This window comes from Paralichthys olivaceus, chromosome 1 (assembly GCF_024713975.1).
Source record: "Paralichthys olivaceus isolate ysfri-2021 chromosome 1, ASM2471397v2, whole genome shotgun sequence".
Lineage (NCBI taxonomy): Eukaryota > Metazoa > Chordata > Actinopteri > Pleuronectiformes > Paralichthyidae > Paralichthys > Paralichthys olivaceus.
The window spans coordinates 14,447,778-14,736,135 of record NC_091093.1 but is presented as its reverse complement, the minus strand read 5'-3'; the positions used below and the strand labels follow the sequence as shown (position 1 = coordinate 14,736,135).

The 288,358-nt window shown below is 39.8% G+C and overlaps 12 protein-coding genes across 18 annotated transcripts in view; 9 read left to right on the top strand and 3 right to left on the bottom strand.

Annotated features, from left to right (window-relative positions):
• LOC109636748 (CUB and sushi domain-containing protein 1-like) overlaps window positions 1–95,798 on the bottom strand; it is a 380,253-nt gene extending 284,455 nt beyond the window's left edge. For both annotated transcript variants that reach the window (XM_069528917.1, XM_069528922.1), the window contains exons 1-2: window positions 95,270–95,798; window positions 537–753 (exon numbers count right to left, since the gene is read on the bottom strand). In XM_069528917.1, coding sequence (XP_069385018.1) covers window positions 537–753; window positions 95,270–95,387 — 335 coding nt within the window. In that variant the 5' untranslated portion in view covers window positions 95,388–95,798. The remainder of the gene's footprint in view (window positions 1–536; window positions 754–95,269) is intronic.
• Window positions 95,799–131,398: 35,600 nt separating this feature from the next.
• chs1 (chitin synthase 1) lies at window positions 131,399–155,426 on the top strand. Its single transcript, XM_020098935.2, has 35 exons — window positions 131,399–131,676; window positions 131,789–131,874; window positions 134,483–134,618; window positions 136,048–136,233; window positions 136,724–136,925; window positions 137,879–138,039; window positions 138,364–138,439; window positions 138,782–138,900; window positions 139,198–139,372; window positions 139,541–139,637; window positions 139,825–139,921; window positions 140,338–140,459; window positions 140,733–140,828; window positions 141,298–141,462; window positions 141,568–141,715; window positions 142,103–142,168; window positions 142,261–142,436; window positions 142,579–142,637; window positions 143,354–143,554; window positions 143,688–143,856; window positions 144,059–144,174; window positions 145,106–145,285; window positions 145,393–145,497; window positions 145,572–145,689; window positions 146,560–146,641; window positions 146,723–146,955; window positions 147,156–147,247; window positions 147,390–147,471; window positions 147,764–147,917; window positions 148,126–148,230; window positions 148,668–148,778; window positions 149,163–149,300; window positions 149,442–149,521; window positions 149,843–149,909; window positions 152,650–155,426. The coding sequence occupies exons 2-35, from the start codon at window positions 131,828–131,830 to the stop codon at window positions 152,728–152,730; spliced, it is 4,242 nt and encodes a 1,413-aa protein (XP_019954494.2). The 5' UTR covers window positions 131,399–131,676; window positions 131,789–131,827; the 3' UTR covers window positions 152,731–155,426.
• ddx21 (DEAD (Asp-Glu-Ala-Asp) box helicase 21) lies at window positions 154,340–163,939 on the bottom strand. The gene is made up of 16 exons (XM_020098809.2): window positions 163,758–163,939; window positions 162,536–162,763; window positions 162,253–162,363; window positions 161,860–161,932; window positions 160,843–161,021; window positions 160,591–160,708; window positions 159,710–159,895; window positions 159,376–159,521; window positions 158,944–159,093; window positions 157,987–158,148; window positions 157,625–157,744; window positions 157,337–157,410; window positions 157,074–157,233; window positions 156,145–156,279; window positions 155,539–155,583; window positions 154,340–155,425 (listed from the first exon to the last, which is right to left on the bottom strand). The coding sequence occupies exons 1-16, from the start codon at window positions 163,839–163,841 to the stop codon at window positions 155,174–155,176; spliced, it is 2,223 nt and encodes a 740-aa protein (XP_019954368.2). The 5' UTR covers window positions 163,842–163,939; the 3' UTR covers window positions 154,340–155,173.
• Window positions 163,940–164,510: 571 nt separating this feature from the next.
• Window positions 164,511–168,496, top strand: mpc1 (mitochondrial pyruvate carrier 1). The gene is made up of 4 exons (XM_020098810.2): window positions 164,511–164,718; window positions 166,234–166,330; window positions 166,503–166,635; window positions 167,594–168,496. Exons 1-4 carry the CDS (start codon window positions 164,644–164,646, stop codon window positions 167,622–167,624), a joined length of 336 nt encoding a protein of 111 aa, XP_019954369.1. The 5' UTR covers window positions 164,511–164,643; the 3' UTR covers window positions 167,625–168,496.
• A 1,239-nt stretch (window positions 168,497–169,735) lies between these two features.
• On the top strand, window positions 169,736–177,165 carry kifbp (kinesin family binding protein). The gene is made up of 13 exons (XM_020098970.2): window positions 169,736–170,248; window positions 170,979–171,077; window positions 171,355–171,434; window positions 171,546–171,604; window positions 171,844–171,968; window positions 172,151–172,244; window positions 172,744–172,856; window positions 173,216–173,365; window positions 173,663–173,737; window positions 174,286–174,448; window positions 174,556–174,730; window positions 174,821–175,006; window positions 175,496–177,165. The coding sequence occupies exons 1-13, from the start codon at window positions 169,775–169,777 to the stop codon at window positions 175,644–175,646; spliced, it is 1,944 nt and encodes a 647-aa protein (XP_019954529.2). The 5' UTR covers window positions 169,736–169,774; the 3' UTR covers window positions 175,647–177,165.
• Window positions 177,166–181,131: 3,966 nt separating this feature from the next.
• Window positions 181,132–189,221, top strand: srgn (serglycin). 2 transcript variants are annotated; one of them, XM_069528945.1, is made up of 6 exons: window positions 181,132–181,216; window positions 181,530–181,566; window positions 181,742–182,075; window positions 183,995–184,136; window positions 188,132–188,355; window positions 188,449–189,221. In XM_069528945.1, the coding sequence occupies exons 3-6, from the start codon at window positions 182,021–182,023 to the stop codon at window positions 188,538–188,540; spliced, it is 513 nt and encodes a 170-aa protein (XP_069385046.1). In that variant the 5' UTR covers window positions 181,132–181,216; window positions 181,530–181,566; window positions 181,742–182,020; the 3' UTR covers window positions 188,541–189,221. The 2 variants fall into 2 exon arrangements, with proteins under 2 accessions (XP_069385046.1, XP_019954190.1); XM_020098631.2 differs by lacking the exon at window positions 181,132–181,216 and having other exon boundaries at window positions 181,269–181,566.
• Window positions 189,222–190,618: 1,397 nt separating this feature from the next.
• Window positions 190,619–198,197, top strand: vps26a (VPS26, retromer complex component A). Its single transcript, XM_020098909.2, has 9 exons — window positions 190,619–190,756; window positions 192,057–192,206; window positions 193,445–193,520; window positions 193,949–194,105; window positions 194,632–194,796; window positions 194,905–195,011; window positions 195,155–195,256; window positions 195,420–195,529; window positions 196,003–198,197. Exons 1-9 carry the CDS (start codon window positions 190,754–190,756, stop codon window positions 196,117–196,119), a joined length of 987 nt encoding a protein of 328 aa, XP_019954468.1. The 5' UTR covers window positions 190,619–190,753; the 3' UTR covers window positions 196,120–198,197.
• A 1,657-nt stretch (window positions 198,198–199,854) lies between these two features.
• supv3l1 (SUV3-like helicase) lies at window positions 199,855–207,426 on the top strand. The gene is made up of 16 exons (XM_069522680.1): window positions 199,855–200,268; window positions 200,430–200,507; window positions 200,754–200,861; window positions 200,955–201,069; window positions 201,231–201,399; window positions 201,539–201,650; window positions 202,010–202,087; window positions 202,992–203,083; window positions 203,169–203,349; window positions 203,604–203,697; window positions 203,882–204,001; window positions 204,102–204,201; window positions 204,306–204,386; window positions 204,981–205,157; window positions 205,654–205,802; window positions 206,176–207,426. The coding sequence occupies exons 1-16, from the start codon at window positions 200,013–200,015 to the stop codon at window positions 206,600–206,602; spliced, it is 2,337 nt and encodes a 778-aa protein (XP_069378781.1). The 5' UTR covers window positions 199,855–200,012; the 3' UTR covers window positions 206,603–207,426.
• Window positions 207,427–208,087: 661 nt separating this feature from the next.
• Window positions 208,088–219,437, top strand: LOC109636918 (hexokinase HKDC1-like). 3 transcript variants are annotated; one of them, XR_011240704.1, is made up of 22 exons: window positions 208,088–208,453; window positions 209,964–210,126; window positions 210,246–210,403; window positions 210,555–210,677; window positions 210,799–210,894; window positions 211,125–211,224; window positions 211,754–211,937; window positions 212,046–212,201; window positions 212,281–212,514; window positions 213,253–213,394; window positions 213,480–213,633; window positions 214,002–214,150; window positions 214,384–214,503; window positions 214,892–214,987; window positions 215,277–215,376; window positions 216,295–216,368; window positions 216,491–216,615; window positions 216,885–217,040; window positions 217,131–217,218; window positions 217,772–217,917; window positions 217,995–218,832; window positions 218,876–219,437. XR_011240704.1 is itself a non-coding variant. In XM_020098952.2 (21 exons), the coding sequence occupies exons 1-21, from the start codon at window positions 208,391–208,393 to the stop codon at window positions 218,128–218,130; spliced, it is 2,763 nt and encodes a 920-aa protein (XP_019954511.2). In that variant the 5' UTR covers window positions 208,088–208,390; the 3' UTR covers window positions 218,131–219,437. The 3 variants fall into 3 exon arrangements, 2 of the variants coding, with proteins under 2 accessions (XP_019954511.2, XP_019954510.2); XM_020098952.2 differs by having other exon boundaries at window positions 217,995–219,437; XM_020098951.2 differs by having other exon boundaries at window positions 208,180–208,453; window positions 216,488–216,615; window positions 217,995–219,437.
• A 4,480-nt stretch (window positions 219,438–223,917) lies between these two features.
• On the top strand, window positions 223,918–241,773 carry hk1 (hexokinase 1). The gene is made up of 21 exons (XM_020098826.2): window positions 223,918–224,299; window positions 230,755–230,917; window positions 232,973–233,121; window positions 233,233–233,352; window positions 233,625–233,720; window positions 233,843–233,942; window positions 234,053–234,236; window positions 234,658–234,813; window positions 234,964–235,051; window positions 235,231–235,376; window positions 235,599–235,791; window positions 235,881–235,992; window positions 236,154–236,302; window positions 236,782–236,901; window positions 237,020–237,115; window positions 237,210–237,309; window positions 237,398–237,581; window positions 237,704–237,859; window positions 238,066–238,153; window positions 238,563–238,708; window positions 239,894–241,773. Exons 1-21 carry the CDS (start codon window positions 224,237–224,239, stop codon window positions 240,039–240,041), a joined length of 2,757 nt encoding a protein of 918 aa, XP_019954385.1. The 5' UTR covers window positions 223,918–224,236; the 3' UTR covers window positions 240,042–241,773.
• Window positions 241,774–242,423: 650 nt separating this feature from the next.
• Window positions 242,424–250,260, bottom strand: tacr2 (tachykinin receptor 2). 3 transcript variants are annotated; one of them, XM_069522665.1, is made up of 8 exons: window positions 250,124–250,260; window positions 249,290–249,444; window positions 248,471–248,766; window positions 245,390–245,584; window positions 244,298–244,448; window positions 243,997–244,116; window positions 243,834–243,910; window positions 242,424–243,762 (listed from the first exon to the last, which is right to left on the bottom strand). In XM_069522665.1, the coding sequence occupies exons 2-8, from the start codon at window positions 249,422–249,424 to the stop codon at window positions 243,471–243,473; spliced, it is 1,266 nt and encodes a 421-aa protein (XP_069378766.1). In that variant the 5' UTR covers window positions 249,425–249,444; window positions 250,124–250,260; the 3' UTR covers window positions 242,424–243,470. The 3 variants fall into 3 exon arrangements, with proteins under 3 accessions (XP_069378766.1, XP_069378776.1, XP_019954280.1); XM_069522675.1 differs by lacking the exon at window positions 249,290–249,444 and having other exon boundaries at window positions 250,124–250,254; XM_020098721.2 differs by lacking the exon at window positions 250,124–250,260 and having other exon boundaries at window positions 249,290–249,555.
• A 4,064-nt stretch (window positions 250,261–254,324) lies between these two features.
• Window positions 254,325–278,679, top strand: tspan15 (tetraspanin 15). Its single transcript, XM_020098949.2, has 8 exons — window positions 254,325–254,743; window positions 261,523–261,708; window positions 262,342–262,416; window positions 264,308–264,403; window positions 271,580–271,696; window positions 274,091–274,141; window positions 274,539–274,655; window positions 276,275–278,679. The coding sequence occupies exons 1-8, from the start codon at window positions 254,654–254,656 to the stop codon at window positions 276,434–276,436; spliced, it is 894 nt and encodes a 297-aa protein (XP_019954508.1). The 5' UTR covers window positions 254,325–254,653; the 3' UTR covers window positions 276,437–278,679.
• Window positions 278,680–288,358: the final 9,679 nt, after the last annotated feature.

The following is a 288,358-nucleotide window of genomic DNA, read 5'->3' as shown; positions in this document are numbered from 1 at the left end:
AGTGTGGTAAAACTGGTTTGTTGTCGCCTGAATCCTTAGATGCTGTTATCTTAGATGAGTTATTTTTATATCTTTGAGTCTTTGCCAATGTGAAGTTTTTTTCTTAACTGTCATATACAGTTTATTTATGTATTTCCAAGAAAATGACTGTGATACTCTGTTAATAGCACAGTCAATGCTTTAAGTGTAGGAAACTACTCAATGACTTTTTTTTTAAGTCCAACTATACCATGCACATGAATATATCCTTTTTTTAACTATTCATCCAAATAGAAAGACAGAAGATCTACTCATGTTGAAGCCAACACTCTTCTTTGACTCACTGTGTCATTCCCCATCTAAATGCAATAAGTATTCAAAGCTCAGATGTCAGTATGCAGTTGTCCAAATGTCAACTTTCTGTTTAGAGGCGGGAGGAGAGTAGATCTGTGAAAGTGTGAAACTCGAAGAGGTTTGAAGAGAAAGAGAGAAGACTGAGATCAGAGGAGCAGACGAGCAGGAAAGATCCAACTGTAAATGAAAGAATGATATCTGACCTCATTTTTAAGTTCCCAGGCGATGGTTGTCCATCGTAAACTGATACAATATCAAAGTCTTCCTCCAGTGCCAGCGTGACGAAGGTTAGCTGGATTCGGTTCCTCTCCCCTGTTATTATCAGCCACGTGCAGTTGGCGTAGTTGGGATAGCCGTGGGGGAAACCAGGCGACTCTATGGTTCCATTCAGGCCTTGGACTACGCCACCACAAGATTCAGCTGGAAGAGAGAGATGAAACAATATCCTATTAGAATACAAATAACTCAAATTTGCATCCTGCATTAGATTATAGAATAGCAGTCCGATGTAAAATCACGTCTGGCTTGTATACGACAGATTTCAAGGACTTCAAAGATACAGATTTGTCATGTTTGGCCTGTAGCCTTGTAACGTTTGGCAAAATCTGAATAGACTTTAGGACTAGAAATAGAGTGTACATGTAGATTCATATCACTGTGCAGAAAGGGAATCATAAATTTTTCTAAAAACCTTTGGAAATAATGCAATGGATTGTGTAATTGAAATAAAACACTGGGCAGATTTAGATACACGTTCTGTGCCAAGCCAAGTGAGCACTAAACCCTGTACTTGCTGGAACTCCAACATAATGCAACACATGGTTCACCGCCTCCCCTGACACTAAAGCGTGTGTCATGTAAAGCTTTTAATGCAAAGTGCCTGAATATGAGTACACACTGTATACATTTAGATTTCATGGCTCTAACCCTTTAATCCGACAGTGTTAGGGCACCGATCTCAAACCGTAAATAACCTCCCATGACACATTCATACGCATTCAGGCACGGACAGAATATTGTAGGGTGTTGTTTTAACATTGTGCACCGTGTGATCGCATTGCTCACTCATTAAAATCTCATGACATAAAACATGCAAACATTAAAGCATGTAGACAGCAGACCTTACACAATCCCAACACTGTCCTCCCTTCACACTGAATACACATAGAGCCTATACCTTTCACGACACACACCAACCTGCAACTAAGCTTTAAAAAAAAAAAAGTTTTCTTAAATGTTTGTCAGAAAATGCATTTCTGCACATTTCTGCACATAATGTCCAACAGATTGGATAATTACGTGTAGCATACAAACTGTTAAACTTAAGTGTTTCTACAAAATCTATGCTGTGGTTAAAGTGTAATTATCATGCAATTAAAACCACTTGTTTTAAAGTAAGAGAAATCAAATGGTTGTATAATAAAAATGTCTGTGCTAAAAACCTGTAAGAGGTTCAAAGAGTAAGTGCTTATATGCTCCTGCACCACCTTTACTTTTATCTGTGCTATTTGAGCAGTACTTTTGGCATCTGATATCTCCGCCGCCGAATGTCGGTCGCTGCAGAATACTTACATACACATGTACGAGAAAACCTCACAGGAGTTGCACAAACACACACACAGAAGAACAGGCAATAGACCCTATGTTTTGAAGAATTTATGAATAGCCAGAAAACAAGGCCAGCAAAGTAGTAATTAAGCAGTTAAAGCTGCCAAAAGCTGAGATAATGTGTAACAAATCTGATGAAAGCTACACACATAACTCACTGCTGATAGGCAGAAAAACAGAACCAGAACCAGAGGAGACCCGCCAGAACCACCCAAAAAAAAGACCAAAACCTAATAAGAGCTAGTGAAGAAGGCCAATGTGAGCGAATGCAAAACAAAGCCGAGTGAATTGGAAACAAGTATGTAAGCATTAATTGACCAAAATTGAATTATGATGAAAAAAAAAAAGGATGAAGAAAAACTGATGAGAAGGTTTTAATGGATCAAACACAGCATGCGACTTTCAGTTTCCACAGTTTGTTCAGCTGCATCAAAGGCAACAGTGGAATATGACGTGGAAAAAGTGAAGCCAAGAGAAAAAAAATGAAACACAATCAGGGTGTAAGGATCCTCCACTATGGCACAGTGCTGTGCCTCCCTTCCTCATCCCTCATTTACAAACTCCACACTCACTCCACACAAACTCTCTCCACTTCTCTCCTCCATCTTTCATCTTATGCTACTCTCTCCTCCAGAAACACTTTATACAGTTTACTCCTACAGCTACTAGAATATGCAGTGCACGAAGCGCACAGTATGTGAGTGTGTGTATGTGTGTTGTGTGTGGCAAACATGAAAGCCAGCAGTAATTGTTTCTCAGATAGCGATGGCTATTGATTTATTAACCTTATATCGTCGAGAACACTCTCGCTTACACACGCACAGAAATGTGTTGTAGACTCCAAAGTCAACTATCTGCTGGGTCACAATCCAATCCATCAATGGGTGTGTGTGCGCACGTGTTTGTGAATGTGTGTGTATTCGTGTGTGGGCCTTTTTGTCTTTTCCCATCAAAATGAGATAGGAACTTTCTCATTGTGCACATACCAGATGTTCTTGTTTGTCCGAGGTAATACAAAACACACAAACATGCGTAAATACCTATACACCGGCCCAAATGGACAAGCTGGCAACAACAGAGGAGCACACATGTACATGTGCTCACACAAACCATCTGGAGTGTCTAGATTAATTTCAGATTGCTCTCCGCTGTCTTTCCAACCCAATTCACCTCTCCCCCTCAGCCTTCTTTGTGTCCGTCCCTCAGTCTGTCTCTACTTGTCTCTCTCTTCCCGTCTTCAGTCTTTTCTGCTGCCAGATTCCCCTCTGTCCACCTCTGAGCAGATGGGATGAGTAGAATTCGGTGGACATTTGCATCACACTGGATGCCACATTGCAGCCCCATACTTGGGGCATTTCAGCAAAAAAAACACTTTGCCTCTTTGTTGACTTAGCTCTGAGTTCTTCTTCCCCCTCTAGATTTTCATGCTCAGGTTCAGTCTTTGTTTGTTCATCATAGTTTTTCTACTGGAGAGACTGTCCCGTAACAAACAACCAAACCATATGGTCAGTCCTCCCAACAGCTGTCAGTGTGAGCAAGACAATAAAACACTGTAACATCTTACTCACAGTAAGAAATAACAGAGTCGCTCATGCAGCCATGCTAGCAGCTCTGTGAGTCTGTATTTTCACAAAGTGGTGCTTCGAGATTAACATTAACATGTTCAAGATAACTACACTAGCATGAATGATTAGCAGGCAGACAGCAGCCTTCAATGGTCACCATGGTCACCGTCCTATTTGGGTGTTTGCAATGCTAATGTCTGTTTAACATAAAGTATTACAGGTTCTATTCATGGAAATCCAAGCAATAGTTGTAGAGACATCTTAGTTCAAACCAAAGAGCTGTAAACATGCAAACTGACCAACTGACACTTTCATCCCTAAAGAAGCACGTCATCGCTACAACACTATTCCTTCTTGGTTCTCATGATACGCATGTCGTCTGGAAAGTGTTTAGCAGGGCCAAACATGGAGCACCTGCTACATCCTTCTTCCTCACTCATTATGCCCATTTTCTGACTTCTTGTGTCGCTGAAGATTTAACAGATACATTTAATAACATTACCTTTGAAATTATCTCAGACTCTACAGTGGTGAAATGTGCTGATTGACTATGTCATTACATGTTTGAGATTTTTTGAAATATTTTCACATTGTTTAGGAGATATTCTGTGTATCAAAAAGCTAACACAAATATTCTGGGATGAATAAATGTTTTTCTGTCTCTCTCTCTCCCTTTCAACCTCTCCACTCTGGGCACAGTGTTACTTTTACACGTAAAAGGTAATGAGTGTGAATGTGTTAATTTTATTTTTGAATGAATGGTCGTGTCTATAAGAAGTATATGAAATAGGAGCTGCAAATACATACAGATAAACACACATGTACAGATGCGCTATGCACTCAGGTCAAGACACCTACACACATGTAAACCTGCACACTGTGTAAGTCTTTATCAAAATACACAACTAAATCCTATAGGTGTGTTTGTTTGATTTAAATCCCACAAGCTTTAAGACTTTTCTCCAGTTTAAAGTTTTATTTTCATTTTATATAAAGACCTAAATATGATACTAACAATTGCTTGAGGATTTTTTCAGATCTTAGTGCAGCGCAGCATGTTAACAATCGAACCAAAGTAATTCTCAATCCATCTCACAGTATAGACGTTGTAGATATAACCAAGGCAGAAAAATGAATTATTTCCTAATCATTTCTGCCCAACAACTCAAACACCTACTGCATTGTGCAGCGAGGGATTGGGTCAGTGCACAGATCTACATAACAATCAGACAGATTGTTAAATTTTAGGTGCCGAGGAGCAGCAAAGATGTGGGGCGCTCGAGTCCAACCTGACCACAAGGTCCCCGGCTCATAAATCAAATGCCGGCCTTCTTTTTCCATGGCGTGCTGGGCCACAAATCAAATGCATCTTTCTAAGTTACGCTGTGTAGAACTATTGACTGCAGTGATTCAATACCAGCGATGAAAAAGTGGAGAGGAGAACAGAGGAGAGGAGTCTGGTCTGTTTTTCTCCATCCACGTTTTCTTTCTCGCTTCTCCACCTTTTCTCAAGTACCCCCCTCCACCCCCTTCTTTTTCATTATCTCTGTGTCAGAGTCGTCGTGTTTCTTCCACATTGTGTTTGTCTCTCCATCTCCCCTCCTCTATCTCTTTCTCTCCTCAGCCTTATATGTCCAATCCTTGCTCTCTTCATTGCAGCGGTGTTATCGCCTCCGGTTTGCCTCTCCATGCATCTTTTCCTCCCTGCAGCTCCCTGTATCTGTTTCCCCAGCCCTCTGTCATCAGCCTCCATCTCCCTTACGTCTTTCTCCCTCTGTCCTGCTCTCTCATCCCTTCATCCTTCCCAATGTCTCCCCATCCCTCTTTTATCACAATTATCTCTATATTAGTATCTCCCATATCCTCCTTAAGTGTCATTACGTCTCTCCCTCGCTTTCTCACCGTTATTGTCGCTGTGTCATATTGTGTCTGTCCTGGTGTCATTATTTCTTTCTCTCTCTGTGTTTCCTCTCTTATCCTGCTGGAGTGTTAGGTTGTTTTTATTCCACCCACTCACCTCCTATATTTATCACAGAAAGAACAAATACCGCAACCTCTCTCTGTCTGTCTTTCACTGTATCGCCATTCCTCGCGCTCTGTCAGCCCACTGTCAAACAGTTTAAGTAAATGGGACTGCAGTTAGATTGAAGTGTTTAGGCCATTTAGCTGGTGCTCCGCAGGGATAAAAGCAGGTCTTTGGAAATCATATGAAAGTCCATCCACTCTTTAGTTAACTGTGCTAAAAAGACTGTTTTCCTGTGAAAGCAATTACTTTTAACACTTATGCACCATATTTAACTTGCCCCCATCACAACTGTGAATAGATGGTCAGTGCAACTCGTTTTACTATGGTTTTTAATGTGAAGAAATCTGTCTGCAAAAACCATAGAGCCTATTAACCGGTTAATAGAAACTGTAACTCTTAAGTTAAGACTGTTACTGAGTGAAAAGTTGCAAACTCCAAAAAACTTTTAACAAACAATGATGTAAAGTCTATGATGCCTTTAATTATACAACAATTGATTTAAGAGTTTGTCAAATACAAGATTAATAAACTAAATTAGATGCAAATTAAAGAGTCAAAACTGTAAATTGAATCTACAGTGAAGGTGATGGGCTAAACTGGTGGTAAGGAAAGGACATGCACAGTCACAGGTCACCATGACAACCAAAGGAATTGAGGGGAAACATGTATCATACGTCCTGTGACACACACACACACGAACACGAAGAGATACACAGGGAGAATCAAGGCCGTGTCCAAAGTAAATCCCAAGCATTGTCAGCAAGGAGCAGGGGATGCTGTCTGTAGATAGCAGAGATAGATGGGATGGATTGTGTGTTTGTGTGTATGAGTGTGTACGTGTGAGGAAAAAAGAGAGACATGATCAAAGACAAGCAGAGGAAAATAAGGATAAAGTGAGAGACAGAGGGGGAACTGCACACGACTGTATTCTTACTCATATTTACATGTGCATGTGTCTGTGCGTATCATCAAACGTTATCTTCATTTTTCATCATTCTGGCTTTGAAAAACACAACAGATTGACTTTGTGAGGGGGGGCACCACTCTGCCTCTGTAATCAATCATCCTTCAACCTACAACTCAACAGCTTCACGTTCTGAATAGAATGAAAGGTGATGATTCAAATCGAAACTAAGCGCTGAAACCAAATATCTAACAAACTTAAGAAAAAGCAATAAATTGAGAGTACGTAGTTGGCCTGTGAAGTTGCACATAATACACCTCTCAAAATGTTTCACGAATCATGATTGATGGATTATTCAGTGCAGATAATACCGTCTCTGCAGACACACTTGCTCATGGGCACGGCTGGAATTCTGTCATTCCATTATTTGTATTTGCTTCGACTGTCTCAGTGGAGCAGCCCAAGCCTGTTTGTTTGGGGGTTTGGGAACTGCTGTCAGTCCTGTGATGCCAAAGCACTCAGAGCAGTTTTATGAAGCGATGGCAAATGTAGTGCACAACACTGCCCCAACAACAGCTCATTACGAAATATGTCGGCACGGCCACGGAATATAAGGGTCTTTCAGATTGGCCACTTTGGGGTCAAAGGTTTAGAATGAGATAAGCCACTTCCCTTTGACAGTGACATGAGTGACACATGTGGGGTTTATTAACTGTGAAGTCCCTTTTATGACTGTTTTGGATAAGAAACATCCCACAATGCAGAAACAGACCTTCGATAATAGTTAATTTAAACGTTTTGTAGCAATAGTGACAGTAATGCAGAATGTGAAATAATTAAACATTCTAAAAACTACCACTTCCTTTTAACTGTATTTTTATCTTGGAAGATCTCGAGGGCCTCATTATTACCTTCACCTTTTTGTTGTTAGTGTCTCTTATCAGGATTACGTAAAAACTGCTGAGCCAAATTTTTTGAAACTCGGTAAAGGGTGGGTCCAAGAACCTTTAATTTAGGAGTGAAATAAATTGAGGGGGTGGATCCAGGATTTTGTTTTTCATTTTGACATTGCTAGATAGGTGTGTGCTGTCCACCAACCTTCGAGTGTTTTTTCCTGATTGCCGTGCAAACTGATCAAGACCCTGACCTTGTTACTTATAAAGGTCCTTTGATAACTATGAAAGTCTGAGGTCATCACTTGAGGAGCACTGCTTTTGTAGTTCCCTGTTTCAATCAATAGTTGTATGTCACTTGGTGGCAACAGAAAAAAAAAATTAGTTGATAACAAGTAAAGTTTCAGCAACAAAATAGGGAATCACTGATTTATTTTAAGCCATGCTTCTGTCCACCTGGGGAATATAATATCTCTCTTTCAGCTCAGCATTTTCTCTCCACTAACTTGTGTGGGAAATAACAGGCTGTTAAATCCACTGCACTTGCCAGCTCGTCACTAACCCTGTCTGTCTGTCACTGGGTGTAGTGGGTTTTAAAGCATTTCGCCTGGAAACAGCTGCCTGCTGCAGCCAGACAGGACATAATGAGAGCCCTGACAGTGAATTAGAATGTTGCTGGACTCAAAACCAAAACACTAAGCTTTGTAGAATTGAGAGGAAACCCAGTCAGGCCGTAATTGTTAACAGATACTTCCTCACTGCACGTGACCCCAGTCGCATCACTCACAGTCATTACATCTATTGTTGTTTTAAAACTATTTAAATCATGGCTGTTTTTAGCTGCGGTCCTAGCTGTAGAGGTATCTTGCATCAACACATTTGTGAATGTCACCCGAGTAAAGTTCTGTGCTCCTCCCTGGGCCTGAGTTTTCCAAGACACGTTGTAGCCCTGTTCCTGAGTCAGTGAAGGGGAAACACGAAGATATACACAGGGCCATCTAACTAGAAAAGATGTGACACTGAAAATCACTGAAGCCCCTCTAGCTTGCAGTGTTGTGTCTGAAAATAGAGGCAGTCTGCTCAATATTTTAGCCCATTAAGTTAAAAAAGAAACGGAAAGAGAAAAACCTGGTGAATTTTTTTTTTGGCATTCTTGAAAAGTCAACCTGTAAATGTGATAGGGAGAGAACAGAGTCAGCACACACACGCAACTACTCCAGCAAAATCACACTTCGGGATATTCTGCGGTCAAGGCTAGGCGGGAATATCGAACCCATTAACTCAGCATGTGTCAGCAAAGCAAAGTGGGTGCAAGCAATGGTAAGCAATCTTCTAAATGTTTGTGAGCATGTTTGTTGCTTGTGTGTATCTACATGTGGAAAACTGTGAAATGATGCTGAGATGCTCTAATTCGGTCTCTGTAGCTTGTGGTCAGCCGCCACCCCCACTTCTCTTTCTAAACTTCTTATAAAATCCTCCCTTCCTCAATAAAGATATTTCTGCCTGACAGTGAAAATCAATTGCTTGTTACATCTGACAATAATGTTGTTTTTACTGCAACAGAAAAATAAATTAAAGCGCTCTTGAAGCCCAATGCCTCCGACGGCAGCAGTTACTTAGGTTTTGATTTGCTAAATAAATACATCACCAATTTGCTTCTCTCTTTTTTCTCTATAATCTATCGCAGCTTTATTCCTAAAAGACACCTTCAGTGTTTTTCTTTGTGTCTTTGACGTGTGAAGTTGAGACGTTGCGTATAAATGGATATTATGTAACAATTCACTTAATGTTAATTACCTGGCAACAACAGGGAGCAATCTCCCCCGAGTCAGGTCACATGACAAACTTTGGTGTGATACCCTGGGGTGTTTTCTTGTTGTTGTTGTTTGTTCATATCGTCCTAGTTACTGACATTGCATCAGGTTTAGCATGTGAGATTACAGTAACATGTTATTTGACCATGAGCAATGCCTGCCTGAAGCATGAGGCCATTTTATTTCTCATTTTAAACAAAAAATACATGTGAAATGTCCACGGTAAGTTATTATCTCAATTATAATAAAAATATGGTAATAGTAGTTGTAAAATAGTAATTTTTCCTGGTCTTAACTCCAACCTTCTATTTTTTTCTTTTACTCACTTCTTTTGTTAACTTGGGGTATTCTAAATGATTTAATGTTCACGCATTTAATTCAACAATATTCATGACTTGTGGAAAAAGCGAATGTAATTAGACTGTAAGTAGCAGTTATGTTGTTGGACTTTATTTCGATCTTTTCTTTAACCTTCCAGTTGATCAAAGTGATGAGTCACACACACACACACACAATTATCGGTGGTCGAGCTCCATCTTTAGCTCTATTTCAGTCAGTGTGAAATGAACACCTCCACTGCCAATGAGTCATGGTCCAGTTGACAGGGGATTTGACAAATATAACACTTTATCACCCTCTCCCTTGGAGAATATTGACATGTAAATTAAAAATACAAATTTAACTTCACTCAAGCTATTTGCCTATTTTCATATTTACCTGACTGATGGGCTAACCTCATATAACCTGGGTGTTTCTTACACTACAGCGAATGTGACCTGTTTTTTCACAGGATAACTGCTTTTAAAAATGTCACTGGAAACAACGATACAGTTTTTCATTTAGTGTTTACTACATTCAGTAACATTTGTTTTCAGCATCAAACTTAATTTATTTAATTGCCAAATTTGTTTCCAATAATAAAAAAACACAAAACAAAAAGTGCAAGTATAGTTTTAAACGTTAGTATTAACTTTTGTTTATAACACTATCAGTAAAATAAGCCAGTACCGTGTTTTTTTATTAAAAAATGGAGGACGCTAGCAACCAAAGCCGTCCTGAGTACACAATTACACCAAAGTGTCTGAGAGGTGTTTGGGTTCTATATCGTACACGGTAAAGTAATGAACAAATGCATGGTTGTTTATAGACTTTCTACTTAGCTTGCCGTGGAAGAGGCACTGCAAATAAGCAGAGCAACACAGAGTGTTCTAAAAGTGTTTTTTGGATAAAGTGACAGCCCTGGCATCCAGTAAGCCCTGAAGTAGCACTGCTCAAAGGAGATATTAGAACTTCATGTAGACACTGAAGTTTTTGGCAAGCGACCATCACAGCCACCTACTCCCAGCAAGAAACCATGTTCATCAGCAGAGAAGACTACAGCACCTTTAACAACTTTTTATCTGTTTGTCATCCTATACCCTTAACTGTCCACCAAGTAGACTGCAAAATTATCGTATAACATATCATGGTATTAATATGTACATGTAAAGGAGTCATTCTTTATCATGAGCAGATTGTCAGGCAGGTTTACAACGAGGGGTTGTTACTTATCTTTATTTCAACATCACTTAAAAAGCCATAAAGCTCTAAAATGAATTCAAGATTGGGTGTTTTTAATCATCTTTCTTTAAATTGATGAATCATACACTGCCTTTTATGATGATATAATTTGGTGGAAAATATGCCTTTAAGCCTGCGCTGCTGCCATCATACACCACTGAATGTCGGTATTAAACTGATGGCCAGAGACGGGTTGAAGTAATTCAGTTATGAATAATTCAGCCTTCTTTCTCCAGTGATATTAATTGAGTCCTGTCAAATCTAGTATTTACCTAATTAGTAACACCTAAATGCAGATGAGTATTTTATTGTGTGAACCAGGCTTTTATGGCGTTAGGAGGAGTTAGCAGGATAAAGAAGCGTATCCCTGTGAATTCACTCCATCAGGGTTTTTTCCTAGTTGGTTTCTGTGTGAGAGAAGGTGAGACAAGAGGTGAGGGAGATGTACAGAGACATATAGAGAAGCTCTGCTGGAAGATTTGTGTAATAACTGCATGTGTGTAGCCGTGCACTCCAATAACACACCAACAATGTGTGTGAGCCGGCCAACCGTCCACTACAAGAAGCTGCAACCACAGGTCTCTGGAGTAACATGGTTGATGGTGTGAGTGAGCAGATATACTGGATGTATAAGGCTGATGCATGAAGGTACAAAGGCAAAATAAAAGATCAATAGAAAGATATTTCTAGAAACTACCTGGAACTTTCAATTCAGTAACGTAAAAAAAAGAGAAAAGGTTTTAAAAGTTAAAGAGGGAGGTGGGGATGATTATATAATGAGCAGGTAGAGACGAAAGCAAGGGAAGGAGATGCAGCTCTTTGCATCTACTGTATATATTTGCCTGTGGGGCTCTAATACTCTATATGCTGCAGTATGCTTTGTTATTCATCTGTAGCGACATTGATGTTTCACATGAGCTAGCAGGTTGTGTGTGTGTGAGAGAGAGAGATGTGCACAGAAAGAGAGGAACCGGAAGAGTTGAGAAAATACTGAGGTACATGAACAGATGCAGCTAAAATGAAGGACAAGAAAGAGGGAGAGCTAATGCCTCCAAATGATGCTGACAGATGCAGTGTAAGAAAAAAGTAAAGTAAAAGGAGTGATGGAAGTCTGCTTCATCCTGGCAAATAACATTTCCATGCAAAACTTTTGGTCTAATATTTACACCCTTTAAAAAAGTGACAGCTGTCACAAAATAATGTATTGTGAAGTTAAAGCAATTTTTATTACTTTTATGGGATAGAAACCCCATTTTTATTTGGCTAGTCCAGTCAAGTACAAAGTGAAACGGAAAATTGGTGGAGGGGTCAGAGAAATACCTATACCTATGGTCCACAGTAAATTATACTTCATACTTCATACTGTTTAGTGTCCTTTCACTTTGTGGTTCAAGGAGATACAAAGTACTCCAACTGTCAGCTCCAATTATGTTTTCACGCTTTTTTGTTATTGTTTTTTTTTTAAAGCACAGTGGTTAGCATTGTGACCTCACAGCATGAAGGTCCTTGGTTCAAATCTCATTTCAGCCAGGGGTGAGAGGGGTGCTCTCTGCGTCCACATGCTGATTGGATGGACACTAAATTGACCTTAGCTGTGAATGTGAGTGTGAATGGCTGTTTGCCTCTGCATGTTGACCCGCTGATATGCTGGCAACCTGTCCAGGGCGTATCCTGCCTCTCGCCCAATGTCAGCTGGGATTAGCTGCACCCCCCCCCGACATCCAAAGGACAAGCCGTATGGATAATGGATAGAGTCGTGTTTTTATATATATATATATGTTTTCATTCTATGCCCTTTGTCCTTTTATTGTCCTAGTTAGTAAAATGTTATGTCACATATTTCTGTGCACACTGTGGACACTGAAAATAAACCAGGTGTGAATGTAATCAGATTAAAATTATATCTAGATATAATGAGGATTTGAAAACGCATTTGCTTGGTGCCAATATATAACTTACAACTGCATGAGTTCAGTCATGTTGTTACTTGCCATGACATTAGTAGACCAACATTTCCAGAAGGAGAAGAACACACCAGAGGAGGATGTCAACACAAATTAGTTGAGACAGTGTTGTCTGCTATCAAAAATTGAAGGCAGGCCTCTCCACGCTCAGACCACGTCTTATTTCAGAAAATGTATTGTCCTCTGTCTATTTCAGTTTGGAACGTGGAATACACATCAAACTCAGAAAACAAAACTACAAGCACATCAAACATGTAGTTATTCTAACTTGTATTCGTCATCTACAAATACTTGTATTATGTATGAGAGACTTTTCCTTTGCACTTGATGAAATTCTGTAGCTCTTTGTGAGCAGCAAGACTTGTATGTTTGATCTACCTGCAGCCTATAATTTGAAGAATAGCTCACACTCCTCATCTATGAATAAATACTGCTGAACTAGCCCCTAAACTGATCCACACTTGTTGCATATTTGGTATAGTGTGTATTTGTGTTGTCAGACTCTGCACCTCCTGATAAAGCACATCAGCTTCCTCATGGGAGATTTCCGGGCTCTTTTCTCCATTACGAAATGTCAGTGAGTGCTGGGAGCACACTGTTGTTAAATGGGATGAGAGGAGCTGATCTGATTGTTCATGATTGATGCTGATAATTTATTCCTCTAATCCAGCCTCCTTTGCATTAGCGCTGCAGGTGCACCGCCAGAGTGCTACAGCCTCTGGCCATGAAATTAAAAGTCAGTAAAAACTGATGGAATCACACAAAAAAAAGACTCAAATGCACAGCTCTGAGACAAAAGTTAAATTCGACAAATAGCTGTCTTTTACTTGGCAAAAAACACATTTGGTACACAGGTGAACAGTCAGAGGCAAAGGCAAACAAATCTGGCAGGGAAAACCAGCTGGACTTAAAAAAAAAAGCTAAAAAATAAAAAAGCAGGGACACTGGAGAAATAACTGGAGCACTTGACACAAGGTAGAAAGACTCACTGGCACCAAGGAAAGGGAAAGAACAGACTGAACCAACTAGTGAGGCTGAGATGGGTAAAATTTGTCCGAGTCCAGACATCACACTGACGGGGAATCACACAGGACAAGTGAAGCTTGTGGAGGGGTCAACTTAGTGAAATAGGAAACAGTGACTGAATGAATGACATCAAGAAAAACAGAAGGAGCACAGCGAGGCATGACACCGTCAGTCACGGCCAAGTGTGTGAGTGCAGAAAATTTGACTCACATGCAGAAACGGAGGCCTCTGAGGAGGTGTAGAAGGGGGAGGTTGAAAGGGGGAGAGAGAGGGAGACGCAAAAGAAAAGTGGAACATGGAGATAGAAGAGGGAGAAACTGTTGTCTCGTTTCAAAGGGAGACGGGGGGCTGCGGGTGGGGGGGGGGGCACAAAGAGTGAAGCCCCCTTTCCCATCCCACAGGAAGAAATGAAAACTTGTGTCGTTACCAGGGAGGGTGCTTTTATTCTGGTGTTTCTATAGCAACAGTTTCTATGTGCCCATTTTGCCGACCTGCAGAGTTGTTATTATGCAATGTGTGAAAACACACACACACAATGCCAGAAACAATATGATTATTAATAATCATGCAGAGACAGACATCACGTTAACCATACTGCATACAAAGAGAACCAGAGGAGACACACACACACACACACACACACACACACACACACATTCTGATGGACAAGTTTAACATGACACGACATGTTCCCTCTGTGGGCCTCCTCAAGAAGCAGGAAGGTAAAATGGATTTAAAATGAAATATTCAGTTTTATTTTTTTTATTTTTCTCACTGTGTCTCGCTGTTTGTATCTTAGCTCCTTTGAATTTCTGTTACTTTGTCCTCCTCCCCCCGCCTCACGGTGCATGTGTGTCTCCTAATCTGTATCTGTACATTTGTGTGTATCTGTTTGTGTGCAGCCATATATCCTGTATGATCGTGGCATGTTGTCATTTTCAGGATGACAGATTGGAACAGAGATGCATTACCGAGAACCTTGGACATCGATCTTCTACTGCGTGTGTGCGTGTGTGTGTGTGTGTGTGTGTTTGTGTGTGTGTGTGTGCGCGCGCAAAAGCCCACAACTCTTTAACAAACGACCCCGCATTCACGCATGATTTAGCTAAGGATTTTAAACATACGCACATGCACACAGGATCATTAAACTCGGCGGATGGTGGCTCTTGCCTTCAGCACTTCCCACGACAACAGTATCCCATCAACACTTTCACCTAACCTTTTGTTGCTGCAGTAATCAACGATTAACAGTCTGTTAGGAAGACAAGGAAAAGGCGAGCGGGGAGACGAAGACGGAGCGATTGGGTGAGAGGCAATGATAAAGAGAGGAGGAGAAAATAAATAAGCAAATGAATAAATACAGTCTGACAGTCGAGAGGGAGGGAGGGAGGGAAGACATACACACATAAACTCACTCACAGGTCACATGTATCACACCTACCCAGCATAAGCCGTTCTACATGACAGGCTATTGTAATTAGCCTATTAAAGGGACAGTAATCATATTACCATGAATGGGTTGCTATTGAGATTAAACAGAAAACATTTAAGAGCTGCTACAAAGTTCAAGGGACTGAGGCACACACACACTCCGGCTTCTGTTGCTAACAGTAACAACATTTGAATCTAAACTCCTCAAGAAACTCAAAATTTTCTTAAAAAATAAACTCAAATTATTCATTTCTGAATTCAAACGATGGCAACTAGAAAGAAAAACAAGGATCAAGTGAACTTGAAGCCGCCTGTTTCAGCTTTCCTGCGATTTTGGTCTCAGGAGGGTCTGACTCCTGAGGAGCATGACATCCTGTCACCATCTCCACCCTGAATCTTATGCATGAAGCTCCCTCTTATTCCCTCTGTCACACAAACTCTCTGCTGACATGGGTGGGTCTTATTCAGTTTTCCAGGCAGAGGGGTAGCAACTTTATCTGACTACTAAAAGAGTAGAGTCCCACTTCAGGAAACAAAAACTTATCTAATTTTGGATGTGACCAGTGACAAACATCTGAGTTGTTTTTATAAGGATATTGGGCAACACTTTTTAAGTCAGGGGACTGGAACCCTGCAGCAAGACTCCAGCCAATAACCAACTTCACACAGTGGCTCTCTACTATGGTCAGTATTAAGTTAATGACACTGGTGTTACATGTGAACCAGAGACTGTATATAAGGATGCACAATGCATTTCCACTTCGTCCCACTATATTACATTTTCTAATGTGTAATGACGTCCAAATCCCACAGCTGTCAGCAACAGGCACACTTAAGAAAAGACTTTCAGTGGAAAAAATGAAAATGTGAATGACAGTGAAGACCAAAGATGGACGGCACATATCCACCTTCTCCTGCTATCCAGAAACAAAGCCAAAATATCCCACATATGAACGCTGCCATCTTGAGCATTTGGAGATTGAGCAGTGGTCATCATAGAGACCCAGTACTGAGGTCCTGCCGACACAGGCTTGTTCAACCAATCACGAGAAAGTCTCAGCTGTCAATCATGACATTTTTGCACACATTTAGCATCAGATAACTTATTAACACTCCCTGAAGTGACAGAAACCATCTTTGACAAATATTTATTTAATGTGCACTTTGAGTTTTTATTTTGGTCAATGTCCCATCAACTAATATGGAGGAGGCAGGGTTTGAGAACTATGCAACTGTCAGCCACCAGGGGTTGATCGAGATGCTTTAGTTTTACTTTCAGGGAGCAGTTGTGTCGTCCATCTTTACATACACATCTATTGTTATCTGATGATGCATAAACTCCAGCCTCCTAAACCACATGCTTGTCAGGTGTAAGCAGTGATACACACAATCATATGTGTGTTTCCCGGAGGGACGAATATGGGCTTTACATAGTATATGTGAATGTATTGTATCTGTGTACGGTGGCATAAATACAGCAGGACAGGAAAGAGTGAGATGAAGTGAATAACAAACAGGGCTATACATCCATATAACTGATTATAGGGATATAAAGCCATAGTTTCTTACTATTGCTGATAGAGAGAGGGAGAGGGATGAGCAAATGAAGGGGGCTAAAGGGAGAGATGTGGGACGGATCCCCAGAAGAAATATTGGTACTGAAAATAAATCAGAAACTGATCATAGATGACTAATGAACTGCTCTAACGAGGGACAGGGAACTGCTTAAACAGATTTATTTTAAAGCCTTTTGTTAGAGTAAAGTAAAACAAGTCATTGTTTTTTAATTAATAAAATATAATTAAATGTTTTTTTCAATGGTTCTTTAAAGGTTTAGAATTCATAAATTGTATTACGTAAGTGATTTAGGGAATGTAGCTTCTATATACTGTTTAATTATGTCCTATATTATATTATCCTAAGGGAAACTAATCTAATTTATTACAGTGATCGAATGAAAAGAAAGCAAATTTGATCCAATCAGACTACAATCGACACTAAGTTGTAACAATGCTTCACTGTGTTGTAGTAACAATGCTGTGAGACCTCTGTGGTGACTCCCACTGAGAAATAGCATGAATAAATGTGAGTTTCTCAGTGTTATTGTTGATTTGGAGCCCCAGAATACTGAAGACAAAATATGCAACAACCTCTGCTGAAAAAAAACAACCCAGTTGGGCTTCTTTCAATAATCTAGAGATCAGTTGTAGTTGAAGATAGTTCATTTAGGCCAAATAACTCTGATTCCAAAACAAAATCTACGACCCCTGAGCACAAATACAGTTGTTTTATTAAATGATCTGAAAAAGCACTTCTATCCTAAACTTTATAATACAGAAGAATGTGTCATATAGACTCAACTTTACAAAAAAAGAGTATCTCGTAGATGTTCCCAACAGGCTCAGCTGAGTTCATCTCAACATTTCACAGGAAGTAAAAAGTCGCTCAACCCTTGTTTGGTTGGTTTAGTTCAGATTTCAGTACAGCCTGTAACTGTTTCACCAGCTCATTTGCTCGATGGAGGTGTACTCGCATGGATGCTGTAGGACCAAAGCTCCGAAGGTAAAGGTCAGACAGAAAAGCATTAAGGTTCATTGAAGAGAGAAAAAATTTTCAAGGTAAAACACTTTAAGTCTTTCTCCTGTGTCACTAGGGTTTTATCATTTTGTATGTTGCTGCATCGTTTTTTAACTGATATTTAAAATACACTTAACTTGTTGATTTTGTATAAGGATTTTTGCTGCCAAAATAAAACAATTACACTTTTAAAATCTAGTGATGCAACAAGGCAATCATTCATCAATCAACACTTCTAAACTGTGAAAGAACATGAAAGATGCATCATCTTTTAAAAAGGATGAGTGATTATTTGCTTATAGTCATGCTAAGTAATTTGATGCCTTTTTCTCCAATTCTAAGAAATGTTTATCCAGCTTGATCCCACATTTTGGTAACAGACCAGACTTTTTAATCCACTTCACTGCAGGGCATAAAACAGTACAACCAAACAACAACATATTTGTCAGTGCACATTAGAAATTTGCTCTCCTGAAAAAGATCCAACGTCATTTTATCTCTTGGAAGCGTACAGCTCTCAAACCAAACTTCTAAAATGTAGTTTCTGTGTGTGTATTGATAATCTGACCTGAAGACGCTGCTGTTTCTGCTCTATTGGTTTTGAGTCGTGAGCCTGCACCATTCTCAGCCGCTCATCCAATAAGCTATTTCATCAACCAGCCGGCCAGTCACTCAGCCATCACTAAGTCTGTCAGCCAGTTATCTGGTCAGTTAGTCAACCGACCTGGGAGCCGATCAGTCAGTGAACCGAAAGGTCAGTCTGAAAGGACGGCAGCCAGTTATCAAAACCTGCAGCTGGTCCCTAGAGAGGATGGTTTCATATGTTACTGTAAGTCCTGACCTTCCTTCAGAGAGGGGCCAGGTCTTGTTAAGCCTAAATCGAACTCAAAGCCCATCGGCTGTCGTCTCAAGACAAATTAGCTTTAAATCTTGGGTATTTTGGTGAAGACAGCAAATATAGGAGTCAAACATTTCCCCACATAAACATAAGCAGTGATTCGTTTTGGAGGTGAGTCGGGTTGCCATGTTGATGACAATTTATCTGCATATGAATACAGATCAATTACAAAGGCGATAGCCAAAGCATTTCGGTCAATGTGTTTCACCTCTTCTTCTCTCCACACGGACTGTTTACCTGCTGGCAATCAAAGCCTGCTCAAAAGTGATTGGTCACCTAGAAATAGAAACCAGAAGGCTCACCTACAGATTCTGCATATTCACGTGCAGAATCTGTTTAGAGATTGGGCCCAATTCAACTACCCAAGGGGCATTTCCAAAGTGACTGTCAGTCTGATAGTTGCCTATTCACATTATTTTGCCCCACCCACTTTTTTCTCCTCCTATTCGAACTCTCAGACCAAATATTATCTTCGAAACCAAATCTAAATGGTCAATTTCTCATCTGTAGAAAATGTTATACCTAAAGCCTACAAACAGCTTCTTGAACAAATAAATACAAGGTAATTGCCAATCACTCTAAAACTACAATAATAAATAATAAAATGTATTAATAATAAAATGATTCCATTTCAGAAGTGCCTTGGTTCGGGTAAAAAATAATCCCAATAAACGTCCACAGTATATATAATAAATTATCCTGCTTGTTCATGTTATAACCTTACTGTCACCGTTTTTTTGACTGAAATTTCAGTAGTAAAACAAATAAGAAAAAATGAACTTTGCACACATATGATTAGAGTCATCATTTACGCGTGTGTGTGTTTTTTGTAGTGATATGTAAACAGGCAGCAGCGCAGAGCAGGAGTCACTAACAGCATAAAGAATAGAGAGTGAGAAAAGGGTGGATGTGGGGGCGGGGGGGTATAGTGTCTGAATCAGTGTTTGTTTTATTTAGTTTGACAGCTTGTTGACAGCGCTGGCTTGTTTTTGATGCTGTCAGCCGATTATTCATTTAAAGCCGAATCCAGTTTGGACCACAAGGCCTATTGAATTATACACATTGAACAGAATTGTTCCAGCACCACCAAGAGTTAGCATCAGTTTAAGCCCACAGCTCCTGTCGCTGTGAGGGGATGAGCTACATCTGTCTGCAGTGGGAGGTGCTGAGGACATGTTAAATCATAGATGCCCTCGACTGTTCTCACTGGCCTCCAAGAGCCTCCAATTTACTATGCAGGCTGTCAAAAGTGTGACCCATTAAAATCCCAAATTGACGACTGGAACTTTTGTTGCTAGTGTGAAGTGACAAGAGAGAAAGAGAAGGGAGTCGATGTTTGTTTTTGTGATCATTTTTAAAGGGGAAAAATAAAACCCAAACGAAGCCACAAGAATTCCGTGTTTGCAACAGTTTGTAGTTAGTCTGAAGTGACAAATGATTTCGGGTGTGGTGAGACCAAAGTAAATCTTAATGAAAGTTTTACTGAGTCGAATGACACGAGGTGACAGCGTTGAAATACACACAGACAATTGTTTCCAGTGTGATTTACGACGCACTGACAGAAGTGGTTTCAATAACACAACTGACTTAAGGAACTTATCCCATCAAAAATTGCTGTAGTGTGACAGAAATTAGCATCTGCTATGACAATATATTATATTGTTTTTTCTCAGAGCAGGATTCGATATATATTCATACAAGAAATCTTTGTCTTTTAACATTTCTTAATATTTTTGTCTTTTTATAAAAAAAATTTAAGGATTGTGAAAGCATTTTGTAGAACTGTGAGTGGTCATAGAAAGAAAGAAAATATATAAGTATATCAAGGTGACATTTTACCACACCGAAAGTTAAAAATACAGCAAAGCACTTTGGTCTATTCTGTCACCCTTAAATTTGGAGTGCTCCCATATTCTGACCTTTAAGGTGAATGCTTTAAAACAGTTCAGAACAAACTGAACTTTATTCTGTCATCTTTCTCACTTTCCAGAGAGAGTGCAGTATGAAAGTTTAACAGAACAACAACAACGTGACTCATATTTCACAGTACAACCATTCCCCAGAATTTCCTTTGACGGTCACCGCTATGTATTTTGTAGAGTGGCATATTTTGGCACACTGTTGACGACTACAGCCACGTCTCAATTCAGGGGCCGCATCTTTTGGAGGCTGCATTTGATGACCAATTGCGTCAGTGGCACAACTGTCCCATTTCAAAGACGCCTTTAAATGCGGCCTTTAAATGCATTCTTTCAACCCAGAGAAACAAAGGCTCCAATGGATGGATCCTTCCCAGGCCAAACCTATCCCATGATTCACTGCACTTCGGTGACTGTTTTTCAAAGTAAGGCACAAGCAGCTAGTCCAATGCTTCAGTATCATGCTTCAACTCAACCAAACAGCTAATGTTACACATGATTAAAAAAGAACAAGGGGATTTTAAACTTTCTCGATGTGTCCAGCTGCATCTCTCTTATATCTGTAATGGTGAAGCTAAGGTCATGGTCAAGAAAAATTTTAAATTTATTTTGGGATATTGCTGAAGTGATTTGGTGAGGTTGTCTTAGTGGTGGAGGATGCATACACCACTTTATTCACTACACCACAGATTCACTGCAGAATGCAAATTAGACTTTAACTTTAAGCTGTCAATATTTCCCACAAGGAGCTTCAAATGTAAAATGTTAAAATCCATCATCCAAACAGGAAAATCATGTGGAACAGCAGGTGCAGAAATCCTCATGTTTCCATGTATTTCGTAAACACTTTGTGTTAACACCTTACTTAGACGAGAACTTACATTCATCCAAGATTTCATAACCTCTCTAAGACTTTCATACTGCAACACTCGTATTTGGGAAGTGAGAAGATTGACAGATTAAAGCCGCTAACCCTGTGCGTCAGCTCACTGTGGGAGACGCTGGTCTGTTGTAAATATACACAGATCTGGTGCAAATGATTCCATCAAAAGCATGAAAATGAATTCATCAAAGTGTGGGAACAAATTGTATCCTGTGCACACGCATTTTGGGCATTCAAAGTAGTAACAGCTGTAGAAAAGGAATTTCCTGGCTCAGTTGCAGAAATATGAAAAAAACACACAAAAAAACTGGATATAAATAAATTTGATGTGAGCATGCTTAGAAAGTTATCTGTTGGCATCAGTGAATATGTTCTAAATAGAGGATCAGATGGATCTTGTCAGTTAGAATGTGAAAAAAATCTCTAAAATGTTTTCTGAAACTGTAGCAGCCAAAACAATATAACACTAATTGATATCGGTAAATATGAATCCCTAATAATAAAAGGTTAAAGGGATAGTTCACAGAAAAATGAAAATTCACTCATTATCTACCCACCACTATGCTGATGGAGGAGTGGGTGAAGTGTCTCAGGTGTGAACAGTGTTTCAGCCAAAGTGACCTCTTCTTCAGAAGTAATAAAACATTGTTTGTAAACTGTCCCTTTAAGTGAGAAGAATAAACCAAGCATCTTCATGGACCTCTTGCATACATGTTCAATTCTTTTTGATGTGGCAATTAGAAAATGCTCTATTGTAACTATTCAAATTTGTAGTAGGAATTGTTACAAAAAAATCATGGAGTTTGATTTACTGGCATTGAAACTTAGCTTGTTCAGTTGAAGCCATCCGAGCTACTACAGTTTGAAGTTCTAGCAGCAGCAGCTCAGTTTTTCTCAGATTAGGGGAAAAAAACCAGAGGAGCACAGTTCAGTTTTTACAGAATTGACAGAAAAGCTGAAAGACAGATTGAGAAGCCAGTGGAACAGAGGCTCACCTTAAGGTGACATCATGACTTAGTCTCTATCAACTTCACACAAACTTCTCTCTGTGTACTTTTAGGTAACTCAATGTCATGATAAGCTTTGCTCCCTGACAAATATAACCGACACACAAGATGTTAACACTTGCTTCTCACCACATGGCCGTGGCTCCGTTTCATCACCGTCAATGGGGCCAAGAGATTGATAATGATGTGAAAAGAAGTTAAAGCACAAGGACACTAAAAGTTATATTATAAAAGTCACCAGTAAAATCTTGCAGTAAACAAGCAGCTGACTACAGTCAGTTCAATCTAACTTTCTAATCCCCACAGAAGTGACTGATTATAGGGCAAAACATGCTCAGACAACAAACCTGGCAAGACATGTGAGAGGGAGCGAGCGAGGACAGGAGAGTGAGAGAGAACAGGGCATCCGGCCAAAGGGCAATTCAGTACAGCAGGCTAACACTGTGTTGTCCAGATGGTCTGTCCTTATTATGGGCTGTATATGTTGCTGTAATGAGCGTCATAACCATAAGTCCTGCTCGCGACCCAAAAATACAAATGTTTGGGTCTTTGAAGATTTTTTTACTCACCCACATAACATTTCCATTCACTCTTGTATCTAGTGTACCTGGGGACACACACACACTCAACATACACAAGCTGATCAAAGAATATTACGTATGTGCTCAGTGTAAACGTCAATATCTACCTCCACCAAAGAGGTTGTGTTTTCATTGCTATTTGTTTGTCCGACTTTCAAAAGGATTATGCAAAAACTGCTGAACCAATTTCAATAAAAACCTTGTGGAGAAGTGGGGCATGAACTAAAGGAGAATCTGGAGTGAATCTAGGAAGTGTTTTCACTTTATTAAACCTTCTGATATAGTTCATCAATGCCTTATCTGTGTTTAAAACAAAAAATCCCATGATACCTGGATGAAAAAAAAAATATTGTAGACATAACCTGAGTCTTGTGTAAAAAGCCCACTTAGTCTTCTCTTCCCCGCTCTGTCTCTTCTTCTCAACCTGTCTTCTCTCTGTCTCTCGCCTCCCAGTTTCTGACAGGTTGAATTCACTTCTGCTTCATTCTAATGTGAGCTGCACATGCAACCAGCCCTGGGGCTACAATAAAGCCTTTAAACAGCTGAGTGGAAAAAAAAAAAAAGTATTTTGAGTAGTAATGGCTGCAGAAAGTGTTACATTTATTTATAACTCAACAATAAAACAGACACCCATGCTGTAGACTCGCCCTCACACTTCCAGTCACTTCACCACAGTGAAGCTCGGACATCGCTGTGAAATCAAGCGCCATAAAGTGAGACTCAATGATTGAATTTGTGTTTTATAGTTTCGCAGGTGATGGATGGATATCTTAATTTTCTAGCACATGAAGTTTCAGGAGTTTTAATGTGGTCAGACAACACAATCTGCTCTGGGGACATGTTGTCAAACTTAAAAAACAATTGTTAAAACACACCGACCCAAAGAACGCATTGGTCCAGGTTATATTTCTCCCACTTACTTAATGGTTTCTTTGTTATTTTACCTTGCAATTTGCAATCATTGGTATTAAGCTGTATAGGGAGAAAGCCTAAGTTCTACCTGTGAATGTGGATCCCTGGGGCACCTGATGTAATATTGGAAGATACTTAATTATAATTACTCGAGAACTCCTATTGTGAGGAATAAAAATTAGAGACACTTTCTGCTTTGCATGGCATTTTAACTTCTTCTTCTCTATTCTTATTCGGGATAAGTCCACAGTTACAGGAGGGGCCTCATGTGGTTTGCTGTACAAAACTGGACTTTTTAAGTTCTCTACATTTGGAGTTAGAAACCACATTAAGAGCAGTTAATCTACAGTAGGAGTACGGTGCACTGTGGGGAATCTAATCTGGCCCTCTCTTACTCACACACACACACACACACACACACACACACACACACACACAGACACAAACACACACACGCATGCACACAGAGAGAGAGGGATACACGGGAACGCAAGCTGGTGGGGGGCAATCCAATGTTATCCACCTAATTCTGTCTACAGCAACACTCCCCACACACTGGATTAGCGTGTCTGTTTTGTCAATATACTGTGCAGGGGAATAGAGAGACTTTGTGTACTTCTGTCTTTGCGAGGACCAATGTGACTTATAGACCTCACGGAGGAAGGACATTTTGGGGACGTGAGGCTATTTTGGCCGGTCCTCATAACTTTACAGGGGCTTGGGGGGGGGGGGCAGAGAGACATGGATTGAGGGTTTTGGAACGGAATCAGGTTTGGGTTTGGGTTAGGTATTCAGTTGTGATGGGTGAGGCTTGGGTAAGGAGCTATAGGCAATGTGTCATGAGTGTCCTCGCAAAGATAGAAATCCCTGTGTGTGTGTATCTCTGCGTGGGTGTGTGCTGTTTTTTTTATTTGATTTGTATAATTTCATGGAGGCATTGTAGATAAGCCAACACAAAAAAGGACGCTGAGAAACGTCTGAAGATGTTCCAGTGTGTTTGTGTGTGTGTGTGTGTGTGTGTGTGTGTGTGTGTGTGTGTGTGTGTGTGTGTGTGTGTGTGTGTGTAGGTCTGCACATGTGTATATTCTTTCCAGGCATTGTTTTAGAGAGCATAGCAAAGCACTTGGTGTAGGAGGGGTTGAAGAATAGTATGTTATTTATCAATATCTTCCATATGCTTGTAGCATTGACTACACTCACTAAACAACTGAGCCAATATTCACAGTGCAAGCCTTACAAATGACTTAATCATTTGCTGTAGTCAAACTAACAGAAAGGGAGGAAAAATGAAAGAAAAAAGAGAGGCAGAGGAGGATAAAGACATTGTGGGAGAGGAGAGAGACAGAGAAGTAACAGAGAACCGAAAATTGAATAAAGCCTAGCTTCGTGTATTTACAGTGCTTTTCTTGTGTTTGTGTTCCTCACTCGTAAATAGCAGGTCGAATCATACAAAATGTTTTTCTCGAGGTTTGCCGTCTCCCTTTCTGCGTATAACAGACATGCTATAGAAAATGTGTTTTGGTTGTTTACATTTAAATGCTTACCTCCTCAAAAACACATCTCATTTTGACATTGAAATATTACATAAACTGTACAATTGCTTCACAGACACAAGAGATTATGTGATTAATCACTATGAACTGAGAGACAGTGAAAAAAGGGAAATGGAAGAAAAACATGAAAATTAATAGCAGAGAGAAACATTGAAGGCAATGGGGGGCATGGTAGTGAGTTTGCATATTCAAAAAATATTTTTCTCACAAGTTTATCATTAAGAAGGAAAAACAGAACAAAAGAAGAAAGTACCCCTCCCTCAAAACTAGGACAAACTCAAACATAAAACACCAAACTTACTTTCTTAATCTTTTTTAAAACCATCCAAGTTGTTCTTCCTTTGTAAAAGCTGCTGAAGCAAATTATTTTTGCAATGAAAATATTGAATCACTGAACAATTACCTGCATTACTGATACAAGAACAGATGGGAACAACATGCACCTTAATGGAATTTTCACACCTGAAAATCTGAACCAAGCTTCATGTCTTTGTTCCACTGTTTACATTTGATCCAGTTACTTTGGGATTCACATTGTAATTTAGGGAGCGCACTAAATAATTTTGTTTAACATGTGTCCTGTTCATGGGCTTCGTCTACCTGTTTTGACACTGATTGGTTTGTAGGTGGCCTGTGTCTCATGTCGTTGAGTTGTCAGTTTGTGGGTAGTATGAATTTCGTTATGGTATTACTACCAGCATCACCAACTTTAGACGCAGTAGTTTGAATTTGCCACATGAATGTCCTTACATGAACAATACATCACCGGAAGACTGAAAGCTATTTCTGCTCCTCTTCCTTATTACCGTCTCAACTTCCTGCAATTGGTCCAAAAGTCCAAACTATCCAAGAAAAAAAAGAATTCTCACTGCAAATAAGCCAAACCATGGTTCAGTTTGATCAAGGTCCAACTTTTCACACGTTATTTTGGTTGGAACTGAAAAGTCAAAGCTTCCTCAATGTGTTTAGGGACAGAACATGTGTACTACATTATATGTGTAAAAATCAAAGCTTAATAAACCAATGTAAATAATTAAATGAATCAGTTCAGTCGGATAATTTCTTAGTTTTTCCAGTTTTAACTTTATTTGGGAAACAATCTTGAATTACAGCAACATGTCAAATTTTTTTTCAGAAGTTTTTCCTGTATGAAAACACATTTATTGTTTGTGTTGTTCGTCTTGTTTGTTAAGAGAGGCATCACAAAGTGTTTTTGATCGTGTCACATAAGGACTCGCACCAAAAGGTTTTAAATGATATCCAGTCTCCCACACACACACACTGTGGCAGCCTGCTTGCTGTCATTTGTGTGAACCATGTTTGAGCTCGACACAGGGCTCAGAGGAAGAAGCCACCACTGTCCTTGTTCAGCCCTTTCTGAAGCCGGACTCATTAAGGATTCTTCCAAGATGTTCTTTTGTAGGCATTTACAGTACCGCTAGCTCAGCCCTGAAAACCACAAACAAACACTGTGGGACGGACACTGACGAACCACAGGGGGTCAGAGTGTCAAGAAAGATGTATGCAACAGAGATAGATGTGGACTGGGACAGGTGTTGGCTCCCTACATAGGCTGATATTTCCCACAATAACACGCAAGAAAACAGCTTTCTGATGCAATTGCGAGCCCTGCATCATCGCACAAATCCTGTTGCTTTAATCAAATGAACCTACATATTGCTCACTGACGCTGTCACACACTGACATAGCTGCTGCTGCCGAGCTGCAATAACTCCTTGTGTGCGGAAAGCTTCTGTGTTTAAAGTATGAGTCTTCCACAGATCTTTTACAGGAAACTAAAAATGTAAACATTTGTAGCTGATCATATGTCTGACAACTGCATGCAGCCATCTGCACACACACACACAAACACGCACACTCAGCCAAACATCTGTGCCCGGGTACTGCTCATTGACAAGGTGATTGATGCTACTGTTGTCATCTTCTGACTCTGTCTCTCTTTCTGTCTCTGTGTCTCTCCCCCTGTCCTCGCTTCCTAAACAGAACCATCAGCAATAATGAACGCTGGTCCAGATGCCCAGTAAATTTCACAGCAGTTGGCCTGTCATGCACAAGAAATGAATACACAAACATCCAGCTACATGTGAATCGAAATAATGTAAACATCATATGGAAGCCAACTAAATCACTGAATGGTTCGTATTGAGCTGTTGGATGACAAAAGCAGATGTTCAAAATGGAGTGACGATTATTCTAAAGCTCATCATTTTTGGTTTTAAAATAATGATTTTTATAAAGCATACAAGTTTATAGTATGTTCAGGCAGGACTTTATTAATGCATGAATGAAATACTATGAAAAAGACACTAATCACCACAGTGTAGTGTCTTTGAACTGTGTAAGGCTCATTTATACTCAACGTTAGGCACGTATACGGAAACAAGCAGAGCCTTCTGTCTGTACTCTGCATTTTGTCCATATTAATGCAAGTTTTCAGAAACTTTACAACCAAACCAGAACAAACTGAAATCATGGGGGGAAGTGTAGGTACTGTGAGACGATCAGACAGGAGGAAGAAATCTCAACAATGGTGAAAACTTTTTGAGAGGAGACTTTAGGAGTTGTAATCACGTCTGCTCTTGCCTCTTTCCAAGGGGTACATGATCAAAACCTCCTTCACTGTCGTCATTTTTGTAGTTGTCAGAAACTTTGAGCTGCCAACTATTGGATGAATTACTTATCAATGATGAAAATGTGCAGGAGGCTTTGAAGTATGTGGGCGTCGACGGTTACATCGTTTGAAACATACGTATGAGACTTTACTGGTCATAGCAAATGCTGAGAACATGTATCATGAGTGTCAACAGATGGACTGATAGGCAGGACGGACGGACGGACATACTGATCACGCACTGCTGCATATTGGGAGGATAAAAGAAATAGAGAAAAAACAAGGTAGAGATACTTTTTATGTTAATATAAGTTTTATAATCTGGCTTTTAGGTTGTTGATTTATTTAAAATATCACTTTCATAATCAAAATTTAAAAAATTAAAATTAAAATTAAAAAAATATATATATTTGGTGAATTCTTTAGGAAAAATAAGAAACTGTTTACCCACAGAGACGTGACAAAGAGAAGTTGTCAAGTGAGTATTAAGTAAAGAATCTACAAAGCCGGCTGAATGATAATTAGCATCTTTCATCTGTTTTAAAGGACAATTATTGTGTTTTTCAAAACAACACAAAAGCTTTGAAAAAACATGACGAAGAAGTTCCACGCAGGATAAATTGTCAGAGGATGAGTAGATGTATAAATCTCACAGCCCTCTGTGGATGACCTTATTACTCTGTGTGGTCTGAAGATTCGTAATTACTAACTCAGGACATCAGCTGTTTTTTTAACATCAGGGATGAACAAATGACAGATCTTCTGCAGCTGCTCCAGCAACGTCTTAAACGCCTCCTGTAACTTGAATCAAGTCTGTGGATAATTCTAATTGTATCCAGGTAGAGATCTGATGATTCATGTATTTACCAACGTCACATACAGACGGTGAGAGCACCTTGAAATAAATGGTTCTTCATGTTTTACAGCATTCTGGGTGACGTTGTTTGGTGTGTTGCCGTGGTTACCGCAGGGCCTCAGTAAATCATTTTAGCGCTTGGTGGAGTGAATGCCATTACCAGTGTGTCAAATTGCTGACCGGCTCTGGTAAGACCGATGCCCCCTGGAAATGGCTAAAGCCTGGAAAATTATTTAATGAAGCAAAGAGAGAGGCCAGAAAGAGCATGACATGTTCCAAACAGTGAGCGAACAAAGGGCCAGAAAGAGGGGAAAAAACAGAGACATGAGAGAGGGAGAGAGAAAATCGCACCAGAGTAGCCATGTGGCAGAAGCTTTGATTATAATTGAAATGATGATTAGAGAATAATGATAATAATGATAATGATAGCATTTTTGTTTGAGGCCGAAGCAATTAGCCATTGGCTGCTTTAACATAGGGACATTTCCCTTTTTTTTTTATTTCCTATGTGAAGAAAGATGTATAATTATTTGATTGATTCAGCTACTGTATCTCTTATTGATAATTGCCAGGAGAGCCAGAGGCCACATGCGGTGCTAATCAGGAAGCTGTCACTGATTTTCGTAGGTTTTACTCAGCCGGTAGGACACTGTCGAGTAGACAAGTCAATTATTTGAATAATCTGTAAAATGGCTTCTTATCAAACACCCCATAATTGTGATCTTAACACCATAGGGGGTGCTGCAGTGTGCTGCACTTAAAATCCAAGGGAGGAGCTTTGAATCAGAGTTTCTTCTATGTGATTTTGTTTCACAGGCATTTTCAACTCATGTTTTATGGAGAGAACGAGAAGAAGGGCCGCAAGACAGGAGGAGACGAGAAGGTCAAGTCTTTACTTTTTCCACGGATTGCCATTGGAAAATTGCACACCTCTTATCCGTGGCAGTCACACAAACCTCACCGTGGAACGAGGGGCTAAAAGGTTGACTAGCTGACTGACCGTCTGAATGGATGAATGACTGGCTGGCTGGCCAAGTGACTTTCCATCTATCCACTTGCCTCGCTCTCCCCGTCCCTCACTCTGTGTGTGTCTGTCTTGTTGTCAGGCCCATTAGCTCATTAGGCAGCGTGTGTGATTGGAATAAGAACTAAGCTTGCACTAATCTCTAGACTATGACACATGCATACACACCAGTCCTTTCTTTGCCTCCACTTGCCCTTTCTCGTTCTTTCTGCAGCCTGATCTTGTTTTTTTGTCTCTCCCTCTCTGCGTTTTGTTCTCTTCTCCATCAGTGGTCTCTTCCTCCCTCTTTCTGTGTGTGGCTGGTTCTCTCTTTGTCTGTCTGTGTCCTGATGTCTCCACTACACCAACATTTCAATACCACCATCAGGACTAATAACATCTCTATTATAAACATCATAAAATTCAAGAAAACTGTATCTTCTGATATTAAACATAGCATGTGGTGCACCACACAGTAGCAGCAGCGGACCAGGTATAAATGATCGTCAGTTAATCTGTAGATAGATGAGGTCTTTATAGCTTTTATGACACAGGAAATGGGCTGTGCTGTGTTGGAGAAAAAAAATCTGTAATGCTGCAACTATACTTTTCTCCCAGAGCTCAGAGAAATATGCTCAAGCAAATCACATTAAGATGTTGTTCCTACAAGTGGACGCAGCTGGCAAAATTTGGGGGTCCAATTTAATGCTAAGTAGGCATAAGTATCCAAGTTTACATTATGAACACCAGGCAACAAGCTACAATACACTATGAATTTTTAAAAAGGCTGTAAATGACTATGAGCAGCTGCCAGTAAGCAACCTTGTGAAAGCCGCACAGGGCCACAGTTGCTATCGTTACTTTCATCCATTAAAAAGTTATTTTCATTCATGCAAGAAAGTTCTTTAAGAAGTAACTTTATGGGCGGGCTAATAACCATAAATATTGTAAGATAAGCCATCCACCAGTGATGAGTAACCCAGGATGCAGCCTGCAGCCGGCCCCTATTAATGCCCAAATGAAAACTCGGAGATGATCTCGCTGCCCAAACCCACAGGAACAGATGGAGTCCCTAAATTATTTTTACTGTAGCTCTACTTGTGCAGCAAGACTCAGTGTTTGTGATTCAAAGGTCAATGTTGTGAAAACACTGACCAAGCAGGATTTTTTTTTCTCGAGCAATGTTTCCATCGTGCTGCCCTTGAGAGAGGGACAAACATGTTTTACATAATTTCACAGAACACAACCAGCACAGTTTGCACTTCTTGTATGGAAAATAAAATCCTGTTCAACCTGTCATTTTGCTCTCTGAGCTGCTTTATGTAGTGTTATGAGTTATTTATTGTATGAGCTGCAAAACACACACACTAGCATTGTACTACTGTGGCCCTGAGAGCAAAACACAATGCAAATAGAGAAAACACAAGAAAATCCAGAAAAACATCATCATCTTGACATACACATGCAAATATTCACAACACAGCCAAATAGACAAATGTGCTGCAAATACAGAAACATGCTCCAGAGGACACAGAAAATGATGACGCCAGTAGGGACTTGCTTGTTGTTTCCACAGACATCGAGGTTATAATAAATCAAAAAAACTTACATTTAGATAATTCACCAACACCACTGACAAGTAGCCAACTTCAGAACTGCAAAGGCCACAATGCCTTGAAGTGTGTCCCAGCCAGGTTCAAGACTTTTTGTGTCCCCTGGAGACACTTCTGTTGTCATCTGTGCCTCTTGGCTCGGTTTTCTGTAGCTCAATCATCAATTTGGCAAACATCTCTATTCAAATGCAGTGTTCCATCCGATAATGTTACATTCACATTGAGTTTCATGTTTCAAAAAGTCTGATTTTCACAAATATGGGGATCAGCAGCACCAAGACATCACATGGGGTATAGTGGACATCAGATTATTCTTCCCATGTAAAATCTGTAAGAACATGATGCCCATGATCTTATGATTTACACAAGAATGTACTAATTCATGGTCACACCTACACTTTAAAACACATACATTACAATTGTATTGACCAGGAAAATATTAAAAATTCATCACACTAACTTTAAACCTGGCAGATATTAAAGATGGAAGACATGACTGCTCCCCAAAGGGTCTCTTTTGCCACCTGGTGGCTGGCTGTAGTATAGGTCATAAACCCTGCCTCCTCCATGTCAGTGGATGGGCCAAAGCAAAAATTAGTGAAAAAGTGGAATACATTTTTCTAAAAGATGTTTGATAGCAGTGTTACTGCAGTACATGAAGTGTATGTTCAAGTGCTTATTTTTCCTAGTTTGTTATAAATGTATAAACACGGTAAAATGTCATGACTGACAGCTGAGAATGACTCAAGATCAACAGCGTGTGTATCAGTGTGACTTTGATACCGAGGCTCCATCCCTCGAGCACTACTGTGCTCCAAATGCACAAGATGGTGGCGTTCGTATTCAGGATATTTTGGCTACATTTCTGGACACAGGAGACCTGTCGTCCATCTTTATTGACAGTCCATGGTGTATGTTGACGAAGCTCCAACATCAGCACACTAAAGTTAACTGAACACAAATGATTCCAAACAACTGCTTGGCAAAGCTTTGCACTAAACTGAGCAGATTCTATAGTTTTCTACTCAGTGACATAAGATTTAAAAATGACAGTTAATGAGAACTGAGTCATGGTATTGGTTTAGTATCATGATATTGAGGCAGGTGTCATATCTAAGTCATAGTTTTGGTATCGTGATAACACTATTGTCAATGTGCTGCCAACATGTAGTTTTGCAAATGTTGCATGAGGGTACAGTGGATACAGTCATACTTCTCTGAGATGTCTCATCTCCTTCCTCCTCCTCCTCCCTCCTTTGATTATCTCTCCCTTCTTTCACTCACTCACTTTTTCCTGTTTCCATCTCCCCACAGTATCTCTCTATTTCTGTCTCTGTCTTCTGTTTACATCTCTCTTTCTCCTTCTGTTTCTCCATTTTTCTCTCTCTCTGACTATTGGTTCCTATGGTGACAGGTCTCCGGTGCGTTCTGCTCTGTTGCTATGGTAACTGACCTACAGTTAGAATCCCGCTCTCTGATCTTTGTGTCCTGTCATTACTGTGTGTGTGTGTTTGTGTGTGTGTGTCTAACAGTAAGATACGGCTAATGCACAGCATCTAAACTTTCTGACACTAAGTGAACCATAAAATCTATTTCTGGCTGGAAAGTATTTTTTACAATAGACAGAAAAGGGGACAGATACACAGAGACAAAGAGGTCAGATGATGGAGATTGAATGAAGCCAATGTTCCACTTCTCACTTCATCATAACACCGCTAGAAATTTAAAGCAGGATTTACAGAAAGGAAAAGAAGAAGAAAGAGCTACTATTCAATTTTCCCTCGTAGCATTTCCAAAAGAAAAAGTTTTCTGCATTGAAGCTTGTCAGCCTCCAGCAGTCCTACTGTCCTGAGCAAGTTACAATCAAACATAGGTAGTGTTAAATTTGAACTTTAAGCCCAGAGCACAAACAAACCAAAGTAAAACATCTTGTATCAACAAGTTGACAGGTTTTGTTATTTACTGATCAACTAGAAACTGAACCCAATCAAGTACACCAGCTATTTTATCACTTTGTCTGTCTGCTCTCTGGTGCTGTACAGATACTGTACACTGGATTTATCATCAAAAACAACATTTTGCTGGCTCAAAACTCCAGTTTTTTTTTATTTTTTGTTATATTTTGTGTTTTGTGTACATGTATTTGTTTGTTTTTGTGTTTCTTTGGATGACAAATTATAATGAAGTTATAATTACTAAAAAAGTTTGTGGTCATACACAGAATCATCAAGGATGCTCAGATGGAACTGGAACATCTTTTGCATTAATGCGGTATGGCTTCTACTCTGTTCAAGGAAAACCTCAAATCTCAGCTCTCCTTTCTATAGTGAGGTGCTTTGAGTGCCTAATTCTGCATACCCCCTTCTATATCATATGCACCCAGGCATTTCTTCACAGAGCACAGGGTTGGCAGCGATGCAACACCACTGGAGGAATTTGGAATTCAGTGCCTTGTTCAAGGGCACTTTAGAACTGTTTTGTAAGAAGCCACATTTCATTGCAGAATACATCGTCCTTTCACAAACTTTTCTCCAGAAGGGATAAAGCAGAGGACTGGCAGTGAATACAGTGTCATCAGGCTAGTTTGTGATTCAGTGCCTTGTTCAAGGGCACTTTAACAGGCAGACATCGACCAGTCCTATCACACAGAGACCAGACACTTGTTGGGGCCGGAGGCTAAACTAGCACCCACCAAGTACATACTGTATTTTCACGGTTGCTCTTTGTATCTTCTAAGTGTGTATTCCTCAGTTAAAGCACCAGTGGCCCTGTTATTCAGGTCATACAACATCCAATATCTTGAAAAATCTGAATAGTGACAGTATTAAAATAGCATGGGTTTAAAAGAAGAAGATTGTAAGGGATTTTCTTCATTAAATATAAAAAGGAAAAGACTCAAAATATGCTGGAGTTATTCAGTAATCTTCCAAGACAAACCTGAAAATTTCAAATCACCCACTGTAAGTTTCAGATAATATTTCATCATCAGCAATAACTATCTCTTTATGTGATTAAAGTAAATCTAAATGTTGGACCCAATGCTGTGTCTGGCTCAGAAGCTAATTGGTTAACAAGACACTGAGGGCTGTGGAGGCGGGGTTAATGCCTGATATGCTAATCATCACCATGGAAACACAGTCACAGCAGGAAGCAAGAAGGCAGTGACTAATGGCCCACTCATCTGATATCCCATTCAATTTCTCCCTCTCGTTCTCATCTTTCCACAAACTCTCTCTCTCTCTCTCTCATTTGAAATCCCACTCAAATCTCGTTCTGATGTCACTCATTTCTGCCCTCTGCTCGCCCCGCCCCCCCTTTGACTTTCCCCTCTCTCTGTAAATGGACTGCACTTATTTAAGGCTTTTCTAGTCTTAGACCACTCAAAGCACTTTGTGCTACATGACACATTCACCCATTCACAAACGTACATCCTCTGTCCCACACACACAGCCGTCATTTTGGGGTACAGTATCTTGCCCAAGGACATTTCAGAATGACCGTCCAAATAGTGGATGACTGGCTCCACCACCCTGTGTGTACTGTCTCTGTCTTGACATCTGAGGTTAACATTTTCAAGTCAGTGCGTCAGAGAGTCAAGTCAGAGAGTAATGAAAGGTCAATGCAATTGAGAACGGACTTATGAGCTGCTTTCATTTATGCACTGAGGTCAGGTTATTGTCACCATATTTTCTGGAGAGAATACAGAATTCAGCAGGTACATTTCAATTCAACTTCGTAGTAAGCAACAGGCCATGTTGACGAATGCAGAAATAAAAAAAAAAGAAATATCTCAGGATGAAAAAGAAGTGATATACACATCCTAACAACAGTAATCTTAGAAAAACAAGAGGATTCGCTCAGAAGCTTCTTCTCTCCCCATCTTCGAAAAGTAAATAAAAACTTGAGCACTTTAAAGAGGTAAAATGACAATAAAAATAAGTGAACAAGTAAAATAAAAGGTAAAAAGTAAGTCCTGCTTCCTGCATGCTCTACTCAGGTGCCACCCCTCACCTGAACATTCTTAACATTTTCCCATTGTCGTGAACACATCAGTCCCAGACAATCTCCTCTGTTCTTCATATGTAAAACACAAACTCCAGATAATGACACAAAGTACACAATTCCCTGTATATATTCCAGGGTGCATGTCTAAAAACAGTACGAGTGAGGCAAGAGCAGCTCTGAACAAGTCAGGACAACACATAACAATGACTCACGCATGACTAAATAATGAATAAATTCAACCTCTTAACAAACACTGATCTCTCTGTTTCTCCTTCCTCCATTACTTAACTGTGTGAGTCATGTATTCAGACACATTTTCGTGTCTCTGTCGGCATGAAGTGACAAGAGACTCACAGAGGCCCCATCAAAGTCTTAATAAAAACACACAGTTTGTGCCTGTATGTAAGCATTTCAGCCTGCATCTCTCTCCCTCACTGTCTTTGTGATTCCGGCTTTTTTTGACAACTCTGTCAACACGAGGAGATAAGAGACCACTAGTTAATTAGTAATCTGTTAAACACAGAGACAGGAGACACACCCTCTTCTGCACATGTGGAGGAAAAGACAGTGTGTGTTTGATGCTGATGGCACATAATGCCTCGGGAAGTCTTAATGAGCAGTGTAGATAACTTAGTTATTAACCACAGATCCACAAAGACACAAGAGGCTAATTGGGAAAAATCTCACCAGCGGGGAACACACACTTTATGTCTAGTCCCCTCAGTGTGTTTTAAGATCGATTGTGTGCTCATTTATGTCATCTAGTTTGTATTTTAGTTGGTCCGTTACAATGCGTAGACCTCTGGCTCTCACCCGTCAGTGGGCTGAGGAGCTATCATCAATTTTCCTAATCCACGTGAGATATTCATTAAGTGATGGACATGTTTAGCCGCCATTCTTTCTTATCACTGGCTCGCACGACTGGCCTCCCTCAAAGGCAGAGTAACACAAGTGCAACAGTAGGGGAGCGTAATTCAAAATACATGCTTACATTAGCTTTTCATTCATGCTTCACGATCACTGACTCATTCTCCAGCTGTGTGGTCACCAGCGGACGAGTAACAGTCAATCAGACGCATGAAGCTGAACAGCAGTCATTACTAATCATTTCTCAGTATTTCTCTCTTGATAATATCATGCAAGATACATTTGATGCCAAAGCCCCCCCCCCTCACAATCTTCACTTCAAAGCCAATATTTTTCATTCTGCTAATTTGACCAGAATATAATGATTGTGTATTAATGGATTATTCTTCCATGCAGAATCCTTGCTCTATTTTAAAGAGCTGGTCCTTTTAAAACCCATTTTCAATGTACTTTCATATTCCACAAATTGTTGACTTCTTTAGTCTCTGATTTTACTTCTCAGACATTGAGCAGCAGAACTTGAAAGCTCTGTTGCTTCCTCTGTTGTGCATGTTCTGCTGCAGACAGATGGCCTCCTTCAGTATGAGCAGATGCCAAAAGCAGAGTCAAAGTGACCTACCTTTTGATCCACAGATGCCCCACAATGCAAATGGAACTCAGTGACCTGTCACAAGTGTTTGCATTAGGCCTGTGTTGAAATAACGTCTAACAAAGTTGAGAAGAAAAGAACCAAACACTAAGTCTTTCAGAGACTTCAAGTGACGCAAAGGAAGTTTGCAACTGGCAGTGAAAAATCCCCTCCAAAGGAACCCAGCAAAGTTTCTTAATTTAACACTTATGAATGAACATTTTTTGTAAAGGGCGAAGCTGCCACCACAGAGAACGAGGACAAAGCAATTCAGGCTGCGGCAGAGGGGAAGGCTTGTCAGCTGCTGGTCCTGGTGCATCCTTGATTAGAGCTCGCTCCTGGAGGTTATAGGGATAGTTCACCCAAAATTTAAATTCATTCATTATCTACTCACCACTATGCCGATGGAGGGGTGGGTGAAATGTTTGAGTCCACAAAACACTTTTTCAGTTTCAGCCAAATCCAATACAATCCAATACAATACAGGAAACTGGGGAGCACTTCTTCAAATGCAATAAAACAACAGAAAAAACTGAAAATGTCTCCATACTGCTCCTGTGGTGTCATCCAAGTTTCCGTAAGCCCCGACATGTCATTGACAAGTTTTTAACCTAAGTGTCGTCTGTGATCCTCCTAGTTACTGCTGCAGTTACTGCTGCAGTTCTCGTGAGTATCGCAACTCGTGAGTCAAATTAGAATGTCGGGTATTACGGACTCTTACATGACACCACAAGTGCAGTATGGACGCATTTAATGTTTTAATTTCTCCACCGACACAGTGGTAAGTAGATAATGAGCAAATTTTAATTTATGGGTGAACTATCCCTTTAAGATTCTCCACATTATACATTACTGAGCTTCTGCATTAGCCACTATAGTATAGTAAGTTTTCTTAAGCTGGAAAGTTTTCTGTTCAGCCTGACAAGTAGTTGGCCACATATGATATAGGCATAGACTTGGGCTGGATGATATGGCCAAAAATAAAGATAAAAGGTTAACTTAATAATTACTTTAAAAAATAAATGATAAATGTCACACACACTGTTTGAACAGTGAATGTTATGGTTTTACACTGTTGTTGATGGACAGAAAATGACTAGCAATTGATAAACAAAAAACAATATATATGTGACAAATTATTATCAAATATTTCGCAATTTATGAAAATTGTATTTCAGTAATTATTTATGTTGTTTTATCACCCAGCCCTGATTTAGACAATATGTTTTCATATATTTACAGAGCCAGGTGAGAAAATATCATAGCCAGTCTTAGAATATTTATATTCCAGCATAACATACTATACATACATGAGATGCTTTGATTTCAGATTCATTCAGCCAAATCCACATGATGACAGCTCCTCTGTGTTTCTCCAACTGGGCTCCTTCACCCCTCATTCAACACAATGTACATGAAACCCGGTTTTCTGTGTTATGTCATTATGACAACATTTACCGCTCCAACAAATAATGACTTGAGCCAGTGAAGTGCCTGTAGACTTCACATGGTGAGTCCATACACACAGTCTCAACACAATCTTGTAAACTAGTTGCCATTCTGTCACAAAATCACCTAAAGCAAAGGAACAGGAGTTTTGGCAGACTTTCTCAAAAATGTCCCACAACCAATTGGACCTAGTTAAATTTGCCATGACAAAGTTTTATTTCAGTTCCATCAGGATTTTTATTTGGTAAACATCATTCACTGGCAGAGAAGACCAGCAAAAACCTCACAAAAAGGAATTCATCCAGATCCTGTTTGGATCAGAAAATCAGCTGCAGGCCTTGACATTTTGGTGGATGACGTGGTCATCATCATGCTGCAGTATTGACTGTGTTCCTCTATCACTCAGCCTGTGTTTGGGCATCACAGCAGAGCAGGGAACCATCAGCATTTCCATTGCTCCACCATCTGTCCCTGCAAGAAGTGCGGACATTTCTAGCTCCAAAGTCTGCTGGAACAATGGTGCCCTCTCTCTGCTTGCATTGTAAAGCAGTGCCATTCTTTTTGTGCCATAAAGCAACCCAGCACATTTTTAGATTGCAAGTTCAGAACAATAAATATAATTGATGCACAGACGGCTGGTTCAGCTGAAGCAGTTACCTCCATGAAACACAAAAACAATACAATTGTATAAAGCTGTATATACACTTGCACACACGGAGGAAGAGGAAGAGAGAGAGAGAGAGAGACGGGGTGGGGGGGTCTGTAGGCCAAAGAGCAGTACTTCTCAAGCCCAAAGGAAAAAGAGATTACTGTCTCTTTCTCCCACTTCCTACTGTGTTGTTCGCTGGTTGTCTGTCTCCCCTTCTCTCTCTTTCCTTCTCTCTCTCCCCCTCTCTCTCACTCTCTCTCTCTCTGCCCTTGGCAATATCATGATAATAAAAGCTAAAGAATACCTTTGAGTTTCAACTCCCGCTATTTCTCTCTGCCCCCTTTGGCCTGCCATTATATCACACACCCACTCTCACAAGCATGCACACACAAAACACAAAACACACACACACACACACACACACACACACGCTGAAACTTACAGTATACACACAAACAACTGCACACACACACACACACACACACACACACACAAACACAAACAGACTAGTATATCAACTGGTGACTGAATTACATTTTGACTGATAGTGCTCTTGAGGGCAAAGCAATGATAATTCACCTGTATGTGTGTGTGTGTGGGTGGGTGGGAGTGTATCTTTAGTTAGGGAGGTACAAGGTTGCAGGATTTAAGTGTGTGTGTGCGTGTGTGTGTGTGTGTGTGTCCATTGCTCTAGGCTACAATAATAAAAGGGGATGGCTAACCTGAGATAGTTGGCCTGTACTGTGATGCTAAGGCTGCCAATCTGTGTTGCACAGCCACCACTACAGGCCGGGTCCAGACGGTACAGAGATGAAGATTTCCACTCCAAAGTCTTTTCTTCTCACTCTCTCACACACTCACACACCAGAAAGCTCTATCAGGGGACACTCAGATTGGAAAAGTGATCAGAAATAAAAGATGCTGACTAGTGGGTGTGCGCTGTGAGTACATTCTTAATAAAAAGGAAATAATCAAAATTAACACTAAAAATAAAAAACATTATAGACCAGAAATGCGCAGAAAATACCAGTTATCTCCATATAAACCTCTGTCTGGTGTCTTAAGCGCATGTATTATAATTACTATTGTTAGAAAAGGTCGCTAATGTGAGGTATTCTGTATGCTATTCAGCAAAATAACCACTGATTGTAGAGATATATATCATCTTATCTGATATCTAATACTGCAAAGCTTATTGGTATGTTCACATATGCTGTAAGATTATGATACTATGTAAACAGCCGCTGATAAAAGTATGCTTCAGTCTTATTTTCTAAAGGTTTCACAGGGAAAATAAGGAGCAGATCAGTTGAAACAGATTTTCTCAGATTTTATGTCTCCACTCATTCAAAAGTCGTTGTGGTTTCTGCTCCGAGACGACAGCATTCATGCAGTTTATGGTAAACAAGGTCTCCTCGTGTCGAGCACAGCTCAAAATATGCTTCCAGTTAGTGCTTTAATTAAATCTAATCCAGCAGCCAACACAGCATGTTCACGCAGCATTTATGGGGAAGCTTTGTTTTCTATGGTTTTATAACAAATAATCAACCGTTGTCTGAGGTTTTTATGAGCGGATCATTTCAAAAGAATCATAACAAAAAGTAAAAGCGTTACATCTTAGTCTTACTTATAATTTTAGTGGAAAGGTTGCTTAATGAATTCAAATGAAAAGACATAGTGTTCATTGTTCATATGGAGGCAAAGAAAGCAGTTGATTAAAACAGGTAACGTGACTGAACACAGTGATTTTGGATGGTTTTCTGTGAATAATAAAAACTAAATGATCATATAAGGCAGTACATAGTAGATGTGATCTGCATTGTTAAAAAATACATGCTGATAATAACTTGGCGAAGAATAGTTTTATGGACTGTCATTCCTGCCACACACAACAAAACTGTGTGTAAAAGGATTGAAGTGTTTTAATTCAATCTAATTTTAGTTGTTATTATTTACAGACACTGGCGCAGTTTGTCTTAGAGCGGGGCAGGGGAACCTTTTTCCTACAAGGGGCCATTTCAGTTCATAAAACCTCCTTCATGGGCCAATCTAAATTATTAAACACATATAACACTAACCTCTCCAGTGCTATGGATAGAACTGCTTTGCTTTGGCAAGGCTTCTGATGTCAGATGAAGGTGACGTTGAGGCTCACAGCCTCACCTCACTTGTGTTTTTTAAACATCTTTTGCCATATCAGTAATCCCCTCTGCAACATTTCTTTAAGACAAACTGACACTTAACAATATTTTAGAGCAGAAACAATAGTTGTTACCTCTCTTCCCACAAAAGGAATTTGAGGAACAAAGCTGCTTGTTGGGCAAACGAACTCTACCAAAGAGCATTAACTTTATCCATTTGTCCTCATTACTCATCCAGTTAAGCTGCATTTTTCCAGCTGGAATGATGCTTGAGTTTGGATTTTTTCATCCCTGATATAGTGTCGCTGCAAACTAACTTGGCTCGTCATTTCTTTCCATCTTTCTTGGAAAACACAACATCCGCTTTTCTTTTCTTGATAGTCGCCATGATGTCTACAAACAATGACGTGTGATAGGCACATACAGCTGCATTTCCTTCACCCTGACCATGACCGGACAGGCACACAACTTTGTTGGTCTACTGCCATTATGCAATGGTATTTTCAATTGTTGCAGGAAAAATAAATTGTTGTCTCGAGAATTTTATTTGTATTTCTGATTACTTTTAGGTATTTAGTCTCACAGGCCTGATCAAATTGTTCCTGAGACTTTCAGCCTCATTAATCTGTTTTTAAAATTAAAAAAATTATCAAACTCAGATATAATAACTCCAGAGGATCCATGAATCAAAACCATAACAGGCTAGAATAAAAGGCCCAAAGATTTATGGGAAAGCCTCAGACTATTTTCCACTTCATTCCTGAAAGAAGAGACCTCACCCATGAAAATTGCCTTAAAATGAGCGAGCTGGCCCATGCCCCCTATCACTGGCCTTGTCTGCTGTCTGCGTGGCGGACCATTTACTGACAGAAGACTTTGGACGGGAAAGCAAAAGTCTAAGCTCTTATCCAGCAGCTGCCCAACAGAAACGAACCCTTGGCTGTACCTCAGACATAGCAGCCGCTTTTCTTTCCACCTCATCTGACGTGATGTTCAGGAAATGGAGGAATCTTACCTAATATGTAAAACAACTAGAGCATGCAAAGTGCATTCATTAATAAGCAGATATACACAGTGAAAACTAGAATGCCCCTCAGTAGAGCACTGTCAAGGCCAAACATTTTCCTTCCACTATAGATCCTAATTATGTGGATGTGCAATACAAAAACTGGTCTTAACCCTATACTATACTATATGTGTCCAATTTTTTACATCAACATCCAAAAGTTATTTTTTGCTATTAATATGTAAATGAAATGGGTTCTTCCCTTGACATACATTTTTTGTATCACTACAATATGAATAATAACACAGGTCAGACATTAGTAATAACAAACTAAATAAATACATTTTCACTGAAGCCAAACTTATACATCTGAGACAGAAGTGATTCTTGGCTGTTTGACGACTCCCTTTTAACTTTCCCATATGAATGTCATGTCCTGCATTAATCCTTCACAGTTTTGTGACTTATCGCACTGTGAATCATAGAAAACATAATTGGTAAAATAAGACTTACAGTGGATGGATTTGAACTGCAATTCTCTCATCCTAACATAAATATTGTTGTCTGGCTGGTTACCAAAATCTGTGTTCGCTTGGACATCTGACCACTGTCCCATTTGCCACTGTAGCGAGTCAATTGCTCCTCTCCCATTCCTCTTGCATAATTATCTCCCCTGACAATCAGCTCCTCTTGAGCTAATCATCTGTGGCAGAGGTGATTCTTGGCTGTCTGACAGATTATCTTTGTTTTCTGCAGTAAAGACGTTGTTTTTACTAAACCTGCATGAATTTCCTCTTTGGCTGCAAATCATGTTAGAGCAGTTTTCAGGAACTCGTGCAGGTCAAAGCCAAGTCAGACCACAGAAACACTCAAACTCCAAAAAAGACATGGAATGAACTTGGAATGAACACATAATCCTTTAGTCCTGAAATATAAGGTAACCCACAAGGACAACCTGCCCACCCACCCACATTTTTTAAAAACAAAAATATCTAGTCTTATATTCAGACTAATACATTTTCTTTCCAATCAGTTTATGTGCTGTACAAAAAATGCTGAGGTGTTGCATCTAGGTCAATATATCATAAAAGAGAAAAACTCAATACTTACATTAACAGAAAGAGGAGATAAAAAAAATGGGAAGAAAAGCAAGTCCTGAGTCCATCAAAGTAACAAAAAGCAGAATGTTTAGCTCCAAACAGTGTTTTTATTATTCGATTCTTCCACAGTTTTTTCTGTCAAACATTTAAATTAGATGAAGGAGTACAAATATAAACCAAAAATGTAGAAGGCAGTATAAACTGATGAGAATCCAAAAAGCCATGGGCGTGTGCAAAAAAAGTGCTCTGTTCTTTTTTCTCCCTCATAGAAAAAGGAAAGAGAAGTAGCAGCCACTCAAAAGGAGCTCAAACTACCAAATCACAAGTTGATCACAAAATCGCCCACCAGGAGGGGGACCTGCCATTCTGTAATAGCATAAGTGCTGGAGCAGGAGAAGGACATTGCAAAGGTTTTATCAGCAGAAAAAAAAAACGAGGCACAGTCTCTTTCATGGCAGGACACTGAGGTGCTGCCATCTGTGCACGAGCCTCTAAATCCACTTGTTGACTTCACTGATGCTGTTTGAGGTGAAGCACATGTCAGCGTGCCTTATACCTGAAACCTGTGCTGCAGCTCTTCAAGAGGAGAACTTGAAGGCAGAAGCTGATGACTCAGAGCTCACCAACACCATCAAAGCTATCTGAATGAGAAATATGATGATGCTGCCAAAGATGACCTCCTAAACATGGCATCCCTGGTTGATCCTCAGTTCAAGAGCCACAACATGAAAGCTGACAAGGCGGAGGCTGTGAAATCCTGAGCTGTGGCTCAGATGCTGGATGAACGTCAGAGCCCATCGTAAGCAACTCTCGTAGAGGAGCTGCTGCAGCTACACCAGCAAAACTACAGAAGAAGACACAGGGATGCTTTTTTTAAGACCTACTGTGTTGCTACTTCTGGTGGAACAGACCAACAGAATATTAATGCTGAACTCCTCATGCAGACGGCAAGACAAACCCCCTGGCATGGAGCAGGATCAGCTTAACAATATAAACCAGAGTGAACATCCAGGCAAAGCTTACTCTCCAACCGCGCTTTTAGCAATTTTATCTCCAGTCATGGGGGGGTTGAACGCCAGACTCACTGGGCTAGATTATTCTTTTAGGCAAAAAAAACAAACAAATAAACTAAAATGAACCTAAGACTTGCTAAAAGATGAAGTATAATTAGTTTTATACAACTTTTTAAAACTCTGAGGCCTTTGAAAGAAATGGTAATGATTAATATTTGATCTGATTTGATTTCCTCAGCCCAAAGAGCTTATATTTTGTATTGGTTACTAGTGTTTATTTGTTTGTCTGCTACCAGGATTATGCAGAAACTACTTTATTGAAACTTGGTGTAAATGAAGAACCCATTATATTTTAGGGCGGATTCGATTAAGGGAGCGAATCAAGGAATGTATTTCAGCTTTCTGTGAATTTCTCAAAAGACAATGCAGAGATCTTGATTAAAAGAAGAAATACAGGCTAACTTAGTGTGCCTTCATTGAACTTAAGGACTGTTGGGCCTTGGTGGTATTTACTGCTGATTTCCATTCTCATCTTGCAGTTATACCTGAATTCACTTGGACTATAACATGTTTGTTGTACCTCCACAAACATTTGAGATGTTTGCTGCCCTGTCAAATAATTTGATAGAATTTTATTCCCAGCTTTTAGTTTTATTTACAATATTTTAGTAAATTACAGGGCAAGCTAACTTGTGTTATGTTAATTCATTCATTAGCTATACCGCTTATCCTTAGGTAGAACCACAGAGCTAGAATTAATCATATCTTTCTGTCTCACTCTCTCTCACACACAGTCACACATCAATATAATATTTTTTTGTATTCTTTCGACAAAGAGACATTTAAAACATGAACGCACATAAACTGAAGCAAACACAGTGTACACACACCCTCACTTTTGCCCTTATCATAACAGCTTCTCTAAAGCTTCCTGTAAAACAGCCCAGGCACATACAGGTAAACACAGGTGCATGCTGGTCATAGGACACAACGTCCTACAGTCTTGAAATGGAATAATTTGTCTTAGTTAATGGATCATTTAAAAAGCAGCAAGAAACAAACAGACACTGACTGCTGAAAGTCCCACAGGAGAGGAATTGATTGGTAAAATGATTAGCTGAAATTGATCTGTTAGTTAATGAAGTGGATTTGTCTGTGATGTCTGTGACCCTCTGTTCCAGTTCAATATGGAGTTTTAAGTATGACCTTAAAACAAAAGCATTGATTTGGAAAAGTTCCAGCATGAGCTACTTTTGATGCAGGGCAACAAACGACAAGACTGATAATTATAAATATGCTGATGCAAGGATACAGCAAGAAGAATTTCAAAATTAATGTGTCATTTATAATTTACAATTCTGTCATGATTATAATTACTGGAAATTATTTGCACAGCACAATTAAAACTCTATTTATGCAGGTATATCAACTTCTGAGGCGGTTGATCGGACTGCACGGACAAAGACAGTTTAACTTGAACAGAAATCCAGTCAAATCATACACACATTTAAAGCTGATTTAGAGAATTAATGGACAAATGCCACCAATAATTTGGATTATTTGAGAGGCTACAATACCTGGTTCAGGTGCCTGCATTTTTCAGCCAAAAGACTTACAATGCAGTGTGATTGACGTGTAGTGACACAAGTGATGCAGAACAATTGTGCAGCACGTAGTGGTATATGGAGCAAAGAAAAATCACATGGTCAGATAAGTCATCATTCACACGGTGCTCAACAAGCAGACAAGTGTTTACTGCTGCAACCGTCTCTTGTGGGTTGTTTTTCTGATGTGGTCAAACTACAGTGTATGTCTTTGACAGCACATTAAATGTTGTCAAAGCGAGGAACACAATAGCCGTATCCAAAGGGTATTTTTATAGGCCTCAAAATGACATAAACTGAATCCAAGAGCAGTCTGAGAGACGATACCTCAATCTAACTAAACACAACCAGAAATCCAGCCCGGCCAAAGGAACCCTTTCACCACCTTCAAAATACTGAATAACAGATTTGTTTAACAAAAGAGTTGTGCTGTATCCACGGCCCCCATAAAATACAGACACTACTTCAAGAATTCATGCCAAGGCTCAATGTAGGTGCTCTGGTGGCACAACATTACATAAAAGCACTTTATTCTGGCATTTCCTTTATATTCAGTACTTACTTTTATTAAACACAAGAGCTAACAGGAGAAATGTTTGGCAGCTTTGTGGCTTTCAACACACATTTTCCCCCACGACCTCCATCGTTAACAAGTCAGCGGAATTTGATTGAAGTTTACCAAAGGAGCATGCAGCAGTCATAATAAATATTCACAGAGCATGTAGCTTCCTCACTGTACAATATACCTAAAGAAGAGGTAAACACAATAACAACAGCACTAACAAGCAGGGTAGCAGATAGGTAGTTTGCGGTTCACCCTCTTTAGATTGGGCCAGAAACAGATAGTTGACAAGGCAGGGCAAATAAGGGAAAATAAGGCACATGTGCACAGTGGTTGGCAGGTAGCAAACTGTATTTTCTTGGGGAAACCATCTGTTAGAGGAGGGAGGGCATGTGAAGATGTGTGCTAACAAGGAGAAAAGAGGGCAGGTGAGCTGATCTACGCGATGAGCACAGATGTGTGTTATCAGCATGGGCAACCTGCCCTCTCACAAGCCCTCAAAATCACCCGGGGTACTGAAACAGAGAGGAAGACAAAGACACAGAGGGAGAAAGACAGAGAGAGAATCCTGTGTTTCAGTAATTAGTCTGTAGAAAGTGAGCCGGACTATAATTCGGTCAGTCAGATGGATGTCTACCCTCCAGACATTAGGTTTGGCCATTATCTACACTCATCCCTCCACTGTCCATCTATCCATCTCTCCGCCTTGTACCCTGTCCCACAATGCACCCATTCTCCCCATTTCCCTCCCCCGTGTCCTCTCACAACTCCTCCACATATTAGACCTATCTCATTATTTATGCTTGGTTCTTGCATCCCTCCATCCGCCCTTGTCTCTCTCCAGCACTCCACTCTCTCCTCCTCCTTTCTGTCTCCGGACATTACATCTAACCATATTTTAAACTCATCCCTCCAGTCCTCTCTCAACACATCCATCTCTTCCTGTCTCCATCCTCTCTCCTTCCTTCTCCTCTCCCCTTTCTGCAGACATTAGATTAAGCCCATTACCTGTACATTACACTCACAGGACTCAGTTTATTTGTCACAGGCACAACATGTGCCGGAATCTGTCTCTGTGACACTGATGGAGAGTTCAGGGTCACCATAAACGGTGTCACATTGCTCACACACTCCACATCTGTGACCGTGAGACACACAAGACTATCAAGGTATCAGTTAACAGAAACACATGGACTATCAGTGCGTGTTCAAGCTGCAGCACAGGTAGGAAGATAGAGCCATCGCACTTCTCCTGGCCATTCATCTCGCTATCGCTCCCCATCTCTATAACCTCTCCTCCCTCCAGACATTAGATGGAGCCCATTATCTATACTGATTGTGCCTCTCCTGCACGCATAACAGTCCATACCATCACATCAATGACTCTCCTTCTTCCAGACATTAGATCCGAGCCCATTATCCGCATTCATCCCTCTGCCTTCACCCTTCCATCCTTACTATCCCTCCATCCATCCTCGCATGCTTTGCCTCACTTTACCTGTTGTCTCTCCCCTCTTCTTGCCTCCTCTCTCGGCCGGATATTATGTCTCGCCATTATCTACTCTCATCCCACTGCTTCACTCCATCCATCTGTCCTCTTTCACTTTGCTCTCCACCTCCACATGTCTCACCTCCAAATAGAGTCACCTATTATCTGCACCGCTCCCTCTACTCATCCTTTCTCTCTCACATGCACACACGCTCTCCCTCAGTGAGATCAGACACCTGTTCACACATTCTGCCTGTTCTCTATCTGGAGACTATCTTAACATTCAGCTGGCTAAAAGGATGTGGAATGGTTTAAAAAGGTGGGCCATCTATGACTCCTGAAACAAGGCAAAAATTGGAACTTCAGATTTTAAAAAAGGGTTTAGTTTCTTGCTTACTGTTGCATTGCTGCATTAAATTTTCACCAGTTTTTTTTTTTTTGCAGTGATCATCACTATACAATTATAATTAATCTCTTCAAGTACAGTTGCGATGTTGTCATGCTTTAAAAGGCAAATAAGTATGAAACTATTAATACACAAGAAATAGTACACAGTGCCTGTACTGTAAGTATTTTTAAGACTGTTGAAACATGTGTTTTATGCCGCTGACCGTTTTACCCACACGCTGCCGTCTCATCCCCAGTTGGTCATTCCCTAATGGTCTCATTCAGGTGAGTTCATTAATAAACTGTGATAGCACATCATGTCCCGTCTGTGAATTTGATTATTGTTACTATACATCTGTTCACTTGTTCAACTACTACTTCAAATACTATCATCTTTTGTTCCTGTGCAGATCACTGTCATCCTGCATCTGAACACTTTTTTTTCAATCTCCTTGTTCCTCCTAATGTTTGTCTATTTTCTAAGTGTACCATCATACGTTTTTAAACTTAGTGTATGATTAATTTACACAGACGTCAAACTTGTTTGAAATTAGTGATCCATCCTAAATCACTATATCAGCTTTTGTGAGAAAAGAAGTCAGAATAAATCAAAATAAAGTCAGAATAGATATTGTTGTATGCTTGTTTGTTCTCTCCATGTTGGTGCATTTAAGGACAATCTGATTTCTGGAAATGTTTCAGTCATCCTTTGAGCAGCAACAATTTCAAAGAGAAAAACAACCATTAGCCTCTTCATAGCTTGATGTCTGCTAAACAGTGACGTGATTTGTGGCAGATGACAATCTGTCTTCTGAAACATTGTTGAATGGAACTTCAACAATGTTTGAGTATTAAAATAGTTTCTAACTACACAACTGCAAAATTTCAAAATGTGACTTTGAAAAATAAACGAATAAACAAATGAGTTGTTCACTGTGATTTATTATGTATATTAAGCCACTTTCAAGTCTTGCAGGTTTATTTTTAATTGCGTCCTGAGATTAAACGAAACCACAGGCTGCATGGAAGTTTGGAAATCAATTCTAAAAAGTTATGACAGGTTCAAGAAAATGGTACATAATTATAATATAACATGCACAACCACCCATATGTTACTATGTGTGCTCCAGGTGGACCAGATGCTCTGACTGTTTGCACAGTGCTAGTGGATGGTGTTTTAGACTTGTTTTGGAACAACATCTTCAATCTGGAATATAAATAGGTTACTGTAAGCTAGTAGATACTATATCATAGCTAAAAATACAGAAGGAAGGTAAGCTGAGTGCTGCTGAATTCACCCTTCACCATCACTCTCAATTAATCTTTAATTTCACCTCCTCTCCTCCTCTAAAGCTGTCTCTTTGATTCCCCCATCACATCGTCCATCTCCTTCTCTCCTTCTCTGTCTCCTTCTTTTCCTCCTCCTCTCTTGAGGGTTTTCCGGTTACTGTGATGTAAATAGTCAATCATGTGGGGGACAACACTGCCGGCTGTATCCGAGCATCCTGTTTGTTTGGGTGGATATTCACTGTCCCCATTAAAGACAGACAGGGGCTTCTACAACAGGTTAAAAAGCCAATTAAGATCATATTACGTGTTCTGTAAGCAGACTGCAGCCATGTAAGAAGACAAAGGAGCCCAATGAAACTACCTTCACCACAACCAAAGATAAAAAGCTGACTCTCCACACTGCTTGAGGAAATTAAAAAGAAGGTTGAAGTTGGATTGTGTCAGGTCTGACTGTTGGAAAACTTTGTCATTGGTTCCCTTTTGGACTATTACTCCACTGACAATGGAGAAGAGTGACGGCAGTAAACCCTGAAGCGTTGTTTGTGTGTCGGAGGCTGTGGCCCCTGGGACTCGTGTGTAACTGCATTAAAGGAGTCAGAAGTTATTGAAACACTGATAGTCAGCACTGTGGGGGAGACGTCCAGAGGGATTACGGCCAGTCATTGTCTGAACATGTTCAGCATGTACAAATGGACTGTGGACGGATCAATGATCCCAGGTGATCTCTTGCTGAACGGGGGGGAGCTACACAGCTTTTACTGATAACAGCTTCTCATAGGAACCTGTGGCAAGAGGAGGAGGACTTGGCCATTGGAGGTGCTCTTCAGTTTGCTCTCATGTGGACAGAGAAAACTGCAGAATAAGGTCCAGACGTGATGAATGAGCAGCGAGTTTTCCCTCTTAGTACAGCACAAGAGAAATCCAATCCAGAGAAACCAATCAAGTGGTTTTGCCAGAGCTCTTATGATCGAACCGTGAAGCGATATGACAGCTCCAGGTGGATCATCTCGGACCACGATGGTTGCATCCGGGTGCTGATCCAATTAAAAGTAGAGGTGAAAACTATCATCTTGGGTCTGGGTCACATTCCAGCAGACTCTGCACCCGTTAGGGCCAGGACTAGCATGAATGGATAATGATTAAGACATTTATCCAAGACATGGAGAAAATTTTATATTGGTGCATCACAAAATGATTGTTTAAATTTAGATCATTGAGGAAGAGCTTTTTCATTGTCAAGTGACAACTTTGAACCCACAGCTCAGAGATATTCTGTCATCACTGAAATACTGAAACTCATTCAGTGCATACATGATATATTTTCATGTATGCACAAAACATAGGCACATACTCTCTCTCTTTCTGTAAATCCAGCCAAAACTAGTCCCCTGCTCACCACCATAACACTAATAATAATCTTACCAGTTTTAATATCTGTGCTATAAATGTTTCTATCAAAGTGAAATCTGTTAAATGACAATAAATGGAAATAACTAAGGTGCTTGTGTTTACATTAGGACACTTAAACAGAAATAAATAATGTCTTTAAAACTTTAAACAGTGATTCATTGACGGTATGGAGAACATTGACTCCTCAGATATGATTTACATGGATGCAGCAGCCTTACACTCTCAGGCCCCTTGACGCTGCTTATCACGATGCGCTCAGATTCATTACAGGTGACAGTATTAGAGCACATCATTGTATCCTCTGTGAGAAGAGAAAACACAGCCTCTTGTTTACTGACAAAGCGGCACCTTGCAAACTACATTTATACTTTTAATCACTGTTGAAATTTGAAAAGATAGTATACTGTATTTATTCAGAGATGTTCAACATGTGAATGCTTAAGTGGGAAACCCAGTTTTCTTAATGCACCCAGCTGTGTGTCAAATTGGATACACTTGTATCAAGGTACGCACTCTTCTCTTAACGATATGTATGGTCACACACACTAAGAGGTCCATAATGTAATAAATTACCATATCATTTAGCATAAGTAAGCACAACCTTTACTGTCTTCTGTGAAACGTAAATTAATAGATCCCATACTGTGCTAAAGTGTTGGAGGTGTTACTCTGTGTGTCTGTGTGTGTGCGTGGGTGTGTATGTTTATGTGTGTGTGGTAACCGCTTGTGTGCACACACATATATGTCACAGAGTACATACGTGTTTTGCTTCACAAAAAGAAAAAGAACACCCCCCGTGCTTTGATCTTAGATGGCAAAAAAACAGGTGTAGGAAGTTGATGGATGGATCTTTTACCTGATTGGCTCCCTGCACTGTGAACAGACTGTAAAATAGTAAGAATTGATAGCTATTGCATCGAAAGACATAAAGAAGGATTCCGGTAGCAGATTTATATTTGAATGTTCACAGGATTTATTTTCGTTCTCCCACCTCTACACTACAGGATACAATGAGGGCTGCGTTTAAGAGGTTTTTTTATTCGTTGAGAAAGAACTTTGTACATGGACGAGGCAACGTGAGTGCATGTTCGCTAGGGTGTGTGTGTGTGTGCCTGAACTGCAGCCAATGCAAATGCAGCATCAAACCTATCTAAGCTAATGACAGGAGCTTAAAATTCAAATAATTACTCTCCTTTGCTCAGGACTGACACATATTTGGCTGAGATACGTGCATGTGCCTACAGAGTGTGTGTGTGTGTGTGTGTGTGTGTGTGTGTGTGTGTGTGTGTGTGTGTGTGTGTAATTCTTCCCTGAGGCTGCAAACTACTTTGTTTTGTCGGTGGGTTTCTCCCACACAACATCTTCTTACTCCTGGTTCTGATGAACAAATGAACACAACTCTTGATTTTCACTGGTCAAAAAAACCCCAACAGAAGTAAGTATGTTTATAACTTAAAACAAGAGAAAGAAGCTCTGTTGACACAGATATGTTCAGACTGCATATATAAGTTTATTGCTATAAATGTTTAGTATCATTTCTTAATAAATGTATTAATATATATTTGTTGTTATATGCTACATACAAAAGTTTCTATCCGTATATAAGGAACCATTTGGTGCACTGTGACTTTTTTAAACTAAAACAAGGTTTCTGTGCTTTGTGACCTGTGTCCCACCTATACCCTTCTCCCACCTTCCCCCACCCTCCCCCATCTTTATTCCTCCCTCTATCCCGCAATTCTTACTCGACTGTGCGATCGCAGTTGTGTTCTCCTATCGGCCTAATTACCGCAGAAGAAGATCAGGTTGACTGCACAACTGCAATATTAAAGTGCAGCACTCTGAGCTGTACCTAATAAAGTGGTAACTAAGTGTGTAAACTGTGTATATCAGAAGTGCATCTTTCACAGTATGAAGATATTAAACACACTTTGATTGGCAGAGTTTATGTGAAGCCTTGTGTTATTTGTTTCTGAAACAAATCAGGATCTTCTTCTTCTTTGTTTGGTTTATTTGTGGGTGGCAACTATTGTCAAGGTGAATTACCGCCACCTACTGTTTTAATCATGCTGTTTAACAAAGATTTATTTAAAAACAAAGCGACAGGATCAGAACTTATGTAACGCTAACCTGTTGTATAACATCTTTTGCGAGATTTCAGAGATTAAAACTAGTTTTTAACGATTTCAACTTTTTGCCCAAACTAACATCATCTTCCCTGAATCAACCCTCTGGTGAGTTGAATATTTTCCAGATGACACTTGTTGAATTCAGCAGATTACATATGTTTTTACATACATACAGTCAAGGGAGTAGTATTAGTGGTAGAAGTAAGTACTATTTATTGGTCAGTAATGTATCTTGGATTGAAGCAGTAGTTTTAGTATTAAAATGACTGAGCTTGATAAAGTGTCTGTAAACGTTTCTGCTACATACATGTGAACTATCTGTGTGAGCGCACACGTGTCTTTGTGTTTAGTTCCTTCTTTTCTATTCTCCCAACAAGTGTAACAAATGTCTCAAAATATAACAATTGATATCAAAGTAGGGGACTTGATCCGCTCCACCACTACACAGTACAAGATGCAGCATTACCTGGGCTGTGGCTGCTATGGACTCGTCATGCGATGTAGGGATATGAGCACCAATGAAACGGTGGCTCTGAAAATGATTAGAAGCCACGAAGATATTCAGTCTGCGAAGGAAGAGGTGGCTGCCCTTCAAACCATGAAGGAGCTCGACTCAGAAAAGTTCAACATCGTCAAACTGAAAGATTCCTTCACCTACAAGGGACATTACTGGCTTGTGTTTGAGAACCTGGATATAGATCTTCACAGATTCATGTCAATCAACCTGGGTCACCATCTGGAGCTGAAGCAGATCCGCCCCATTCTGCAGCAGGTATGTTTTTTAAACTGAAGTTCTAACACTTACTGCTTTGTCGGGTGAAGGATGAACTTTAAAATGTGTTACAGTTTTTGTCAAAATCTCTGTTGTGACTTCCATCAAAATGCATCTCTCCTCTCAAAATGAAAGATGTTTGCACTATGTTCAGTTAAATAATGTCCTTAAAGACTAGAGATGGGGACTTGTGGTGGATACATGGGAACCTTCTTTTATTTTTCCCTGTTAAAAGTTTTTTTTTTGTAGTTTTTCCTTACTCTTGTTCAGAGTTCAGGACAGAGGATGTCACACCTTGTTAAAGCCCTGTGAGACAAATTGTGATTTGTGAATATGGACTATACAAAAAAAATTGTACTTTCATTTCCTCCAAACATCATATTTAGTGTGTACAATCACTAGTCTCTGTATGTTGGTCCTACTCCAAACTATCTTGTTAACCTGCTCCTGTAGTCGACTGCACGAGTTTGTAATATCCGAGTAATATGTTTCTGTTTTTGATACCATCAATGAACGTTTGTTTTTGTTGATGAGACGAACTCTGGAGCTCATGATGATTATTGTGTTTTTTGTGATTTCAGCTGGCTACATCCTTGGAATTCCTCAAAAGCGCCAGGTTCATTCACTCATGATGGTGAATCACATCAGGCAGCCGCTGAAAGTTAAGGTCATTGACTTTGGTTTAGCCAGCAACAAACCTGAGGAGAAGACAGGTAAAATCCTCCAGTCCTTGGTCTACAGGTAAGTAAATTACAGCACATCTGTATACCTGCGACAGCTGTGTTTGCTGTAATGAATTAGATTTAACGTGTTTGTGTTCCTTCTTCTTCTAAGATCTCCTGAGATTATGCGGAAGGTTCCTTTCAACGAGGCCATCGGCGTATGATCTCTAGGTTGTATTGCTGCCGAGTTGTTTATGGGCCAGTACCTGTTCAACGCCTCCAATGAGTCTGATTTGGTCAGTATCACAAGAGCTGCACTGAAAATACTACAAACATTTCTGCCGTGATTCTTTTTTGTATTTTTAAATCCACACACTTGATTAGAACGGCGATAAAGATTCAAGTAGAAGTTCACTGATTTCTACTATTTTATTAATGAGACAATCTAGAGACACTTCTTCCAAAAGTGCACCTGATGCACCTGATCAACAATGAGTTTGCAAACTCATTGTCACAACATGTGTTTTCTCCACAGATGAAGCTGATTGTGTATACAACTGGAGTTCGGCTGAGTGAACAAGACTTCAATTCATACCGTTTCTGGCCGCAACATTGGATGGAAACCAGATTTACGGTAAGAAATGAGTTTACCATCCCGTATCTGTGTTTACGGCTCACTAATTGTGGTGTCTGTGTTTCTTTCCACTGCCTTTGGATCAAACTATTCATTTCAGTCAATAGTTTCAATTCTCGTTTGTGATCAACAGCCTGGATGAATTTATAACGGCACAACATATCTTTAACAAACCATGTTTTTTCTCTCATCTTGTGACAGAACGTTCCTCGGCTCTGGGGAGATGATGACCAGGCTGAAGCATGTGATATGAAGTTCTTTATTGACCTCCTGAAATCGATGCTGCTGATGAGTCCAAAAACCAGAATTTCCCCCACAGAAATTCTCCAGCATCCATTCATTACAATGAGCCACTTTGAGGGTCAATTCAAAAACAGCTCCTAGTAAGTGTGTGCTTAGATGTTCTGTGTACGTCTGTGCTGATAGATACAAGTAAAACATATATGAGATATAAGGAGATTCATTTCCATTTGTCTTCCAGTGTGAAGTCATGCAAGGATATGATGGACATCTGCCAGGATGATGGAGGACATGGAGACCAGATGATCCAGCATGCCCTGAACAAGGACAGCAGCCTGGTCGAGGAGGAAGGCCAAGCTTGGATCACACATGAGAGGATTATATTGTTGCAGAGCATCACTCAAGCTAAAAACAAGAAAACGAAAGTGAAGGGTGGCAACAAGTGGGTGTTTGAAATATCTCCCTGTCTTGATCATTTTAAATTGTAGAAGAATAGTTCGACATTTTGGTAAATATTCTTGTTTTTCAAGAGTTCAATGATAATAATGATTAAACCCTCATCAACTATGGAGCTGCAGCCAAGTGCATTTTATAATGTGCATTTTTTTAAATGTCAAACCTCTGCTTTAAGATCAAAAGGTTGACTATATTTTTATCCACATCACAGGCCGGACAACTCCCAAGCTAAGAAAAGAAAGAGAGCACAACAGGCAGCCACTCGAAAAGACCAATGTGGGCAAACAGGCCCAGTAAAACCACAGAGGAAGAGAAAGAGGGATGAGCCCACATCCGATGGTGACCCCTTAAAAAAGAAAAAATACATGAGCCTCAAAAAAGAGCTGAGGGACCATGTCAACCGAGGAAATTCAGAAACTGCCCCCTCCAACCCAACCCAGGTTCAGTCCCTGAAGAAGAGGAAGAAGGACGAAGAGGAGGAACCTGTGTTGGAAGAAAACTTCCTAAGGGAGAGAAAGAGGGATGAGCCCACATCTGATGGCCACCCCTTAAAAAAGATAAAGACATGAGCCTCAAAAAAAGAGCTGACGGACCATGTCAACCGAGTCAGAAGCTAGTTGATGTACATATTTTGTGATGTGCCCTGATTCACTTTTTAAAGAATTAAAATATCTACATCAACAAAAAAAATCTTTTCTCTGAAGAGTAATCATTAAACTTGACTGGTTGTAGTTATAAAGGGAGCAGGAAGCTCTTTAGAGGCTGCAGACACTTTCACCTTCGTGATTGGTTCCTGTTTATCTCCACTGAGGTGGAAACATGCTAATGTGGGAAATACATGAGAATAAGCTGCTTGAGCTCTCAGCCACTGAACTATACTATACAATCAGAAAACAAACCTTCCAGAACGATAGGTTGAAATCACACTCAGCGATCATAGCTGCTGCATAACGACGTTCACGTTTGCTGATCTATTACACAACTGGGTGGCGGAGTAGGGTGGGAACTCAAGTCTGTGTGTGTGTGTGTGTGTGTGTGTGTGTGTGTGTGTGTGTGTGTGTGTCTGTGTGTGTGTGTGTGTGTGTGTGTACGTGTAGTACAAGTGCATGTGTGTATTGTGTGTTCCATCAAACTGATTCAGGATGGCAGATAGCAGCTGGCTGGCCTGACTGTGATGAACACTCATGCACACACACACACACGCATAAACAGAGGCAAATACACACACACTGTTGGGTTGCAATGAACAAAATTGGACTGCAACAAGCAAACACCCCTTTTTACAACACAGTTAGTACAGTAAATCTGTTCAGATTTGATGTTATGGAGAATATGCTGTAAGTAACAGATGCTGTATAAGCTATGAGCCATGTCTGTGTAAGAACTGTTCTTCAGCAATGTCCACAATGAAACACCATCTGTGATACACATGAAAAGTCATCCATTGTTTTTAGATAGTCACAGTTCAAGTGAGTCCTACATTGTAGCTTGGGACCCATGAACAAATTAATATGACACAATAGCCACCTGGGCACTGACAAGAAAATGCTCCCCCGCCCAGCCTACTAGAGAATGACAGCAGATAACATAAACTGAGGGACAAATACATTTCAGATTGCATTTGGTATCTGATCTAAGCGGTCACTTCACAAACAGCAATCTGTGGCTTTAAGGCCGGAGGATTTCTCTGGGCCTATTTACTGCAGGTACCACATCTGAAGAGTATAATTGCATTTTAATGGTTGTGCACATGCTCTAGAACATAACCTCAGAAGTTTAGTATATCTAGTGTTGACTTAAATAAAGCAGTAATGAGGACCCTCGCTCTCAGAGAGCATGGTTATAAACTCATTTGCAAAAGAGATAATGCCGGTAACATTTTATTTGATTAACATAATAGGTACAAAATAATGTAAAATAAAATGTTGCTCATTAACATATTTGGCAAGTCCCAAAGTTGTCAAATCTGCACCACAATATCCAGACCAAAGTTGAATGGGTTCTTTCCTCACCCACCAAGTTTCTTGGTAATCATCCAGTAGCTTTTGACAAAAGACAAACAAAGATGTAAACACAACCTCATTGGCGGTGGAAAACCTTATAGACTGGATACATTTGCAGTGACCTGAGGCCTGATGTGTTTTCATTCACCCAAAACCACTTTCCCTAATCTTAACCAAAGTGAATATGTTGCCTAAACCACTTGCAGAACTCAGGATGTGAACTGGGGCCACCAGGGTTAATGTCCTACACTTACTACAGATGCCCCCCCCCCCCCATAACTACTACCTTAGACCTGCTTCAAATACATAGGGGATAAACATATTCAAAACGTAGAAACATTTTGTCAAACATATGGCAGTAATTGCGTTTGCCATCACAACATAATAGGAAAAACAATTTCATACTATACAAACATAAACATAATTACCAGCCCCACAGAGATGGGGTTGGTAATGAAGGTTTATTAAGAGTGTGACAAGAGCCTTTTTCCTCCAATGAGCAGAAATTGTTGAACGGAACACAAATCAAGCCACTAAGTGTTATCAGGGTTTTACTCTATACATATATCCACTTCATGTAATATTCATACTATATGGGAGCCACAAACTGTCCCAGGAGTTTTTTAGAAATATTAAGACACAAATATTTCCTCACGTAAGACAAGAATGTCAAAATAATGCAACGAAAACAGAGACGGCTTTGTTATGTCGACCTATTGATGCTGTGGCAAATGCATAAAAGTTTGTGTTTGTCCTTTTTTTCTAAACAAGCAGGGATTGTCCTTACTTGCATTTCATTGCAATTCATCATAAAGTTGAAATCACATCTATTTCCTTTTGTCTCTGATGTAGATGCAGGCAGAGAAAGATGATGCTAGGATAATAAAGTTAGATAAGCAAATGTTAAAAATGTTTTGTTGTGTTTGATCTATCACTGTCTAATATGAAAATTAAAAATATATACAACTTTGAAAAATACGCCCCCACTTATTGAACTTATACAGGCTGTTAAACGGTGTGCTCACAATTTACACAGCTTGTATCCTAAGTTGATTAATGCGCGCGTTAAAGTGTATTTTCTTTTATGTTTAAACGAGTAAGTTATTTTGTCTGGTGTAAAAGAAAACTCCACCTATAAATTTCAAAGAGGTAACACATTATTTTTGCGTTTTAATATCCTTATGACAGGTTATTAAGGAACTTAAGTTATTAAGTTATTTGGTGTGTGAAAAATTGTTAATGACATTTTTGCTTCATTGAGTACAATACAGTTTAACAGGGTGAGAGGAGAGTGGAGGGGTGGAGTGGGGTTGGAGGAAGGAGATTCTACAGGAGTCAATAAAAACCATGGTACCGAAGATTAATTTAATGTTTTAATTTGGTAAAATTGTTCCTGATTTGATCACACTGAACACCCACACGCAGATGCACACGCAAATTATATCTTACAAGCACTGCTTAATCATGCACATGCAAACACACACACAAACAAACAGACACTGCTGCATGCATGTTGAGGGTAAAAGAGCCAAATCACATTTCCATGTTCCATCAGTTCTGCTTATGAATGACAAGTTGCAGTCATCAGAGATTTTTTTTTTGTTATAGTCAGAATTGTATTTGCTGCATTAGTTTTAAGAGGGCTCGTTTCAAGGACCTGTTATTGTGCATGCTGGCTAAGGGGTAACTGGGACACAACTGACTCCTCCTTAATAAAATTTGTTTCACATGTGTCTTCTAATCTGTAACCAGCAAAACGTCTCCTGTGAAAAAGGTGAAATAAGCGAGTTAAGAGAGAGACACACGAGTGAAATATTAAGGCGGAAGATGGAAGTTATTTAAAGCACAGTAAGTGCAATATTATTTTCTGGTGGAAGCATTAGTACAGGTGCAGAGAGGGAGGCAAACCCACTGCACCCTCTGCACCTGCTTTCCCTGGTGTCTCTCTCTCAGGGTCATTATTACTTGTTCATTACAGTTTTTACTAAATCCATCTATCCATTGTCTTACGCTCATTTGAGAATGGGTTGTGGAGGCAGCCAGCCAAGTAGGGTATTCTAGACATCCCTCTCCATTGCAACACTTTCCAGCTCCTCCTCAGGGATCCTAAAGGCGTACCCAGGGTTATGTAATCTGTCCAGCCAGTTCTGGGTTTCTCCTCCCAGATGAGAGTGCCCACTAAACCTCCAATGGAAGGAAGATTGGGGCATCCTGACTAGATGCCCCAACCACCTAAACTCTATGTTTCAATGTTAGCAGCGGTTCTACTCCAAACTTCTAACCCTATCTGTGAGGCTGAGCCCAGCCACCTGAATGAGAAAACTCATTTTGGCCACTTGCAATCTTGCTCTTTGGGTCATGATACCTCGAGCTTGTGACCATAGATGAGCCTTGGAACTCAGATCCCTCGGTAAATCGAAAGCTTTGCCTTGCGGTTCAGCTCCCCCTGGAGCAGTACACCGAGCAGCCAGTCCATCTCTTGCTGTGTCTTACTATATACACTATAGAAGACCCCAAGGTACTTTAGCTTCTTCACTTAATGAATGAATGACTAATGAACTTAACGTAAAGGGACACTTCACATTTTCTGAAACTGCATATTTGCTTTCATAAACGAGCTCGACGCGGTGATCAATACCATTCTCATACCTGGGTTATATAAGCTGCAAGCAAAACGAAAAAAGACTTTGATGAGCATGAAGACAGAAAATCACACCGCACTATTTCCTGTTCTGACCATGAATGAGAAAATGTCTCAGACTACCATCGGGATGGACAGATATTAGAATCAAACTTCTACTATCATTTGTCAGCTGCTCGATCATCATGGCTCCTTTTTTATTAGAGCAGAGCCTAAATAAATCATTCAATCAACACCAATTGTAAACAGTTGAAAGCTCTTATAGTGATCATGTTTGCCCTAGGCCAAATTGATCACTATAAGTGGCTGATTACTATAACCAAACCTATTAGCTTCTGTATTATAGTCCCAGAACTTGAGGAAAAGGTAATGGCAGTTTTTAAGATAAGGGCGATATCACATTGCACACTCACAAACACACACACCCACACTCACTAAGTTGAAGAAAAGATCCAAAATGACCACTTTAAGCAGACTACTTGATCACTATAACCAAAACAACATTTGTATAGGAATGTTTCTGTCCCAAGCTTTTTCATCCATATAAACGGTTGATCACTAGATCCAGAGTTCACTGTATTCAGAAACACAATAAACCCTCAAACCACCAATGTTTAGCAAACCCTCCAGATGTAAGTAACAGCCATTCCCTCTCAGTGCTTTCACAGTTTCCACTCAGTGAGTGTTGAATTTGTCACTTGCTTTATCTTTGTAGATGTGTTTCACTCTATTTTTAGAGTTCAGTTTTCGTATTCTTCGTCGTATTGTACTTCTACTGCAGCAACAGTCGCACTAATCTATAAGGTTTCATTATGGTTTCATCTTATATGTGGCAATTAAGCCCACAGTTTGAAATGTGTCTAATGCATCACATGTATTTTTAATACCATTATCATGATGTAGCGTCTGCATGTGTGGGAGCGCAGGAGAGAAAGCAACAGAATAATGGATGTAAGGGTGACAGAAAAGGTAAAATATGCAGCAATAAAACGAGAAGTGTTTCTTTTTTCTTGGATGACGAGGAGATGAACTGATGGCAGGGAGCCAGACAATCTCAGCCAACTATGTATCTCTATACCTTCGCGAAGTGCTATAGTCAAGGTCAGAGAAAATGGGTGAACTCCCCCTTTAATACCAGGTACATTAGAGAGAATTAGAGCTAATACAAGGACAAGAACATCTGCTATCTCTCCTTTTCTCTCCACTCCTCCTGCCCTCTATCCTTTCCTCTGTTCTTGTGTCGCCTTCCACTTCAGTATGGCCCCCCCCTCCAACGCCACATCACACGCACACATTCTTTTGCAGGTCTATATGGATGACGAATGCACAAGACCTTCTCCGCTTCTTGTGCGTGAACGTGTGAGTGTGTGTGTGTGAGAGTGTGTGTGTGTGTGTGTGTGTGTGTGTGTGTGTGTGTGTGTGTGTGTGTGCAGGCACTTCTGTGCATGTGAGGATGCCAAGGCAGTTAACAGCAGCGGGCTAAGAATAGTTTTGAGTTGTCTGCTCATCTCTCCATCTTTCCCTCTTCCTCCACTCGGCTCTACAGTTCGATGTTCTCCCAGATCGGAATCTTTGGCCCATTTTCACGCTCAGCCCCTGAGTTCACGAGCCACATACATGATGTACAATCAAATTAACGACACTCCCTTCAGCTGTACTCATGAACACGTAAGCATTCATATGCATTTGAATTGAATCTAACCTTGTGCTTTTGCTTTGTACTGCCAGAGGGTATTTGTTAGTGAGCTGTAAAGCTGGGCCTGCTCTCACACATTACAGCAATGCATATATTTTTCTCCAACACGTGTATCTCCTCTGCAGTGCATGTGTGTGTGTGTGTGTGTGTGTGTGTGTGTGTGTGTGTGTGTGTGTGTGTGTGCCTCTGAAGATGTTATCAGGGCTTCACTCCAAATGAGTGTACAAAAATGAGTGTGACCAGAAAAGTCTCCCTTTCACCTCTACTTACCTTTTCCCCTCTCCACTCCACTCCCCCCGTTTCTTTTTCCCTTCCTGTCTCCCTCCATCCTCCAATCTGTCTATCTTTCTCTCTTTTCTCCTCCGTGTCTCTCTCCATCTTTCTGTCTCTCTATTTAAAACACACATGACACTGTGCCAGATTTTTCTCCTTGATCTTGGAGGCTCTTGCTGATTTTTTCTCACGTCTTTTCCCTTTTTTATTCCAGCTGGAGAATTAAATCTAATAAACACAAGCACAGAGAGCAGGCACTACATATACGCAGCAGTGTGTTTGTGTGTGTGTGTGTGTGTGTGTGTGTGTGTGTGTGTGTGTGTAGATATAAGTGCATGCTTACAGTTCTTTTAATATTCTCTTTTATTCTCTCCCCTCTACTTTCATGTCAAGACGCTGTCAGTTTGTGCATCTATAAGTCTCTGTTTTCATCTGCCTTAACCATTCTTTGCCATACCCTCTCTCTTTATGTCTCTTATACCATCCCCTCTTCCCAATACATTTCTGTCTTTGACCCTTTTCTTCTCTCTCCTCCTTCCTTCTCTCCCTTGGAGCAGTCTTTCTCTCTCTATCAACAAACCCTCCACACTGCCAGGCTGTCCAATAGAAGCAATTTAAAAGGAATCACATGTTGGAGCCAGCTATCCCAAAACGTGAAAGTCTCAGTGTCTCAATGCTAAAAATGTATTGTGATCAAATACACTTTACTGTCTGTTACATTGTTGTCAATAAGAATATCAATAATCATTTTAAATATCCACAATACTGATTACTATCAATCTAATGTGTATTTCAGGATTTTCTATAATAATTCAGTTTTGATTTAAAGGTGAAAAATGTGTGGGGGGGTGTCTCTGACATGAGATTTTAGTTTACTCGATTTCGTGACAAATTAACATAATCCATTAGACTACACAGAAGGACAGCTTTCCTTTCAGCTTCTGCACAACACTTCTCTACTAGTTTACTAATGTGCTGTGTCTGTGTAAAACACACCACCAGGAGACTGTGGACCAAACGGTCGAAAATATTGTTTTTCCACACGTTGGTTTAACAGGTGGTTTGATGAAGCACTTTATCTCCCTTTTACTTTATTGCACTGACAGAAACGACTGTTGTTGCTGTCAGCTCGAGTTATCTTCACCCCGCCCGGTTCACCGTGTCCACCGCAGCGTCTCCACTCCCCTCGCTCCGGGTCCGTGTATGTATGTTTGCACTCCCACCGACAGCTTGCACTTATGGAAAGCACTGCGTCACCTCATTTATGTTCTCTGCAGTTGCACAGTAAAATAATGCTTAAATTATTAAGATCAAGAAAAGTGAAGATATAAAACGCTGAGGGTCACTTAATGACATAGAGCTAATGCCACAGCAGACAGCTTCAGCCCCATTTAACCCTTGTGTTCGAAAAATACATTTTATTTTACTAAAGAGTTCAGACTGTAGATCTGCTCTTTGAGTCCCAGTAAAACAAAAGTGTGTTGAATTGTATCTGTTCTGCACAAAACATTGAAAAAAGGTCTGACTCAGCATCAGTGTCCACAAACAACGTCCATGGTTCTCTGAATAACCCACACACCAACTGTCAAGAGTTTTCTACATGACTGTCTCTAAGAGAAGAAGTAGTCCCTCTGAAATGTGTTGACAGTGCATTCAAAGCAAAGAGCATTACAGCTAGTACAGCAAACAAAACCACCCTTCCTAACACCCCCAGTTCAGCCAGAAATTGCGAATGGATCTGGGTTCATTCTTAAACTTGCATAAAACGAATTTTCTTAACAAATGAAGATTCATGAATTGAACTGATTGCTTCCATTACAAAGTCAAAGCTAAATAAGAAAAGAAATTCAACTAAAAGGCTAAAATACTGACCCTGTGAGGCTGTGATGCCCTTAGATAAACTTGTACCGGCTTAAAAAGCAAAACTTAAATGAAATTGATTAATATTTTGTCACATTTGCTTTTTTCTACCCTATTTATGCCCCTTTAGGCTTTAGCAACAATTAAGGTAACTTTGAGGCATTAATGGAAGAGGACGTCCCTGAAGATCTAATGTTCAACTCAAATGAGAAACTCTTTGGGTGGTGTTTCACTTAAGGTCTTACTCACATGTAAGGAAATCACTGCCAAACCAAAATATAAAGTCTCCATACGAACGCTTCAAACCATTTCATTATCATAAACATTCCCTCATTAAGAACCACTGAACACTTACAGTGCTGACTGGGCCCATGCTGCTGTGATAATCAGCCAGAATGTTTAAAAAGAGCTTGAATCTCATGCACGCTGTCGAACGTGAGCATCTTCTTCATGTGAGGCTTCGCTGTTAATGGAGCACGGAAGAAATAATTAGCTTTTAGTGAGAATCTGACATGTGGAACAAACACCTTGACAAGTGCATGGCGGTAGAGGAGGCATGTGCTGTACTGAGAGGCACATCATGGTGAAAAGATGTGACAGGAATAAAGCAGACCCGAGTATTTATTTTGTCTTTTGATTCAGCTCTTACAAGTTTTCATTTCAGAGAGTTCAACAAAGTTTTAGTGGAAACATCATGTGGTGAATTTGGGGAAACACGAATTTGCTGGTCAAATGTTTGTCAAGTTATATTATTTAAGTACAAGTATTTACAATCACTCTCTGATTGGATTCATTTCAAAAGGGTTATAAAATTCAAATGAGGGGTTTTCAAATGCAATCACGACCATTTCAAATTCAAATGCAGCTGTACCAAGACATCTTAGAGCATCACTTTACTGCCGAGCAGGGTTTGATATGTTTGCAATTTTCAACTAAAATAATAAAGAAAGTTTTGATGAGGCCACTGATAAATAACATACTTTAGTATTAATTATCCGTTTGATGATTGGAGCTATAGTTTTTTTGATTTGTCACGGTTGGAAAAGCCTGAAAATGTTAATGATGGATCTTTTCTATTAAAGAGTCCCAGTTTTTCATTTAATTGTTTACTCAGAGTGTAGAGAAACACAAATACTGCTTAAGAGCACACCTCATTTTAGAAGAAACGTTTTGTTCATTTTCAGTACGATATGGGAAAAAAGCTAAACATAAAGTTACTTGTTCTTTATTATGAACTTTTGTCAAGATGAACAGTTGAATAAAACATAATAAAATAAATTTTAAAATAGAATTTTAAAAAGGAAAAATGAACAATCGAGACGAGAACTGAACTTTTCAGTATTGTCTACAGTGCTGTATTAACAGGTGGAGCTTGCACCCCTGTTAAGTTAAATTCATCATGTTTTGTGCGCGTGCATTTTGTAACTTAATGAACTTGTTCACATTGTGTGCAGAAAGGGCAGATCTGCAATGTCCCCAACTGTAGAAAATGCCATCCCACTAGGGACAGAGGAAGAAGGTACGATAGCACTTTGCTAACTTGGCAGTAAGAGGATATGTGGGCTCACTGGACTCAACCATATAAGTTGGAATCAAGTGAAATGCAGTCTCCTGCCTCCCGCCTGGTTCTCAACAACCGAGCATGGTCGTAGATCTGCTGCTATAAATACACTGGTGGCATTTGTTATTGCTTTGGCTTGATCTGAATTACTTGCAAAAGGCTGTTTAAATGACAAAGGAAGCAACATTTGCACTGTGCTTGTTTCTTTTTCCTTGAAGCAGTGAGTCATATTCACGTTGCAAATTAGTTATCAAGTTTGATGTGATGCCACAAATATACCTGGTTACTCATAAACAATGTAGACACAGCTTTTGTCTTAAGCACTTGTTTTTCTCCGTTGTTGTATTTCACAGAGAAACATAAGGATTCCAAAACAGGAGGGCCTCAATGGTAAGGGGAGGTCTTCAAACTCTGGGTTCTCATTTTGAATTAAAATGAAGTTCAGTAACACAACAAGCCAACTGTTAATCACTGTCACTGTTGAAGACAAAAGTCCTGTGACAGAAATACATTTACTGTTAAACCCCCTATTTTTACCATTGCTACTGTGACATGTCAAATTGTCTGCTGTGAAAAGCGTCTGCAGACTGATCAGAGAACCAGGACAATGTAAGTCATGAATTTACACAAGTGCACCTCAAATTAGACACAAACACCTACACGCACACGCACGTGTACACACACACAGCAGTGTTCAGAGACACTGTAACAGCAGGATGCAGAACTGTGCAATTAATCATTCCACACACACACACACACACACAGATGAGCAGTGTTCATTTTTTAACAACCCTATTGTAACACTTCCACACTTGCATATTCCTCTGAGAGTCACAGAGACGGTTTCAGTCTCACACACATGTCATCTGAGAAACACGCATAGAAAGATTTATAACAGAAACAGTTGAAGTGTTCTGAGCATGACGATGATTCGTGAACAACGCCCCTCACTTTGAGCACTTGGTGGGTTACAGAGTCTGCGTGTCTCCCTCCAGAAAAACTGTGGCTCTGACTTTTAACTGAATTATTCTGCCAGGGTTACATCATTTCATCTTCAGTCACTTTGTGGAGGAAGAGTGACAGGTGACAAAAATGATAGACCGAGTAGACGAAGATGTTAAACGTCACGAGTCACATAACATGTAAAGATCAATGATGTTAATCTTAATCCTTTGTAATGCTCGGGGTGTGTCTAGCAACTGGTGGAGTGGTGCTACACCAGACTCTACCTCTGTCTATACATGGGTAATCCAGCAAATGGTCTTTATTAAACCACCAAGCGTGAAAAACAGTATGTGAATGGAATGAATGGGCAACACTTCACTCTCTGCTGGATCTCCGCCCATGCGAGACAATAAGGGTAGGTGATATCGTGATTCATGCTATGAGGAGACAGAAGGAGTCAACCGTGTACATCTTATATCTAGTGACTGTGTCTCTAATATCTATGGTGAAATAAGCATGCAGTGGTAAGTACTGTCACCTCACAGCAAGAAGGTTCGGGGTTTGAACCTGACTGGGCCTTTCTGTGAAGAGTGCACATGTTCTCCCTGCGTCTGAGGTGGTTTTCTACCCAGGCTTCCCCCCACAGTCGAAAGACATCTTAAATTCATTGGAGACTATAAATTGCCCAGATGTGAATGTGATGTGATAATCTGGCAACCTGTTCAGGGTGAAACTATTTTCTGCTGGGATACCCTCAAAGGATAAGGAGTATAGATATCCTGTTTTGTTAGAACAGGAAATAAAAAGACTGGAGCTTAGGTGACCCACATTACCCAATGACCCAGATTACCCGAATTCACCCTACTTAAAAACTTGCATGTCCATATGAACATTGACTGGTCACTGTAATTGTTCTTCATGTCCATACTGACCGCAAACACTTAAAGAGAATTCAATGTTAGTAATAAACGAAAAATCCAGAGGCCTTGTTCTGCTTAAAAATACATTTTGAAGTTAAACTGAAGTTAAGATGAGGCTTTAGCAGTCTGAGTTGAACAGTAACTCTTAAAGTGACAATGATTTTAAATTTCCACAGTCTGTGTTACCCTGCTGAGCTACAGCAGACGGACAGTAACACAAAGTGGGAATTCAGTGATACCCACTGGATTTGTCTAACTCAGACGACTGAAGTGTTCATTGAACTTTGAACGTAGAACAAGGGCTCAATTTAAGTGCACTTGCATTAAAATTGCTTTAGGAAGGGATTTATTCACAGCAAATTTGAAGAGGAGGAGTAATTGCCTTGAATAAAAAAAAATGTTTAAAGCACTTATGAACATGCAACGACCGTTTTATGAAAAATATGAACTTATCACTGTGATGTATTTCCAGAATACACTTATTCAGAAAAATGAAACCGAATGAATTATGTCTTTTAGGTTTTATATCTATGCTGAGGCCCACACACATACAGAGAGAGAGAGAGAGAGAGAGAGAGAGAGAGAGAGAGAGAGAGAGAAATGAAGTGCATGAAGTTTCACAGAATAGTCTTCATATTGGAGCTGCAGCAGTCTGTCAAGTTACATAAAAGATTTTTGATCTCACATGCATCCCACAGACACTCACACAATTGTCAGTCTGTGATATAATGACAGAAAATAACCAACCAACACTTGCAGAAAATCCATCAAAAATGTCTCCCTCTCCTCTCTCCCTCAGTAATTGTATCTATTGTCTGTTCTCCTCCACCCTCCCTCTGCCTCGCTATCTGTCCCTCCCCTATATTCCTCGTCATTCTCCATCCATCTGTCTCGCCCCATCCTCTTCAACCTGTCCCACAGTGTTGAGTCACTCCTTAGGGGTGAAGCAGTGAGTGCAGAACAATCCCTCTGTCTCTGGCCTATCAGCCGTCCTTTGATAGAGCTGCGGTTATTGATTAAAATGTCTGAGAGCTCGGCCTTCTGGGGCCCGGAAGCTTTATTCAACCCTCTCGGTTTGTTCTTCACACTCACTCTTCCTCTCCATCTCTCTGTCCGAGCTTCTCTCTTTGCCTAACCCCCCTCATTGCCTTTAACTTCCTTCACCCTCATTCTCTCTCTTATTTGCTTAAGGCAACACTGCAGCCAAACCGGACCACTGCCTGGCCGGTGATAAATGCTGCTGTTTAATGACACTGTCTATCAGTGCGTGTGTCAGGATACATGTGTCATTGACTTTTAACTGTACTTATCATTAAATCATGTCACTCGACTATTCACGGTTTACAATGACCAGTGTGTACACCTAGCTCAAATTAAGACAACTGTACTTTTAACGTTTGTATTGTATTTCCATGATATTTAATTTTGTTAAGAGTTTTAGAAATATGTTCATGCCATTCTGGAGCCTATAGTGTCTTGTATTGCTGTTGTTAAATTGTATTCCATCACACTGAAAAGTATTTCTAGAACAAAATATGAGAACAACCTCTCACTATATTACTATACAATAATACAGAGCTGCAATATACTGTACATCCTCTCAAGGAGCAGTTCAATCAACAACTCTCTTTAAAAGTTCATAAAATAGAGCATTCTTATATTAGGTAGGATTTATTGCAGGTCTGTTTTCACACATTGCATTAATTACACTTTGGTTTATCTCTCAAACTGGTAACTGAGTGTATTTTTATCATGGAGGTTTACTTACTCTGCTACGTTCAAACACAACTGAAGATTTAAAACCTCCTCTGCATCGTATTTAACCAAACAACAGCATAATAGTGAAATGTGTGTGTTTGCTTTCATTATTTATAGGCACTTGTATTTAAGATGGTAAGTAATGAACTAAACAAACAGCAAGTTTGCTTTATAAAAATATAATGATCACTATCTTTTCTTCAAGTTCTCCCTTCATTAGTTAAATGCTCCATCTTGAAGCCAACACTTAACAAGACAAGCAGATACTAAACGATCTTCCAATACTATGAGACTGGTAAAAATATTCAGACACGTAAGTGAGATACGCTGTCTGATATATTATGTTTCCAGGCAGTGGCATCTAGTAATGGAGGTGTGTTGTGTTATATCTAAGCTGCTAGTTAATGGGTTGAGACATAAAGTGCTGGCTAAATGCCAACTATTTCCCCTATGTGGAAATAGGACATAAGGGAAAATGGCTACCATTCTGTTAAATGATGCAATGCATCAATTACTTGCAGAGCAGACAAACACACACAGGCGAATACAAACATACAGACACCTGCAAGCAAAACGAAGTCTTGTTTTTCCAATATAGGCCATTAATGTCTGTACAATCCTATACGCATATCCTAGCTAACAGAAAGCAATATTGAAAAAAGAGTGGCGTCACAGGTTTTCTCCTGTCAGGTCAAGCACATTGACAGCTACAGGAGCTATTGAAGTAATTTCACAAACTATGCCAATTAATTGTACCCATATGTAAGTATACTGTTTCAAGAGTCCAATTTTTAAAGACATGTTGCCCCATGATCTTGGTCTCCACTTGACTATTTCCATTTATTTCCATAATATAGACAAATGTGAAAATGATCAGAACAAAGCACTCACAAAACTACAGACAATACAGTATCTGGGTCAGGACACCAAACTACTACAGTTGTAGAAGCGAGCGTACAGTACATCTGTAAAAGCCTTTGCATTTAAAGAGCAGTGGCGACATATTGCACACAGCCAGTGCCCACAACCACGACTTCCTGGCATTAAAAATGGTACTGGGTACTGGGTACAGGAACAAATGAGTTTTTATATCTGTTCAGTCTCCTCTGGGGTCCTTCAATCTTCCACTGCAGGGAAAGAGCTAGTGGAGTGAAGACTGAGTGTGTTGTCTCTCAGGCTATATTCCGGTCTGCCTAATGTCCTACTCATAAAAGCCCTGGATGGATGAGTTTAACTTGACACTCGTGACCCCCTGAGCTGTTGGCAAAATGCTAATGATTTGTGATTGAAGTTGCACATTCACCAAGGACCAGCTCTGTATTTGTACAATGCCTCTTGCTTACAGGCGCCTCATGCAAGATGGCTGTTTGTGTATTTATTTACATAACCTAACCAAGGCAGTAAACAAGAGTTATCTCTCACTTTATAAACATGTTTCTCCTTTCCAAACAAAGTCAACAATCCCTGAACTCCTCATCTGCCTGAAAATCTAATGGCAGTAAAATAAAATGCAAAGTGCGTGAAGGTGAATATATTGTAGCAACAACTTTGTTGCAATAAACAACAAATTGACAAAAATAATTTTTAGGTAGAAATGACAAAATTCCATTGTTTCCAGCTTCTTGAGTGGGAGGATTTGCTGGTTTTCTTTATTTGCCGTGATTGTTATCTGACTATCTCACTTTTTGGACTTCTGATTTTTTTTTTATGTAATTAGCATTTTTTGCTAATTTCCAGTATATTATAGGTTCAGTTTACTTTATTATAAGTAATAGGCAGATGAATAGATAATGAATTAATCATTTGTTTCAGCCCTAAAACTGTGTACCAGTTTAGAAAATCTTAATGAAAAGGAATGGGGAGCATACAATCCCTTTTAGTGATGTCCCATACCAGTAAAGGGTGGATCATAATAATCACAATAAAAATAAAGTTTATTTATACAGCATTTTAAAGCACAGGTATACAAAGTGCTTTCGCAGACATGAAAAAAAGAAAATTACAAAATCTTACTATGTATTTTAGGATTTACTTTGTAGTTCTCTCCTAAGAGTAACCACTGCCTTATGGCATGACATTTCATTTAGGACATGGTCAATAAACAATAATTCATACTTTATCATAATTAAGAACACATACGTTTTCGTGTTTTTTCCAAAAAAAGCATATTTTGATGCTATAGCATTCAGCTGAATTATTCATGTTCAAGTGAGTCAGAGACATCTTGAGCTTGAGCTCATGATCATCTTGTGTCCTTGAATCAAACACACCACCTACTTCCAGTTCTAGTTTCTGTTCCTTTCCTTTGCTGTCATTCAGGATGAGGCTTGCACCAATGCTTGCATGTCTCCATTTGTATTGCTGAACTGTGCATGAGGCCAAAGACAGATGTCGTCACAGTTTTTTCTGTTTTGGATCAAAAGTCATGCTGCAGCAAAGAGAATAAAATCTGGTAACCAAAATGGTTCCTGTTACAAAGTTAATGTCAACAAGACGTAGCAAAGATTGTTTAATCAACGTCTTTGCCAACAATTAATAATTATAATTGAATTTAAGTTCAGATGCATGATGGCAGCTGCAAAGAGGACGCTGATGGACATTAAATGTCAAAATCCTGCAACAATCGAAACGCAAGTAACGAGCTGAGTCATACAATAGGATGTCAAAGCTGCGGTTACGTCACTGACACAGTCATGAGAGGAGACACACCCCACACACTGTACGTGTCACATGCTGTTACAGGTCAGAGCCCATGACACCACCGAACGTTGTCTTTGTATTTGAATACATCTCAGATATGGATTTGAAAGTATAATGAAGACGCACACGAACGGATATTCCTGCATCTGTCACTACAGAGCGATGAATTTAAATCTGTCGCAACCGTAGTGGTCCAAACGTCTGCCCAGAGGAGAGGAGAGGAGAATAACTCAACAACAACATGACACTGACCAGCTGTGTAAGCATCACTTTGCCTCCTCACTTTGCAAGCGAGCTTTTCATTATGGTGGTGCAGTGGTCATGCTGCAGAAAAACCTCCTTGGCACTGTCACAGTCACCTTTCCTGATAGGATAACTGTCCTCTTGTAAATCTCAGAGATGGTAAAATGTCGCCCATTTTCTTATTTAAAATTATAATGAGTCAAGTAATCCACTCAATTACACACAATAATGTAATCTCTGAGATTGAATTGCCTCCATAATCAATTTACCCCACTATATTGGAAGCAGGAACTTGAACTTAAATTTAAATCATCACCATCATGCAAAGTGGCAGAGCTTTCCCTCCCCTGGTCTGAAACATCCTCCTGTGTTCTGCCACAGTTAAAAAGAGGAGGAAAGAGAATAGGGACACGATGTTGACAGTTTACTATTCAAAGCTGTGTTTGGTTTGTCAAAGAGTTCCTCTGAGGCCATCATATGTTAATATGCATATTAATCAAGTCAACTCAAATTCTGTGAGATTCTCTTAGATACACCAGAAAAGTAGTTTGATTTGCTGCTTGTCACCTTTCAGAATTAATGTCACTGAGCGAAACGTGTGTAGAGTGGGTAAATCACTGACAGGCGTGACAAGCTGGCTAAGAGGAGAGGAGAGGAGAGGAGAGAGATATATGACCTTGTCACTGGGGAAAACATTAGCCGGATAGTGTCTTCGTACTGTATGTCCACTTTTAAACGTCCCAGGTATCTGCTATCACTATGGTAATGCTATCAATTACAAACCAGGATATGTACCCTCAACCCTACAGATATAGAGCAGAACATTTGTGAAGCCATTACTGATGCTGTCACGCGTGGGCCCAGGAGATGGAGGCTGGCAAGATAACCATGACAGAACATGTCAGCTGCATAACTATCACACCACAACCACATATAGCATCGTGGATGGGAAGCACTGCATAGCTGCTGTCGGTAACAGCGATCACTGCACAGAGCGAGCAACTGTTAAAACTCACTTAAAGGAGATCTCTTGGTAATGCAGACGAACACTTCAGTTTCCTTCTTATGAGGAGAAGTAGATGAACAGTTTTACAGCCAAATTTAGTCACAGCCATTCGCCAAACGCATGACGATGAACATAAATGAGGTCAGTCATCATTGGCAGGTTGATGATATTGGCCTACCTCACTAAGACCAACTTTACTGACAACAACACCAGCCATTTTTAAACCTAGCCGTCTATAACTGGGCAAAGACAACAGGAATTTTGGGGCAGATTTAACTCTGACTCAGCCCCACCGAGAAATGGAGGCGAAATCTGTCTAAAACCTGCGTCGGGACGATGTTCGGCCCAGATTATCTGACAGTGTGAGGACTGAGAGAGACATTCTTCAACCTCCAAAACTGCCTGCAGAATCAACAGGGCCACCCTGACACTTATCAAACACTTAAACATTTAGGATTTGAATTCAAGGTACTTTCAGTACTTTCCAAGCTGAACCACAACATTTGTGTTTGTTAACAAAATAGCAAGTTGCCGCTCAACGCAACTCTCCATTTTGTTTACATCTGCTTACCTAGGTGGTGCATCACTGCCACTGGAGCAATAATCTTAATAATGTAATCAATCAATAAATCAATCTAACACCATGGTGACTGTTAAGGCCTTTAGTTCAGTGGGAGTGACAACAAATCACTCTCCGAGCTCTCTTAGGTCCAAGCTCATTCTTTAATGTATATACAACCTCTAATCGTATGTCTGACTAAATCAACAGCACTTGTGTCTGCGGCAGCGCACTGGTACGTCTGTCACACACCAGGAGAGAGTCACTTACCAAGTTAAACTGCAGCACATACACAGGTACAGTTGTTAAGTTGTTGTCACTGAAAAATAACAAGCCTTTATCAATTCATATAGTTTAATTACTGTCTGTTTAGCTCCTTTAGGCAGAGAGAGACCATGGATTAAGGATGAAAAATAGAGCTCAGGGAAGAGGAGAGAGAAAAGAGGAAGCAAAGAGCAGGAGAGGAAAGAGAAAAAGATAAGAGATGAGAAGAACTCTGAAGGAAGCGTGGAGCTCAGATATTCTAAGATTCTAGCCTGTGTGTGTGTGTGTTCATATTCCTCTTGGTCTTGCTGTTGTGAGTCCTTATGGCAGAAACCAGTAGCTGAGATAGACTGCATGGAGGAAATGTTAAGGTAAATTCTTAATTAGGTAACACCTCTCTTCAACCAGCTGTCGTACATTTGAAATGCTGTTGAGTCAGGCACCACAGTGGGCAGCTCCTTTCTTTGTGTACAACTATAGAAACATGTGGCAAGGGATTGCGAGTCTTTGCAAACAATCAAACTTCCCCAGACAAATAAATTCACAAAAGAAGCAGGTCTATTTTTACAACATGCAACCACCAACATAAAAAATGTGTCATCACTGAGAAAACATTACAAAAGGAAAATGCAATGTTGAAATATTCACTAGCTCTCAATGTTCCACATGCTTGGCAAATAAGATCAAACTCAGCAACAGTATCACTGTAAGAGCCTGGTGGGGGTGTGATTGGTCATTTTCTTGATCATGTCATATGGATACAGGGATTTTAGAGCAGGTTTCTCAGAGCAGGTTAAAGAAAAAGAGAATTGGAGGAGGGCAAAATACTGGATATGAAAGTTAACAGTTGTATTAGGAGTAATACAGTGGTAGAGCTGGCCAGGGGTCTACGTCTCCTGTCATGATGTAACGTCTGTGTGGAGTGGAAGAAAGCAGAGGGAATAAGATGTGGCTGAGAAGTCCAGAGTCAACAGTTTTGTCCTGTGAGCTTTGCAGTACGCAGACTGTCAGACTTCTGTCACCGCTGCTACGACTGGCATTGCATGCATTATAAAGTATCAGCATGTGACATTATCAAACACTACTACTATCATCCTTGAATTTTCAGATGTGACATTTAAGAAGGACATTGTATTCATCTTCTGTTTTATGGTAAAATGTATCACCACAGCTCATAAATGCCAAATCCAGTGTAGTAACTGTACTAAGAAAAGGTCATACAATCGAAATTAATTCTGAGTTTCATATCCATTCATATTGTGAGAAGGAGACAGTAATACAATGGGTTGAATATGGAAGATTGTCAATATGATTTGGTTTAAGGGTCCAGGCCTCACCTCTTTCTGTGTTGATATTTTCTTTGGACATTTTTTTATTCAATGTGGTTTAGAGAAATGAGGGCTACAAGCAAAGAGCTAGAAGGATATGTTTTTTTTAAGGAAGATGCAGATACTGATATGAAAAAGTAAAAAAATTCTCACAGTGATATATTGACAGATGTATACATATCAAAAAAAGTGTGATGTTTCCTCAAATGTCATTATGGAACCGCTATGACAAAGAAATGTCAGTGAGGCTTGATATTTTACACTTTATCATTCATAACTACAACTACAAAAAGAACACATATACAACCAAATGCATAGAAATTGAAATTGAAATTATAAATGATATAGAAAACATTAATTAATTTTAAACGTTAATTTCATGATAATAATTCAATCAATTTTTCTGCATTGTTAATTTGTAAAATAAAGGTTTTCATACCCGCACATGTCAAACAAATGAAGTACAATATCTCAATGAATGAAATAGTCATATCAGCCAATTTTAAAAGAACTTAAATAACATATATAATTAAGGTTCCAGGTATTATACAAGGTCACAATGATACTATTTGGTGACTTTGTTGACTGTTTTATTTATTTTTTCCCCAGATACAATGGAAGCCACTAGGAAATGTTGTTTTTTTTTATATTATATTTAGTTTATTTTAAAAACACCAATATCGAATAAATATTTCTCAATACTTAAATCGTCAGAGTTCTTCTAAGTCCTTGAAACTAATGGCAGGACTGTACCATGAAGACAATATATTACCATTTTAATTGAGAAGCACAATGACTAATCATAGTCACATAAACAGTGACTATTATCATTATCCAATGCCACACAACACAACTTCTTCTGCACTGGTTCATTAAAACAAGGCGGCAGATGACACATTTTGCACAACACTGGTGATATGATGCATTCATCTGCGTTTTTTTCACATTCAGCCATAAATAAAACTCTGATGATCGAATCAGTCATGTTGAGGAAGCAGACAGAAGGAACAGAAGAAAGAGACCCGGGCGTGCTGTATGTAACTGATGCACAAATCAACCTGCGCTGCACATGAGGAAGATATACAGCGTCTTCCCGATTTCCATTCATTTCATAGAATGATTACTTTGTTTGTTTGTTTTTTCCAAATACGGAAAAGCAGAGCAATGCTTGACAGTGAGATCTATGAGCTTTCAACTACAGAATCTCAAACTGTTTTTCACCAGCACAAAAATTGTGGATTTCCTTTGGTGTTTGGTGAAGAAGGAATATTTAGTTGATATGTCACATAAAACACAATGACAGTAATGTATGCTCAACAGGTATGTAGGTCTCATTAAAACAGATCCAGTTTTAGCAATAATGATGGCAGTTGTTGGTGGTGTCAACGTGTGCTCAGTTTCACTGACACAAGAGGTGGTTTTCAAATGTAGTGTTGTCATCACACCAGATCATTTTAACATATCTGTTTACAGATCAAAAGAACAAGATAGACGATGGTAAATAATGTTCTTTGGATATAGTGGTGGGCTTCCAGCTCAATAAACCTGAAAATGACTCAGATGGTGAAACTGCACAGGTGAGCCCTTTAAAAACATAAAATCAAATAAAAGTTTCTTAAGATAACTATTTTCCAAAGGTTACTATTTATTACCTGACAAAGGAAAATTAGACAATGGTTGATAAGCTATGGAAGAATGAAATACTATATGGTGCAGCCATGATGTATTAATAATGATATATTAACATTCCACTCTGTTTGATGGTCAACACATTGGTCCAGCAGAGAGCTTGAATATTATATTATATTATATTATATTACATTATATTACATTATATTACTGAAGCAGTGTTTAATTGGATAATATATACTTTATTTCTGTGGTTAACAGGGTCCATAAAATAACAATACATTGAACTAAATTAGAGTTTTGATGTGTCATTATATAATTTTGTGCCATTTTAATATGTGGAACTGTATCAATATATAATTCACAAACTTAAAAACACGGTAATTGGATACCAGAGATCTAGAAACATAAATTACAAATTCAATGTATCACTATATTACATAATGACATAATTATATGGTAACATAATAAATATGGTAATATCATGAATGATATACTTTAAACATATAAATGAGGTAATTATGTAACTTCAGATATGTTGTTAGTGGATGAATAGTGAAGCACAAAGACGGGCTGGTTGGCTGACTGAGTCACTGACTGCTGATCTACAAACAATTATCCTTTTCCAATTTTTGACCATAATACTCAGGTGAAAAAATCTGTCCTCTAATTAGTTGCCGCTTCCAGGCAAAAGCACATTTTTGCAGACAGCAGACAGAAACAGAGACAAAGTGGATCGATCAGACAGACAGACACACACGCACAAACACACACAAACACAAACACACACACACACACACACACACATAGACGAGAGTGCAAGCTCACTTATCTAATATGTTAAAAGAAATTTCCTCCAAAGCTACCTTATTAAGACTTCAGACGGAGACAGATTCAGACAGAGAACAGTCTGACCCTTTCATGCAACTAGAAAGTAGACAAAACAAAATGATTAGCAGAAAGGAAGTGAGAGGATGAGGAGGGAGTGGTTGGAGCAGGAGACAGAAAGAGATGAAAAAGGTAAATAGGCAGGGGAGGGCGGGAGTAGCTGGGAGGGAGATTGACAAATAGAAATCACACTTCAGAGAAAGAGAGAGAGAAAGAGAGAGAGAGAGAGGAGGAGGAAAAAGGACAATAGCTAAAAGGGATGAGGCCGAGAGAGAAGGATCCAGAGAGAGGAGAGGAGCAGGGGAGAACATTATATCAGATCTGAGTGCAGGAAGTCATTTAGTTAAATTTAGCCATCATTTAGAAAGCTCTCCATGCCCTCCAAACAGATCCACACCAGCAGGCTACTGGATGCCACAAAATGAATGCTAAAATCAAAATTAGGAAGAGGAGAGGAGAGGCAAGGGCTCGCTACGTGACACCTCTCCCTGTTCTGTCTTAGTCAGTGCAGTGACGTCAGCTTTTTAACAGCATTGGTGTCAAATCTGGCCTCCCTCCTGTTGGAAGCACCAGGACGAGACAGCCTGAAAGAGATTATTAGGGAGTAAATGCGGATTTTTCATTTATATTTATGAGACATTTATCCTTTTTTCGCTCACCGTAGTGTACAGTATGTGTGTTCTACACAGGACGGACACAGCATCAAGAACTCCTGTGTAATTTGATACTGTTTTGGTGAAGCTTTAAAAGCTCCCTTCTTCCTTAACACTATTTTTCCCAGCATGCTTATACACGCAGCACTCGCACTTACAGAATGATACATTAGAGCAGCAAACTGGAAATGTTTAAAATGCTTTTAAAAAAATAAAAGGAAAGAATGGATTGAAAGGTAAGATTTGTTAGGTGTTTTCATCACTGAATCATCAAGACACATAAGAACAATCAACCCAATGCCAAATTCTTGAGATGTTGAAAATAAATTCCTCATTAGTGCACTCCAGACATCTACAGAGGCATGTGTCTTCACACGGTTCCCTTTTTATCAAAATCTACACAAACATAACCATCATAGGAGGTTCATTAACTTTCTAAATCATTCAGTTTTTACTGCAAATGGAGGTGCATCAGGCTCATAATTAATTATTAATCAGAATACAGGGAAAACTATAAGCTCTACAGCTCCTGATGCACAATATTAAAAACATTAAAGCCTAATGTGCAACAGTAATGGAAAACACTATTAGTTTCTCTGTCTGGTTGCTATTTTCCAACCATAGGCACACAGGACCTATTTACAGAATGTATATTTTTAGTGTTTCTTGTTTATGTTTTGCACCATGAACTTATTTCCTTGTCATGCAAGCACTTAAACCTGCCTTGTTCTGTACAACAGTGTGGCTTGGCCAGCAATATTGTGTCCAAGCCCATCCAGGCCCAAGAGAAAATAAACTGAACCCATTCGTTGTTTTGTGTCTGAACCGACCTGATGCAGTAAATATAGCAACATGCATGATTATAGCTTGTTATATCTGATAACACAAATCTGCAGTGTAAATAAATCTGCTCAGCCGACGTAACCAACCCAAACCGGAATATCATTTATATAATCATCCAAGTCCATCCCAGCCCGGGGCGGCTGTCCACACTCCAGTACAAAACTCTTACAACCATTAATATCCATCTTATCTGTCAATGTCTTCCATATGCTAATAACAAAGCCAAACAACTTATCCTGTGTGTTGTTAGATTGTGTTCAACCCTGTCACCCAGAAATGATGTTTATATAAAACCAATTTGTTTTGCAAAATACTTTTTACGAGAGGCTTCATTGCTGTTGAATAATAATCAGTGGCAGAGCTTTTTGGAGTGTACGAATCACTACAGTTTGCACCACTTGAAAGTTGCATGATGGTGATTGAGGGCGTACAGAGCCGAACTGTGACACTGTGGACTGGGCTCTGCGTCCTGATTCCTGTTTGTGGTCAAGTTAAAGCACTGAAAGCATTTTGGTTGAGGTTGGAGAAAGGTTGTGGTTTTTACATGAATGTTAATAAAACAAAAATGTTTTTTTGGTGCTTCAAGTCACTTTTGAATTTTAATTAGTAAGTTAAAGCTCCCCTGTCAAATTTTTTTAAAGTGTTTTTATGGGTCACTGCCATTTTTATTTTATTGTGCTCATGCACAAGGATGTATGTATGCTCGCAGAAACGTAGGAGACAGAAATTCTGGACAACGGTTTCACATTATTCAGCTGATAAGCAGGTGACAGTATAATGGATATAAAAAAAGCAGGGTTCATGAGATAAGAAATGTTTGTTTGACCTAAACTGTGTTCAGGTGATAATGACTGAATGTTAATCGGCTCTGCATTTGTTTAACCTTCATATCCTCTTTTGTCTTCCCTATGTTAAACTGACACCGACTGGTTTGCCTGTTCATAAGCAAAGAGTATAAAATTATCACCAAAGTCAACATCATTCCAACACATTAGCATAAGGTTCAGTCTTTTCTTTTCAAATGAATGTCAATATACCTCATGTACATAAAAATATACCAAATCTTTACTTAAACAAAACTATGGATTATACGACTATAGATGGATTAACACAGACTAGTTATAGTCAACGTTCAGTCAAGATATTATTATGTTTTAAAACCATTTCAACTTTTAAAAAGAGAATTTCAGACTCAAGCCAAGCGATTTTTAAGTCTCAAAACACACCATGCAAAATGTTTACGATGCTTTATTTCCAATGAGTGGATATTTAAATGAAATAGTGACAATCAAGCGACAAAAAAAGGTTGATGGCTTTTCCAACGCGTGGGGAAGCAAAACAAGATCTGCCATGAAAGTACACTTTGTTTTTATCAAAGATTAAAAAAAACACCTACAAAGGGTCGGGGGCAGGGAGCTTAGAAACGAGCTTGCTACAATCAAAAAACACACAAACAACACTGTCTCATAAACAAACCTACATAAAAGCCCATACACGGTTGAAATACTGGGTGGCTTCCCAGTTCCTATAGTTCCCTACTCACCGGTGACTCCTCCATAGAGACAAATTATCACCTGCCTATGCCCACAAATGCACAGGTGAGGACACATTCACACAGTTTACCACACACACATGCACACACCCACACACTACACAAAAAAAAGAATCAACATTGGCAACAACAAATGTGATTTCCAGGAGATTGTTATTAAATGATATTGCATGGTAGAGAATGGCATTTACATTATATTTATATTAATATTGATCAATATTTATCAATGCAAAATAACAGAAACATGTCTCTGTATAAAGCAGTATAGCATCACAAACTACACCCTCCCCAATTATCGTACGGGTTAAATCAGCAACTCTCTGTAACAGTTTCGACACAAACTGAAAATCACAACCTTCATAAAACATAGCAGGACTGATGTAGCAGACTGCTAGTTTTAGCTGACTGAGCCTAATAAAGTGCCAACTGAGTGTATAAATGCTTCCTCTGTTCATTAGAGATAAAAAACTCTGTGGTTTGCTTTCATCTCCTAAGTTGGGTCTTCATATCATATTTGATTGTTACTATTAATAAGTTGTGTATTGCATTTTCCTTATTTGAACTGCTGTCCTGTTCCTGTATGAGTGTCAGTGCTTCCTGGGTACATAACTGTGCTGTAAGCTGCTTTGGCACTAGCACTACGCAGCAGTGCCGTACTGCTGCAGAGAAAGCTAAGTCTTCGACAGATAATGGCTTATTGTCTGCTTCCCCTCAACCATCAACAGATTAGAAGCATGTAGACACGCAGGCTCTCCCTTTTTCTTTATTTCTCTTGTTCTCCTCCTGGTTTTTTTCTCCTTCTTGCCTCTCACCCTCTCCTCTCCTCTCCCTCTCTTCCTCTTATCTCATTTTCCTGCTCTACAAGCCAACTCTCTCTCTCTCTCTCTCTCTTTCCTTGCACCCACCCCACAGCCCGTATCATTTTTAAACATGTTCTCTCTATTTTCAGACATCATCTTCTTTCTCTCTTCTGCCAGAAACGCAAGAAAACTGCAGTGTCAGCCTGGCAAGCACCCCCCCACCACCACCACCACTGCCACCGACTCACCCTACTTCACTCTTTTGATCTCTGTGTCTCTCTCTCTGTTGTATTGACCATAAAGCAGTTTATAATACCAACAGTGGATGACATTTAAGCAAATGATCCACAGAGGTGGCTGAGGAGATAGAGAGAGGGCAAAATGAGAGTAGAGAATGGAAGACTAAGAAAAGGGGGGTAACGAAGCAAGGCTGCAGGTCCTGTGTTATTAAAAGGATGGCGAGGGAGATACAAAGAGATACAAAGAGATGATAAACTGAGGAATACTGGCAGAGAAGCAAGAGAGCAGCACACGAAGAAGATGAAACTGAGCAAGAAGATAAAAGGTTGGCAAAGAGAGGAGGATGAAGTGCTGGGAAGTGGATTGGAGAATAAAGAGAGAAGAAAAGAAGTAGATAGAGGGCAAATGAGACTGTGACAGCAGAGTTATTCCAATGGTCATATAGACATCTCAATGAAAATGCCAACAACCTAATCAAAGGACTCGAAAGGGCAGAGAGAGAGGGAGAAAGAGACCCAGAACGAAAGTGGGGTGGAGAAAGAGTGAGGTGGAGGAAGTTGATGAGAGAGGAAGGACAGAAGTGGGACAGATGGAGAGAGAGAGAGAGGTGAAAGGATGTGGAGGAAGAGAGGGAGGACAAAGTGAGCAATAAAAAGGGGGAGAGAAAAGGGAGGAAACAGAGACAGATGAGTAGCAGGGAGAGACAAAAATGAGCAGGGGGATGAAACATAAGGCAAAATGTAGAGTAAAATCATCAAGGGTGAACAGACAGGAGGACACGAGACGGGAGAAAAAGGGCAGCAAGATGAAACAAGAGATGAGATAAGAGTGGATGAGTGGAGAGCAAAAGGAAAGAAAATGGGGTGAGTGAGAGAGAAGAGAGAATCGCCTGCTTCTTGACATTCAAGAAGCACTGCTCGAAACTTGAAGAAGCTTATTGTCTAATGTGCTGAAGATGTGCTGAGTGGACCTGATACCGTCCAGTGTTTCCTCTTCACACAGTTTGCACCACCACTGCACTGTCACAAAGTCACAATTACACAACTTTGCAAAGGGCTTTTAATTTGAAACAACTGATAGAGGAAGTGGAATGGCCTGGTGACACCCGGCCAAGGTCAGAGAAAGAGACAGAGGAAGAAAATAAATGACAGAAGAGAGAGAAAGATGGATTTTAGCATTTTAACATTAAGTTACACAGATGTATTCAAGTGTATGTACTTCTGTGTTATGTTTATATGTTGTTTGTTTTTTACCATCAACCTGCCAGGAACTGGAGATGAGAACTAGCCTGCGTGGCTTAATATGGCACATTTACATGTCTTAAAGCTAGGGTTGGTAATCCTTGAAAAGCTAGCAAGAGCAGGCTACACTTACACCGTAAATGCAAAAATACAACCACTACATTAATCCCCCTACCATTAAAGCGCCTCATCAAAGCCACGCCCCCAAAACACATGAATGCGACGCCTGCTGGAAACAGACTTTTGTGTGATTCGCTCGCTAACCTCTGGCTTTCGTCTTTGCTTCAGTGGTGTATGGTTCCCTGGCTGAAGGCTCCGCTCATGTGCAGTGAGAGCACAGGCAGGATGCACGCAGGCAGGCAGGTGGGTTCGTGACAGACAGGTAGAGTCTCATTCAGTCTGAATTTACTGATGGCTACTGGGACATGAGGAGAATTTCAACAAATTAGATAAAAAGTGTTTCAGAACCAAATTACCCTATATTTAAGGATGCATGTTAATTGATCTGCGTTGTCCCTTTAAAATAAATAAAAATGGACATAGACTGGGACTATCAGTATACAACATGCATGCACCAACTAGGTGTCCACTGGTTGTGTCCCATTGTGTCAGTCTCTTTAGTGGCCCTCTCTTTGGGCTTATCATGACACCATGCTGCTTGACTTTTTCTAAACTGGGCTCATTTCACAGAGCCGACCTGAGCCCCCACAACTGCGGCAAAAAAAAAAAAAAAATCATAAGACATGTTTGAATTTGAGACCCTCACACAAGAGAGTCAGGCAGACAGACAGACAAGCTATGTTATTTAGCTGTTATTTGTCAGACAGACTGTCGTTCAGATTTAATGGCCTGTAAAGGACATTGCAGCATCATTTTCATAAAGCGGTGTGTGTGTGTGTGTGTGTGTGTGTGTGTGTGTGTGTGTGTGTAAGTGAGAAAGAGGGGGAGAAAAAGAGCAAAGGTGTGTGTTAAAGTGTATATGTGTGTGCAGCTGATATTGCCACGGCTGGAGTCTTGGAGCCTTTTACAACCTTTCCTTTATTATTTCCTTATCACACTGCTTAAGGCCTTCCCTCCCTCCTCCCCCTCTCTCCTTCTCCTCCTTCCACCCTCTCCTCCTCATCCTTAATCCCCTCCCCACTGCCTTCACTCACTCCTCCTCCTCCTTTTTCTCTGTCTCTCCATCCATCGCTCTGCCCCTGCAGCTGACATGGCGATATTGCTCAGTTTACACTTAGACGTCAGCGTGGCGTGAAAACCTCAGAGCCTCAGTTTCAAACCATTTTCACGTTGTTTTTGTTTTAAATGGCTGAACAGATTCATTGTTTCAAATGCTGGTATTGTCCCGTCTTTACAATTCATTCATTTGGTTTGATTTACTTTGATTTGGTTCATGGATTTAGGTGGATAGAATCCTGCTATTTTCATCAAGGATGACACATGGAAGCAATAAAACCCATTTTAGTCTTTACCAGAATTTAACAAGAAACAATTTAACAACCATTAAATGCCCTGTATGTTTCTCGGCCTTTGGACCCTGGAATCTTATTCCGAACCTTTTTTGTAGAGTTTAAACACAACTAAAAGAACTTGCTTTTCCTCCATCTGCTCTCTCGCTCTCCTCTCTTCTGCACCGCCATTACTGAGGTACCTTGTAAATGGCCTTCAACAATTGCGTCAGTCATTCACGTAGCCAGCCTGTAACACAACCAATCAGCCACAGAGTCAGTCAATCAACTTAACAACCAGTCCATCATTCCGTTGGTAAATCACACTGACAGTCAGTCAGTTAGCCTGTTTCTCACCTCCTCCCTCTCCCACTGTCTTCACTGTGAGGCTGTACTGCAGTGGCACAATGTACCACAGGACCTTTTCAGCACAGCTCCTATGGCTTCCCCAAGCTAACATCTATTCACATCCTCCTGGTTCCTCAACTCCCTCCCTCCCTCCCTCCCAATCTCTTCCGCAGCCTCCCTTTGTATGTCTTCATGGTGTTTGTGCACCACGGGGCCTGTTTTGTTTTTTTTGTAATGTCCCAATGTTGTAGGTTCAACACTGCTTGCGACCATTACCAATCATTAAAAATTGATAGAATAAGAACGACTCTACTTGAGCAGCGATAGCCTGTGGCTAATGCATTTATACTGAGAAGCAGGCACACACACATGCTCAGATGACGATGCATAAGCACAAATGCGCACACAAACATGCTGGTTATTAATGTGGGCATGCTTAGAGATGTTCCAAATACTACACATGCAAGTGCAGGAACATACAAAAACACACACAGGAGCCCAACAATAAGCCCCCCCTCACTGAGATTCTCAGATTGGATGTATACAGTCTGCCTGTGCTCACTTGCACAGACAAACTTCCAGGCTTGATGGAAATACAGTTTAAATTCCTTCGCATGGACACACACATACCCGCTCATGCAAAATTGTGTAAACAAGCAAACACTAATACAAATAGATAAACAAATTCAAAAATAATGCATTCACTTTCAACTTGCAGCACTAGTCAAAAAAGCTGTGTGCATACACACACACACACACACACACAAATGCACAATGCTGCAACACTGTGGGCCACACACAACACACTTTTAGCTTACGCATGGACATTAACACACAAAGGGGCACTCAAGCACAAAATAATCCTGTCACCGTTCCCTCCTAACACACACACACAGCTCTCACCCTAACCCTCGGGATTTTTCTCTCGAAGGCTGAGACAAACACCCACACTCACAGACTGTTTATTCTCCAAAATGATTCATCTTCTGCAGACTTCTCTACTTCTTTTTTACAGATACAGTGGCAAAACAACACTTGCACATTTTGCAGAGCAGTGAACCCCTTAATGTGAGTGACAGCTGCATGAAAACACTGGACTGTTCAGCAGATAAATGGAGAACACTTCTTTTTTTTACTGAAAACACAAGCAAAGTCAGAGGGAGATGGGAGGTGCTTGTCATTGAGTGTGGAACAAGGAGCCAGAGACACTAATAAACAATCTGAACCCTTTGCCAACCTGGAGAGTAATTATTACTTTGGCTCTATGTATTTCTTTCAGTGTGTGTGTATGTGTGTGTGCGTATGTGTGTGTGTGTGTGTGTGTGTGGGTCTCACTGTCTCACGCTCTCTCCCTAAAAATCACATTAATGGATGAAAGTAGCTTCTGCTGCTGCTGACTCGTCGCTTTGAAATGGAAATTTAACTCATTGGCTCCATATGTGGAGTGCACATACTCACACACTCAGTAACAGTGCAGTACAAGACACACCCACACATGCACAGCGTAGGTGTAGCATCTCACAGCGCGCACACACACACACACACACACACACACACACACACACACACACACACATTATGCCCTTAAACCATGGAACTAAGCGAGAGTAAAAGTGAAATAACACTAATGTAACATTAACAGACACATTAGCCTGCTTAATGTTAGCCCGGCAGCCAGCCATTAGCCTTCAGCTTATAGAAAATGTCATGCTAAAAGAGAGAAGGAAATAATAGAACAACTGAAGTGCTACATCAAGTCACATTACATCCAGCGGACGGCGGGACCATACTATAAGGGATACACAGGTTTAAAGCTGCAGGATGTCCCAGTAGACTGTCCCGCAGGATGTTTATTCAAGATGAGATTCTCAACTCTGCTCAGGTGTCCATGAGCAAAATGGTGAATCCCTCCCAGTCCTAAATGATCCTCCACCATCACCACACAATCACTTTCCCTACCTGGATCAGTAATTACCATTTTACTTTTATCTGTGTTATTTTTACTTGGTCGCCCTAGGATACACCATAGTGAGGAACGGTTTTATCTACAGGCCGACAATAGCACCACATCAAAAAGAAAAGAAAAAAATCAGCAGATGAATTTGCTGATGCAGTGAGGCCAACGCTACAGAGGGCTTCGGCAGAAAAAAAACCGTACACATACGCACAAAAACATAGGTCCATGAAGAAAGCTTTCTTGGCTTTAATTCTGCTGCAACACTGTCAAACTTCATGCAGCAATATGAACCAGTTTAAATCAAATATTTGAAAGAAGGGTTCAGCAGTGGAGCCCCTCGCTGGTGACTGGCAGCACCGTCATCGTCTCAGTCATGATAAACACTGTGCCCATTCAAGTGCCACACAACAGCATTACAACTAGAGTGGCAGGGTGCATTACAATGTGATACAATGCTTAGCTTAGAAAGACTGAACAAACTACATACGGCTCTCACCTGAATTAAGCAGAATGGTTTGAATCAACCAAGTGATTCATAACTTCCACCCCTATTGTATAACCAGTCCTCGGGTGAAGTTAAGCAGAGTGAAGTTTCAGAGAACGAACAATGTGGACAATTAGAGTCTCTAAAAAACCATGCATGTCTTTGGACTGTGGGAGGGAGCCAGAGTACCAGGAGAAAACACGTGGACACAGGGTGAACACGCAAACTCCACACCAGACACTGGTGCTTACCACTGTACCACTGTGCCACTAGCATGAAAAGAAAAACTAAACATCTAGAATTAGAGTGAGTCACATATGAACTGTACATGCAGCAGGTGATGGCAACAGGAAGTGTATTGTCTTTCCAGTGTAAACAGATGAATGTGTATATGTGACAGAAATGTTAATGTTCACAGTTTGGAAATTCTGAGATAAAACGAGAGATGTTTAACATCTCACATTTTAATCAAATAAACCTGACCTCAAATTCATGCATACACTGAGCTGCCAATGTGCAGTAAAAGCTTCATGAACCCTTTTGACCATTACCAGGATGCATTGCATGGTTAACCTGAACAGGAAGCTGTGGGAATAATGTCCTAAATTGGAAATGGCAAAAAAAACAAAAGTTGCATAGCTGTTGATGGACTGAATCATTTATCAAATTAAATTTGAATATTGGTTTTCATGGATTTCTTGTAGCCACAACGACCGATCTTTCATTATAAATTCCAGTTGAGAGCTTCATTTCATGCTTATTTTTAGAGCTGGCTGAGTAATCCTGCGTTATGAAATAACCCTCAGCTCCCACCACAGCGAGGCGTCTGCACCACAAGGTACAGGAAAACAGCAACAAACTGCTGTTCTAAAGTGGGTGCTTCAAACGCTCTACATAAGCAATATACAAACTTTCAAGCCATAATATAAATTTGAATTTTGCTTATTAAAGCCCCTTGCTCACGTATATACAGATATCAGGGGGTTTAGTAACATACAGTAGAGCTATATTTAGATGCTGAATGTATTCAGACAGGGAACATTTGAAAAGATGAATGTGGTGGTCTGGCAGATGGGTCTCAAAGGTTAGAAAAAAATTGATATGTATATACTAGCGTGGTTCAGAAAGAGCCTGACAGCTGCACTTACTCATGCATACTAATGGAGTGAAAGACACAACTGGACCAGCAATGTAACAGTACTTGCATGACACATAATTTCCAGTTCTGTCATTTCATATGACATACACATGCTCTTTTATTTCCTTTTCTTCATGCTGTCCTCTCTGATTTGAAATGACGGATAAATGCAGGATTCTGCAGTGTGTGATGCAGTATTTACAGCAGGCATGAAATATTTGAGTCCAGGCATTAATATCAACAGATTTTAGAGCCCTGTTTGCTCTTGCCTTCAGGTCAGCTCAGTGGATTTCCCTCCATATCTGAGGTATAAATTCAGGGCGGACAGGGTTATGATGTCATTACTTAATGCCAGACATTACAAGCTGAGCAGCACAAGATGGAAAAGTCATTCCTGATTAATCGCGTGTGCTGGGGAATACATTTTAATTTTCTCTTTCACTCCGTCTTCTGCTTCCTTTCCGTCTTTAACACACTTGTTCTGATCTCAGCCCCTATCTCAATTTCTCTCTCTCTCCGTCTTCACACATATTCTCCTTCCCTCTGTGTGTGTGTGTGTGTGTGTGTGTGTGTCTCTCACTTGGCCCTTCCCCTGCATTAGTCTCCTGTATATAGGCCACAGCTCTTTTAAAAGTTCTGTCATTTGAATACTATAAAGATGGATTACTTTTACATTTTTAAGGGCTGAAAACTTTTTTTTACAGCTTCACAAGCATAATAATTTTCCATGTATACTTTGAGTGTTCTCTGATGGTTCGTTCAATTCTGTGACACTAACAGTAGCACGTTTTCACTTCATATATTCTGCATGTAGAATATAATCTGCTAGATTTAAATGTCAGAGCTTGACAAATGCTTCAGAGCTTCCAGTGTTCATCACAGTAGTCCGTGGCCTCCTCGCTGTAAATTCTTCTCGTTCACACACCACCTCTTTGCTCTCCATTGAACTGTGTGCTCTGAGGTAGTTAACTGTATTGAAGTGTATGTGTATTCTCTGGTCTCTCTGGACAGCTAGAAGGACCCTGAAGTACCGGAAATCATCAGTACTCAATGAGATATCTCACACACACACAGCATTTCCCGCTCTATTCTCGAGAACTGTTTGTGGTTTTCAATGTGACTGAGGAGAATGCGTAGAAGAAATATTCTCTACTTCTGTGTGTGTGTGTGTGTGTGTGTGTGTGTGTGTGTGTGCGTGTGCGTGTGTGCGTGTGTGTGTGTGTGTGTGTGTGAGTGAGTGAGTGTGTGTGCGCGCCCACCTTTTAGTCCGTCTCTCCCACGTAAGGTGAAAGTTATAAGTGCTCCCATGCTTCTCGTATACAAGAAAATCATTACATGCACACAGACAGCACTCACACACAACTGAATTGAAAGCTACGGAGACAAGTATCATTAACACACTGTTCTCATGAGAATCAGGACTGATCTGAACATCTGATTGAGTTACACCGTCAATATAAAATAGAGCATGTCAATCATTGATTTTTTAAGTATATACTTATATACTATACTTATCTGATAATTTGTGTTTCGTTCTCCTCACCTATCTTTGAAAACATGTACTTTACAATTCAAAAAATTCAGTATCACTTTTGTTTTACCATTTAGCCTTTATAAGATCAGTAGAAACACGTGATAATAATGTATTATAATGTTCAATTATGTATGGTAATAAAGTATTTTTCAACAATTCGATCTTCTGTAAAACACAGTTTTAAAACTACTAATGCATTTTTACTGAAATGTCAGTCATTATCTGTTTTAACAGTTTTGGGTTGGCACAAGTTTAAATACAAATACATCAATAAAAATGATATCTGCCTTAAACTATACTAGTTTGTTATAAATTAATTTATAATATGTGAACAAAGAATTTATAAATTCTTAATGAGAGGACTTTAAGTGCATCCCGCTATTCATCTTTTTTATTGAATAAAATTTGTGGTCCTTTTTGTCAGGTATCATTCTGATATATGTCTGTAAAACAGGAGATAATGAGAGAAGACGTAATAAAAGATCTTTGAATGACTCTTAAAGAAGGATATATAAATATTTACAACACCATACAAATATTAAAAGAAGGATGACTTCAAGTTAAGTATTCTATTCTTCAAAATTTTTCTATATGTGGTCAATATTATAAACACATGATCCACTATTGTATCTAGTCCCAGAGCTTTCATATGTATCCCACAGTCTTCTTCAGCGAATGTGCAGGTGGCCTCAGATGACGCCAGTCATGTGATAACATGTGCCCACATATGGAGGGAAGATCAGGACAAATGGGGACATCTGAGACATTCACTGAAGAAGGCCTTGGCCTCCTGTCAAAAGCTGCTAAAGGAGCTAAGTGGATCCTGTATTTGGAATATCTACCACACACAGTAAATGTGTCCCCAAGGTCAAGAATGAATTTTTAATCAGCGTCTGACACACACATCAATTTATTTCTTTCACATTTTATTATGCCGTCTGAATTTTCACTAGATTCATTGACACATTTCACATTTCTCCTTTATGTCTCATTCCCTCAGTTTTGTAGACCTACAGTGAATTTGGATTGGGCAGACAGCTCTGTTTTAATTAGCGTGGGTGTGTGTGGGTGTGTGTGTGTGTGTGTGTTAGAGAGAGAGCGAGAGTCAGGGTTTGTGTGTTTCCCATGTGTGTCATATTAGTATGCCAGACGGGGGGACAGACAGCAAGTTCCAATATCTTGTTGTTTGGCATTGATTCAATGTCGGCTAATTGTCACCGTGTGCATGGTCGGAAATAGAGACATTTAATCAGTCCTAAATGAAAAGGGAATTAAAATAAGTCACTGTAATGTCCTACTGTGTGTGTGTGTGTGTGTGTGTGTGTGTGTGTGTGTGCGTGTGTGTGTCCCACGTAGGGTGAGTGAATTAACAAGCATTTCATTTCCGAGAGAAAGTTGAAAATGAAGTTCTCAGACATGTTATTCCATTCTGTGCGTGTGTGCGTGTGTGTGCGTGTGTGTGTGTGTGTGTGTGTGTGTGTGTGTCTTTAAATGTCTTTAATTTAATTCCCTGTAGAGTGTAGTTAACAGTATATTAATTATATAAGCACTAGGTGAGTTTTATGTCTATTATCATCACAGCTGGACATTTGAATGTTTCTTGGCTGAAACGACCTGTTGATGAATCTCTTTGGTTTTTGGAGCAGAGACACAGTTTGTAAAGAAAAGTATAAATACTGGAACAGAACAGGCCACATTCATCTATGTGTGTTGCTACATGTGCAGCTATGCATTCATTCACACACACTCGTTTGTAGTAAAATCAATTCACTTTTGTTGTCTGATCAAAGGTTTTGAATTTTTAATAATAATAAAAATTTAACTAATAATTGAGATATACAGAATTAACTACTTCATTGTATACAAGGCATTTGGTTGAGTTAAAATTTGGTTATTTTTTGTGGTGTCAATATTACTGGTGTCACAACAGTTTTTCACACACGTGCAAACACATGTTTCTAATTCTATCTTAGTGACGACACTCATTGACAAAATGCATTCCCTAGCCCCTCATCCTGACCTTAACCATCTAATCTAAATGCCAAACCCTAACAATTATTCTAACCCTAACTCTAAAACCAAGTCTTTAACCTCAACAGCCCATTGAAAAAGTGAGGACCGGCTTAAAATGGTCCTCAAAAAGATAAAAGTACATGAACAAGCATACACGCACACACACACAGACACACACTCATACACATTACATAACTTGTCCACCAGCCCATCTACTTCAGTTATTAATTGACATAAAAGCCATTTGGTTTGAGAACCATTTGAGAACAACTAAGTTCTTTTAAAGAAATCTAACTTGTTATATACTGTTTTTCAATATTTGGCAGATGCTACAGGTGTGAGATCTATCAAATATATTAAATATTTCTACACCAAGTGGTTATTAGCAGAAAAAAAATCCTTTCAATGTCAGAGTAAGAACAGACGTTTGCGTCAGGAGACTTCAGTTTTGTGTTTATTGGTATGTTTCTATTTGTTTGGCTTAATAACTAGGTTAAATAATTTCACTTGCCCTGAATACGATGTGTGTCGATACAGTGTAGTTGGCATATTGTGGCAAATTTAGTTTATCTAGCCCAATCATTCAGTTGAAGAATAGGTACAATTTCAGTCCACCAGGATTTTCTGTAGTTGATACTGTGCTAATAATCACCAGCGTCCAGAAAGCTTCTTCAAACTTTGTTCTCCATCTTGGCGCTGCCTGCTTCACTCTTGCACTTCAGTTTGCGTCTGAAGACATCTGACTTTTTATGACATTTTTAGGTAACATTTCGAGACAATCAATAATTAGTTATGTGGTGGAATTTGAAAAGCAACATCGAATTTAAGAGGCTTACAACCATCTGGGGTTTGAGGTTTGATGAAATAAATTATTGCCAACCTCCGTCTGTCTTTCCAGATGTCTGTCTGTCTGCCCTTTAATTCAGTCTTAGACTCCGTCTCTGTGTGTGTTTAGCTCTACAACAGCTAAAAATAGCTACTGGTCTGCTGCCTATCCCACTGTAATAATGTGACACTAAAAGGCTTTATGTGGCCATAATTGGGGTCTGGGTGTTGTTGGTTGAGCAGGTAAATGACACTTCATACTCTACTACTTTTGTTTGAACTGAGAATAATAACAAAAGCAGCCAATCTAAAATCTGCTTACGGTGGGGAAAAAAAAACGATCAGAAAAATGCAGATTATAAAACTGATACAATGACGGGAAACAAACAAACACACACACACACACAGAGATGTGAAAGATAAATCCCAGGTGATAAGAAGCAGTTGCTTCAAATATGAACAGCTTAAACGCACCATCATCATATTCATCAACATGCACAATTCTCCCACAATCACACAAATCCCTTTCTTTCCAGTTTTACAGGCTGCGTGTATGGCAAAGAATAAAGATAACAAACACACACACACAAACACACAATCTAAATGCACTGAAGAAAACTGCCTCTACAGGGGGAGAGCAGTGTGGAAGCACAGCGACTGAACAGGAGTAAAAAGAACAACTGTTACTTACACACACAAACAAATTATCAGGAATCTTAACACTGTTGGAAACTATTTACTTCTTAATCGCAGAGGGAAAGACCTGACTGTGTGTGTGTGTGTGTGTGTGTGTGTGAGGGAGGGAGGAGATTAAGTGAGAAATACAGAGGGACAGGCATTGAGACAGAGAGGGAGGAGAAGTGCACACAGAGAAGCTATTGATAAACAGAGTAACAGTAACGCTCCCACCGAACCAGGAGAATGTTAAGACTTTCTTCTCCATCCATCCATCCTTCCATCCATCCTTCCATCCCTCCTTCCATCCCTCCTTCTATCCCTCCTTCCATCCATCCTTCTATCCATCCATCCATCCTTCCACAACGTGGGCAAACCTCCATGGCCACAAAATCCCCACCATCACAGACCTGCTGGGCTCCTGACACACATCATCCATCCTCGTCATGCTCTCCACAGGCTTTGAGACAACTGCTCCTCAGTGAGAGTGACTCCACAAAATCACGTTTCACCGGGAGCATGGTATTTCCTCTCTACATGCCCTGCAGATGACAATTTCACCCCATTCCCTGTGAGACTGTGTAACCCCTCTCTGCTGCTCACTTTGTTTTCTGTGACACAGGTTATTGAGTTAAACTCGCCGAGCATCGCCTTCTACACAAACCAGATTTGCTGCGAGCTGTTTGCTGTGTAAACTTGGGACAGAACCACATGGAACCTGGTTTATTTGTTTGGATGAGAATATCTGCACAGCGCAGGAAACAGAAATGCCTGCACTGTTTCCCAGATGTGATATTGTGTCCAAGTTGGGCACTGCACTCTGCACACTGTCTTTCACGCGCACGCACACGCAGGCACACACACTGGGCTCCTGTGTATGTGCGTATAGGCGCGCTCTTATTCTCTCGTTTGCACTCAGTATCTTGAGCACGCACGCACAGAAAGACGCACACACGCCATATCCAGAGCGGAGCGCAACTCTCTGTAGCGCACACACACACACACACACACACACACACACACACACACACACACACACACACACACACACACTCCGCAGAATCGAGGCTGCAGGAATTATCCACCTCCTCTGACTCCGACCTGCAAATATTCTGATCCCGTCCGTGCATGAATGCGCGTGCAGGCACGTACACGCACACGAGCCATACAAATCGAAAGCCTCCCAAACTCACCCTTGGACGAGGAGAGATCCCCGATGAGGAGCCCCAGCAGGAGGAGAAGCGGGAGGTCGAGTCTCAGCCTCCCCCTCATCGGCGGCAGCAGCAGCTCGGTCGCTCCCCAATCCGTCATTTTGCTGTTAAATAAAATCCAAGCTCGCTTTAGTGTTAAAGCTGATCCCCACCTCGCCGCTCTGCCTGGCTGAAGGAAGCGGAGGGGGGGGTAAAAGAGGACGGCTGCCCCCCTCCTCCTTTCTCTTCTTTTTATATATGTATAAAAAACACAAAAACAAAAAAAGGATCACACCCGAGGATCAATCGCGAATGTCCCACACACACATGTCCATGTCAACGTGTGGACGGGATAACCGGTGACGGGTTGACGGTCTCAGATCGGGCAACACGCCGCTGGTGTGAGCTGTCATAGCAGAGACCGGTGGAGCGCAGGAAAGAGAGAGAGAGATGAAGAGATTCAGTGGAGGAGAGGAGAGGTGGTAGGTAGGTCCGCACAGCACGGCGAGCGAGCGACGACTGAGAGAGAGGGAGAGGGAGAGACGGATAGAGAGCATGGGAGAGAGAGAGAGAGGCGAGGAGAGGTGAGTTAGGGGAAGTAGGAGGGTGGGAGGAAAAGTGAGAGACGGTGGAGAGGGGATGGAGAGAGGGAGATAGAAGACAGGCAAGAAAGTGAGGGGAAAGGGAGGAAGGGGTAAGAGGGAGAGGAGGGAGAAAAGAGAGAGGGGCAAGGATGAGAGAGGGAAGAATGAGATTTATGGAAAGACAGGAAGAAAAGGAGCCAGTTCATGAAAAGAGGGAAATATTTGATGAAAAGATGGAGGAGAAATGATTTGATTAAATAGGCAGAGATAGAGGGAAAGCGGGAGGAGAAAGAGAATTTTAGGAGAAAGAAAGGAGCGAAATGATAGAAGAGGGATAGCAGGAGGGATTCAGTCAGGGAAGGATTAAGGGAGAAATATTATCAGGAGAGAGTGAGGAAGAGGAGGACAATAGAGGGATGGAGTGGGGAAAGGCTCAATGATAGAGGAGGTAAAGAGGGATGAGAGCTGAGAAGAAAGGAGGAGGGCAAGTAAGGAAAGGGGTAAGAGAGGAACGTGTGAGGTTTAAGGAATACAAAAGGGGGGAAGTGGAAGAAAGGGAAGTAAAAGAGCAAATCATGAAAAAAGAGAGAGGCAGAAAGATTGATTTCAAAAGAAATAGAGAGAGAAGGAGGAAAGAGGGAGAGGGGTCTTTAATAGGTGGAAAAGTAGGGATGCAGGGAGGAGAAAGAGAAACATTACAACTGAAAGAGAAAAGCAAAAGGATAAAAGAGGGATAACAGGTGTGATTCAGTTCAGGAAGGAATGAATGGTTAGATGGAGAGAAAAATATAAGGAGGAAGGAAAGAGGGAAGAGAGCTGAAAAAGAAAGGAGGAGAGGGGGATTCAGTAAAGACAACGAGAGAGGGAAGGAGGACAGGGGATGGAAAGGAAGAAGATGGAGGAAGGGAAGCGGTTTCAGAGGAGGGAATGATAGAGAGACAGAAAATGGGAAAAATACACAAGAGGGCAAAAATCAATTTCAGGAGAAGAGTGAAGAAAGAGGGGAGGGGGGAGAGGGGGTAAAAGAAGGAAGAGATGAAATTGAAAGAGGGGGAGGTAGAGACAAAGTGAGTGAAAAAGAAGTGATGGGATGAGGGAATGAAGGGGGGGGCTTAAGGAAGAAGTGTGTGGATGGGAGAAGAAGAGCAGGAAGAGAGGAGGGACAGAGAGAATGAACAACAGAAGAGAAAGAGGGAAGGAGCAACAAATATGTGAGGTAAAGAAAAGAGGGAAAAAAACTGGAGGGCAAAAAGACAGGAAATGTGAAAACACACACACACACACACACACAGGTTTGTCTCACTCTTCCTGTGGGGACCACCCATTCATAAAATACTTCCCCAGCATCATCCCAAACCAGGGTTCTGAAACGTCGCAGCTCTCGTCGCCCCAGAATAACTGAGCCAGAGATGTGGGACCCGTCCTCTCAGAGGATGTTTGTCTGGAATGGTTAACAAAATGAATAACGTATAATAACAATAACATAAAATTAGTATTTTAGTTGCTTTTTGAACAATTATGGCTAAAATGTGAAACTAAGATTTTTTTTGGGGAAGTTGTGTCCTTCTGTGTCTTCAGACCCCCCATACTGTGACAACTATGCTTAATCTCAACCTAAATTGTAACCTGATCCCTTAAATCAAGTCCTAATCCAGCAGGCTGGACCTGTGGGGACGTCAGGTTTGTCCCCACGAGAGACCCCATAGCCTGCATTTAGTTTAGTCCCCACCTTGATATATAAACCAGAGCACAAACATCCTCGAAGAGATGAACAAATCACAGTGCTGGTTACACGGCACTGAGATTGATTGGTAAGAAGTAGAGTGTGATCATTTGTTGGGTTTAGTATCGTGTGGCCTCAAATAAATAAAGTACTCTTAAGTATTGGTGCGTGTGTATGTGTGTTCTCCTGCACCCCAAACAGAGCCACAAGCGACTTATTGATCCCCGTCCCTGGTGGAATGTGCAGAGGATCGTGCTAACAAGATTACAACGGCGCAAACATGACGTGGAGACTTAGCCCGCTGAGCCACCGAGACGCCCAGCAGCAGCAGCAGCAGCAGCAACATTTAGAGTCAAATGCAAATTACATATGTCACTCTAAATTTGACCCATTACAGTATTTCACAGCAGGTGTCACTTAATACTTTGATAGCATGAAAAGAAAAGCCAGCGAGAGGGCGGCCGGGGCGCCGACTCTGGGGATTGACATTTAGCTTTTGTGATATCACCTATAGATTTCTGAAAGATGTTTTTCAGAGTTTAGATGAGGATTTAACACTCGCTGCCATTTTAGCAGTTGCTGGAGTCAAAATCATAAATGGCAACTTATAAACATACAACTATAGAATATGATATAGATGCTAATATAGATACTAAAGAGACAGGTCTGTATTTGTTGCAAGTAGAAATGGGAACACTCAGAAGACACTCTTGCTGCTAGCTGCTAAAATATAAAAAAAAACAGATTTTGAACTAATCCTCATTTTGCTTCAGACCCCTCACCAGGCCCTTTAGGCTCCTACTATCACATGTGACAGGATTTGCAGGCTACATCAGCTTGTTTCTGTTTTAAATAGTTTTCATAATAGATTGGTTGCTAATCTCCTACTATGGTAATCCACACTCATTTTGATGCATTTGGCAACCTCCTTCCTTCAGAGAGTTAACCAGCTCCTCACAACCCAGCCTGTGTGTGTGTGTGTGTGTGTGTGTGTGTGTGTGTGTGTGTGTGTGTGTGTGTGTGTGTGTGTGTGTGTGTGTGATAGAGAGAGAGAGAGAGAGAGAGAGAGAGAGAGATGAGTTACAGTGTACGTGAGCTCGGGTGTCATGCTGCATGTGTTAGTATGAGTGTGTTCGGTGAGTGGCTGTGTGTGTGTGGGTTGAGCCATTTCACAGCATTACTGTGAGTCATCCATCAAGCTGGTAGCTCTCAGTGTATTGGACTAGGTTAGTCATTTTATATATATTAATAAAAAAAATGTTTTTTACATCTACTAGTGGGAGTATTCATTCAGCATACGCTCCTAAAAAGACGATCACTTTCAACCACGACAAGAGGGTCGTTTCCACCCAACATCTGCTGCTGCTGCTGCTCTTCAACAGACAGGAGGAGACAAGAAGACAGGGAGGGAACAGACAGAGACAGATACATATCTATATAGTATATATAGAGGAAGGGATAAGAGAGAGACAGATAAACATATAGAGACACATGTAAATAGATGGACAGATAAATAAAAGATGGATAGACATATAGATACATCGAAGTATAGACATATAGATGTATAGATACATGGACATACAGACATTAATGTATAGATATTTAGAAAGATAGATATATACAAAGATAGACAGATAAATAGATATAAACACATACATATAAATTGCTACACACACACACATATATATATATATATAGATAGATAGATAGATAGATAGATACACATACAGATAGATAGACACATGTATAGAAATATAGAGTGATGGACATATACATACACTGTATAAAGAGATAGACATAGACATATATATAGATATACATATAGATAGGCCAATAGACATTGTATAGACAGATAGAAAGGCATGTAGATATATAAATAGACAGATAGAAAGGCATGTAGATATATAAATAGGCAGATAGAAAGGCATGTAGATATATAGATGGACAGATAGAAAGGCATGCTGTATAGACAGATAGAAAGGCATGTAGATATACAGATGGACAGATAGAAAGGCATGTAGATATACAGATGGACAGATAGAAAGGCATGCTGTATAGACAGATAGATATGTAGACATATGGTTGGACATGCATATACATGCATATAAACATATGAACATGAATAGAGTGGTAGATAGATAGATTGATTGACTGATTGTGAAACCATTAGTCATTCAGTCTGAAAACCACAGACTCTGAGGGATCATACATTCAGCACCACGGACAGCTCTTTTCTACAGCTCTGTGTAGTAAGCCTGCCATCTATTGGTCAAAGATGAACTGCAGGCGAGGAGGGAAAACAGACAGACTGTGAGGTAGGAAAAGTCTAAGTTGAAGTTCAAATGGCTGAAACAGAACAGAATGAGTACAACTGAAATATAATTCATTTTTACTCTGGAGTCAGTGAGTAGTGTATAAGTGTAGCAGCCTTCACATTATCTTTGTTGAGAAATGTTGCCACGTGAGCACGAAGATCCACTGAGCAAAATTTGGCCAAATGTATCTTCTATGGGTCAAACAAAAAGTGATCTGAGAGGTTTAACTGAACCAGGAGCAGCTCAGTAATAGTGAAGACTCGTCCCACTTCATATTCATGACAAAAATCACAAGCACAGCAAACACGGACGATGTAGGTGCTCAGAGGCAGATGAGGTTTATACTGTAGCTTGGGGCCCACTCTGATGTATGTACTAGTCTTAAGAACACCTCTCAAGCAGTGTAAAGTGTATAATACCCTTGGGAATGTTATTTGCTGTAATTGTGCAGTAACAATGCATTAATGCGGTGAGGCATGAGGTTCGGCATGGAATGGTTGCGCTATAATATCAGCTGGAAGAAGCACAGGCTGTAAATTTAGATCTGCATTATTGTAGAGGTAGTGGGACGTTTTAATCATAAAGTCTATTTCTGAGGAAACCATATGCAGTATATGTACCGAGCACTTATGAGATCACCCAGGGTTGTGTATTCTATTGTGAATAGACAAAGGGGGGGGGGCAGCAGAGGGAGGTGGAACAATATATTGCAAACCATTCTCTGCACTGATATTATTTGAAAGCAGAAGAAAGACACTGTTTCCTACCACTGCAGATGTATTTGTTGGCTTTGCTTTGTTTTTGACCTTATTATGCAGAAACTGAAAGTACATTATGATCTGAAGTGTATTCTTCTTTAATGACTGATGAGGAAAAAATAGATTAGTTGCTTTGATAACGGTGTTTGCATGTTTTTAATAAGGAAATGTGTCATACAACATTCTTGCACCCCATGATCACAGAAAAGAAGGACTTATTAGAAAACCTGATGGAAGTAAAACGTGCACTATACAAAGAGACAGGCCTCATTTTAAAAACATATAAGTACACAAGAATGAATGGAAAAATACTAAAGGTAAAACAAAGTAAAATACATCACAACATATAAATTGCAGGTTACTTAAATCAGTGATTGTCAACATATCGTCGATCAAAACTGTCTCTAGCTGCTTGGTTAAGCTTGATACTATGGTACAACATTAAAGTTTTTTGGGTCCAATCGGACAGTCATGTGCACAAACACCGTGCCTCTCATTTATACACTTAATAATAATAAGATCTATTCTAAAGCAATTACCATTTCCCATTCTAAAATAGGCTATCATTTATTTTTTTATTTTTTTATTTCCACAAGACCTCTGGATCTCACAGCCCCCCTTTGTGGGTCAGAACCACCAACCCACCAGTTGTTATTCAGTAACTGAGAGATATGAGGTTACAACAGGGAGGCTGCTCATTGATGATGGTGATACTGTATGTGTTTAATTACAGCTTGTATTTTAAAAGGTTAGCCATAATCAATCAAAGGGTCCAGCAATGTTTCCTTTTCCAAAAATCCTTTCCCCAAATTTCCAAAAGGCAGCATTTCCGCTGGAGACCTCTGTTTTCTCCTCTTCTCATCCTCGATGAAAGCAAGTGCTTCTGTGTCTCCAACAGCTTTTAAGTTTAACATGTTTGGTTTTTCGAGTTCAGACCACAGAGGGCCAAGTTAAAATATTCCAACTCATAATAAAACAGGATTTCAACAGTTTCTGAGCAACAACAGAAACCACAATCAACACTAGACCCTAGATCTGGAGGATGAGTTTTGTATATTCCGCAAGTCTTTGTTTTTTGTGCATTTGACAAGAACAGACGATCCGAATCAGAAAACTCTAAAAACTCTTAAACATTCATATACGTTTACAATCTTTCTAAGTTAATATATTTTTGATTTAAAATTCGAATCTGCTTTTAAACTTACTATCTATCATGCCAAAAAAATTGTCTTTATTATCATTTTAAAACACATGGAAGAAATGTCTTCACTCTAAATAAAGGGAACAAATAAAGAAACATCACTCTATACCTGTAGTTAAATATTAGAAAACAGGCAGAGAAACTGAGTTTTTCAGATTATGCAGTATTCACCTCCTGACAACAGCTCAACAGCAGCTCAGGAAAAAAAAATTCACACAGCATCTATTTATAGTTCCATGTTTCACTGCCTTTGAATCCCCATGAGCTTTGTGACTACATCCAACCCCCTAACAGCTACACCCATAATCATTGATACAGGTGTTTAAAGGGGGGGGAGTATGAGTAATGAATGGAAAAAGAAGGTTAGTCATTAGCAACTGTATTTAAACCAATTTTTGTCTTGCTCATCACTTTAGTTCATGCAAATCCATCTAAAACAGCTAGCCTTACAACCCCTTACAAATAAGAAGCAGCGAGGCTTTCAATACTACTAAATGCTTGTAAAGCGCTTTGATCCCCCTATATCATACAATATACATATACTATACAGCTGCAACGACTTAATTATCATGAATTCATCTTAAATTGTTTTATTTGCTTTATCAAACATCAAAAATCGACAAGAATTACCAGAATAATAATATAAAACCATGGAAACCATGGAGTTGATCGGTGCTACTTTCTATTCACACCTGATTCTATGAAGGGACGTTAACATTGTGATGGATCCAGAATTACTTCAAACCAACTGTTTTTCTCCGTCTCAATCAGCCAAACTAACCTAGAACTTTTAAAACGCAGCTAATGTAATAAAATGTTGGAGATACATGAATCCAACTTAACAGAAATAGTCTTCTTTCCCTCAGCCACACAATTTTTTTTTAGGAATTGATAATGTTTTCATAGACTTTAAATTACTTTCAGCAGTGAAATATATAACCCACTAGAACTGCAAAAATAATGTCCCCAATAGATAGTGTATATCTAGAACCTGGCAAATGGACAATACTTTCCTATCAAATGAAATACATATTGAATTTATATGATCCCAAATAGCTTTTTATATGCAAACTAACGAAACCCCAGATGTTTTAAAAAGTATGTTATGGGAAGCACTGGAGGCCTACATCTGTGGCCAAATCATCTCCCACTGAGTTCAATCCTCTCTCCACATCAGAGACTACTAAATTAATAAACTGCTCCAGAGGTAAATATCATGAATATGGAGAGAAAATAAGAAAATGTTTGGCTCATTACATAACGCAACGCTATATGAGGCATTGAGAATAATAGATACGATTATAACAAAAGATCAATAAGAAATTAACCGATGATTTAAACAATTTTATCTGAAATTACACACAAGTATTATCAACTACAAAAGTCAAGCTTCTGGAGTTTTTCTTCCTTTCTTTTTTCATATTCTAAATGTGGTTGGTGCTAAAGTCAGTGTTAGCAGTTTTACAGCAATTACATAACTTGCCCATGGGCATCGGACCCACCGTCTGTTTATTTTTTTATAGACATTAAGCCTATTTGCTTAATTTTTGAATATCAGCAGTAATGCCTATGTTCATCAAATTAAAAAAACAAAACAACTCTTGGCTTAATTGGACACAGAGGAGCAAAGAGCGCTGCACACTGCTCCGAAGCCACGACGCAAAACGAGGTTACTGATTTCTTACGTTGTTACGAGAAGTGTAAAAAATTATCATTGTGAAATACACAAATTAGACAATGAATGGAGGAGGGGGAGCATAAAATGTTATTATGTGCAAATGATTTAGAATACAAATATAATAGATATTTTTAATCCTTCTCAATCCCAATGTTTAGTTTTAAGGGTATTTGGATATCGGAATGAAAGTTTATTATAAATATATAGTATATTAACACATTTTTAAAAACATTTTTATATCAGTGTTTTCTTTGATCAATCAAAAATGTTTGATCTCAATTTGTGATACCTAGTTTGTCAGAGAACGGACAAGATTTTCAAAGTAGGATAATACAGAATAGAGAAAGGCAGAAAACTTGTGAAGTGGGAATTGTTTAGCTTGAATAATAAAAATGTAGTGCCAAGAACGGTGAAACAATGATTAATCACATAAGAAAATAGATGCAGATTAATCTGATTCAGTTTATATAATTTCACCTCTGGTGTTCCGTCCCTTTAAAAACACTGTTACACGATGTTGACTTTGCCGTTTATTGCACAATGGTGGTTGTCAAGCCAAGGAAAGTAAATCTGTGAGGACAGGGTTGATTTTGGGCAGCACCTATGCCCTCCAGAAAACAGTTTTTAAATGTGGAAGTGAAAAGGGTGAGTTGTTCCCAACGTTTTGCAGTTAAACCATAGCATCATCGACACCCAATTATAATGTACTCTGCATTCAACTGCAAGCTGTGCTGAGGGACTTCACAACTCGTACCCAAATGACAGAAGCACTATTAGGGCTCACTGCCTTTTCTTCTCGTGTTTGAATCCCCAAGAGAAGTACTTGGTTACAGTATATCTTACTGAGCTAGGGTCAGAGGAGGAGACTCTTAATTGACTCAAGTTGGGTCCCCACAGGTCAAGAGAAGCAGCACATTTTAATGAGCACAGTTGTCAAGGTGAGAAACTGTATTTATTCAATTTGACAGAAATAGTTTCAAGACATCCCGTTGATGTGAGAATACAACGTTGAACTACTTTGCCGGACTATACCAAAGCTGCTTTCCTGTGTGTGTGTGTGTGTGTGTGTGTGTGTGTGTGTGTGTGTTCCTGTCTCATATCTTTGTGAGGACCATTTTAAGCATAGAGCCTTTTTCAATGGGCTGTTTGATGGTTAAGACTTGGTATTAGGGTCTTAGAATTAGGTTTACGTTAGGGTTAGGGTTAGGCATTTAGTTTTGATGGTTATGGTCCAGGGCTAAGGAATGTACACTGCTCAAAAAAATGAAGGGAACACTTGATGGTCTCAGTATAACACATCAGAGTGTGCAATAGACTTATCTCAAAAGTCGATAAAATCTGCGATAATGTCACACATTCACACTCTGCATGTCAACATATTTGGCCAATCAGAAAGAGCCCTGCTGCCTTAGATGATAAATTAAAGAAGTTCAGATCAGCGACTGGTGTTTCATCAATGAATCATTGTCAGAAGAAGAGAATAAGAGGAGAAAAGAGAGAGAACAGAGAACACACCTGTTCTCCTAAGAGAGCTCAAAGTCAAACATGACACCTTTTTGAGAAAGAGGGGAGGGAATTAAAGTGAGGGAGACAACACAGACAGAACGAGTCTGGGAAATGATAAGTCAGAGATAGAATTTGAGAAAAACATGAATTTGTATGAAGAAACAAATCAAAGTGGAGGTAGGAAAGAGCAGACACAAGACAGAGATGGTTGGAGTTGAGAGAGAAGAAAAGGAGGAACCAAGAGGGATAAGAAAAGGGAAAGGAGAAGATACAGCATGTGATGCTGAGAAGACTAGAACATAAGTCCCTGGTGATTCCAGCAAGTTCTCAACAAAAACATCTGGCTGCCTGATTAAAACCCCAGTCTCTTTTACGTTCCCTTCATCTCCACAGCAATAAAATGAGTCCACAGTGACTTATTAACCTTGGAGACACCTGCTGACTTTAAATATGACTCTTTAATTAACTGAAGGAAAGATTTACAACCAGGTTTGAAGTCCCAGTGCATATTTGGCCCTGTCCAAATCCCTCTGAGTGATTTAATATGATGGCTGAGTAAACAGGAAAACCTTACATTATTCAGATTGAGATTGTTTACGTACTACTCCAAAATGTGTTGCTTGCCTTGCAGTTACACCATTTAAATGGCCTCAATTAGCTAATCTTGCTTTGTTTTGTGAAATACAACCACATTTTACATTTACTTGTTTGTTGGTATTAATATTTACAATGGATTTCATTGTGGCTGTTACTGTCAGGGAAGACTTTGCAGCAGTTTCACCACAGGATTGTTACCATTCAGGGAAGAAATTCCTGATATCTGTTTTTTGACTTGACTGTTCATAATTACTGTCATGACATGAAAGCATGTGAGTGGGTTACAGGAAGAACGCACTGAAAGAAAGAAAAGAAAAAACTGTCAAGAGAGTTCAAAAGGAAAAATAGAGCAGGACTGATGGATTGCAGAATGGCAGAAACGACAGAGGAGGAGGATGGAAAAGGTGAAATGTGATGGCTCTGATGAGACAGTGGTTATGTCAGTGATTAGGTCTGAGGAGGAGTGGGAATAAGGGAGTTCTAGTAGAAGCGTTTTAAAAGGAAGGGGAGGAGAGGAATACATTTCTAAACGTGTACAAAGATTCAACACTCTCTTGATGATGTCATTCAGAGCCAAACTCTGAGCAGGCTCAATTGAAAACGAATGGGAGAGAAACTTTACAGACACCACGGCAGCATCCGGAGAGTTGTTTCGAGAAATATTGAGATATTTAGTGGTTCTGTGGCACATCACACAGCACTCGTGAGAAAAGACAAAATATGTGCAGAAATGCTGGAGAGAAGAACTTGTAAGTTAGGATGCCACCAAGTTACTGAGGGAGGGAGGAGGGGGGGTGGGGGGGTAGAGAGAGTAAACAGATCAGAAGAAGGTGATGATGATGATGAAAACTGTGTGAGGGTGGTGGGATGGAGAGAAGTACTGTTAAGAGGCAAAGACGAAAGGGATGTAGGGGAGTGGTTATGATGGTGACAAGGGAAAGATGAGATGTGGTTAAATAAGAAATGATTTGCAAATGGAGGAGGGAAGGAGAGGAAGGCAGGAGCTCCCTCCATGATCTAGGTATTAACTAGGTATTAGGAAGGAGAGTTGAGAAAGTAATCAACAAGAGAGAAGAGGACACTGGAGGAATTGAGGGAATGAGTCGGATAAGAACGAGTGAACGAGGTTAGAGTGGAGGGTGGGTGAGATGTTTGAGTACACACAGCGTGCTATTGACTCAAGGCTTTTCCCGTTAATTGCATATTCCCTGTGATTGCACTGTGAATTGCTGAGCTGAATGAAAATATCTTTTCCCTCAATCTTCTCTTTCAGTGACGGATAAAAAGGCATAAGTAAGACATGAAGTTTAGAAAGCTACACGACAGAATATATATATATATATATATATATATATATATATATATATATATATATACATACATTGGGGATGTCAAAATACTCAAATTTTATTAGTCGATACCATTAAATTTGATACCATGGCAAAAAAAAACTAAACACTCCGATATATAACATAACGCACATGTATGTATACATACACACACACACATATATACATACATACACATATATATATACATACATATACATATGTGCCCGCTCAGAAGCACCCTACCCCCAGCATTTTTGAGCAGCATATTAAGTACCCAAGGGAGTCCAAAGATGCTGAAAGGCTCAACAGGGCGGTGGCAGAGTTCACCAGGTGCCAGTATATGTAGTTGAGAAAGCTGGGTTTAAACCTTAAACACAATCTGGACAAAAGGTATGACCTCCCCTCGACAGACCTCTTAATGCATAATGAAATTCCCAAGATGTATAATGAGACAAGGTCTGTGCACAGCAGACACCAAACAAAAATTCTTCTCCTGCACAATGGATCTCTGGACCAACAGAACTGTCAATACGTCTGCAACAGCCCAGTTCGCAACACCTTCCTGGGAAATGCAATCCTGGGGGCTAGATATGTCCGAAATGTCTGGTATCACAACAGGCAATGCGTCAAACAGCTGCAGAGCTTTTGCTGATTTCACCTGGATGCCCTGTTTTGGCCATAATTTGCATCTGTCAATCAACAAAGCCATGGACATTGATCGTGTGGCAAGCTGTCTGTCCCGACTCCGCAAGTCTCTGGCTTCTCAAGGTCCAATAAGATTATTGAAAGATAAACTTTAAAGCTGCCACAACACATAGTCATTCACGATGAGCCCACCTGTTCCACCTATGATATGGAGAGAAAGAAACAACTCTCTCCTCAGTCCTGCCACTCACATGGAAGATACAAGTCTGCGAGCCTGAGATTAAGCGATGACTTTGGAAAGACATCATCACCACTCTCCTAGATCCAAGATTCAAGAGTAGTTCTGTTACTGTGGAAGAGGAAGTTAAGAGATAACTGCTACTGAAAGCTAAGATATCTGAGCTTTCTAGAGAGCAGGAGTGACCACAAGACACAGAGGAGCAAAGAGGAGAAGCTGACCTTAAAGGTTTGCTCTGCAGTATCACTACAAAATCCCTCCATAACCACAACACCCACAGATAGATTCAATGTTGAGATCACAGACTATAATTGATTCTGAGACCCATCATCAAGGCCCATCATGACTCACTTTGCAACAGTATCCAAGCATTCCAGCATCATCCTGTGCATCTGGAAGCATCTTCAGCAGAAATATCTGCACTTTTAGGCATTCTAGACTAAGCCAGAAACATTTTGAAATGAATTTTGACATAGAAAATTTGTTTCAAAATAAAGATAGAGCTCAATGGCTGCCGGAGTTCTTGACAGAGAAAAAAAAAGCATACCCAGTCAATACTGTACAGTTTAAGATGCTGCTATTCTACTTAACACATATTACTGAACAGCTTGAGATGATGCTACTATTTTAGTTAACAAAGATTATTGTCATTTTACCTTGAAGCATATATATTTACATGAATATAAGTTCATATATATAAATGCACTTAAGACTAAAGTGGTGGACCAACTGACCAACACAGACATCTCTGCATGCCATGATCCCCAAGAAACACAACAACAAGTAGGACTTTCTATGGCCAATTCAGGACACACTGCATCCAGTCCAAAAGCTTCTCCCCCTCCATACAGACTTAAGATGATTGGCCATGATACAAAAGTGAATTCTCAAGAAAACTATAATAAAAACAGACACTGCAAACGACTGGGGAAATTAGCAACACTAATATAAACAACCTTTTAGGGCTCACATGAAAACTAAACAATGTCCTTTTCCATAAACGGTTGATTCCCTATATTACAGCAGAGAAAATATTGCCACACCTGGTTCATAGATTATTGAGAGTTGAGAAGAAATGAATGTTTAGGAATTTAGGTTTTATTAACACCAGGTGCTTGATGTTGTGGGAAGCTATTTATGTCCATAAATAGCTCCAGTCCATTTCCAATGCCCCTGCTGATTTTGTCTATATCAGAGGAATCTGTATCATTTTTAAATTAGAATGCCTTAAGCCCAGAATGTGTTGGAGAATTTTAATATGACTCATAAATATGGTTACACACACACACACACACACACACACACACACACACACACACACACACTTTGAATGTTTGATTTCAACATTCAGATAGTGACACGGATAACGTTATTTTTCTTCCTTTTTAACAATCTTTTACTTAACAAGGGCCATTTCAAGTCTTGAGAGCTATACACTACAATATATAACACATGCCAAAATAACCGCTTTGGTGCAATGGCAGGAACTGCTTTTCTATGCTGAGGCATCTGATGTCAGATGGTAGTGATGGTGATGTTACTCACACTTGTTTTAGCCAAAGCAACTTCCTCAAACAACTCCTCACTGTTGGTGGTGCAATTGCTTAAAAGTGACAAGAGACAGTAAGTCATCCCTTGTATCAAACTTGGCAACAACTCCATGCAGAACAGTGGTTCTCAAACTTTTGACACCATGTACCACCTCAGAAAATATTAGCCCCTCCAAGTACCACTGTTATGACCAACATTAAAATACAGTAGCGTAGACCTAACCTATTATAACCAATTGTAAGAGGAAGGTTTATTCCTAATAAGAAAAGTATTTATTGTTGTCAGCCACAGCCACACTGTACAAAGGTGTAGAACTAGAACTGGCACTTAAACACTTCCACACACTGGTGTATAGATATAGATGTGGCTCCGTCAAATCTTGCTCCGCCTCCTCCAGCTAAACTCTACTGTGGAAACTTCTAGTGATCATGTTAGTCCCGAGTTAAATTCATCATTATGAGCTGTTGATTATATAGAAGAAATGCAATTCTTATTAATGATCCCAGAACCTGAGGGAAAAGTAGCAGCACACACTCAGACTCTGCTGCTGAGTGTCTCTCTCTCTCTCTCCCTCTCTCACGTCTCACGACTCTCTACAGTTTAAAAGTTTATTTGTTTGTCGCCACAATATCAACACTAATCATCACATACTGATCAATACTTGAATTAATGAGTTAAATCTTTATTCAGAGCAGCGCACAGATTCATCAGCCATCAGACTTGCTCTTTTCCTCTCTCTCCCACACAAACAGTGTGATCGGACACGTGTATAAACTCAGTCTGGGTAAAAACAACAGACTTTGTAAACTCAGTAAATGTGTGTGGAGCTGGAGGAGACGGCGGCGCGCTCCGTTAGGTTTGGCGCAGTTGGCGCAGTTGGCGCAGCGTGAATGACAGGGACACAAGAGAGGATGTAAATTACTGACAGAGCCGATACAAACTGCTCCCTGGTGTCTGCCCCGACTTGGTGGCACTGTGGCCGGGCTGTCATATCGTCATCCCAAAATAAACAACGTTATCGCATATCGCATGTTTTCCTAACATCATGCAGCCCTAAGGCGATGGTTTCAAGGATTCATCGCTGAGAACATTGCCACATACTGCGGCCTGGCCTCTTCATCCGTCCCGCTCCAACTGAATCCAAATTTGAGGTAACTCGACGTTTGCTGCTAGCAGGTGCTGTGGAAACTTCACTGATGCTGCTAACGTAGCTACTAGCACTTACACACGGTTTACTGTCTGCGGCCACTTCACTTTCAACAGGGCTGCTCGAAATGTTCTCTTCCTGATGCAGTCTGTTCTTCTCATTAGGAGCCACGAGTGCTTGTCTTTGAACAGTCCATTTTATAATAATAAAATTATAAGATTCTTTAGCGTACCACTAGAGAGAGCTTGCGTACCACTGTTGGTATGCGTACCATAGTTTGAGAACCAGTGGTCTAACATTGTCTCTGTCTGAAAAGTCTTGTAAAACCTGCTTGTTGGACATCCAAACTCCAAAACTTTATCCAAGGGCATATTTTCCTTGAAACTCATCTTGTTAAGATGCATGTTTCAAGATGTAAGACGCTCAAAATTGGCATCATTGCACAAGTGTCGCCACCAACTCAGAAATCCGGCTTTCTTTTTATTTCAACAAAAAACAATAATTTGTCAATTTCATGTGGAAAGCGCTACACTCCGCATCTACTTTCTTTTCGTGACGGTCACAATGTTGCTTGTTGCTTGCTATTGATAGCTTTTATAATAACTTATAAAATGTATGTTTTTGTACTTCTAAGATGTCTCCCAGGCTGTATGAGGACAGAGGATCCTCACCCCTGCTTTTGGAGGTAATTCTTTGGAAATTAAGATCAGCCAAAGTTAAACCCAGTCAAATGGTACAATATGTGATCCAGCAGTAATCAACACTTGAAAATATTTGACCCTTGTCAAATAGTATCTGAACAAACTCCGTAAGTCTGCCTCTAACTATTTAAGCAATCGGCCTGATAACCTGACTCTCCCTCTCTCACATGAACACAGACACACACTACACAAAGTTCCTGCATATTTACACAACCATGCACCACTAAACATTTCCTGACATGGCAGCCACCGACACACACAGAGACACACACAGAGACGCACACAGAGACACACACAGAGACGCACACTTGTCTCTGAGATCAATTTCAATTCTCCAGTTAGGGAACAAATGAGCAGACAGCCTTTCATCTCTTCAGCCTCTCTCACTCTTCCTCTACACTGCCCACTTCTCTCTATTGATCTCTGTCACTCTCTTGTTGTCCAGGTTTTTGCCCCTCTCTTCTTCCATCCTCTCGTTCCTCATGTTCCTCTTCATCTCTTTTCTTTTTTGCCTGTCAAGTTTTCCGTCCATATTTCATTCTTCCTCTGCAGAACCTCTGCATGTACCTCTGTTAGGTCTCTCTGTCTTCCTTGATCTCTCCTTTGCTTTGTCTATTTTCTTTATCTCTGTGGGTGTCTCTCCTTTCATTCCTCTATGTTCTCACTATCTCTCATACCCCCCTACACACACACACCTCTCATTAAATGAAGTTAATTTCCAATCCATGAAAAGCTATTGACCCGCTACAGAGGTTGCACACATTGTCAATTTGTATTGAGCTGTGCGTATCTGTCTGCCTGTCTCTTTGATCATCTGTCTTCCTGTCTTCCAGCATGTCTACCTGACTCGTGTCTGAGTTTATTCCTGATGATAGAAGTGGAATTTATTTACCTAAACATGGTAATCCCTGGGTATTTTTCTCTTTTGGTATCATTTTTGACTGATAAACTGTCACTGCTGTGATGTTAATGCTCTGCAAATCCTTCAGATCATCTTAGTCAGCATATGACAGTTGTGTCTTTTTCAATGTATTTCCAGTTGATCATATTTTTTGCTAAAAATGTTGACGAAAAGTCATTTTTGTGGGAAGTTTAGTTTTACTATTTGATGCAAAAAAATGGGTTGACATGTCATGATTGGCAGCTGAGGCTGAATCACATTGTCAAGCACCTGTTCCAGCGGGACCTAGTCACAGAGGTTCCATCACAACTGCACAGACTCCACATCATCAGTGCAAGAGGCCAGCATTCCCATCCAGGACATTTTGGCTGTATTTTTATACTGGAAGGAGGAGGAGACATGTCATCCTTCCTCATTTACAGGCTATCATGTGGGCAGGTTTGTAAACACAAGATTTTATGATCTGTTTTGGTCAAATTGCTTTCTATACAGAGTCCGTAGAAATAAATTCCTAAACTCAATCTGGATCTTTTAGAATAGACAATACCACATCAGCACTAAATTGCATTTCCCATGTTATTTTCCTCCATGTGCACTGCCAAATCAAGTCAACACAGCAACCTCTGTTTTTGCACACAGCACACTCTGTTCTCTTCATTGTGTTTACGTCTCTTTCTATTCATTTGTTTGCAGATGTATTTCTTGTTTGCTGATGTTTGTAATTAGGGTTGCAACTATCAACACATACTTAACAGTTACTTTTAGCCCCTTTGCTACATAAATTACTTTAATGATTTATTGATTATGAAAGTACATTTTCAATTAGCTAAGTAGTTTATTGACAAAATCTGCATTAAGCCACTGTCAGATCCAACCATCTGACATTGTCTATTGGACACTTAACCTCACTGCATCGTGATAATCTGATTCAAAAAAGAAAAATGCCACTCTTATCAAATCAACTACACTTAACAAAAATGTGAATTGCTTTGCAGGTTTAAAATCTTTCTTGCAGAGTCACAAAATATTATTTTCTGGATGTTTTTACGGAGCAATGATTATCTGCTGCCACCCATAACTGAAATAGGACTTACAAGGCAGGGTGAGGAGTCAGAGGTTTTTAATGGAGTTGAAACAGTCTTTTAGTAGATTAAAAGGTATTTCATGAGTCAATATACAATCATGGTGATCAATATGCTTACTTAACTCCTTAACCCCTTTAGAACCCAACACAATCATGGTCCTATCTGATTCTTCTCTAATTATTAGAAAGCGATTTAGGACCTCATGAGAAACTAATGTCTCTGAAAGAGAAGTCTCTCTAAGATGCACAAGGTTATACAAGTTGACTTTTAGGTTCTTCAGCTTCTGTGATCACCTTTGCCTCCTGGTGGCTGGCTGCAGTACATGTCATAAACCCTGTCTCCTCCATGATAGTGAATAGGAAATGGTACAAACTAAAAAGTCAAAGTGCTACTAAGTCTGGTTTTAAGTTTGGTTTGATGCTATTAAAATGATTGACAGCTGAGACTTTTGATCAATGTGTGTGTGTTGGAGAAAGAAAGAAAGTGAGAGAGAGAAAGCTTACTGCCCATCACGTGAAGTTTTTTATGTATTATATTAACTTAATATAATTTCAGCCTTTGTGAGGTTTCTGGTATAACCGCAGTATCTCCTTGTATATAAGTACTCCTGTGTACTCAAATAATTACAAGTACCATACAGTATAAAGCCGAGCTTCTTCCGCTCCTGCAAATATTTCACATTAAAAACCTTTTAAAAACAAAGGAATGGATTCATTCTGAAATAGGTAGGCTACAGGAAGTGTTGAAGATATTTATGTTTGTGACATACTTAAAACATAAGCATTGAAACCTGTAAAAAGATCATTTTCTGTCTTTTCTGCTGCGAACCGCATGCCAAACACAGGAAAAAATTGGTGAGACATTGAATCTCTACAAGAGCAACATGGCTTCTGCAGCTGAACCACAGCTGAACTGTAACCAGTGTGGCAGCTCTAATCTGTTAACATGAGCATGGAAATGAAAGGTAAGCGGTTCTGTGGCACAATCGCAGCCGTTGTGGCCCGTGCATCAGGGATATTTTAGCTTCAAGGAAGTGGAGATGTGCCATCCATCTTCATTACAGTCTATGGTGTAAAACAGTCAAACAGCATAAAGTGAAATTATTTTTTTTTTTCATTTACTTAATTGAGAATATAATCAATTGTAATTTCCAATTGACTATTTCCTTGAAGGTATGAAACGTTAGGTTTGCAGTTTTGTTCATGGCCCCTAAACTAATTATCAAACATTTCGAAGGGACCTCTGGAGGTCCCTGCTGCGTTGGACTAATGGCCCGTGTGCATGAAGTCTGACAGCCTTCTAAATTAAGACATCTGCTAAAAGCAGGTCAGCCTCAGTAGTAACCATGAGTACCCAAAACATAACTCGTGTCTCTGCCGTCGTGGCCTAAAAAGCTTTGAATCTGATATCCTGAAAAAAACATTGCACCATAATGAATTTTCTACCTTTTCTCTCACTGAGATCTAATTACAGTAAACACAGGATGTCTTGTTCAGATGGTGGAGGAAAGGGGAAGGATTGAGGGTTCATATTTGACTGGGCTTCTCCAGAAGGCATCTCTCTGAACAGATGTTGTAAAAGAACTAAACACATTAAGGAAAGTGAGAGAAATTAATTGGTGGTGGAAGGTAAATGCACTGACATTCAACTCTAAGAACCTAATTTAATCCTCTGCATGTCCAATTTTTTTTTAATATGCAGTTTTTGGAATGATCTATTCTATCAAAATCTATCTCTAATCTAATCTCTAATAACTCTCTTAATTTAACAAACCGATGTTTATTTCATACTATTACCACATGCTCAATCTCACAGCCCAGGACCTTATGGACATCGATGATTATTTAAGTGCACAAAGCAGAAAGTAAGGGATGATTAGGTATTATATCGGACTCTAGACTTTCACATGGGAGACAGGAGTTTGCAAACCGATTAAATCTGTAATTTATCTTCTCTCCATACTGTTGGACACGATTCTGATTTTTTCATACCCAAACCACGTCCATGAAACCGAAGTGACACCACTTCTATTAACTCGTTGTTTGGTGTTGGCACTTCAGAATTCTTCTCCAGTTCAGAATTACCCATTCACTCCCATGTTTCTTTGGGTTTCCTTAATGCAAGATTTCCAGACAAAGCACAATCTGAATGATGAACAATATTACCATAGTTTTTACCAAGTTGGGTTTGCAGCATAATCAAACATGTGGTAAGAGAATGAAATGAAAAAAATCGCCACTTTTCTATTGTTGCATGATGTATGTATCCAAAACTACACATTACAAGTGATATTGTTTACAAAGTTAATTAGGTATGCAGTCTCTTTTTAGCACATCTGACTGGAGTTCATTTTAAGCATAAGACCCATTCACAGTCTTTGTTCCACTCCCTTTCCTTTTCTTCTTCACATTTGTCCTTCATCCTCCCTTCTTCCTCTATATCCCCCAATTTCACATGTGTACATAATATTTCAAAATAAATCAGTAAAATTATACATACAATCTAAGATAATAACAGGCCACTCTTTGAATGTTGACCGAGTCTTGATTGAATGCTGCAGCTCAGTGATGTAGATGAAGCTCAAACAATGACTGTGCTGACGTCTACCTGCCCTCCTCTTTCTCTCCCTCTCCCTCACCACTTCCCTTTCTCCCATTCAGGTGATGGAGTACCATGCTGACATTTTAAATACGGGTGAAAGGTGGTGGTTAATTGTATGTGCATACACTATGGTCAAGTTTCAAAGCAGCCCTGTTGTTCGATTTATTCGAAAAGAAAAATCAGAACAGCTCAAGTCCAGTGAATAGCTTTCAATGACACAAAGGTAAAATAAACTGTAACATATAGTTATGAAAGGTTAGAACCAATAAATGATTAAATAACTTAAACAATTAGTCAGCAATGAACATAGTTGCCTATTAGTTTTCTATTGATCGACTATTAGATTAATTGTTACAGCTTTACATAAAAAATATTAAACATTAATCAGAAAATTTAAGTTCATGAGGACAGGATTGTTAGAGCACAAGTTTTTTAAAGGTGACTTTATTTGTTGATTCATGACCTTGGAATGAGCTGATCACAACAACTTCAGCTCCAGGTCCATTTCGTAGTGATTCTTGAACTATAATCTTTCCCAGAGTTTTGAGGGCAAGCAACAAACTTATGTTTGTTGTGACATTTCTTCTACCAACACATATTTTGGTGTTTACTTGTGTCATGGATAACATTCCACAGGAGCATGGCTACAGAGGGGGAGCAATAAGAGATTTAGGATTGCGTCACCTCCACTTGACCCCCGGGAGGAGAGACGCTCCCCCACTGAGTGAGGCAGAGGGCAATGGAAGTTGCGGGGGACACGAGACAGGAGAGAAAAAGTGACACGGAGAAAAATGAGGGTAGGATGAGGACAGTCGCACACAGTCCCTACAGTCTCACACCCACTATTCCTCAAATAGAGAGAAAACAGAGGCGAAGAGGAGGGGGAGAGAGAGAGAGAGAGAGAGAGAGAGAGGTAGGACAGTAAATTGACTTTGAGGAGGTTAAATTCTAAGTCTATGCCCAGAAGAGACTGATTATGATAAGGAGAAGAAAGGAGAGAGAAAGGAGACACATATTTCATTAAGGGATGGGAGGAGTGACGCATAGTGACGGGCGCATGCTGCCTTTTTTATTTTCTTCTGTCATTTCCTTTTCTCCTCCTTTACCCGCATTGTTAGACAAGCTAATTATGTTAGCAGCTAATTAGCTTGTTCTGAATCACTAAGTCACCTTGACCTACGCTCTGACTTATACTGGCAACAAACTGAGCAGTCACACACTGTCAGGTAAACAAAAAAAACACACACACACACACACACACACACACACACACACACAAACAGAGACATTCAAAGTGCACACACACACAAACCCATGTACAGACACAAACACACCTTCGTGGTTGCTGTGTAAGTAGCAAGGAGACAGTTATATTGGATTTGTTTGGAAGGTCAAGTCCAATGAAATTAATCAAGTTCCCTTCCACAATTAAAAAAGTATCTTGAATGCCTCTCCTACCACACACACACACACATGCACGCACACGCACACGCACACACACGCGCACGGTGAGGCTTCCCAGGTGATGCATTACTGTAATTATAAGTTTATAACTCCCAACGAGTAATCGGATCATGTCTTATGGTAAATTAAATCAGATTACACATTATTGTAATTGGACGACACCCAGATTGAATTACACCATAAAAGACAGTTAACAGACCTGAGCTTAATTATTTCATGGCTATCCCAGACAGACAGAGTGAGAGACTGGGAGACGAAGGTCTTGCCGACACTACTAGAAATATTTTATATATTTTGTTTGAAAAAAATTCCTTGTTAAACAAGATATCTCTGTCCAGACCAGAACAAAAATAAGCCTAAACATGTATGCAGGGCCAATAGGTGGCGATAAAGTCTATATAACACTGAGGTCCAAGTAATATTGAACGAGGCAGACGCATGGGAATGCCTGTGATTAGGGCTGCACGATATATATATCGATAAATTATCTTCATCGAGATTTCATTGTGCGCAATATACTTATCGCGAAAGACAGTTTAAACTGCGATAAATGGTGTTCCAGGGGCCATGCATTCACGCTCTGCATGTCAATATATTTGGCCAATCAGAGGGTGCCCTAGATAATAAATTAAAGATATTCAAGCTTTGGGTTTTTCAGTCAATTAATCATTGTCGTAATAAAAGAATAAGAAGAGAATAGAGGGAGAACAGATCATTTCGAGCCGCCTCCGTCAAATCTGGTTCCGCCTCCTCCCAACTACATTCTACTATGAAAACTTTACGTGATCACGTTAGTCCCAGGTTGGATTCATCGCTATGAGCCGTTGATTATATAAAGGAATTTCTTATTTATGATCCTGAGGGGAAAGTAACACATAAACACTTGCTACTAATTTATGGAAATGTTTATTTTTTTCAGGTGTTTAATTTGCTGGTTTAGCCTAAAGCAGTCATATCATTGTGGTTATTTCAACCAACTGAAAATCACATAGGGTAGTATTTTGGCCAAACGATTACTTATCGCACTAGAAGAGACAAATGGCAAATATTTAAAACTTTATATGTAAAGTCTAAGCGCAAATACAGTGGTATAAATTCAATGTAAATGCAAACTTGAGATTGTGCTGTTGGCTCACAGCAGCTCAGTGTTGTATAAACCAAAGCACATCCTCAGTTTTCTTTTCAAACATCTTCTATTAAACCGCAGAGATCGCACTAAAGTCCTTGACCGAACTTTCCCTCAAGCCATGTTTCATCCTTCTGTCAGCTTTATCATCATCCAGTTATCTCTGTCATTCATCATGTCTTCATCACATCATTTGTCTTCACACTAAAGAAAGCGATTGATGAAGCCTGTGTGGTTTCTTTTTATTTATATAACACTACTCAGTGTAGGTGATGTCAGGCCTGGGCGCCCAAGCCTACAGCCCTGAATGTTAAGAAGAATCTGCATCCAAAGAATTGTACACATCAATCAACCAATCAACTTTACTTTATTTGAATAGCACTTTTCATAAATGCAATGAAACACAAAGTACTGTACAGATTAAATCAATAATAAACATGCATTCTAAGTTTCTCACTTGTTTACTGGGATTTAGTGCCAGGACTTGCAATGTCACACTGAGTTTGCCACTGAGCTTCAGAACGAATGTCATGACATGTACATCACTTGACATCTAAATTACAGTTTAAAAGGGCGTCCAGTGGCCGTGGGTCATCAGGATACACAGTAATGTAAAGCTGAGTGTCATCAGCATAGCTATGGAAACTGATGCTATGCTCCCTAATGACATTTCCATGTGGCAGCATGTACACGTTGATAAGTGAAGGACCTAAAACTGAGCTTTGGGGAACATCTCATTTCATTTTATAGCTTTTATATTGGCATTCATCCATACAGATTCTGTGAGTAAGAGAAGATTTAAACTAAGTAAAAAACAGAGAGATCAATCAGGCTGCTAAGTCTGTAAAAAAAAAAGAAAGAAATTGACTATAAAAGAATGTGTACGGAGACCGCCATGTTTTTTACATTAGTCCAGACTGAACAAACTAAACATCTTTTGAGGTTTGATGATTCTACTTTGTTTTTGGAAGGGATGGGTGAGGTGAAGGGTATTCAGCTGCAAAATGCAACTGCACCACTAGATGTCACTAAATTCTACACACTGAACCTTTAAAGGCTGTGCATAAGTCAAGTATAGTACTAATAAAGAGGGTTGTTTCATATCTTTATCGGACGTTAGTTTGTTTACAATCTTGTACCACCTCTGTTTAATGGTACTTGTGAGAGAAAAAAATCACTGAACTGATTTAAAACGATAGATAAAAATTGGATACGTCTGTAGTTACGTAGCATGAAGGTATCTAAATTATTCATTTCTCTTCAGAAAAACGATTAACTCTGGTGGTTTTAAGAGCAGTCAGAAGAACACCAACATAATAATCTACAATGCTGAGTAAATCTTAATTTGAAAAAAATAAATACAAAATGTTTTTTTTAAAGGAATGTGAGAACAGGGTGTAAAAAGCCAGAACGTTTTGGTAAAGCATGGTGTATTCAATTTAATCTAAAATACATTGAAAGTGGCGTAATTATCAGGTAACATCTAAAGATTTTAAAGCTGGGCTAAGCCCCCGATATGTCAATATCCTAACAGCATTTATGCTCTTACCGTTCACTGTTATTAGCACTATGCAACTGTCAAATGTCAAAATTGCTGTATTGATCTCACAAAATAACCCCCTTTTTACTTTATCTGTTTTTCTGCCCACATGCTGCTTCACACATTACTCACAGCAAGACCTTTCCCTTTGATTTGAGTTATAGAGGACATTCAGGCAGACAGATTTGTATATGTTGTTGATATATTTACTATTTAAAATAACATTTTCAGATTTTGTTACTGCCTGTTCCCTCATTTTTGCAGCAAAGAAAAAAGGGGGACAAGCCACAGACTATTGAAGAGAGAGAGGCTGTTGAGACGCCATGATTATCAATTTGGTATTTCACCAATAAGCTGCATCTGAATTGAATGGCAGAAAAATCTCGGGGGTCTGCTTATAAGCTTATGGTTCAACTGAATAAATAAACCTGAATAACATTATCCTGAAAAACATCTAAATCTGTTTCCCATCTATTCTATCTGGTTTCTTCATGAGCTCTGTTTGCCCAAACAAATCGGATCATAGCTCTGAAAACTGTCATCATACATCTCACCTTACAGATGTTGTGTCACACTTAGGAGCAGACATCTGGGCCTTTGTGTGGGGCATACGCTCCAGTGTCGACTATAATCCCCTATTGTGTGGTTGCTGTGTCTGGCAGGAATTCCAGCCTTTGTGTAGTGGACCTACCCTATACATCATTCTCTGACACCTCATTGTGCTTTTTTATGGGAATCATTATGACAGACCAGATTGTGCAGGTGGTCAGAAATTACTTAGGTGATACAAAGAGGTCCACGAATAGTTAAACATGCAACAGAGCACAAACCTCCTTAACAGTCAGTCCTTCCATAAACGTGTCATCATCTGACTATGAGTCAAAAAGCAATGTGGATTGTGTGTATTATTGGTTTGACTTGATTTCTTTGCATATACAATATCTAAAAAGATTTCCCTTCACACACAAGCCAGAATGTACAACCATGCATTTTTAATGGAGACCAAGAATTATGTGGTTTCGAATGCACTGCACCAATGTACAAGATAGAACGATATGAGCGGATCGTACGGTGCCTCTGTGCCCGTATCACTGCCTAATGAAAAACTTGCATGCACATACAAAGCATGGTTGTCTAAAGCCAGAAGCTTGTAAACTGTGATTCAACTTTCAGCCTGGATGAACAAGACAGGCATTTCCATCTGATTTCACTCTTTCATTCTGTAGCTCTTTCAGCCTCCCATTCGTTTGCCCTCCTCTCTTAATTTGTTTTGCTACCCTATCTCCCTCTCACACACTCTCTTTGTCTTTCCAACGCCCTTTTCCACCAACCCAAGTCCTTACTTTTCTCCCTCACTGGCTTTCAATTAGTCCTCTTGTCCATTCTTTATCACCTGCCCTTAATTCCTTCTTCTCTCTCATCATCCTTTCAATTCTTTCTTCCTTTTTTCATTTTCAACATTTGATTTTCCCTGTTTGCTGCCACAGCTCCTCTCATCTCTCTCCCTGCTGCCTCACTGCCCCTCTGTCCTCCTCATCTGTCAGTCTGTCTCCCTCCTGTCCACATGCCAGGGTTCCCTCACCTTCAACATCAAATTCAAGGACCTCTCAAAGACTTTCCAGGTTTAGTTCCCTCAAATTCACTGATTTAACTAATTTACACCAAGAATGTTTATAATATGACAAAGATTTTTTTTAGAAGACAATAAAATCTTTGGAATGAACTCTCTCATGCCCCAGAAGAGAAAGTTTTATGGCACGGCTAAAGCAAGATAAAGTTAAACAGCCGCCTGCACTGGTCTAGATTGGTAAAACTGAGGGTACTATCAGAAGACAGAAAATGATTCTTAAAAATAATAGGCCTATTTATATAAACACATTATGTGGCCTAAAATGGTATGGACTGGGTAAAACAGATTAATTAAGAAATAGCTCTACAACACATCAAAATATGATTAAATATGGTTGAAAAAGACAAAAGAGTTTGGGTCAATAAAATGGCAGCAACAACAACTATGGGATTCCAGTACCATCTGATGATTTAACACACAAATACTGATGGTAGAAATTCAAAGCATCACTGATGTAATTGTAAGATTATTAGAAGAATGAACAACCATAACTTCAAACACAGATCATTGTAAACAAAATAATCTTAAATCAAGGACTATTTTAATTCCCAAGTCTATTTTGAACAATTTGTCATATTCTGTCAAAGTTGCTTTTATCCATATCTACTAATCTTCTAACAATGTGGCAGTTAAAATAGGCCATTTAACATTGGTCCTGTTTGACAAGTAAAAGATAAATGCCACTGATACATCATTAAAAAATATCTCTAATAATGTCTGTGGTACAGCACAAGAAGATGGAGAGATGCGGATGCCAGAAGAGCTGCTGACAACTCATAACAGATGTGAGGATATTTCTCACTTTTCCCTTGATGGTCTGAAGAATTCAGTGTTGCACGGAGCTGCTTTTGCCCTATACTCAAAAATGTGTTATTTTTCTCATCACTTGTTTTGGTGGTAAAATGGTAAAATTACCATCAATAGGCTCCTCGAATATAATCACCTGATTGTGGAGTCTGTATGATGATAGGATTATTTTTATGAAGATGAAAAGAAGAGCTGCTCCCACTAAGTTAAAAAATGGGGGTGCATTCGCTCACTCCACTTGCTCGATTGCTCAGGAGTCTGTGGGCTTGATGTTGAACTGTGTTATGGTGATTATAGACTTTATGGTCTCTTGCTTTCACTCGCAAAACAACATCATACTAATATTAATTAGTTGAGCAATCAAGACAGAGACTTATTTAAGAGTTGCAGAGCTGAGAGACGTTGCTGAGCTGAGAAAATATATGAACTCAAGCATTTTTAATGTCCCATGATTGTTTATTTCCATTTTCTAAAGCGTACAATGTTTTTCAGAAAATGTCAAGGATTTCAAGGACCCATGAGAAACCTGTCACTCAGTTCTTCATGCCTGTTTGTGTCCACCTGCTTGTCTTGATTTACTACACACACATCCAACCATCCACTTCCTCTTTAATTCGCTTTTGTTAATTCTCTGCTGAGTAAGTTTGGTTTTCTAAAACAAAGCAAACCCCAAGTGGAATTTCAGAAATATGAGGAAACTTCTCTTTTTTTTTTGCTTGTGGGCAACACAGTGGCTCGGTGGTTATCACTGTCACCTTACTGCACGGTGGTCTATGTGGAGTTTGCATGTTCTCTGCATGACTGCACAGGTTCTTCTGGGTGTTCTACTTTCATCAGCGTCTAAAAATGCAGGCTAGTCAGTGGGTTGTACAATTTACATTGTGGAAATGTGGTTTGTGCCAATAAATAGAGCATGTGTGACAGACTAGTCCCCTGCCACTTTCCCACTGCCGGTTTGGATTGGTTTCTGCCCTCTGCGAACCTGCACAGTACAAATAGGTAATCGATAGAAGGATCAATTGATTTTGCTTCCTCGGTTGGTTTATCGAGATAATGCTCCCTGGACCCATGCATTATTTAAAACCATGCATTTCACCACCACCATCTTTGTAAAGAGGGTGAAAAAAACGAACATCTGTATCACTAGAAAAAATATATCTAAACTAAACCAACACAATTTTAACTACGTGGTAAAAACAGAACATTAATGTGTTTTACCAGATTGCAGTCAGTTTTACAGCTGACGTATTGAGAATATGCTAATTCAGTGTATAAACACCTGCTGGGAAAAAAAGGTCAAAGACAACTCACCATCAGAACACACAAGTCCCTGGTGTTTTCATAGTCAAAGCATCAAGTATTGCACATTGATGTTGGACTGAATTCAAACCCTGAATCTAACATTTAGTGCAGTCTACAAAACCTCTGCCAGAATTTACCTGGCTCAAAGAAGTTCCTAAGATCTGAGACAAAAACTCCTGAGTCAGCAGAGAATCTGCAGGAGGTCCAGCAGCTCTGACTGAGGCAGGTGGTAGAGGAGATCCTGAATCCCATCTGCACTTTTCCTACATCCGTGACTTGACTGAACAATGTCTTATGGGATTCCTTTTGGTTTCTCATATAAAAATCAACTGCTGGTGAGTGTCAACAAAGAATCATCTCTAACCAGGTTTTTACGACTGCAGCAGGTGCAATGACCAAAGTCAGAGTCTGCTGTGGGAAAGAAATATACTGAGTAAAATAAGAGTGCAGATGGAGAAATGGGACAGACAGGTGAAACAGTGTTGATGTGTTTTTCCATTTCTTAGATACAGAGTGAGAGCCTGTGAGTGTGTGGGAGTGTTGATTTAATATGTCAGGGCTCAACTGATTCACTTGCATTTCAATAAAATTGCAAGTGATATTTGTTTATCTCTCTTTTATGCCACTTAAAATCAAAATCGAATGACCTCTATAACAACTAGTGCAAATGTGGCCTTTTCATAATACAGTTGTGGTGATTATGCATAATCATGGGACAATTTACCAACAGGAGTAAATAACCTCAACAGCGGGAACTTTCTAGTATTGATTTTAATTTGTCTAACATCGGTAAACTTTGTGGAGAAATAATCTGGTAATTTAAATGAAAATTAATTTACCCAACCCCTTCAACATATTTATTAATTTCATTGTAGGCTGCAAACAGAAATCTGATTGCAAACCCAGACAGACAGAGAGAAGGAAAGGCAAACTGAATACAGAGAGGTGAGTCATCAAATTTTTTTATACAGCTGTTACACACATCACACAAACTCAAGCGTGCCCTGTGAGCTCATCGCCATCTCCAGCATCTCTCTCTGCAGGACAGCAACAATTTTATAATGTGATTCAGTCCTGAGATGAACAGAAGGTGGAATATGTCACTTTGGGACTTGATAGAATTGCAAATGACAGTTGGGAGGAGACAGAAACAGACCCGAGGCCGGGCTCACAGCTTGTTCATGACTTGATCAGTAGAGTTCACCAACTGTACACACAGCACCATATGACATTTTGGGGGCTTTACTATGAAATACATAGTTTATGTCCTCTGTTCTCATTGAACGAGTCACTCGCCAAGCTGTCAGACGAAAGCAGATGAATACACACCTGTGGCATCAAAGACACTTCCTGTCTGTCTTTTCTCCAGCCTGTCAGAACACTGAACCAACAATCTCTGAGTGGCTTCTGCTGCAGTGTCATCATTTTGAAAGTAGTTGCTGGTAGAAGAAGGAAATCGAATAATAGACAATCGTTTGATGAATTAAAAAAAATCTTATTAAAACATTTGCATTGTTTAATTATATGTTGCAATGAACCAATTTACAGTCACTAAAGTGGAATGTCACTTACTGCTGAGAGGAGAGTAGTAGTAAGTAATTTCAAGTACAAGTTGCGGTGACAAATGCAATGGCTGTCTGGATTATGTTCAGAGGCAAATTATCTTTGAGTGAAGAAAGCACTATATTTTAATGGACCACAGTGAGTCACTGAGGTGGTCAGAGCAGGCGTACACAGCACCAGAGTTTGACACCAAACTAAAAGTACAAAGTAAATCTCAATGATATGCAGCACTACTGCGGTCCGCCCTTTGAGTAAGGACGCAAAGTGTCCATCTCTTTGTTAGAGCCATTCATTCATATTCCACTTTAGTTTTTGCATTCCTTTCATTGTGAGAGCATGTCCTGTTTCCCATTGAAATGTCCTAATGTTCTCTTCAAACAGATGTAATAGATCAAATTCACAGTCCTTATGTCCAAACTCTGCTTGGAAAAATATCCACTGTACTGGAGGCAGTACCTCAGTTTACATACAGCAAGTCCTTTCTTTGCCTTTAAGGTGGCAGGTGTAGAGAAAACCAGCATAGAAATCCTAACCCTGTTTTTCACTGAAACCAACCACTTTCTCATCTTACAATTAGTCTGTTGCAGTATATATCTTGTATACTTTAATATACTGTTGTTAGACCACCATTCCACATTACTTTAAGAGGAAAACAGACTGCACAACATAGTTGCCCATATTTGTGGTGGCAACACATGTTCAGCAAACGCAGCGCATCGTCTGAATTTGGTTATTAAGGCTCACATCTGACAATGAGCATGAACATAAAGGCATTAGCTTAAGGCAGCAGCTAAAAATACTGCCCTGTGTTTTTGGTTCTTGCCTGAGTTTTTTTATTAAGTGTTACAAAGAACAAAATGGTCTAAATCCAATTAATTTAAAAAAGGCTTCAACCTCTGTTAAATAACTGTTATGTATTTATGGGCTGAGCTGAAAAGGAAAAAAAGACTTGCCCCTGTGTTGATGAAGGTGACTTAGAAATCTTTGCTCTCATTGATAATTTACTATCCAGTCTGAGTAATGTCTGAGGTAAGTCTGCAGTCAACAATGACAAGTTACACACTAAATCTAAATGTGGATGTAGGTCACCAACGTGACTGAGACTCTCTCCATTAAAAAACAGTCACTGACATGCTCACCTTGACCAGACACAGGTTCAAGGACACTTCAGCATGTTTGAACTACTAAACCTGCATTTGCTGGATGACCCACTGTACCATCTGACCATGTCTCCTCTATAATTCAGTGTGAAGCTCCACCTCCACATTCCAGGATACAATTGGAACTGTAAAACCAGTATGTTTTATCTCTACACAGTCAGATGCCAATCTGTTCTAAAATTCAGTATGTCGTTAAATAACAGGAACGTAAAGGTCAGTTTCCTGCTCGGCTTAAAAGCCTATTTTGTGATTAACGGTTTATTCATGGTCTCTCTGAGAATTAGACTCCTCCTTTTTCTCTACTGACTGTGAAATCATATCATAGAAGGGAAAAAACACTGTCTGGTTCACCGTTGAGTGGAGAAATTTAATCATGAGTATTTTTTGGCTTTGGTCAAGGTGAAATTAAGAACCGCGGGCTGGTTATTTCAGGGCAACACAAGGTTTTGTACATTTTCAAAATACTTTCTGGTAATTTAAAAACAAGTGAAAAGAACAGGCCTTTCCCTGAACCGCTTGGTTTTCTTTTCCTGCCACAGCCCAGTCCCTGGCTAGAGACTAAATGGCTAGCGACTGCTTCTCTATGCCGCTAAGATGGTGCTCCTAAAATACTCCACACTGCAACTCCTAAATCTCATCTGCCACTTAACTCCTAACATTCAATCCCTTGGACTCCTGCGCCGTCCTTGCTATGTGCATAGGGCAGCTCGATGCAACTTTGTTTACACCGACCATGTCATCCCTACTGTATCGTCTGACCAGCGTTCTGTCGCACCGCTACTTCATCACAACAAACCACATGTGCATACCACCAATCTGAGACCTCTTGTCTGTGTTGACATCATCATCCCCCTCACCCCCTCTACCTCAGCATCTACCATCAACACCGAATCATTTATGTTGCAGAATGCTTGATCCCTAAACAACAAAGCACATCCATGACATCATCACTGACAGGAAATTGATAACCAAGACATAACAAAACGCCCAGGACTTTCTCAGCAAGTCACACCCCCAGGTTACGTAAACACCCCCCTACACTCCTGCTCAGCAATGTCAATATTCATGTCAACTCCACCTGCTGCACGTTTGCTACTAATTTCCTGTCAATGCTGTTCAAGGTCTCTGACCATCACTCCACTTTCTCTGCTGCCAAAAGGTGAGGCCAGAGCGTTTTGATCTTCCGTATGTGTCTAGCTGTAGTATAGATCATGAATCCCACCTCCTCCATGTTAGTGAACGGGACATGGTCCAAACTAAAAAGTCAAAGTACCTGTCAAATTTTTCTCAAAGATGGTTTCTGTCAGTTCTTCATCATCAACAGAATGATGTATTTTCAAGTGCACTCTTTTGCAGTAAGTCTGGTTTAGTTAATTATTTGATGCTTTAAAAAACGGGGTGAAATGTCATGATTGACAGCTGAGACTGGGTCGGGATTGGTGCACCTGTACCTTGGTATAGCTTTTTAAAACAAATCTTAGTCTACAAAATAAAGCCTGAAAATGAATGAGTATCGACAGATCAATCACATACACAAGTCAACGTGATAACTTGTACTTTAGCTTTTTGTTAAATATACACTGTAAAATAATATTCAACAGACATATACAGTACACATTTCTCTGTCTAGACTGACCTTTTGAACCAGGTTGTCTTGTGCTGTGCCCTGTATGAAAATAATTTGTTATCTATAATCTCACTGCATGTATTTTAACATTAAGCCTGCAACCTAATAAATTGCCCAGAAAATACACTTTTTGCATCGGAAATTTCACAGCCCCTTATCACTGCAATTGTGTCGACAGGATTGTGCCAAGTGTATTATGTCAAACAATTTCTCTCCTATGTTTGAGATTTTATGAATTTTCGAGTGTAAAGTGTAATTTTAAGATTGAGGCTTATGATGAAAGACACTAAAGAAAAACTAAAAGCAGACATCCTGATCCTCTTGTTGTTTGGTTTGCTTTCAGATACAGAAAGCATTTTGACAACATTGTGATGGATTTGAGTTTTCTGAACAACAGCGCTCTACTTTTGTTTCACTTTATGAAATGTCTTTGCGAGAATGTTTGGCTAATGTTCTTAGCCAAACATTCTTCCAACACAATCAGAGCAGATCTTGGCTTGTATAGAGTTCTTGCAGCGCATAATTTTCAAAAATCTGATTGTGTCTCCATGTTTCCTTAATGTACTGATCAGCAATACTTCCCTCTCTCTTTCATCCTGCTCGGTGGCAGTGCATTTCTCCTCTCATATCTGCTGAGACTGTTAGAAACTACATGTTTTGGTTTTTTCCAGGCGTACACATCAGTTGTACCGTTCTTTTAAATCTATCATTTCTACCAACAAACTCACAGCAGCGAGCCCTTGGATAATGCACCAAGTTTTTTCCAGAAATTAGTTACAGATCAATATGAGCATTTCACCAGAGTCCTCTGTCTGGCCAACTTCTGAATGTATGTTGTGTCTTAGGTTCAGTATTTTTTTAGCTTTGGTTGGGTTTACTGACTGCTGAGAAAACTAGTTGTATGTGTAGTTTTGTTTTCTTCCAGCAGCACCTAAATTACTTCAGTTCTCAGGCATTGTACAATCCAGAGGTGTGAGCTTAAGAGCTGGAGGCAGCTGCTCACTGTCTCATGTAAGACAAACTAACGAAACACACCCGACACATTATGCTTTAAAGTAGATTATATCTACTGTATATAGAGCTGCGGTAGAGGCAGCGACACCGGCAGTGCCAGAAACTCTTCCATATTTTAAGATAAAATGTGCAACAATTCTTTGTTAAAATGTCTAAAAACAACTAGACTAGATGTTATATTTTGTTGACTTGTGTGCTTACATCATCCAAAATGTTTCCAACAATGGGAAGTTTCATTTTAGTGGCCTTTTAATTGCGTCATGTTCATTTTACCCATCTCTGCTATTATTTCTCTGTTAAACGACGAAGGATGAAGGAAAAACTTATAGTGTATAGTGATTGCTAGCCAGTTAGCCAGGCGACTGTTTTTTTCCCTCCACTTTTTGTATTGGTCACTCATAAAGGATCCTTTCATTGCCATTTTGTGCACAAAGAGAATACAACTTTAATACACTCACTCATCCGTGAGCATGATTTAAGCCTGAGTCTGGAATTTCATGCGCAATGGTGGTGAAGACAACAACTCCCATGTTCCCACACTGCTTCATGACATCATCAAACTAGGCCTTTGTTTATTGTTTTAAATTCAAGACCCCTAGTGGCTGAAGTTTCATATTGTACCTTTAAGAGAGAAATTTGAATCTATGTTATAAAAGTAATGTTTCATTTGTATTTAACTATTGTATCTTTTAGGGCATAAAGATATTAGGGGTTCACAGTAGATATTCTTAGACACTCTAGGGAGTTTGATTTAAAATTTTACTCATGACCCTACTTCTCCCTTGCGATTTTATAGCCTCTGAGCAGTCGATTAATATTGTGAGTAAACATATCCTCTCCATGTGTAACTACAGCAGGTAGTTATTCTCAACACACAGTCCATATGGCTGCTAATTACAGTTTGGCATTGAGCATTTCACAGTGTCCACATCAGAGCCAGGACTGGGTACCTGTAGATCTATGAGGCATTGGCTGTGAATAGCGGTAACACTGCCCTCGGTGACAATATCATGATGATGTGAACAATATTTTACCGACCACGGAACAGGACTGTGGAGCTGAGATCACTGCAGCTGAGAAGTGACAGATGCCAAACTCTTTACCAACACAGATGCTTGTGCTCCATGAGCTATTACCACCTCCTTTTATGAAAAACAGGAGCTCTCTTATGTAATGTCTTAGCAAATAAACACATTAAATCATCTCCATCTCCCACCTCGCTCTCTGGTTGCTGTGTGGTATTATTGTGGGACTTTTCTGAAACTCAACCACCTGAATGTGGAGGGGGGGGGTGATCACCACCATGTTGACCATATGGCCAGCTTATTATGCACTGGCAGAGCACCTTAATGAGAGTACACAACATGACAGAGATATTCTTTTGAGCCGACACACACACAGCAACACAGACGCAAACACACAAATACTTCTGGAAAAACACACACATCAAAAAAGACAAACAAAAACTCATGTGTATACTAGTCCACCTCTTTATACACATACACACACAGAATATTGTGAAGGATTTTCAGCTGAAATCAAAGCCCTGTACTGACACCTAGTGGTAACAGTCACACTTGCCAACAAGATCAGCACTTAGTACTGATTAAAGCTTTATTTTGGGTTTATTATTAATTGATTGTCATTAATTACATGTTACATGGTAGAATGACGTAAAACCCAAAAGACACTGGAAAACCTGTTTCCAAAAAGTGATTTAGTTTGTGATTTAACAACTGCGTACTTGTTTCCGAGGTGCTGGTTGAGCTTTAGATAAGACATAAGCTTTGCAACCGTAAAGTGGGATAACGGATACATAAAACCTCACTACTCACCAACCTGAACAAACATTTCAGACAGAGACGTACACAAAGCTCAATCCTTAATATGATATACTGGTCACCTCAGGTCCATAAATAGGGATGGCATTATATCAAAAGGATTATATTGAATAGCTGATGTACTTTTAAAAGGAAACATGTCAGATGCATAAATACAATGCCAGTGCACCTTTCATACAGCATCTTCTTACCAACACTTATCTTTAGTACAGAACACTAAGCTAAATGTTAGCTTTAGTTAATTAAAAACACTACAGTGTGTGTGAGCAGTGCAAATGATCCTTGTACTTTTTACTGCCCCTCATAAAATGGTCACCGATGAATTGCAATTTTTAGTCAGTGAGGAACCACACAACACAATTTATGGCTTACATAAACTATGATGATTAGAACAACCACGTACGCAGCATGCGCACACATACACACACACCCACACACACCCACACCTGAGGGGGCTGACCCTTACTGTCTATGGGTGTTTCTTTCATAAACTGGTGATAACACACAAAGAGATAAACAAAGGACAAATTGACGGACTCACAGATTGACAGGAGACTGTCACACGTAGTTTCTATTCCAAAACTCAAAGTTTTCAAATGAAATTCATTTAAAATACATACATTTGTACTTATGGTTGAGACTTCTTTCCTGTGGATAAAGTTTGCGCGGCGTTAAACAGAAGGTATAACTTCTTTGAAGAAATACAAGAACAGCAGAGGTGTTTCGCTGAAGACCGAAGGATCTAATCAATAGAAGAATTCTCAAGATATCAAGGTAAGGTATTTCTGTTTTCTTTCTTCTTATTCATCTATTACACGCATATTATACTAATTTACAAAAAGTCTAATTCGGTTTATTGTTTTAATACTTTTCCTCTTTGACACAGAGGTCACCATAAAGCTGAAGAAGTGGAGTAGATAAGAAGATGGAAGAACTCAAATACAGAGGAAAGAAAAGAGAAGGAAGACACAGGTGAAATGACTATACTCTGCATGTTGCCTTTTTTAAAGGTCATTTTCAATTGAAGGCACGACTCCGATCTTACAGGTTAAATTAAAGAGAATAATAAGTTGTATTTAAATACACAACATGTTTGTGTAAGCGGAGGCCCACTGAGCCCAGCCTGGTCCAATATATGCAATGGAGAGAAAAAAAAATCAGTCTAGATGACACTTTGGTTTCAGGTAGCAGAAATGATTCTATGGTTAGATTTATAGTTTGTGATCCTTGTCATCTTTGTGAGGCTTTATGGCAAACTTGTTAAAGATTGGGTTCTGTGCTGTGGCAATGTGATAGTTTGCTCCCAAGGATGCAGTTTAATACAGTAAACTATTGCATTGCCAGGCTCCTTTTCTTTATGATTTGCAGTTTGAGGAAACATAATTTCCACTGTGTACAGCCGCGCTTCTCTTTATTGCTGTGGCCGATGTCGTCCCAAAGATACTGACCACTGTTAAGGGAGTGTCGCTCCATTTAAATTGTTAAATACATACTACTTTTTCAAATCACATTCTCTCTCTCTCTCTCTCTCTCTATGTATATATATGTATATATATATATGTATATATGTATATATATGGATGTATATATATGTATATTATGGCATGCCGTTCAGGAAATTAAACCTTTGAATATATGGAATGAAACTTTGAATATATGGAATGAAACTTGACTGACGTCAGACTTCACCGCAGTGCCTGCGACCATCTTGTGTAACGTGGATGCTGACAATGAGTTAGTCCGCTCACAATCTCGTTGCAGCAATATTAAACTATGAGACATCAGTAACACACTGGCGAATGCGTGTACGGCCCAAAATCCCCCCGATAGCCCCGCCCAATACCGTTGTTCTGACAAGGAAGTTCGCTCCCTTTTTAATCGTGGCAGACCTACTACAACAGGCAGCTGTTTATCAGGCCAACCTCAGCATGTCTTCAACCTCACAGGAGTGCCCGACAACACCCCGTGTACAATCTCCACCCGTACACAAGGAAGGGCGCAAGACACTGTATGGTTAGCTTGAAATAGTTTTCAGGTGATTTAATGAAGGTAAAACACAGTGAATGGCCGTGCGTAATGGCACTGTGCTCTGACGAGGCACTTCTCCGGCACTGGCGAAGCTGCTGCGGCTACAGGGAGATTGTGAGCGGACTAACTCATTGTCACTCACTTTTAGCTAAAGCATCTACACGTTACACAAGATGGCCGCAGGCACTGCGGTGAAGTCTGATGTCAGTCAAGCTTCATTCCATATATTCAAAGGTTTAATTTCCTGAACGGCATGCCATAGTACACATATATATATATATATATATATATATATACACATATATATATATATACGACTCCTGTGTCAGAGGCCTCTCCATACCTGGTTCTAGGCTTGATAATTTATTGCCAAATATATATAAGTAGCTTTTTTTTTTGTTTCACAATTTTTTTGCTTCACAATAAGCAAGCCGATAAAAAGAGACAAAAATATAATAAACAGCTCAGATGAAATCAATGAAGGCTTTCTGCTATAAGTTTGTTTGGTTATATTATCAGTTTCTGTTTAGATAAAATAAGAAGTCTTATAAAATCAGGAGTGGCTTTATAGCATCTAAACGCTCTGATAAAACTGTTAATTATTCTAACATACATATGCCCTAAGAAAACAATTTATCATTCTTCCATTTATTATTACTATTCTTAGTTGTAACTATGATGAGAGGGTGAATATGTATGTGTGTGTGTGTGTATGTTATGTTCTTATAGAATAGTGTGATTGCAAATTAAAAACTGCCTTTCTTCCAGCATTTTAAAAGCTGTGAATTAGTTGAAAGTTCTTTAACAATATGTCTTAGTTCTTCTAAAATCACCAGCTTCTCCTCTTTAATGATGTAATGACTAGGTAGGTGCGTCACTGAAGGAAAGTCCAACGCACACGTTCTCATTTTACAAAACAACAGCAGCACTACTAGCTAATATTTGATAGCTGCTATGGCAAAGTCAAAGATCACAAAGTGTTATCAACTGAAGGTAGAGAACCCACACCCTGTAAATACCCTGCACTTTAATCACATTCAGCAGCCAGCAGCGGGGGGGGGCACAGAGGCTAATAGATACTCAAACATGTGTCATGCATTTGGTTCACAGGGTATAATCAGAGTCAGTGTGATTGTGGTTGTGTTGGGTTAAAATCCTGGGACCCCATCACATGTCATTCTACCGTCCCCTCGTGCTATTCCCAAATATAAAAGACCTTCATTGGGTCTTGTTGGCCTACTTGTTACAGACTAATGCACCCAGTGGGTTAAGATTCCCCCACTCATCATCCCATAATTCACTGCAATCCGTCTCATCCCCATTAACTAATAAAGAAGAAATTAGTTTTTGACATTTTGGGATCTACTTTTTGGGATGTAATCTGGCACATTCCAAAAAAGGTTTTTACAGAGATGCAAACTAAATCCCGAAATCAAAAATATGTTTTTAAATGTAAGGCAGCAGTCTATAATTCAATGGTTTTCAATAGCAGAATTTGATCAAAGCAAAAGTGACTCAATATACAGATGTGTGCATGTGAATCTGGATACAGGGATACATGGGATCCATTCCAGCTGAACCCAATCGGAGCTGAGAAGGAAGACAAGAGAAGATGTTTTCAGTTGGCCCAGTATCTGGTGGCTGTTATTGTGGGGATAGCGGTTTTGACAAGTGCTGTTGTCGCTAAGGTAAGATTATCTTTCTGTCTCTATAACAGCATGTGAGTCAATACCATTTTTTCCATTTGTCTGTGGTGTTGGAGAATCCCCTGCATGAAGTTCAAGGTTGTCGTGTCAGAAGCCTGAAGCATTTTGGTTTTTGATTTCATTTTTTAAGCTTCACAAACACCATCAAAATCACCTTTTAATCATCTGTGATAAAAGTCAGGGTGCAGTCCTTTCTCTGACAAACAGAAAAACGTATAAAAGATTCATCACCATTAGCTTCAATTATTATACTGTTTTTGTTTCAGGCGCACCTGTGATATCTTTTCTTATTATTTAAATGTTGTGTGTATCGATCTCTAATTTGATGTATTTTATATAAACATATAACACATTATTTTTCATGTCAGTGTTTTCCATTGATTATGCAGCCCGGATCTGTTGCATGTGAGAGCAACTTTTGTGGGTTTTTCTACAGCCAAAGAATTAATTCAGTGGGAAATGCTCTATTTGTGGCAATTTTGTATTAAAATTGATTGAATTTGTTCATCAAACAGTATTGCTGGTTCTAGGTTTTCTCTGATGAGGCTGGAGTTTCTGTACGTGCTGGATATGAAAATGATGATTCATTATTTGTTTTTAAGAGTCTAATATAGGTTAAAGAGCATTAAATTGGTATAATAATTAGAATAACAGGATTTTTGCATTTTTGCATTTTGGCAGATTAGAAATGTTGTTAAAACGATTTTTGAAGTGCATAATGTTGAATTAATCAGCTATAGACAGTCAAAAACAGCAACAACATGCCTAAATATATATATTATTGTTTTCTATTTAAATTCCAGATTTGGTGCAGTGATTGTATATCAAAATGCTTTTCCCATCAGGACTATTAGTTTAGAAAAACAAGCCTCTTATCTGTCTGTGCCTGCCTTGACATAGTAACATGAATAATATTGCTGTAATTTATGATAGGGCAAGGTTTATACTGCACTTGATCCCTCGGTACCCAAGTCTATCTTTTCTTTGTTTTATCTTTTTCTGTCTCTGTTTGTATTTCCATCTTTCACGTTGCAGACGTTATCTTCATTTTTGCTATCAAGCTTTACCCCTGCAATATGTGCATGTGATGACATCGTCCACCTCTGTGCTTTTGTCTCTATTTCCTCTATATACCTCCTTCAGCCTTGTCTTTCCGTCTATTTCTTGATGATGAATCACTGGGCTGTAGTGGGATGGTTGTGATCTTAAAGTTATGAGGTGTCCTTAAAGGCACCATGAAATGAAAAATACATTTTCCCAGATCTAATGTCCTTGTGTTAATTGCTAATTATATATATGTATCTTGTTTGTCAAATCTGCAGTATATAGACAAAGGTGGTGGTGAGAAGTCAGAGAAAGTCATCTGTCTCATACTCTGTGGTTAACATATTTAAGTTGTCTGTCCAATCAGGGCAGTCTCTTGGTGTTGTCGACCATGTCGTCTAAGACCTCCATGCGCAGCCCAAAGGAGAAACAGTTCTACATGCTGATGCTGGTTTTCTGCTTGGTCTGCCCCAACTTCCTGGTGTTTTTGAAGGCACTGTGGAAATGTGCCTTCAAGAGCTTCATACAGCCCAACATGAAGACCATGCTTTTTGTAAGTTTAAATGAGTCATGCTTTTTTTTTTATTATGTTAAATGTTTTGCATGTAATAATAATGAAAAATTAAGAGGGATACTCCTCAAGCTTTGATCAACCAAAAAGTGATTCAACTTTAAAATAACCAAACTTTACAATTTAGTTTTAAATATTTTAAATATTACAAGCTCATTTGCACAGATCTTAACCACAGTATGTCATTGTGTCATATTCAGTCACTTTGAACACGTCACTGAGTTGGTTTTCATCAGTGCTGCTAATAATACATTCAGCAAATCCACAGAACAGAAAAAAGGTTACATTTTCTGAGAGGCAATCCTGGATAGACATAAAATGGAATTGTTGGGTATCGTTTTTGCCTCAGCTGTCTTATTTTGAACATTTGGATTGTATTTAATTGAAGATAACAAACCAGTTTATAACCACCTGTAGCCCAAACAAAAATCGTGAGTGTGTGGACATGATGTCATTTTTGTGTCTTTTCCAGGTTTGTGTTATCGAGTGTCTGGTGTCTCTTGGCACTTCAGTCCTGGTGCTTGTTGTTATGCCTCAGTTTGACGTGCTGACTAATCTCTTCATCAGTGGAGGAGTCTGCATTGTGTGTGCTATTCTGCAGATTGTTTTCAGACTACAAAGAAAAAAATGGAAAATTATATACCCTATATGCTCCATCATTCTCACTGCTGCAGGTAACTACCTTTTTTCCTAATTGCAGGTCATCTACTGTCTACCTCTGCCCATCTGTTTTGTTTTTTGTTTTTCTAAAAGTTATACTAGTAACAAATGAAGTGTACATTCCCAAAGCATATCTCCTTAATCAATTCTACCTTCACAGTAGTGTTGTTCACTGTTGACACCAGTTTGTTCTTATTCCATCAAAACAGAAAATCTGATTCTGGCTGTTAAATTCATTAGACTCATTAGAAATCACTGCTTCACGAAAGTATAACATTTACCTTTGTTAAATCCTGAGTCATTTTGAATTTCTCCCCCTCTTGTTTTGATTGAACACATTTCTGCACTTTGTGACTTCACAATATAACTGAACTGAGATGCCTCTCAAATGATCAGACCCCTCACTTTCTTTCCCATGTGATTTTTCATTCCAGGCAATGTTTGGTTCAGTAAATCTGTCACTGTAAGATTTGCTAACTGGTATAACACTGATTCAAACATTCAGATCTGAGTTTCATTTCAGCTGCTCGTATTGTTTGGAAAACAATTCTGACAAAACTGCACCATGAATGAAGCTAAAAGGTTTACCTGAGTAACAAATATGTACATAACTGTAACCATGTCTCTAAGGAATTCATTTGATCTGCAGCCTAATTCTTTTGCCAGTGACAAGTGTAATCGCGGCCTGATTTCTTGAGTTAATAGAGCAAACATCTCCTTAAATATGAAAACCAGCCTTCATCAAGTTTCTTTCAAAACTTATTTGCTATTTACAAATGTATTAGTTGCATTTGAACATATTTTCCCGGAGGATACATAAGAAGTGTAATGTCTAATCCAGTCAACAGCTGAAACATGAAACCACTGGTCTGACAACATCAATGCTGCATTTGTTTAATATACTTACAGTAGCTTGCAAGGAAAACAGGTACAATGTAAACTAACTTGTTTGCTAAATAACTCACAGGTTACTGTCTCCTGGGAATTGACTACTATGTTCGTGTGTCATCATACGTGGATAGACAGAGCTCCGACTGCTTTGTCTATATTGGGATTGGAATTTTCTCATCACTCCTTATTTCCCTCTGCTGGTGGGAAAATCCCCTGCAAGCTACTAACCGAATGCAGGTATAAAGTTATTCTATTGTTCTGTCTTCACTACAAAGACACTACTTTTTAAAATGAGCCACCTGACTTGAACTTACCCTGTTCACCCTTCTTGTAGATGACAAATGAATGCATAAAAAGCAAATGTCCCCCCCGACCCTTAGACTTTAACTGTTTCCAATCTTTAATATTTTGCAATATCCAAATGACAAGCTGCGTCAGGTGTTCGTCCACGTCTTCCCCTAGGCCTGGTAGAGAGTGATCTGTTTGGACCTGTATATTAGTGGTGCACATAAATAACGACTTGACATGATCAGTGAGACTCTTCCCTCCATTTCCCTGCAGGATACACTGTCAGAACTCGACGGATTCAGGGACTTCGTGTTTGTCATCAGCAGTATTCTGAGGATAATCGTGATAGGTAATGTATCCGGCATCGATGTTTGTAGCAACACATAATACTCGAAAAGCCATGCTTGCATAATTATGCTCTTGAAATGTACCATCAACCGGCGACATCGCTGTGTTTTGCCGCGCTTAGACTGTAAAACATGTCATTTCAAACATTAACAATGGAGACCAAACAGATGTGTGTGATGTCAGGGGTGCAGATGGATCTCAAGGGATATTCTCCTGCTGTGATGAAGTCTTCAATAGTTGCTACGCTTTCTGTTCAACACAATATAACTGAAGCAATTCCACCAATTTCCTAATATCAACCATGTTTCTTACTATTTTCATGATACGTATTATTCTGTTGTAGGAGGGGTATACCTGTTTTACCATGTGCTTATAGAGAAGTCTATCGTCTGGAATGACTTTAACCTTCAGAATGATGACTGGCAGTTACTGCAAATAGGACTGTGGCTGTTTTTCTTACAGGTAGGTTGGAGGAGGTAATACAAACAGACATTGTTAGAGACAGACAGATGCTGATGTCTAGCACTGAATACAGTTTGTATAGTCCGCTGTTCCTCTGTTGTCATTGGGGGATATTTACTTACAATTCTTTGACAGGTTGAATTGCATTTTTAAAAGCAATTCATTTTATTAAGTTTGCCTGACCAACATTTTGAGACATGCGACTGAATAACAGTTTTCATACAGTCACTGATTCCTGCGCTGCCATCTTCACTGACACTACATTGCTTCTAAATAATTCCTGTTCTCTGGTCTCAGGCGTTCTGCTCGGCAGCCTGCCACTGGTTTGGGGTGGTGGCCTGTAAGATTCATGCAGTCAGGATGAGTTTTGCGTTGCCAGTATGTCTCACGGGGCCTGCACTATTACTGCTGGGAATAATACTTTTCATAACCCAGGCAAAAAAATTGGAGGGCCCAAATGAGAGTTTCCACGGTAAGTTTATATATGTACATTAAAAGATGAAAAGAAATTCAGTCACAGGGAAATGTGTGAAATGTTTTGCTTCAAGTTACTCGCATCTCCATACTTTCGAGGGCACATCTGTACCAGGAAGCTGTTTCAAGAGTAAACAACATTTCTTTTTTTTTGTTTCTGCTGCAGAGTTTTGTGATAGCTTGGTCCACCTGAGTCATGTGAACACAACCCCTCTGATCACACTCGAGATTACCAGGAGCATCTGTCGTACTTCACTCAACAGGTAGATGTGCATGTGAGTGAGCTTGTGTTTGAATGAGTGAGTGTTTCTGTGTGTGTGTGCACGAGCGTGTCTGTGTGTGTGTGTGTGTGTGTGTGTGTGTGTGTGCACGAGTGTGTGTGTGTGTGTGTGTGTGTAGTTTTCATGGTTTGTAAATGTGATTAATCTGAGTTCATGTGCTATTTGACAGCTATTACTTACAATGGCCTTTTTCAATGCTGCTACTGGAGGGAGTGTGTATGTGGTCAGGCTTTGTCACATGCACCTACTACGTGTGGAAGATCAAGGTACCAGTATAAGATATACAAACATACACACACAGTCTTGTCTATGACTTCAGAGGACTTTGCATTGACTTATATTTCTTTCTTTCTTTTAACCCTCACCACAACTACAAGTTGCCTAACCATTAACCTACCTTACCCTATCCAAACCATAACACATGTCTCCACCTAAACATTTGATGGTTTACATTATCTTTACTTGCTTTTTATCCCTGTTAGGAAAACAAGTTCTCATAATGTGACTGTATAAACAGATGAGATCCCTACAACTTGAGTAATACCATCACTCTGACCACCCAATAAAATTGATTTCCAACTGTTGCAGCTAACCCAGATTAACAGTAACAGTTGAATGGAAAGACTTGCAAGATTTTAATGACTTGAACCAAATTGCCCCTATGGTTCTCTATGGTTTTCAGGTACAGCGTATCGAGAGAACCTCTCAGCTCTTTGTTCGTCGTCTCTATGAATCTGCTTTCATAGACCTGTCTCTGCTACTCAACACTAAGATGAAGGTGCCGCGAGCACGAAACCAGGAGAGGTGGGAGGAAGTCAATTGTTTGCAGATTGAATTATATTGTATATTATGCAAATGTTTTTAGTCAACTAAAAACTGGAAACACTTTTTTGATGTGCCAAGTGCATGTGTGGTATCTGTATGAAATAACTGGCACAAAGGGACTCAAACTGGTCCCAGACTCCATAACAGATCAAGTTAGTCGTTTTCTGGACTGTTGAAAGACGTGTTTTCACAACATTACATGTTTCCAACCTCTCCCATTCCCTCTCTCCTCTCCTCTGCTCTGCTCTACAGCCAGGATGATGTTCAGGACTGCGTGATCTATCTTTGTGCCACCATGTGGCATGAGACCTACGATGAAATGCTCAAGATTCTCACCTCCATGTTCAGGTTCGGGACACGATCACCTTGATGTACCAGCCTGACATACACAACATGGACTTCATTCGTTTTAAAGAGCAACTGAACAGCAGCTTAACATATTGTTGTCCCTGACCTCCACTGTTGTAATTTCTCACCTTGCTGCAGTGACACATTGGTAAACTCAAGGGTCTGTCCACATTGTTGGGTGTGAATGCAGGCACCAGGGTTCACCTCTTGTCAGCAGCGCAAGATATGGGATATTTTTAAGCAGCAAAGCAGTGGAACACAGGTTTTCAGCCTACTGTTATGTTGCTCTCTAAAATGTTAGTCATGAATTAAATGTGTCTTCCACATATACGCATGACTTAAGATATTACAGAAATGAAAAGGTTAAATATGTCTGCTGTTCAACAATTGGAATTGTTTCAATTGTATTCGTACCTTGTCAGTTTATACAAATGAAGAAAATAAACAGGCTTACAATTTGTGGTTTCAGGTTGGACCGCTATCGAGGCGATCCAAAGGAGGAACATAACGACTGTTTTGACTTTGAGTGTCACATTTATGTGGATGATGCCTTCATGATTGAGGAGGACACAAAGAAGAGGGTGGTTAATACTTATGTTAATGACTTGATCGCTGTTGTCATTGAGGTTTATAGGTGAGATTCTGCATCTGTCTACTATTTATCTATATATGTAAACATTTATCTGTACAACCACACATCTATGTCTCTAACCAACCATTAATCCATCCAACAATTCAGGGTGTTTACCAACAAAGAGCCAGACGACGTGTCAATCATTGAGACTCCCTACGGAGGCAGGCTGATGTTTGTTTTGCCTGAAGGCAACATGCTTTATGTTCACCTAAAAGACAAAGCTCTCATCAGGCACAAGAAAAGATGGTCCCAGGTATGGAGTGCTAATGGTGTTTGTGCATGTCTATATATGTATCTGGATATGTGCATGTAAATCACAAAGGTCTGATTAACATTTTCAGGACTGAACATCACTGGGAGAGATAATGGTGTTAATTTATTATCTCTTTATGGATATCATTGTCCTATTTTATCTATATCTGTAGAAATATGTTTAGGTATAATAGAGATATGCTTTATAATAATGTGAATTCAATCATATTGTAGTTCTTGTTTGTGTTATGGTTCCTTTAGAGATAATCCCTCAGACAAAACAAATAAATACTCAGCTCTGTTCCTCTGATACAAACAGACTTATCTAACCATGTCCTTAACAGCTGGTCCTGAATTTTCACCTTATATTAATGTTTTTGACTTTCAGATAATGTATCTGTATTATCTACTCGGGTGGAAGGGTTACATTGTCAAGAACCCTCAGAAGATCCCAGTAAGACTTTTTTGCATTTGTACAAAATATGCAATTATTAGTATGTTGACAGTATGCATTCAAAATATTGATCCGTGTCATTCCTTTCACAGCGTCAGAATAACCTATGCAGGGCCAGTTTGATCTCTTTAGATGGTGAGAGTTTCGTGTTGCCTCAGTATGACAACGACTACAAGAGGAAATTAATCTCAGAGGACAACACTTATATCCTGGCTCTCGACGGAGACACTGACTTCCAACCTAAAGCTGTGATTCTGCTTATAGACAGGTCATTAAGAGACAAATCCACCAAATAACTTGTACCATCATGGTTCGGAACAAAGATCTCATCATTTTCCAACTCAGGTCATTGATAAACACACAGTCATTGCTTCAGTAATTAAATTTTTTTTTTTTTTTTTTATTGATAGGTTGAGAATGTATGAAAATGTAGGTGCAGCATGTGGTAGAATCCATCCTACCGGTATGGGTAAGTAGTCTTTTGTTAACTTTTTTTTTTTTTTTACTTTATGGTTTTACCTGAGGCCAGTATGGAGTAACAACACCGCAGGACAAAGGAACCCATCTACAAACAGGACATGTAATCCAGCTACAGGAGTTGAACAACACAAATTCATGCCCTGAATATCACATCGAGAAGCACAATGTGTCTTATCTATACCCTCATTCTTATTTTTGAAGCAGTAGTAAAATGTAGGTAATCATTACAATGGTCATTACAGGTGCTTTCTGGGTTCAGTTAACATTCTCCTCCAAGTGTAAACATAAATCAGATGGCAAAAATGTCAAAGACAGTGAAATAAAATCCTAAATTCCCTCTCTTAATCAAAACTGCTCCAAGAGTTATGGGTTTCTCTCTTGACCCATAACTTCCAACAAGTTTCAGAAAATCCGTTCTGTAGTTTTCGTGTATTCCAGTCGATAGACAGACAAGGGCAGTAAAAAGGTGGTAATGGGGCAGGTTCAATGCTAGATAATAAGTAATAGACTGGCACAATCCAGCATACACCCAACGTGTCCCAGAAAAGACTTCAGCTTGAAATAATTAAGACACTTTCCTCTTTCACTGATGAACATTGTCTCCAATTCTGTTATCCTCTGCCCTGCTTTATTTTCTTCCATGTTCCTGTTCACCTCGTCTCCATGTCTCTCTCTGCTCACCACCACGTCGGCCTACTATCCCAGGTCCCATGGTGTGGTACCAGAAGTTTGAGTATGCTGTGGGCCACTGGCTACAGAAGACAGCAGAGCACGTGTTTGGCTGTGTGCTGTGCAGTCCGGGATGTTTTAGTCTGTTTAGAGGGTCGGCCTTGATGGATGACAATGTCTTAAAGAGATACACAACAACTGCAACAAGAGCTTCAGAATATGTGCAGTATGACCAAGGTTGGCACAGAGACACACATGTGCACATGACAGTTTTTAACATCTAGTTTTGTCTCATTACCTTTGTTTTGTCTGTTCGTGTCCATATAACACATCTCTGTTTTGTCTTGTTTGTGCACGTATGCTTTTGTAGGGGAGGATCGTTGGCTGTGTACTCTGTTACTGCAGCAGGGATGGCGCGTCGAATACAATGCTGCATCGGATGCATACACCAACTCACCACAGGAGTTCAAGGAGTTTTACAACCAGAGGAGACGATGGGGACCATCAACACTGGCTAATACACTGGACCTTCTGCACAGGTCATTAAATGACAGTTTCATCCCATGGCCAGTCACTTTCAAACCTTTAAAATCAAACTGGATCTTTAGTTAATTTGGGACAAATTTCTAGGGTTTCAGACTCATATGAACAAATCTCACCTCCCAATCAGCTGTTAACTTGTATACTGTGACCTGTGTTGTATTCATTCAAGAACTCTTGTGGTTGTGACTTAAATTATAGTGGTGCAGAGACAGTGAAGAAGAACACATCAATCTCCAGGCTTTACATTTTCTACCAGATGTTTGCAGTTGGTTCCTCGATCCTTGGTCCAGCATCAGTGACTCTCATGATAGCAGGTAGGTTAAAGTTTATTACTCCTTACTTCCTTATTGGTGAGCATTCAATGACTGCAGCAGGGTTAATGGCTCTTATCTCTTTAGCAAAACATTTTCCCAGAAACTTTACAGGAACAGCATTAACACTACCTGATAAAACTGTTGTGTTTGAAATTAACTTCTTCCCTATGCAGTTGTCGTATTTGTGTTATTTCTAAAATATACTGTAAAACAACTTGTCAACAATTCGTCTCAAAGGACTTTACAAATTTTCCAATAAATTTGATCTCATCATGAACCCATGCGAATACATGAGACGCCTAAATCTCTTTGAACTGTGAGATAAAATTTTATGACACTGCATGTCAAATATCTAGGCCTCACACTGGCCATAAAATATTGGTCACACTTTTATACCTGTACAATATCAGTTTTGAGTCGTGTCAGAGGGTGCAATAAATTCCTGCTGAATCATGTATGTATCAACACAGTATATATCAGGTGGGGAAATGTGGACTGTGGCAGCAGATGTATTATGGAATTTTGGTCCATTATTTGTCATCATGAATGCAACCTATTATTAGAAACCTGACCGCACTCAGGGAGGTGGTCTGAGTTGCCAAAGTTTTCTTCATGCTTCTCTCACAATGGTTATCGTTCATCTGAAACAGCCCATGATTGCAAAGCAAGTATTTTATAGTGTAACGGTGCTATAAGCAAGTTTATGAATGCAACAGCATCTTGGAAGGCTGCAACATGTTTCCATAATATATCCTTGGACTTGCCTGAATCAAAACAGACTTTGTAATTATCTTAAGTGTCACTTTACTCGGACTTGATCTTCTACCCCTGTAGATCACTGTTTAGTTTCCACCTTAATAACTTCACTGTCCATCTTCCTGAATCTGTTTCTCCGATTGAGTCTCTCTGCATGTCTCTCTTTTTCTGACAGGTGCCTTCCAGTTTGTCTTCAAAATCCCAGGAACAGATTCCATCCTCCTCGCCAGCGTTCCTCCCGTGCTCTACATCATCGTCTGTTTTGTAGCCAAGTCTAATAATCAAATAACCATAGCTGCCATTATGAGTGTGTTGTATGCGTTCCTCATGACCGCATCTCTCTTCTCCATCATCGGTGGGTAAAAAAAAAATCCTATTACTGACATTTTTGTAATAAAAATCTTTTAGTACATGTACTTTAAACCTTCAATTGCAAAAGTAAACAACATTTTCACTTTTTAGGTGACATGGTGATTCAGGGCACCTTCCTGACCCCTACTGGTGTGTTTTTGGTTTCTATGACAATCATGTACCTGGTAACAGCCATACTACACCCAGAGGAGTTTGGTATGATTCTATTTTACAAGTATTTTGCTGAGTTAAATGTTTTATGTTACTAATGTTATTATTTTCTTCCACAGTGATGATTGTCTATGGTTTGATGTACTTCATCTGTATCCCAAGTGGATATCTCCTACTGACCATCTACTCACTGGTTAACATGCACGTTGTGACCTGGGGCACAAGAGAATCCAATAAGTAATGCGCTGATAATGATTAGAGAGAGCAATGGTGCTTCTGGCAGAAATTTTCATAATTGGGTTGTCTTTTAATTGTACTTTATTTTTAATTTATGATATATAAAATGAGATAGCAAATCCCTCAATTCAGGAATCTAATCATTAATTAGTCTTAAACAAATCTATTAGCTGATTGACTGACTTCTGGTTTCAGTAATAGTTGTAGCAGTAAAGACAACAGATCGATGGTGATTGTGCTATTTTAATCAATTCAATAACATGAATTTAAACTGAATTTAACTATGGGTTTTAGGGTCTACATGAATACACTTTGTATGTATGTAATCCATGATTGTTTTTTAATTTATCCATGTGCAAATATTTGATAGAGAAATCGTGAAATTGATCAACCTCGAATTGTACGTCACATATAAGCTAGTATACAGTAATATGAAAGAACAAAATACATATTAATAAAAACAAGGAAATGTGAGTTCTTACTGTCAGAAACACAATTAGCCTGAGATCTGTGTATTTGATTTTATGAAAAAGCGAAAAAAAAATGAAATATGTCAAGTCCAACAATTGAAATTAACGAAAATACACTAAACACAACGCAAATTAGGCTTTGTAGATATGATTGATGTGTATTGCACTGTAGACTTTTAGCTGACCAAATCCATCCACTCATCTATTAATTCATTTTTGCTGCTTATCTAATTCAGGTTGAGGAAAGTTGTTGTTAACCAATAATTCACTTATCTATCAGATCTATCAGATACAGTAAGCAGAAGGATAAGAGAATGAATTTGTTTCAATTTCAATCTGCATCCCCAAAAATGAATGCTCCATTTGTGTTTGAACTGTACTTTGTTCCTTCTGTCTATAGAAAAGAAGGAGAAGCAAAGAAGAATAAAAATATGTTGTGCGACAAAAACTGTAGAATCTGCTGCTGGGACATGAAATTGCAGGTACTGTAACCAAACAGTCACAGAAAACTGTTCAAGTGGATGAACAGATGGATAAATGTATTTTATCCTGTTGCTGTGCAGATATCACAGGAAACCGAGAATCTGATATTTCAACAAATCACGGGCCAGAATGCACAGAACGCCTCAACCTCTACCCCGACCACCAACCAGGAAATGACTCAACAGACAACCGTAAACCTGGAGCTTCAAGTCAAACCTGACACCACCAAAGACGAAGGAGCTCAGGCACCTCCTACAGGCAATCCCAACGCAACAAACAGCGAAAAAGGCAATGACACTGATTCCAGTAGCAGGTATTTCTTTCTTTCTTTCTCTAAACCTGTCACGTCAATGAGCTGCTTAGTCAATCGGCAGAACTGTTATTCGATCATTTTGAAAACCGCAGGCTGAGATTTAAATTATCGTCTGTCCTCAAAACAAAAAACTAAATATTGGAATTATGAAATGTATATTCCCACAAAATTCACTTAAGTGTCTGTGTGCATGTGTGCAGTGATGACAGCGCTGAAAAATTTAGTTTATCACTGAGTGATGATTTCTCACTGACTGGTGACCCAGAGGAAACAGAGGAGCTTCAATTCAGTGGTGAGAAGCTTATTTCATTTGCATGTGTTCTTAATACCAACACTAATAATAACTGCAATTCAATATGTAGAGCCCATAGCATACTGTGTGTGTGTGTGTGTGTGTGTGTGTGTGTGTGTGTGTGTGTGTGTGTGTGTGTTAGACTGGGTGAAGCCGGTGAAAGACGAGTTCTTGAAGAAGCTGACTTACGCGAACATGAAAAGAAATCTACAAGCACAAATACGGTAAATAAAAATGTCAGTATAGCAACAGCCCAGTGTAGTACAGTGTACAGTGAATGTCATTGAAAACATGTGAATCAGCTTGTATTCATTATAATGTTGTGCGTGTGTCTGTACATGTTGTTACTTGCAGGTATGTGTAAAAGCATAAATTGTAAGAAGCTTTATGAGCATTTATGATATGCTTTTGTTGTGTCTTAAATTGGTCTCAAAACACTGTTGTATCAGGTAAAACTATAAATGCAACTGTTTAATAAGTATTACAGTTATTTTTTTCTTGTATTCTTCTCCTCAGATACACACTTCGCAACAAAAATCAGGATGATTTGTGCGAGGAGCTGGTCTTGATGTTAACAGATACTCTTAATGGAGAGCTAATTGGAGTAGGGCCTGAAGATGTTCTGACAAAAAGCCAGCTGGAGGAGTTACAATACGCACTAACAGAGCGGGTGATGAGAACTGATTCGATCATCATACAAAAACAATGTGTTGTTCTTAGAAATGCATAAATACATACTCTAGAGAATTTACTATTCATTATATTGCACATTAGTGCCTCTATTTCCCAGGCTTTTAATTTACATGAAAACCAACATTAACACTTAACTGCAGAAGAGGAATGACTGAATGACTGAGTGAGAGACTCTTATCTTTCAGGCTCGGCGTATCCTTAAGACCAGTCAAATGAACAGACTGGAGAAGAGAGTAATGAGAGCCATTGAGAAAACACTCATCGCCCCGCAGGTGCAAAAACTAGATGAGGTAAGAGACTGATTCAGCCTCTCGGTCTGTGAGAACCAAATACTTAACAGCAGCTATAGAGACGAGTCAGCTACACTGAACACTGAAAATCATTTTCTGTACAGATAAACAAATAGCAATTTAAGTATTACCACAACAATACTTCACTTCTGACACGTCTAAGAGGTGTTTAGGTCTTAATATAGATTGATGATCTGGCATTATTTTCAATCATTAGGTTAATGAGGGTATAGTAAAAAAAAAAAAAAGGGAAGCAACCAACATGAAATATCATGATTATTTGGTAACGCCTCAGGCAGATGAAAATTAATATTTGGAAAATGGAGCAATTAGGTTGAACAAGTGACCCATTAAGTTCCTTCCTTCCACATTTGCCTTAATTTAAATTAATCATAAAATAAATTCCTGTGCATATGGATTTGTGTTTGTTTGTTTAGGGTGAACAAGACTTCTGGAACAAATTACTCGAGCGCTACTTGAAGCCTATTGTTGACGTGAAAGCACATCAAGACGAGGTGACCAGGGAGCTGAAGTCACTGCGCAACAAGGTCTGATTTACTGTTACTGTACTGTGTTTATGGTTTGTGCAAATATGTTCTGTGCTGGTAGTTATGTCTATGACACCAAACAAATCTTTAGTGTTTCTGTGCAATTTTATGGCCTGGTGGTCAGCATGCAGACACCAGGATCTATTTAAAGTTATTCTCACACTGGACTGCTGACTGCTCCCGTTATGTTATTCAGGAATTGAATGGAATCATGGGGCAATTTTTGATCTTAAAATTTGACAGTTAGAATTTCCCTCCAGTTTGAGGGCACATACACTTTTGACTCTTTTCTCGAGCTACCATTAAAGGCATTACAATTTAAATTTTGGTATTTCAGTGTAGAGTTGCAAGAAAATAGCATTAAATTCTCCTTCCTCCCTACAGGCTGTCTTCCTGTATTTCATCATCAACGTGCTGTGGGTGGTAGCTACCTTCTTCCTGCAGGCCATTGGAAATGATGTCATCAGTATCAAGATCCCCAAATACTATACAAATGGGAGTGAATCTGGGGATTACCTCAAGGTTGGAGCAAACACACAGTCCTTGATGAAGGGGCTTCAGAGATAGAGATAGTTATCAGAGGACTCTGACATATTTTTGAATGTCTGTCAGTGATACTGTAAATCCCACTAACAGTTACTCCTGTGATACTTGTGTTGACAGGTGGAGCCACTCAGTTTGATGTTCCTGTTGTCTTTTGCTGTTCTTCTCCTTATCCAGTTCCTGGCTATGTTATATCACAGGTACGTGTACACACACACACAAACGCAGAAATCTCGTCACTTCACATCCAGTTTTTACAGCTTCATATTCAGACACATATTCGATAAATATTCGACGTGCATACACTGACCTTGACAAGGAAGCAAACTTTCAGATACTGGAAGTTTGATTCACTGGCAAAGAAAAGTTTTTAAACTAGTTCTGAATATGTTCTCCCACCAAGAGCAGGGGAATTCTGACATAAATCCTGCCTTTACGGAGAAATATGATATCCCCTGTTGTTTTTACATCTGTTGTGCAGCTTTTTCTTATGTTTAAACTCGGTGCCTCTTTGTTTGCAGGATTTACACTCTGATCCATGTAGTGTCGTATCGCAGCACAGAGAAAGACTACAAACAGAGAGAGGATGTGAGTAGCAACACTCCAACAGACACACAGATATTCACATAAAACTGCAGGAAATTTGTTTTTTTCTTATTAAAATACTCAAACATGTCAGGTACAAGACCTGCAGATGCCTGCCTGCCCGCCCCCCCCCCCCCCCCCCCCCCCCCCCCACCCGGATCTGAATTAGCTGGTTAGGGCTATGGCTTGTTAACATGCATTATTAGAAGAACAAGTGAGCTTGTTTAAAATATCAAGAAATGTGATCTCTAATTTCTATGCCACTGTACATAAACTGAAATGCAACGGTTCCCAAACAAAGAGTCTTTTTGCTGAGGAAGGTTCCTAACGAGTGAAATGATGGAGAAGTATCAAAATGGCAGCCATTATAAGAGCTAGTCGAAATCTCTAAATAATAAGAAGGAGCTTCAGTGTTTCCTATCTTATCTGCTTTATCATTTGATATACTGTACCACCCTCTTTTATTATTATGTTAGGAAAGGAGATAATGCCGTTCCACAATTCATCGTGGCAGCAACATTGAAGCACAACATTATACTTTCACCAGGGCCCAGACAGAGCAGAGCACCTACTGTGTGCTGGTGACACAACCCAAAAGTCACACAGTCCTCATATGTGTCTGACTGTCTGAGCTCTGAATCCATAAATATTGACTTCTTCTTAGTCAAATCTACCCAGTTAGGAGGAAAGTTGAAAAAGAAGCTTATTGAATTCCTTGTTCACATTATCATAACAGAACACTGCATTCATAAATGTCGTTTCACTAAATCCATCTCCTCATTATGCACGAAGGAAAAAAAGCCCTATGATACTTAAGGGGTCAAAAGTGCCCATACCAGGATACTATATACATTTACACTACTGTTTGGAGGGCCTGTGCTCAACTACTATCTTCTGTTCTATCAATTAATGTTTCTATCTCTACAAATGAGGAAATACTGGAAGTGTGCAAAAAATACATGAGCAGCAGGATCCTCATCAAGATGTAAGAACTGGCTCAATGTGTACAAACAGTGGTCCTTAGCAAGGTAGTTATTAAAGCAAATGATGGCATCATATAAACCATGCTGTAGAATGTATACACTTTATAAAGAGAAGGAAGGATGATAAAGAAAAACATCAGGTAACTCCCAGATTTCTGCACAGACAAATGACAGGCTGCCAAACAAGGTACAAGTACAAGTGAAATGTCAAAAGAAAACCATCGGAGGTTTGAGGGTTGTTTAAGTCAGCTCCAGGCCCCAGCAGCCTCTGTGCACTGTCTGATATTGGATTAGCTTCAGCAAGCTTCACGATGATATTACACACACACAGCTGATCTCAGGCATTACAAGCAATAAAAAGCCCATCACTGGCAGCAGTGAAGTCGTGTTTCCAGCAGCTGATCTGCCAGAGGAGCCACAGCGGGAGGAGAACGAGGGGAGCAGGTGACTCACCTTTATTATCGCAGGAAGACAGCTGTCCTCCATGGTGGTGAGATGTTCAGATGAGATATCCACGTGGTTGATTCCCCCTCCGTGCTTCTTGTTTGGGTGTCAAAGTCTCGGCTGCCGTGTTGTCAGGCTTCCTCCTCGAGGTTTCCCCAGGTTCGGAGTGCGCACGGGTCAATGGAGGCTGCAGACAAAGTGCAGCTCCGTCACTTTAACCCGAGTCCAGACTTTTCTTTGACTTCACCTGCGTCGGTTTCAGGTCGACCCGCTGCAATACCACCTGTCACCACACAACGCATTCACTGCAAACCAGGGGGCGCTGTTTCACGCATCATTGAGTCATTGGTGATCAGCTGTGTCCTCCACCTGAGCTGCTCTCCCTGTGATAAACACTGTGACCAGGACATGAAGGAACTCAGGGTTTGACTCCAGAGTCTCTGAGGCTGCATTTACACGTCATGAAAAATGACTCGTCAACATTTGGTGCTCAGTACATCACATCAGGAGTCAGTGTTAAAGAGACCTGAGCGACACGGATACATTCATTCACCCATTAAACAGGTCACCTGAGCAGTACTACCCCCCATGACAAGGATGGCAGGAGCTGGACACTGGACAACCCACACACACACACATATACACACATATACACACAATCAAATACTGACAACACCGCCAAATACTCACATCAGAACAAATGACTGTAAAAGTGACAAAGAGAAATAAAATGTACTCAGGGTTCCTTGTTTATGGCCTGCTTACATTATTCTGAATATGTATATAAGGGCTCTCCAAAAATACAATTCTCAGTCATGGTTTCAGCTCAAAACATTAAAACATATAAAACATTATAAAATCATTAAAATAGACATTAGAACCAAACTAGGAGAAAGACCTGGTCACCTCTGGTCCTCAGTCGGGACTTTCAGTTCAGGTCTTTCCTCTAATAAAAGTTTAAATAAATGAACATCAAATGTAGTAAAGAGCCACAGAGACCTGCTGTGAACCTGCAGTGATCTATACGTGCTGTCTTCTGGTCTCTGACCATGTCGTCAATGTCCAACTCCCGGACAAGTTCCTTTTCAGTGACCATAAGTGCTGTCATGTTTGTTCATCACTCCATCATCTTTGTCCTTAGCTTTTTATTCTGGACATTTGAGCGACATTTGTTAATATATGCTTTAACATCACATGATTAAATCTGGACATTTAAAAACATAGGGTCCAGGGCATGGACCCACTTTCCCCATGTGCTAATCCATCATTGTATATAAAGTATGACCATCGATAGTTTTTGTGTCTCTCTCTTCTAGGAGGATGATGATGATGTCCTCATTATGGAGAACCACAGTGCAAATGGACTCGTCATTACCAGTGAAGACCTGAGTCAGTGAAACCCACCTTCATCAAGTAAAGCCCATCAACCAGTGCACCAGGGAGGCAAAATGGCACAGAGGCAAATGAGATCTAACACAATGAATGAGGGTTGTGAAGTTTACACACACAGATCTAAAGTAATAATTCAGAATTGTATTTATTATTTCTGAATTATGTCTGAATCAGATCATGAATTAAATATCCATATCGAAATATCACAAAATGTATGTTATATGGGTTGCACATCTCATGAAGGTAGAAAAAATATCAGTATAATCCGTTTCCTTTTATGTTTTTTGTGAATCACAATGAGGATGTAGAAAAATGAGATCTGAGCTCTTTGTCAAGTCACATTTAGGAATGAGTGTGTTACTTCCAGGACACAGTATCAGTTCTGTAAGATTTCTAAAATGCTATATTTGCACATGAAATATTATGAGAATTACTTCAAACATTTTAATGTCAAATTTCATGTATTTTATATTTTAAATGCTTTCTAGTGTGAGTTAATGTGTTGCCTGTAATATTGATGGTATTGGTTTAATCACATTGAAGAAAATTGAAAAATGCAGTTTCACTATTGATAATGATAGACTGCTTGGAAATATATTTTGGTTTTATTTGATTCAAATAAATGTCTGGATCATTTTTTTGTTTGACAAAAAAGTGTAACTGCAAATTTTTGAAATAAGAATTTTTGTCTAAAAGTTGCAAATATGTTATTTAAAATGCTGCCTGTCTAACTTCTATTTATCTGCTCTTATTCAAATTTACATCCAGTTTGCATTTACACTACAGGTTTACTACTACTATATGTCCTCCGAAATGTAATTATTTTAATGTACAATTAAAAAGGCAGTTGAAAAAATATAGGGTGTGTGGGGTGTTAAAGATCCAGTGTGTGAGATTTAGGTGAAAGGGAACTATTGGCAGAAATGAAAAGTAGAATAATCCTCATGATGTTTTCACTCGTTCATTTCATCTACGTAAATTGTATGTAGTTTTCTTTACCCCAGAAAAGGCCCTTTATATTTAAATACTTTATATTTAAATACTTTATATTTACATCGAGGGGTCCTCTCTACGGAGGCTGCCATGTTTTTGACATTAGTCCAGACTGGACAAACTAAACACCTTTTGAGTTTTTATGACAACTGAAGCTTCCACAGTTTCTTTTTCATGTTTGGAAGGAGAGGGTGAGGTGAGGGGTGTTCAGCTGCAACATGCAACTTCAACACTAGATGTCACTCAATTGCACAAACTGTACCTTTAAGAGGTCTCTGTAGACAAAAACATACAGGAGGGTCATGGGGGCAAGTGGGATTTGGTGAGGTTTATAAAAGAAGAACTGTGTGGTGAGACTCATCTATTCAAAGACCTTACAATTAATTATACTTCAGAATTTGTGTTCCATGCAGTACTTTCTACTCTACATAGTGTAGAGGTAGTCCCATATACTAAGCCCCAAATTAGCAGATGACATTAACAATATTGTTTGTGATCCAGTCATTCACTGCATGTTCTTAAAGGTCGGCAGTGTGAAGTTCTGTTAAACCGTATTATTGAAACTTACACCATAAAACAGTATTCATTATACACCTCTTACAAAAAACAACACAAGACAACCTGAGTTGACCTTTTTTTAATGAGTAAGTCATTTCATTCAAATGAATGGAAGCAGTAGACACAGATATTAAATAGAGGCAATTGCAAAGCAATCATCCAATATATTATTGGGGAGAGAGGTTTCAGCTGAGGGTGAGGCTGCACAACTGCAAAGGTTAAAACCCATTTAATCAGTTTTCTGTGAGTGCAGGATAGAAACACACACCGCCTCCCACGTGACACAGCAACTGCACCTTCATGGTACTGCACACTCAGAGCCATCAAGTGGTCATGATTAAAAGTGTTGCATCAGGAGGGTGCATCAAAGACCCGAGTGCAATTGCTGCCACTGTTCCCCAAACACCCAATATAACAAAATAAAAAAAGAGAAGAGTGACACTTTACCTAGAACTCGATGGATGACACGTTCAAATTTTTAATTCAGGTCAAATTTTCATGACAGGTTTGATTCACCTGTGTTTTTGATCCTGTGCAACAAATAGCAAGTGAATTATGTGCCAATGTATGTAGGGACACCAGTTCAGATCAGATTTCATGAGTTTCATCTAATGCGTTTCCTAAAAGAAAGACATCAGGCATTAGAAAAAGGCTTCCAGTGGTACTGTGTACACTGTACACAGAAAATCTGATCTTTAACTCTTCAGATGAGGCAAATTGGAAACAAACCCTATCCCTTAGATAACATGTAATTGAATGTACTATGTTATAAACCTGTGAATACTTGACAGTTTATCATTTTGTGTCATGTTGGGAGATATCCACCGGCCACACATCACGCCTCATCACTGTCAGCCAATAAAAACCACTGCCAGTCTCAGTCCACAGGTTGGTGCTTCAGTAATCAAAAGCTTGGCTGAAGCTGCGTTTGTTTCCTCCTCTGTTGTTGCCGCCACCGTTCCTGAACCCGTTGCTGCGGCCGCCATTTCCCCCGAAATTACGTCCCCTTCCGCCTCTGAAGCCTCCTCCTCTGTCGCCACGGTTACCATTGCCAAAGCCTCTGTCGCGGTTATTGTGTGGCTTCTCCTCCAGATCTGGGAGCTCTGTGGCTGCGGTCAGTTGCCAGCGGCGACCATCCTTCCAGCCCTCCTGTTGAGAAAAGGGAGCAGGGTGAAAACGATTTCGACTTCAACAAGAAACACAATATTTCAATTTTACTTTAGATGACATGAACAGATGGGAATTATTAGTGTCGTCCTCACCAGCATCTGCTTGACTTTGTCAGCTGGGACATCAAAACAAACTCCCTGTTGGAAAACATGGGTGAGATGGTGAGTTTTTCTGTCCCTCTTCCTTTCAGAGAAGTCTCTGTACACACTGCACTTTCAGAATGGTCACATCTACAGAAGTTTCTTGCCACAGATGTTTTTTTTTTTACTGTTGATAATAAGCTCTGTCTATTAGTGTTCCTTGAGTTGCTGAATGTATACATAAACTAAATCAAATATTAAGAAATTTCACAGGGGTCCTGTTCTCCATTTACAATTTAATTTACCAGTGGGTTTCTCATTTATTCTGACAACTGCATAACTGTGTTTTATGGCACTGGAGGGCTTTTTTGGCAAGTCACTAATATGTCAAACATTAATTAGCCCATTGAACCAAATTCAGATAATCACTACTCTTCATTTAAAAGTGCAGACATAATATGAAATATTCTCTTCCTGGTGAAAAGATTCCTCAAAAGTCTACTCATGCAGTGAACTGTATCTTTTGCTTCAAGCTCATATATGCACACACACAATGCCACGCAATTTAATGCAAAACTGAGAAAAGAACACCAGGTCCATTTTTGTTTGAGTACATACTGTTTTGCCTTTAAGGAAGGTCATTCTGTGAACGTGGTTTTCAAAGTCCTCGCCCAGTTGTTCTTTGATGGATCTCCATGCGTAACCCAGATTATGCATCTCCTGAGAACACACCAACTGCATGGTGGCGTAACCCTGGAAGTATTAAAAGGAATAATAAATTAGGTGAAAGTAGGGTTATACATCAACGAAAAGCAAAACAAAAAAAGAGGAATTCAAATATTAAGCGAATAACGTTCTCTCACTTTTTGGATTATCCTATTTTTTGTTTGTTTGCCCTACCCACAGAGATAGCAGGGTAGCACCGCTGCAGTGTTGTGATCAGAGAGTGTGAATAAAGATGAATGATGCTTCTTCACTACCTCCCACTGTTCAGAAATGAAGCTAAAATATCCTGGATACGAACACTGCCATCTTAGGCATTTGGGGGCAGAGACTGTGCAGTAACTATCAGGGGATGGTCCCATCAATACACATGCTCAACCAATCTTGAGTTAGTGTCGGCTGTCGATCATGACATTTCACCCCGTTTGTACGGGATCAAATAACTAATTATAACCAAAGATCCCAGACAACTTAACACTTGAACATACTCTTGTGTGATAATACAGGTAAAATAACAGAAACCATCTTTGAGATTAATCTATTTGACGTGTACTTTGACTTTTGGTTTGGTCCATGTCCCCTCTAACAATAGACACTCCAACCAGCCGAGGCGACGATTGAGACACTTCACTTTTGGGGAGCTGTCATGTCGTCCTACTTTATATATACACATCTATAGGTGAGATAAACACTACAGTCTGGCACGAGCACACATCATTTTATCTTCTATGGAAAACAAGTGGTGCGTGAGGGTGAGCAGTGGTTATTATACAGTGTATGCAACATATTGTTGCATACACTGTATGTTTGTGTATATGACTTACAGCATCAGAGGTCAGCAGTGACCTCTGCTCCAGACTTGTGGCTCCAGAGATGTGGGCAAGGGCAGCAGCGAGTGCTTCGACTGCTCCTCTCTCCTCGATCAGCTTCTCAGCCGAAGCTCTGAAGTATCCAATAGCTGTGACCGGAACTGAGTCCAAAAACCTGGACACAATGAAAGAATAAAATCATTGCAATCAGACAATCACAATAAAGAAGATTTCAGTGGGACAGAGGCTTTGTGGAGCCAGTAAGCCATGATCCTCACTTGACAGCATCCTTGCTTGACGACTTGATGATGTCATTGGCAGTGGGAACACCAACTCGTCTGAATGTGATACCCTGGATGGTCACAAAATGAAATGTAGTTTAATAGTCAATACAGAAACATTTGAAGTTGTCAGTTCTCAGTACAGAATGTGTGAACTCAGTTTCCCAGTTCATAAAATCTTTGGTTTTCACACACTATTTGATTGAGTATTGATAATTTCGCTCTTTCCATCTCTTCTGTTTCCTCCTTTGACCAAATAATTATTTTTTTTTTAAAAGAACATACCGCTTTGTTTTCTACGTAGCGCAGCTGGTCTTCCTCTTTCCTCTGGTAGAAACAGATGCAGACTCCAGTCCTGCCTGCTCGGCCCGTACGTCCTGAACGATGGATGTATGACTCCACATCCTGACAACAACCGCAGAGAGGGGAATATGTTCAGAGGAAGGAAATGCAACATGCATTTATGATTTCTATTTCATCAAAAACTTAATAAAGCAGTGTCCAGTAAACACTGATCCACCAAGAGGAAAATTATATATTTTTTAATTTGAGTACAAATCAGTGCATATTCTTACTTGGTTTATTCTAACCGCAAATAAATGGCACCAGTCATAAAAACCTGGTTAAATACTGGCAACATGTCTCACCTTGGGTGGAGAACACTGGACCACCAGGTCGATTTCAGGGATATCTAATCCACGGGCTGCAACATTGGTGGCAACCAGGACCTCGAAGGTCCCACTCCTGAAGCCCTTCAGCGTAATCTCTCTCTGTTTCTGAGGAATATCACCATGGAGGGTCTGTGTGCTCTGAAAATATAACATCAAAATAAAATGAGACATGAAATCAAGTTAATTTTCTTGCTTTATTGTAGCTACTGCTTTCCATGTCTACTGGTATGTCTCTGAGGGACATTAACACAAACTCTCTGCAACAAAATTTGAAAATTAAAACAGAAAAACCTTGGTTTACAAATAAATGCTTCATAGCTTGCAAATCTAACAAAACTGTCAAAAATTAATTGTTTATACTCTGTTACATGATTTATCACACTTTATTAAAGGTGTAATAAATCGCCACTGTCGCTATAAATAAAATGTCATGTATTAGGGCTGGGCATTATGAGCAAAAAATAATGTCTCTGTATTTTTTAGCTTTAAATATTTCATGGCCTCTTTTCATGTGGGTCTCTAATACTGGATCATGTGTCTTTAGAGAGCAAAATGACCAATAAAGTGGCTTATGTCAGCTGCTCTGTGGCCATTTCAACATGTACCTAGGTCTGAATACAGAAGAACTCCAAGTTTAGGAGCGGCTGGATTGACCATGGAGATACGGATGACTGCTGGCTTGACGGCAGTAACTTTTCTTTTCCTTACACCATGTCTAAATGAGTCCTGTAACCGGCTGTCTGTGTGTTGTGTGAGTGCTGTGAAGGGTCAGGACTGTGTTGATTATGAGAGAGGAGGCTCTGCTCTTCTCTTCTCACGAGAGATGCGAACACAATATAAACTGCAGTGCTTAATCCAGTACATAGTTTGAAAATGTACTGATATATTTTTTAAAGTTGGTATGTGTATGTATAGGTAGGAGTGTGGATGTACTTGTTTGATGGATGCGTTCATGGAGAGTTCGTTGGCCTCTTTCTTTGTCTCAGTGAACACGATGCTGCGGCCGTGGCTGCCACTGTAAACCTGGATGACATCACCGATAACGGCTGCGCGCTGTGACCAGTGGCAGGCGATGGCCAGATGCTTCAGAAGAAATAAGAAAGAGGGAGAAAAAGACATTTTCATTTATCCTGCTGGCAGACTAACTCCATCTACTCCACCGATGTTCATGATAAAAATAGTAGTGTTATTGCAAATTAACTTGCGCTTCCATGAGAGAGATATTATTTAACTTATCTTAGAGCCTCAATTATTTTAATTGCCCCTGCTTGCAGGAAACTATAAAAAATCGAAGCCTTGCAGCTAAAAAATGCTGCAATTGTGAAATCCATCACATTCCTCTCGCCCTTTCTTACACACACTTACCTCCACAGTTGTGGCAGCTTTCTGTGTTTTCTTGCCAATCAGGTCAACATGTTTGCATTCTGGTCTCATGTATTTCTTGGCCACGTCGTAGACCCAGGGGGGGCAGGTGGCTGAAAACAGCAGCGTCTGGGGATTGGAGTCGTTTTCTGAAGAGGAGAAAAGAGAGAGAGAGAGAGAGAGAGAGAGAGAGAGAGAGAGAGAGAGAGAGACATACAGAGAGAGATGATAAAACCCACCATTGTCATTACGAGGAGAAAAAACATGCTATATCTAATCTGAGACTTTTTACTTTTTCAAATTTATTTCACAAACCATCACACACAGATTACTTTACCTCTCTCATATGATGTAGCCAAAATTTCTTCAACCTGTTCTGCAAATCCCATGTCCAACATTTGGTCCACTTCATCCAGAATGACGTGCTTCACCTTTGACAGGTCGAGTTTGTTGTTCTGGAGGTGGTCTTTGATACGACCAGGGGTTCCAACCAAAATATCAATACCATTACGGATGGCATCCACTAGACGAGGGGGAAAAAATGGAGAGAGTCATTATGTAATATCTGTAATTATTGTGTGTATTTAAACATTTGTTATTTGCTTTCTGTCAAGAAAATCTTTGATTATTGTTAAAAACGTAATAAATTTAACTGATCATTTTACGTTTAAGTATGTTGTTGAAAAAAAAAGACGGGAACCACTGCACCACTGTTGTATGGCTCCGCCAACCAGTGCAGTTTCTGTGAACATATTTCTACATTCTTTTTTTCCCCAGATTGATATAAGGTCACTGTGACCTTTGATCACTGAAACGTAATCACTTCCTCTTTAAATTAAAGTGACAACTGACCAAACGTTAAAGAAATTCCCCCACGCAGTCTTGAAATATCACATTCAAGAGCAAAAACATGTTTTTGAGCTGTGACCTTGACCTTTGACCACCGAAATCAATTCATCCTTGATTATTTGTGCCAAATTTGAGGAATTGGGCCGGCTGTACGGACAAACGTACGGAAAACCTTGAGAACGTAATGCCTCCAGTCACTGGCTGATACCTGGCACTGAGGCATAAAAAAACTAATTTGCTGACTTTACAAGCTCCTGTTTCTGCTTTTTCCTTTTACATCTATTTAAAACTGTTGACCAAAATGCCTCCAATATGAATGTCTAATGATGAGCACTTCTATGCAAGAGACTGTTTTAGCATGAGACTTACGCTGTGGGTTGTATGAGCTGCCTCCATAGAAACAAGTGATGGAAAGTTTGTTGACGACGTCTTTGAAGTCCTTAGCGACCTGGATCGCTAACTCTCTGGTTGGAGTCAACACCAGGACCTACAGACAGACAGAGAGGAGACTCAGTCTTATGTAAACATGATAGCAACTGCTCCTGAGACTGGATGATGCTAGTTTTCAGTGATTTGTATACGTGAGTGAGTGTGATTGGTAGATTGTGTGTGTGTGTGTACCTTGGGAGCTCGGCCTCTGACCGGCACCACTGAATCCCTCTGGAGCTTCTCCACCAATGGGATGGCAAAGGAGAAAGTCTTTCCTGTTCCTGTTCGAGCTTGAGCGATTACATCTTCTCCATCAAACACTGGATTAAATGTTTTCGACTGAATGTCAAACAGGTAAGTGACTCCCCGAGCTGAGACAGTGACAGAGAGAGAGAGAGAGAGAGAGAGAGAGAGAGAGAGAGAGAGAGAGAGAGAGAGAGAGAGAGAGAGAGAGAAGGGGAAGAAAGTTGCATGAGAGAACAGGGAGAGGGACAGACATTATTGAGCTCCAAAGTCCATAGTTAACTCTCCAGAGGACATTTTCAGTACAAAAACAGTTTTGTCTCTCAATATATTGACAACTTTGAGTCATTGTCAGTGAAAGTGGACACGACTCTGAGTTTCTATGCTGGTGTTGAGTGTCTTCATGTTTCTCGTCCACTTATTTACATATTTTCTGGCATCTGTTTACTCTAGAACAATGGCGAGCGGATCGTGTTGGAGCTGATAGATGTTCAAGAGCAATTCCTTTTTCTTAAAGAACAGCACCCAAGAAAAGAAAGAATTCAACCGTGCTCATTCCTTCAACTCAATTCAAAAATGGCGGCAAGAGAGTCGGACCAATCACAGCTCTTGCAGTCTGCGTCGCCTCGATACGTAGTAACATTATTGGGGAGGTGCACATCAGGGTACGGAGCCGGGCTCTGTGAGAGGTACACGTCTACACGTAGACTACAGTGGAGCTTTTACGCAGAAGCATGAATTGGGCTTAACAACAGAAAATTGCACCTTAGTATGAGATCACTTCACAAAGGTTGACCCAAAACACACAGAAGTGCTCAAAAATCTTAAAGAAGTTATGAAGTTAAGTTCAGTAAAGCACACAGACTACTTAGCTTTGTAAAAAACAGATTTTGGACATGTAGCAGTATACCTGTTCTCTCAAGTATCAGTGGTGAAAACCAATGATGATGTAAATATGATGCTTACCTTTCAGTTTTTTGATGGTGACATCGGAGATCCTGAAGTTGGAAAAGGCCCCTTCCTTCTGCTCTGGTGTTTCCTAAACAGATAAACACAATCAGGCTATGCAAGTATTTTCTCTCTCTAAAGCTGACCCCAAAGAGCTTCCATAAAAAAACAAGGCAAAGATACATAACATCTATGTTGTATCGCCATTAAAAGCAAATTCAATCAAGTGGAATCATTTTAGTGAACCTTTAGTGGACCCAAAATTAGTTGATTCGGATTGAACAAATTTAGCGGCTTCTTGCGAAGAGAACCCGCGCCGTGAGATGATTCTTTGCATCTCTAGTCTTCTCACAATATCAGTCTAATTCTGTTTCACACATTTCTTGGATCTTTTCCGTCCATGAGTCGTACCGTTTCTTTCTCGCTGTCACTGGTCGACTCTTCACTCGGCGGTGACGGTGTCTGGGTGGAATGTCCATTGGTTTCTGCTTCTACAGTTGCTTTCTTTTGCTTCTTCTTTTTCTGGAGTGGAGACAGAGATAACATTTTTACCAGAGCATAACCAGAGAATCTGTAATTACATTAATATTAACAAAATTATTTTCTGTCAGGAATCACCTCTGTAGCCTTTAACAGAACAGATCATCCAATGACCCTATCTACTTCATATACACACAAACAATAAAGCACTGACCTCTGTGTCTCCTTCAGTGTTCTTCTTAGTCTTCTTCTTTGGTGTTTCAATACCGTTACTGTTGCCATTCATGTCTGTGGCCTCATCATGGCCGTTAATTTGGTCCGCTGCCAGCTTCTCTTTTTTCTTTTTCTTCTTCGGTGCTGGAGGTTCACAGTCTGGGTCCTCCTGCTCCTCTTGTTCCTCAGACTGCTTCTTCTTCAACTTCTTCTCCTCCTTGTTCTTTTTCTTTATTATTATTTAACAGAAATAATAAAGACAAATAGGTTTGAATTAAATCAAATTCGGTGAAGCTACTCAACCCTCCATTTCAAATATCTGTTTTACACATAGACACTGCATTGAATGTTATTAACTTAAACGATAACATTCCAATAAAAGATCAAATTATTCCAGTAATGTCAAAATAATAATTATAACTGCTGCTCAAGTCTTCACTAACGAACGTTCTAAAATAATTAAGTGCTCCCTGGCTGTCAAAGAATCCACTTCAAAATCCTGCAGTTGGTTTATAAAGTAATTAAATGGTTTAGACCCAAATGCTTTAATGCTTATTTTATGTATTGTCTTATGTTGCTTGAACACTGTCTTGATACCTTTTAAACGTTAGGTAAAGCACTTTGATTGCCTTGTCGTAGAAATCCCAACCAAACTTTAGTTTCTATGAACTGCTGTTAAATTGATGTCAAAAGTAATATCAAAATATCATCAGAGGTAAGGTCGTGGAAACAGCAGTTAAAGTTTCACAAAACAATGCAACCGATCTTAATGTAAGTGGGTAATGAAAATATCAGTAATGCGCAATAATATGAATCAATAGCAGCAGCTCCAGTCACGATCATTTACATTTCTTATGAGGAGTCAACCTGCCGGACAGCTGATGAGCCCAGCTGATCGACGTGCGCGCGCACACACCAGCCCAGATACAAACACGTGCATCTGGTGTTTTAAAGGCGTCCATGCTTTTTCGGTAACACGTGGACAGAACATGTGATCCACAGCTAACCAAACTCCAACATAGTCAGTCTACACGCGGTGCTAACATCACAACAACACCGATTCACAGCCACTCACGTTAACTACACGATGTAAGCAGCGTTTCACAGTTCACAACACAATGCTACGCCTGTTTGCCAACAGCTAGCTAGTCGGTTAGCCTAGCTTCCTGGTTAGCACGTCCACTCTACGTGTGTTTGTCGGTGGACGGAGCCTCTGCGCTCACCTTCAGGGCTTTAACCTCGCTGGCGGTGTCCATCTCGTCCTCCAGGGCTCGGTCCTCGGTGTCAAACATGATCTTAGACGGCATTTCTCTTCCCTGATGTTTCCCCTCAACGTGGACACACTGGCGAGTCTACGGGCGCGCGGATGGAAAGGAACGCGCAAGGCGGCGCGAGCGCGGTTGTGCAATAGACATAGAAATAGAAGCGATAGACAGACATTGAAGAGAAGCGTCCCACAGACTGTAGATCTGTCCACAGGACATGTCTGTGAGTTCTACATTTCACAGAACCTAAAGACAAGCGGTGTCTTGTGAGGAATAAAGTCTGAGTGTGACAGAAATATCAATGAAGCTCAACTAAACAAGCGTACTAATGTTTTAAATATTCTAAATTGTCCAAGATGACAAACTTATAACAGAAGCACCAATACATGTTATGTGCTTTTGTAAAGAATCAAGAGATAAAAGAGACTGGAACAGAAATACGAATGAAGGTCAGATAATCCAGTGTAAACATATTTTAAACATTGTAAATGGTGTCAGAGGATATTCTCATAATAGAATCCTAGTTTTGTGCAACGGGCATCTTCAAGGGAAGAACATACATTTCAATAACGTACACATATGAATGCTGACTCTTTACATTATATTTCCTATGTTGTTATGCATAAAGTGCATGATTTTTTTTTAGAGCATGTTTATAAGTATATTTACAAAACATCGTATCAGGCGACCAGAGCGTCTGCGCTGCCTCTTCACGACGGTGTCGTAAAGCGCTGTGTTGTTGATGGAAATGTGACCGGTCGCCCTCTGCTCTCAGTTTGCACATTGTCGTCCTTCAGGGAAGCGCAGCTCCTCTCTCGGCAGAAACACAGCACAGCGTTCAACCATGGCCGCGACTATCGCCCGGAAAGCTATCGATCACCTGAAGAGCAAAGAGTTCAGGGATTATTTGACAAGGTCGGTATGAGACGTTTGCACGTTTATGTGTTAGCACCGCTTGACGCGCGTGCTAATGCTCGTTAGCGCGGTGGCTAAACGAGCTGCTAGGTTATTGTAACTTTAGGTCAAATTTAACAACCAGGCTGATACTCTTGCTTTCATTGAAGCCTGTCACCAGTGTCATGGATTCCTGTGTTTCTGTCTGCTGTGTTCACACGGGTTGTTTTAAGGAAGGACACTTGTGTTGGAGTGGAGCCCGGGGGGGGGGCTGTCACTCCAGTCTAGATACAGCTCATCCAAATGTGGATAAACTCGTTTTTAAGCTGTAACACTAAACCACACTACGGGGGGGGTTCGATCAGTCCGTACAAGTCGTACTAAGTTGATGTGGCAATGCGTTGCTCTCGGTGACAGTGTTGAACTGTGTGTGAAGCCGTGGTCACAGTCAGATTTTAAATCCAAACACAAGCAGAGGAATCAGTTCACATTAACTCTAGCTCGTCCAGGTTGTGGGTTAATGTGTACCTGTGCTCTGGGGCTGTGTGTACCTGAGTGACGCAAGAGTTGACAGTCTGTGTTTACAGAAAATACAGTTTGAAAGTCAAACAAATGCGCTTCAACTGTGGCGAGGCTGAGACGATGGTGGATGTGAGGCGCCGAGCGTCAGTTCTGACTTCCTCTCAAAACCAGACTATAGTTGTGTTGTGTTATCATTTCAATCAGCTTGTGTCATGAATGTTATAGTTGCCCAACAGATATGGACCAGTGCCGATATTAGGGAATAGAAAAACCTCTCAAGACAGACATACCGCCCAACATAGATGGATTGATTGAAAAAAAAAAATGGAAATGATTGCAAGGATGTTATCAAACCCTTGAGACAAAGAAATGCCATTAACTTCTATTTAATAGTTTGACAACTAACATATATAAAACTACAACTGTAAAAAAAATATAGAAATTGAATTAGGAAAATAAAAAATATTTTTCACATAACATTTAAACTTAAACACACATCATTTCTGCATTGTTTATACTGTATAATAAAAGTTTTATATCTGATTCACACATGGGCAAACACTCCGACACCAATATGTCTGTGAAAGGCTCATATCTGCTGATATATCCATCAGGCATTAGTTGCCTGCTCACTGAATGTGAAGATTACCTTTTCACCCAGGGATGATCATTTCAGTATGACTTATCTGTGTTTTTCTTTTCTCTTCCATGTGACCCTGGATTAAAATAACATTCAACAGCACGGTAAGCACTCATCCTTGGTGTCCTTCCATCTGTCTGTCAGTGTGGTTTATCTGTCTACCATCCTATTTTGACTTTATAGTCATAACTTTCAATATGAGTGCACCGTGTAGCATTTTCAAATCCTCTACTTATCTTTTCTATCACATATTTTAAATTCACAATGTGGTGATAACTGTTTAGAGTTCACTTAATTATCCTGTAATTCTGTTCTGCTGTAAGTATACGATAAACATCTAGTAATATAATTTGTCTGTGTGTGTGTGTGTGAATTCAGCATTTCTGGGGTCCTGTAGCAAACTGGGGTCTTCCCATAGCTGCCATCACGGATATGAAGAAGAGCCCTGAGATCATCAGTGGCAGGATGACATTCGGTAAGACAAACAGACAGATATACAGATAAACACAACAGTACAAATGCATGGCACAAAATACCCACATCATTGTGTATTTTATATATTTAAGCAGGGGTAAGAAGTGTCCAGGATTTGTTGTGAGCTATACATTATGTTTAATAAAGGTCTTTTGTGTTTCCCCCCCTCTCAGCTCTGTCCTGTTATTCACTGCTCTTCATGAGGTTCGCCTACAAGGTGCAGCCACGCAACTGGCTGCTGTTTGCGTGCCATTTGACCAATGAGTCTGCACAGCTAATCCAGGGCAGTCGTCTCATCAAATACAAGTTAGTCTCACTTCAGTCCGTAATTTCTTGGTCATTGTGGACAAGGGGATTCATACATTTTTTCATCCACGTTCACTCAAATGTGGAGGATGTACAGGATGTCATGTTCTACAGTAGGGACGCTTTGACCACGTTTTTTATTTGCCAATACATTGCAGATACTGGCAATCGTTCTTTTGTTTGTATTGTTATAGCAGCTTGTATAGCAGTCAAGTTGACTGCTAGATTATGCCACCACATGCCGTGCTCTGCCAGGTGATGCATCTTTACAGTGATAACTCACCACTATGCCGATGGAGGGGTGGGTGAAGTGTTTGAGTTCACGAAACACTGTTTACCCCTGAGACTTCAAAACAGTTTTGTGGACTCAAACACTTCCCCCACCCCTCCATCGGCATAGTGGTGAGTAGATAATGAGTGAATTTTCATTTTTCAGTGAACCGTCTCTTTAGGGGTTTATAAAAAGATTTGTGTTGAAATTTCTCACCTGGCTTCCCCCACAAGATATATTTTCCTGGTGTTTTATATTTTCCTCATATCGGTGTCGTATACTTTGAAAAGTTCCGCACTACTGACACCTTTTTGTTTTGTTTTCATTCCGTGTTGCAAGCACAAATTAACACTTGCAGTTCTTGGCCAGTGAAGGAGAAACAAGCAAGATGAGGTGATTGGATTTGAAAGCACAAATACCGATCACCTGATTACTGGCTGATAATGATCAGCATCCAATCAGTCGGAGTATCCCTCGTCTTCAGTCTTTAATAAGTTGCCTACAGAAAATTCCCATCCTGTTATTTACTATGCCACCTGACATCTGCACAACACTTCAGCAAATGTCCATGAGGTTGTACTTGTGGCTGATCAGGCGACCTAAGCTGAAAATAAGTGACATTACCCTTGAAATGTAGGTGATGAGTTTATGATCATATGCACTCTGACTGTCTCTGCATTATTTCAGCATGGAGAAGAAGAAGACGCAAACTCAGTGACAGAGTGAAGCAGATGGAGAGGATCCACTTCACGGTACCATGCTGTTACAACAGCCTCCTAAACCATCAACATTTTACCGAATCATTTGAACCGTGGCACTTACACCATGAAATTACCAAGACTGATCATCCTCGTGAAGTTTTAGTCACTTTTTACGATACGTACAGAAAAAAAGCAAATGCTTGCCTCAATGATTTAAGGTCAACTGCTGTGATTTGTTTTAAAAGTGTTTTCATACATCAACATGACGCACAAAAATATAATGTAGGTGAATGTACACCAAGCTAACCAGCCTGATGGTTACTAGATGCTTTTCACAGAGAATCCACTGATCCACTGACACTTTAGAACGAGGCTAAAACAATCATTATGCTCAACTATAACATTTTAATCAGTAATTAATATGTCATCATATTTTATAGAGAATTTAACCATAGTTCAGTTCAGTATATGGACTTCATTCATGAACCTTTACACACACACACAAATACACATACACACACACACACAGGAGAAAGACACTGTTGCTGTACATTGAAAACAATATTTGCGGGTCGGATTGGACATGTTTTACTGCTGTATGATAAATAATGATTTAAAATTATAAAAACAAAAATGTTTGTGTCTTAATGTGGTGCACTTACCCCCACACTGTAAATCTATATCATTAGGCTGGGATCCAATTATAATCCTACATGACTGGGAAAGACAAGCTGCGTCTGTCAGTGCTGACTAAATGTACCATATGTAGTTATAATGTTTAATCTACATTAATTTATTGTAATTGTACACGTCCCATTATCTTTTCCTGATTCACAATTTGATTCTCTGGGTTTGTTAAATAAACTGGCTTTAACCAACTTGAACACAATTCACAGCTTTGATGACTGTTTTTCTGACGTTGGACTTTTGTCATTCTTGTTTGTGTGCTCCATGATGGTTGTTACTCAATGATGACATAATGGGGGCGTTGTGTAATTTTGCAACCTAATGCCTGGTTAAATTAACACTGAACGTGAACCTTAATCTTTATTTGGTTATTTCTAGGATCCCTTCCACATCAAATATTTACAATTTAGGTTTACACATTCGTTTACAAGAGAGAGTATAACATTCATGTGATCTTTTATATCCAAACAATTAGACATAAAGATATGTATTAAAGTCAATATATATAAATCAACAACCCTGAACATAAACACCATAAATAACACAAAAATACACAGTGGTTATATATCAGTTCCCCTTACATAGACATACTCATCCAGTCCAATATAAATACAAGTGTCCATATGTGAATTTTGGAATTTCCCTCAGGGGATTAATAAAGTATTTCTGATTATGATTTTACAAATCAAATTTTTCAGACCACCTTATGCTGCAGCTCAGTTCCACCTCTATAAACACTTCCCTCTGTAATCTTAGCCTGCATGTAATTCTTTCAATTTATATTTAAACATCTTTGAACAAAGTTAGAAGTAAATATCAAACTAACCGGAAATGAATGTGGGTTTCCTTGCGCTTAATGTTTGGTGATTAAAGGGATAGTTCACCCCCAAATTAAACTTCACTCAATATCTACTCACCAATGTGCCGATGTAGGGGTGGGTGAAGTGTTTGAGTCCCCAAAACCCTTCTGGAGTGTCAGAAGAGAACTTTGTAGCAGCCAAATCCGATACCAATTAAGTGGTGGCCAAGAATTCAGACCGAAAAAACATAATGTGCCTCCTTACTGCTTGTGGGGTGTCATCCAAGTGCCAAGCCCCAACATTCATATTGGACTGGAAACATGTTCATGTACACAGTGTTTTTAGACTAATTGTATTGGATTCGGCTGCTTCAAAGTTTACACCTGAGACTGAAGTATTTTAAACGTGTTAACTACCATTTTCTCATTTAATGTTAAACAAAAATGGAACCGAGTGACATTACTCCAACCAAGGGTGATTCAGATGGTTTCCTCAAAGCTCCTGTGTTGTAGAAAAGTGAGATTTTCCTCCTTATCGAAAGAGAAGTGAGAACAAAGAAATCAACTATGTGTATTAAAGGTTGAGCTTGCTCAGCAGGTGGCAGTAGTGAGACAATAACCACAGACTGTACACAACACCGATCCAGTCGCAGCCCAGCGCCACAGAAGAAGAGGAGCAACATGGCGTCTCTGCGCAGCGACGAGTGGAGAGCGATCTGCGACAGATTCACCAACGCCCAAAACCTGACGGAGGTAGAATCCCGAAAAGACCCAGAGAACGACCCGTTCCGCTCCAAGTACAAGGCCAGGGAGCTGCTCAGAGAGATCTACTCCGCGCTCAAGTGTTTCGAAGCCGGTGACGGTGAGGACCAGGAGGAGGAGGAGGAGGAGGAGGAGGACGGTGGCGAGCAGCGGCCGGCAGAGCAGCCGGTGGACGGGCAGAGGGAGGATGGGTTCGGTCAGCGGCAGCTCTCCGGCGACTCTCCGGCGGGGCTGCGGGCCGCTAAGCTCGGAGCGGTGGAGTACTACCTGGGCGTCAACCACGTCGACACGGAGGAGCTGTCAGCCGGACAGGAGCATCTGATGAACTGCCTGAAGCTGCTGGACAGATGCGGAGTGTCGTCCGACAATGTGTCGCTGTTTATCAACGTCCGGGTAATGTTCACTTCAACATGCATCAAAGAAAACTGCCCATCAGCTCAGCAGCAGATGTTCTAACTAAATAATAATAATGTTTTAAAGAAGATCAGAACAATACAGACATGACATCAGCATCACTGTTCATGTCCAGTTGCAGGTTGACTTTTCTGGAGCTTTCAGAGAAACACTTCAGACACCAACAGTTGTGTTATCTGCTAAATGACTGATGACGATGGCTGCCCAGCTCCCACATCAACCTTAGTCGCCATAACCATTAGCCGCTAGCTTAATGATAACTTAAAGGTTCAGTGTGTAGAAATTTGTGACATCTAGTGGTGGAGTTGCATGTTGCAGCTGAATACATTTCAACCTCCAAACATGAAGGAGAACCTGTGTTAGCCTCCAGTTTTCTTTGAAACTCAAAAGTTGTGTAGTTTGGGCTAGACAGAGAGGACCCGCTCCTGATGTAAATATGAAGTAAACATAAAGAGGCCATTCTAGGGTAAAGAAAACAACAATTCCTACAATCTAGATAATTCCACACTAGTGAAAACATCACTAGGATTATTTTTATATTCATATATATATATATATATATATATATATATATATATAGCTACTAGAATAACAGCTAAGCCATCATATTGTTAATTGAAGATTCCTCTCAAAACCAGATCACAGTAGTAGTAATAGATCAGTTGATCAGAGGATATTGATCAGTTGTGCTGTTTGTTTGTGTCATCAGAACCAGCTGGGCATCTTGTGGGCCGGCCGGGACGAGACGGAGACAGCTCAGGGATTCCTGGAAACGGCAGAATCCATCTACCTTCGATATATGAAGGAGGTAAAGTTGATCTCGTGACTAGAAGACAGGACGGGAGTTTCACATATTTATGAATCATCACAAACGTTGTGTTCATGTTACTTACACTGCACCTTTTATAGATGAAATGTTCTCTCGGTAGCCAAAATGGAGCAATTTTGCATGCAGCCCATAAGTGTTAGTCCTGAGTGTGTTTCACTCGCTCTTGTCATTTAAATGATGTATTGACTGATAGGCAAACATTGGCCAACTCCTCTTCATCAGCTGCCATGCTTTGTTGTGTTTTCTTGTCTTTCAGGACGGCAGCCCCCCCACTGACATGACGGAGTACTTCTCTACTGAGGAGAACCTGCTGACACATCAGGAAAGAACCAAGAGGTAAACTGTAACCTCCAGTATCCACACAGAGACATGTGCACACAGATCTTACCTGCCTATAGTTATAATAATGTTGTTACTTTACTTTCCCTTTTCTCCATCTTATACCAGGTTTGAGCTGGCCTACACTCATACCATGTACTACCTTGCTCAAGTCTATAAAAACCTAGGTGAGTAGGATTTAGTTTGTGTCAAATATACAGAACAGTATGTATTTACTGTTTTGCTCTAATCCTTAAATGATATAGAAACTCAAGAATCTCCATCAGCATCCACTGGTTGTTGAAGAGTTTATCAAGATTTATGGATTCATATTTTTCTATGTGTATAAAATGAAGTGGACTGATGTTATGATAAGACATATCATTTATTTAGATAGTTATAATCTCTTGCATGTTTTCTTTTTCAGGTCAAAATGAGCGAGCAGCCACCTATTGTCACAGCACCCTGCAGAGACAGTTAAAGTTAAATGAGTTCAGTCCAATGGAGTGGGCCCTGAACGCTGCTTCACTATCACAGTATTACATCATTAAGGTAAGATTTATTTTTCTAGATTAAAAACAATTCCTTTCAAATTTAACACATTAAAGACTTTTGCATGATATGAGCCAGAATGTTCCACTGGTTTGATTTGAATGTCATAGTTTCTACCACATGGGAAAAAGTTAGAGTGTCTTTGTGGTTCAGTTTTACAGTGTGTATGTGTATTTTTTAAGGGCCACTACATGGAAGGCAGGCATTGCCTCTCAGCAGCTACTGTCATATCAGGTTTGGCAGGAGAGGTTCCTTCTGAGGCTGCAGCACAGGAAAGTAAGTATTCACATTTTTAAAGAATATAAATACCAAAATAAGGACATTGTTTTTCAGGACTGATAACATAACTGTGATGAAAGCCTTTGAAGCCAGTTTAGCTCAGCTCAGTTTACAGCACATTTATTTGTACTGTTGAATATCTTGTATCTGTATGGTGACAATTTCCAGCTTCATGAAAATCAACAATTCTCTTTCCTGTGAGGCACAGTCCACCCCAGCAAAATGTTTGAGTGTTTCTAGATGTGGAAGTTGCTCTAACACACAAATGAATTTTCAAACAAAACACTGATTTGTGTGATATTAGTTTGAGGTTTGTTGTGTTCGTTCAAACGTGTATCTTAAAGGAACATCAGACCATATTTGAAGACCTATTTATACATAAGTAGGTCATTTCAAAAGCCTGACTTACTTTTCCTTGCCACTGTTCACATATAGCATTCCTTCCCTCTCTCTCCTGGCTCATTCTAACATCTCTCACTCCTTCTGTCTGACACAGGTGAGACAGAGAGTGAGTGTAGGGAGCACCTCAGACAAAAGAGAGCAGATATTGCGAGATGTTGGATCAAATACTGCCTCAACCTCCTGCAGGATGCTAAGAAGCTGCTTGAGGTACTGCATGATTGAGCTTGTGTGTGCACACGTGTACGCCTGCGGCTGTTTTTTAAAAGACTCATGACTTGGCCACGGGTCACATGACACTCCAGCAACAACCGCAATGCCTGAACAGAAAAAGCAGCACTCACAAAAACATCACGAATACCAGCAGAATACCCAAAGGAAAATAATTTTGTTCCAAAGATCTTACACCTAAGATTTACTTGAAATAAAAGGATACATATCATCACATCAACAAACCTTGATATGCATGTTTTCCTGTGTAAATCATCTGTATGGCTGCTCATGCCTCTGAGCTCAGAAGTACATAATCATTTGAGTGCGTCTTAAAATGTGCTTGTGTTTTTCACCAGGACAACATTGGAGAGCTGGATACTGATCGTCAAGAAGAGTTGAAGAGAGCAAGAGGACAAGAGGAGGAGGAGGAAGAGAAAGGCAGGAAGAACGCTCTCCTGTTTGGCTCTGAAGACACCTTCGACTCCATCGCTAGCCTGGAAGAGAAGGTCTGGATGTTGTGTTAGACAATACTTATACTACTGCGAGCAATGTCAGGTTAAAACTGTCGTTAAGGAATATTTTATACTCCCCTTATTGATAATGTGTTATTTCATTGCCTCATAAATTAAATGTCATGTTTATGTAATAAAATATTTTGATGTGTTCGTATCAGTGAATGGATAAAAAGCCAAATTAACTGAGCACATATGTGGTAATAACTGAAGAACCAAGATGACTACATCACCAGAGGGCGCCATTCTACAAATAATTTAAGCTCAAATGTTCTCCGTTATGTTTTCTAGGTTCACTGTTTGTGCCCATTGGACTTCACTGAGGCCAGAGCTGTGTTTCTAGTGGGACAGAATTATGTCACACAGGTATACTCAACAGACATACACACACACACACACACACACACACACACACACACACACAGATATACACACTGTGAAAATGATTTTAAAAGTCAAGCAGAGCTATAAAGGTCATAGAGTTGAGATATAGTGTGTGATAGTGGACAGAGGGGGGGCACAGCGGTGTGGTGGTTGGCACTGTTGTCTCGCAGCTTCAAGGTTCCTGAGGTCTAAATGTGGATTTTGTTTTCCCCGGACTTCCTCTGACAATCGAAATGATGTTAATTATGTTTTAATTTGATTAGATTCAACTTAGAAGCAAGTTATTCACAGTGACAGAGGCAGGGGGCGCAGACAGACCACCAGATTACTCAACAGATAAACATCCACAGAAAGTATGACTCAATTGAAGAAAATGTATTGTGACAGAAACACAAATGCTCCTCAGAAACGTTTTGTATTTGTTCATCCACACAAGTTTACTTTAGAAAAAAATGATGGTGATTCTGAAATGGATTTGCCCTTCGTCTGTAACTGATCTGGTTTTTTAAACCTTTGATTGACTCTTGCAGGCCAAGGAGTACTTTCAGATGGATGGATATGTGACCGACCACGTGGAGATTTTGCAGGACCACAGCGCTCTGTTCAGGGCCCTAGCTTTCTTTGAGGAGGATCTGGAGCGACGCTGCAAAATGCACAAGAGAAGAGTTGATATGTTAGAGACCATCTGTAATGGTACTGAGCTCATTTTGTCCTTGAGTTTCAACTTGGAAAATAAGATGAAATAAGAATAACCAGTTGACACAATCTGTCTTTCTCTGTCTCCCAATGTTTTTCCGTAGACTTAAATTCCCGGTACTACCTAATGATCCGCAGACAGTTGATGTTTGAGTTGGCAGAGACCTACAGTGAAATGATGGACCTGAAACTGATGCTGGCCAACAGACAAGCTGACACACAGTCGCTAGATAACCACACCATTAAGAAATTCAACCACCTCTGCTCTGCATCTGCAAAGTGAGTGTATATGTATGGTTTTAGTACCTGTGAGTGTCTGAAGCATCTCCATTACTCAATCCGAGTTATTTGTTTTCTTCTCCTCTCCAGGTACTTCCAGATGTTCCTAGACTCTCTATGTTCTCCAGAAGGGACATTTCCAGAGCACCTGGAGGAGGAGGTGCTCAGACCAGCTCTGGTGGCGCGCTTCAGAGTAGCCCGACTGTACGGCCGCCTGATCAGCTCTCCACCCTCTGATCAGCTGGACAACCTCAACAAATCTCTAGAAAACTACAAGTATGAGTATAAAGATTTCTTAAATTATGTGGATACATACCAAAAACCTTCTGGGCTACATATTTATTAAAGTATAGGATGACAGTAATAGATTTACAGGTTAATACAGAAGTAAGAGGACAGATGTAGTTGGTGGGCTACAAAGGGAAGTTAGTTGAAATTACGTATACATGTGTTGAGATCAGACACATAAACCGTGAACACGGGGCATTTTTCAACATTTCACAGTTTGCATACATTTTCTCTCTCACAATGTTAAAGAAAGTGAAAACAATTCCTAGCTCCGCCCCCTGATCTGCATCTGCTCCAAAATGTCTTGGGTTCTTCCCTGACCCATACCACCTCCTTGTGTAATCCTGCTGACTAACAAACAGACGCTGGCAGAGATAATGAATACAAGGATGTGCTCCACAGTCTAAATGCAGCCCGCTGCCATGTTTATTTGAGTAACGTGCTGATCGTCGCTTTCACCCTCCACCTGTTGTCTAGATACGTGGTGCAGTATTGTGAGTCCCACCCTGAGGCAGCAACGACTGTGGAGACGGAGCTGGAGCTGAGTAAGGAGATGGTTGGTCTACTCCCTCTCAAAATCAACCGGCTCAAAGCACGGATGGCAACAAACAACTCGCTGGTTGACTAATCCTGTTAATCCATCCATCTAAACTTACCACCTTATAATCAATCAGACACTCTCCAGCAGTTTCCGTAACTTGATGGTAGATGGACTCACTGTCTCGCTCCCTGTATTTGTTTTGGTGATCTCCTGATGGTTTTTTTCCAGTGAGCATGCTGCTTTTACATGACCATCGAACACATTAACTCTATACATATGTGCTTTCCTCTGTGTAATAAAATGCAGTCAGTTTTACTACTAATTCAGCCTGTAACCTTGGTTACTGTGGCCAGACTAATAACGAAAGTTGGTCAGCGGTAGAGATGGTATTCACTTTGTACGACCAACAGACTGCTTTTACTTCTCAGAATTGTGATGCTGCCTCGGCACATCAGCAGAAACAATCTTGCTGCTGGCACAACATCATTATTTTGGTCCGGCCACACTGATGTTAGTTTATTAGATGTCATAATTTGCGCAATTCAAGCTTCATCCAGTCAAACGTGTATTTTATTCCTGTTCCTGAGTCACACTGTGTAATTATATTAAACCAATGAAATAATACACACTAACACTGAGTCCTCAAAACCCTTTTGGGGTTTCAGGGGTTAACAGTGTTGCAGCCAAATCCAATACTACTAAAGATCCAGTGTGTAAGATTTAGGTGAAAGGGAACTATTGGCAGAAATTGAATGTAGAATAATCCTCATGTTTTCTCTAGTTTGTTTCATCTAAATTGTATGAATTGTAGTTTTCTTTACCCCAGAAAAGGCCCTTTATATTTAAATACTTTATATTTACTACAAGGGGACCCTCTCTACGGAGGCCGCCATGTTCTTTACATTAGTCCAGACTGGACAAACTAAACACCTTTTGAGTTTTAATGACAATTGAAGCTACCACAGTTTCTTTTTCATGTTTGGGAGGAGAGGGTGAGGTGAGGGGTGTTCAGCTGCAACATGCAACTTCAACACTAGATATCACAAACTTCTACACACTGTACCTTTAAAGTAAATGGTGACCACTTATTCAAATGTAAAAATACAAATGCCTCCATACTGTTTGTGTGGTGTCATCCAAGTGTCTGTAAGCTCTGATATTCAAATTTGACGCGAAACAAGGTCATTTACACAGTTTTTAGCCTAAAAGTCCTCTGATATCTTCCTCCGGAGCCATATTCACGTGTGCATCACAGAGGACATTTAGACAAGAGACACACTGTAAGTGTGAGTAGAGAATGAGTGAATTTTCATTGTTCTGTGAATTATCCCTTTAAGTCACAAATATGTGCAGCAGTGAAGAGCTTACGGTAAAAAAGATCCTCTGCTTCTCATCTGTTGTATTTTCACATAACAGAAGCACCAGTTTGGATTTAATAACTGAGTCTGTGACAAATGGGTTAAATGTATCTCAGTTCAGTCCCCAGATGAGTTTAAGAAGTTGTTTTTCCAGATTGTTGAACTACTTTACACAGAGAAATGTGTAAAATGTTGCCTGTTGAAAACTGACTTTGATGGTGTATAATCCATAAAAGTGACAGAATATCTTTTTTTCTTCTTCAGTTGTGTCCTTAATGTTCACATATTGCAGCACTTTGATTTACAATCATCACACTGTGCAAATGATTTAAAAATTGCTCATTACTCTTACCGGGGAAAAAAGAAATCCGAATTTCTTGGAATCATCACTTTCATTACGGGAAGCGTTTGCAACACAGTTCAGATGTATGTGCTGATGCAGTTTCTCGATAATCATGAGGTCATGTCACGTTGCCCTACTCCCCGCCTCCTCTGTGATGGTGTGTGGTGAAGCAGGAGATTGCTACGGGACGGTGTGTCTGATCTATTGAGTAGATACCATAGTACATGTAGACACAGCTTCACCTTCAGCTACAATAGCTGTCAAATACCCTGCCACTATTATACACCACTATTTTTAGCCTTCTTACACAATCCAAATACTTTTTCAGTGCATCGAAACCTGCAATTCCTGCTTTATTTTGTGCTCCCATTAACCTCTGTGGTGCTTGTCAAAACGTGCAGCAACAACTGACAAACCTGCTCGACACATAGACACTAGAAACTAATAAAAAAAACTGAATGAGAATTGGGCTGAGTACGTTTACTGGAAATCCCGCCCTTACACAGAAATCAGAAACACACACATGATTACATGACTAATATCTTTTCATACCAATATTGTGACTTCTTTTTACAATACAGACACAACAGTATGTTCACATCTTAATCTTGCAAAGAAAGAAAATACATACATTAGCTCAATTACAAGTCTATTCCAAATCTAAATCTGTAAATAATCACCTCTTCCTAAAGCATATGGATAGTGAACATGGGTCGGCTGTGGATCAGGAGACAGAACGGGTTGTCCACTAACCAGAAGGTCTGCTGTTCGATCTCTGTCTCCCCGATTCCGCATGACAAAGTGTCCTTGGATTGTTCAGATTCTGTACCCCAAATTTCTATTGTGATTCATGTGTGATAGAGAAAGTACTAAACATATAAGATAACTAAGTGATAATGACAAAACTGGACCGTAAAGAGCTTTTTAATGGTCAGCAAGATTAGAAGAGCTCTATGAAATACAGACCAAACAGGTCACAGCAGGTTTCTATATGATAAGAAAAAGGAAACCTGACTTACTTATCTGTTGCCAGTAATCTTATCTTTTCTTAAATTCTCTCCAGCATTGCGCTGCGTTACAGCTTTTTAATTCTCTTTAACAACCAGTGTCGAGAAGTACTCAAACATTTTGCTTAAGTAAAAGTACAAATTAATAGACAAAAAATATAAAAATAAAAAACAGTATGCTCTGGTCCTTAAAGGTTCAGTGTATATGATTTAGGTAAAAGGGTCTATTGGCAGAAATGTATTATAAAATAATCCTAATGATTTTTTCACTAGTGTTACATTTTCAAAATTATACTAATTGTTGTTTTCAACATGTTCCACAGTTATATACTACTATATATAGTATATAGTAGTCCAGTGATATTGTGAGGTTTTGAGTTGAACAGACTACCCAGTTGCCCACATACATCTATAATCTTTTAAGTCAGTGAGTTTAGTTTTCAGTCACTGCTGCACTGTCTCGAGTTCTTTAGCCTCACTTTGCCTTTTGTGTTGGCATATGTGTTGACAACTGTGTGTGTATGTGTGTGTGTTGACTGTATAGTGCTGTCTCCACAGCCATAAACTCTGGTTACTCAGACAATAGACTTGAAGTGTGGGAATGGACCTGACTATAAAAGATGACTTATCACAGATGCAGTAACACACTGGCTGCTGGTAAACAGAAGTATGGAGGACTGCAGAGGAGACATCCAGTCAGCAGGAGACATGCTATTTGTGATATATGTAAGTGGGTATGTGTCCGTCATAAATGTGTCACTTGCTGTGTGTGCGTGTGTGTGTAGGCGAGGTTGGGCAAGCTAATGTGTCATTTCCTGAAGGAAAATGATAGCAACTGATGTTACCACTTCCTTCACAGCATCGTCAGCTGAAACCAACTGATCCTCTATGTCTCTCTCTTGCTCACTTGCACACACAAACAAAGGAGGAAGACGAGTAAGAAGAACACATCCATCTAGTGTGGCATCTAATCTTCTGCCCACAGAGCAAGTACAAGTATCATAAACCACAGTTTGTTATACGCACAGTTGTGTTGTGGTTTCATGTGTGGCTGCAGCTCTTTTTGTTCAATGTAGCGAGACGTTATCAGCTCAGTTCCTCTCATCACTGCTGACTGATGAAAGGGATGAAACGCAACAGCTACACAGAATTCAAGTGCTCGTGCAGGAGTTGCATCAATACAGAGATAAAGGAAATCAATAGCACATTGTTTCACAGAATTTCTCAACACTGAGTAAAAAGAGGAAGATGAGTATGATTTTGTATCAAGTAAATTGTCATGATTTAGCTTGGCAAAACCCCCTGAATACTTCATTTACTATTTAAGGGATTCCATTAAAAGAAATCTGAGGGTCAAGAGATGTCAAAGTTAAGCTTTGCCACAGGTTTTGTGCCACAGCCTTAAGACCCCTGTGACATGCCGTACAGCTGCATGCCTCAGCCCATGGTTAATGCAATAGTGACCAGACAATACCCCCCAGAGTTACCTTGTTTTACTTGACTAACTAAAAAAGATGCTTTCTAGTTCTCATGTCGATGCTGTTCTGTGCGTGTTTACACTCTGTTCCTATGCACATTAGTGAGTGCCCTGATCCAGTGGTCACTGTGAGTCTGTTCCTAACAGCTTCAACAACCCACTGATCTCCATCTCATCATGTCGCCTGCCCCTCCATCATTTACACTTCCTTAAAATCACACGCACATGACATCACCTGCTTGCAACTTGCACCGCCCTCTTCTCTTCTGTGTTCCTCTGCCAGCTCCCAAAAGGCCACAGAGCCTCCTGACTCACATTTGAGTCATAATCAAAGCACTTAACCTAAACATGTCTCACCTGCCCGAGGCACCAGGACCGACCTGGTGTCAACACTTGAAATGTCTCAACTTGTGTTTACCAGCACAGTCTTACACTGCAGAAAAAAATACACATACTGATATACACAAAAAACAGAGGTGGAAGAAGTAAGTAAGTTGTGCATTCAAAAATGTACTTCAGTAAAAGTCTGTATGTAAAAGCAACAGAAATAAATGACTCATTACACATTCTGACTCTGTTATATTGAATATCAAAATATTATTGAAATAAATAATATCAATATTGTCTGTATTTATACAGAACTTTTCTAGTCTTGATGACCACTCATAGCAATTTAGAGTACTATTATGGGTTTCAGCATCTTGGCCAAGGACACTTTAGCACGCAGAATGGAAAAGACTGGGATTGAACTGCCGACTTTCCGGTTAGAGGATGACCGCTCTACCCTCAGAGCCACAGCCACCCCAGCTTGAGAAGTCAGTTCAACAAGATACAATACGTCTTATAAGATGGCCGTGAATGTAAAATGAGAGTTTCTGGTAAAGAAAAAAATAGTGTATAGAATACAGTGTATCTCTCAATAATCTAATGGAGCTAATACAATTTACAACATTACTTTAGTAAATGATAACAATAAACTTGATAACAATAAACTAAACACAAGCTAAAAACCCTGCAAGAGACATGTGGACACACTTGTAACACACTGTGTACACACAATGAAAAACAGACACTCATATACATGCGGTCATGTAGACTGCTGCTGCTGCTGCTGCTGTGGAGTTTGGGGAGTTTGGGGAGTGTGGGACCTGCAGTGACCGTGAGGAGAGGATTCTCTATATTCCACATAATGACTGCTTCTCCTCAACGAGTCTGAAATGATATGAAGATGATCTGAAGCTGCAAGAAACACACACATACACACACACACACACACCAAACCGTATCCCTGCTTCACCCTATAATTGAACAAGATCAAAAATGCCCATTTAGAACTGGGCTTTGATCCTCGTGTTAATTACGGTGGCCCTGAAACACAAAACACAACAGCATTATCTTCTAGTGAAGAGACAATTGACAAGGCTTGTCTCCGAGTGGACGACTGAACTCCGACTTTTAACAGGAAGGAAATGGTGACAAACTGTGTTTTCTTATTTACTGTGGTCTTTGGGGATTTGTTGTTGTGTTCTCTTATTTGCTCTCTGTGTTTTGTGACTTGCCATTTTGTAATTGGCGGTTGTGTTTTTCGTCCCTGTGATTTGTAATTTACTTGGTGTTGTGTTTTGTAATTTGGTGCTGTGTTTTTTTATTTTCTGTTGTTGTGTTTCATCTTAGTGTTTTTTTATTTTCTGTAGTTTTCTTATTTGCCATGGTCGTCCTGTTTTGTAATCTGTTGCAGTGTTTTGTGAATAGCTGTGTGATTTGTTGTGATGTTTTTCACTCCAGGGCCACCATAGTTTATAATGGAAAAGGTCCTAAAAAGGTAACATAACACACACACACACACACACACACACACACACACACACACACACACACACACACACACACACACACACACACCAGAAACAGAGCTGTTTCCTTATCGCTCTATAAAAAATGCGCGCAGCCATTAAGTGTGTCCTCAGAAACACAGTGTCTCTGCTATATTTCCTCAGCCACGGTGAAGTCGCTGTTACGCAAACTCCTGATCTGTGATATTTGGAGGCGGATAACGCAGAAAGTTTCCACAGAGTGAGGATGTGGAGCCTGTGCGCCCTAGAAGCAGAAGAAGAAGCCTGGAGGAAACCATGACGCACAGAGAGGGCTGAGCTCCGTCTGTCAGGGGGGAGTCTGACTTTAGAGACACTTTGTCTTCACCACGTTCAAACGCTTCTTATCCACCAGCGGTTCTCATTACAGTTTCCTGTTGTTGTGTTGAACGAAAGTTACTGAGGATGAAAGTGATTCTGCTCCTGATAGTGTCCTGCCTCGCCTTACATAACGGGAAAGGTAAGTCTGCAATCCATTATCCTAAGATCCAATATAAGAGGTGCAGCTGACTTTTTGATTTAGAACAGCTGCAGAGGAAACAAGTCCAGTCAATGTGTGGAATACATTCCAACGCTTACCAAAAGCAGAGCCACATCCTTCAGGCTCCATCAGTGACTTTCTGACTGACAAGTAGAATGAGTGGTAGTTTCTGTTCTCTGGTATTTGACTGTCTGTGTCAGCACAGCTTGATTACTGACAGCAACTGACTCCCACTCCTTATCTTCAGCTGTATGGTAAATATCTCAACATCCTACAGCAGACTGTGAATATTTTCTGAATCTCACTTATCATGTTCCTTATTAACACAAGATGCTGTGATGAGATCTAAGGTGGAGAAACTTTCTGCCTCTCTTAATTTTTTACCAAATCGGAAAGAGCGCAGGCCTTTCAGTTTCCGGGGGAAGTTTCAATATGGCTTATTGTCATCTCTGTACATGTAAAGGGTTTTTTTGGACTTTCCTCATGACGCAAGTAGCTCACTGTGTGTTTTTTAATATAGGATGGAAATGACCTGGGGAATTCCTGTGATTTAAAAGGAAAAGGAAACTGTGATGTGCTGGAACTGGATTAGGCCTAAAACTGTACAGTTTTGCTTTTGTCATTTTTACTGCTTTATTTCTGATGTGGCGATTGTTTTTTAGTCGACTATTGTCAGGCTTTTAATTTCATACTTCTTGTCAAGGACTTTGTTACATTGTCAGAAAAGCACTCCAGACTGTCATGTTGTAGACTAAAGCCGTTTTTATTATCTCATCTCAAAGACATGACAAAAGACTGATATGTTCTTTTCCTCTTTCCTCTTGGAATATTTGATTTTGCCAATCACTAGGTGACTCTTGTGGTCTTCTTTTAGTTTAGGTGTCAAATAACAGTGCACACCTGAACGCTTGAGGTCTAAAGGCACTGACAACAAAACCTTCACATAGATTACCACCAGTGCATATGAAGCCAAGTTAGGGCTCGGCGCTATGGACTAAAATAATATCTATATAACAATTTTCATATCTGTCAATATTGATAATTATTATGATAAATGTCACAGTATCATTTAGTTTAAAGACTAATATTTACTCCTGAGTAAAGGCTGTGGTTTTTAAACACTTGATAAACAGCAAAACATTTTACAAATCTGAGGTAGATCAAATATATAATATATATATAGATATAGATATAAATTGAACTTTTGTTGTATTGCTATTGATGAAAAATATATTTTGATAATAATTGCTATTATTTTATAGCCCAGCCCTATAGTCCTACTGTTTTTGAAATTAAATCAGTCACGGGATGCCTTTCATCTTTTCATCAATATTCCCAGTTGACATATATGAATAACCTCCATCACTAAAAGTCATAGATTAACTTTGTGAAGTAGAAATGTCACACGCCCACTTTCACAACATTGAGAAATGCTTAATTTGTGTTAAAGAAGTTCAGAGTGAAATTTTATCAGCGGCTAAAGAGATAACATTATCTTTTGCTTATTGAAGCAACAAAACACTGCTGTCAGCTAGTTTCACAGGATACTAGCGGAACGTAACTCCTTATAGGCAACATTTTTTCTCTCTGATCAACTTGCAGTTACGTGTTGAAAAAAACCGTTGAATCCGTTACTTCCTATTCAAAGAGAATACACTGCTCATGAGCTGAAACCCATGAGACCAACTGTTCCTTCACAATGTTGCAGGATAATGTCGTAATCTCCTGAAACACCCTACACACGGAACTAGTAAACCCTAAACGTTGCTGAACTGATCCAGATGAGGATCAGGATGTAGCCCAAGAGAATTTAGACTGCAGTGAATCATAATCATTCACTTTGCATCAATTGATCATTATTGACTTTTCTTTCTCTCTCTCTCTCTCTCTCTCTATAGGAGCACCGACAACCGCCGTCTATAAGTTTGTGAGATGTAACCCTGATGGCGACCGGGCAAACTGTGTGACTCAACAGACTGCAAAGATGGCATGGAGTGCAGACCTGCCAGCCAAACTGCCCCCTTCAGCTGCACAGTATCTGTTAGTATTCATGTGTTGTGTGCATCTCTTAAGAGACTGAACAAGCAGGGGATGTGGGGGGGTCTTATTTGCTCACTGAATTGCTCGGGGAAAGGTGAGAGCGTCTTGGTAGCAGGGAGTTCGCTCATTTGCAGAAATGATTCTGCGAAAAAACAAAACAACCCTCTCTGCTATACTGCTGTCAGATAAATGCAGACTTTAAATATAGAAATGGTGATTCCACTTTGGATGGCTTACTCTGGTTAACACAACTCCAGCGACACACTATCTATCTGGATGTACTTCTGTGTGTATTTTCATGTGTTGTGTGTTTGAGTGTGTAAGTGTGAGGTAGGTGGCCAAGAAAAGCCAAAATAGAGGACGACGTGGAGGGAGAGAGACAGAGGGGACAGCAGAGAGAGCAGGGAGGTTAGAGCTGGAACAACAAAGACCTGAGGAGTTATTGGTCAAGCTTGCATTCGACCAGAGCACAGAAATAGAAGTATGTGAAGTTTAAAACAGTAGATGTTGATCTGTGGACAGTTGTGTTTCACTTTCCTGTAGTTTGGAATGAAAATGATGAGAAATGCTGTTCTGTTCTCAGCACCAACCTGCGATATTATCCTGATTATTTCAGTTTTATCGTGATGGTTTTATTATGTTCTTATTTTGACTTAATCCAGATTATTTAAGGTAGGATTCTGTATCGCCTATGTGCATGTCATTAAAAGATATAGAGAGAAATTAGAGGTGTTATTTGCTAAAAACTGAAAATACTTAGATTTGAATCTGCACTGAGAGTTTATGTCCTCACCCTGATTGTCTGCTGGTTGGTTTGTTTGTGCGGAACGTTACACAAAAACAACAGAACTGATTTCCATTGAACCTAGTACAGGGATGTGGTATGGGTCAGGTCATTTTGGTGCAGATCCAGGATTGTCTTTAACATTATGAGGCCTTTTTTTGACCTTTCCACTGATTTCTCAGAGAATAATTAATGGATCTTGATGAAAAATCAGACACGATTAAGGGATTTGGTGCTGATCAAAATAAAAATGTGGATCTAGTGAATTTAAATGTTTCATAAGGGCTTTGCTTGGCCTTGGCGGAGGTATGCGCTCTACACAGTAATATTGTAGTTATATTATGTAGTCATTAAGATCAATCTAGATTATTTACATCTGATTCCTGCATGTATTTGAATGTCATGAAAAGGTGTAAGTAAGAATTTTATTGTATAAAACAAACTGTCGATAGCAGGACTAAAAATGAAGGGTTACATCCGTCCATGAATATCAACATATTAACACACATCCATTTCCCCATGATGCTAGTGTGTGTGTGTGTGTGTTTGTGATAGGGACTGGTTATCTCAGAGGGTTTTCTGGAAGCATACTTGAGCTCTTTGTCGTAAAAACCATTAAAGAGTATATTCAGTTCAGGGGATCTTGTAGAAAACAGAAGCAGAGACCATGTATTCATCAGCTCAGCAGTACATAGACTGATGCTGTGTATCATACCTTCTTCTATTACTATCTGCTGTTGACTCACCTATCTGTGAGCTAACATGTAGTGTCCTGTATTTTTGTCCTGTATTTTTTCAGAGCATGTACATACTTTCATGTCTCTGCCTTAAAAGTATCTTATTATGTTTCTTCAATGTCTTTTTGTCTTTGTCCATGACCAACTCCATCTAGAGACAAGAGCTGAGAAGGAAAGGAAATATAGTTTGACTAGTTTGAACCTAAGAGGAATTCAGACCATTTTTATTTTGACCCTCAGTCCATATCGTTACATTTAGTTTAACTGGAAACTTACAAAAGAGAGACCTGCTGGAATTAATGAGACATTAAAGAAATGCATGGGTGTGTGTGTGTGTGTGTGTGTGTGTGTGTGTGTGTGTGTGTGTGTGTGTGTGTGTGTGTGTGTGTGTCTGTCACACATATGTTATGTGTAAAAGATGTTAAGATGTGTCTATTGACAAAGTCTTAGTCATCAGTTTCCTCTTTGATAGTTCATCTTATTCCACATATCAGTTAATGACCTCATATTTTTTAAATAAAGACAAAATGTTGAAGATGTTGAAATCACACAGTGGGATTTGAGTGGGTATAAGTAGCTCTACCATTATATACTGTCCACATGTGTAATGTCAGTTAGTAGCACACACCTTTACCAAGGCCCAACAGTCCCCTTATGGAACCACTTGTGGAACATTCTAGATTTTAATTCTAATGACATGCTTTAGTCAACATAAAATACTAAATTACAAATATGGTTTTCTCACAAAAAGTTGACAACGGCAATTACACCACAATACTTCTAAGAAAGTATGAAATTTTGATATCGAGATTCAACTGATGTCTCCTACTTTACTGAACTGTCCAGTCTCAGTATATGTGTGCTGCAACATGACACTTGTCTTGAGGTTGTTTAAGGTGAACACAGAGAAACTCTCTCCCTTCAGCAAATGAATGTGAAAACACGTTTTTAGTGTCAAACTTAATCCCCCCGCCCAGTGACAGTAACAATAACACATGAGTGAGGTTTAACACAGTGTTGGGTGTTGCTGCGTATGTATTTTACAGTTACTCGACTCATGTTGAAGCTGATACTCAAAAAAATGGAGAGAAGCTTATTTACTGTTGTGAGTTTTTAGGTGTTTTCCGCATTCAGATAAGGAGGCAGAGAAGCAGGTAGAGGTGTAAGGAAATAACAATGAAGATATCATTAGGAGGATGATGTCACTGGTTGGTTCGTCAAGTTTTTTTTTCCAACATTTCTTCAGCAAGTTTATCAGACAAAACCGAAGCTCTCAACCCTCCTGACCTGCAACTGCTGATTGTTCTAGTATGAAAATAGAAGCCTGGTGGATCTCCTGCTCCTACGATCATTTACGAGCCACTTTATTTTTAAGATACTGTGGTTTAGGGTTTAATCCCTCAGTTACTGTTCCCCTCTTACATGTAATCTGATACTTGTCAAACACGAGGATCAGACCTGTGTGGCACATAACAACTAACACAAAACAATAGAGTAGAAGCAGTGGCCCACCAGGCGTCAGAGCCCACTTCCTCTCGACACTTCCCTCCTGCTTCCTGTCGAAGGCGAGCTGCTAAAAGGGAGGAGGGCTACTGCTGCTTATGTTTTATAACAAGCTCAGAGTGATGCAGATAAGGCTCCGACTATCAAAACAGACATTCCATGAGGATAATTTTCATTTTCAAAGTTATTTCCAGTTTCATTCCCTCTCTCTCTCTCTCTCTCTCTCTCTCTCTCTCTCTCTTTCTCTCTCACTCTCTCTCTCTCTTCCTCTTCCTCTCCCTTTCCTCTGGGCCTGTTTGCTATGTAATGTTAAAGTTATAACAAGCTTCACACAACCATGTCATTCACATCTAATTTAGTTTAGTAGCAATTGTTTGGTTCAGAGATGACAGAGTAAATATCACTGTCATCTACCTCATACGGCTCATAAATACACTTTGGATGTTATTTGTGATCTGAAGTATTGTTTCATGACCAATTAAATTCAGAGTTTTTCAGTGGAAATCTTGTAATACATCAGTGGTTTTTCCCCCACTGAGGAGATTGTAATTTCACCCCTTGGTTTGTTTGAATGAGAGGACAGATTACCACAAACTTGGTGGAGGATGTGGTGTGGGTCATTACATTTTGGAGCGGATCCAGATCAGGGGGCAGATCCAGGATTTTTTGTCACTTTAGTCAACACTGTGAGATTTGGTGTTTTTCAACATGTTCGTTGATTTCTCAGAGAATAATTCATGGAGCTCCTAAGAATCTGACATGTTTATGAAAGTGATATTTAGGGGTGTGTACAATTTGGTGCAGATCCAAATAAAGATTAATTCATTTAAATTTGGTTTCATAAATGGGCTTTAGGGCCCTGGCAGAGGTATTCACTCTACTAAGTGCTATTCTTGTCAAGTATTTTATACCTACAACCTACTAAACCACATCACCATTTATCAATATCTGACTTTCATTCTCTTTTCCAGAGAGTCAGAGCCTGTGGAGGATGAACATCCTCCACAAGAGGAGGAAGAGGACGACATTCCAGTGAATAGTGAAGAGGGGGAGTCACCTCAGCCTGAAGAAGGTTCCGGCGGTTATGAAGGCTCTGCATCAGAATGGCCATCGTTCATAGCTGACCGGCTGCCTTATGAAAGTGAGACAGGCTCTGGAGAGTCCTGGACAAAGGGTGACATGGACATGTACAAAGGTAATGTTGGTTTTTCTACTTCCTCCACCATCTCTAGGTCTGCATGTGTTCTGCTTCTTGATGTCTGAACAGTACTTGTGTGGCTGTTTGCAGGTGAAGACGAGAGGCTCATGAGCAGGTCTGTGGCTGATGATGCAAAACCAGCCGAGCAGGAGCTGAGAGATGACCACTTTCTGCAGCTGTAGACTCCACCCCCACCCTCTCCCAGACACACACATATACACAGGGATAACATCTATTTAATTTTCATCTTGTCCATTATAATCACAAAGTGAATATTGCATCGCCACCTGGTGGTGGAGAAACTCTTCAGGCTAATGATCTCTTTTGATTCTCAGTACTGTTGATGGTAATTATTCTCCTCAGCAATGTTGAAGTATCTGCCAAAGTAAACTTATGGTCTGCATAAATGAGACATAAACACACTAGTTCAAGTTGGCAGTGGCCAATGTTTGTCCTTTCTTTTGAAAGATGTGTAAGTTGGAAAATGCTTTTTAACATAAATTTTAAAATATGATGTCAAACAATTGTAATGCCAGTGCAATGAGATGGCACCTTAGTCCATGAGTTCGGTCTATGCAAATGTCGTTCAAAGAGCTATTTAAATTATTTCATCCCATTGATGTCTAATGTTGTGACACTTACCCAGTGTGTATTGTAGCTTTTCCTGGGAAGTCCTGGTCTGCAAGGTTGGCCAAGATAATCGTGCAAACCCAAACCCCTCAGGAATGATTTCACACAATCTTAACCACTGTGATCTGGAACATATTCAAAATATGTATTATGCACATGTATGTATTTCAACACGCTCTGTGTTGTCTAATATGCATTTGAAATTCTTATAATAAAAAAGGATTTACAACAACTGTACTGTTTTTCAGTGTGTTCTATCCTAAATCTGTTATCAGCTGCAAACAAGGACATAATGAGATGATGCTCCTCCCATCAACATGAGAGAGTGTGTTTGAATGCTGTATATCCATTTGTCTGTTTCCAGAAAAGTTACACAAATCGAATCTTTTTGGGACTTTATCAATTTGTGCATAAATTGTAATATATTGCTGATAAATCTTTCATTTTGAGACAGGCTCTTTTGCAGCAACTTTTCTCCCACAGTTTTACCAGTGAATAATTAATGAATCTTGATGATTATTTGTTGTACATATTTAGAGAACTGATACCAGTGTGTGTAGTTTGTGGCAGCTTGGTTGAATTTAAGGGGACTGTTGGGCCTACTAATTATAGAATGACCAAACAGCGAGCCTGACTGATATGTTGGCAGGCCTGTATTATTCCAAAACTAGCAAAGATCTGAATGGAAATATCAAATCTAAATATCAGTGGGCCTAGTTATTATTCAAATTAAATTAAACATCTATCAGACATGAGGTAAAATTTTTTTATTGTTTTGGAGCTAAACAAGATGAATTATTATTGTTGTTTTAGGCTTTACAATCTGCCCCCATACAATAATACCTAAGATATGTCTGAGTAAATTTATAAAGCAGTATTAATCAGGAGTATTGATACAGAGTATTATTAAGAAGTATTACTCAGGAGTATTGATACAGTGTATTAATCAGGAGCATTGATACAGAGAATTATTAAGAAGTATTAATCAGGAGAATTGATACGGAGTATTATTAAGAAGTATTACTCAGGAGAATTGATACAGAGTATTAATCAGGAGTATTGATACAGAGTATTAATAAGAAGTATTCATCCGGAGTATTGATACAGAGTATTAATAAGAAGTATTCATCCGGAGTATTGATACAGAGTATTAATAAGAATTATTACTCATGCGTATTGATACAGAGTATTATTAAGAAGTATTACTCAGGAGTATTGATACAGTGTATTAATCAGGAGCATTGATACAGAGAATTATTAAGAAGTATTACTCAGGAGAATTGATACAGAGTATTATTAAGAAGTATTACTCAGGAGAATTGATACAGAGTATTAATCAGGAGTATTGATACAGAGTATTAATAAGAAGTATTCATCCGGAGTATTGATACAGAGTATTAATAAGAAGTATTCATCCGGAGTATTGATACAGAGTATTAATAAGAATTATTACTCATGCGTATTGATACAGAGTATTAATAAGAAGTATTCATCCGGAGTATTGATACAGAGTATTAATAAGAAGTATTAATCAGGAGTATTGATACAGAGTATTAATAAGAAGTATTAATCAGGAGTATTGATACAGAGTATTAATAAGAAGTATTCATCAGTACTGTCATATGGTCCCCACCTCTCCAACACGCACATGACCCGGGTCACATGACGCGGAGCCTCGGTTCCACCTCCTGGTTCATGTTCACTCTCAGCACGGAGCGAGGCTATTAGCTGTTAGCTGTTAGCTTCCACTGTCCAGACGGCCGACATGGTGAGTGTAAAAGCGGACACCAGCCGCTCGGACCACGCTGGAGTGAACCCGGGTGTTAATTTGTGAAAGGCCGACATTGAGCTGAGCTCCAGCTTTCTACTGACAGACAGCTGACTCGTTTACTTCAAGCTAGTAGCAAAGCTAGCTGGCTCGGTAATGCCAGGAGGCCGCCCCTGCTGGCTGTGTGTCTGTGTGTCTGTGGTGTTGTGACTGCTGAGCAGCTGCCTCATAACAACACTACAAGTGACGGATAAGTGAAGCCAGTGCAGCTTGTGTGTGTGTCTGTGATACACACGTGTGTGTTTTACAGAAGCTAAGGAGCTGCAGGGGATGAGGCTGCTAGCTAACGTCTCTGATGGATCCGTGTGGTGAAGTTGTTACTAGCTGATGTGGTATTATAACATCAACTCTGGATGGCATGTGTTCAAAGGATGTGCAAGTTCATTCATTCACTGAGTTAATAATCAAACAACGCTGACTTGTATGCAGGGTCATTGTGTTCATCGTGGTTTTTTTGGTTATCGTGTAGTTGTGTAGTTTGATTTCTTTGGAGCTTCCCACCCTGAGTCTGTTACTTTGATTTCCTGTCATGGGATGTGATGAATTCAAACATTTCACACGCGTCCACTCGGGGACTGGTCCCTCCTGACGTCTGGATGACCGGACCAGTTCCTCCACATCAGCTGCTGCAGCGTGTTGAAGCCTGTGTGAGTGACTCAGAGGAAGAGGATGTGTCTGTGCAGCTGCGGTGGGTTATTGGGTTAGTGTGGTAAATAGCTGATGTTATCTTTCTGAGTCAGGGAGTGAGTGAGGTCCGCTGAATTTTTAACCCCAGCCTGTGATGGCCACACCCTTCAGTGACATTCAAGTCCTCACAGTGAGGAATGTCCATCACAGTCCTCAGACAAGTGTGTCAACAAACCACAAATGCAGTGTGTCAGCCTCTTGAATCAAGATAGATCTGCCGTTGTGATCTTGGATCATCAAGTCATGTCTTTGAATTTGATATTTTTATTTTTTCGATTTTGTTACAGTGGTCCTAAATCCCTTATGATATAAAATGTAAAGCATCTTCAACAAGTATAAACATTATGAACCTTAAAGGTGGACATTAACTATCACTCTGCTTGAAAATGTGCTGTTTTGTTTTCTTTGGGGGATTAATGTGGCAAGAAACACTATTAACTATGTGTCATTATTCACACAGACCCTTAACAAGTTAACTGTGAAAAGTTGACGTTGACCCTGCATTTTTACATATGTGAAGCAATGTTGACTGTGATGCATTCTCTTTTTTCAGAGTTTCCTGGGAGGTTTGTTCGGGCCGGTATGTGAGATAGATGTGCTGCTGAACGATGCTGAGAACAGAAAGACAGCTGAGTTGAAGACAGAAGATGGGAAAGTGGAGAAACACTACCTGTTCTATGATGGAGAGTCTGTGTCTGGAAAGGTAAACTGAATTTTGAAAGCAGTGCTGGTCTTGTTTTATTTTGAGATGATGCAGACGCCTACGTTCACTCCCTGACTGGGTCTTACAGTCGCAGCATCTTTCCTTGATTCATCACACTCACAAACTATCAAGGGACCTTTTTCAGAATTGCATCAGTATCAAAATACCAGTGGTGAAGGCAACATGAATAAAAAATGACTGCGTGTGCCTGACCTTGGATGAAAGATTATGTCTGAGACAGAGCTAAAATTGTTGTCTGAGATCATATTTCAATCTGTGTGAACGTAACCTCAGTCAACGGATACTGAGCTTCTCTGTCTGTAGTGGGATCCTCTCTTAAGCTGTTTTCAGACATGACCTCCGGTAAAATCCTTGGAATTGGCTGCAGTTTGCCTTTCACACATGCACAACACAGCAGGAGGTTTTCTGCACAGACGCGTTCACAATGGCATCAAATCCTCTGCGTTATTCAGGCAAGAGCTGGAGCAGCCGCGTGCAGCAGACAGACGCAGGATGTAACTTATTAACTCCGCTGCAGAGATCACATGGTCATGTTTACATCAGCCCGACACCGTCGTCAGCTCTTATCACCACAAACTCTAGGTGTCTTCTACTTGTGTAACTTTGCATTTCACCAGGAGATATTTGTTTTCTTTTTGTTTTGTTTTAAATTTCTTCCAGCGTGGGATCCAATGCTGTTCTGACATCTACTTTGACATTATACTTGGAGGTCAGGCAGATAAAGTCCACAGAAACTGCAGCGTGTCTCACTCTGACACTGTACCTCCTCTGGAGAAAATCCAGAGGAACTGCGGAGTCTAGTGCATGTCTGAAAACAGCTTTTAATGAGTCCTATGGGAAATTTATGTTGTTCTGATGTGTTTGCAAGATTTGCTCAGAATGTAGTAGAAGCAGTTACCTTTAAATTCCACAGATTTAATATTGGAGTTTATTAATTTCTACCTGATTGGCTGTTTGCCCACTGTCATTGAATATTTTCTTTTCTCAATGGCCTAACCTGTTTGGACCAGTACTACAAACACTTGATTTTCCAAAACGTGTATAAACACAGCACCAGCAGTATGTTATGTTGTAACAACGGATAGCTCTTTTGGGGGGGGTGGTTGTTTGTGTTCTATAAAGAGAGGATGGACTATCTTTTCTTTGTCATTTTAAAATGTGTTTGTAAATTGGTAATATTGTCAAATGTCATGATGAAAACATTCTTTTTGGTTCAGGTGAATCTAAATGTGAGGCAGGGAGGAAAGCGACTCGAGCATCAGGGCATCCGCATCGAGTTTGTCGGACAGATAGGTGAGCATGATAAAAGTGATGTATTCATTATCTCTCTGTTCTTACTTTACTTTCATGTCTCTTCTAAGAGGTGTTGAAAAGACAGCTGCTATTTATAATTATGATAAACTCTCCTAACCTTTTTTCTTGCTTTGTTTGTAGGACAGTCAGATCATTTGCAAAATGCTTATGCTTTGTAGCTGTTAAAACTGCTTTTCTACATTTGGATTTTCTCACATGACTAAAAGGTTTACCAGAGCATGTGGTCATCATGTGCAGCCTGCTCTGGTGGAGCTGAACTCTCCTCAGTCTCTCCTCCATTAGCTGTTGTGGAGCAAAAGCTGTGCGCCTTTAAAGCTATAGAAAATGTGTGTGTCCGTTTCATGCATCTTTATATTGTTTTCTTTGAAACACTACACAGACTAAAACTCCACTCTGCTGTATTTCAGAGCTGTTCTCTGATAAGAGCAACACCCATGAATTTGTGGACTTGGTGAAAGAGTTAGCGCTGCCTGGAGAACTCACTCAGAACAGAAGCTACGACTTTGAGTTCATGCAGGTGGAGAAGCCCTACGAGTCCTACACTGGAGCTAATGTCAGGCTAAGGTACAATCATAACAGTTTAACATGAGGAAAGCTGCAGCTTCTAATATATTATCGATCACATGGATGTATTATTATATCTGTGACTGTAAACACGTGTTTCATTCTGACCAATTTTTCTGGACAGGCAATGAACTTTGTTATTGAGTATCCATGTTCAATCTTATAGAAGTAAACAGTCTGCTGGGCTAACTCATCTTGTACTGATAATGTGACTATTTGAAAGTGTCTGTGAGACAGCATGGACACTTTTCACAGCTTTTATGATTAACTTGTCAAAAATATATAATATATATTAATGGACAATTGAAGTGTAACTTACGGCCAATGTGATTGATAGTATATCTTAGAAACAAAAAATTATTGTGAGCCAGGTGTGTGTGTGTACATAAGAGTGAGAAAAATACCTGAAAGTCCACACCTCAATTTCATGTCTTCTTTTTATGATGTTGATGCAGTGGATTATTATCGTAGCATCAGTCATCACTGTTTTGGTCTTAAAGCTTGCGTGTCTGTGTGCTCCTCACAGGTATTTCCTCAGGGTGACAATAGTTCGTCGTCTCTCTGACTTAGTGAAGGAATACGAGTTGATCGTCCACCAGTTAGCCACGTACCCAGATGTCAACAACTCAATCAAGATGGAGGTCGGCATAGAAGACTGTCTCCACATCGAGTTTGAGTACAATAAATCCAAGTGAGATTCATTTTGCTTTAACTTCTCGATTGAAGTAAAAACCCCAAGACCGATTAAGACCTGCCCCTCATCAGTTTGAGCAGCTTCTTTCATGTGTCTCTTTACAAGATACCACCTCAAGGATGTGATTGTTGGGAAGATCTACTTCCTGCTGGTCAGGATTAAGATCCAGCACATGGAGCTGCAGCTCATCAAGAAGGAGACAACAGGCATTGGTAAGAATCCCGGATAGCCATTTGTAAAGATAAGCTAAACTTGAGTAGCATCGTTCTGTGCTTACTTCAAAGTTCATCACATTAGAGCTTTTTCTGTTAAATGCTGTAGTTGGTTTAATGAATCTGTTTGTCTTTCTATTTAGGTCCCAGTACTACGACTGAGACGGAGACTGTTGCAAAGTATGAAATCATGGATGGAGCTCCAGTTAAAGGAGAATCAATCCCCATCAGACTGTTCCTGGCAGGTAAGAGCTCTTCTCTCACTGCCGCTGACAAAATGCAACCTCATGTCATCACAATGTCCTTTTCCCTCATGGCGTCCTTCCTTTTTAAAACATTTTATTAAGCATATTACTATTTAAGTTTTGATTTGAGTGACAGCCTATGACATCTTCTGCTTCCTTACAGGATATGATTTGACAGCTACCATGAGGGACGTCAATAAGAAGTTCTCAGTGCGCTACTTCCTTAATCTGGTGCTGGTGGACGAAGAGGATAGAAGATACTTTAAACAACAGGTAACACCCTCGTTCACACAGCTGTGGTTCTCTACATCAGTGAGCTATTATCTGTTCAGCACACTGAGATACACTTTTGAGTGTCAGCTAAGTTATAGCAATATATTTCTAGTTTAGTTTACTCAATCCCTTATCTAATACCGGCTTTTATAGAGATTTCAACTCGTTATACAAATTTAATTTGTTGATACCAAAATAAATTAAATTAATGATAATAATAATACAATTTGTGTATCGCTTTTTCTCTGAGCACACTGTTTAGTGGCCTGGAAACTCATCAACAAAGTAGTGCATATGTCTGACTATAAACTGAACATTAACTGCCATTCAACAAGATTATAAGATATATGTGATGTTTGACCCATATACATTCCTGCATTGTTTTAGCATTTTTATGTGACATAATTTCGTTAGTTTTGTACATATTTATTCATAACCAGAAGTTTAACTCTACTCTGTGCCTTCTTGTGTAGGAGATCGTTTTGTGGAGAAAAGCCCCAGAGAAGATGAGGAAAAGAAACTTCCATCAGCGCTATGAATCGCCCGAGCCCCGAACCCAGCCGGTTAATGCAGAGCAGCCAGAGATGTGAGCCCGACATCATGAACTAAAAATCCACACAGAAACACCCCGACTCTTCACTGCTAAACAGCCAGAGGTGTGAGAGCTGCCCCACTATCTCCCTGGACTGAGAAATGTCTGTATCCATGAATACACATAACATACCTTCAGATATCCCCCCTTAAACCACCCCACAGCTTCTGATGTGAGCTGTCCTGCCACCATCACTGTCTCCCCTAGGACTGAAAACACTTGCATACAGATGCACCAGTCTGCTGAATGCTAAATATCAAGGCAAGACTGCAAATCTAGCCAACCCATGAAAGGAACAGTGAGGCAGCCTGTTCGATCCAGGCGTCTCGGACTGAAAACGCACATGCTCAAACTCACACAGGTGAAGCCATAGAGTTTGCTGAATGAAACCAGAGCAAAGACAGTTTATGGCTTTCTTCTGCAACAGGAGCTTCTTTTGGTTGCATGTTTGGACGGCACTTATCCAGGACGCTCTCCGGTATCGTCCATCCCAACCCCCTACAAAATGATGGTTTGTTTTTTATCTGGATGAGCTACCAAGTGATTAAGTACACAAGTAATGGGGATCGGCTTGAAAAAACAACATGCAGGCTGAGTCGGCACCTGCACTCTCTATTTATACACAGTACATGAGTGTGAATAATGACACCACTGTGCTCTCGCTCATCCTAAAGCTGCTGCTAAGTTTTATTCAAGTATGATGCAACAGTCTGCAAACTGCTGGTTTCAAGTACTATCTCAACTTAATTAGATTCAGTCCATCTAAACATTTAATTTCATCTTCCCACCCACTTTGATTTCATACAGAAAAGGTTTCTGCTCAAGGCGAAAATGATGAATTCAGTGTCATTCATTTCATAAAATTAAAAAGTAAATTACAATTATATAGAGCTGCAACTGATCTCAGAGAGAGAGATATGTGTTCTCATTGAGTTTGTATGACTGAACAGAAAACATATTTATTTGCAACTTGGTGGTGTCAGTTCACATTAATAGATGAAAGAAATGCATTGTCTTCAATTTCAGAAACGTAAAGCTCAAAAATATTTGAAAGGTGATCACGTTGCCTGGTTACTTTTACCTGAAAACTGAAGCTGTGTCTTCACCACACGATTAACAATTTACATTTTCATTGAATCAACGAAATGATGCTTGCCATGATCAGCAGACGGTAGTTCCACTCTTGTCACTTTCACCTTATTCTTTACAAGGTGTACTTTCTTTTTTTTAAGCTGGTTTGGTAGACCTAGAAAACTAATGTATTATATGACTCATGCCTGCTGTTGTAAGCACTGGAAGGCGTGCAGCGTCAATATACTGTAAAATCCAACAATGTTCCACTGTGATGCTCAGACCGGCAGTTTAGGTCCAGCTTTAAAGACACACTCATACACACATGGTTTGGTGATGTAACTAGTCCAGTGTGTTGGGCCTATTTGCCCGCACGCTCTGATCTGTGGGCGGTTCTGCATGTTTCCCTTTGGATGCTTAACTCTGTATAAAGGGGCATGGAAGCTAAAATGAAACATCACTCAAGGAAAACTTCACCTCAGAGCTCTCCTGTCTGTAATTGAAAATATACTGTCAATCATATATCACTACTTATTTTAATTGAATTTACTAGTACAATATGTTGTTGCTTTTTGTTTTTTTGACGTGCAACTCATGCTCCCATACATGTCTGAACACTCTACGAGCTACAACTAAGTTTTTCTTTGGTTCCTTCATGCAAGTGTTGACCTTTGTAGTTTGATCTTCCTTTGTCTGGGAACAGTGTAATTTATTTTCACTTATTGCTTTGTATCTCTGTCAGATTTATCTGATATATTTTCTGTCTTTCTGAACATGGTGCAGGTAGGGTTTGTTTGGTGTTCTTTAAAAAGTAATGAAGAAACACTTAAATGCCAAAACTCTCTGCCCCTGTCTTATCTACTGCATGTATCTTTACACGATGTCGAATCATGCCATCAATGTGTGTGTGGGAGTGAGAGAGAAAGATAATGTGTGTGTGTGTATATACACCAAACCCAAATATATAACTTAAAAAAACAGTTAATAAAGCAAATTTATACTGATTATCTTGTGAACAATATTTTTTTTAAAGAAGAAATATTTTTCTGTCCAATCTTTATTGTTAACAAGTATATCTCATTGTATGTTGTTGGATATTTAGTTGACAATAACATCAATTTTCTTCACAGTGTCAGGATCATTTATATTTTACATTATAAAATTCATTTATTATCCAACTTGAAATCTTTGTGGAATTCTCCTAAGGCTGCAAATGCTGCACTGCTGTTCAGTCAGTGATCAGAGTACACTGCAGAGAAGATGACTACACATATTGTGGAGTAGTATTGGCTGCTCCTGGGTTACTGTCCTCTTCGCATTCAAGGTTAGCATCATTGTCCTCACCTTGTTCTCTGCTCGTGGGCCCACTTTTGAAAAAGTTTAAGATAAATGGTTTGGTTTACCCAAAGATCAGTATCTCTACAGTGTGTTTCTTTTTTTAGCCTTATTAGCTTTGCTGCCCCACATCTTTTTTATCCATGTGTGTAGTACACATCTGTACTTCTATCTTTGTGAGGACACTCATAGACATAACATGTTCCCTTACCCTAACCTTAGCCAACCAAACTAAATGCCTAACCCTAGGTAAGTAAGAACCAGTAAAGATATCCCCCCTTTATAAAAATGTCCTCACTCTGTAGGGTCTATGCTTAAAATGGTACACACACACACACACACACACACACACACACACACACACACACACACACAAAGGGGCAACTTGCTCCTGACTGTTATAAATCGATCACAGCCATGAATCCCTATATTCAAACAGAAACACACAGGACATGTTTTTTGGTTGGCAGTTCGTAGCCTATGTCCATTTGTCCCATTCTTCTGAACACGATATCTGAAGACCACCTCAAGGGATTTTCTTCACACTTGGTACAAACATTCATTGGGAGTCATGAACTGAATAGACTTCAGTGGTGAGAGGTCAAGGCCACTGTGACTCAACAAAGCACATTTGTTGCCTCGTGAATGTGATATCTCTCGAGCACCTGAACGGAATCCTTTCACATTTGGTGCAAACATTCGCTTGTACTCAAGAATTAACTGGGTTGATTTTGGTAGCCAAAGGTCAAAGGTGAAGGTCACAAATCCTGTTTGTATTTTTTTAAGGTGCTATCTTAAGGAATTTATTTCAACATTCACTTGGACTCATGGATGACCTGATTATATTAGTCTTTTAATAATTTAGGAAATTTTTTTTGTGTGGTATTTCTACTATTTATTTCCAATTTCCACATTTCATGATAGGCAACTGTACCAACTCTGATCACTACAGCATAATGAGAATGTTTGATCATTTTCTGTGTTTTGCAAACTGTTGTATTTGAGACCTTTTCCATCGTTAGTGGTCAATGAATGTTTGGCATCAATAAAGTTTTCTCCACTTGAACCATAGAGCAACATATTTTAGAGGCAATCAGCATTTTGGTACATACGATCTTCGGCTCAACGATAGAGGAGTCATTGTTATTGCCTGTTTGTAATTTGTTAAAAACCTATTCATTATATGTCACATGAATCAATGCAATATACATTTGCTAGTTCAAACTAGTAGCTTCCGTTAAGTTTAAATAATCATTATAATTTCAGAATTCCAATTACTTTCTGCTTGATTTTACGTCAGGTAGATTTGCGGGCAGCTAAACAGCTAGGGGGTCCTATCACACGTTGTGGTACCCGGAAGAAGAACTGTGTTGAGCGTCCTCTGGACTATTATCGCTCATATTTAGATGTGCTGAACAGTATGGAGCGACAGTAAGGAGAGTCTGGAGGTTGCCCACAGACTGTATCGACAGCGGGGGTGGAACCATGTCAGTAAACCGGTGTGCGTGGTTACTTTCTCGGCTTCAGCTCCACGCTAACAGCCGGGCTACCCGTTTCACCGCTGGAGCGAGTTGTCATGTGTCTGAGTGGTTACACAAACATCCCCGGGCCAGAAGCGTTTCCTCCAGCAGCTCTCCGCCCAAAGCCCCGGACACCTCTCTGTTCGTCCCCATCTCCCTGAAGACGGACTTCTCGGTGGACGGGAGTGTTGGAGCAGAGCTGACGCAGCCGCTCGCTAAAGGTCAGTACATTCAGATCTGGACCTCCGGGTTGCCAGGTTTGCGGCACAAAACCAGCCTAAGAAACAGCAACCCTGTCTTTGAACTGTTGCTGTTACTGTATTGCTCTGAGTGTTTGGTGCTTGTCTCTACTGACACATCTTTTTTTGTGTCTGTGATTCAGATGAACTGCTGAAAGTTTTGAACCGGTTTTATAAGAGGAAGGAAATGCAGAAGCTGGCCTCAGATCATGGCCTGGATGGTGAGGAAATCATTTCACTGTTGTCAGTGTGTGTGTGTGTCAGACCATAGGGTTTAAGAGTGCTGCATCATTATATATTGTCACAGTGTGACATGTCTACCTAGAAAGCCAGGGGTTTCCCATCATGCACTGAGGTCTAATCATCAAGTTGAAGCCACCTTGATCACAGAAGTAATTCAGACAGAAATGTGACCGGCATGCATTGTCCATTGGTTTTCTTACGTGTTGTATTTTGTATGTGTGTAGCTCGTCTGTTCCACCAGGCCTTCATCAGCTTCAGGAAGCATGTCCTGGAAGGATCATCTCTCCCCGCTGATCTGCACATCATCCTCAGTGACATCTGCTGTGGAGCAGGTTTGTTAGATTCGGTTAAAGCCTCCAGATGTTTGCATGAGTAACTAATTATAGTTGTGAATCGATTCACTTTTAATTTCTGCTGCTCTCAAGGTCACATTGATGACATCTACCCGTACTTCATGCGTCACTCCAAACAAATCTTCCCCATGCTGGACTGTATGGACGACTTGAGAAAGATCTCTGACCTCAGAGTCCCTGCCAACTGGTGTGTAGCTGCTTTTAATTCAACTCATATAATATCGGATTTAACCCTCAGGCACCCACACTGTTGTTTCCATCAAAAAGGTTCTAGGTTTCATTATCTGTATGCATGTGTTATAACTTGCACTCATGGTTATAGTATCTTTCTGTTGGTTTGTTTGTCAGGTACCCCGAGGCTCGTGCCATCCAGAGGAAAGTGATTTTCCATGCTGGTCCCACTAACAGTGGAAAAACCTATCACGCCATACAGCGCTACCTGGCTGCTAAGTCTGGAGTCTACTGTGGCCCCCTGAAACTACTGGCCCATGAGATCTTTGAGAAGACCAATAACGCTGTTCGTATCCTCTTTTCTCTTATTATTCTTGTTGTAATGTCTCACATAGTCTGTTGTGTCTTTGCTATCATCCATCTCTGTGCGTATTCTTAAGACGCCATCTTTTTATATCTTCTGTGTGTGTGCATTTGTGTACCAGGGTGTACCATGTGACCTGGTTACAGGAGAGGAGAGGACGTTCATGGACTTGGAGGGTCGAGCTGCTGGTCACGTGGCCTGCACCATTGAGATGTGCAGTGTCAACACACCTTGTGAGTAAACACAACACATAGCATCAATCAGTAGCATCAAAACAAAACGTTGCTCTGTAGGACATTGTTATCTCATTTTAAATGTAGCTCTAGATATTTAAAGTTACTGTGATTTGCCCATATTTGTGTTTGTTGCTCTCCTTAAAGAAATGCTATGGGGTTTATGAACCAATGATTCATGCTTGTTCTTTAGGTTATACATCAAGTCACTCACACAGCTCTCGTACAATTCGGTTGAATATTTGTCTCCCTGTGGAAACCTCATCAGCTCATATCTGTTTATTAAATATTTTTTTGAACATCATCTGGAATATTTACCACAGGATTGTTTTATTTATGTATCTATTTATTGTCTGTAGATGAAGTGGCTGTAATTGATGAGATTCAGATGATCAGAGATCTTTCCAGAGGCTGGGCCTGGACCAGGGCACTCATGGGTTCGTAACACACACTCAAATTAGACATACAAACAAATACACACAGAAGTAGTGATGGTCAGATGAGATCTTAAGAAATAGTTTCGAGAAATACTCAATTAATTTTAATTAAGAAACTTCTCAACTGTAGGATGAAGACACTTTAATTTTTTTTTAAATAATCTCCCTGTCTGTGAGTATAATCTTTCACAGTGGAGACTGGGGTACACAAAAACCTCATTGTCAGTTTTTAAAGGTGTGGTTAAAAAAATGTCTCTCTTTTCCAATATTTTAGTGCACAGTCAAGCGTTAAATGTTTGGGGAAAAGATCAATTAGTTTTTCATTTCCTTGGTGGATTCATAACAAATACAACAACCACATTTTAAATACTTATAAACATCTGTTCCCTAAACAGGCCTGATTTTTTTTTTTCATCAAGATCCCTGAATCATTCCCTGGGAAAACTGAAAGTGTTGAAAAAAGCCCTGGCGTGGTAATCTGTAGTTTTTGTGTAGCCTGGTTACGAACAATCAACCAACCAACAAACGGGTGAAAATCAAGCCACTCGCACAAAAAATGTCTTATTGATGAAAAACTACAAAACTTCTCTCTGAGTTTTCATATAGTTAGTTAGTTTCATAGCGTTATAATTTGAGTGCTAAAGTCTAAAATTATGCATAGATACATTTAACCTGAAAAGCTCATCTGTCCTCACACATATGTTGAAGGCTCAACTTCTCAAGTGGAGATCTGTGACCTTGTCTTTCCGCTTGTGATTAATTTGGTCCAAAGATAAATGAATGAGCATTTTTTTGCAACAGCAATGATTTATAAAGTTTATCTTTTTCTTTGTTCTGTTTAAATGCTTTGTCTCGAATGATGTTTCCAACCTCTACAGTTAACATTGTCTCTGTCTTGATGCAGGTCTCTGTGCAGAGGAGATCCATGTGTGTGGAGAACCTGCAGCTATCGACTTTATTAGAGAGCTGATGTACACCACTGGAGAGGAGGTGGAGGTGAGGCTGCAGCATGAAGTGCATCAGGAGGGTTGTGGTTGATTCACTTTCCTCATAAGGTTTCTGTCCCTTCATTCCTCTTAAGGTGCACACCTACCAGCGTTTGACTCCATTCTCGATCCTGGATCAGGCTGTGGAGTCATTGGACAACCTGAGACCAGGAGATTGTATCGTCTGCTTTAGTAAAAATGACATTTACTCCATCAGCAGACAGATCGAGGTCAGAGGACTGGAGTGTGCTGTCATTTATGGGAGTTTACCTCCAAGTGAGTGAGTCAATGGTTTTTGATGACATGGAAACTTGTTACGTCTCGGTGCTTAGTTCTAATCCTGACTAAAAAAAAAGTGAGCTAGAAATATGAGAAGATATGTTCATCCACACTAAATTAGTTTTTGTCCATGAAGTGTGTACATGTTGGAGCAGTGTCTAAAAAATCATCAGGATCTTTCTGGGTTCAACTTGTTGATTACAATGGAGCATCCATTAAAAAAAAAACTTATTTGTTTCTGTGATTAACAGGCACCAAGCTGTCACAGGCCAAGAAATTCAATGACCCCAATGACACCTGCAAGATCCTGGTCGCCACAGATGCAATTGGAATGGGCCTCAATCTGTAAGTGCCATCATACGCACTGTAATAATACAAGCTGCACCAGATTTCACACACTCACAGATATCAGCCCTCTACATCTACCTGATTTTTATTTTCATCAAGAATCCATTAATTTTTCTCTGGGAAAATGTGGAAAACATCTATCACATCTATCCATTTCTCTGTATGTCCTTTTTTTCTCCAGGAGCATCAAACGCATCATCTTCAACAGTCTGGTGAAGCCTAATGTCAATGAGAAGGGGGAGAAACAGATGGAGACCATCAGCACGTCACAGGCTCTGCAGATAGCCGGCCGTGCTGGGAGGTCGGTCTCATTTCTCCTCAGAGAATCTCATCGTTGAGGGTTAAAGGCACAACACTCAAGAACATGTTTTTAATCCTGTCTCCTCCGTCTCCTCTCACAGGTTCTCCTCCATATTCAAAGAGGGAGAAGTTACAACCATGCACAGAGATGATCTGCCTGTGTTGAAGGAAATACTCAGTCACTCAGTGGAGCCCATAGAGGTGAACACACACACACACACACACACACACACACACACACACACACACACACACACACACAGAGGCAGCAGCACTGGATGTTAATCTCTCCTCTCTTGTCTCAGACTGCAGGTCTACATCCCACAGCAGAGCAAATAGAGATGTTTGCTTATCATCTACCTGATGCTACTTTATCCAACCTTGTGGTGAGTGTTGTCTTTTCATGGTCACTCCCACCTTCATGTAAAGGTTCAGTGTAAGATTTAGGAGAAAGGGATCTATTGGAACAAATTGAATATAAAATAACCCTTATAATGTTTTCACTATTTCGTTTCATCTGAATTGTATGAATTGTACTTTTCTTTACCCCAGAAAAGGCCCTTTATATTTAAATACTTTATATTTAAATACTTTGTATTTACATCAAGGGGACCCTCTCTATGGAGGCCGCCATGTTTTTTACATTAGTCCAGACTGGACAAACTAAACACCTTTTGAGTTTTTATGACAACTGAAGCTACCACAGGTTCTCTGTCATGTTTGGAAGGAGAGGGTGAGGTGAGGGGTATTCAGCTGCATGTGCAATTTCACCATTAGATGTCACTAAATTCTACACACTGTACTTTTATTTAAGATAAATTCTTTTAACTAATAAAATATATTACTGCTGGTTTTAGTGTCACATTTATTACCACATTTATATATGTTGACCTGAGGTCAAGCTGGTTAACTCAGAGCAGGATAGACTTCTGCTAAACTCCTGACAAACTGAGTGACTCCTCTGCGTGTCTCTTCCCCAGGACATATTTGTCAGCCTCTCTCAGGTGGATGGTATGTATTTCGTCTGCAACATTGACGACTTCAAGTTTCTGGCTGATATGATTCAGCATATCCCACTCAACCTGAGGTCACGCTACGTCTTCTGTACTGCTCCCATCAACAAGAAACAAACTTTTGTATGCACCTCCTTCCTAAAGGTAAGGAGGAGTGGGAGTGAACGAGGGGTGAGATTAAATGAGGTTATTGGAAAGAGAGCAGAGGATTGGCTGATGAGCAGTTGCAATGCTGAGGTGGAATAAACAATAAGTCAGTATTGGGGTCAACAGGAACTGTTGTAAAACGTATAAAGTCCAGGAGTGTCTGAATATATTTTTATGATCTATGTCAAACTTTGTTTATATCACAAAGATAAAACAAGATTAGTTCCTTAATAAAATTAATCTCCTCAGCAAGCAAGCTTTGACATTTATGTTTAGAAGAAAACTCCTAAGCTTGTAGTCACAAGATGTAAAAGCATTTTGATACTAGTTATTTGTTTCTAAATCATGTTGTAACTTTCATTATTGCATTAATACTAATGGTAATATTCTGATACTGGTGAAGACGGTGTTTCATCACATCTCTTTGTGTTGAGCTTTGTGTGCTGCCCGGCACTTACAGTTTGTTTTCTTCTTCTTCTTCTAATTCTTTCAGTTTGCTCGTCAGTTCAGTCGAGATGAACCTCTGACCTTTGACTGGGTCTGTCGACATATCAGCTGGCCTCTGACTCAACCCAAAAACATTAAAGACCTAGTTCACCTGGAAGCTGTTCATGATGTGTTGGATCTTTACCTCTGGTTAAGGTAACACTAGCTTTACCTCTGCCAAGGAGCTTTTTGTTCACCCCTTTGTTTGTTTGTCCATTAGTTATCATCATTATGCAAAGATAACTGAATGGATATATGTTTACATTTTATGTAAATGTTATTTTCAGTTCTACATATTTGTTGGCATTTAGGTTTTATTTTTATATATAGTTACACATTATAAACTTTATGTTTAAACTGTAAAATATCAAGCCTCAATTACATTTCTTTGTCATAAGCTATTCATAAGGACAAAGAAATGCTAATGCTGAAATTGGCACCGACCCCCAAAAATGAATATCGGTCGAGTTCTGTTCATGTCTGCTTGCCTCTCTAATCCTTTTATGTTGATGTCTCTCTCTGTCTGCAGCTACCGATTCATGGACATGTTTCCTGACACTGCCTTGATTCGAGGAATCCAGCAGGAGCTTGACGACATCATCCAACAGGGCGTCCTTAATATTACTCGTCTCATCAGAGCCACTGACGCTAACATCACTAACCCAGTGCAGACACAGAGCAGCAGACGTGAACAAACGAGTGGGAGCAGGGGAGCTGCAGACGGTCATTATTTGACCAACAGCAGAGGTCAGAGTGGACAGAGAGTCTCAGGAGGGACGATGGACAGTTCTCTGTCTAATCGCCTGGTGAGAGACGGGCTGCTGACACCTGATTTGCTGCGGCAGCTGCAGAAGGAGTTTTCCAAAGATCAGAGGCAGAATTCCACCGACCAGCAGGTCCTCGATAAAGAATTTCACAACAATAACAACAAAGGGAAAAGACGAAAGAAGAAATGAAGAGGTTACGTCTTGGTGTCTGCACAGAGTCTATACTGATGCACAGAACCCAATGATGTAAACCTTGAATCAGATCTGGTGGTTTGAAATGAATCAAGACAGTTAATGGGAATCTGTGAGAGATTATAAAAAGATTTTAACCTGAGCTGTAAAACAGCAACATGTTGTTTGAACACAACAGCAGTGTTTTATAGTCTGACATTTACACCACAGTACTGTGACATTGAGGAAGACATGAAATCTCACTTTCACTGTGCTAAAAGCTCAATCTATTTTTTCTACCAATGTCCAAACTGTAACCAGTGATAGGGAACGTCTCTTGTCCAGGATCCTGTGAACGAGCTGCTTTGTTCTTGGTTCTTGTGAAGATGCAGGTATCTGGGGAGAGATTCTCCGTTTGTCTATAGAAGCAGAAAATAACTCACAGAATCACCTTGGAAACATTTAAGAACAACATCAAACTCTAGTGAACTGACTTGTTTGGGTTTATAAATTCACCCCATGGAGATACCACATTCATTGTCAGTTGATTCAGGATTCAGTAAAACTCAAACTGTCATAAATGCTATAAAATGCACTTTTAAGTTTTGCAGTTCTGGTCTAAGTTTCCTGTTTATTCTGTCAACTCAACAAATACAGTATAACCAACTTGTTTTGGGTACACCTGAAGAATTCACTTTCAGCTACTCTACTGAAATCACATTTCTGTGAGTGTACAGCAGACAGTTGGAATAGGTAAGAGTTAGCGCAACCCTGCAAGTGTATTTTTCTTGTTTGTAAATTTAGGTTGTCAGTAAATAAAAAAAAAACTGTTTGTTTTTTAATGTTTCTTGATTTTTTGAGCTACAGTTGAAACACTAACTGAAGTAATGTGAATCTGTGTCTAAATCGCCTGAATGAATGGCAGTTAATATAATTCAATCAAAACTATTGTGTGACTTCAACTGAATATGAGCAACATCAAGCTTGAAAGATAAATAACTGCTAAAACCCATTGTAACGAGAGGAGTTAATATAGTATGGGAATAAAACCCAGTCTGGATGGAATGTAAACCTAAAGAAGAACCGGTACAGTTCCAGGTTGGAGCTATAGAATGACACTCAGTAGAGAGCCAAGTCCTATTAAATTAAACCCTGGATCTGCCCACTGATAAGGGTACGCACCAACATTTTATGGGATTTTTTCCTGAGCCATGCGGCATCCATCTACAAAGTTTCACGGAAATCCTTCAAGTAATTTTTGTGATATCCTGCTGACAAACAGACTGATGAAGGCATATCCTTGTCAGAGGTGATCCACAGACACGTCGGTTTGCTTTAATTCAGTGTCAGTAAGTTGATAGACTTTATCTTTCAAAGAGTCATGAGGCTGAGCTACGGCTTTTCTAAAATGTTAAACACGTCACTGCCCCATTTCCACAACTTGTTGCGAAACTCACGTATCAGTGACTTGGTCATATTTTGAAGATGTTACGATTCTGCACCAGAGACACTAGAAGACAGGGCTGAAGTCAGAGAGGAGGAGGAGGAGGTGGTGGTAGAAAAGGGTTTGGCTTGTTAATCATTGAGATAGTGCTGAGGCTGCTCTCTGTTCTCAGTCAGGACAACATGAGACAATCAGAGTGAGACAGGAGGAAAGAAAGACATTTATATATCTTAATATCTGAATACACTTATAACTTATATGGAAACTGTCCACGGACTGCATCGTGCACTGACACAGAGACACAAACTGAGAAACAAACCAAGTCAAAGGAGTTTTTGTTGTGTTGTGTGTTTCACAACAACATGTTCACTCTTCAACTTGCTTCCCTCTTCTTCTCCAAAATCCAGGAGGACCCCACAAAGAAGGTAAGCGACGTCTTTCAGTATGTCATTTGCAACAGATGAGGTTTTATGAGACTAAACAAGATTGTTGTGATATTTAAATAAAAGAGAGAGAGCAACAGAAGAAACATGCAGAGAGAACTCCAGCCTCCAGATGTTCGCTTAAAAAGAACTTGTTGCCCATTGAAGAGCTGGTGATAATTTACTGCATCAGATTTGTTCATCTTCAGATAACTTCTGGTTTACTTTACTTCTTCTGTTCAGGTCATCTACAAAATCACAACTTTACAACATCCTGATCTGAGCAGCTGTTATGTTGTTACGTTTAAAAGCATGAAATCCCTCTGATTTTAAATGTTGCTCTGTTTCAGCTGACAAAAATGTCTGCAGATCCTGAGCATGCAAATTCAGTTTCAAAGTTCTCTTCAACTGCATTGTTTTGTCAATGTGCACACAAACACGTTCACAAAATGAGAAAGTTAAGGCAGCGCTGAGAGATAAAGGTGCTGTAATGATTAGTTAGTTCCTGAGGAATGATTAACACACTCAACTCCTCTGTTGAGATCAGATGAGATCAACTCACACTCACAGCGGCAAAATATTGACACACTCTCGCACACATAAACACAGAGTGACGGGCAGCCGCAGTGCACTGCAGCCAGAAGGACTTTGTCCCATGAACGTGTTGCCCTGGTGATGGTTTGGCTGAGCACACAGGGTGGGAGAGTGGAAATGTGGATGTATTATGATTTTTGGAATTTATGAAGAATAGCAGTCAGATTGTTCTTATTATTTTGTAGTTATGATAAATAGTTATGCAGATGCTTCTACACATTTTAAAGCATTTTAAACCACATGAAAACCATGCAGACTGAAGAACCCAGCATCTTTGCCAAACAAACAACTCCTATATCATCCAAATCTTTACAACAATAATGTGATATACTATGACTACTGCTATTACCAATAATAATATTCATCATCCTCATCATCATCCATCCATTATCCCTACTACCTTTCCTTTGAGGGTCACATAGGGAGCTGGAGCCAGTGCAAATCACTGCGCTAATACTACAACTACTACAACTGCTACAACAACTACTACTAAGTTATGAATTCATATGGAACCTTTCATACATAAAATGCAGCTCAAAGTGCTTTAGAACAATAAATACTGAATAAATGAAATAAAAGCAAATGCATAAAATACATTAAAGCATGTAGAGGCACATGAAATAAGAAATAACAAGGAAAAGCTCTGACAAGAACAATAAACAAATATAAAAGAATATAATAAATCACAATAGAAAAGCAGCATAACTAAGCTTAGGAAATGCAAGGTTCTTGAACTGATAGAAGGACAGAATAAAAAGGAAGATGTGAGATGAGGATTAAAGGAGAGATGGATGAGATCTCATTCTTTCTTCCTCTCCTTCTTCCTCTGACTCTCTGTCTCCGTCTGTCTCATTCAAGTTCAGTCAGTGATGACTACATCAGCCTGATGTTTCCTTGTTTCTGTTTGCTCTGTCTTTAGGTGGACAGCTTTCTCTACTCAATGTGTCTCCATGACGACCAGCTAAGTGATATCTCGGCCCGTTTCCAGGCTGAAATGAAGAAGGGGCTTTCAGCAGAGAGCAACGCCGCCGCCGCTGTAAAGATGCTGCCAACACATGTCCGCTCCACTCCTGATGGATCAGGTTACTCACATTAGGGCTCTTCACACTTCTTCAGTCCCCTCACGTGGATAACTGTACACATAATGCACACCTACAGCATACAGATGATATGTTTTGGTCTCTCTCCTTCACTCCTGCAGAGAAAGGACAGTTTCTGGTGTTGGATCTCGGAGGCTCCGCGTTTAAAGTGCTCCAAGTTAAAGTGAGAGAGGAAACGGGGTTCAGGAGAGGAGAAGTGGAGATGGAGGAGAGGATTTACCCAATACCACAGGAGAAGCTTGTGGGGAGCGGAGCAGAGGTGAGAAGGTGGAGACAGGAAACATGAACAATAAATAAGCAGGGGGATGAGGGAATGTGGAATTCAGCATGAAAAAAAAGCTTTTTTTGAATCTTTCCATCTTTTTCTTGACTTTGTTTCTCTGTGTCCTTCTCTCTGGCTCTGTCTTTAGTTACTGGACCATGTGTCAGAGTCTCTAAAAGACTTCCTACAGGAGAAGAACATCAGTTTGGAGAAGAAACATCCTCTGGCCTTCACTTTCTCTTTCCCCTGCGAAATGTCCGCCCTCGATCAGGTGATGTCACTCACTTGTTATTCATAACCTGCAGCATAAACCTTTCTGTGTGTCAGCATTGCCGCTGACTTTTTAAGATTTCAATTCTAAAACCCCCTGACCTCTTCCCTGCCTTCTGTAGGGATCTTTGTTAAGCTGGAGTAAGAACTTCCGGGCTCGGGGCCTTCAGGGGAAGGATGTGGTTCAGGCCCTCAGAGAAGCCATTGGCAGAACTGGGGTATGAGCTTTTCTTCATTCGTTCATGAGACAGGCAGACTGAGACATGAACTATTGTAGCTTATTTAAGCCGAGACTTCTGTTCAAAGAAACTTCTAGTCGTTCTGCAGCATTTGGGTCTCATTGCTGACATCATCTAAACTGATGCCACCACTGAGAGACTGTGTCCACGACTGTATGGGCTTTTGTTTACTAAGGTAAAGATGCATCACTCTGTAACTCACTCTGCAGGGGATGGATACAGAGGTGTTAGCTATGGTGAACGACACTGTAGCCACCATGATGACCTGTGGTTTTGAAGACAAGTACTGTGAGATAGGACTCATCATTGGTGAGTACATTCATATCATATTTCTGATTTATACTTTTACACAACTTTAAATCAGAGAAGTATTGTATTTTTTATACGACTATATTTATTAGACAGCTGTAGCACTGTATAGTTAAAATACACACCTTCCATTTCATACATTTCTACTAATAAAACTGAAAAGCTGCAATAAAAATATTTAAATAAAATAAAATGATCTGACACCTTCCTTATATTACATGTTATAATCAACTGGCAACATATGAGGAAATTAATGTTCCACCTTTGGTTAATATACTCCTCCCTCTAGTGGTTCACTGCAATATTGCACGTGTGTGTGTGTGTGTTTGTGTACTTTGCAAACATTTTCACAAAGTGATTTAGAGTTAAGTTTAGAATTAGGATAAGGCTAAATTAAACTCACATTAAGGTTAGTTACTGACTTTTTATCTTAAGGATACTTTAATGTAGCCAGTGCAAGTTCATTTTAATGATTCCAATGAACCTAATAAATACAACTGTGTGTATTTGCTGTGTGATGTGTGTTTAGGTACAGGCACCAATGCGTGCTACATGGAGGAGCTGCGTCACATTGACCTGGTGGAGGGAGACGAGGGCAGGATGTGTGTGAACATTGAGTGGGGGGCATTTGGAGACGACGGGGCTCTGAGGGATTACGTCACTGAGTTTGACAGAGAGGTGGACGCAGCCTCCAACAACCCTGGGAAACAGATGTAAGGAGAGTGATGCAATAATTGTACAGGCAGAGCATGAGTGACACAGTATTATATTTCAAGCCACTTATTTCTCTGTTAACACCTGACTGTAAATCCTGATTGCAGCTTTGAGAAGATGGTGAGTGGGATGTATCTGGGCGAGTTGGTGAGGCTGGTTGTGTTAAAGATGGCTAACTTGGGACTGCTGTTTGATGGACATGTGTCCAGTGCTCTGAGGACCAAAGGAAAAGTAACCACTGCACACGTGGCAGCCATGGAGGAGTAAGTCTCCTTTAATTTAGTGTCACGCTGCGTCTGCCTGAGAACAGTGAGATGTTCTAAAGCTCTCCATCTTTCTCAGGTATAAAAATGGTCTGGAGAACACCAGACGCATCCTCACGGGCCTCGACTTGACCCCTTCAGACAACGACTGCATCGCTGTTCAACATGTCAGCACCATCGTGTCCTTCAGGTCCTCAAACCTGGTGGCTGCAGGACTGGCTGCCATTTTGACTCGAATCAAGCAAAACCGGAAATTGAGGACGTTCAGGATCACTGTGGGTGTGGATGGAACATTGTACAAGACCCACCCGCAGTAGGTTATTACCTGGAAAGTCATACTCATGGGTCAACGGTGCACATCAGATGAAAAACATTAATACATGTCGCAGTAGGCAAGACATGTGTATGAATAATGAAAAGATTGTTGACTGGCCTGTTACAGATTTATTCCTTAGAAAGTTCATTTTTTTATTTTAAATAACACGTTGTTTCCTGTGCCACCCACACAGATCCAGATCAGAGTATAAATCTGTTGCTGTTTGACAGAGGTGACAAGACATTCAAAGACTAAATTTAGATTTACCAGCGCTCTCTTTTTACTTGGAAGATGTTTTCACTAATTCTCATATAAGAGATCCATCCACATCCATCAATATCTATACCACATACCCTTTGAGGGTTGCAGGGGAAGCTGGAGCCAATCTCAGCTGACATTGGGCAAGAGGGCGGGTACACCCTGGGATCACCCAATTAAATGTGCGACAAGAATGTCCCCTTACATTCAATCTAGCTGCCTGATATTTCACACGGGTTAGGGTTCGGCAATTATCTTGATATATTCTCCTTTACCAGTCTCATTGTCAAAACCTTGAACTGGTCACATTGTTATAATATGATAAAATAAATGGAAAGGCATTGAAATCAATATAATTATATATTCTTATGAACCAACTCACCATTGTGTGTCAGACCTCTACATTGAGATAGCACAATATGTTGTTGCAGCAGGTTACCAATAGAGGTCCTCAGAGTTTGACTCCTTGTGTTTCAGGTATCCTAAACGTCTTCATAAAGTGGTGCGGCGGTTGTTTCCTGAGTGCCAGGTCAGATTTGTCCTGTCAGACAGTGGCAGCAGTAAAGGAGCTGCTCTGGTATCAGCAGTCGCTCAACGTCTGGCGTTGCAGAAGAGGAAGGTCAGGATCCTGTGTGTTTCTTCACCTGTCTTATCACCATGCATAAAAAGACAACTCACACATGGTGTCTCTACTTGTGTTCCAGGTGGATGAGACACTGTCTCTCTTCAGGCTGAGCTCCGAGCAGCTCCAGCTGGTGAAGGCCAGAATGAGGGCGGGGCTGGAGGCAGGGCTGACGGGAGAAGGTCCCTCTGAAATCAAGATGCTGCCTTCGTTGTACTGCCCACCTGATGGCACAGGTCAGGATGATGTCGCTTTCAACTTCAACACGAGATGTAGCTTCTTTAACAAAACAAGTGGCCTATTGCTTTTTTTAATTGCCCATGTTAAGGTGAATATATATTTAGATGAATTAGTCGCAACTGATGGCAAGAACACAGCAGCAAAAAGGACACGTGCAAGGATGGACAAACAGGCATAAGGTCAAAAAAAAATCTGCAGATTAAAAGAGGGAAATAAGACTATTTATATTGAAAAATGAATCTACTAAGTGTATACAGGTGACACAGACATTGTGGGAAAAACAAAGGTAGGCAGTAGCAGAGTTCCAGACCAGGCCATAGACTCTAAAAATCAGCAAACTAACTTTCTGTGTTTTCTTCTGAAGAGCATGGGAAATATCTCGCCCTGGATCTGGGAGGCACAAACTTCAAAGTGATGCTGGTGAACTTTAAAAAAGGTCTGCAACAGAACTCTCAGGTCTACCACAAGATTTATACCACCCCACTGGAGATAATGCAGGGGTCCGGAGAGGAGGTAAGACACAGATGGCAGCCAACACAGACCACATGGATCTTGTTTTTTAGTGAATTATTTATGAGCACTTATTGAGTATTCTTATTACTGAGCAAACAAGTAGATTCCATCGTTGAAATAAGCCTGAGAGAAATTGCGGGTGGAATTAAATTTCCTAAAAAAAAAACTGTACTGTACAAACACAGTTTTTATCCATAACTTTGCTCCATCTCTTCCTCTCTGTCTGCCCCCAGTTGTTTGATCATTTTGCGGAGTGCATCAGTGACTTCTTGGACTACATGGGGATAAAAAACGCTCATCTTCCTGCGGGCTTCGCCTTCTCTTTCCCCTGCGAGCAGATGGCCATTGACAGGGTGAGTGTTGAATTCTGGATCTTGGGCTTGAGTTTGGTTATGTTTGGTTTATTTGTTAGAGGTTGAAGTTGCTATCAGTTATTAAATTAGAAGCTTTTCAAATGCATCTTAAATCTAGGCTATAGCAAACCAAAAAGACACCATTATGGGCGACTGTGGCTCAGGAGATGGAGCAGGTCGTCCTCTTACCACAAGGTTGGTGGTTTGATCCATATCTCCTACAGTCGGATTTCTGAAGTGTCCTTGGGCAAGATACTGTACCCAAATTGCCCCTGAGACTGTGACGCAGTGTGTGAACCATGTATGATAGAAAAAAGAGCTTTGAGTCGATAAGACTAGTAAAGCAGCTATATAAGTACATTTGTGTCCTTTTCCAACCTTTCTGCAGTGCACACTGTTGAGCTGGACCAAAGGCTTCAAGGCCACAGACTGTGAAGGACACGATGTTATGGACATGCTGCAGGACGCCATCAAGAGACGCAACGTGAGTCAAGAGAGCTTTTTGTAATCATGATCAGAGTTTGTCAGATGATGTGACAGAATAATGCAGTGCTCCTTCCTATCGGTACATATTTCTAACAGTTATACTGAACCTGCAATGTGCACTGAACTGTTTTTATTCCATTAAATTAATTATGAAGACAAATAATGAGATGTCCCCTTTGACACAACATTAGATTACATGAGTGATGTGACACGTGCTTGTCTTTAATGTTAATAACATATATGTGATGTGGCTTACAAATAACATGTATGTGCATGTGCTTGTTTAGGAGTTTGAGTTGGACATAGCAGCTGTAGTCAACGACACAGTCGGGACCATGATGAGCTGTGCCTATGAAGACCCTCAGTGTGAAATTGGACTGATTGCTGGTATGTGGTCTGAGAGTGAGGATATGTTTATGAAGGGAGGACCTTGTCTCTGGTCCTTCCTGTGCAGCGTGCTGCTCGACACATTCTTTGCTTTCAGAATAAAGCTAAGACTGAGTTTAAGGTTAAGTTTAAGGTAGCACTTCAGATTATGTTTGTATGTAAGATAGTGATTTTTGTGATTTGAGCATTTAGAGGAGTCCCTCACACTTACTGAAGTAATGCTTAGCACTCAGTGAGTAAGATAGAAGATAATGGTTTTGAACTCCTGCTGTAACATTTACAAAAGTGTAATTGATGATGGAATATTGTGGCCATATGAAGAAAAATAATGTCGTAATATCACAAGAAAAAAGTTGAAATATTACAAAAATTAACTAGTAATTGAGAATAAAGTTGTAATTTTATGAGAAAAAAGGCATAATATTACAAGAAGACATTTTTTAAGAAATAAGAAGCAAGAAGAACCTCTTTCTGATTCAAATATTTCTTGAGAAACTACGAAACCACTTTGATTTTCACGCAGATTAATGTCGCCCACTACCAAATATTTCCTCCTCCACCACAGAGGCAACGTCCTCCAAGTCTGTGTGGTTTTCTCTTCAGAGCAGACACAGTCTCAACACAATGTTTCCAAAGTCCTGATACTTATGATATCGTGGTGCTTGTTTTGTGTTTTGTTATTTGTGACACCTAAACTAAAGTATAACTTTACAAGATGCTCCACATTCCTTATTTCAACACAGGCGGCAAGCAGATCTACTGATATTCCCTCTGTAAAATGACACGTAGCATAAAATTACGACTTTATTCTGGTAATATCAAAACTTTATTCTCATAATGTGAAGTATTTTCTAATCTTTAAGTGGCCCTAATCGTCTGTCTGCTATAATAAAAGAACCCTGTGATTATTTTTCACAGGAAACGGCACTAATGTTTGTTACATGGAGGAACTGAAGAACATCAAGAAGACTGCACAAAAGAAAAGACAAATGGTGAGGAGGTGTGAAGCAGAGGGGATAAGGTTAAAGAACCCTCACTGACAGCTGACAGTGTTCAGCTTGTTTGGTGAGGTTGATAGAATTTGTATGGAGGATAACTCTTGTGCACTCAGCAGGACGATGGGACGGTGTGTATAAACACAGAGTGGGGAGGTCTGGGTGATCACGGCTCTCTGGATGATATCATCACACCTTATGATGCTGAGGTCGACCTGAACTCGCTTAACCCTGGAAGACAAAGGTTAGAAACTCTCACTGTGGACGTGGATACTGACCTTTAATGCTCCGTGCTCGACCATCATCCATAAATTAAATCTGTTCATTTAGCACGTAGTGATTTAGCTTGTGACAAGATTTCCACACTTTATATGTGCATGGGTGGACTTTCTCAAATTATTTGCATGAATCACTTGGTTGTGTTAAGGCTTCATATTTTATCGAACCTGTAACATGGGGTGGTCACGCCCATGTAACGGTTTTAACAAATTCTTTGTGTGTGTTTGTGTTCAGGTTTGAAAAACTGACCAGTGGGATGTATTTGGGTGAAGTTGTCCGTCAGACATTACTGGATTTAACCAGAGGAGGTTTGTTGTTCAGAGGAAACATCACCAACGCTTTAAAAGCACCTGGAATGTTCCAAACCAAATACCTATCACAAATAGAGAGGTAGGGAAACACCTGTCACCTTATTCAATATTCAATAAGCAAACACTTGAATTTATATGCCGGTGTGATGCGGGTCGTTTCTCCCCCTAGGGATCGTCTGGCTCTACTGCAGGTCAGATCTATTCTCCAGGGCCTCGGGCTCGACAGCACTTGTGACGACAGCATCATTGTAAAAGAGGTAGGAGACAGAAAAAGATGGGCAGGGGTTCGTAGTTTGTTTTTGAAGTAAGGTCTAATTAAAAAACAAGTCTCTCTATCACCCTCACACAATCAGATGTCAGAAATACCTGTGGCCCTCGCAGGACTGTAATAAGCACAACCAATCATTTCATTTGGATCGAAGTCACATATTCACAAGTCGTAGAGACTTATACCGCTGAAGCAGAGGCTATAGTCGGCCTCTAGAAGTTGTCTGGCAGTGTGTGTTCATGTGTTTTGGCAGCGTAGCTTTGACGAGAGGGCTGATTGGTGGCGGTGGGATGTATCGATTGCATTTTTTCAAAGTGTACCCTGTTCTTGCTGCCTTTTCCAGGATTACCAACGCTAGCTTTAAACTCCCTCGCTAAGACTTACTAGTGACCCCACATGCACATTGGAGAGTCCTTAAAACAACAAATGAAGCCATTACTAATGCAGAAGACAAAACCATGTCACCCATCAATCAGATGTGAAACTGTCTGGTGCAGTAAACTGCGGCTGCGTTAGTAATGCTAATGGTTTGTCATTGGTAGGTGTGTGGAGCAGTGTCTCGTCGTGCAGCTCAGCTGTGCGGGGCAGGAATGGCGGCCGTGGTGGAGAAGATCAGAGAGAACCGAGGACTGGACCATCTCAACATCACCGTAGGGGTGGATGGGACACTCTACAAACTACACCCACAGTAAGTTATTCTTTTGTTGTAGTCACTCTCAACACCTACCTTATTTGGTTTTGATGAATTACCTCTGCTGTTTCTAGTTTCTCTGAAGTCCTCCAGGAGACGGCCAGAGTTTTGGCTCCCCAGTGTCATGTGAATTTCGTCCAATCAGAGGAAGGCAGCGGGAAGGGTGCGGCCCTCTTCACCTCCGTTACAAGACAGAGGGAGGAGATGTGACTTGAAATGACTTGCTCTCATTTTCTTTGCTCTTTTGTCTCCTGCAAATTGAATTGTGTAAATTTGGGAGAACTTCAGACTTTCATATGTTGGATTCACCAGCCGCCGCTTTAGACAAGACAGCAAAGAGCTTCACCTGGAGTTTCTGGATCACCAACAGGCCTCCGACCTGCGACTGTTTGTGTTTTGTTGTATGACCAGCAAAGACTGAAGAAATGCTGCCAGTGATTAAATCACTGTCCCTAATAATGTTTAATGGACCAGATTCCAATTTATGGATTTAAGCAAAATCACGATAAAGCTTCTCAACCTGCTTCTATATGTTTAGAGACAAGATTGGTCCCTTAAGAATGTCCTCCCCTTGTTGTTGGCTCTGTATGACAGATGCATTACACACAATGTGTAACTGACACAACACATATACATGACTCTTCCTTTTATTTCTCAGTTCTTGAGGCTTTAAATCAAACTCTTTCACTTTCCAACCATTAACAAGTCAGCCGTGGGACAAGTGTCACATGTTAATGTTAGCAAAGCACTGATTCCACTCCTGCCCTCTGATAATACTGTAGCTATGATGAGTTTGTTTTCTATTTGTGTCTATACAAATAACAGCTTGTCTTTTTGTTCAACTACAATGCAGTAATATCTATCAGTGATTCGATTGTGTGTATGAGTGTGTGTGTGTGTGTGTGTGTGTGTGTGTGTGTGTGTGTGTGTGTGTGTGTGTGTGTGTGTGTGTTAGTCAGCAGTACTTCAGTATTGATGAAGGCCAGAGGGAGGATAAGAATGCTGCTGACCATATTTCCCAAAAAGACAAAACAACTGTTGCTCTGTTCAGTGCTTCTGGACGGACTCTTGAGTCCTTGTGATCGCCTGTCTGTCCTTCTGTCTGTCTGTCTCTCTGTCTGTCTCTGTCTGTCTCTGTCTCTCTGCTCTCGGTCAGTCTCATTTTGGTCATTCTGCCCATGTGGTTTATCTGTCTGGCTGGATCCCTGCCCGTCTGCCAGATTGAAATAAGAGTACAGGCAGAAACATGGAGAAATTGACAGACATAAAACTTTTATCTAACTGAAACTTTAACACGTTTAAGAGTGAGCTGAAGATGGATTGAGTATTATGATTACATTTTTTATCATTCAAAACATTTCTTTTTATATGTCTTTGTGAATATGAGGTTTGGATGATTTAAAAAAATATATTTAGGTATTAAATCTTTTTGATTTTGTATAAATTGTACATTACAATTTTCAATTGCCTGATCTGACAATATTGCAGAGGGAATAAAGAGTGGAATGATCGGTTAATCCGATAATCTATTCATGAGAGATTACATGATGTGTAGAAGATGAAGGCAGGTAGGCAGAAAGCAGCAGCGTGCAAAGAATGAAAGAAATAATGAAGAATGAAAAGCAAAGCATCAAGACAGATAGTCTGAAGGAATTAGGAAACAAATTAGAAAGGATTAAAGAAAGGAAGGAAGGGAGTGTATGGGGAAAGGGTGCGTGCTAACAGGAGTGAAACTGAAGCTAATCTGTCAGGGATTAACAAATTAGACTGCTGCAGATGAGGGCCATGTCTCTCTCTCTCTCTCTCTCACACACACACACACACACACACACACACACACACACACACACACACACACACACACAACCAGACACAGAAAGCAATAATCCCACACTGTCCTAGTGGTGACCTGCAGTAGTTTCACAGTTGAACTACACCTGCACTAACGCTGCAGCTTCGATGCAGCCACACAAATACAGCTGGTCTGCTGACTCAGTGAAGTGACTGATACAGAGCAGGTCATGCTTTCTTTTCCTCTCACTCTCTCTAAATGTGCACTTTCCATTTCCTCTTGTTTTGTCCATATGTTCATCCTATTTCAACTTCCTCCTTCCCTACTTTATCTTTTCCTTTCATTTTAGTTGAAAAAAACTTGTTAGAAATACCTCTCACGATTTTCCCTGAAAGGTCAAAGCAAGGTGTGTGTGTGCTGCACTGTATATTCACTCTCTTTGTGTGTGTGTGTGTGTGTCTTTGTCTCCCCTGTGAAGCAACAATAAGAGCCTTCACACACAAAACCAGAAATGGTCACCAGTTGAGACATTGGTTCTTCAGCTCTGGCTCTCTAAAGGTTGTGTTTTTAAATACTCTCAGAGAGCACCAGCTTTCAAATTTATATACACGGTAAGTAATCTTCAACAATGAATGAAGGTTTGAAGCCAGAATTTGAACGTCTGTGTGGAGAGGACAGTCGGAGAACGAAACAAGACAAAGCCTCAAAACATCCCTGCGGTGACAACTGTTGTGAGCCATGTCCTGTGGATCATGGGAAACTTCTATCAATGAAGGTAACTGAATTGTTTAGAGGGTGGAGAACCTTTTTCCTATGGAGGACCATTTGAATTTTTTGGGCCTTTCTTAATTATTGACCACATCACTAATCTCTCTAATGCGATGGTTCTGCTTCTCCTCTTCTGAACATCTGATAGCTGATGGTAATGATGACGATGTTACTAGCTCCTTTTCCGGGTTTGAGTCAGACAAGCTTGTGTCAACACTGATAATAATTGCTTACAGCAGGTGAGTGTACTGTTTTGTACTAAACAGACACTAATTTAAGTGAAGGTCTCTTCAGAAATAGAGAATCCTCAGAATCAACTGGTTCCACATTATACTACATGGCAAATATGTTCTGCTCCATTTGTTTGATTTCCATGTGCTGACACCTCTTGCCAAATGGTTGAAGGCTTCCTGCAAAAGCAAATACTCAGACTTCATAGCAGGCTTTTGTTCTTGCACGGTAGGAAAACCAATAGTGTTTAATTTCACTTTCCATGCAACTCCAGTTCAGCTGCATGTTTTCCAGCTGTACCACTGCTGGAGATGGACCTTTTTCATCACTGTGAGTAAATCCCTGCAAACTAGATGCCCCGGCATGTTTTTTACTTCAACAAAAAAAAAGATTGATTAGTTAATTAGTTTGATGGTGGTCCCTCCTCTTCCACTCTGTAGCAAAGTAAGTATGGAAGAACATAATAGCACATTGGGAAGCATGCTCAGATTTGATACTTTGATACAAGTTTGCGAGATATCTTGATGGTATTTGAGAGTATTTTAGTAAGTCAATATGTAAATGGTGTGAATGCAAACAGCAGAAAACACTGTGACTAGTATAATTAAAGTTATGAAGAGAACTGACCTGCGTAGTAGCATTTAAGTATTACAAATAGATAAAGTGTAAAGTATTAAAAGCAGACTTCATGGACTCCAGTGACCAAAATGTTGCATTTAAAATGAAAAGCAAAATATGGAGGATGAATTTAAAGATTTTAATTTGTCAAATTACCATTGATACGCGTCAAAATACAGTTTTTCTCATTTAGATAAACCGAACTGTAGAAGACGTTCTACTGATTTCATCCTCTATAGACTTTCTTCCATTAAAGTGAAGGCAGTCTGTGTTTAGTGTGGGCAGCACAACTCTCTCTACTGTTCACTTCCAACATGAATACAGGTCCAGGCAGGTTGGCAGGGAGGATGCCAAGTGGAATAAAGAAACAAAGGAAATCGCTGCCTTAGAAAATATGTGCGCTCTGGAGAGTAATCAGACATTGTAGGATGATGATGGTTTAACTGTACAGGCCTAACTCCACAGTTACCTTAAGTGCTGTATGGAGGATAACAGTTCCTCTGTTTCTCTGGTTGTTCTCTAGAGAGTCCAGACAACAGACAGCTGTTGTGATGATGATGTAATCCCTGGCTGACAGGACAGTGCAGAAAGAAGCAGCCTGGAGAGAGTGAGAGGCTTTCAGCCCACTTCGGTTATGGAAGAGGAGGCTGAAGGAACGTTAGGAGAGGCAGGTGCATTGTTCTCAGTTGGAACACAGGAAACTAAGGCAAAGTCCAACCATCCGCACTCATCTGTACTTTTAAGTCAAGTAAGGCAATTGATTGGGCTGTCATCTACCAAAGCTATTTATCACAGGCTGAGATGTATCAAGTTTGGGGTGGATTACATGGACAATTTGCAGGGGGAAACCTTGAACTTGATGTCTAGATTAGTTATGTTTCTATAGCCAGTTTGCCTATATGTGCATAGGTTTAAGTGTGGATAACCCCTGTCTGACATTTGGACACAGTTTTCACAAACACACCAATAGGTTGCAAGGACAGAAGAAATGGTCAACAATGCTTTTGCCTCGTCTAAACACATTAAATGTTCTTAAACTGCTCTCAAAGCCACAAATGGAGGTTGTCATACATGGTTTTTAGCTCAAAACGTAGGAAAACTTGACGGCCTCCCAGAATGTCAGTATAAAATCTATCAGACCTAAACTTCTGGCTCTCAGAGCTCTAAAGCAGAAGGTGGTCCGATTTTTTTCTCCATTGGGGCTAATGTTAATTTTGAGAGAAAATTTCTGGAAGGAGCAAAAAGTCCGATTTTTCGAACTTGCTCCCATGGTCCCATTTCATAACTCTAACCAATAAAAAAGATATCTGTAGATTCGGCAAAGTCTTGGGATTCTCACTGTGTTTTTATTTCACGGATGGGGCGTATTGTTTTTGAACAGATGCACATTGTTCGAGGGATAGATCTATTAGTCTGTTTGTAGTGATTGTGATAGCACCATCTACTGCCAAAAGGAGGTAAACCTCGTTTTACAACTTTAATTCGATTTACATAAAATTTTCACCGTGTGGTCTGCACTTGATGGTGTGGACCGTAATGTGTTCTTAGTGGGCTTGGTTCGGTATTGCATGACAGACACAGGAAGTGAAGCGTTTATCCTTCCTGCGGTGCACAATAACACACGCAACAGTGGATCATGTTATAAACATGCAGCTTTTACAAATGTCTATAAAAGAGAGGGCAGCAATCACTAGGCACACATTTCAAACTTCTTGGCAGGAGGAATTTTCTAGATGATGTTAAGGTTTTTCAGCTTGTTGGAATGCTCCTGGCTTTATCTTCAGTCTTCACACCCCTGTGAGCCTGATCACTGCCTGAGGGTCTCCTGTAAAGGGATCTAACAGCTGTTCCAAGTAACAACTTGTCACTGAAAGCGTTTTGCTGCTGGGGCCCTGCTAAGAGACCTCAGACTCATCTCCTTTTAGATCTCTTCTTTAAACTCAATTTAATTGAATGGTGTATTCTTAACAATATGGTTGAAACTATTTCTAGTAATTTCTCTTATAACATTTTGTGTTTTGGATTTTATTTTCACTGAAAAATGTTTCAATGTTTCAATCAGATTTCAATGTCTTATTGAGGCCTGTATATATTGTAAAATTCATTTCAAATTACTGAAAAATACAAATTACTGAAAAATACAAATCACTGAAAAGAACAATCATCTTAAAAGAACGTGTACCGAGCGTCCTGAGCCAGCTGACGGTCCAATCAAGAGCTCAGTGGTGCTCTGAGCGATAACACGGCCATGTGGCTACATTTCTTATAACTTCCTTGAAACAGAAGACCTAAATTTCCACCTCACCTCACTTCCTTTTCTTTCTCTCATGTGTCCCTCCCTGCTTCTCCTCCACATTTGTAATTAGGTAGCCCCCGACTCTCCTCCTCTTCCTCTTCCTCTTCCATCACTGGGTTTGCCCCCAAAGCGTCATCAGACCAGCCAATCAGAGTAGAGAGGATGTGGCACTCACCCGCACCCCGCCCAAACCACGCACACTCACCAGCCAATGAGTTCACACTATGTGGGCAGGACTCATGTTCAGGCCCCCCCCCCTCCCTCTCTCTCCCCCTCTCTCTCTCTCTTTGGCTCCTGCAGTTAAACTTGCTGTCTCACTCATGCTTCCTGGCTCCACTCACATGCACAGACAAGGAAGAGCTGTAGAGTCTTAGCTGCACATGAAGCTGCTCAGTCTATTTTAAACCACACTGTGTTGGACTATATTTATATCTCCTGTGTGTACAGAGAAGAGGCCAGGGCAAAGATTATCCATCTGTTTTTGTAATTTATTTTTAAATTTTGGGGATTCTGCCTCCACTTCACTGTGTGTGACCGTGTGTGACAGAGACAAAGTGTGAGTGTGATCAAGTGAGCCTGTATGTGTGTGTGAAAGAGGAGACAGGAGCAGGATGATCGCAGCCCAGCTACTTGCCTACTACTTAACTGAACTCAAGGATGACCAGGTTAAAAAGGTGAGTGATCTGTGTTTGTGTGTATGTGTGTGTCAGAGAGAAGAGGAGAGCATGTTTTGTAGAGGTCATTGAGTTTATCCATACTGTCATCACAACTTTGCCTTAAAGAGTAAAGAGTCTTCCAGTGCAGAACATAGTAGGAAATGTTGAGACGTCTCTTCCAGGAAGTGAATAAGAGATGCATCATGTGGGGAGGGCGCTTTCGAGAATCACAGATGAGTTTTTACTCTAGGATTTGAATCAACCTGGCCCAGTGCGACGTGACAGTTTTGGTGTAGTAGGATGTGTAATGAGACACCAACGCAGGGGCGTGTTATTGGTGTCATGGTGTAAGTTTTGAGAGAGGTGTGGCGAGGACAAGGGGGCCCGTCAGAGGTGAGGATGTAAAGACAGATCATTTGGATGAGAAGGAGGAAGTTCGCATGAAGGAGCAAAGTCATTTTAGGGGTCACGACTATCTTTATGATGTCAAAATGATACTCACACTTTCACATTCCCTTCAGAGCAACTCGGTGGATAAGAATAAGTAGAATAAGTTAAACCTGACTCCTGTAACTTCTTTTTAGTAAGTTTTGAGTACAGCATGTAAGAGGAGAAGAATGCCATGAGGTAAACACCATGAATGTGAGTCTTTCATGACTCCTCAGCTGAGCAGCCCCCGCTGTAAGTCCTCCAGTGTAAAACTGACTGGACCAGTTTGAGCGCCTCTCACACTGAGAGGTGAGTGTGTCAGTCGAGCTTTTCCAGCTACTCAGACCTCCGCTGCTCCTGGTGCCATAGACTGTGCTGTAAAAATCATGTTGCCAGGCCAATTTGTATTCTGCAATCTAAGGTTGTCCCATTAAATACAGTCAGAGGAGGTTAAATACGTCCAGACCCACTTGTGTTGTCATACTCTGGAATGTGGTCATCCCATTTTGCCTGAATCTGAAATGATCCAAAGGAAATTTCTCAACATGTGCCTTTCAATTCACATATTATGCAGGGGCCCTTTAAGGTCTCCTGCTGATGATGTCACGCGTCATCACCGACTGCGGATCATGCATCATACACTGGTCTTTTTCCTGCATAGGTGAAAAAAGTTGCCACACATCCTCCCTCCTTTTCTTCCCCTGTACTTCTTCGCTCTCGGGTTTAATTTGAGAGACACACAAAAGTGTCAGTCCCAGTTGCGCCTGCTGTGCCAATGTCACAATCCGTTAAGATGAAATACATCTATCAGCTGCAAGGATCTGATGTAATGCTACACATCTACCTCCCTCCTCACTCCCGCTGTCTTTCTCTCCCTAAAATAGGACAGCTTTGAGCCATGTGACCATAGGTGTCAGGAGGAGAAGGCTTATACACAAATACGCCCACACACACACATTCATACACACAGGCTCAGGTGTGTACCTATTGTGTTGCTTTTTCAAACAGCAGGTTTTAGTCTCGGCCCTAGACAAACAACTTCCAACACACGGCTCACGTTTCAAGCTGCGACGAGTGAAAGTGTTCAGATGGTTTCATCACGACCTCGGGTGGAATCTGCAGTTGTCAAAGCGCCTCAGTCAGCTGAGTGCGTCTCCTCTCAATCCACTGCACTGTCCTTGGCCAGGTCCTTGATACACTGTGGGTGGTTAGTGTGAATCGGGAGCAGGGTTTTAATCTGTGTGTGTGCATAAGGTGAAAGAAGGAAAGTGCAGGAGAGGGCAGTGTAGAGGACAGTATTTTTCCACATGGCGAGGCTGTGCGTGTGCACATGTACATACACAGAGGAGTCGGGTTTCAGTGTGTGCCCCCCCCCCCTGCATCAACTCGCAATGACAAGGAGAGCAGGGCATTGTTGAGAGGAGGAATGCGAACAGAAAGGAGAAGGAGAAAAGAGGAAGGGAGGGAAGGTGAGGCAGAGGGTGTGATCTCTTCCTGATAGCCATACCATGCTGCTGCTGGTGTCAGAGAAAGTTGTGTCAGAGGTGTGTTTTGGGGAAATGTGGCCTGCACTGACTCATGCGTGCAGGCGACAGGGGCCTCACGTCCCCTCACTGGGGAAGGTTACTTTGCTCAACATTAGTGGAAACAGTAGGAACTCCTTTTTGGGTCAGATATTATGTCATTTACCAAGGGAGATGTTTTCACCCCAGTCTGATGATGATTGGTTTATTTCTAAGGAAGATTACACAAAAACCACTGAGCAGATTTCCATGACTTGGTGGAAGGATGTGGTATGGGTCAGGGAAGAACCAATTATGGTGGGGATCTGGATCAGGAGGTGGATCCAAGGAACCTTCTTCACTTACTTTAACATTGTGAGACCTTTTCCATTAAGGCAGTTTAGGGGTCGGTTTGGAGCCAGTGCCTAATCCAGAACCAATTCTTTGTGTTTCAACTTCCAACAAACTGGTTCCTGGCCAGAAAACAACAACACCTTGCTGGTTTAGAAAGAACCGGGGCTGGACTATTATTACGACCTTCATTTAAAGAAGTGTATTTTGCAAATGTGATTGAATATTTTTAAATATGGGTGACAAAGTGAAGCAGCACTGGTCTGTGGAGGAGAGTATCTGTCACTTGAAAAGAGAAGCTGTAGTCGGCCATTGTTGAAGTTAAACCAACTCCAAACCAGCCTGAGCACCAGGTTGACCTTGGTCAAAAAGGGTTATTTAGGGACTGATATCTTTGAATCAGTGCCATTCTAGTTGTTGGACTGATGAAATGAAGTTAAGTTGTTCGGAATCATTTGTTTTTTTATCTGTATTCATGTGAGGAAAGAAGATATATTTATCTGAGCTGAGTGGGGTGCAGTGATGCTCTGCTATCATAAAGTGCTTAGACATGGTTTCTATCTGCAGAGTGCTGAGTCATAATACAGTGTTGATCTTTTCTTCCCTGCAGCATGAACTGAGTTTAGTCAGGGGTTCAGTGGATCTCTCTTAGTTTGTTGTGGAGAACAATGTCTGCTGTTAATCCTCCCCTCTGTATCCAGGTCGTGGCCACGGTCCCCTAGTAACACATTGTTATTCAAACCAAGCTAAGAACTAAAAACTTATCCTCCTTCAGTTCGCTGATGAGGAACTCATTCTTATTTCAACAAGGCCATTTAAATAAGCTGAGTGGACATATACACTAATTATAAACTCATGAAGTGAGCAGTGATGTCTGTTAAACAAATGATGCAGCACAGTTTCCATCATCAGCATTGATTAATAGCAGAAGAGGAGGAGGCAGGGTGGTGATAGGGTGCTGCTGCAGGATGTGTTATCAAATTCAATGCAGGATGTGTTATCAATCCCTGAGGGCACCAAACCTGAATGGATCTGTTCACATCAGCTGACACAGTATGACGTACATGATCCTCACTAAACTCAGGACACAGGTGGTCTGTCCTGCAGAGGTGAAAATAGTGTAATTACCTCCAACAAGGAGATTATGGTATCACCCCTGTCCATTTGTTTATTGGTTTGTTTGTAAGCAAGACTACGTACATAAATTAACAGATTTACACGAAAGGATGTGTCAAGGAAGACCCATTCAATTTTAGCACGGATCCAGATCAGGGGGCAGATCCAGATTCAGATTCGATTTCTTTAGAATTCTGAGTTCAGACATTTCTCAACATTTGTGTCATTTTCTCAGAGAATAATTAATGGATCTTCTTGAAAAAATCATGTTAGGCTGATATTTGTGTGTGGAATTTGTTTCAGAGGTATGTGCTCTACTGAATGGCATTCTAGTTTTTCTGAATTGAAAAATGCATTTTGGATGTTGCTTTTTTGAATGAAGGTCTGACTGCTACGAGGCGCCTGAGTAATTCTGTAAAACTCTGTTAAATAATGCACAGTCGTCAGGAGTTGGAGAAGAGGTGGATGGAAGCAGCCACAGACACCACTGAATTTTACTACACAGAGAATCGATTGCCAGTAGAATCAGCAGCAACTATTTCACATTAACATGATTCATTTGTCCCATTGTTTATACAACTTTTACAAGGTGTTATTTAAAAAGGAGCTCAAATGTTTCACTACAGAACCATGCAAAGTTTTTTTTCTACTACATTATTCAGCCATAAACTTTAATGATTTTCACATCAACAATCTGTATGGGATGTTGTTTTTGGAAACATTCAAGCAGAGATTTGTGGGACAATACCTCTTGTTCACATCTGGTTTTGATTCTTCATAAATTCACACATAATACAACAACCTCTCTGTTTTTGTTTGCAAGCTGTTGTACCATAAGGATGCAATGTCACATCAGGACACGCATACAGGATGTTCAGACAACAAGCTGACTTTTAAATGCATTAAAATGCTTTAGACCTAAACATTTTGTTGGTTAGCTCTTTTGTTATATGCTGAGCTACCTGCATACCCACATATATGTTTATTATATACCAAGAGATTTAGTTTGTGCATAGTGTCAGTGTAGAGCTGGATGATATAATTCTTATGCATTTTGCAAGCATAGTGAGGAAGTAACACTTGTTTGTCATGTGTTTTTCATTCTCTGTCTACGCAGAAAAATTTAAAACAACTTCACTCAAGAGTTAAAATCAGTCTTCAAACTTAAAAGAAAAAAAAAAGTAGAATTGATCATGATAAATGCTGATATTGACTTATATTATGATTTTTTATCTTGATGCAAATTGTGGCCATTTATTGATACATAAAAATAAGCAGTTATTGGTGTGGCAGATGCATGGCACAATAAATTGACTAAAAATGCACATTCATGTTGCAGCACACTGTCGGGGTGACTAGCAACCATAAAAATAATGATCATTTTTTGCCATATAATTCTATTTCTGTTCGTGATTTGCGTGATGAAAGAAGGGGTCTAATGTGTTTTAAGAGTTGTGTGGGAGAAGCGACATGTCTCTTCAAATCACAGACGAGACTTCAGTGTAAATTATGACTCAGGGCGGGGTGTTGACCTTTGTTTATAGCATTGTCCAGCAGTTTCCACTACTAATGTCTTTTACTGAACCTTTGAGGGTGAGATGTTACATCGTCTCAGCTGTGGACGCCCGTCTGGCAGAGCATGTGCTAATGAGCTTTCATCCCGGAGGCAGACTCACTCCACATCTAGACAATTTATAGGGAATTTAACACTGGCAGAGCAGGTTGGACAGTGTTGGCTCACAGCCTGTTTATATTATTCAGCTGCCTGTTAACACCCAGCTCCTGTATCATAAAAGCGACGCTGACCACGTACATTTCCTAAGTTGGCCACATCAGATGCTGACTTTGTCCTTCAGTGTCAGATCACATGTTTGCTCCATTATTCAGGTGATTTCTGTGGCCAGCAGATGCAAATTCCTTCCTGTAAGCCCTCACACCCAAACTGACACTGTCCTGAACCAGGTAGCAGATAACAGAGCGCATAGGAAATACAGTTAATGAGTGACTCCCTTCACAGGAAAGTTACAATGGGTGTAGATCCTGTAAATCATAGCACAGGGCCATAATGTACGCCACAGCACGTGCAGGCATTGTGAGTGTGTGGATACTAAAAATGAGTCATGCTTGTGTGAACCTGTGTGACCCTGTGAGTGTTATATATTTCATATTCAGACTTTAGATACATACCTCACATATTCTGGGACTGTTCGTTAAACAGACCGGTGATAATCCAGTTATGAGCCACTGATGACCGGAGGAGTTAATCCTGCTTAGCTCCACTGTCATTGTACAGAGCAAGTCGCAATGAACGTGACATTTGAGTAATCCTCTGCTCGGTTTGTATCACACTCGAAATCATAAAGCAGCTCTTTGCTTCATCACACTGTGTGACGCAATAATGGACTTCACCAGGATTGTTTAACATCCTCTTCCTGAAAGGAACATACAGCTCAGGCTGTTGTTTGCTGTGTTACACACTGAGCAGTTTTGACAGACCGGTCATGATGTATGATTTAATGACCTGTGTAATGTCTTGTGTAATTTTTTGTGAATATTCCTTTACATTATACTGTTTATATCCACTTGTATAACTTTCATACAAATATGGCCTATGATATATGGCCTTGAAAACAGGGCTGATGGTGCTGTGCTTCTCACTTTATTGGCTTTATTCAGAGACTTTTATTTCATAATTCTGCAATAAAGACATTTAGAAATAGCTGTGTTGTATGGCTCTGATTCATTTCTGGGGTAAGCAGTAGCTGTCGTCAGTTTTATTTCACTTAACCAGTAAGTAGATTATCCCACTGGATGGCTGAAACATTATGGGATCAGGAGTTAGTCATGTTCACTGCTTCCTTATGCTTGTATAAAATAAAGGCTATGTTGTTAGCATAGATATGTAAATCTCTGCAACTTTAATTTAATTAGAGGCCGTCTCTGTTGTGTATACAGAGAGGTTCAATCACCTGAAAACATTTCCCCTTTTACATTAAAATTTGAATACGTGGATGATTGATTGTCCAGATTAGGAAGATTAAAGCCTCTGTTTTTGTGTCTAATCTTTCATTTTAGATCGATAAGTACCTGTACTCCATGCGTTTCTCTGATGAGACGTTACAGGAAATCACACAGCGTTTTCGGAGGGAGCTGGCCAAAGGACTGGGTCGGGACACCAACCCCACCGCTGGACTAAAGATGCTGCCTACGTTTGTACGATCGATCCCCGATGGCTCAGGTGAGTTATTTATTTTTTTATAGTAGTTGCACCTCATCTCATCTTTCAGGAGACAAGAAAAACCATCATTGACATTTATGAAGTGTGTCCACTTGACCTGATCTACATGGCTTTGGCATTTTGGGAGGAGACAGATGTAAACACAGTCATACAGGGCAAACACAGTTGTATGGAGATTTAAGTGAAGGTTCTCTAGTTGTGAGTCAACAGAGCAGAACACTGCAGAGGGTCTTGTTGGTGATGATGACAAGAGAAGTTGTTGTTCTGGTTTGAGCACTTTTCACTTATTATTTTGTACATCAGATGTCTTGTGAGTTATAAACTGAGCTCTATACAGTGATGTGCATGTGGACATGAGCATATTTATGCCTCTCAGTCCAATGTCTGCTGCATGCTGACTAATGCTGATTCACTGCAGCCGTTCTGTCCTTTAAACGTCAATGTGCGTCAGAAATGTTTTAAATACCTTTTACATAATGCAGCTGAATCTGAATCTCTCTCTGTCCCTCTCTGTCCTTCTCAAAGAAACTCTAATTTAGTCTCAACGTTAACACTGTACTTCAACACACACACAATGTTAGTGAAATTCCTTAAGTAGTCATAGATATTAGTTCCTTACAACAATGCATACATACAAACTTATATGACAAAGTATTTATTTAAACGTTGAGCCTCATTCATCCAGAAGCCTCCTCTGGATAATGAACTGATTGAACTTTCACTTTTTTATGATACAGCAGGTATCTATGGATAAATGCACACCGCAGGTGATGCAACCCAGTCAACATGTCAGTGAAGAGGCAATGAAGCACGTCAGTCATCATTTGTTAAAGCTTCTCTTGGTGTTGTTCGTTAGACAAGATTTACAGAGTGGCAGAGATTCAAAGGGATGGGATTATTCTGTCTGGTAAGAGAGGGCAGAAATCAGCCTGTGTGTTGTTCACCTGATAAACAGGTGATGTTCAACCATCTTCTCACTGTGAGCCACTGCAATATATTTAATTATATAAAATAACACTGCACAGCCATGAAAAATAACTATTTATTCCATGGCTCGCTCCTGTCAGTGCACAGTTGACAACAGAGATGACATGTTTTCTAAATGTATCAAATCTCAGTCTTTACTGAATTCACATTCCTTCCAGACAAATTATCAGTCACTCTGACCCAAGTGAGATACACTGACCTGACCTTGCATTTCTCATCTGCACAAAATGTTCACACAGAATCGCAATAATCTGAAATTACAGCACAGAGTATTTGTAATATTGTTTGAACCTTTACCTAGAGTAATACAAAATGTTGCATTTCGACATTTTAAATCATTGCCTGTAATATTTGTTGCCTGTAGTCTTTGAGAAGTGGGTAAACAATGACTCTAAGTCTGTGATACTAATCAGTGGGGTCTTTACTGAGTGTGTGCAGCAGCCACATCAAGAACTTTCTGACCTGTAGTGAGACATGTTGTCAGTACTTGCTAAATGTGAAGATGAGGTGAAGGTTACAGCTTGTACAAGATCACTAAAAAATGAAAGCTGTAGGAAAACAGGGGTAAGAAGAAGGAAGCCGACGGTATTTGTTATGAGTCTGGTTTATATCCTCATATCTATACACAATACGAGTCATATTATTAATCACTTATGATACACACGAAAAAACAATTGATTAGTTAGTCTTATCACAAACTAATTATGTTCCGATTCAGATAATAATATAAATACAATCCCTTCTTATTGTCAGGCGACCGTGTTGAATATTAAATCTGTACCAGGTTTTTTATCAGACTCAAAATGAGTAAAGACACCAAAGTGTTTTCTTAGAAATCAGGATGCAGGTTAAGATCAGGATTAAATGTTTTCTTTTTTTAAATCTCATTTTAAAATCTCTCACTCAGGAAGCACGTCTTCCTGTTCAAAGCTGTCATTATTATCTGTCTGCTGAAGCATTGGCCTTTACAGTGAAGTGAAGATATCTGCTACAAATGTATAAATCTATAGTGATGTAACTGCAAGATGACATTTCTCTCCCTCTCCGTCTTCTCTCTGTCTCAAACAGAGAAAGGTGACTTCATTGCGTTGGACCTGGGAGGCAGCAACTTCAGGATCCTCCGTGTCAAAGTGAGCCACGAGAAGAAACAGACTGTTCAGATGGAAAGTGAAATCTACGAAACACCAGAGGACATCATTCATGGAAGTGGAACGAGGGTAGGGTTTCATACCACACACACACATGCACACACCCACACCCACACACACACACACACACACAGTCTTGCTCAAGCTTAACCTGAGACAACCCCTCCCTCTCTCTTCCAGCTGTTCGACCATGTGGCAGAATGTCTCGGTGACTTCATGGAAAAACACAACATCAAAGATAAGAAACTCCCAGTGGGTTTCACCTTCTCCTTCCCCTGCCAGCAGACCAAACTAGATGAGGTAACGCAACATCACATTGATCAGCCAATCAAGGCTGGCAAGCTGCAGCCAGATACATATTTCTACAAATACAGTAAACAGATACATTGCTGTGTAGTTGACTTGCTTACAATTCACTACTGTATCCAATTATCTGAAGATTGCCAAAAAGTCAGTTTACACTATGAGTTGCCACGGCAGCGATGGAGTCTACAGTGACCCTGCCACACGAAACCGTGTCTCCATGAATGATTGAATGTTTCTGTAACGTTTCTCTCTCTGTTTGCCTGCAGGGATATCTGATAACATGGACAAAGCGTTTCAAGGCAGGTGGAGTGGAGGGGATGGATGTTGTCAAGCTGCTCAACAAAGCCATTAAGAAACGAGGGGTGAGTCTCATGTCTGAGTCAACAACTTGTTTATCCTCATGAATTTAGTTGAATTCAACCTTGGATGCACAGATTTTAGAAAATAATCGTTCCTGTGTGTGTGTGTGTGTAAATAATTTCAGGACTATGATGCTGACATCATGGCTGTAGTAAACGATACAGTTGGAACGATGATGACCTGTGGTTTCGATGATCAACGCTGTGAAGTCGGCATCATCATCGGTACTAAAAATTATTTGTATTTAAATAATTAAAGGCCTAATCAGAAAAGCAAACAAGTACAATAAAAATGTGGTAAAGCTGTTATGATATATGTATTTTTGTGTTTGTAGGGACTGGCACCAATGCGTGCTACATGGAGGAGCTGCGTCACATCGAGCATGTGGAGGGGGATGAGGGCAGGATGTGTGTGAACACTGAGTGGGGGGCGTTCGGAGACGACGGCAGGCTGGAAGACATCAGGACAGAGTTTGACAGAGAGATAGACCGAGGGTCTCTTAACCCAGGCAAACAGCTGTAGGTCAAAACAACACAATCAGAGCCTCATTCATCCCTGAGATCATCTATGTTAGCCTCTTTTCAAGCTGCAGTGGAAACATGAATCAGATGACTAGCTGTCAGGTTCTCAGTCCAGTGCTGCTGTTAAAGTAATATGAAAAAAAAAATTCACTTGCATTTAAACAATAAAATCAATCAAAATTCTAATAAAGGTTTTTAAAAGAGACATATTATACTATTTCAGTTTTTCTTTTTTTTGTGTTTTAGATTTTTTTATGTATGTATAACTTCTGCAAAAGTGTTTGGGTTCATTATGAAACTGTGGCAGGACAAAATAAAATATGGCGGGCCGCCACAGTCTAGATATTTATCCAAATCTCTTTAACCAAAGAGGTGTCTGTATGTCTGTCTTACTCCGTTATCTTTGCTCTTGCTGTAGATTTGAGAAGATGGTCAGTGGTATGTACATGGGGGAGCTGGTCCGTCTCATTCTGGTGAAGATGGCCAGAGAGGGTCTGCTGTTCGAGGGGAGGATCACCCCTGAGCTGCTCACTAAAGGGACGATTGAGACCAAGCACGTCTCAGCCATAGAGAAGTAAGTCAATGCACAGGGTTACAAACTGTAGTTTTTAAACAGACTTGCTCAATCAATTACTTTTAAAAATCTTAATCATTCAAAATGTAATCATATCATTTTCTAGTCAGTGATAGCGTCCCTCTATGTGTGTGTGTATCTTCTATTAAGGAGCAAGGAAGGACTGACCAAAACCAGAGAGATTTTAACCAGACTTGGTGTGGAGCCGTCAACTGAAGACTGTATCGCTGTGCAGCATGTACGTACTGCTGCTAACATAACACTTTAATCATGTGACTCGTTTTGCCAGAGAGGCTTTACAGGGAAGCAGTGTGTTTAATTTAGTTTCAAACAAACTTTTTAAAGTGTTCATCTTGTTCTGCAGTTTGTAAAGTTGAAATATGCTGCTTGACTTTCTCACCTCTCCTTTTCTCTCAGGTTTGCACCATTGTGTCTTTCCGCTCTGCCAACCTCATATCTGCTACGCTGGCAGCCATCCTAATGAGGCTAAAGGAAAACAAAGGTGTGTCACGACTCCGAACCACTGTAGGCATCGACGGATCTCTCTACAAGATGCACCCACAGTGAGTGAAAGCAGAATATATGAAAATAGACATTTGTCTGCACTGTTTTAATTTGTTCAATTTCTCATTTTCATCATGCATCTCATTATTCCTCTTCATTTTCCTTTATTTCTTTTTTCTTTTAATTTTGCCATCAGCCGGTTCTAAGCTACATTATGTTGTTTATTACCAGTCTATATAAACTGTTAAAATTTCAGCTCCTCGTTTCTACCCCTACTTCAGGTACGCCCGTCGTCTCCATAAGACAGTCCGCCGTATGGTGCCGGACTCTGACATCCGATTCCTATTATCAGAGAGTGGCAGTGGAAAGGGGGCTGCCATGGTGACAGCTGTGGCCTACAGACTCGCTGACCAATCTCGACAAATTGACGAAACGCTGTCTGAATTCCGCCTGACGAACAAACAGCTGCTGGAGGTGAGGGGATAGAGAGAGACTGTGTGTGTGTCTGAGTGCATCCTTCACTGTGTTTCACTTATCAATTAAAATATTCTTGATTTCTATAGGTAAAGAGTCGAATGAAGATCGAGATCCAAAATGGCCTTTCGAAGAGCACTCATGACTCTGCAACTGTCAAAATGTTGCCAACCTTCGTACAAAGCACTCCTGATGGCACAGGTGACACACACTCACACACACACATACACACTCACACACATGTGCACATACTGCACATCTGGTGACCTGTGACTACATACGTTTGTATATTTGGAATAATAAGCAGCTGGTTTTCTCTGTCCCTGCATCTCTGTCTGTTCTCTGCCTCTCACATTATCCAGAGAATGGTGACTTCCTGGCTTTGGATTTGGGAGGAACCAACTTCAGAGTTCTGTTGGTCAAGATTCGTTCTGGCAAGAGGAGATCGGTGGAGATGCACAACAAGATTTATGCTATTCCTCTGGAGGTGATGCAGGGCACAGGAGAGGAGGTGAGGGAATAACCCATAATCCAAAAACAACACAAACAGAACAGAAGAAAGAAAGTTGGATATGTGTGGAAAGGCTTTGAACTTTACCTCATGTTACCTTGGTGGTAGTGTAAAGTTTAGGGTTAGTGGTTAGGTAGCTAAGCGTGTTGGCTTAGTGGTAAGAAAATAGAAGGTTAGAGGAACACAGATAGAGAGGTTGACTGTTCAAGATCAGCGTTGAGTAGAGAGTCTTTGGAAACACACATTTGAACTTGTGCACTGGCTCAGGCTAATCCTGTCTGTCACCTTTTGGCCTTTTTCCTCCTCCACCTGTTACTCTGTCCATCAGAGCATGTGGTGTATGTTAAAATGCTCCTTTATCACATTTATACATGAACATGTACATGTATGTGGTTTCCCTGTACATATTCACACAAATGTCAAGGTTGAGCCAAATGTTTAAAAACATTATTATCATCATTTCCTCCTCTTTCTTCCAGTTGTTTGATCACATTGTGCAGTGCATCAGTGATTTCCTGGACTACATGGGGATGAAGAACACTTGTCTTCCTCTGGGCTTCACCTTCTCGTTCCCCTGCCGACAGACCAGCCTTGACGCTGTGAGTGGAGTCCTCTTCCTTCCTCTAGCTTGGCAATATTTCATGAGGCCAAAGACAGAAACACATCCGATGCAAGATGTAACCATTTTCCATTGTGTGTGTGTGTGTGTGTTTGCAGGGCATCCTGGTGACATGGACCAAAGGCTTCAAGGCAACAGACTGTGAAGGAGAGGATGTGGTGGGACTGTTGAGGGAGGCCATCAAGAGGAGAGAGGTAGAATATGAGGAGCATCGTCATCATCATGCAGTTCAACAAGGTGCTGTGTTAAAGTGTAATGTTTGCATCACCTCATGTGTTTTCTCTTCAGGAGTTTGAACTGGATGTCGTGGCTGTGGTGAACGACACCGTGGGAACGATGATGACTTGTGCCTACGAAGAATCCACCTGTGAGATGGGACTCATTGCTGGTTAGTCTATATTAATTCTTCTTCTTTTTATATAAATATTCACTTTTCTGTGCTCTGTACATCTAATGACTGGACCGTCTGATAACAGGCACTGGGAGTAATGCATGTTACATGGAGGAGATGAGGAACATCGAGACGATCGAGGGAGACGAGGGACAGATGTGCATCAACATGGAGTGGGGTGCTTTCGGAGACAATGGATGCCTTGATGACTTCAGGACAGAGTATGACCGCGCTGTGGATGACTTCTCGCTCAACCCAGGCAAACAAAGGTGAAACTCACTGATGCACACACACCATATTAACCAGTTGCTTTCTGGACTCAAATCCTCATGAATGGCTTCCAGTGTTTATATTTATTCATGTGCATTTTTTATCCCCATGTGTTTTACAGATATGAGAAAATGTGTAGCGGCATGTACCTTGGGGAAATTGTGCGAAACATCCTTATCGACATGACCAAGAGGGGATTCCTGTTCAGAGGACAGATCTCTGAGACACTGAAGACCAGAGGCATCTTTGAAACAAAGTTCCTCTCACAGATAGAGAGGTACAAAAAATGAGCACAGTGTTTGTTCTGTCTTCCTTGGTTGTAGTCTGCACTCCTTTTAGGACCCCATGTAGAACAGCGTCTGTAACTAATTATCTTTATCTTGTCTTTTGGGCCACTGAGGTTAACGGCCCTGAAAGATGTATTTGCATTTTTGGGATCCGGCTCAGTATTGTGTGTGTTTGTGTCTCTTTGTCTTGCTCCAGTGACAGACTGGCATTGCTGCAGGTCAGATCCATCCTGCAACACTTAGGACTAGACAGCTCCTGTGATGACAGCATCATCGTCAAAGAGGTAAAATATATCGAGAAACATTTGAACCCAATCCAAACATTGCATGCATGTTAATCAAGTCTCAATGCTCAACTTGATAATAGAGCAGCTGCAGTTATCAACACCATCTCTTGACCATTTTTGCACCACACATGGTGTTTGGGGAGAATGTAGACTCAATTGCAGATCTCTTTTTCTAGACTGTGTTAGTCTGAGCTCGGTGTAGCAAATAAAATGGTAACTAAGTGTATAAATGGGTTCATGAACACTGTAAAAGAGTCTGAGCCCCACGATACACTGTTATCAGGTGTGCTTTGTTAAAGACCTTTTGAGTTCTATTTATTTTTGTGAAAGTGAGTTCTGGCTCAGTAAACTGTGGCATGTACGGTTGGTTAACTGTTGCCATAATGATAATGTTATTTATCTTTAGGTGTGTGGAGCAGTGTCTCATCGTGCAGCTCAGCTGTGCGGGGCAGGAGTGGCGGCCGTGGTGGATAAGATCAGAGAGAACCGAGGACTGGACCATCTCAAGATCACTGTAGGGGTGGATGGGACGCTCTACAAACTACACCCACAGTAAGTCAAATTCATCAGTAACTCATCTTACAAAAAATATGAACTGTCTTCTAAACTGCACAAGATCTTAAGGTAAGATATAATGTATGATGACCAGGTCAATTGGTCTTACGGCTAATGACACATTCGTCTTATTTGCATGACAACTATATTTAATGAATGTCAGGACTGTAAAGTAAATACAAAGAAGGGCAGACTCCACCTGCTGTTGACAGCTATGGCCAAACATATGTTCTTGTCACAACGCTTTTCTTTCTTAGTATCTCATGATAAATGTTATTTATTTATTGTTGTTGAGTCTACCAAATAATTTGTTGTCTGTTACCGTGTGGCTTTAAACAACAACATGGGTTTACATCTGAACACTTTGCATTTAGTCTTCATTTGTACATTCACATTTGAAGGATGGATAAAGGTTCTTCCTTGAAAGAGGCGAGACAGATTTCTTCTCTAGCTTTTTACTTTGTGAAGCTGATGGAACTACATGTTAGTTAAAGCAACACATGATTCATTTTTAGGAAATAAAAAACCTAAAGCCATAAAAAGCCACATGATCATGTTATGAACAGTGAAGTAGTTCATGTAGAAAACAAGTCATTTCATACATAACTACTCAACCTGGTTTCTATGCAGTCTGCAAAAACGCTCCATTGATGAAACATTATTTATCATAATAATGTTATTGAAATGGGTAATTCAATGGCAAGATCATAAGAAGCTAAGACTCAGTTTATACCAGAAGTCCTATATTCTGACCAGAGAGCTCAGTTTGTCCGGCACCTGCCTACAAACACGTTAAACACGCATCAGGTGAGATTTCTGCAGCTTTGGCTTCTCCACCTGCAGACCGATTCAGGCCAAACATACGGTGTCACTCATTGCAGTTTGGTTGTGGTCTTTCTTGTGAAGTCTGCATGTTCTCCCCATGTCTGTTTGTGTTTTCTCTGGGTACTCTGGCTTCCTCCTACAGACATGCCGATTGGGGTTATGTTGATGTGAGACTCTAAACTGACCGTAGGTTTGAATGGGAATGGTTGTTTGTCTCCATATGTTGGCCCTGTGATTTGCTGGCGACTTGTCCAGGGTGTATTCCACCTCTCGCTCAATGTCAAGCTCACACAGAGGTTGATGGATAGATGGATGTTTCTCTGTCTAACACAAATCAAATATTTTGTCTCTGTCCAGTTTTTCCCAGATCATGCACCAGACAGTGAATGAACTGGCTCCTCAGTGTAACGTCAACTTCCTACTGTCTGAGGATGGAAGCGGGAAAGGTGCTGCCCTCATCACAGCCGTGGGCTGCAGGCTGAGAGAAGAGCTGAACAACAAATAGAAAATATCTCTTCATGTCTCACTGTTACCTCCCCCCCACACCTCCACTGTCTTTAACTCTTTCCCTCACCCATTGTCTCCTTTTCTCTCCCAAATCAAACCAGTCCAGTCAATGTATCACGCTCCAGTAGCTGCTTTAGTCTGTCCACGTGTCAGAGCGAGAAGGAGATAGCTTTCTCCACTGTGTAAAGTAGCAGAGCGTCGGGCACTATGTCGTAGTTAGGTTGTTTTTGATTGTAACAATACACAAACTCTCAAGATTTAGGTTTTCTGTGGTTAAACTTGTATTGATAAAATGCACATTCAACTCCTGAGAAAACATGTAGGGCAGAAAGAAAAGACTTTGCACACTCCTGTAATGCTCCTATTTCGCCATCTGGAGGATTCCTCTTATAACTTCTGATAACAATATCTGTTGTAATACATCAAGCACAACAGCTGCAGTAGAAAAAGAAAAAACGTAAATCCTTGCAACACGTTCAGCTGCTGCAGGGATATAAAAACACTGTTTTAGACCAAAGTCACCAGCGTGTGTCTGCTGTCGGCCACTCACACACTGTAAAAGGCATATGAGGTGATATATAAATGTGTAATTAGATGAAAGGGAATATTTTTTGCTTTAAAGATTTGAATATCTTTACCCAGATATAATACAATATGTTATACATACATTGTTGCTATTTATTTTATTTTTATATTGGGATGTGTTGAAAAATGTTACTGTTGCAATAATGATGCACACAAAGGAAGCCATTGCTCTTGCCAACGCCCTCAGACGGTACCTGTCCTGTAAATGTTTGCAGAATAAGGGGAACCATGTTGCGTACTCGCTGAATGTGCACATTTGTCCTAATTGTAAGCAGTAATCCTCTTTAATGTACTCTACTGTAAAATATGTCCAAAGACCTCTTGTATTTTACCAAGTGGAAATGTTGTTGTTGGTACTAATCACAGCTGTTGATCATTCGCTTTAAGAAGTACTGGCACATCATCGCGGCGAGGCTCACCAGCCATTAAAACAGGAACGTGGTGCTTACACAGATGCCAGAGGAACAACAACGGCCAATCCGTGAATAACAAGAACATTGCAAAGCTGAAACTTTTAGGGGAATTTTAACATTCGAAATAAAGCACCTTCCTACATTCACTCCCTGTTTGCCATATGCTCCTACAAGTCAGGAGGGTTTGTCAGTGAAACTACTGTGGCTCATTCAAGTAGCACAGTTTTTACAAATTCAATATTTATTTCTTTAATAAAAGTAATTAATCCGATATATTACTGCTACGTATGATGCTCTTTGAGAAATGAGCTCATTTGATTTTTAGTGTAGGCTGGTTGTTTGTTTTTTTATCTCACATAATGATACTCCGGACTACGGTTCAAGGTCTGGCTCGTGGGGAAAGTTCGTACCAGTTCAACCTGAAGCTAATGCTTACTAAAATACATTAAAGCAATAGAACTGCAAGCTCGTTCAATTTGAATGTACTTTTTAGATATTAGATAAGGTCAGCCTCTTCGGTAGGTCCTGAGCTACTCTGCCTTCACACACACACACACACACACACACACACACACACACACACACACACACACACACACACACACACACACACACACACACACACACACACACACACACATTTAAATCTCTTTGCCTCTGTTCACAAAACCCAGACTAACTGTCCAACACTGTCAGTGGACCAGTCGTTAATAAAAACAAACCTGTGTCAAACTGACGTGGTCGTTCTTTGCACCAGAGAATCCGCTCTCTTACATATATGCATTATGTTTGGTGATGGTGTTTGTATAGTCAACGAGAATGGCTCTAGTATAATGCATAACTCCGCCAAGGTCTAACAGTCTTCTTGTGAAACCACATTGCACACACTCATACATCAGTCCCCTAAAGATGTCTGGTCATTTTCATCAAGAGCCATGAATGAAAATTCTAAAAAACTAATTTTGAAAGAAAGTGGAACATTTGCATCCTGGACCTGCCTGCTGATCTGGATCCCCATAGAACATTTGTTTGACTTTGGGTGGTGTCTCTTTAAGTCAAGGACATTTTTGCTAACAACAGAGAAAACGCAGACAAAAACACAGCCTTCTTGGTGGAGGTAAGATGAACATAAGCTCCAGCCCTCACGTCTGTAATCATTAGTCTGACGTGTTGTTGATAAAACTGCTCCAGCTCTAAAGCTGTGAAACCTAAAACAAGTCTAACAGACTTCTGATGCTTCTGTAGCTGGAGGCCACCGACATTAACAAAATGAGTATCACCACAGTTTAAATTTGAGCAGTCATGTGGTAAACGACAAAACTCTAATGAGATCTCTCCTGGGTACAGAAAGTATTTTGGTGTTCACAGCATTGCAATGTTAATTCCATCTTCACATTTATTACACACATAATATATTTTCACGTTGAATCAAGACCTTTCACATTGTCACTGTTTTAAAAGTTGTTAAAAGGAATTTAAAGGTTTTTATTACAATCTTCGCACTGAAACACTGACTTTATATTTGTATTTTATTTACATAATGACCTGACTGTAAATGTGCAACCATCACACCAATTGCATATATTTACATTTGCACTTCATCAGCATATTTCACATAATATATTACTCAGTAGATGTCAATGTTACATTTCACATCAGATTCAGTAGCAGCACTTTGAACATTTAATCAGGACTCTACACTGACTGAGAAATATCACAGATGTATGCACCAGTGAAATCACAACATGCGAGCGGTGTACTTCATGACTGCAGACGACGTGACGGAGATTTCAAAGACGTACTGGACAGTTAGAGAGAATTTTAAGTTTTTTTCATTTAAGTAAGTAACCAGTGAATTCATTTAATCATCACTTTGTGTAGGACGACTGGAGATGAAAAGGAAATAAATGGAAAATACAGTTGTGTGTTCAGTGGCAGCCCAAAGACAGAAAAACATAGAAAAGTAACTACATTAATGCCAGACATTAAAAAAACTCTACACTTACACTAAAACATCATAGTTTAAGAGAGAGAGAAGAAGAAAAGCAACAGTGACAGAAGGATTTAGCAGATGGAGTTTGGGAGATGTAAAAAAAAGAATTGAAAGATGGATGGATATATCTACAGACTTCCCCACTTGCAGCAAATACCAACAATGCCAGAATCAGATGTTCTTATTCTTCAGTGTGCGGATGTATTGTCACATGTTCATATGACCACTTCTAAATCACATACAGTCGTTTATCTCTGAAACAAAAACATGTTTATAGTCCCAGGTCATGTAGATAAGTAACATATCCTTCCTGTCCAGGTGGATGACAGTTGAACGGCTCTGATTGGCTGTCGGTCGCCTCTTTGTGTAGCTCAGCTCTGTTTGAGCTGCAGAAGAACCCTGTTGTCTTCCCACTAACACTGTCCTCATCATGACTTCAGTGCTTGTGCTCCATCAGTTTGGCAGCTGCTGATTTTGGGTCATCCAGACTCTTAACCCTGTGTGGGTTGTGGGCTGACGTGCATTTGGGGTTAGGGTTCAGCTCAGTTTTCATGTCTGAGTCGAGGACGTTTGTCTTGATGGAGGTGCGTGTGTACGAGGCGTCGTTGCGGTGGCTGCGTGTCATGGTGACTCTGAAGGTGTGTGTGTGCTGCAGCTCCATCTTGTCCTCCTCCGACACTTTGATGAAGGGACACCATACAAAGGCGTGACGGAAACCAGCACGAAACCTGCAGAAAGACGGCAGAGTTGTTTTTTTCTGCTTCCTGTTTTGGGCATGAGGTGTGGATATTTTTTTTACCTTTGGTTTAGACAGCAGTAAATGATGGGATTGTACATGGTGGAACTCATCGCCAACCAGAATATGGCCAGGTACACCTGAAGAGGAGAGGAGACACGAAGCCCAGTAAAAAGACAACACTGATAATAAGGAGTGGATAAAAAGCAGAGGGAACACTGCTGACCTGCTGAATGTAATGTTGTTTATAAATGTCTCTGTTGAATGATCCCAGAATGAAGTAGATGTGGTAGGGCAGCCAGCAGAGGGCAAAGGTCACCACCACGACAACCATCATCTTCACCACCTATAGAGAATCAAACGTATTTTCATTTTCAGCCATTTGTTTAAATATCATCTCATTTTAAAATCATATTCCTCTGCTCAGCTAAATGTATTCCAGCTTGTCTGAGCATTTTTATCAAAGAGACAAATTAAAGGAGCAGAGTCTTAGTTTCAAACAGCAGAGGGAAATGTGTTGTGTTGACCTTTCTCTTGGCTGTGATCTGGCTGTGGTAATGCTCTGTCGCCTCTCCTGGGATGTGTCCGCCCCACAGCGTTTGGCCGACCAAACTGTAGGTCACCAGCATCACCAGCAGAGGGAAGACGTAGATCAGCAATATCACTGCAAACTGGTAACTACAGAGGGTGGAGGAGAGAGAGGGAGAGAGAGAGAAAGATGAGCTGAAACTGATTAAACAAACAAACACTAGATTCAGATTTGGTCTTGGTCCTCACTGATCATCAGGAACATAAAGATCCTTCTACTCTTATTTTTATTTTCTGAATTGTTTTCCTCCTAATATCCTACTTTTCATTTCTGTTTTTATTCATTTTTCAAGAAAAATGTTCCCCATACTTCACAATTGTCCTATTCTCGTCTTGTCATGCGGGTGCATTATGTAGGGGTTATGTTTTTAATATGTAATGCACTTTGGACAATCACACCTGTGTGGAATCTTTCTGTACTTGTGTGATTTCCATTTCATCATTGGATTTTCTATTAATCCTGCATACGTTGACTCTTGAGTCTTGCCCACATTTTGTGTGAGTGGTTAACAAGTGTCGTCTGATGAAAGAACAACCCACTCCGTGTACTGACTTGATCTGACTTTACAGGTGCAGACATAACTCCATATAAAGAAGGGGGAAGGAAGTGAAATTAGCCTGTAATTACAAATGCAAATGCCAGTTTATGATGATGATCCAGATGTTTCTGGTCTACTGATACAGCTAAAGAGAGCTAAAGAGACAAACTAGAGGACATGAACCATTCAAATGTAATAACTGTGCTCTCCTATAAGAAGGCTGACAGGTTAATAATTATAAAATCCTGCTGTACACTGATTTGCAGGTGTTATGTTATGAATGCCATTTCAGTAAGTATATACATATATAAATAAAAGGTATGATATCACATAGACAGTATGTATAGTGTGTGTGTTCACTTACCAGCAGATATATGATGTATATATGTATGTGGGAAAAATTGACCGCTTGTTATTTCATGTTATAGATCTGCCTTGATGTAAATGTCACCATCCCACTTTTGTTTTGTTCGATTAATCTTGTCTATTCACCTCAGTTGATGTTTTCCTCCGTAATCATCAGGCCAGTTGACCATGCACACGGTCCTGGGGTAATAAAATCTGGTCACGCTGTAGTAGCACTGAGGGAAGGCCAATGAAATCGCCACGATCCAAATCAGAGCGATCACGACCTTTGTGGAGGTGGAGGAGAGGCGGGGCTTCAGAGGGTGGATGATGGCCATGTACCTGAGAAAGCAATGAAGGGTTTATTTGTGTACATGTTTATGCATCTTTGTCTGCAGACACAGTTAGATATCAGATGTAACTCACAGGAATAGATGTAAAGTGTGAACCTAACACCTTTTGTCTGCTTGGAAATCTATGTCTCACGTGGTAAAAAGATTTCTTTTCCACGCTGAGTCAATACACGAAAATCTAATATTTTCACTAATTGCAATTTAAAGTTATTTCAATGTGTTACATTTGATGTTGTGCATTAAAAAAATGATTTGCTCAAACTAATAAGCTTTGCAATTACATAAATATGAATAAATAATGTTTGTAATTCAAACTAATGATGTATGGATGCTCTTTTGTCTTTAATTCAAAGTAGATTGTTTCAAGGCACTTGAAGAATCTAATGGGCAACAAGCAGAGACATATTCATGCATAAATCTGCATTTGATTAGAAATTAAAAAGATTTATTCTCTGCACATCTTTCTCTCTATCATATCTCTACAATAGAAACAACTCAATGAAAGAGCGATTTGAAACTGATCTTTGTCATCAAACTTAAAACACATCTTGAATATTTATCATAGAGATTTTTTATAGATTCTGAGAAATTATTTTTGTGAATTAACTTTCAAGAGGAAGAGACTGAATAATGAAACTGATATTAACAAAAGCAAAGACTCATTGATCATTTACATAAAATATAAATAATCTTGGGTCATCATAGCTTCCATATTTACACATCTGATTCACAAGAAGTTGAGATAAAGTTGAGATGAAATGATGTCCTATGTTCTATAAACCTTGGTGCTAGTTAAGTGAAATAATGATAATGACTCATGGTGAATTTTATATAAAGTCATTCAAGTCATTTGCTTGGCACCATTGCTCAGTGTTATCACCATTATAGTCAAGTGATTCAACTATGACTATGAATCATTCATGTGAATAATTTAGGACTGACAGCATGAATACATTTGAACTGCTGTTGCTCTATTTTCTCATTTTTACTTCTATGGATAATCATAGTGTGATCTTGCATCGAATGATTTTTATTAAAGATGAAATTCCAATTTGTTACAGCACTGTTATCGGCTGTTATTGCTTATTATTGGTTAGAACACCTAAAGAGAGTGGGAGGTTTTAATTATTTAGCAAACTCTGAACCATGCACAAGAAATAATGAACCATAAATAAAACAATCTGTCACCAAGAAAAACATTGTATCACATGAGCATTATCGCTCACTTCTCTTTTTCTCTCTCACTTCCATTGACCTCCCTGTGTTTCCATTGGCACCTGTCACATCAGACTCACTTCTGGAAACACAAACTCCCCCTTCAGGGTTGTTGTTGATGCTGCAGCAGCACTTAAAGTGTGTCCAGTGTGTAAGATTTAGGTGAAAGGGAACTATTGGCAGAAATTAAATGTAGAATAATCCTCATGATGTTTTCTCTAGTTCGTTTCATCTAAATTGTATGAATTGTAGTTTTCTTTACCTTTAGAAAAGGCCCTTTATATTCAAATACTTTATATTTACATTGAGGGGACCCTCTCTATGGAGGCTGTCATGTTTTTAACATAAGTCCAGACTGAACAAACTAAACACCTTTTGAGTTTTTGTTTGGAAGGAGAGGGTGAGGAGTGTTCAGCTGCAACATGCAATTTCAACACTACATATCACAAAATTCTACACACTCTACATTTAACACCCCTCGTGGCTCTTAATGAATGTGGATCATGTATCACAGTTTATCTATTTATTGCATGATTGAATCAGTTGCTGCTGCAGCTGACGACACGCTAAAGCACAATAAAGACACATAAAGTGAGGACTCCACCATCTGGAAAGTAATGAGGTTGAATTATCGCGTTGTGAGCAGATTTCACACCTGGTCTGATTCCTGCAGGTCGCAGCTCATTCATCACTACACCTACCCTGAGCCACAGTGGGCCACAACATCTGTCAGGAACACGGAATCATACGATCATCTAATGAAACTCTCTCTCCGGGGACAACTGCACCACAGTGAAGAATCCATTGTTGGCTTGAAATGCAGCCTCATACAACATCCCTCTTAAAATGTTCAGTTTGTGTCTGAAAAAATAATAATTACTGCTGGACTGATATATTTTAACTTTATGTTTTCTTTGTGCGTGTTTAAACACCTGCTGTCCAATGTAACAGCCTCTAAAATGACACATATTATTGAGCTGCTGGAACTTGTGCCATCAGATCGTTTAAGTCTGACTGTGAAGTGGTAACTGTGTCCCATGTTACAGACTGAAACTTCAAGCTCCACTGGGCATTCATGACATCTGTGCTGCCTGGTGACCCATATCTCATACATGCTTAGTTTTCATCTGTATCGGGGGAACAGTTCCTGCAGCCGATGATGCTTTCAAGTAAAGCTGGAGTGTCTGAATGACTGGCTAATACACAGGGAGGTGCTGTTTAATTTTTAATTAAACGTCAAACCGATCACATATTATTGAAACCACATTTACAGTGCACTCTATAATTGAAATCCACAGACAGAGCAACACGAAGATATGTCAGATGGTGCAGCACAGATAGTAATGTAGTATAGTTAAATGGGTTATTTGTTAATATGGCTTGTTTTCCGTACTGCTGAGTTGACTGTTGAGTATCTACTCATTCATCCCCTTTTGACCATTTGCATAATGCAGCTGCTAAATGGGGTGTTGAAGGACCGGAAGATAAGTCATTCCATTGGTGTCTAATGGCTGCTTTAAAACAGCTGTAGGTGCCGACAGGCTCGTTTTCATGTCAATCTGGATGTAAGAGTCCCAGTTTAATGGTAATGTCATTCTATTTGAGACACATTTAATAGTTCAAGTTGTATTTATTACGGTATTTGCACAATCTTTCTTACCTGTCTACCGCGATGGCAGCCATGGAGTATATTGATGAAAACATTGCAGTGATGGGGAAGAAGTTCTGAAATCGGCAGTAGCCCAAACCAAAGTACCAGTCGTTGTGAAGTGCATAGACAAAGTTAAAAAGGGTGTTGAAGATTGCCATGGAGACGTCAGAGAAGGCCAGGTTGACGATGAAGTAGTTGGTTACAGTCCTCATGCGTCGGTGAGCGAGGATAATCCAGATGACAGTGACATTTCCAGTAATGGACACCAGGATGATCAGGGTGTAGGCTATAGCCCACAGAGCCACCTGAGAGAGGAGATGAGAGGAGGGGAGAGGAAAGGAGGGGAGAGGTTCTGGTTTTCTAAATTCATTCATTGTGCATTACCGGAAACATACAAAACCTTTTTTCACATCATCCACCAAATGCAAAAAAACCAAACAAGGTTAGTTTTTTTCCCTTAAGAAACCACAATAAAAGAAAATGCTTCTAAAGAGGAGAGGAGCGGAGGACAGGGAAGGGCAGCAGGACAATAAAAAAATAACTCTGAATTAAGATTAATAAAATAATAGTCCAACATTGGAGATTGGGGATTTGGAATCACTGGTTTTGTTTTAGAACAAATCACGTGTTTTTTTTCTTCAGGAATTCATTCATCAAAGACACTGACCATTCAAATATTAAAGTGGACTTCATTGTATTCTAATTTGATTCATTTCACCTCTTTCCATTATGTCACAGCTAGATTACACACAACAGACTATTTACATTTTAAATGTTTGAGGACTATATCCAACCCTGAGACTTGTGGTCCCTGTGTGCTCCTCTCACCTGCCAGTCTGGCTGTTGGAACTGATTCCCAGTCGTCTCGTTTCCTTCCTCCCTCCAGTCAGCGGTGACTGATAAGGGAAATGAAGTGGCCTCCGTGTCTCGTTCAATGTGTTGAATAAGACTGTCGACGTCCATATTTCCTCCCTGTTCACCTGCTGATAGAAACTTTCTATATAAATGGATGTAATTCGTGCGTCATGCGTAATGAGACTGGTGGATGTATATGCTGCTTAGGGAGACGTATGTATAAAGATGTGGCGTGTATTTCCTCCCCTGCAAAGAAATTGACAGATAAAACCTTTAAGCGACATAGACCTATGTGAAATGGAACATTTGTCTTTTTGGGTTGCATATAAGAGTTGCTTTAATTCAGTTTTATTTGAACGTTCTTCAAGCCTGCATTTCAGATTTGAGGTCAGGTATTCATTTTCTCTGTTAAGGCATTTGGCACTCTAAGCATCAGCAGACTCAAGTTAATAATCATGCATCATATCGCTCTTGTGGCAAGTATCACAGTATTCAGATAACCTAATCTTACACTTGCATGTGGCAGTTTCAATAAACACTTTCCTAGTACATCAAATAAAGCTCGCCACACTTGTTTTTGGTTGGTGTTTGTTCAAAAGTAGCGTTAATGACTGATATTAAAGCAAAAATGTTTTTTTTAACCCAACGTGCGCACAGTCCAGGCATTTGGCACACTCACAACAACAGGGCGGTTTGGCTGCACAGTGAGCGCAACAGTATGGCACAAGTGATAAATCCATACCTTGGAGAACCCAGAGGACACTATCTCACAAGAATAAGACAATATCACTACTTCACTGTTCTTACCTCTCTATTCACAGTCAGTCAGTTTGTCCAATTCACCGCAGCATATGTCCGAATATCAGACTTCTTCTGCGCCATGGACAGCCAGGTCCATCCAATAATCCATCAAGACATCGCTGCTCTCTATCCCTCCCTCACACACGCGCACATTCACTCTCTCTCTCCTGGAATGTGTAACTTGCTCATTATGGCACAGGCTGCTGAGAGTGACGGAGACGCACAAACAGGCACGCGACTGTGCGCGTGGAGCTGCGCCAACTCCACGTACACAGGGGGGAGAAATAAAGAGAGAGAAGGAGAGAGAGGAAGAGGAGAGTGGGTCTCACTATGGTTTTCAGTGATAAAATGCTGCAAAAATAACTGTTGGTGTGTGTGTGTGTTTGTGTGTGTGTGAGAGAGAGAGAGGGGGGGAGAGAGAGAGAGAGAATGTGAGGAAATGAAAAATAGTAAATGGAATATTGAAGGAGAGAGATGTGAGGATGTAAGTGAATTGGTTTTGCATGACTGTGTCTAAAACAAGATGGAAATGAAGAGAGAATGAGACTTAATTAGTGAGGTGATGAGAGAAAGGTGATGAGATCTGCAGATTCCCAGCTCTCCTTGAAATCTGAACCATTTTGTGGCTCTTACCTGTGAAACTGCCTCTGTCATTATCTATTTCTTTGAGATCTGTGGAGTCTCTCTTTTTCTTACAGCCACTTTTCCAGCTCCTCCAAGACCTCTGAAGGCCTCTGTGGATGTTTCTGAGGTTGTGCTTGATGCTAATCGGAATCAGTGCGATATCTATGGCCTACTCAATTCTTTCTCTTTCGATCACACTCACAGCTCTGACACAGAGAGGTGGTCAGTGAAGCCATATTTTTGACATCTGAATGAACTGAGAGGTTTCCCACAGGCAGGTTTTTTTTACAGATGTGAACTGATTGCAGGGCTGAAAATGGGACTTCAGTTAGTGGCAGTCACACATTTAGAGAAGCTGCTAGTGTCTGTGCTGTTAGTTAAAGCCATGAATCATGACAAAACTCTGTGAACAGCAATTATATGTGATTGAACTCCACGTGTCTATGTGTCCTGTTGATATGTGTAATGTGTGTACCCTAACCTATCCTACCCATATCCTACCCTATCTTACCCTACCCTACCCTATCCCATGCTTATCCAACCTTTAGCAAGCCTATGCCTGCAAAAACATCCAGTGAAGACACTTCTTCAAACAAAAAGAAAAAATAATGGGTTGCCAAAGTTTCAGTACTGAGGACATCACTCAGTCATTTCTATGTATTGATTGAAAAATCCTTCAGCTCCACAGCTGGTAGATGGTCTCTGTACCACGTCTACATCGTTCACATAGATGACTCTGATAATTCTCTCATTGACACTTTAAGAATCACACCCTGTGGTCTGTCACAGTGATGACAAACAGTGCTTTCACAACTGACTTGCAAAGGGTTTCGAGGAAATACCTGCTCTGTGTCTGTGCCTTTTCTGTGTCCAAATGTGGCATCCCCCCGGCATAATTACTTCTCTTCCACCATGACAGCTGGAGGGCCACTTCAGAGCCGGGGCTTAATCATAAACCAGTTCTTTATGTTTCGACAGCCAAAGATACCGACTCTCGGCCAGGGGAACTGGTTCAAGAGCAACACTCTGTTAGTCTCGAAATTACAGCTCTTTCCTACTGTTTTATATTTTCTTGCACTTTCTGTTGCTTTTATTCTCACCCAACTTGTTTTTCTGTTGTTCATTACATTTGTGCTCTATTTATTTGTCTCCTCTCTCCTACTCTGTGAACCTCCCTCTCTGGGGAAATCAGCATGTGGCCTATGTGTTCACAAGTGTTTGCACAGCTAAGAGTGGATAGAGGTAGTCTGATCTCGTTCAGCTGAGCTCAGTCTGTTTTTTTTTCTGTTGTGTGTGTACAGTATGCACTGCATGTGTGTACTTTCACATTCACACAAATCTTTACTGACCTGCAAGGGCAAAGACAAAGAAAAGGAGAAAGGCAGGGGAATTCAAAGTTTCTACCAAGGTGGTGTAATGCTGCCTCCTGAGGCGCTGTAAAGGACTGGGGATACAGTGAGGACTGACCACCCATGGCCTGATGAGGAAGGGGTGAAGTTTCTTGTCTACAACTAACTTCCTCTAACAAATGGCTGCAAGAACTCAAACTGCTCCATATCTTGGGTTGAAAGTTTAACACACACAATATTTTGGACATACATAGTCAGTTGACTGGGTGCCTCTTCCAGAAAAATGGAAAGACAAAAATTAGATATATTATCGCCGAAGTTAATGGAAACCAGTCTTGCAAGGTAGGATATAAGAATATGTCTAATGAAACATGAAACTCTTTTGGTTTGCTCTATTTTTCTTTGCACTGTTGTTGTCAGTCCAAGGTCTTTTCCCTTTGGAAGAAGATAAGAGAAGGAGCTGATGGTTTATAGGATATAAGTGCAGTAACTGGGTGAAAACAATGACTCAATGACTGAACAGTAGAGAGGTTAGGTTGAAGACTACAATGTCTAAATGTGTGTGTGATGTACCTGAGGTGGTGGTGGTTTAATGTTTGGCCATCCAGGTTCCTTTTGTCTCAGAATCCCTTTAAACGCTCCTGGCTGGAGATGGAGACACTGCACACAGTAAGGGAGGTCCCTGGCTATAAACAGCCCAATGATGCTGTTGTTTGGTTGTGCCAGGATCATTACAAGTCTTTTTTATGGCTGTATATTCATGAACACTTTGCACACTGTTTGAATCTGAGCTACATGTTATATAAACAGCACTCCAATCAAATGCAACCCTCTCAAACGCGTTGAGGTCAGACATTGAATAAGTGCACATTGTGGCATTTTGACCGGTTTTATTGGCTGTTTCTCTGTGCCTCTATTAAAATTCACCACCAGGGGGCAAAATTACACGTTATGGGCATAGAGTATATTTTAGAAAGCTATTTAAGTCTGTGATACCAGTTCTGTGTGGACACAATTGATCAATTAGAGATAGGATATTTAATGGCTATACAACATTGGACAAATGGAACCTATATTAAATTTGCCTGTTTGTAAATCTTAATCATTATTTTCAGACTGAAACCAGATCAGGAAAATGTCATTCTATTAAAGAAAACCCCCACCCCAATTCAAAGAGAAAAATGAACTCAGTATTAATTGTTTAATTGTTTTTATGCTGCCATATTGGCCAGAAGGTTTATGAAGTATAAGGATGAAGTATAATGAGACAGAAACACAGACACAGGAATAAAAGGCTGTATTTTATTTCTGAGACAGTAAAGTGTTGCCTGAAGAGCACTTCTTATCCACATTCTACTTTAGATGAATTAGCAAGTAAATAAAAAACATACACAGGGTCATGCCATACCAACAAGAAAGCTCCAGAGTGTCAGGTGAGGGGTGGAGCAGCATGCAGAGGCAGGATGTAACGTATAAATGCCGCTGTGGAGATCATGTGTTTTTGTTTCCAGCACATCAACACCAGCGTCAGCCCTTATCACCACAAACTCTCTTGACATCTATGTCAGTCTCTTCAGTGTGTGTGGCCCACAATCCTCCACAGCTTATATCAAACCCTTCAGAATGAAAAGAATTAGACCCAAGCTCCTCGGATTTCTGCTGGCATGGTTGTGGACAAGTGGGGACCTTGATTCATATGGCACTTACCCACAGTCAAGTCTTTTTGGTCAGAAGTGTTCAATCTCCTGAAAATTAATCTAAATCTCTCCCCATGTCCTCTGGTTTGCTTGTCAGGATATAGGGCTGCACAGGTAATAATAGTAGGCCTAGCCTTCATGGCTGCTAATAGAATGATTTCGCTGAATTGAAAAATTTCATAAGTCAGAATGTTTCTCACTAGAAACATGGTTAATTGAATTCTCCAATCCTCTTAGTATATTGAACGAGTAGCTGATATGATAAGTGATTTAACCTTTTGAATTGGGACCTAATCTGGAAATGGGCTTCCGCATGGAGTTTATGAGACCAAGTTAAACTGGCACTGAGCAACTGTATGTGAAGAGTTTTCTCCTTTTCCATATAAATGTATTCCTCAAGATCATGAATTCAATAACTAACTGTGAGACATTGTACTGTGCACCCCGTTGTACCTTGCGTTGCAGCTGTTGTGTGTTTTCTTTTTGTATGTCGATATTAAATTAAGTTAAAAAAGTCACATAAGAAGCTGTCTATATTTCAATTGTCAGTAACTTTATTGTAACCACATGCCACACTGACACAGTCATAAAACTGCTTGCTTACCTACGTGCACCCCCTCCGATCATGCTCCACCCAGCGCTCACATGATATCGTACATTTGATTAAACCAACACAAAAACAAATCATGTGATGGCTCCAACACACACTCGACATCAGGCCACAAACCTCCATCATTCCTCCATCCGGCTGTCGCGCGCTTCCAGGTGTGGTGACCGTGGTGACGGAGCAAATGCGGAAGTGCTCATTCAGCAGCGGCAGCAAGCAGCAGGAAGCAGCTGAAGTCCACTGAGCTCAGTCTGACAACATGTCCAACAACGAAGAGATACGATACTGCCACAGGTTCTCCTACATCGTCCTCAAATTCCTCCTGTTCGCTTATGCCATCGTCTGGTGGGTGAGTAACCTCAGTGGGAGTTTACAGAGGAGCGGCGTTTGGACAGACAGGCAGACTGTGTGTGTGTGTGTGTGTGTGTGTGTGTGTGTGTGTGTGTGTGTGTGTGTGTGTGTGTGTGTGTGTGTGTGTGTCATGATTTGAACAGTTGTGTGTCTAGCTTTGTGTGGACAGGTGTTGAACCGGTGGAGTGCTGTTGTTCTGCAGGAGTGGAGTTTCACCTTATAACCGTGTGTGTGCTGCAGGCTGACCACACCCTCCTCTGTGCACCTTCACCCTGATCTTACCTGATACTACACACTGCTCAGTGTACACACACACACACACACACACACACACACACACACACACACACACACAGAGAGAGAGAGAGCAGACAGTGAGGAGGACACAGAGGAACAGGATGATTGGAGCAAAACTGTTGACAAATGTGCGTCTCTATGCGTCCGTGTGTAGAAGAATCTCCAAATGTGTAATGAAAGTTGTGAGTGTGCGCATTGGATCTGCAAATCTGTATTTAGAATGTGTGTGTATGTGTGTGTGTGTGTAAACAGATTTGAAAATGTCTACAAAACATCGGTGTGACTGTATAACCACATGAGTCATGTGTGGGCCACCACATGATAAGTCAGCAAACTGTAGTCAGTAAATTGGAAAAACAGATTCCAATTGATACCAATCCCAATACCTGGACTTTGTGTATTGGTCAATACTGAGTACTGATCTGATAGCAGTGCATTCAAAAATAATAACAACCTAACTGTACTTTAACTGTTGTATGCCATCAACCCTGTATGGAAGTAATGATTGCTGTTATTGTTGAATGGCCAGACTCAGGTTAAACCCCTTGAAAAACAAATACACAGAGAATGAATGTCAAACATCTTTTATTTTCTAGTTTTACTGTTGTTGAGACACATTACTGTATATGCCACTATATATTATGTATATAACCATAACGAGTGGGGTCTGTTTAGTTCAACAGATACTTCTCTCTCCGAGCAGTACCAAAGGTCAGGTTATAGATAAAGGACCAACCCACAGTGCATCGTAGTGTACGCTCAGGGAGTTTCATATCTATTTCTGATGCCCTAGCTAAAGAGGCACCAACATTAACTCTCACCAACTCCAACTCTTTTGCATATTTTACCAGTGGCAAGATGTAAGGACACAATGTGATTTAAGAATGCTTACTTTAGGGTTAATTATCCAATAGGATGCAAACACCTACATGTAACATAGTGATTGACAGAAATTCTAGCCATTCATTGATGTGCTGTTAGAATGGGTGATGCAAGTAGAGGAAGATATATTGGGAGGCTGTGGGAGACATCTTCAGACTTGGGGGAGACAATTGCTCATGTAACTCTGTTAGTGTTTGTATATTGTTCCACCTTGTGGTGTCCTTGATGCATCATGTCTACATTAACATCTTCTGCGTAAGACATCACCTGCTGCCGGAATTCTCTTTTTACCAGCTTCCAGAAAACTTCCATAACAAATGTCAGTTTCAAAAAAAGCACAAATTAATACATTAACAAGAAGTACATTTCAGGAAAAGGAATTTTTATCTGGGTGACACTGATATACTTCAAACACGTTGCAACTGATTGGTAAACAGATTCTCATACTCGCTGCTGCCAGCATTGGAGCCATTTCTGATGTTGTTAGAACATCTCTACACACATTGGGTTGAATGCAATTTAAACAAGGAAGTCAACACAAAAATAAGTGCAGTAAGATTCACATTCTTGCTTAAAGTGTATTCGTCAATTAAGATAAAAATGAGGGCCATCTATGAGGTGCATGGGTAAAACAAATAAATTCATTAATTCGATACTTTGGGTAAGAGGCGAAAAAGAGGAAATAAATAGAAAAGGGAAGTGCCGAGTAAAATGGCTAACCCAGCAATTCCTTGGTACTGGTAATATTGAAAACTTACATCTTTTAATAGACCTGCAGAAGGAAGCTGTAGAATATGCAAAATCTTAATGAGTCATTACTGTGTCCCTAATATGATGACAGCTCAGGATGTCGTCGTGCTTGTGAAATGCACGATTCAAGTGCCACTGCTTTGAAAGTAGAGTACAGTAAAGGTGAGATGAAGGTTGAGTAACTGGAAGTCTTATTTTCTATAACAGACTATACTGGTCATTTTTGCACTCAAGCTTTAAAGGTCCCGTGTGTAAGATTTAGGTGAAAGGGAACTATTGGCAGAAGTTTAATGTAGAATAATCTTCATGATGTTTTCACTAGTTTGTTTTATCTAAATTGTATGAATTTAAATACTTTATATTTAGATCGAAGGGACCCTCTCTACGGAGGCCACCATGTTTTTTACATTAGTCCAGCCTGGACAAACTAAACACCTTTTGAGTTTTTATGACAACTGAAGGCTACCACAGGTTATCTTTCATGTTTGGAAGGAGAAGGTGAGGTGAAGTGAGCTGCAACATGCAAATTTCAACACTAGATATTACAAAATTCTATACACTGTGCCTTTAAGTATAACCATCTTCTCAAAAGTGTTTTATTTTATTAAGTAAGCATTTTAAAAGCCCTATTTCACCCACTGCTTTTAGAGATGTATATGACAATGTACACAACAAGGCTTCCTAGTATATGAAGTTATCTGTTGATCAATTGTGTTTGAGATAGTTGTTAACTGGCGACTTTGTGCTGCCACCAAATGTCTGGATTACTCACAGGGACAATAGGCTGATGTCGAGCGACCAAGGGCCATCAGAAGCCCTAGAGGCTGAAGATGTAGATCCAGACTCCATCAAGGAGAGAGTAGGAAAAATACAGACACCTACACAGGAATAAGAGGCTGTATTTTATTTTTGAGGCAGTTAAGAGGTGAAATGACGTGTTGCTTGAAGAGCACTTCTCATCCTGTCTGCTTTAGATGAATCAGTACATGAATATAAAAACATACATGAGGTTCATTCCAAACCAACTCACCCAGCATTCATATTTTCCCAGTTCATGACTGTGAAAATAAAATCATGTAAAAAGAAAAACTCTTTGCGAAAATCCTCCACTAGTGGAAGAGCTTGTGTCTTTGTCCATCAGAATTTCCTGGTTTTGGTTCCGTTACAGGCAAATCATGAGTGGTTCGGTCTGCTTTAGTTTTTTTATTTCTCCAAGTTTTCGATCAATCAAATTGGAAAACTAACAACGAAAAAACCTATTAACAGGGATGAAAAGTAGAAACCTCACTGCATGTGAGGGATTCCTCTCTCAGGATGGACAGAAGTACAGATAACAATATTTCCAACAATTATTTGTAAAGACAGTGTCTAACATAAGTAGAAATATGAAAATTAATGACTGCCACGAGATGAAGGGAGCAGCAATAACAGTTGTAATGATAGCATTATATAGCCATTAGTAGTAGAATATGTGAGAAGACATATTTTATCCATGTGGTTGATATCCAAGCCACATGAAATAGTTTAATTATAATAATTTTCATAAATTAGTTTGTGTTTCAAAGGCAAAAATATAATGTGACTCCAGGAAATGACACTTGTTCAAATGAAACAAGACGCATTAAGGGCTTACATTATGTCAGAATAAAGACTATTTGCAGCTCCTTCACATATAGACAACATGGCAGATTGTATACAGTATTTGTGTAGACAGATGGCTGATTCACAGTCAGCACGCTAAAGAAAATCACTTATTTGAAATCCTTATTCATGGGGAAAGAAAGAGGGATGGTGCTGTAGAGAGAAGCAGATGAGTTGGTGTTGGTTTTATTATTGAGAATAAAGGAATGTGGTGGGGGTGAGACAGATTAAAAAGTGATATTTACTTTTCTCCAACAATTTGTTTAAAACACAATCTCACAGCACACTGTCTCCGAAGGACGTGTTTACCTCAACATGATACTGATAAGAACAAAGGGCAGTTTACTTCATACTGTCACATCCTCCTATTGTCAAATGTAATCAACTGCAAATGTTCTCACACACACACACACACACACACACACACACACACACACACACACACACACACACACACACACAAACACATACACACACACTCACACACACACACACACACACACACACACACACACACACACACACACACACATTAAAAGTATTATTTGCATCTATTTCCCAATCCATTTTTTTTAAATGACCTGTTCTTCACACTAAATCATCCTCCCAGAGGACAGGATGTCCTTGTGCAGGATATGAGCTGCAAACAGTTAAGCAACGTTGCATATGTTGGAGAAACAGTGTAAGAAAATGTGACTAATTTCCTTCCAAATGTGAATAAAAGTAATTAAAGTCATAGAAACAATAGCTTACTCTAATCTAGCTTTTTTGTGTGCGATCAGATGTGTTGCAGTTGACAAATATTAAAACCAAAACTAAAACCAAGTATGGGAGTGATGTGAAACCTAAACATTTCTATTCCAGATCACAGTGTAGAGACCTGATCACTACTGCGCAGACACTGGCTCCAAATGTGAAAGAGGACATTCCTCATATCCGGGATATTTGTACTTAATTTCTGTACAGTGGGAGGATAGTGCTCTATGAACTAGATTTAAAGTCTCGACCATGTTAGCAGTGCTGTGAGGCTGCACTTAACTGTGTACAGTTTGTATTCTGCTGTCAAAGCTACATTTTAGTTTCAGCTCTGCGTACCCTCATAGCACATTAACAGCTCAGTAAAGATGTTGCCTAATGCCCTGATATTGTCACCAAGTCATCTGCCACTAAGTGCATGTGGATAAACACAGTGCTGCCTGTGTTATTGTATTATCTCAGCCATTTCAGTTAAGATTGGTTTACATGAAGCTGAATGATTTCACAAGTCTCTTTGTAAAGATAATCACTCATCAATTTTGACATATTTTATTGTAGGCATAAATTTAGCCGTGCTTTGTTTAAAAGGCTCTTGGCTGAATGGAAGTGAGGTTTGGGGGTTGGCTGGCAAACAGCCAGCAGCAAGATACCATAACAGACAGCAAGCAGGGACATGTAAGGGAAAGACATGATGGTGAAGGGTAAACACTGCTCAGACCTTCAGAACTCAGATTTCTCTTTTCTTCCTTTGCCTCTTCCTCTCCTCCCTGTCTGAAGAAAGATTATGTGGTGGCTGACCGCAATTAGAAGCAAATGTGTCGAGGAGTGAGGTGTTTCCAAGAGCAACATGTCGCAATTTTACATGTACCTGTGTGTGTGTGTGTGTGTGTGTGTGTGTGTGTGTGTGTGTGTGTGTGTGTGTGTGTGTGTGAGAGTGTGAGTGTGTGTGTGTGAGAGAGAGACAGATAATGAGTGTGTGAGAGACAGATAATGAGTGTGTGTTTTCTCCTGGAAGTCATTAGAGCTTCAGGGAAGGTTTGAGACTAGGTGTTGAGTAAAAACCAACACAGTAAGTTTGAGGTGTGAAGATGGATAAATGGAGCATGGCATCGCTGTGAATGGTGTTTCAAGAGGCGTTATTAATAGGATAAAGTTTTTTATGTTAAAATAAATAAAGTTTGTCTTCCTCTGTGTTGGTGAACCATTGCTTGGTGTTCAGCAGCGAACAGGTTATTGTGAAGCTACATGTGAGGCAGAAAACATGTCCACCCAACATTTCCTGAATACATACAGAATAATGTGTCACTACTTCAGCTGCCTGCTCACCGGCCTACATTCACTATGTGCAATTTAGCAGTAATGGAAAGTATGTAAGTAGCCTTTTTGATGTCAGATTTGCCTTGGGAAGATTGTAGGGACGGACCTGCTCATTTGATTTTGTTGTCATGACTTCAGTCGGTGCTTCAACCTTCAAGATGCATTGATATGGAGAAGAGAAAAGGTGTCTCAAACTCCCAATCCCACGAAATGTTTCCATTTACTGTATCACATCAGATCTCAAGTCTTCTTCATAATCGGCAATAAGTGCAGTAATGCCATGCAAAAAGAAATGAATAATGTAGAAATGTATTCTTGAATTTTAGCAGATAGCATTTTACTGTTTGTTATTATATTGATATCTTTTTAGTGTATAATTTAGTGTATAATTTAACAATTTAACAATTTAACTTTCATGTTGAGCATGAAAGAGATAAAAAACTGAGCAACTGAAAGAATCATAAAGTGACAGATAAAAGTGTGTGTGTGTGTGTGTGTGTGTGTGTGTGTGTGTGTGTGTGTGTGTGTGTGTGTGTGTGTGTGTGTGTGTACATGCTTGGACATCACAGAGTGTTAGTAGATTCATTGTATATCATACAAAGTGTTACTGAGAACCTAATTAAAGAAATCTGTCATTTACAACAATAATACTGAATTAAATGTCTCTCCAGTCTGATGCAAATGCAGATTATAATTAGACAGTAATTACTTTGTGTGGGCTCACAGCAGAAGTTTCATATATCGTGGCTGTAAACATTCCTACAGACAGGCCGATGCTCAGTGGCCAGTTTTTCATAGATAGAGGTTGTCTATGGAAGATTAAACAAGGTAGTCTACAGCCATTCTAACACAACACAGCACTGTGCTGCTATACTTGGGCCAAGTAGTGCTTCAAGCTAAAAGCTTAAGTCAGCATGCTAATATGTTCTGTGACAATGCCACCATGCTGATATATACAGTATATATATATATATATCAAATGATTTTGTCAACCTGTAGACAAAGCTTCATGCCTTGTCTTTCCTCCATTTCGTGTGTTATGCATTTAAAGTCACTGAAATAATAAGAATTCAGAAACTCTACTTGTTTCCCATTATTTCCAGGCTGATGACTAAGCTTCCCCTTTGTTTCCAGTTAATAGGTGGTTTTGTCCTTGCCATTGGTATCTATGCTGAGGTGGAGAGACAACGCTACAAGACACTGGAGGGGATGTTTTTGGCCCCAGCTATAATCCTGATCGTCCTGGGAATTGTGATGTTTATAGTCTCGTTGATTGGAGTCTTGGCTTCACTGAGAGATAATCTAACTCTACTGAAAGTGGTGAGTGGTGTTCTTGCTCACAAGTTATGAATGTGGCCGCTAGATTCTTAGTATAAGACTTAAGACATTAGACTTTAGAATTTATTGTATGTAAATGTTTAATTCTTAGTTTTTCAAAGTGAAACACTATAAGAACTATTGTTTTTTTCACTTTGCAGAATTGTCTTATTTGTAAAGCTGATAGTGTGTGTTAATATTTACCTTTATCTTACCATTGTATCAGTTTAAAACATCAAACATGCAAAAAAATTATCCAAAGACAAACACACACAGTAAATGAAGCCGCACTGCTGTGTGTGTTGCTATCCAATGTCTCTGTTGGCCCTCCCCACATTCATAAAGCATCTCTTTAGCAGTGATGCTCCAGCAGTGATGCAGACAGACATCCCCTTTTTCACTGACGTCATTAAGAGCACACAAACAGAGCACAGATGTCTGCCTCTTTGGCAACAGATATAGTGTACGACAGAGGTGAAATATCCTGATAATTTCTAAACAAATTATTGAATTAGTTAATTTATTTATGTACTATGTTTATTTATGTTTATTGTTAATTTTATCTGACTAGTATGCAGTTAAATATGTGAATATACAGTATAATTGTTCTTTTCTCTGTTATCTGTTTGATCACAGTTCATGTACACTTTGGCAGTCTGTCTGATCCTGGAGCTGCTCGGAGGAATCTTGGCGCTGGTGTTCCGCAACCAGGTGAGCTGTCTGTCGGTGTGATCAATCACAAATTTGCCTCAAAGGCTTTATATTCTATGGAATTTACAACATCCTATTTATTTACAACTGGATACTGAAGACAACCCAATAAATCTGGTGAAAAACACATTAAGACATGCAATAAATGCTTTATTTATTGTACAGAATAGACCAAAGCATTAACATTATAATATTCAAAATTGAGATTACAATTTGAAAAATAGATGATAAAAATATGAACAATATGGATTTGGGGGTAAGCCGAGCCTGTTGAACCATCCATTTACCACCTGACCTAAACCACACAAAGTCCCCTCCACAATGAAGATCTGGAAAGAGGACAGATTATTTGTGCTGCTCCTCTGTAGTGAGGGAACTTGATAGTAACTAAAACTTTATATATGTATCACTGAACAGACACTGGTCTGCTGTTGTTTATAAGGAAATGATACAAACCAAATGACCACTCAACATTAATAAAATAATAATAATAATAAAAAACAGGAGTTGTCTTACCTAAATTTGATAATAAATATCAATATAAAAGACTATATTAAGGTCAGCTGCATATTTTAGACAATTAATGAACTAAACCATGCAGGTGGTACATTATCTTTATTAAATGGGAACTATACACCACACTGAAATCTTATTTGCACATATGTCTGGTCTGGAAATGTACAGGGACTCCATAATCAGAAGGAACCTGCTCTAGATGAGATAGGATTATTGTCTGTGTGATATTAGTATGATTAAATACCGCATGATCTTGTGGTGAGTTCTTCAATAATGGTTCGGTGTCATCTGTCTCAAAGGGAAACTAGTAGATCAACTCCATGTCTATAAATTTTAATGTGGTTTAAAAGGGGCTGTCTTGCCCAATAGCTTCACAGTGAGGGCCTGTTATGTTCAGAGGAGGAAGGAAATAAATTAAATGAAAAGCTCATTCGCCATAATCTTTGATTCTCATGAGGGTAGCAGTCTCATTTCATCAAAGGGACGTGAAGACAGACCACTGTTAGGCCTGAATAAGAAAACACGTCTGAGGCTAATAAACCAGAATCTAGACTGGCTCTCAGTAGAGCACATACCTCAGCAAGGCCCAATAGTCCCCTTCCATTCTGCAGCAGATCTGTCATTTTCATTTGAACATAGTTCTCTTCTAGTGCTATTTTTTAGTGAAAAACAGCAACACCCCTATGAAACCTCATTTAAATCAGCCAGATCTGGATTTTTTTATTGAATCAACAGGCTCATAGGTCACCTAAATATGACTGACTGTTTTTCATCAATATCCATGCATTAAAAATCTGTGAAAATGTCTATATCTCGCAATTTAACATTTTTAAAAAGTCTGCATCCGCCCTAATATTTAATGACTTCATTAAACAAGTTTAGTGGAAATGAGTCCAGCAGTTTTTGGATAATCCTACTGACAAACAAACAAACATACAAATGAACACCTACAAATGAGGTGTAAATGCATAACCTCCATGGCGGAGTTTTATAAAATGAGAGCATTACAAACAATACAGTGTAGTAAAATTATTCCTAAATGAAAATATTTCCATGAGTTTACTGAAGAGGAGTTCCAAGCTGCAAATATGTATTTCCAGTCTGTGGATAGATTGACACATTAACCCTAATGTGACCCCTCTACACCAGATTGTGAGCGACAGATGTTCGCTGATTTGCAACACATCTTGATATTCCACTTCAGTGGATCAGTCACCTTGACTAGTCACAGCACTTCCTCTGCAGAGCTCAGCTGCCTGTCTCACACAGCGGATGGTCCATCAGCTGTGTCATTGACAAAAACAACATGGTAACATGACCCCCCCTCTGTCCCATGAACACACCCTCACTGTGTTATGTATTTTCACTCATGTAGACTGTGGACTTACTGAACAAGAACATCCGGAAGGGCATAGTGAACTACTACGATGACCTGGACTTCAAAAATATCATGGACTTTGTTCAGAAGAAGGTAAGGTTATACAGCTCCTACCTTTCTGTCATTTCACCCTAAACATTTCTGTCAACAAAAGACCAAATTTAAAGGTCACGTTCATATAATGCACATACAGAACAGACAGCAACCATGGTTACTATTACAAGTCTGATTCAGGGTCTGTTAAAACTAGCATCAGTAAACTTGGATGATCACAGCAAGTCGTGTCCAAAATACTGAGCGAAGTGTGCCAAGCGAGCACAGTACACCTGCTCCCAGAGTTCATCATCCTGCCACACACACAGCAGCTGAGCATTTCACTGCCAACTTTTATCAAATACACAGTGATGCAGTGTCTGACTGATCACACAGTGACATTAAGAAGCAGCCAGCAACAAGTCCTCAAATGCTCCTTCAGTCTGCAGGCTTCACTCCTTGTCGCAGAGTGACCAGCACTTGTTCTGGAGCAAAATTGTGACTTTGATAGTTTGAAAAATTGAAGCCCCATAAGTGTATACTTAGCTAGTTGTGGGATATGAAGGTTCAGGAAATGGAAGTTGAAGCAGCTGCGTCAGCTGAAATTCCTCCACTTTGGAACTGGTCAGCTTGTAGTTACATTACTCTGAAGTGTGTGGTGAGGCTACCATTCATATCTGTTTCTTTCTATGAACAAGAGTTGAACATCGCATTTTTTGTCAGAATTAGATCAGCTGTTGGTATTTGACATGAGAGATTTCTCTTTTTTCTTCTCACTGGTTTGTGGGACTGAGCTCAGATGGAAATGAGAAAACTAGACTAGCACCTTGTTTTGCCAAGGCTCTTTATCTGCATTTGTATGTGGATCTGCACCAAGTTGAACACACACATAGATATCAGTCTTCTTAAATTGTCTTAGACATGTTAAAGAAAATGGATCTGTCACTTTGTCGGGATCCGCACCATCATTTATTGGGTTCTTCCTTGACCCATACCACATTCTTCCTCCAAATTTCATGGTAACCTCTCCAATATTTTTTTTTAGTGTTTTTCCTTATAAACAAACAAATCAACAATCAAACTGACAGACCGGGATGCAAACATAACCTCCTCGGCTGAGGTAATTATTAATATATATGTGATAGCAACTGTGAGGTTCTCTGACTGATCTGATCAAACCACTCTGACACGGTCAAGAAGATTTATTTCAGCATAAAAAGCGTCTGTAAAAGTAAAATGTATTATAACAATGAATTGATCATGACAATATGAAAACAATGTGTCAGTGAGAAAGGTGTTGTTCATAGTGATGAACCTGCAGAGAATCATAACCAGAACCTGGAGCCTCCTCTCCTTGGCCATACAGAACTTTATACTATTATCACTCACTCGTTTAGTGTCTGCTAACACATTCAACATTCTCAGTGATTCTTTTTATCTGGGATGTGCTCCCAGGGTCCAAACAAATAATTTCATGTTTAGACATTCATGAATGTCTCAGATGATGAAGAGACTCTGTCATCAGTGCCAATAGTTTCCTTTCTGCCAGGAAGTTGTTGTTGTCATGCAGTTCAAAGGTGGACTCCACTACTCTGCCTGACGTGCATGTGCATATTAACTTCAAATGCAGTTGTACATTGTTATCATTCCAAACAAAAGACAGTTTTGGGTGTGTTCTTTAACCTACCTAACCTACATTTACAGGTTTTATTCCCCAATTCTTTTGTAGAGGTAAAGATTATATCACCTGACCAAGTATATTTTATTGAAGTGTGTAATGTGCATTGTAATATTGTGATTAATCACCTGATATCCAGTCTGTGGACATCACTCGAATGGATAAAGTTTAAGATCAGGGATGTCAACTGTAAACCTAACAGGGCAGATGTGAAGTGTAAATTCAACAGGAAGTGTAAAAAATATGATTATATGTCATATCCTATCATAGAGGAGAGTATTAGTCCATGTATGTTTACTTCTACTGTTGATTAAGATTTTCCCACTTCTTCATCAATATTTCCTAAACAACATTACAGTGTTAGAATGAGCCTTTTCACAAATACAATGAGATAAAATAAAAGGCTAAAAAAAGGACAATCAACATGCAGATAAAACACCGAATTGTAAAAGGTGAATTTTCAAAGCTTTGTATCGGGGGATCACGCCATTTAGTTAGTTTTAAAAGTTTTAAAAAGCATGTAAAAGAAGCTTATACAGAACCCAGTACTTGTGGCCTACCTGTGCGGCAGCAATCTTTAATCAATACATCATTTGTCCTTTTTATAGCAAAATTGTTGAATATTCTCTGGTTCCAGCTTTATATTTATAAGCATTGGTATGGGGCCATAATTGTAGCAGAGCTGTGAGTGGAGAAGTGTGTAGTGTCATCTCAGTCTATGCATCGTTTTGAGATTTGTACAGGAATCTGCAAATGTGTCCTGCGTGTGCCAAATGTGTTAAAAAAATGTTTAAAAAAGGGCACAAAAAAGTGACAGAACCCATCTTAATGCTTTTTGATCCAGCTGTAAAACACATCAGGTTTCCAATAACAGGAAATGAGAAAACTCCCTTATTGTAACAGCAACACAAACCCATGGATTAGTGGCAGTTCACATCATATCCTGTATTAAATTAATTCCAATCTGACCTTTTCTGTCCACTGCACCTCAGTGTTCTAATGGAAATGTGACATTTATTACACCAGAAACAATTCCTAGGTCTTCAACACTGAGAAAGACAGTGAGGAGCTTCCCTAAACGCAATTACATTGTCTATTCAAAACACTAATTATACCTCAGTATTCTAATGGAAATATGACATTTATTACACCAGAAATGACTCCATTGTCTTCAGCACTGAGAAAGACAGCGAAGAGCTTCCCCCCAACACAATTACATTGTCTATTCAAAACACTAATGATAATATTGACTACTGCAGTGCCTTATTGAAATAAGCTGCATTTTTAGTTTTCTTTATTAGAGGAAACCTTAGTGAATCAGCAGTTACAGCACAGCGTCAGTATCAACATGTTTTTACAGCGCTGCAGACAACAAAGCTGTTCCGTCATTTGGACAGACACCAACCTCAGAGCTGTGTGGCAGTTTGACACAAAAGGGCTTGAGGTAGTTATTATCACACTGATGTTTGTCCAAGTGCTCATGTTTGCAGCAAGTTAGGTTTTAGTTATTTGATGCTGTAAAAACTGGGGTGAAACATTAAGATTGACAGCTGTGAGTGACTCACTATTGTTGAACTATGTGTATCATCGGGACATCTCTACCACAGCTCCATCCCCTGATTGCTCCCACGTAGACTCTGGGTATTTACACTTAAACAGTGCAGTAGGGATGGAGTTAAGGGTCTTCAAACCATAAGATAACAAACTCTGAATTGATTAGAAAGAAAAAATTACAATGTTAGTATATATAGAATAATAATAAATTTAAATGTTTCACGTGATTTTCACAAATCCTGTCCATCCTGTGTTCACTAAAAACCATATAAAACCATATAAACAGTCAAAGAGCAGCCTATGCTTGGGCTAATATTTTTCCTCTGCTGCCCCTAAAATTTGGTAAAACAGCTCCTTTCTTTCTTTAACCACAGGACTGTCACGTGACTCTGATTAGTGGAACCCTGCAGCCTTAGGGAAAAAATGAATTAGAAAACCAATGAATTGAAGAGGCGATCAAATGTAGTGATCAAGTTATTTAAAATGCACCAGTCAATGTTGCCCTGTCAAAACTGACCAATCAGTAACTCAACCTGTCTACTATTGACCCCTGGATTTATCTGTTGGACCTGGAGAAGCCCTGATTGATCAGTTTTCAGTCTGTATCCACCCATCAGATAGGAGGCTGGCTTAAAGTTGGCAGGAACAGTCCATGCTCGTGTGGAGCGATTGATTGTTTGGTCAGGTTGTGTTGCTGTAGGTCCTCTGCTGCTTCACAGGCGCGTCACGACAAGATAAGAGTTCCTCCTTATCGTCACATGGCCACCAGCAGTCTGCCAGTGTTCGACTGACTGATTACTTCCTGGTTGTTGTGGTTGTCCACTGTGCCCTTTTCAATCTTGGAGGGATGCTAACACCTTCGGCTGTGAACACTAGGTTGTTTATTAATGTAACGTCTTACTACTCTAGGAACCGTAGAGGTTATTTATATAACATTTCAACTTTTAACTCAATGAAAATAAAAGAGTAACATATTGGACTCTTAAAGAACTCTAGTGTATGGATGCTGGCTTCATGCAAATCATATAATGTCAGGCTGATTTTATGCTGAAGCAGTTGCTGCAAAGTTTATACCTCCATAGTGGACCATTGTGCATGTAAAACTTTGTTTGCTGAAAACAGGAACTTCATCAGGTACCGAAACATAACAGGTAGGCATTAAAAACTCTATATCATTATTGTTAATTCTGCTTTAATCAGCACATAATAATGTTAAGACAAATTATAAAAGTGTACAGAATAATAATTTTGAATTAGTTACTATGCCCTGTTTCCATATGCTGTTGTTGGCAGTATTCTGACCTTATGTTGAGAAAATAAATATTTGACATAGAAGGGGAATGAAAGAGCCTTCAAGTTTCATAAAACTATTCAAAAGAAACATGATTTAACATTTATACATGTCTGAGTGCGTTATGATAATGAAGGCAGGGAGCAGAGGATGGACTGACTTGTGTCTTGTTGTCAGCTCAGCTGTCTGCCACTGCAGCTGGTCATCACTGTCTACAAAATCAGTCACTTCTTTGAGCCATATAAAACAGGATAACATATCTGTGTAGAGTAGCACAAGTAGATATTAACTGTAGTATACATTCTGTATGTCCACATTATACATCAGTAAGTGAAACCTAAACGATTCATGGACTGCTTTTCATAAAACACTTTTCAGTGCTTTACATTACAGGTCACATTTACCCCTTCACACACACACTGGTACAGTGAGCCTCTATCACACATATATTCACACACTGATGGTAAAGTCTGGGATCAGTATCTTGCACAAGCCGACCTCAACATGCAGTCTGAAGGAGCTTGTGATCGAACCACTGACATTTAGATTTGTGGGAAACCCAGTCGACCTCCTGATCCACAAATCCTGTAATAATAGAAAAGATACACAGTTCTTCAAAAATAACTGCAGAATAAAAACTCATTTTTAGGATACTACTACATGTATGCACTGACTGGTACACTGTTAGATTATACTGTAACACTGGAGGGCTGGGATATAAATCATATTGTTTCAGGGTCAAACAGAAATGGTGTTTGAATGAGACAGAGATAAAAATAAAGGAAAACGCTAGAATAATAGGTCACAATTCTTGATGTACTTTATATATTTTGCTTTAATATTAGTCCACAGTCATCCCCTCTGGAAAGTGACTGCAGGGAGTTTATAGTGGGAGAGGGTGGAGGTGCTTTAGTCCACTGCTGCAGTCTTGTTGGTGTTGACCGGTGTTTTGAGAGGTCGGAGCTTCAGGTTGATCTTGTGAGAAATTGAAAAACTGAAATTGACATGAATCCTCCCAAAGTGATTATTCACTGCAGGACTGATGGATTGTACTTTACTGTAGAGCTGCACCATGACTCCACCTGTCTGAACTTGTAATGTTTTGTGGATATATACTTAGCAGCTGCAGATATCAATCTCATCATAATTGCTTTGCCTCCCTGCGACCCTTGTGTGGGCCCTGACCCAGAGTTGGTGTTCTCTGGTGTTACACCATCAGGAGCAAATATTGACTTCCTGGCAGCCTGACATCATGATCACACTGTCTGCCAAAGAGCCCACTAATTCTTATTCATTTATTCACCTTTTCTATTATCTCGTGTCTCATCCTCTCTTACTGTCCCTCTTGAGTCTGCCCCTTTGTCCCGTTTGTCCTCCTTTTCTCTCTTACTACCTTTTGGATTCACTCCCTCTCGCCCAATAAAGTTTCTGTCTTGGTAAAGGACCACAGAGCACAGCTGATAGTGACTCTTGGGTTTTTGTTAGTCTTTACTTTCTGCAGCAGCTCCCTACCCAGTGAAAATACAAATCAAATAGAAATTACTGATTCCAGATTAAAACATTTTATACTGTTACTGTTATTATAAATGTGCTACAAAGCAGCGATGGGTATAATTATTAAGCAGCAGGACATTGCTAAAGAAATGAAAGTAGTGGAAAACATGAATTGATTGTGTCCTGTCTCTGCATCGATGCAAAGTTGTCCATCGCGATGCATCTAAGAATCAAGAAATGACCTCACCTCTACATCACTAATAACATTGGTCACAGCTGCATCCTGTAAATGTTCTTTGGTACAGCTTTGCCTTTACTGCCATGAGGAGTTCAAAACTCCACCATGACAATTGTCTTTGTGTTTTGCATCAGAATGAATTATCTGTTTGTATTTTGATGTTTATTTCAATAAAATTGAAATTACCATGGATACTGGACAGAGCAGTTTTTATAAACAGCACGACACAGAAACAGTCAATTATACCAAATAATGAAGTTGTTTGAAACTGTGTTTGAGTCATTGTGATTCAGAAGCTCTCAACCAAAATCAAAAATAATTATCTTTCTATAGATAGCTTATCCAGCCTCGTTTATTGGCCCTTTGAAATAATAAAGTTTGGTTTTCTTGAAGGTTTGTTCAGTAATGGCTGGAATAGAGGACAATAAAAGTAATTGGTTGGTGTCACATTATTTTGTGCCTGTAAACCAACAGCAGGAGGTCGGCGTGAATCAGTGGAAGCTCTAGGTGTAATTCATTCTGGGGGAGTGTTTATTTTAAGTTTTGAGACCCTTTGTGTCTGAAAACTATGAATTAGGAGTTTAATGTTTGTTAATGTGACAGTCATTGATGATAAGAATTGTTCACAAATAAATCATTTACAAATTTATATTGTCTGAATTAGTGATTCAGAGCAAATCTTTAGCCTAACCACCACCTGTCCACAGATTTATGTAAAGTTAAAGGGAGACAAACACACAGACTCATAATTACATGCAAATCATCATTAATTGTGGTTCATTTCATTGCAAAATGTTACTGGCATTGCCTGAGCACAGCAGAAATAATGTTTTTTTACAAAGTTGTTTACATTTTATCCCTCTCCCTCACCCCTGCCCACCCCATCTCCACCCCACTCTTCACCTGATACATTTTCCTCCATCTCATTCTTTATCTCTGTTTTTTCTTCCTTCTTCTCTGCACTTGTCTCATCTCTGGCAGTTTAAGTGTTGTGGAGCTCAAGCGTACAACGACTGGGAGTTCAACATGTACCACAACTGTTCTGCACCTGGTCCAATGGCCTGCGGTGTCCCGTATACCTGCTGCATTACTACTATGGTAGGTACCACAGTTACTTAAACTCTGCTGCTATCACAACGCTAACTGCTGCTGACAATATCTGGCACCATCCCTGGCACTAATACTGTTAACTACTATATAGAATCACATCGCAGCGTCCATGACTGTTATCCATTCTATTTCAACTTGCGTTCAGCTATCACAACTAAACCAGTTCTATTACTACTGCTGCTAGTATACAGTCATTGTAAACGGTATGACTATATTGTCCTTATATTGTTTTCATCACAACACAGCACTAGAAACCTAGTAAACAAGGCCTTAACGTCCTCATGAGCTCAATGTCCAGATTTTGTGATATATTTTTAATATTTCACTTAACATCAAAAAGGAAGTGCACCAGTGCAACAGTGGTTATGTTTACAAATCTGGCTATTAACCTTATTCTGGCATTATTTTGATTATGATCTTGACATGAGTTGCTATTAGAATATTACATTTATATTCCCATTAGTCTGATTATGTCCACTTTGTCATACGATGTTTCCGCCAGAATTTTAAAGTCCCAAATGCACAATGCTACTATTTCTAATTTTTTAAAAGCTTCATCTCTTTATTATTTTCCCATCCTGTTTACACTCAAACCTAGAGCATGGTTGGTCAAGCAGTTGGTAATTGCTGTAATTTATATAATGTGATTAAGCTGTTTAAATGTCTACGTAATGTGACTAGGGTCAAAACACTCCACGCATCCTAATCAGTACTATTTATATTTATTTTTTTCTTATTCCGATTATAACCTAATTCAGGTTTAAGTAATCAGAAAGTGCATTTTATTTAACAGTGCTTATTCAGACTATTGTCTTAATCTGGTTAATATTGGTATAATGGTGTCCATGTAAATGTGTTGTGTTTTAGGAGTGCAAAGCTACATCAGTGCAGTTTTAAATGTTACAATGCAATTTTCATGCATATTAATTGCTGTAGTTTTCCTTTGTGTGGTTCTTACCTACTGAATGAAAACTGTTGTAATCCCTGTTAACTGTAGCTGTCAATACAATACCACCCAGAGCCCATGGATAACAGCATCTGATGGTTATTTATACAGCATCTGTGTGACATTACCTAAACTGCTTGGATAAAGCCAGGATCTATATATTTATCACAGGACTGTGTTGCCCTGCACACTCAGTTCAGTTTGTCTGTCATTATAGTGCAGAGTTACATTTTAAATGCCTCTCATCATCCTTATGATGGTGATTAAATCCGCTGCCACACACACACAAACACAGGCGATTTTCTCCTACACAAAACTTCATGTGTTCCCCTGTAATTTATACTACACTCTCCCAGAGGTCATCGAGAACAAACACAGGTTTTTATTCAGAAAACAACTCACCGATCCTCTATCCTGTGTCCTCAGCATTTAATTCAGTTACCAGAGCTATGCATTAAGATGTTTTTCTCACCTGACTCACAATTTTGCATTATTCTAAGTCAGTTTTAATAAAAAGTTAAATTAATTTCTTCTTTCAGTGGTTGTAATTTGTTTTTAATTCCATGATTTCAGTAACGTATTGTGACTAATGATGTTGCAGTTCTTGCTGCTTGGGCTCAAACAATGTTAAGCAACCTAATGGCAGCCAATAATATCTTTACTGTAGTCAGGCCTGCTTTTATCACAGTCAAGATATTGGAAACGCAAAAACTAATTCTCAGAGGGGTTTCTATTTATGCACTTTTTTATTCACATTTAGTTTAATTTATCTGTCAATACTATTACAATGGGTAGATCCACTGCCACCAGGGTTTATCATTTCTACATAAATGTATCCAGAAAATACCTCATATTAGTTAGAGAAGTTAAATTTGGTCTTGACACGTGGTGATGGAGGGAAAGTCTGGCAAATGACACAACTCTGTGTGCCAGAGATGACACATGGTCGGGACAGAAGCTCAAACAGATCATATCTTTTCGCACCTGATTGACAACTGTGATTTATTTATAAATACTTATTCTGCTCCTATTATTAGTAAATCAGAAACATAGTAACATAGGAAATATTGGAATTACACAATTCTTATATAAACAGTAAAATGCACTCGCACTCTTTCGACTGTGCTCAATTGGTTCAAATGGAAAATAGATACAAGTGATGTTTTTAATATATTCAGTTACACAGTCATTCTGATAAAAGTGTCCTTTAAATAGTAATTTAAATCATATTCAGTTCATGTTTGGCGTCCATGTGTAAGTGCATTGTTCATTATCATTGACCAAACAACATGAGCTCCAGTGACGAGTCAAACTCATTCAGCTTAAAAGTTCAGTTGTTTAGTCCATGATGTTTTAGTCATGTTTTTGAAAACAACCCAGTATATTTTCCTCCTTTCTAACTCTTGTCTTTGTCTCTCTGCCTCTCTGTCCTGCAGCCTAATGAAGTGGCCAACACTATGTGTGGCTGCGATGTGCTCAAAAAAGAGGTAAGACGGATTCACATCACTGAATTAAGATGAGGCAGATGTTAATTTCCATACAGGTTAAATAAGTCCACATATAATTGTGGGGACATTCATACATTTTCAGTTAAAAAGTGTCACACATGTCACCATACGCTTAGAGCTGCCCCTCTCTTTTAAAGTCTGTTTAAATTGTTGCTTGCTTTAAAAGCCAGATCTGGTGGTGTGTTGTTTTCTCTGGCAGCATGATGTTTTCCCTGCGGTGACTCAAATAACATTATCCATCATATTTGTGCAGCTGTCGGGTTTAATAACTCACCACACAGGTCAAATAAATGATTGTTGTGTTTTCTCAAGTGTGTAACTGTTGTAAAGCTGTGAAAACGTACCTACCTGATAAGAAGTGTTGTGTTTCTCGTAGCGTTTGGACTTGATCGAAGTCATTCACATCAGAGGCTGCACTGATGCTTTCTTCATCTGGCTGTTAGACAACTATAAGATCATGGCTGGACTGCTGTTAGGGATCCTACTGCCGCAGGTACTCACACGCATGCACGCACACGCACATGCACCGACGAACCATTTTAGACTACAGGGCTATTGCTTACATATTTCATCTGGGGTCCCACGCATGTGTCATGCATGCACGCAAAAAAGCAGTAGTGCATTGGCTCATGGGTATGCCTGAGGAGCAAGAGTTGTTGTCCCTGAGTGCATTGTTACATACAAGATCATTACTTACATAAATAGGCAGGTTTACTGGTCTCCCTGAGGAGAAAGGGCTCTATATGTGATATGAAGGGAAAGGATTAAGTCCACCTCATTATTTATTGTACTGGTTTAAGGGCTACTCTCCTCTGTTGTGTCCCTGATGATTTCTTCTGGATGGATAATTATAGCAAACATTTAAGAAGGGAACCTTGATGGGTATCAAAGTAGACGTGTTGTGTCATTTCTACCTTTGACTTTCACCGAAATATTTGCTAAAAGTCTCACAGTGACTCACAGTTCCAGAATGTTTGTGAATATCAGAAGCACGAAAAACCTTTATCCATATTCAACAGCCTGTCTGATGAAAATAACTCTGACGCAGGAGAAAATGTAAATTGCTCTACCTCGGGTTCGTCTGGCAGCTCTACGCTGTTCGCAGTGAGAAAATAAGCAGTGCATTTTTCACAAAATGTTTTGCATGCTTTTTAATTGAGGTTTCAAATAAAAAGGAATTCTTGATACATGAACCTAAAATATATCTATATCTTACATATCAGTGTGAATTACATGTGATTTTGACTTCAGAGTTTTTCTAGCATTAAAAACATTTTCCAGAAGATATTGTGACACATTCAGACTTACTTAAGATCCATTAGAGGATGTGGGTGTGAGGGACACGAAAGCTATTATCCATCACGTTGTCACTTCTGTCTTAACCTTTTCATTTTTATTCACATAATACATTAAAAGGCAGACACACACTCACTGGCAGCTATCAATGGATGTAAGAGGGTATCTACATACATACAGGACTTACATAAGCATGAAAGGCTTCATTGACCTATTGTATGTCTACTCACACAAAAAATGGATCTTGGTCATGGATAATAATATAGTCATAGGAAGATTGTATTGTCTGTTAGCATTGCAGCACAAACATGCTGCTAAATGCAGTAGAATTGCATACCTCTGGCCAACAGTCCTGTTATGAAACCACCTTTAAATCAGCCACATCTGGGTGATGATGTTAATATGAATCTCTCCAGCTCTGTGTATGCATGTCTTTTCTTTGGTTCTACACCAACTGTGCCAGAGTTATTCCCTGGGAAATGGGTGAAAACGTCCTATCTCATAATGTTAAAGAGAGTGGGGGAAAAAATCCTGGATCCACTCCAAAATCTTATGGTCTCTTTCTTGGCTCATGTCCAATTTTGTGGAATCCTGCAAGCAAACAAAAAAACAAACGGACAGGGGGGGGGAATATTTTTTTCTGGAATTATGTCTCGTAGCATTGTTTCTTTGCATCTCTTCCTTTTTTGGGAACGACTTAGACTAAGACATGGGGGTATGATGCAAGTGATGAAAACATCAACTAATGACAAGCACCAAGGGTGACATTCCATCCTTTCCAGCACTTAGCTTATCTCTCTGTCTCTCTCTCTCTAGTTCTTTGGTGTGATAGTCAGCTGGCTGTACATCACTCGTGTTGAAGATGCCATCAGTGAGTACGGCCACTACATGGACGGGCTACTGGGCTCACAGGAAAGAGCAGCCAAGAGGCAGGGCCGTGTGTCCAAATGGTTTAAGTGCATGCCAGAGATCGACTGATGGAGATGAGCGGAGAGCAGCAAATGGACTCCAGTCACTCACAGCTGGTCAAAGCACTGGAGTCGATGCAGATACTGCTGCAGCCACTTCAGGAGTCTGCATTCGAACTGCCAGCTCAATACAAGTGCTTACAAGTTTTTTTATTGGGAAGAAGGAATTGTTCAGCCTCCTTATTGTTTGGAATTTAATATTCATGTTGGTTTTTTTTCAGTTTTTGTTGTTCAAGGAAGTGAATAATTTTGAATGAATTTGTTATTGTTATCAGTGTACTGATGCCCGAGTGGGAAATAAGAGCTCGTTAAGTGATGTGCTGCACTGTGCCACAGACATTCTCAGGGATTAACATAGAAACCATCATAACCACTTCTGCTCCTAGTGTTATTATATATCCTGAAATTCATCCGTACACAAACCCAATCTACAGCCCTAACTTTACTACCTATGTTCATTGATGGTTTCCTACCACCAACTATTTATGACTGTTCTATACAAACTCTGCTCCTTTAATACTAACACCACTGTCTGTCATCTGAAAGCAGGACACTTTGCCCTAGTGGTGTATTTGAACACACCCTGAGGTTTGAAATGGAACTCTGCATTATACCCTGCCTGCATATTCCTCTATGACCATAAGTGCTCACTGAACCTTCATGATGTCTCAACAAAGGTCTTTATAGACATTCCCTTATTTTCTTCATCAAACCTTTAACTTTGACTCAACATTTAAACTCAGGTCCACTGCTGAATGTTGAGATAGAACTAAACATTATCCATTGTGAACTGATTTTAAAAAATAGATGCTAATGAAGTGCCTAGAGTTGCACACTTTGAGACGCACAATGCCTCCTGGGTTTGTATTCTGTCAACATGAGGGAAGGATTTAAATTCTTCTACATTGGTCAGACAGGACGTGCTTTAAAATGAAAAACCTTGTGACTTGTGACATGTGACTTGAACAACACAGTATGACACATTTAAACTGGCTTTGTTCCCTAAACCTGATCACTCACAGGACTGAAACAACTGTTTATATGCTGTCAGAGTGCTGCACTACCACCTCCCCACAGCCTACTAACTAAAGTGACTACATTTGAAGACATGTTGCACTGAATATAGTCCAGGTAGCTGTTACATTGTTCTCAAAATCAGAATAAAATGAGTAATCCCCAGGACAAAACATTAGCATATATACTTTAATAAAGGTTTTCCATTAGATTACAGAACATGCTACAACTTCCTGTAAACTCCATAGTGGTTGTACGATTTATAGATACATATTTATCATGACATAAGTGGAAGATGTGAAATGAATGTGCTTGTGAACTTAAAGGTTTGATGTGAAGTTGCAAACTGAGACCAAAGAGCTCCTCCTTCTTGAATTTTAATTCAAATCTCTCTGCCTTTTTCTCCGTTTGTGGCTGCACACGACTGCACTTCAACTTCTTAATGACATTATTAATACTTCACTTGCATCACTGCTAAAACACGATTTCAAGCATTTCAGCTTTCAGTGATTGCTTTTTTCTAACAGGATATGAGGTCAAACAGGATTTACAGAGGATTTTACATAGGAGCTTACTTTGCTTTGTAGGGTCGAAAGAGCGTTAACACTTTATTCTTATCGGCATATTTAGCATTAGACCAAATCTAATAATCCAGGTTAATTTAACTGGTTAATACAGTTCATACTTTCCATGAAAGACTACATAGAATGTTTGTTTGGTCTTGATTAGAAAGGAGGTACTGAGGTGTCAACTCATTCCCTGTTTGAACTGGTGGGTTGAAGGTAAATTAATGTTTGTGTTGGATTGGTTAAGGTTTGTTTTATTTAACTATAGTTACTACCTGCTTCTCACTGTAAAGCTGCATTCACACCGTCAGATTCTATTGTTTTCAATAAACAGTGGAAAACATTCAACACACAGCAACACACTCATTTCACTGTCGTGAGACGAAAATGGGTTTTATGCTTTGTGAGATAATTAATTTGGAATTAAAATCTACTTTATAAAACAAACACACGGTGCCTCATTAATGCAAATGTGATGATGATGATGAGTTAAATGGAGCATTTTTACTATTTAACGAGGCGTCAGACACATTAAGTAGCCTCGTTATTTTCAACTTTTTCTGAATCTTAAGCAAACTGTATAATACCAATGACATAGAATATACATTTTCATGTGTGCAGCATGTAAGATGAACTAAATATTACATGACATAAAGAATATTTTAAAAAGAGACTTTAATGATTCTTGTGGAATAACTACAGTCTATTTTCACTCGGTCTAAACATTAATGTGCCAGCGTTTTCTCTTTAGATGTCAATGGAGACGTTGAAATCACGGAGAGGAGAAAGATTGTCAGCGTTGCACAAAACCACATTTATCAAAACAGTATGTTTAAACATTTGGCCTGTTGTGGGGGATGGAAAATAAAATGATGTAATTCTGTTGTAGAGGCGTTTTGTTGTTTATCTTTAGGCTGACTGGAGCGCTGAGCAGATCATGCAAAGAGCTATTTAGAGGTAGGGGCGACTGTTAAATAATAGATGGCTGATATCACACTGCGTTTTTGATGGCAGGCTTCACCCTGAGTCACAAGCAGAGTCTAAATGTTTCATGCTACCGTATGTGAATTAAGTATGTGAAAGCTCCAACGATCGTAGTGTAGAGTATAAACAGAGGAGAACATCTTTGAATTATTTCTGCTAATATTATCAGACAAAGCAAACTAGTGAAAGTAGTGACATTGAATTTGAAGTGAAAGGTCCCTGTTGCTTCTATATGAATCTTTTTTAAAGAATGTTTGGCGTACACAGAAGCACATAATTAGTAATGGTTATTATTAAATGATTATCAGCATATACATTTTTTTGTCACATGATAGTTATAATGTATCTGTAGTTCAAGTATTTTAAATTTTTACAAGAATTCAATTAGTATTTTGTTGAAGTCATTAAATTAGGACAATATAAAAGACAAATGAAGAAAGGAAATTCATTACAGGGATTTTTAAAAGCTTAAATATTAAAAAATGTGTTAAAGAGCAACAAGAATTAAGTGAACTTAAGTTATTTAATGATAAAGGAACTTAAAATATATATTTATTTACATATTTAGTCTGTTTTGTGTATGTATATTTGTGATTCCATATTTTTTGAAAAAAGATGACCCATGAAGAAATGAATAATAATATTTTAAAAAACCATCTCAGACATACAAAAAGAAAATAAAGTCATGACAACAAATGTTTTTTTCTGCCATTAAGACAAATGATGATCAGGTTGGAATACTAAGACATATAATAGATACTTTTCATCTGAGATTGTTGACTGTATTCTGACAGAGACAGTGGGGCTGCAGGCCTGTTAATGTGCAGAGAGAGATGAGAAGCTGAAAGCTCATTCAGAAGGAGACTTCAAAAGGGGGCCGTGTTGCTGCTGTGAAGTGGAGTGAAATTGTGTGTTGTATTCAGTCACTGTGCATTTTCCTCCTCTGCAAGAACAAACATCTTCCATGTCATCTGCCATGTCGCCTGACTACGCTGGTGAGTTTGTAAATCTCCTTCAGGAATTTGTTGGCTTGTTCCAGGACATGAAAAGTAAGCAAATGCAACTGAACATATTTGTAATGCAGGTTAATGTGGAACCAGCTGATTATTATTTATTTGTTGTATTCTCTTTCATGCTCTTACTCTTGCTTCTCCTGCTGCGTCCAGGACTTCCTGCTGAATGGAACCTATTAATATTTTACTCTTACCACCGCTATGTGTCATGTCTCCTCAACCAGAAAAGAAATATTATTATCACTATCAGGCCTAAGTAATTATTGTCCTATTTTGAAATTAACAGTCACAGTTGTGTGAGATCAGCCCTAAACACTATTTGTGTCCCATGATGACATTTCAAACAGAATGTGCTACTTGCCTCCTTAATTGTAATGTCATTTGAAGAGGTGCTGCTGTAGGTGGGACTGACTCCTGCTGCGACCCCTGAGGATAAGCAGTGGAGCTAATGGAGTGGAGCAGGGCTGCTGCTCCGCACAATGAAAACAAATGACTCATACAGTGTGGTTGGTCATGTGGAAGCACTGTTACCTTGAGAGTCACACAATACACCAGTGAACGGTCGTGAGTGTATGGATGTGTCACACCTTTTCTTTTAGCAAGCTTTTCCTCTGAGATTCTACCACATATCATATCTTCTGGTTGTTATTCAGTATGTCAGTAACCTATCCTGCTTTTTGCATCTCTTTAACCAAGCTTCCAAACCTTTGCAAGAAATCTAGTTTATAAGGTTTTATTCTCAACTTAATGAGAACAAAACGCAAGACAGCCAGAGAGAGAGAGCGAGAGCGAGAGAGCAAACAGCAAACAAATGGACAATGTCATCATATATTTTCCATGGGGCCGAACAAAACAAGCAAACAACACACACGCACACACACACAAGCATACACACAAGCTAAACACACACACACACACACACACACACAGAGAACAGTATGTCCTCTCCCACCCATTTAACCTCTACTAATGGACATCTTATTAAAAGTTAATGGTCCTCAAATAACTAGAAAACTGTTGAATTAAAAAGCCGGTTGTGGTTGACAATGCTTGACAATCGATTTTAGATTGGAATCAGTGGGGGGGGGAGTGAAGCAATACACACCACATCTGACCCGACAACATTTACCATTAGTCTAGTGACAGGGATCAAAAGCATTAGCTCAGTAATAATCACATTTCAGTTTTTGCTTTATAATATATAGAAAGCTGAGTCTTGACTGTAAAGGTTCAATATGATGTTTGAGGTTTGAGTCAGGAAGCTGAATATAATTTAAAGAAATAATAAAAATCGCAATATAACAGAGTTACTATTTGATGCAGTGATATAAACAATTTAAATCAAACATTATTTAACAACTTTAAAAACAGTTTATTCTAAATTTCCTGTTTAATTTGAGTTATATTCATCCATATTAAATAAACCAAAGGCAACCTGTAAAATAATGTAACACACATACATGCACAGAAATGTATGTTTCTATTTATGTTGTGTGTGTGTGTGTGTGTGTGTGATATATCAGAAATCATGGAGCACAAAGATTATTAGTAAATCCATGAGCCTCCTCAGTCTGCATCAGATATATTATCTATGCTTATTTTCTCTCTCTCTCTCTCTCTCTCTCTCTCTCTCTCTCTCTCTCTCTCTCTCTGAGACACAGTGACTGTGTCGGCGGATCCAATATTGTGTGGGAGGGTACTGGTCCTTTATCAGTCTGCTACACAGTCCTGTGTCTGGTCTGATGCTGACATTTAGCCCAACAAATGAACCTAATCACTCAGTGTGGATGGCAGCAGGAACACAGGCAGAGAGGACGATCTTTAGAACCACACTTGCACACATCCTGATGTAACTCATTCCTTTGTATTCCTCTCAGCAGTGAACGATTTCCGTCCAACAAACACATACAAACACCACATTAGAAAGGACATCTGGTGGAGCGTGGCGGTGAATGTACATACACAGTAGATACTCCTCAGTGTGACTGGTGATTGAGCAACAAACAATCACACTGTTTTGAATGTATCATCCAAATGACTGCACAACAACAACCAATATCATGTGCGGCCCATTTATAAGTCTGGCAATCAGTCGGATCTGATGCTGGCATTAAACACTGACGACAACTCAATGACCCAACTGTAGGAATAGATTAAGTCTCAGCTGCAACGACAAACTCAGGGTCCACAACAAATGACACATTTATCCAGACTGGTCTTGTACCTCCACCGTTCTCCAGGGAACCTACACCAATTGAAAGGCAGTCCCAAAAAAACTCCTAGAACTTTACAGACGTGGATTTAGGCAGTTTTCGTCGTGTTTGAAATAATGCCGGTCCCCAGGTGACAAAACATTTGCTCTGTTTCGGCTCCAATTTGTAAAACATTGTGAGTCAATGAGCTTGAAAATGAAAAAGGTCAGTGAAGGAAATAAAATGATGATGTTATTGAGCCCGTCACCTATTCCTGACTGTGTGTACTGCGTTCTACTATTGACAGAAACAAGAGGATCTGAACTCTCACAGTGCCAAATACTGATGGCTTAATGTTGTGCAATATCAGTGTTATACAGTTAAAGGGAAACATTGTGCTGCAATAACTGCAAAGGTAAATTCAGTGCAGAATACAGCCTCACTGCTTTCAAATCCACATGACTGTGATTAATTACTTTGTTCTTCAAAAGAATCCAAACTCACACACCTCTGCTGTTGAAGCTGTTCTTGTAGGTAGATTTATTGGGTTGGGGGGGGGGGGTTGCAAAGTTCATGGTGGTCTGGGTTGCAAAGATTTCACAGTAAAAAATCGCATTAAACTTTTATCTCTGAGTTGTTATCTCAAACACAACCTCTGAGATTGGATTTCATTTTCAGCCTCTCGTTGCTCAGAGCAGTGTCGGTGAGACGGTACAGTGATTACCCACAGGATCAGATCAATGGCAAAGATCATAAAGATCATGGTGCACAATAACCACTTATAAATACTGAAACAGAGAAACTGGTTTTAGAGAAACATCCTCCTCCTTCTTTAATAACTTCTGTACAGATGTCCTTGAAAAATGCTGTCACCTTTGACCTCTGTTGGAGCTCACTGTGGTCGAGTGAATGGAAAGAAGAAACTCATTTTCAGTTGATAACTATAGTCATATTTAAATATATATATATATACAATCTTTACCATCAGTAAATGTTACACTACCAACTTCTCAAACCAAAACAAACTTTTCATGAAATACTTTAAATACTTTTGTCCCAACACACACAGACAGAGGTTGAAGAGGTTGAAGAATACCCTGCTCAGTGCTGAAATGAAAAATGAACTAATCTCATAAACTAACATTGAAACTGTTGAATTCTAGGTCACTGATTTTATCAACGTGGTGATTATTGAATAAACAGAAGAAAAGTTCTTGTGTCAGTGTAAAGTTTGAACTGTTGTGTCATGAATCTGACACGTTGTCTGTCGAGCGTGTGAATATTCCTATGTGGGTGTGTTTTGCTGAATGTGCAATTTGTATGTCCCCATTATGTGCGTTAGTGCGTGTGTGCACGCATACTTGTTTTGTTTTTTTTACCTCCTTGGGACCTTTTCCACCATAAACATTGACACAGTATAAACCTCATGGGGACCAAAGCTGCTGTAATGAAGCCAAACACCATTTCTGAGCTCCTGGTTAAGGTTAGAGGTGAGATATAAATTGTGTGTTAGTGTGTGTGCATGCATCTTATTGTAAAATATGACAAGACATAATCAATTAATAAATTATGATGAATTCCTACCTTCTGCTACATGCACCATGCAGCTGGATGGGTGGTGCACGAGGGCCCCCTGATGCTGCTCTGCACTCAGCCTCATTTCATTGCATCATCTGCCTCCCAGCTGATTAAACCTGGATCTGCATATGTGTGGCGCTTTCATCTGTGTTTTAGTTAAAGGTTAATTCAATTTGCTCTTATTATGTTAAGGTCATCTGCCAATTTCTAATATAGTTAAATGTTTTTTGTTTCTGCACACTGTGCAGGCCTGTAGGTATTTTTCACAGCAGATACTGTGACTATAGTCAAAGTGTAAATGTAGAACGTAATGATGGTTAAATTCCAATTAGCTTATTAATGTGAACAAGCCATATCAACAAACTTTTCCAAACCGACGGCAGACAACCTCAAAGGTAAAGGATAATGGATGAACTATGAACTTTAATGAGATGTTATCTAACAAACAGAAAATGATCATATTTGTGATCAGATGATGTGAACTTCCAATCAGTTCTACGTTTCTCTCTCTATAATGACTATCATGCAATTCTCTCAGGCCACCTAGGATCAGTTGAGTGTTGTGCTGTACTGTTTGTGTTGGAAGGAGTAAAATATGCATTGTGGCGTATGTGTGGATAATAGTAATATAGTATTTGTGATTTATATAGTATATGTGTGTGTTTTTAATCCCTGTGGACTTGTAAAGTTTGATGATTGTGATGATTGGATTTTGTCACTTATTTGTTCTATTATATTTTTTTAAAGTGACATGGGCCTAATAGTCTGAAATACAGCTAAACTTGTGTAACTGGATTCACTCTTTTTTCTTATATAGGGCAAAGTAACGATATTTCATTCTCTCATAAATGAGTAAATTAGGATTGTTATAGCTTTGGCTTCAGGGAGTAACATTATCTGATATAATAATTCAAATATTCTGCTTTAAAAATAAGATTGAAATACGATGTGTGTAGGGAATCTCTTTAAAACAGGTAAGATCGTTTAATCTGAAGAAATTGTGACGTGTTCGCTCAATTCTTCAATGATTTTTAGCATGGACAGTGGACGACAGTTATTCATGCTGACCATTGTTAAATACATATAGTGATGTTGCTTGAATCTAGGAGATTAAAGACGACAGATGGAAAAACACAGGATACTGAGTATAGGAACAAAAGCATGCCAAAGATTAATTTGTTGATGCTTTACATATTTGATTTAAAATGATAGATATTAATAGTCTTGTAGCTGTGAGCTCAGAAAACCACTTTTCATTTTCATTTGTCAAACTCTCAGTCATGTAATCACTTTCTGATGCTGATGAGGCAAAACATGTCCATTTAAAATGCTATTTACTTTTTGTCAACAGGCAGAACTTATTGCTCTGTTTTATATTAACAGACTTACTGATATAATAAACACATATTCTCCACAGATCTTCTGCAGTGAAACTAATTTCTCTGTCTCTCTGTGCTACTGTGCGTGAAAAGGTTATTACAGATAAAACCAAAGACCCTGAAGCACAAACAAACCACAAATTAAAGTACACAATATAACACAGAATTGAAGCGGCCCACACACACACTCATCTTTTCTTAGTGTTCATTGAATTGTTTTTAAGGTGTAACATTAAATTAGGAAAGTTAGAGGATGTGCAAATGACCTAACCAAAGTTTGTGGAACTTCCCCACTGATGGTTGTGTGGTGGTCACTTCCTGTCCCCTACCCTTCTCAGTAGAATGGTTTCACAGTCATAAGGTCACAAGGCTTTAGCGCACAGAGTAAATATTAGAGTAAATGAGTAAATATCTCTGTAAATGATAAAGTAAATCAATGTAAAAGATGTGAATAACTGATCATGTCAATCATCACAACACAGTGATACATTGAATACAGAGTCTCATTCTGTGTTTTCCTTGTCTTGCTTCATTTCACACACACACACATGCACCACCCAACACCAACCACCACTTTCTAAAGATCTCCATGTTTCACAAGTCAAGTCGCAGGTCACCAAGTGCCCCAACCTTGAGTCAGGCACTGAGGCAATCTGGTTTAGTCCCTGCCATGTCTTGCAAGTCATCCCCTTACTCATGTCATGTATACAAATAAAAGTGTTTCCCAAAATTGTTATCACCTGGCTGTGGCTGAGGGGTAGAAGTTCGTAAGTTCGATTCCCAGTCTTCCCATCTGCATGCCAAAGTGTCCTTGGGCAAGATGCTGAACCCCGAATTGCCCCTCATAGAACAACAATAAAAGTGCTACTCTAGATGCACTGTATGTATGAATGTGTGTGTGAATGGGTGAATGGCAAACTGTAGTGTAAAGCGCTTTGAGTGGTCTTCAAGACTAGAAAAGCGCTATATAAATACAACCATTAACCAGCTAATGATTCTTATTTGACAGTCATTGTCTCCTTGTGCTACTTGGCTAGGATTGGCGTGCCACCATTTCCGATGCACAGATTAATCAACTGTTTCATTAGGAGGGTGTTAAATGTTCATAGGTTCATGCTAAACACTCTGATGGAAAGCTGGTCCTCACCCTCCCCTGGTTCCTCCTCACCTGGAGCTAACTGTCAGTCACAACATCCATCAGTCACGCTGATCGATTTCTGTCACACGTCCACACACAGAGACGCAGCTGCTGCTGTCAGCCTCCATCTCAGGTGACAGGTGTGTTAGACACTAGTTCTTAGGCTCACACTCATATAGTCTGAAGCAGGGATGTAGTTTGTCTCCACATGGTGCTGCACACAATCCTACATGCACAGGTTCAGGTCATTCTGTCAGTTTATTAAGTGAGATGAGTATAGGAGCTCAACCTGCAGTCTTCTGTGATTAGCTCAGTATTGTCTTTACTCCAGAGTTTACAAAATGTCCACATATCTTTTCCAGATGTTTTTAACAGCATCTAACTCCTTCATGTCATGGAGATTTTTCATTCAAGTTATTTCTAACTAGAATGGAACTCAGTAGAGCATTCACTTCCACCGAGTCCCGACAGTTCCTTTATGAAACCACGTTTAAATTCACTTGATCCAGATTTTTATTTGGATCTGCTTCAAATTTCGCACACTTAATAAATAATGAATATCAATCCCCTAAACCTGCCTGATCTCTTTCATCAAGATCCATGGATATTCTCTGAGAAATCAAAGAAAATGTTGAAAAACACCTCCACCTCATTATGTCAAAGAAAGTTATCTGTATCTCTTCCAAAATGTTGTTTCCTGACAACACACCACATCCCTCCACCAAGTTTATTTGTAATCTGTCCAATTGTTCCTACTGATAAACTAAGAATACTGATGCAAACATCCACCCTTGGCAAAGGAGTATGAAAAATCTTTATATAGGAAACTATTTCCATGGTGAAGAATGAACTTTCATACCTGGACAGCTCAGCGTGTATCTTTTATATACTTTAATGGACTTTGTCGTGGTAACACCGTTTACAAGTGAAGCTTCAAAAGACAAAATATAAAATGTGATCTCCTTGTATGCTGTATATGAGGAGTTTAACCCAGTCTTTGATGACGTAATGAGTAAAACATGACTGAACATATTAAAGAGCCTCATCATTAATATGTAGCAAGAGACTCAAAGGTCAATTTAATCATGTATTCAGGTGCTTTGCTTTACTGCTAATGATTCTCCTAAAAAAACAATTACCTTTGTGTCTTGACCTCTGTCACTCTTGAAATAAGTGAGCGAGGGAATGAGTCAGATTTTGTTAATTTGAAGAAAACTGTGATCCTCATCCTCCACAGCGCTGCAGCTCCCTCATCATGGAGGTTCACAAGCAGCGGGTGGTGCAGACCGATCCAGTAATCCCTCTGAGCTGCTGCACCCACCCTCTGTCGGCTCACTGCTCACAACAGCAGTGAGCCGACAGATGTGGCAAATTCATATCGACAGATTTCACACAAACAACAGGTGTCGGGCGTAAATGTCAAACTCCTGCGAGACACAACTTAACCTTTTCTGGAGTGACTCTTACACAATTTAGTACAAACAGGAAATTTATAGATGGAGTATCCTGCCAGCCATAACATGTTTTGTTCAAAGGTTTGTTTCCTCTGCCAAGGTTGTGTTTTCACTCCTATTTGTTTGAATGCAAGCAAGGTTACGCAAAAACTACTAGACAGATAACCACAAAACTAGCACAAACCTTTTCTTAAACATTCTGAAATATAGGACATTCTTAAATAAGGTATATTTGCAGAGCTGATATCTATGAGTGTATGAAATGTGGTGCAGCTTGATTTTGAATTTAATGAGACTGTTGGGCCTTGGTGGAGGTATGTGCTCCACTGAGTAACATTTGAGATCTTTCTCTAATGTTCTCCAGTTGTGAGATGCGTCTACACCAAGAGCCCATGCAAAAAAGATTAGATCAAAATGAAAGAAGACACCATCAACATGTGTCTCAGTAAGCAGCACAACTGTGCTTTACTTTTTGTGATGATGTGATAATGGCATTGAAGCCCTTGATAAAAATATCTAACACTCTTGTCTCAGAGGAAAGTATTGAGTGTGTCAGCTTCTACCAGAGGAAGAATCATTATGGGATCTCAGTGTATCTTGAACTCTTTGAACTG

Excerpts from the sequence above, each read along its gene's own strand:
- chs1 (XM_020098935.2), top strand. The coding sequence starts at position 131,828 with ATGGAAGAACTCAAATACAGAGGAAAGAAAAGAGAAGGAAGACACAG. Across the intron at positions 141,463-141,567 it reads GTTGTCATTGAGGTTTATAG|GGTGTTTACCAACAAAGAGC; the intron begins GTGAGATTCTGC and ends CCAACAATTCAG. Across the intron at positions 143,857-144,058 it reads ACACTGGACCTTCTGCACAG|TGGTGCAGAGACAGTGAAGA; the intron begins GTCATTAAATGA and ends CTTAAATTATAG.
- ddx21 (XM_020098809.2), bottom strand. The coding sequence starts at position 163,841 with ATGCCGTCTAAGATCATGTTTGACACCGAGGACCGAGCCCTGGAGGAC. Across the intron at positions 161,933-162,252 it reads GTGACAGCGAGAAAGAAACG|GAAACACCAGAGCAGAAGGA; the intron begins GTACGACTCATG and ends TTATCTGTTTAG. Across the intron at positions 157,745-157,986 it reads TCCAGTGTTCTCCACCCAAG|GATGTGGAGTCATACATCCA; the intron begins GTGAGACATGTT and ends GGTTGTTGTCAG.
- mpc1 (XM_020098810.2), top strand. The coding sequence starts at position 164,644 with ATGGCCGCGACTATCGCCCGGAAAGCTATCGATCACCTGAAGAGCAAA. Across the intron at positions 164,719-166,233 it reads GGGATTATTTGACAAGGTCG|CATTTCTGGGGTCCTGTAGC; the intron begins GTATGAGACGTT and ends GTGTGAATTCAG. Across the intron at positions 166,636-167,593 it reads AGTCGTCTCATCAAATACAA|CATGGAGAAGAAGAAGACGC; the intron begins GTTAGTCTCACT and ends GCATTATTTCAG.
- kifbp (XM_020098970.2), top strand. The coding sequence starts at position 169,775 with ATGGCGTCTCTGCGCAGCGACGAGTGGAGAGCGATCTGCGACAGATTC. Across the intron at positions 171,435-171,545 it reads CATCAGGAAAGAACCAAGAG|GTTTGAGCTGGCCTACACTC; the intron begins GTAAACTGTAAC and ends ATCTTATACCAG. Across the intron at positions 172,245-172,743 it reads TGAGGCTGCAGCACAGGAAA|GTGAGACAGAGAGTGAGTGT; the intron begins GTAAGTATTCAC and ends TGTCTGACACAG.
- srgn (XM_069528945.1), top strand. The coding sequence starts at position 182,021 with ATGAAAGTGATTCTGCTCCTGATAGTGTCCTGCCTCGCCTTACATAAC. Across the intron at positions 182,076-183,994 it reads CGCCTTACATAACGGGAAAG|GAGCACCGACAACCGCCGTC; the intron begins GTAAGTCTGCAA and ends CTCTCTCTATAG. Across the intron at positions 184,137-188,131 it reads CCTTCAGCTGCACAGTATCT|AGAGTCAGAGCCTGTGGAGG; the intron begins GTTAGTATTCAT and ends TCTCTTTTCCAG.
- vps26a (XM_020098909.2), top strand. Across the intron at positions 194,106-194,631 it reads GGAGCTAATGTCAGGCTAAG|GTATTTCCTCAGGGTGACAA; the intron begins GTACAATCATAA and ends TGCTCCTCACAG. Across the intron at positions 195,257-195,419 it reads CATCAGACTGTTCCTGGCAG|GATATGATTTGACAGCTACC; the intron begins GTAAGAGCTCTT and ends GCTTCCTTACAG.
- supv3l1 (XM_069522680.1), top strand. The coding sequence starts at position 200,013 with ATGTCAGTAAACCGGTGTGCGTGGTTACTTTCTCGGCTTCAGCTCCAC. Across the intron at positions 200,508-200,753 it reads CTCAGATCATGGCCTGGATG|CTCGTCTGTTCCACCAGGCC; the intron begins GTGAGGAAATCA and ends GTATGTGTGTAG. Across the intron at positions 204,002-204,101 it reads ATAGCCGGCCGTGCTGGGAG|GTTCTCCTCCATATTCAAAG; the intron begins GTCGGTCTCATT and ends CTCCTCTCACAG.
- LOC109636918 (XM_020098951.2), top strand. The coding sequence starts at position 208,391 with ATGTTCACTCTTCAACTTGCTTCCCTCTTCTTCTCCAAAATCCAGGAG. Across the intron at positions 214,988-215,276 it reads ACGCCATCAAGAGACGCAAC|GAGTTTGAGTTGGACATAGC; the intron begins GTGAGTCAAGAG and ends GTGCTTGTTTAG. Across the intron at positions 217,918-217,994 it reads CTCTACAAACTACACCCACA|TTTCTCTGAAGTCCTCCAGG; the intron begins GTAAGTTATTCT and ends TGCTGTTTCTAG.
- hk1 (XM_020098826.2), top strand. The coding sequence starts at position 224,237 with ATGATCGCAGCCCAGCTACTTGCCTACTACTTAACTGAACTCAAGGAT. Across the intron at positions 224,300-230,754 it reads AGGATGACCAGGTTAAAAAG|ATCGATAAGTACCTGTACTC; the intron begins GTGAGTGATCTG and ends CTTTCATTTTAG. Across the intron at positions 233,721-233,842 it reads AAGCCATTAAGAAACGAGGG|GACTATGATGCTGACATCAT; the intron begins GTGAGTCTCATG and ends AAATAATTTCAG.
- tacr2 (XM_069522665.1), bottom strand. The coding sequence starts at position 249,424 with ATGGACGTCGACAGTCTTATTCAACACATTGAACGAGACACGGAGGCC. Across the intron at positions 244,449-245,389 it reads GGAGGAAAACATCAACTGAG|TTACCAGTTTGCAGTGATAT; the intron begins GTGAATAGACAA and ends CACCCTCTGTAG. Across the intron at positions 244,117-244,297 it reads AGATCACAGCCAAGAGAAAG|GTGGTGAAGATGATGGTTGT; the intron begins GTCAACACAACA and ends GATTCTCTATAG.
- tspan15 (XM_020098949.2), top strand. The coding sequence starts at position 254,654 with ATGTCCAACAACGAAGAGATACGATACTGCCACAGGTTCTCCTACATC. Across the intron at positions 261,709-262,341 it reads ATCTAACTCTACTGAAAGTG|TTCATGTACACTTTGGCAGT; the intron begins GTGAGTGGTGTT and ends GTTTGATCACAG. Across the intron at positions 274,656-276,274 it reads TAGGGATCCTACTGCCGCAG|TTCTTTGGTGTGATAGTCAG; the intron begins GTACTCACACGC and ends CTCTCTCTCTAG.